At 38.0% G+C, this 229,919-nt stretch overlaps 1 protein-coding gene across 1 annotated transcript; it reads left to right on the plus strand.

Annotated features, from left to right (window-relative positions):
- The first annotated feature begins 20,391 nt into the window (after positions 1 to 20,391).
- VWA8 (von Willebrand factor A domain containing 8) lies at positions 20,392 to 214,625 on the plus strand. The gene is made up of 45 exons (XM_084284039.1): positions 20,392 to 20,563; positions 36,685 to 36,762; positions 47,132 to 47,262; positions 48,905 to 49,015; positions 61,412 to 61,579; positions 63,520 to 63,684; positions 64,077 to 64,126; positions 64,462 to 64,570; positions 67,429 to 67,533; positions 73,805 to 73,936; positions 75,901 to 76,035; positions 76,126 to 76,203; positions 82,291 to 82,451; positions 83,650 to 83,763; positions 91,705 to 91,873; positions 92,221 to 92,298; positions 95,639 to 95,754; positions 96,549 to 96,655; positions 98,761 to 98,867; positions 101,890 to 101,961; positions 113,125 to 113,201; positions 124,965 to 125,040; positions 125,721 to 125,856; positions 127,213 to 127,332; positions 129,109 to 129,314; positions 136,612 to 136,763; positions 145,219 to 145,327; positions 146,164 to 146,302; positions 148,214 to 148,416; positions 155,508 to 155,624; positions 156,108 to 156,172; positions 156,273 to 156,398; positions 156,993 to 157,102; positions 159,089 to 159,243; positions 161,023 to 161,221; positions 168,938 to 169,019; positions 170,794 to 170,998; positions 188,441 to 188,549; positions 188,735 to 188,891; positions 192,151 to 192,259; positions 198,182 to 198,307; positions 200,269 to 200,427; positions 208,781 to 208,879; positions 210,013 to 210,251; positions 212,254 to 214,625. The coding sequence occupies exons 1-45, from the start codon at positions 20,434 to 20,436 to the stop codon at positions 212,360 to 212,362; spliced, it is 5,700 nt and encodes a 1,899-aa protein (XP_084140165.1). The 5' UTR covers positions 20,392 to 20,433; the 3' UTR covers positions 212,363 to 214,625.
- Positions 214,626 to 229,919: the final 15,294 nt, after the last annotated feature.

The following is a 229,919-nucleotide window of genomic DNA, read 5'->3' on the forward strand; positions in this document are numbered from 1 at the left end:
AGGCACTCTGCTCTGGTTGCAGAAATCTTTCTGACGAGCCTGTTTGGCCTCTGGAAGGGCACCAGATCCCTTACTCACACCTTCCAGGAAGAAGTGAAGAAGACAAGCCCTAACAGGCTTCTCCAAATCCAGTGCCTCAGAGAGAGGGGCAGCTTCTCAGGGCAGGGAAGGAGAACTGCTACCTTTGCCTTGAGCCAATGTTTTCTACATTATGTTACCAACAGAGCCTTAGTAATCCTCAGTTTCAGGGATAAGATCGGCTCCCTCCTAGATCACGTGCTAAAAGCATGCACAGCCTGCCTAGAGCTGATATCAATTTTACACATTGAATCGCTGAAGCTGAGGAAGCTGCAGCTGCCAAAAAATGGGAATGTTTTTAAATTAAGGCACCACGTGGACCCAGCAAGATTCTTGTTTAGGAAATGAAATGAGGACAAACAGCAAGAGAGGTACTTCATTGCTGATTTTAACAGCTAAGTTTCCCTTCAAAGTGCATCAAGCTCCCCTTTTTTTGTTGTTTGTTTGTTTGTTTCTCTCTCTCTCTCTCTAATTCAGCTTCTGTGCTGAGCGTAGAAGGGAGAAATCAAAGACCTCAATCCTGCTTTCAAAGCTGGTTCACACCATAGGTGTGCAGGGGGAGATTGGCCCCAGCACAGCAAGAACTATGGGGACCCACCAGTTCCTGCTTCACTGTGGGAAAGCAGACTTCAGCAACTCTTCACCTTCTGTGCTTGAGCAGAGTGACATCTCCTTTCACACTTCTTTTTGCTTACACGTAGCCAGTAGTTTTGAATTCCCAGTAGCAAAGTCTACATCCAAGCCATTGAGAGTTGTCACAGGGAATGTAACTACAAAGTTATTTGCCTATATTCATCCATTATGGGGAGGGAAGAGGAAGTAATAAGGAGATGCATGGTGGTGGAACTGAGCAGCAGAAAGATGACATTTCAAAGGAGTGAAAATGCAAATAGGAATCTAATGAAGGCTAGTAATAGGGCTGAAGAGAGGAGGAGTGTATATACTCCTCAGTCATCTTGCTGTCTATTCACATTAGAGTTGCAGTTGTTCTCTATATGCCAGTGCACAGCCTTCCTTTCAGCAGAAGTGAAAAGAGTATATAGGTTTCTTTTCCACATATACCCTTCTACTTTACTTAGCCACACTGATTACATATTCCTTTCCACCTCGGATAAGCAAAGGGATACAAGAAGACAGAAATAAATGAGAATGTAAGACACACTCTTTCACACTCTTACAATCATCAGGCTAAATGTATAATTTCTGCAGCTCCACGGAAGGCAGTGAAGCTGAAATTAGTTCTTCATGCATGGATTATGGTATTGCATAGTAATTTTTAGGAATCTGTAAAGTGCAGTATGAATGGTTTATGCTCAGTCCTAAGGGTGAGGTGTTTTTATTTGTTTTCTTCTGCTAGGTCACAGTTATATTAAAAACTCGAGGAAATATTTATTTGAAAGTCTCAGTAAAATGAGAGAATTATTTTGAAAAGAAGGGTCAAAAAGAGCTGCAGAGTCCTAAGAGTCAAAAAGTCAGTTGAAGAGAGCAGAAAAAAAAAAAAAAGTCTAGAAAAATACTGTAGAGGTGACTAAACCTAGAAACTGCAGAAAACAAAATAATGTATCCCTTTTTATTTGTTAAAGCCAAGAGGAAATTAGAGAGACATGAAAGGCGACAGAAGCACCATGACAGACAAATTTCTGATGGACAATGGGCAATCCAAACTTGGTATTTTGTGTTCTTTCTTTGCCTATGTCTAGCATTCATCCATTTGCTTTTGCTGTACATCACATCCACATCTTAAAAACAAACTCAGATGGACTCAATTCTTAGATTTTCTTCCTGAAGGAATAGAAAGTTCATTGAGGTGGAGGAGAATTGGAAGTCAGTAACCTTTAATATAGAACAGACTCCAAATCCAGGTTGTTTCATAAAAAGGAAACAAAGCAAAGCAATCTGAAAAATCAGATTAGCAGGATAGAAACATAAACATCAAATGCAATAATAACGGATTTAAATTAAATGCAAGTACCTAACCAGGCTAAACCTTTCAGTCACAATCTGTTGTATTAGTGCTCAGATACGCAGACTAGAGAATTCTGTTGTTTCTGGTTCTTAAGGAATAAATGTCACTTTGTGTCTGCTGACTGCATCTGAAGTCAATAAATCCATCTGCTGCCTTTCACGCATGTAGAATGCATTTAGATCCCCTCCAAGCCATGTTCATTGGACGGCTTGATATAATTAAATGGGCTGCATGGCACTTTCAGATCCTGTTGAATCCAAGCTATCAATTTAGGTACGTATATTTCAGTCTCTCCCAGCTACAAGAGGAAAGGGGAGCACAAATAGCAATAGTCCTAAAGTGTGTTCTTTGCCATTGTACGTTGTCAGATATGATGGTAAGGTATTTGACAAATAATAAATGAAGATAGCAGCTAATTTGAACAAGTCCAGCCAATTCTAATTTAGGTTAGGAAAACCCTTTATCAGCGTTCTTGGTAGTGCCTCTGTGGACTGAAGGGAGTACAGAGAATAAGTTATATCTCTTTCCATTAAATGAATGTAACACCTTTATTAAATGGCAATATGTTAGCTTGTCAAAACTCATCATCCTCATGCTGAGCAATAAAACATTCCTTAATGTAATGCAGCACTATGTTGTTACCTAGCTCACCTAGAAGGAAAATTCCACATAAACTGTTTGGTGCCATCTGTTGCTTTGCCTCAGCAAGTTTTCCCTTTAGGAAATAACCCCTGTGAGATGTTTAGTTAACATCATCTTTCGAAAAAGTCTGAATAAACCTCTTGCACTGAACCAATCTTAACATACTGATTATTTTTTTTTCTTGCATCTATACTTAAAAAAAAAAAAAAAAAAAAATTATGCCAAGCATGGAAATTTCCTTCCAATGTTAGGAGAAATGCAAGTCAACCAGCTGTCCACAGTGATTGTCTCATCTTATTAAAGACTAAAACTAAACAGAATTAGCAGTCTTCTATTTTTTTTCCCACAAATATTATGGTTTCATTTCATTAGTTCATGTGCACAAGTCCTTTTTTTCTAAGTAACTCCATTTCTAAAGTATCTGCACAATTGCATTTTTGACTTGGTCATCAGGTTGTTTGGCATAGAAGTAGAATGAAAAACTAAGAAGGGATAGGAAGAGAAAATGTTTCAGAGAGAAAACGAACTTTTCTCAATTAGGCAAACAAGAGCAATCTAGATAAATTTGTGCTACATGATTGAAGTTTTGCCTCGTTCACATTTATTTTTTTTTTCTGGATTTGACATTTCCCTCACAAGAAACTGGTTGTAGAGAGAGAAAAAAAAAAGGCAAAGAGACTGCAACCTACTATTCACCTGGATGCTATAAAAATATCTTTCATGTGTCAAGTGGTACAGTGTAGGTGGTATAATTTGGCATTATCTTGCATTGCTACTCATCTATCACCACACTTTTTAAAACTATCCTTGTCATTGGTACGGTGTCTATACACAAAGTGATTGCGCTTTTTACCTTGTTGCAAAAATAGATTTCAAAATACTAGCAGTTCAGAAGAAGACTGACTATTTACTAACATCTAGATACCTTTATATAAATACACTTATAAAATATGAATTCAAAGATTTAATTATCTAATAGTTTATAGAAAGAGAAGTTGCTATTTCACAGTTTATTTTATTAACCAAAAGAATGAGCTTGCAAATTTCTTCAACAAGGATTTATAGCAAAAACATACACTAATAGGGACCTGAACTCTGAGGTTTAAGTTTGATCATTAGCAGAACTGACTATTTTACAATCTACTTGGGAAAATACTAGGCAAAATGCTTTCACAGCACTTCACCTTTACATGACCGATGTGGCAATGTGGGCTCTGGTTACTTGGGCAACTGATCAACTTCACCTTGGCTGTAAATGCAATTCTGGAAAGAGATTACAGAAAGGTAGCATGAAGGAAAGAGCTAATTTGAATAGAAAAAGAATAATGCCTAGAATCATGAGCAAGGAAGTAGTTTTAGGACTCTGAGCTGTTCCTAAGTACAAGACAAAGGAAAGTTGAGTGTTGGCCAACCTCTGATTCAGACATCGTGACATTATAAAGAAGAGGGGCTGAGGGAATTTCAGATCACTTACCCACTGTGTCTTATCAAAAGTGCCAGATTCTAGTTATATAGAGTATGAAGAATGAAGGAAATATTTTGTACAAGTACAAATTAAAATATGCAAATATTATTCACTTCTTGCAATGGGGAAATCCTGAACTTTAGAAGTCTGCATTTCTTATCTGGGGCACACCTCACTATTATGAAAATGCATAGCATTTATACATAGTATTTATTCTAAAACTACTTGATAGCACTGGGATAAGACCTGGGATTTTTCCATCTTATAATTGTGACCATATGAGTCAAAGAGACTGAATACACATATATTTGAATATTATCAAAATTATACAGACTAGGGATGCGATTCTCCCTTTTTTCATTTCTCATTCTCGTTTCTCTACAATTGACAAAATTTGTGAGACTATGATAAAATATGAAACAGTAGATAGAAGTGGTATTTGCAGTTTTCCAGATCATATAGAAAGTGTGGATACTCTACAAGGCATCTCCTCTGGCATCTCTTGGCAATTGGGCTAAGAATTTATAGCAATCAAGAATTAAGACACTAATCAGTGGTTTAAAAATCCACTAACTGAAAGATGCCTTATTATCATTAAAAGGTTTCTTTATTAGGTCCTAAAGGGATTTGCTCTTTTTCTACAGTACATTATCATCAGTAATTCCAAAGCAAACATGCATACCAAATGACAACCATTTCTGTATGAAATGAGGCTTGCAGGAGTGGCAAATAGTACAAAGCACAGGTGACTGAGCCCTCTCAATCATTTGATAAGCTAACTATCAAAGTTTTAGGGCAGCAACCTATGAAACAATACTTTGAAGAGGAAAGCAAAGCATCTGAGGTCATGGAAGCTAGAGAGCTGAACATATGCTCTCAGCCTGATCCTCTTAGTAAGGGTGATCACTATTCTTACCGTATGGTAAAAATCTAAATAGGAAATTATACTTTTTTATTTTTTATTTTTATTTATTTTGTAACTCTAATGACTATTTTTTAATCTTTTCTAGGCTCCTGCCATATGCTCTTAGTGTTTTTCTGGGAGCTAGAAGGGTTGAAAGGCTCTTTTCTGATATTTGTGTTTTGCCTATAAGTTAATGCAAAAGGAACTTCTGTCCTGAGTGAGAAGGAAAACTGTCAAGTTCATGTCTGTGACAAAAGGGTAGGGCTTGTTGATCAAAATACTGATTAAGTTTTTCTCTCCATTGAAAATACTGGTATCAGCTCTCAAAAGCTCGCAGTATCTCAGTGAGATATACCCGTTCTGCGAAGACCAGTTAGGGAGTTTTTTCTTGATTTTCTTTGTTTGCTTTGTTTATTTTACCACTAAATAGTGTGGACAAAACTCACTCCTTTGAGAAGCCCAAAGCATGGATTTTACTTCTGCTGATCACAGCTATGAAGTTGAGGAAACCTCAGTGCATGGGCAGAAACCATTTTCATCTGTGAGTTCATCAGCAGGGTTGTCTCTCCTTTTTAACTTTGCTCAATACTGTGACTGAAATAAGGACAACAGAGTCTATTTTTGTTTTTACATGGAATTTATTATGTCACTGTAGCTCAGTAATTGAGTTTATGTGGAATAAAACCATACAGAATTTCAACCATACTTTAAAGTCTGTCTTGCAAATCAGTGTCATGTTGCTACTGGTTTAAGATCAGTACTGTCAAATATAAAGAAAACACAGGAAATATATCCTTCTTTTTCAGGAAATGCTTGTATCATTGAGTCGGTAAAACTGTTTCAGTTTAAGAGAATCAGATTTAAATACTACTTACAGACATGCATAACATCTTAGAGCAGCAATAAATATTTTGGGTATATTAAGTGATTGCTTAATTTCAGAAGCTAGCAGATGAACTAACTGTGTTAGTTTCACTCTTCCTGTACATAAGATAATATAACAGCTTGAGGAAGCATTTGCTTTTAAAATAAAATTCTGAGATTTTCTGGAAATGTACTTTCCTTACAATATACCAAGTTTGGGTCTTGTGCCCTATTGCTCAGAATATTTGTATTCTCTTTATATATTAGATATATTTATTAAATGTTAGTTGAAGGGAGGGAAACAGAGATATCTGTGTTTCTTTTTAATGGGGATAAAGAACACTTTTTAATTTTCACAAACAGAATTGCTGCTATGCAATTTTGAATCCTGAAACACTATTTTAAATACATATCTAAGTCAAAACATATGTTGTATCACTAAACTGATGAAACTACTGATCATAACCTTACAGCTCAACTTTTCCTCTCTTCTCTTGTCCTATAACAAGGGACAGGTTACAAGATACAGGCTGGATTCTTCATTACAGCTCAGCCTTGCTGAAAGGAAGAGGATAATGGGAAGGTCAAACTTTTAGCTTCTGCCATTAAACCCACATGTTGTTTAATTCTAGCTGTTCTGCTTTGTCCTTCTTGCCATGGTCTAAAGGATGATCCTGGTCCCACTTACCACTGCCAGCACTCAGTGGCAAGTTATACACCACTTATACATAGCAAACTCAGAGAAAAAGAAATAAAGAACAATCACACTGGATCTGTGACAGCCAGGGAGCTTTCTTTACATACCAGTATTCTCAGTACAATCACCTTTATTGCCCCAGCAGGACTTTTCCAAATCTACCCTAAAACATTGTTCTCCTGCTTTGTAGAACCTCAACGGTAAACTTCCAAACATTATTTTCTGCTTGCATCTGTCTGCCGTTTTGCCTCTCTCTCTTCCAGTTTATTTCACATATTCTGACACAATCCAAGAAAACAACAGATGGCAACTTCATCCAAGTGGGTGTTATCCACTAGGGACTGCAAAACAAGAGCTTGTTTTCCATTAACTTCCTGCCTTTCAGGTTAAAAGTTTCAGATGAACCTACTAAAATTTTCCAACCAACATAAGTCTCAAAAGCAAGTTAGGATAGAGTGGCTGGTTTAGTCAGAGAAAGATCTGCCTTTAACTTCAGTAAACCTGCCCTCAAACAAAATTTTGAGTCTAACCTATATTGACAAGATTTAGGTTTGGGATTTCTAACATGCAAGTTAACATATGCGTAGTAGCATTGATAATACCCTCCACCACAAGAAACAGACATAGTGTAAAAGAAAAGTAGATGAATGAGGAGGTAGAAAACATCTGGTAAAAGACAGCTGGTGGATTAAAAGGCTTGGGAAAGATGGGGAAGAGGAACGGAAGAATTAAGGACAGAAGGAGCAAGAAGGAAAGGAGAAAAGGAATCAAGGAGTAAAGAGGGAAGGAAGGAAGGAAGGAAGGAAGGAAGGAAGGAAGGAAGGAAGGAAGGAAGGAAGGAAGGAAGGAAGGAAGGAAGGAAGGAAGGAAGGAAGGAAGGAAGGAAGGAAGGAAGGAAGGAAGGAAGGAAGGAAGGAAGGAAGGAAGGAAGGAGGGAAGGAGGGAAGGAGGGAAGGAGGGAAGGAAGGAAGGAAGGAAGGAAGGAAGGAAGGAAGGAAGGAAGGAAGGAAGGAAGGAAGGAAGGAAGGAAGGAAGGAAGGAAGGAAGGAAGGAAGGAAGGAAGGAAGGAAGGAAGGAAGGAAGGAAGGAAGGTACAGAGTGTATTAGGGGTACTTATTCACACGGTGGTTTTGCTGGATTCCTATTCCTGATCCCATTTTCAATTTTTTAAATTCAGGGCTTCCAACTGTTCTAAAAAGCATTGAAAATAAATGCTGTAAAAGAGTTACAAAAAATAAGACAGACTTTAAGTGGATTTCTTTAGGTGAAAGCGGGGCAATATCAATACACTGTCCTTACAAGAAATTAGGGAAAACTTCCTTTCCATTCCTCAGCAATAAATAACTTTTTAATGAGCAAAGAAAGAGAAGTGCAAATGCTTCAGGATAAATATGGTGATTAGCTGTGAAATAGGGAAGTAAGCATATGAAGCACTAGAAAATTTAGCTCAGGTCACAGATGACGTTTCGGCTTTTTCTTACTTTCCTAGGTCTGCTCAGCCTACAGCTTAATCAGTACAGCATGCTACAAGTGATATAATTAATTGCTGTTACTGAAGACATATTATTAGAAACAGTGTCAGAACACAGAAAAAATACTGACATTATAAAAGCAAAGGTAGGTGATCATCTCTAATGCTGGGAAGAAGGGGGAACACAACTGAACTGGAATACGGGACAGTTACATTGACAATGCTGTTGACAATACACCAAGAGGTTTCAAAAGGCATATGAAAAGGAGCAATTCAAATCAGAAAAAGAATTAAGCAGTTGGGTTTATCTGGCTTACATTTGGATATCTTAAGTAACCCATTCAGATAGTGAGGCAAAGTTCCCATTAGAAAGCCATGGATGTTCTGAGAGAACAATTCATCTGAACAAGTCATCCGAATGCAGATGCCTGCCTTAGGTCAAAATGAATTGCCCTTTCACGGTGTCTATTTTTTCTTTTCTCTGGCTATAAGACAGACCTTTGGTTGAGTGCTCACGCTTAGATGACCAACTCCTATTTGCTTAGGATCAAGCCCACCCAGAATATGAACAGTCACTGAGTAATGAATGCATCAAGTACATGACTGACGTGAGGAAGACTTTTGTACTGGTTCTGAAAGGATTGTAGTCGGTTGACCCTAGCCAACAGCTATACACGTGTTCGTCACTCTTGTTCCTTTATTTTGTCTGTTCATTAGGAAGAATTTACATATTGGTCAATCCTGTAGAATTAGAATATTGCTAAACAATTGTTTACAAACCCCCGGAGACATAAAAGCAATCTGAAATACTGCTATAATTAAACTTTTTTTGCACTGCACATTCCTCCTGTCCAGAAACAGTAGGAATTTAAATGATGGCTCTTTCACATTGACTTGTTAATAATGAGAAATCCTTCCAGTACCAAGAAATAGGGTTTATGAAATACAGATGTGATACTTTTAGTAGAGTCATTTTGCCTGAATTAACATAATTAGCAAGAAATTTAAAAATTTAAATAGATATCTGGATTTCCTGATACTAGCAATGAAGTAAGATAATTACGAAAGCTGAGTACATTAATCATTAAAAAATATAGGAATTACTGTGTTTAATTTTACACTCTTCTGTCTTCCACTTCATTTTTTTTTTTTTGTGTGATTTCAGGGCGATGGTTTCTTCAGTTTGTCTCCCCCTGGTGGAAGACCCCTTCTGCGTCTCAGCAAAACCTTTAATCTTCAATTTTCCTTTTCCTTCTTCATTTTTACTATGTGGTTCCATTGTTATTACCATAACGGAATAATCTATACACAGCAATGCCTCTATGCCAGCCCTGATGACTACATCTTTCAAGTTTATGTGTGTTCCTATTGCCCCAGGTATCAGCTGTCTGGGCTACAATTTATGCAAAGTGTTCTCAATTCTCCTCAGCTTAAATAAATACAATTATACCATATTGTTTTTCAGTGATTCTTCTGTCTCCCAGATCAGTTCAGAGACTGGATCAGCATGAAGCAGATTCTTCAGTGGTCTGAACTGGACCTGGTGAAACAAAGAAGACTTAAAGCTAGTCACAGTTAAATCACGTCACAAATTGGGAACACCTTTTCTAAGCCTCCAGCAATCTTTCAGTGGCATAGATATATTCTATTTCTTGAAGGATTATAGATAGCATGGTCTACTCTATTTTTCAAAGCATCCCTCCATAAATTTGGGTGAAAATATATATTTATTAATAACAAGCACGGAATCTGTCTTGGGCTTATTTGCGCTGACAGTGGTTGCTGAATATTATTAGCATTAGCGTGGGCTGCCAAGTGTCTTTGTGACTGCAGTGTTTTATAGGCAGAGGGAAGTGTTCAGGTTTATACATGCAGGTCTGAAGAAGGAAAAACACATGATTAACCACCACTTTGGTGTCTGAGGGAGCACACCTCTTCCACAGCATGAGTTTTTGTCCTGTGAATACATTCAGACTGTACTGTTGATTTTCCTTCCTTTTGTGCTCTTTCCAGAGGGCACTGCTATTCAAATAGGACATTAAATAGAATCTGTTGTAATTAAGCAATTAGCTACACAATTAAGTCTTAAAATTAGATAAATGCTGCACCCAGTAACTGCTTGTGAAGTGACACCCAGTTACTCATTCACTGGGCCCCCACCTTCTCTTCTTCAAATGCCCTCTAGTACCAATGGCAATGATAATTAAAAATGAGAGCAACTAAAACTCACAGAACTGGTAAGTTCCTGCATACTGAGTTACTGAGCCACAGTGCTTTTAGTTAGGCACATTTGCACCCGTGGCGATGAGCTGGTTCATTTTCCAGCAGCTCAGAGTAGACAGAGGAACCCATATCTACCCCTGATTACCTGCGGTGACCTAGGAAGGGATTCCAGATGTTGATTTACCACAAGGAATGGCATTAATACCTTGCTCTCATTACCTTTACCTACAGTACTACCTCCTTCCATACAACACCGTGCAACAGGCTGGGCTGTCAGATGCTCCTTGTGCAATGTATGTCAAGGCCAAGCACACTCAGATCTTGCAAAACAAATCTTTCCTCCCATGAACTCATTTATTGTGCTGCATGGACCTATTCTGCTAATGCCTACCCACAGGAATAACTACTTAGTCTTTGAAATCAAAGTATGACTGACTAGTTGTATGCAAACTGGGTTAAGCCCTTGAATTCCAAGCTTTTGAAGACAAAACCGCATCTGACATGCTTTGCAGTGCTCTTGAACTCCTTTAACATATTATGAAGTTAAGAAAATAAATGTAGGAATTAATGTAAGGCTTAGGGCAAGTCCTTAAACTGACCTTCAGCCCAAATGGATGGTGAACACTGAGGAAGGAACGATGAATGAATAATAGTGTCCTGAGCGTGAATGAAAGCTCCACAATCCCGTTTAAGCATCCTTAGAACATTAATCCATTTAAGATATTAGGACAGCAAAAGGCCGTTGTTCAGGACAGCAAGTGAAAGTCGAGATGGGCTGGGTTGCTCCTTCCAACGCAGAGAGATACCATATTTCAATTCTGAAAACATATTCAGAGAAAATGGAGATCTTTTGTTGTTTAGGGGGCTCCACTGGGGGCTTTAAAAGTGCTTGTTTCAAAAAGAAAAAATCCTACAGCCACTTAAAAAAGAAAGAAAAAATACAGCTCTGAAGGTATGAGCTCAACTTGTACTGCATTACTTTAATCTCCTCGTAATTACCATTTTCACATCTCTTTCACTTGTCATAAAATTGCATCTTCCCAGACTGTCTGATAAAATTATATAGTTAGCTACCGTACATCGAAGACAGCAGGTGAAAGCAAGTTGCATATTCACACACCGAAACTCTGGTTGACCTAAAAAGAATGAGATTTTTGTATTATTTCCTGCCTTTTCTTTTGGAAGCTATTCTCACTTGGTGCAGTTAATGTTTCTAATTTCCAATTTAAACTGTTTCATCTGAACATAACCAAGAAGGAAAACAAATAGCTGAAACAACAATCAAATTGTGTAAGGTTTGTCTTTGTCTGGTTTGTAGAAGACAATGCTGTATTACTGCAAATACTAAGAGAATTCTAGGATTTGTGTGAAATAATCTTGTTCGGAGAAATAAAAGATTGTACATCACTTCAGATACAGCCTTTATGAGAGATAAATTATCAAACATGTTTAAGGTCTTTGCTTTTAGAAAGAAAATCCCACCATGGCCTCATGACAGTTTTTTTTTTTTTTTTTTTTTTGGTGTTGTTTGTTTATTTTTTAATTCTTAAAGATTTTTAGTTTATTCTTAAAATACAGGTTTTCATTTCAATTTTCATTTTCATTTTCACTTACAATTTTCATTTTAAAATTCCTGGAAAAATAGTCATCTCCTTTGTCTTAATTTATATGAAAACCAAGAGATTATATCAATACAACTCTGTGTGGGATTTCAAATCTCAGACCAGGTCAATTAGATCTGTTTTATACCTGCACTTGTGTGAATGCACAGTCTGTGAAGGTTTTCATTTGGTGTTCATGCAATGCTAATGCAGTCGTGATGTGCAGGCCAGAACGGTTTTTCCCACAGATGACAGCACAGAAGGCACAATTTTGTGCAGTTGTTTTACTTCGACAAGGTCGAGGGGTCAGGCAGCTGATTACTGTTGTATGGACCCAGAACATATGCCAGCAGGGTATTCACTGGCAGCTCCTTTCAGCAAGGAGTTAGGATATTGGTGTGGCACAGTTGGGTGCTCACCTCATTCTGGGCTAAATCTCACACTGTGTGGCACTCGCAGCTCTACCCCGTGGTCAGCCAGGTTGATGATTTTTTTTTTTTGTGAAAGTAGTGCCTGCAGAGAGTTCAAAGGTTCAGGAATGAGGCAACAACTATTTTCATCTTTTGGGATTGTGTAAACCCCACAAATGGCTCCAGGCCCTACCGAACTAATGTTGCAAGTTCCGCAGCCAGAGTAAAAGTTAAGTTTTGTTCGTTAACAGCAAACACGAGCTTGTGAGATTGCCTCAGAATTGCTGTACATTTAAATAACCTTTGTGATGCATGGAATTAGCCTGAACAGAACAGGGACAACGCTGAATTATATGGGAGTAAGATTAATCCTGTCTTCGGGAACTTTGGCATTTTGCTTGATGATGTTATCTCACCAGCACATGTTGTCTGTGACCCTTTGCAGATTATTCTGTAAAATATTCTGGAGATAGCAAAATGCAATCTATCAAGACATAAATGTTAGGAAAAGCCAAGGTGTTTATAACTTTAAAAAAAAAAAAAAAAAAAAAAAAAAAAAAAAAAAGGCAATCTATCATTTCAATATGAAAATGGATAAAGATTTATTTCAGGCAATTTTGGATGAAATGTTTTGCTTAGCTCTTAATGTGACAGCTCTATCAATAGTTTGTGGCTACCTTTGAGCTGTGGGCTTAGGAAAAGCTTTAGGGTATGGGTACATGGGATTGTGAGGGAACTACCACATTTTACCAAGCTACTACCCATCCGCCTGACTAATCCACTTTTTGTTACAGTTGTAGTAATAAAATAAAATACTAAATACAAAGCAGTGACATTTATTTAGCTGATATTTTAAATCAGTGTTGGCAGCATGCTGTTACAAAAGTTGTTTTATGGACTCAAGACAACATGAAGGACACAAGGAAGGACACTGGAAATCTTTGCTAATGAACATATGTTTTGTGCAAGTACAGCTAAACAGAGTAAGCCACAAATGATCTGATAACCCACACTGGTGATTAAAACACGCATTCGTGAGTTCCCTAAATGGAAGTAGTCACTGCCTGTGTTGCTCTCCAGCAGGAGAGAGAGGATCTTGATGTGTGTTTTTTCCTTCTCTCTCTTCTTGAAGGGGACTTTGTCTTTTCTCATCTTAGTGCTATGCTAAATACTCACTAACCCCATCAGCTCCCATATGCACGTTGTTAATGCATGCTAGACTTTATCAGGATATGGATATCTGTGAGGACAATGAAATCATAGTTCCTAATCATCTAAATTAAAGTTTTCATGTCATCAGCAGCTTAGCTTCAATAATCTAAGAATACGCTTAAATCCTATATATCAGCAAAAAAATTGCTCCATAGCTGCAACTACCACCAAAAGAAAAACTTAAAAATTTATGTTGCACATGGGTAAATGATGAAGAAGTCTGTGCATTACCCTATGTTAATGTCTGAACAGGCCTGAGTATACCCATGGTAAGGGCTTAGGCAATGTTATATATATTTAAACAGCACTTATAACTGCAGTATCAACACATAATTGTAGCTCAGACACTAGGCTGCAGTCGGTAAGACCTTGTAAATCCAGCATCCCATATGCTAATGCACAGCCTTGCCCTTAGGCAGCCTGCTCCATTTGTTGCAGAGCAATGCCCGCGATATTGCACATTGCACGTATGGCTACTCCTCCGCTTGCCTCATCGCTCAGTCACGAGTCACAGCAGGGCTCCTTTAGGCATGATGGCACCCTGGCAAATTACAGAGTATTTTGGTACTGACACTAAAAGGTATTCGTCATCAACTCCACCACCATCACCATTTCGGAAGCAGCTTCTGGGATTCCTTTGGGGATGATGCACATGGTCCAGGGTTCTCTGATCGTCATTTGCCTCTGAATCCCTTCTGTGGGACCTCTGACTGTAAACTGATGCGTGTTCCCCATTCTGTTTATTACTTTTCCCTCAGTGCCTGGCCTTGTGGCCCTAAAAATCGTGCCTCTCTTTATACATAAACACATGTTAACAATTCTCTAGTGTTTCTGCCATGTCCACAGGTTTTCAAAGTTTCCTAACAGGTGGAACATAAATCCTAAATAGCCAACTGTTTCCTTTGCTTTACAACCTTTATTCATACCCACCGCAGGTTCATCATGCACACTGAGTGAGGCAGAACTGCTGTTGGGAAAGAAAAAGGTCTGTAAGCATATAATTAAAGGTGATGTGTTAATGCAAAGGAGCCATATTAAGAACACTGGATAAACTCATTTTTTTTCATTTAATTCCTGAACATCAGACTTCACACAGTTATGAAATTACTAACCTGCTATTTTAGTTTAACAGAGTGTTTTTCATTTTTCTACAGTTAAACAACTATGGATATGAAACAGAAACAACTCTCCCACCCCAGAGTCCCAATACTGCATAGGCAAAATAGCACAGATCCCCCTACTACTCAAACTAACAGCATGAGTGAAGCAGACAGTCTATCTTTGGTGGATCTCTCCACTGTTTCTGTCAGCAGCAGAATACAGGGAGCTCTAGTGTTGCCCAGGACTTGCAAAACATAATGGTCATGGTGCTTTCAGTTCGTCTTAACCTCATCCTTCATGACTTCTGCTCTCAGTCTACATGGATGTGACATCTTCTAGTGGTGCCCCCCTTCCCATTTGAGCTCCTTGTGCTCAACTCACCTCATTTTAACCATCCCTTCAGGCTTGGCTCCTTACCCCTCTGCTTCCCCAGCCTATGGAAAGGAGGAGGAAGACCACCAAAAGCACATCAGAGCCTCTTTGTCTGCAGCACTCCCTGGTTTTGAAGGAGAAATAAGAGGGGCAAAACCAGTTTTCAGAAATTCAGGATTCAGTAAAAATTGGGGTCATCAAGCAGCAGCTTTCTGAATGACTCCCTGAGCAGAATTCCAGCCCTGGTTCTAAAGCAGAGAAATAGCAAAGCTTCTGGTGCAAGAAATAGCTTCATGTGGGTAAAACCATATGCAGTTTTATCAGGCGGGATGGAGGTTTTATTCTTCCCTAGTCTCCCTTCACCCTTCAACAGAACCAGAAAAGGTAGTACACATTTCCCTCATGGGATGTGGCTGCTGAGTTGTGTAGCCTTCCCAGACATATAGGGGTTACAGCCACTATTGAGCAAAATACTTTTTTTTTTTTTTCTTTTCTGAAAAGTGGCTAAGCTATTTTTGTTCAAGTTTTCAAAAGAAGTCTTCAGCCTCAGGCTGAAATTCAGCATGAGAAGCTTCTGCCCAAATCATTAAAGAATGGTGGCTTTACAAACTACTGAAAACAGATGGAGTTGGGCATAAGAAATTACAGATGCCATCACTTAGGGCCTTCATACTCCAAGCATTTATATGTATATTGTAACACATATATGGATGTGAATACGCAGTGGTATTTTGCATAATATTTGCTTTTCTTACATTCTACATTGCTTTTTAAAAAAAAATGTGCAGGCTTTATGACTGCAGTAATGATCTTCAAGGAATGTACTTCTAAGCATAATGTACTTCCAAGTCCATATGTACTTCCTAGCTTGAGGCTGCTAGGTCAACCTTAGCTGCTCTAGTGAGCAATCAGATGGTAAGCAGCTCCTTACCTGAATGTCATTACTTCTTACCAAAAAAAAAAAAAATCTATAATGACCTTATCCTTACTTGCTGTTTTCGTTCAGTGTAACAGTTCAAACAGCATAATATAACACAGAGGGAGGGTTCTGAACACATACTAAGAAAGCTAATGGAGTGAATGTTAATTTCTTGAAAGATGTCATACAAACAAAGAACAAAAACCTTTCAACCCTTAACTGAAGAGGCGGTAATTATACACTCGTCTAGGGTGGAAAATCTATTATAAACACCATTTGTAGTACAAAACCTAGCTTTGAATCTTGCCTATTTTATAGCTGTGCAGAAGAAAAAGGTTGATATTCTAATAATCAAGAGATGTACAGAAAGAAATTGTTAATGAAAGCCAGTTTGGCAAAAATCAGGTGACAAGAAAAGACAGTTTACATTAGAAACTTAGTATCTTATTTGTTGGTCTATTCTCAAAATCAACTTAGATTAAAACAGGGGACAAATTTAGGGTTCCGTCAACAAAGGAACAGCTGTGCATTTCCATTTTGATTTGATTTATGTTGTTCCAAATTGCTTCCATATAAGAGAAGCACCTTCTGGTATTAGAGAGACTTTCATTATTGTAAATTAAAGTGGCTTCATGGAAATCTGTACTTAAATTTGTTCACAACTGACATAAACCAGAAGAAAACAAGCTGGACTCTCTCTGCATCTAAAGCAAGCCAGCAATGATTACAGATAGCTTGGGAAAACAACTACACATTTTAAGTGAAGAAAACTAATTTTGCCTGACTAAAAAGAGATATAAAAGTAATCTCTTGATCTCAGGAATGAAAATTATCGGTAAGCAAGGTCTGTCTCTAGGGCTTGTCCTCTGTAGAATCACCAGATGGAACCCACAACACTGGTGAATTGTGTGAGTTCTTCCTTCTTTGCCTCTTCACACCGTCTGGACATAGTTTCAAAGGAGTTTAACATTAGACCTACCCTCTAGACACAAATTTAACAGTAAATGAAGACTGACTTATTATTTTAGTTCAACCGTAACACTTGGGTGAAATTCAGGCCTCACTGCACTCAAGAGAATATTTCCTACAAACTTTAGATTAAAACCAGGATTTCATCTCAGCTGTCTTCTATGCTGTTGTGTAGGAGAACTGACTGTAAGTAGGCAAAGATGGTGCATTGTTCTTGCTAGTCTGCACCTGTGTCTAATTTTGTCTTGCAGCTAGAGCTATGCACCGAAGTAGATGACAGCTACTACAGAGATGAGTCTGGAAGCTGTCAACTCAGAGATGCCTTCTGAGCTCTCATCCCTTGGAATAAGTTCTTTTCGGTTTAATCAAAGGAAAAGTATTTTTGTTAAGAAACTTCACGTTCCGAATAAGAATGCTGTTAGGCTAGGGAACGAAAATATGAAATAGCTGTTTGTTACCAGTGTTGTAAATCATCTCTGAAAGCCTTCCCAAACACACCAGATGCAGACTGCTAAATCCTTCCACTTCATGACAAGACTGAACTACTTCTCGAATGATGCTTTCAATAGAGAGGAGTGAGTAAGTACCATGTATGTAAATCATGTATGCACGCACACAGCCCTCAGTTATGGTTAGCAAGGGAAGCAGATGCCATATTCAAGCAATAATGTAATATTGTATAGCTACGTAGAATAGGACAAAGTAGGTTCTATACACTCACATTATTAAATCATACTAAAATGTTCACTGGTGTAACAACTGATAATATAGCAAAAACAATGCAAAATTCAAGTTGTGCATCTAATTGCTTGCATACATGTGTATATGCATGTATACATTCAATAAAATGTCCATGCTCATAATTATGCACAGAGATAACAACATTTCCATTACAACTTTCCCAGCAATGGTTTGACAGTCGGTAAATATGCTTTACTTTTGCTGCAAATGGAAAGTTTGAGGCTGCACATAAGGCTGAATTTGAAGTTTTGGAAAAGCTGACTAATTTAGAATTTTAAGATAATACTTTAAAAAGCAAAACATTTTATAGATACATGACTCAGAAATGACTGAAATTTAAAGCATTTAGCTTGACAGGTATATATATACATATATACACACATAGAGGCAGAAAAAGGCTTTCTTTTACTGTGTGAAATTACTGTGAATCTGTACAAAATTTTGAAAACTGTCTTTATTTCTAGTATAGCATAAAATCTATTTGGTATTCAGGTTATGTATTTAATTGCTTGGATACTTGTTGCAATTACTACCATTTATTATTCTATAAATATGACAGAGAATCAATGTAATCTTCTAATTAAATATCCTAGAGTGCAAATATATTTTCATAAATTATTCTATTGTTATTGCACCTCATTGGCATTCTACTTGACTCTTGCTTAGCCTATCTCAGAAACACAGAATGGCTAAGGTTGGAAGGGACCTCTGGAGGTGCCCAGTGCTCAGCCGCCCGCCCAGCACAGAAGTGCTGCCTGGTGCTCAGAGGGAGCCTCCTGCCTGCCCCTTGGTGCCCACTGCCCCTGGCCTGGCGCTGGGCACCCCTGAACAGAGCCTGGCTGCGGCCTCTTTGCCCCCTCCCTGCGGGGATTCCCAGCCCTGGGGGAGATCCCCCTGAGCCTCCTCTTCTCCAGGCTGAGCAGTCCCAGCTCTCCTGGCCTCTGCTCACAGGAGACGTGCTCCAGGCCCTTCCTCATCAGGGTGGCCCTTCACAGGGCTCTCTACAGCATGTCCAGGTCTCTCCTATTTTGGGGGCCCAGAAGCAGATGCAGAACTCCAGATGCTATCTTTAGCCTCCTGCATTCATGATTTGACTTTTCAAGAAATTAGGGCAATATCCATAAAAAGGATGTTTCGATTTATTTTACTCTGCCTTAGATCCAGAAAGCAGGTTCACAGACCTATATTAGGTACTCAGAATAGAATTTACACCCAACTAGCATGGCAGCCAACGTGAAGCACTAAAGATCACTAAATCTCACAGCTTTGAAATGTTTAGAGCACCTAATGCTGAGCTGCAGAAATGCATATAGGCTCGTTATATGATCATATGCAGAAATGCATATGATCATATATGCAATATGCACATCGCATATATTCATAACTCAGAACATTTTTTGGGGGGCTTAGAAGTCTAAATTGTCTATGTTTAAATAGATGATTAACTCCCTCTTTAGCAGTTGTCCTTTGGGATAATTGTTCAATGCTTAAAAGAGGCACGAAATGGGAGATTTATTGGAGGAAACTTCTCCCAGCCCTGTGGATACTGAGATACTGAAAAAATGAAGTACAGGTAACAAAGATGGTGACTTGACTGGCTTTGACCTTCAGTTAAGCTCTTTATTTATCTTCTTACTAGTGCTAAGACCCAAGTCTAGTGGATTTTCTTTGAAACTAGTCCTAAACCATTATTGTTTTTTTTTGACATTTGGACCTAATGTAAGTTTCAGTCTTTAACAAAATACCTTTACATATATTCAAGAGCAGCAACTTTAGTTAAAACGTGAAAGTTTTGAACTGTATTGTCATACCATTACCTTTATAAGTCTTATATCTAAACACTGTGTGTAAAATATCACACCAGAGGAACTTCCGTGTTGGTTTAAATTCTTCATGAGTGACAAAAAAATCTTTTTTTTTTTTTTCCAATGTATCGAAGAGGTGGCCCTGTGACAGTAGGGCACATGAATTTAGCAAGCTGTGACAGAATCTGAGAAATTAGAAAATACCTTTTACATGTAAATTTATGGTAGGAGCTGCTCCCCATATGTTGTTTTCCAGGGTGTTTTAAACCTTTATTAAATGTTTTACAGACTTCAGACGCTTCATAAAAAATCATGTCTTTCTCATAGCTACCACTCCAACCATCCTTACTGAACGCAAACCTAAACCTGCCATCTGATACATCAATACCTCTTTTTTTTTTAATGCCTTGCTTCACATTGATAAATTCCTGCCTTTCCTACTTAAAAGCTTCAAACTTTGAACTGTTTCTTTGTGAAGCTGTGGGGCATGGTTAACTGCTTAAAGGCATGGTTAACTGCTTAAAGGCGACATAACAGATTAAGTTCTCTCCAGGAGCAGCCCCGTGCAGTGTTTGCTAGGGTGTATGTCTGCATTTCGGTGCAGCTGTGTAGCCCACCCAGCAGGGTTTGGGACTCTGCTTTGAGGGGAGCAGCCCTCCCTTTCCTAAGGGACGCGGAGAAGCGATTGCATTTCGCATTCAAGCAGCAGCCAGGAGAGCTGGGGCTGCTCAGCCTGGAGAAGAAAAGGCTCAGGGGGACCCCCCCCAAGACCTGGGAGGACTTGAAGGGAGGGGACAAGCCGCTCGCAGCCCCCCACCTCCCCTCTTGCCCCGCTGCAGGCTCGCCCCAACGCCCTCCCCGGCCGCCGCTGAGCCCGGCTGTAGTTTCCGGCGGGGCGCTGTGCTGCGGCGCTTCCCTCCCCTTCCCTTCCCCTTCTTCCCTTCCCCTCCTTCCCCTCTTTCCCTGCCCGGGCCCGGCTGCCTGCCCTCGGCCATGCAGCGGCAGCTGCTGTGCCTGGGCGGCGGGGCCGGGGCCCCCGCAGCGCGCAGGGTCCGCCTGCTCCTGCGGCAGCTGCTGGCGCCGCGGCCCGGCCGCCCGGAGCTGCGGGCGCTGCACGGCTCAGGTAACGCTGCCCCCGCAGCCCCCTGCCCCGGGTTTAGCCGGGGGTGTGTGTGTGTGTGTGTGCCCCCAGCCCTCGGGGGAGCCCCGAGGGTTGGGCTGGGGGCTTGTGGTGCTGGGTGCCGGGCTGAGGCTCTCCGTAGCTTCTCCTTTATTATCTCTCACCCCTGGAGAAGCAGGAGGAGCCCCTGCTATGAGTTGTGTACTGCAGAGGTTCAGTGCATCCCATGCCTGTGTCTTAGGGCTTTGGCATGCCACGAAGGCAAAGCTGCTGTCGTTGCTCCCAAGGCAGATGCATGTATGAGTTTCTGGAAGAGGATTCCCAAAAACGCTGGTCACAGCACTGGGGTTGACCTTGAGCTCGCTCCATGACGTGAAGGCTGCCCTGGGCTGCCCTGGGTATCCTCTGGTGCCCTCCGAGACAGGTGACGGCCCTGTGCGGAGCTGGGCTGGGGGTGGGAAGCGGGGCCGTATGCCATGGGTAGCTGGAGCTTTTTGGGATGAAAGCCAAAAGCATCAAAACTGCTAAACATAGAGGGATGATGAGCGGCCGTGTGTTGACAAAACAGAGTCACCGAGAGGCAGCTCTGGTGGCCGGGCACTCGCTAAAGCTCTTAGTTACACCCCTTACACACCATTTGCCTCCACTTTTGTTTCCTGAGTTTGTGTATTAGTTTCCTGAGTTCATTTCTTACACGTGTTTGCTTCTTGCACCCCATTACTGGGATGACTAACGTTGTGAACAAGGAGAAATTCAGTGAAATAAAGCAGTAGCAAATGCAGTATTACTATAGGTACTTCATACAGTACGGTAAAATTCAGTGTTTTGGGACATAACTGACTGTAACTTAGCAATATTCATGAATATGCTGGATATGTGTATGAATAGTAAAAGTATTCCCAGTTACAATTAATGAGTTTTGGTAGGAGGATTTAAATCTCGTGCCTCAAAGCTCTAGACAGTGCTGTAGTTAGAGACAGGGAAAGATGTGACATTAGAGCTATTTGCTGTCTCAGGTGCTGAGATTGAGGCCTTGATGTTAGGATTGCTATTCTTCATTTTCTTTTTGTGCTTTTTTTTCTCTCCCCATTTTATTTTAAAGATGCTCGCATGTCCTCTTGTAAGCCCTACTGGCCCTCTGAGACTACTGAGGATCTGAAAAGATGGTGTCAAGTGTTGTATGCAATATATATTTCTGCTATTTCTGTGGGGCTGCACTAATTGTGAGTCCTGCTGTAACAAGTGTCAAGGTTGCATGTCTCTTCCCTCCTGAAAAATAAAATATTTTTAAAGGGCTGGAAGCTGTTAACAGTCAGGTAAACAGCAAATTGTTGCGCACACAGTAATTTGGATCTGACATCCCTGCCAGGTCTGATTTGCTCTCTCTGAAGGTACTTTTTAAGTTTAAGGGAGAAACTGTTATCTGGTTTTGTCTTGTTGTATGTGAAGGAGTCGTGCTCAGCTTTTCGACTCTGTCTTGACAACGCAAATTTGGCTTGCTGGTGCCTGGGGAACTGCTGGAGCTATTTAGTGGTAAAGCTTGAGAGAAATCTCAGAGTGCAGCATTGAGGCACACAGTGACCAAAGGGTAACGGGAGTAGCTAGGAAGGGCTTGCACAACTTAGTTAATGAAGGAAACCTGATTTATAGGAGTAAATATCATAGAAGTCTGTCTCTCTAATATTCATTTTTTTAATGCAGGTTTCATGTTTCCTTCCAAAAGACTGGAGAAAAATCAAGATCTTATAGACTACAGTGTTGTTTGTGATTAATTATTATTTTAAACACATTTTTTAGCTGAGCAAAGTGCAGTTCTCTGGACCTCAGTTAACTGGCATTTAATTACTTGCATCTGTCTATCTGTATGTAATAGAAAACTTTTGAAAAAAATCTGATGAAGTAGGCAACATCAGAGATGTTTTAAGGCGTTGGAGGAAACAAAGGCTGAATTTGGTGAGAAATTAACAGATTAAAAAAAAACACCACCACACATAGCTGTTTTAAGCCTAAAAGGTGTTAGTAATAGGCACAGGAGATTTTGTCTGCTGGATGTAACCCAGACAATTGTGAATAATGTACCAGACTTCAAAGTCCTGTAATGTTAATCATCAGTATACAAATCTAAGTGATTGTGGTAAATATTTGTCATCTGAAAGAAGACTGTGAATGGGAGCTTTTTTATTATTATTTTTCTTTGTCCAGGTCTATCACTTTCCAAAACCAAATGATGTGGTTGACGATGGAAGTTCACGCACATTTCCCTTTTCTGACTTTACCTGGGTCATTATCTTGTTGGAGTTCAAAATGTTGACAGCTGGGAGTGTGGTTCTGGCAATACCTTGTTCATTCACAAAACTACAGCAAGGCCTTATGAATGGTTGCTGTGCCATCACAACTGAGAAGGCAGCGAATGGAAACAGGGGCTTTTAAAGCCAGTTGTCCGTGGACTCATGCCTGAGTTATTTAAAATTATTCTAACATTTAAGAGAGGAAAGGTTGGTGGCAAAAAAATGTGTCTTTTATTAGAGTCACTGATATAGCTGGAAGAAAGGAATGAGCTGTCAAGCAGATAACCTTCGGGTACACATGGTCTTTGGTAGGCTTTCACAGTTCTCATGAGTAAATGTCAGTAAATAGCTTCTGAGTTTTAATATTTGGCAGTTGTTCAAAATTCAAGTTTTCCTGTTTAGCAGCTGTTACAATCAAGGTACGTGTCAGTGTGTTTTGCAAGTCCTGCCTGTTTTAATCCAGAAGGCTGAAGCTGAACCGGCTTGGCAAACTCAGGGACTTCCCGAATAGTTGCGTAGGAGATGCCATGGTGAATTTTGAAGGCTCTGTTGTCTAATTTGTTACCTTTACAGTAAATAGGAACTTCTCAAAACAGCTCAAAGCAGCAGAACTAGGATTCTGGACTCGAGGAGTGCGGACTTTTGCTTATTTGGGAGATTTGGGAGGCAGAATCCCTTGGATAACAACCAGGTGCCTGGGAGAGGTGAGCCTTTTTTAAAGAAGCCTTAATGACAGCTCAGGAGCAAATGATCCTGCAGTGCAGGAGGATCTGGTCTTTCAGCAGCAAATGCTTGGCCAAGCAGGGAACCTCTCAATGAACTAAAGCACAATGAAGGATCATACAAAAATGCCACAAGGAATAGGGAGAGGCAACAGAAGAGGACTTTAAAGAAGTACCATTTAATATGCAGGGACAAAATCCTTCCTGTATGACAAGCTGTGGATCTTGAGTCCAGAAAGACCAAGATGAACTTGAGGACTGGATCAAGAGAAACCTGAAAAAGTTTAAGAAGTGTGAAGTCCTGCCACTGGTCTTAAGTAGCAGCTTTGCTGAAAAGGATGTGGGGTTGCAGCAGGTGTGTGGTTGAATATAAACTGATGCTTCACTCTTATAGAGAATAAAGCAAACTACAGGTAGGGCTTTGTTAGGAGGAGAATGGGCAATGCAAGGGAGAGTCCATAGCTTGAAGGCACGCCTGGAATGCTGTGTCCAGTTGTGGGTTCCCTAATTCTAGGCAAATTCTGAGAAGCTGATGAAATCTGCTGGAGGATTACCAAAGTTGTCAGGGGCTCAGAGCACCTGCTGGTGAGGAGAAGCTGAGCGGACTGGGTTTGTTAGTCTTACATGGAGAAGCCTAAGGGAGGAGAAAACTATTTGCAACTTCCAGTTATAATTACAAAGATGAAACCTAACTATTTAATAGGGATGGATAATATAGCAAGAGGCAGTGCTTGCAAATTGAGGCTTGGGAGGTTCAGGCTGGGCAAGAGGACAAACCTTTTTCACTAGGAGAGTGGTGCAGCAGGGCAGGAGGTTAGCTGGAAGGGTTGTGGACTCACCATCCGTGAAGGGTTCTGAGACTCCATCAGACAGAGCCAAAGTGGGTCTGACCCAGTCTGGTTGTAAGCTGATGTTGAGCAGGAAGCTGGAGAAGCTGACCTTCAGAGTCCCTGCCAACCAGCATTTATAAGATTTTTTTGGTAACTGATGAAATGGGCAGTTTAGCATTTCTTTGACATGGCAAGTATACTGCTAGGACATACTCTGAAATGTGCGTATCAAGCCTTCGTGAGATCCTCATTGCTTTAAACATATTTAAAACTTTCATTTCACATCTTAAAACTTGTGCAACTGAGCACTGTCAGTGTCCCTGCCTTTAGGTTGTGCTGGTGGCCCAAATGAGAAATAGCTCTAGGCTAAGAAATGATTGTAAGCTACTGTCAGGGCTAGATGTCAGAAAAGTTTCCACATTCATGTTGTTGATCCTCAAAAAATACAGAGAAATGGAGGAAAGGATCGCTTCCTAGAGTAAGCACAAAGATTTTGTTTTAGTGACACTTTGGACTTACTTCAGTAAAGAGGACCACTAGGCTAACGTAGGTAATTGAAAAATCAAAAAGTTAGAAAATTAGGAAGTCTAACAAAAATGTTGGGTAAAAATAGAGTAATGTTCAAATGTTATGTTTGAAGTCATTATTTTGTGTTCTTAGAAATAAAGGAGAAACCAATTATTTTGTTCAGAAAAAAAAAAAAAAGAGATTTTTTTTTGCTTAAGTTGGAGATGGGCTTTGCTGTGTAGACTCCCAGCTATTTCAGTGCTGTCAGCCTGCGGTGTCACAGCGGCAGCAGGTAAGCTCTACCTCATCTGTATGTGACAAGAGTGTGGGAGCAAACCTGGTGAGTGCAGGGAGTGTGTTTCTGTCTGTGACACCGATGTGTTTCAGAGGCTGCCAGTACCCACACAAGATGCAGGATTAGTTTTGATGTTACCCAGTGACTGGGTACGACGTTTGCAGCCATGAAGATGCCCAGCAAGAGCCAGCGTGAAATGAGAGAAATCAGTTGAGTAGACATGGCTGCTTTTCTTCCTGAAGAAAGTATTCAGAAAGGTTGAGTACAAATATGATTTGAAAGTGTTTCTGTTTCTTAAAAAAAAGTTGACTTCTCAAAGATGAGGGCAGACAACCTTTTCTGTGCTCTTATGCACATGTGCTGGATAAGTACCAGCTGAAAGCTATGTTTTTTCTTCTTTTTCTTCATATTATAGTGAAATGAAGACCTGAAAATACACAGTTGTATGTAATTTAGAGATTGAATTTCTCTCTAGTAAGTGTGATCTAGTCCTGTAGAAATTCATGTTAGCGAGCCTTAGCACCTTTCCGGTTTTAATATGCTTTTGCAGGCTCCACGCAGGTGGATGGTCACATGAAAGCATCCGTGGGGGGTGAGAAGAGAGGTCCATCGAGTCCTCCTGTTGTGTATCAGAGCTGTTGGTGGGAGATGCTGGAGAAGGAGCTCAGGGTGTCTGTGCAGCAATGCTCTGCCAAAGGGCTTGGCCAGCCTCCATCTGCTGCCTCTGTGCCATGGGGGCTTGGAGCAAGGGCTGGTGCCTTTCCCTTTCGGTGGACCGAGGGGAAGAAATAGGCCTGAATTCACCTGAAGAACACTTCTTTTTTAAAGGGGAAAAAGCAAACGTGTGTATTCATATTGTTACCTACCTGAAATGCAGCTGTGAAGAAGAGAGAACAGCAAATTCAGTGTGTTGCGGTTTCTGGCTAGCTGCATATACACGTTAGTCCCCATTTCATGAGGGATGCAATGCAGACCTCTCCTATCACGTAGTAGAAAGAGGTCACTGCATGTATTGAGGCTGTTTTTCTCTCTCCTTGATTCAAAGAGTCTCCTCAAGGTCCCGTTACTGGGTCATTGTATTTATGTGCCCCCAGTTGCTGACCCATATTGCTCTTAAACTACCTGCTGTGTCTTTATGTTGACAACCTGCTGAATGGGATGTCGCCCTTACCTTTAGATTCTGGCTTATTTTTGCTTTGTTTTAGCAGGCGTGGCTCTTTGTACATCAGGCACTGCTTGTATTCCACTGTCTTCCCCAAAGACCGTGGTGACCAAGATTACTATTTTCTGCGTGGGAGATGAGAAACCAGGGCACATCGTCACCTCCTCACCTCTACAGCTTTTGTCCACAACAGTGCAGCAGGAGCTTTTGAGCTGGGCTGGAGTATTTATAGGGTGTGCCATAATTTGCAGCAGAGACGAATCGCTTGGGATACACGTTCCCAAATTGTGAATTTTGCTGATTTTAACACCACAGCTCTAGCAGGCAGGCTGTTGTCTGTTCCTTGCCAGCTGATGAAACATTGGGAAGAGCCTATCTGGGGTGATATCTCTGCTCAAAGAGTTCAGAAACGCAGTGGAAATGGAATAACCAAACGTGAGACTTCAGAATAAGTACAGAAGAAACAAATGAGACAAGAAAATCTAGCCCAGGTGGAAGCGTGTGATAAGATTAGTGGGCTAATCCCCCCTGTGCTCATTTAGCTAAGAAGAGAGACTCTGCTGTCTTGGTTCGTTATTGCTTCAAGTTCTCTTAAACACTGTTAGTATTTTTGCTTTGTGGACAGATGCAAGTTTGAGGCAACGTTTGTCTCCAGCCAGCATCAAAGCTGTCAGAAGCCAAATACACTTAGTGTTAGGGATTTGGTGTGCTTACCTCTCTCCACCTCTTTCCTGTAGTTCCCTCCCACCCCAATTTTCACTAAAATACCTAGGGTCCACTGATGGCTGGAATACTTGCTGAATTTCTGGAAACGTGAAGATGTGTTGGCCAGGGATTAGCATTTTATAGCCTGACATAAATACCACCAGAAGAGATGAATTCTTCATTTTTCACCTCGACCTAATTAATTTTTATTATTTTTTTTTAAGTAGAGGAAAGCAGCTAAGGCTTTTCAGGGCTGTGCCAATAAAATAGGTGATTAAAACTCTCTTGTGTAGACGATATCATCGTTGCAGTGTATTAGAGCAGTCTGACACCTTGTTGTTTTGGCATCTGGCATCTTGTCCCGCCTGTGTTTTGGAAGGCTGCGTATGCATGAAAGAGTATTTACAGTTGGAGCTGAGGTGATTCAAGCTAGAAGCTCATTAGTCATACACTCTTGTCTCCTTGCATGTTGGCTGGGGAATGGTGAGAAAATAAACTGGCACTAATTTCCTGAGGATATCTCAGGCAACCTGCTCTTTTTAGAATGTTAAAATTCTTCCGAGCTGAGCTAATGAGAGAGGTGTCAATTTTTTGCAGGAAGCAGTGGGCCTCTAGGATGCTTTCCTCAACTCGGAGGCATTTTGGTAAACCCTTCAGCTGTTTCCCAGTGCGAAGGAATGGATGGAGCTGCAGCAGAAGAAAGGGAATGGGAGGCGATGCCTGTGCTGTAAAATAGTATTTCTTGGTTTAAAACTTAAGAGAAGTGGACGAAACCCTGGGAGTGTCAAAGCCTACAGTGTCTCTTAATACCTGTGGTGGATGTGTTTTTTCTCTGGCAGCTCTCTGGGTTAAATTTAATTTAATTTAAAATATGTAAGAGTTCACAGAACCTGCTCCAGGCAGGGAGAGGGGGGGACTGCTTGGTGCCACGTGGCCTTAGGACCAGGGGTGGACCCTTGGCTGCCATTTACATGGCAGCATTGCTGTTGTGTCCCACTTTCTGGAAAGCCATTTGAGCACTGGATCATTGCATAAAATGTGGGAACAACCACCAACTGGCCATCTGCTGTCAATATTTTATAGAAAAAAAAAATGGTGGGCTAAGTATTTGGGCTTGGGGGGGCTACATAAAAACCCAATTGCAGGCATATATGTCTGGCTGCGAATCCCAGTCTCAGGGGCATGGTTGAGCACTTAAATTTGGGAGTAGGTCACCTGCATTGCTTTCTTCATGGCTTCCTGTTTGTTGCTGTAGGTGATGCCTCGCTGGCTGTATGAACCTAGTCCTACATGTGTAGTGTTTCCTATGGGTGGTGTGGATAGCATCAGAGCATGAATTCTCAGTCCTGTGAGATCTGTGGTTACACCTGGGTATACCAGTAAAGAACTGCATTGGAGTGCACAAGTATAGTCACTGGTGATGGAAAGGAGAGCCACCGTATGCATGGCAGCAGTTTTGGTTGCCTCTGTTGGTTTGGACAAGCTTCCTCTTCAGCATCACCCTCTCTGTTTCCAGCATTAGCCTTCTGAACTCATCGACTCCTTAGGTAGTGCTGGACCCAGGCAACTGGAAGCTGCCTCCTCTTGGATGCTGCCGGACAAAATAACAAAAGGATTTGTGGAGTTGGATCTTGTTCATGGGCTACGTCTTTCCTATGTCCCGTTTCTCAGAAAAACACAAGCATAAACAGTTCTAAAACTTGGCCTCAGTTCATGGAAAGGTGGTGTAATCAGAGTGCTGTGGCAAAACTGCACCCAGAGCACAGTTACTGTAATCCCCTCCATCCTCACTACAGTGCCTGTTAGGCAGTGAAGGTGGCGTTATCTCCAATAACAGGAATGGCAAAAACATCATTTTTTCTGGAGTCATCTTAGCTTTGTGGTCTTAATGCTTCAGAACTTGTTTGCATGGCCCAGATGGTCTTGAAAAAAAAAAAAAAATGAAAACTTTGAGTTTGTTACCACTCTGCAGCTCATTTTCTTGGCCTCGTGGGTTTTGGCTGTAGTGATGTTTTTCTGTGTGACCACTGCCTTCTTGGTGCTCGCCCATTTCCTGGCTGCAAACTAGATTTCAGTTCTGATTTCCATGAGAAAGTACACAGGGCATGCCTTGCGATTGAATTGGAGCCTGCCAGTGCAGAAAGACAGATAAGACAGGCAGGTCCTAGTAAGTGGCCAGTAAACAAAATGGCAGGTACTTTAGTGCTAGTGAAATCCAGAGCAAGACATGCTCAAGACCTCTCAGACCCTGAAAAGGTGCCAAATTCTACAGCTGCGTAGTCAGGGAGTGCAGGAAGGGCCCATTGGTATGAATATATTGTTTTGTACCTCCAAGAGACACCGTTTCAGGCTGCCTGAATACCCAAGAAAATTATCATCCCTGTTATAAGTTGCCCCCTTAATTAATTTTCAGAGAGCATTGCATTAATAATAGAAAGGAATTTATTGAGTAAGCAACAGCAAGCAAAACAGCGCTGGGCGGCCGGGGAGTCTCGGCTCCACCAACGGCGCGCACCTCACCCCCCCAGGGTCCCTTTTTATATCTTGGTAATTCCGGGATTACGCAGCACATCCTGGTATATTCTGCGACTGCGCGCACTGTTGCTAGGGGGTCGTCTCTGTCCCTCTGGTGGTCGTGAAGATGAAGGCCGTAGTCTTCCTCCGCGTTGTGGTTCAACTTCTTTTTTTTATTTGGTCATGTTGGCCCAGCGTGAGACAGGAATGCAGGATGTTGATACACTAGTTTAGCAACTTATCAGGAGATGGTTACATGAACTTTGCAGCAGTGTCTTTGAACAAAAGAGGCTACTGAGATGCAGAAGGAGAGAAGGGGAGGGGGTTCTCGATTTTGTTACATTAAGCAAAAGAATTTTCATAATGTCTAGCAAAGCATTATACAGCTCCTTACTTCAGCAGGGAGTTTTCACAACTCCCGTTCCTCAAACAGAACTCCTTGTTTTTATAATACAAAAGACAATGAACAAACATTTATTGTGTATTACAATCCCTCCTTTTTCTTTTAGTTACTCATTTTGTTCATTGAATCTCTGCAATGCCTGGCTACTAAGAACTAATGTTTCCTTGATTCCTTTGTTGGTACTTATTGGCTCGTATTTGGCATGTATGAGCATTAGATGTGCCGCTTCTAAACATCCCTTTACAATCGCAATCAATTTATTAAAAATACATGGTCCAAAAGTTAGTGCTATTATTAATAACAACAAAGGTCCTGCTATTGTTGATAATAAAGTAGTAAGCCAAGGTGAATAATTAAACCAAGATTCGTACCAGCTCTGTCGGGCTTCATTCTCCCGTTTCCTTTTTTCCAACCCTTCCCTGGGTCTTGCCATTGTATCTCTTACCACTCCAGTGTGATCAGCATACACACAGCATTCCTCTTTCAGGGCTGCAAACAGCCCGTCCTGTTGAAAAATACCAAATCTAATCCCCTACGATTTTGTAACACTACCTCTGAAAGTGACCTGATAGATTTTCCAGGGCCGAGATGGATTGTTCAATTTGGGTCAGGTCCTCGTCCACAGCAACGCGTAAGGAAGTAAATTCTTGATTTTGTTTAACCAATGAGGCTACCCTGGTCCCCACTCCAGCTCCTCCCAGGATTATTAGGGTGGCCAAAGTTAGAGCCGTGAATGGTTCCCGTCTTTCCAGATGATAACTTGCCACTGTGTGCTGGGTATACATACAATCCTCAGGGTGGTATAGAATCCTTGGTATAATTATCACCTGTATACAAAAATCACGAGACGCATTAAAGAGTTTTAGTGATAGACAAGGAGTTACGCCCACTCACGAACAAACCCACCTAGCGTTGTTGGCTGGGATTAGCCACTCGGTTGATTGTTTTCCATTCTCCATGGTATTACATAGGTGACACTTCCCACTAGGAACCGTGCCCACACACCTACCACCTCCAGTGACTTGTGTTAGTGTTACCCTTATGTCTTTTCCCCAACTGCAATGTAGAGGGCTGTTCTTGTTTGTGCGGGTGGGCTCCCCAGGATCCCCAATAGCATCATAATATGAAGGCCTTATACTAAAGCATAATCAACAGTGTTTTGTTACATTTGGGTTTGTTTTGCTTAATAATTGGTAGCTAGCATTCATGACCCCCCCATATGTTATTCTCAGCTATGTTATCATTCTTGGCTTTACCTGAGCTCATAGGGCTGCTGAGTGTTTTCCACAGGCTGGATTCCCTGGACACTTTCTGACAATACCTCATTTGGTCCTACTGCCTGAGCCTATCAGCATCCTTCTTTTTATTAGTATGAGTCCTCCCCTATCTGTTCCGTGTTCGTAAAATCTGACATTTTTCCTAGTACCCAGCTAGTATCGTCCAAGTTTGTTATATTTATATATAGAACCTTGCAAATTTCTTCATTTCCGTGGAAGGTTCCTGTATACCCTATACCATGCCCTTGCCACCTGTAACGGGGATCCACTTGTCAGTTACAACCTTGCGGCCCATATCCCACTTGTAAGAATTTATTCCGACCAGCCCCGAGTGTCCAGTCCGTAGCAATGGTTTCACACCCCCAGTATGCATAACAATATGCGTTTGGATAATTACAGTACACCTTTCCTGGGTTAGAACTTGGGCAGAAATAAAATCCTGATCGGTTAAAGCATGGCTGCACTGACGCCAGGTCACATAATGTGATGCGGAAACTGGGAGCACCCGCTGTCGTTGTTTGCTGGATGATGAATTGATCCTCCCATCTGATTAAGCTCCATTTAAAAGGCTGGTGGGGATGCGCAGACCCATAGCTGACCAAAACGATGATACTGACTCCCATGTATTGTAGGAGGTGGTCGGAGCCCATCTAAATTGTCGGCCCCTCCGTCCCCCACCGTTTTCACTTCTCTGCCTCGCTTGTCAGTTCGGTTGCAGCGAACTACAAGGTATTGGTTCTTCTTGGCAGCAGCAGTGTTCTTCAGGGGAACCTACTAGGGAGCCTTTGAAACAGGGCCTCCTCCCCTTCCCACGATACACAGATAATACACAATACTTATCGAGTCCGTCTTAGTGTCAGCTTCAAGTCGTCAGGGCCTGGAGCTGCCTCCCATTTACCTTCCCGGACTGGTCCTTTCACACGGCTGGCATGCGTCCATCCTTTCTGCGCAGTTCGAATAGCCGTTTCTGTGGTAAGCAAAACAACATAGGGGCCTTCCCCATAGTGGTGTTAAAAAAGTCTCTTTCCAAGTCTTAATTAGAATTGAGGGTGATAAAGTGGCAATTCCGAGTCATAGGGCATACCATATAGCATTTCAAAAGGAGAAATTCCTACATCAGTTCTGGGCTGCATCCATATGTTTAACAATGCAAGGGGTAAGCATTTTACCCAAAAAGCCTTAGTTTCCGTCACAAGTTTTGTTAGTCGTTTCTTAATTTCACCATTCATTCGCTCTACCTTTCCAGAAGAGGAGGGGTGCCAGGGGCTGTGAAAATCCCACTCAGTCTCTAAGTCCTGCTTTAATCCTTGCAGTAAAACTTTACACCCATTCAGTCACGTGGTCAATTAGGACAAACAAGTAACTCAGTAAAGTCTACCTGTATACTTTGGAAAGGTCAAAGCCCTGGCTCCCGTCCCCCTCTAGATAGGTTACAGAAGACCTTTTTATTTACCCTTTGACATATAGTAGTACATCCTCTGCATGTGTGCTTCCCTAAAGTATATATTCCTACACAGACATGCTTTCTTAGAACAACATCACACATTGCTTGCACCTCCCAATGATTCTTCTGATGTAAAACAGTTAATATTTGCCTCATTATCACTTTATTCAGCATTTCTCTCCCATCAGGGAGTATCGATTTTCCTTAAAATGATCCAGATATTTATAACATTAATACCTCCTTGGGAGGTTGTAATTACTCCAAAATCTTTTTAGAATTTACCCAAATAGATAGGTGGCCCTGTAAACCCCTGAGGTAAAATTGTCCACCTATATTGTTGCTTCCGCCCCCATTTCAGGGTCTTTCCAGTCAGAGGTGAATATACATGTATGTTTGCTCTCAGGGCCAGAGAGCACTCCATTAATAACACTGTTATTCCAGTCTAACAATCTACTATTTGAATGCCCAGTTTAATCATCAAATCCCTTCCCAACAAGTTAGTCTCTGCCTTGGATACATACAATAATTGCCCCGTGATCATTTTGTCCCCTAGTCTCAGCTTGGTATCCCCCAAAAGTGGCACTATTATCCCAGTCCCTTCTACCCCCATCACATTTAGGGTTTCATTAGTTAATTTAATCCCTGATACTTTACAAGTCAGTAATGACTTAGCTGCCCCAGTGTATTGGGTTTGATGGCAAGGTTCGGGGGGGTGTGAGGGGTGTGGGGGTGCGAAACTGCAGTGGCAGCCCCCGTGAAAAAAACAAAACAAAGCAAAACAAAACAAAAACAGAAACCTCCCCGTGGTAGATAAGGGACAATTTCATCTGGCCCTAAAGGGGCCCACTGCTGCCCAGAGCCAAGCCATAGCAACACAGTCCGTGCCTCTGTGAGAGCACGTCCACGAAAACAAACAAACAAACAAAGAAACAAACAAAAACCTGCTGCTCAACAGCAGTTGGGAGAGCGAGAAACCCCCCCGCAGACACCAAAGTCAGTGCAGAAGGAGGGGGGGGGGGAGGCGCTCCAGGCGCTGGAGCCGAAGCCCCCCTGCGGCCGCTGGAGAGGCCTCTGGTGGAGCAGGCTGTTCCCCCCTCCCCGATGCTTGGGAAACTGACCAAACACCACAGCAAATATGCAAATATACCAAAACTTCTAGACTGTTACTTAGATAATGCCTACATCACCTTTCCCTGCTCATTCAACTTCGAATACCTTTACCACTTTCAACAAACCTTTTAACACTTCCTTTATCTTTCTCTAGCCTTTACTTTTCTAATGCCGACATCAAAGGCTCAGTCAGGGGCCAACTTAATTCCATACCTTTTTCCCTCCAAGATGCTGAAACAACATCAATATACAACATTTCATCCTGTTTTCCTTCTTTCCACAAAAACAACATTGACTGTAATATGGTGTTATAATTAGTAGTTCCATTTAGGGGCCACTCCGCTCCATCCTCTAGTTTATAAAGTGGCCACCACTGATTACAATATTTGGTAAGAGTTCTTTTACTTTCTGTACCCTCTCACCCCACTATATCCCTCCAATGTGTTAGTATACATCCTAGGAGGCTTTTCCTCGGGATTTCTTTGCTTTGAACTTTTCCTATTGTAATCTACAGTGGTTAATATTCCACCGTTTTCCTAGAAGCTCTTTACTAGTCAATCCCAATCCCTTCAAAATCCACAATATACAGATACACAAGTAAAAACAGACCACTGTAAATTAACTGCCTGTAGACAATTACACTGGGGACATTTAAACCTGATGAGCCGATAATATGCCTGGGCAAATTTTGTTCCCTTAGACATACACCTCAATGGCAGTTCTTATATTTACATATTAACATATTAACATATGTATAAAAGAACACTTTAACAAAAATGCCCGGGCTTTTATATATACAATATACAATGTACAGTTATTATTCCAGTTAGAATTATTCCTCAGCAGCTGCAAACATTATGCCAGTTGCCATTAAAGATCACTTACCCTCCTCCTGTCTCTTTCTTAAAATCTGACGTCCCCGGAGTTAATGGGGACTGCCACATATTCCTAGTCACTGGTCCCTGAGTGCTAGAATCAGAGTTGCTATCAGAGTCTCCCCGGGGTTGCAGATTAGGAAGCCCGGGAGTCGGAGGGGCTGCAGGTGGGGGTGGTGGAATATAGGGAGGCAGTGGGGCTGGAATCTCTAATTCTCGGTTTATCTTGTGCCTCCCATCCCCTCCTTTTTCTTTTAGAGGATATAAATTGGCTCGAGTTTCCGAGCTGATCCACAAATGTGCATATTCACTTTCTTCCAAACTAAAAGGTTCTTTTGAGTTTACATAAATATTTAGGGCCTGGCAAACCCAATCTTCAAAGGACCCAAATACAGGCCAGTAAAGGTAGTCTCCTCAAATCTGTTTACCACCCCAAACTTCAACACAATAATGTATCATTTTTACTTTATTCCTTCCCCGCCTAAAAGGGGAATCCTGCCAATTTTTAATCATTAATCCCGGGGTAACCTAACATCACACGTTACCCCACCCATGGGACCTACTCTTCTTCTGTCTTACTCATCTTCTGTCCCATCTTCCGGAGCGCCTTCACACACACACGCATGAATCGCTTCCCCCTTTTCGTGGCCCAGTCCCTCGCGGGATGTGGGAACCGCACTACCGAGGGGTCCACACTCGCTTCGTCTGCAATTGGACGTCTCACAGCGACACGCTCCAGGATACCCAACCCCAACCGAACGGATCACCGGCCTATACTTACTCACTCCTGAGTCTTCGTTCGGTCTTCGTGCACAAAGATTACTAGGGGTTGCCGGCTTTATTTGCTTGCTGCCGAATTTAGGGTTCGTCGGTGAAGGATTTGAATGAAAGCAGTCCTAGCGAAGGCCGCTGAAATCAGCGGGGCGCCCCCTCCGAAGGTCTTTCAATCAGATTGCCTTCATCCGAGTCACGGCACCAAATTTGTTATAAGTTGCCCCCTTAATTAATTTTCAGAGAGCATTGCATTAATAATAGAAAGGAATTTATTGAGTAAGCAACAGCAAGCAAAACAGCGCTGGGCGGCCGGGGAGTCTCGGCTCCACCAACGGCGCGCACCTCACCCCCCCAGGGTCCCTTTTTATATCTTGGTAATTCCGGGATTACGCAGCACATCCTGGTATATTCTGCGACTGCGCGCACTGTTGCTAGGGGGTCGTCTCTGTCCCTCTGGTGGTCGTGAAGATGAAGGCCGTAGTCTTCCTCCGCGTTGTGGTTCAACTTCTTTTTTTTATTTGGTCATGTTGGCCCAGCGTGAGACAGGAATGCAGGATGTTGATACACTAGTTTAGCAACTTATCAGGAGATGGTTACATGAACTTTGCAGCAGTGTCTTTGAACAAAAGAGGCTACTGAGATGCAGAAGGAGAGAAGGGGAGGGGGTTCTCGATTTTGTTACATTAAGCAAAAGAATTTTCATAATGTCTAGCAAAGCATTATACAGCTCCTTACTTCAGCAGGGAGTTTTCACAACTCCCGTTCCTCAAACAGAACTCCTTGTTTTTATAATACAAAAGACAATGAACAAACATTTATTGTGTATTACAATCCCTAGAAGTTTTTCTCAGTGCTATTTCTGCAGCCAGACAAGGATTTCATTTAAAGAAGTCAGCAATGGCATCTGGAAGAGGGTTCTTTGGCCAGTTTGACTTCCATAGCTCCCAACAAATTAAGTTATGGTTATAACAATTAAAGGGAAAAGCTGAGGAACATTAATTGAATGTAAATTCTACCTGTACCTGATCTATCAAGAGACAGCAGAGCCTAATTAGTTCTCAAACTAATAGTTCTCAAACACTTTGAAGGCTGCTCTGTGAATACATAATCAGCGTTACAATAGCAGGTTTATGTTGTAAACTTAATATAAACATATTTTACCCTTTGCAAGTTTCTAGGAACTAAAAGGCTTTTTTCTCTCTCTGTTTTATTTTTTAGGTGATGCTGTCACTATTGGAGATGTGTCCTTTAAACTCAAAACACCGAAGAACCCAGAACTTGTTCCACAGAACTACAGTAAGAATCTGTTTTCCATGTGAATTGGTATCGAGGCTTTGTTCTAACAACTTTTACATCTTCTAAGCACCCCACTGACTTTACTGAAATTATCTAAGAAATGTGTTTTGAAAAAGCATGCACAATGGGGAAGGCTATCTTTACTGAGTACATATAACCTATATAACCTGCTATAACCCTTATTTTGAATCCCTTAATTTTTACTGTAAGTTGTCACGTTAGTCAGTGGGATGGTAGAAGGACTCATGTATGCTTACATATTTTCTCATCCACCAATTTCTTCTAAAAATACTACAGTAATCTCAAACTGATCATAAAACTGTGGCAGTTTAAGATTATTGAGATTAAGATTATTATTCAGTTGCAACATGATTATATTTCTTAGGAGTTTTCTGCTATATGAGAGATGTATGAGATTTTTCTACTGTGATATTTAGTATTTCCAGATTTTCATGTTATTGTTGTAAGCAAATGATCTTCAAAATCCATCAAGTTAATGAGAAGTCAGTTAAAAGTACAATCACACAGTAAAAAAGTACAATCAAATACTTAACCAAAGTCATTGCTCACTATGCAAATGAGCAATGTGCCTATGTATACTTACAATTGATTCACATTATGTTTTGGTACCTTATTAAAAAATACCAACTGTTCATAGCCACCTGTATTTCCTCCTCTTTGTTTGTTGAGACTACACACATCTGAGCTTTTCCTTTTTGTACTGTGGATCAGTGAATGAGTCAGGCTTTGGTTGTGGCATCTCCTAGCGCAGTACGGGCCAACTCTTTCCTGTGGATCCAAAATGGTCACTTAATATTTCACATATGGATGTCTAAAACAAAATAAAACAACAAACAAACAAAAGCAACTGATTATTTCACCCAGATCAATTTTCAAATCAAACCCAAGCACACGTGCTATTCTAAAGGGGTACGTAGGTCGTACACTATGTTTAGAGATGGCCACACGCTGAGAAATCCCAGGCCCTGTTCTTACTGGGCCTGCAAGTTCCTACAGCTTGAGTGTAGTCGTTCACTTCAAGTGAATTTGCTTTCCAACATGTCTAGATTAATTCCGTGACGTTTGAGGAGGACACCAAGAAAACTGCAGGGTGATTTGGGGTGTGTGTGTGTGTGTGTCTGTTTTGTATTTTGGATGGGAAGGTGGGTAGTTCTTCTTGTGTTTTGGGGCGGTACAGGTGTACAGTGAGCACTCCTGGCACAGGGTCGGAAAAGGCAGGAGCTGCTGCGTGGAGGTTTATATTGTTGCATTCTTAGGCAATAGTGCCAAAGTTCATCAGACATTCCTTGTTTTGTAATAACTGTGGGTTAGTAGACTTGTGTTATTATCGCCATGTTTCAACTAATTCCTTAACTGTCCTCTTTGAGAAATGCAGTCCTTCGTCCTGAAGCGAATCTTTCTGCAACTTCCTTGCATTTAGGATAAACTTCAGGTGCATAAATAATAAATGTGTATTGACCTGTTTGTCTTTTGAGAAGTGTAGCAGGAACAGCAAAAAGGAGATTTAATTTGTGTTCAGTCAGTGATTAGTTTGAGGCCTGCCAGACAGTTCTGCACTGGGGCTGGGGACTTCTTCCCTCTAATTCCCAGAGGCACGAGGCCATGACACCTTCCTGCCAGGTGATGTAAGGTACCAAAGATGTCCTATGGCGTGTGTCACTCCTTGTTTTTACAGGGTAGCCCACGGAGAAAGAGTTGCTGTTTTAGACTGTACTAATACTTCCCATACCTTGTGAGCTCCCTAGGAACGTGGCCAAACAGTTGAGAAATGCTGCTCTGTGTTACTACTTTTTATAGCCTCTCAAACTATAAACTATAGGGTTTTTTTTTTTCATCACTGTTTCCTATGCTTATTTTATCATCCTGATCACAAACGAAGTACATTGGATCAGAGTACTCATTGACCTGGACAACCATTTTTCTTATTTACATTTCTTTTGTGTTATTTTGCTTTCTGATTTTCTGTGCTGTACCAAATGTGTTAATTTTAACAATGCCTCTCTGCCTTCCACTTTTCCATACCTTGGCAGTCCTTATTACATGCTTTGGTAAATCTGTGCTTTCCTGCAACATAAATGTTAGCTCTGTGTGGCAACAACAGCATCTCTTTCAGTTCTTTGGACTGGAAAAGTAAGAGTGTGAAAACATGGTAGAATCAAATCAGAAGATTTTTTTAGTTAGTGATTATAAGAAGGAAAAAGTGGTTGAAAACTAGTTTCAGTTTCGTGAAACTGTACAAATTTATGGGATTTTAGCTAAAATCTGTTTCTACAACTAAAAGTGAAATTTATTAGCAAATATTGCATGTATTATTAGTTGCTTCTCTTATAAGGTAATCATAATTGCAAGAAGCCTGTCATGCTTGAAATATTGTTGTTCATCCGTATTCACGTACTTAATAGTATGATTATTTGAGGTATATGGTTTTGCTTATAAATCTAAGTATTAAAGTAGCTAAATGAAATCAAGTAAAATCAATTTCTAATACTTCAGTACTTTTTTTTTATTTGTTCAGTTTCTATTTAGGAAATTTTTATACTTCAATTGTTAAGTTTTATATTTATTTAGTATGGAGAACAAAGTTTACTCCCTTAGTGAAATTCAGTTGATTATATTGATGCCATGTAAATTTTATCTTCCTTTTGAGGCATTTAGAGAGTATAAGCATTACTTTCAGAGCATGTTTTTTAAGTGAGTTTTTGGTTTACTGTGTGAAAGATTGTGCTGTAGATACAGGATGTCTTGGTGTAAAACAAATAAACTTGCATATTTGTGTTCATCTGTGAACTAATATGTCCTATCTTTTAAAATGCTTTAATAGTAGCTAATACTGAATTTAAAATGATCAAGATACTTACCTCAATTCCTTTAAACTAATACTAGGAATAGTTTGACCACCCAGGTAAGTGGGAAATTCCCCTGAAGATATCTGGAGTCACTTAGCCCTTGTAATGTTTGCAATGGAGAAAGAACTAAGAGGAGGGAACTGAGGCAGTTAGAGTTCATTTACTGGTACTGCAAATAACTCCTATCTAGCTCATCATATGTGTAGGGTAAGCTTCTGCTCTTGCTATTCTGCCAGATAATAACTATGGTAAAATTCAGTAATGTTGGAAGTGCATATCTATAATTTACAGTGAATTTTAGGGATGTTATAACTTATTCTATACTCAGCAGTATTATTCTAGGCTTAAAAACAGCCTTAGGAATCTGTAAAAATAAAATAAAATGCTAACACAATAAGGAACATTAATGTATTAAGTACCTACAAAACCCTAGCTTTGTCATTTTGTCACATAATTGATACCAAAATACTGTATTCTTTGTGTTACCAAATTAAACTGATTTTTTAAAGTCCTTTTTTGAACCTTGTTACATTTTATAGAAACGCATAGGATGTGTGCTGCTGGTTACCTTCTGTTTTCATGTCCTTGGTTTTTAGGCTTATGATAGGTATGTACAGCCGCACTACGGAGTGCTCCATTTTGTACGTTAATATAAAACATTAATTTGTTTTGCTATTGTCAGCCAATGGCTTTTTCTTGGAAGATAATAATTAAAGGTACATAAAATCTAAATTGTTCTTATTTCTTTTTATAAGTGACAAGTAAAAATGAGTCATACACAAGGGAATTTTGTTAATGGGGCTTCTGTCGTAACTATGTCTGACAGTCTGGAAAGCGGGCACTTATTTTTCTCTGCTTGTTCTTTTATCAGTTAAAATAAAACCTACATTTTTTAAATCTCACTGTGCCTGAAAAGCATGATAATTTCTTTCATTATACTTTGGAGAAACTTGTGTATGGCTTTCCATGACGGTTTAGATCTAAAATCGAATTATGAGAATGCAAATTACTATTTATTTTTTTTAAGGTTGAGTTCATCTCAGTGCACTGCTTTCATTAATGGTTTCTGGAAATTTTATGAAAATGATAATGTGCCTGATATTTTGTGTTTATTAATCTTGACAAAAAAATTCCTAGCATAGCTCTTCCAGTACACTTTGTTCGATGACAGTGGATCCTCGTTAGGGCAGGAAATGTGGCAGTGTATTCGGCTGCAATGCCACGTGGGCTCCGCTCTCTGAGGGTGCAAATGCATTTGGGAATTTGGCTATATACCTGTTGCAGATAACTTTGTTGAATTGTGAAAGGTTAGTTTCAAAGAAATAGTGGTTTTATGCCATATGTTAGGAGTCTGAGCCCCTTCCCCTCAGAAGTGAAATGCGTGTATACCTTAAAGGGTTCAGCACTTCTTACTCAAGTGATAAATCTTGGTAGTTTGGTCAGTTGAGATATATGGGAGGCTTGGTAACATGAGGAATTTAAACAGAAGGTTTTTGCATATAGTAACGAAATACAAGAAGAAAATAGCACTAAATGGAATTATGTGGTTGAAGGGGATTGTTTTAATGTTGAGGAAATCAGGGCTATTTCTGTGTAGTAGGATCAGTGGTGTCAGCAGCTTCTTTTTTTTGTCTGCTTCATCTGAAAGCTCAGAATTGCCTGAACATTAAGATGCCTCCGTGTCCTTGTCCCAGAACGGTATGCACCGCTCGCAGAAGCAGAGAACAAGTGTGTGTGTTCAGTTCTTGCTCGACGGAGCCTCAGCTTTGTGCTGGAATGTGCCTTTCTCCTCTCTGTTTACTTTAAATCTGCAAGTTGCTGAATGCAACACATTACCGAGACAGGTTGGATTGCAGGGTGACTGTAATTTCATGTTAACAAAGATCTTTGTCATTACTTTTCTTCTTTCCTAGCAGAAGGAAAGATGTCTCTTGTCAGAGATGGTGATTATTTCAGCACTTAGTTTTCCTGTAGGCTTGCAACTGATATGCTACTTGCCTCTTAGCACCTAACCAAGAATCTTTAGGGCTTTTTTGTCAATAAAGCTCTGAATGTTTTGCACCATTATCCACATTTTGTCTATACCAGAAGTGATGCAGAGGGAGACAAATGGGCATAGAAACCTTCAGCAAAGGTCTGGGTGCAACTCAGAACCTTGTCCAGACTGTCCCTTGTGCCTCAGAGCAGGGTGAGCTGCATCTGAACCATTCCTGGTAGTTATTTGCCCTCTGTATTCTTACAGTGTGTTATCAGTGTAGATTCCAGAACCAGTCAACCAATGAATTGCATGAATTGCTCCAAAATCAATTATTCTTTTGTGTGGGGAAAAAAAAATATGTTTTGATACCACATTTAGACCTTTTTGGACACACTTCTAATTCATTGGGGTTCCCTCTGTCTACCATAACCATGATGTTCAGATTACTTTTTCTCTTTGCTGCATCTTGCATATTGGAAAACAATTGTTAAGATTTTCATTCATTTCTTTTCTAGGCTGAATTCCAGTAGCTTTACCTTCCCCTTGTCTTCTAAAATTTCTAGACGTACTTCTAGGTCTTTTCTAGAATTACTTGAATGTATCCATGCTGGATTGAGCTCTTGCATTCAAAAGCAGACGTGATATGGTCCTCAAGCTGGACACTGAGCTACAGATAACTGCTCTGGCTGTGTATTTTCCAACAAATTGTACATCCAGCTAAGAAAAGTTTCATTTATAGAACCACAGAACCATTAAGTTTGGAAAACCTTTCCAAGGTCCAACCATCCCCCTACTACCAGTGCCACCCATTAAACCATGTCCCTAAGCACCATGTCCAACCTTTCTGTGAACAGTCCCAGGGACGGTGACTCCACCACCTCCCTGGGCAACCCGTCCCAGTGCCTGACAGCTCTTTCTGAGCAGAAATGTCTCCTCATTTCCAACCTGAACCTCCCCTGGTGCAACTTGAGGCCATTCCCTCTGGTCCTGTCACTGGTTACCTGTGCGAAGAGGCCGACCCCCAGCTCCCCACACCTTCCTTTCAGGTAGTGCATGTTTGTATGTCACTAAGAGAAACTTAATCTTTTGAATCCCATTCAGTGTTCTTTCGATAAAGATGTTTGATTTTACATGATTCCTTTATATTCCCTTTTCATTTATACTCAAATGGAGACAATGATCTGCCTATGTAGATCTTACACATTCCCGTGAAGCAGTCAGCTCAGAGGAATTAATGATAAATAGGTTTACAGTCTTATCCAGGGAGGTAACTTCCCCCTTTCCAAGCCCCTGCAAAGACTCCCAACTTGTTTCTCTTCCACCGCAAGAACAAAAATTGTTGGAATGAAGGCCGTTTCCATGAAAAGTTTACGAGGAAAAATAGTATTCCAATGAAAACTGACTGTGATGCAACCGCATTGTGAGGCTTTGAAAACTCCTTGGGTTTAGTGCAGCAGCGTAAAATTGGAAGAGCAGCAATGTTTTCCTTGTAAAGTGCTAAATGAAAGCAGCTGAAAGCAGGCCACACATGAGTACCTTTCTCTTCGGCTCAGCCACCCTCCCTTCTTCAGTGTGCTGGGCAGTGCATACTCTTCCTTTATGCTCCTTCTAAATGACAAAGTTGTGAAATGCATCTTTGACTATTTTCCTTTTAAAAAATATGTTTATGTTTTAGACAAAGACCTCCCTTCTTGTCCCCTGCTTCTTCCACCATATTTTAGAGTAACCACCCCCCTACACTGGATGTGCTGCAAATGGCTGTGTAAACTGCAGGAACCTGAAGAGAAGGAGATCTTTTTCCTCTCATGAACTTGTGCATCTCCTGAAAAAGAAGAACCGTTCTTGAACTCTCAACATGTGCTATAGCAAAGGTTTGGGTATGCAGTGGTCTTTTTTTATTCTGTTCAAATGGCGCACACTGGTGTCTTCTAAGTGCCTGTTGGCTATTTTGTGATTCACCAAACCAGAGTCATCCAGGGACATGAGCTCTAACATATTATGCATCACATCTGGAATAGATATTCTTGGAAATTGGTTTATTTATGTCTCTATCTGAGCAGTGGGAAGAGGTAGGTGTTTCCGTCATTTATGGGATTTCTTCTGTAGGTGGGACACAACAACTTGCCAGCAGATACTGTCTGCTATCTCTTAAGCTTAAGAATCTTAAGGCTTCAGCGAGTGTAGCATATGCCAAGAATTCAAGTATGAGTGAACTGGAAAATTTCCGAGGCTAGCATAGCCATTTCAGTCTTGGTTTTATCAAAAGCTGATTTGTGGATCAAACAACAACAGCAGCTGCTGCATTTCCTGCAAAATCTGTCTAAAACATTTCCTTTATTTGGGGGCTTCTCAATTCCACTTTAACTGCTCACTTTACAAAATCTTTGTGCAGATTCTGCTAGGTGTTGTTCTTCTTACCACACGTGAAACAGTGGTATAATGCCATTTCTTTCCCCGGCCATCCTCAATGCATAGGAATAGCAAACTGTAGCACTGACTACTCTTCTGCATGTGCCAGATGGCGTCTTTGAGAATACACTGTAGAGGCTTCCTACGCACCACCCTGCAGATTAAGAGTATGGGGCCAGCTACTCAGCTAGTGCAAATCAGCAGAGTGCCACTAAACAGCTTGTGCAAACCCCGTTTGCATTAGATGTTATCTGACTCATGGGATAATTAATAAAAACTGCTGTAATATACATGCTGATGCTTTTTTCAGCTAATTTGCCTTGTCTTCGAAATGTCATAGAGAATGATTATGTGCCTCTTGCAGTAAAGTTAACATCGAGCACTTGAACAGAGAGGGTTTTTTTCAAGTTGTATTAGACTGAAAAGCTTTGCAATGCAGATACCACAGTAAAAGTAATCTAAATATATAGAAATAATATAAGGTACTGCATGTGTACATCTGATGTTTCTTTAGAAATGTGCCCTGTGCTTTGGAAATAGTTTATGCAGTATAGACTGTGTGCGCAAAGGAAATTTTATATTTTCCTGATTTTAGAAGGAAATAACTGGAAAATTGAAATAGGGTTAATATATTGGAGACGTACAGATACTGTACGTCAGAGTAGAAGGAAATGAAAAGTGGAAGCTGCTGTCATGGAAGATCACTTTAGGAAATGCTTTCTTTGAATTCCCGGCATTATTCCTAGCAGATTTCCTTTGAGTGAGTTTGCAAATGGGCAGTGTGCTGGTGGTGTGAAACGTATTAAAAACGTATTATGATTGATTCAGCTGTAACCTGTATATGTGAAGAATGATTTCAATGAAGAAGCAATGAAACTACTTCCTATTAACTGTATCAATGAGGCATTCTGTCTTTTGTGACTTTTTACCCAAAAGCAAGGTTAGGAAAGCACAATTGATTTTTATTTTTAAAGTGGCATTTTGCATATTTATATTTCAGAGCACATTTGTGCTGTTTAACCAAGAGAATATAAGTGCACCGAAATGCATTAATGTTTGCAGGGGGGTGGTCATGTTCCTGAGACTTAGATTTTGAATGCTGTGTGCTTATGCTCTCTTTTACACGCCAGTTTGTCTTGCAGATGCTGCTGAACGTTCTTAAATCCTGTTTCTATTTATGGTGCCGCTTTTAAGCTTGACCCGAGTTTTTTCCTGAGGCCATCCTAAAAATAAAAAAGATAGCTACACATATTAATGGGAAATACACCAGAGGCGTTTGTTGTCATGCTCTGTCAATGCTTCCAATGCATGACTCTTGACATGAAAGAATTCAGTGTTTCAGTAAGATTTGCAAGCTTATTTGTCCAATTTAGGTAATGTAACCTTTTTTTTTTTTATAACAGCTGCTACAAAAATGCCCTAGAGGCATGCACGGTGTATTCATACAACAGGTAGAAGTAATAATGAACGTGCCTTCTCAGTGAGATTTGATTGCAATTTTAATGGTACCTTTAATAAAACACTTATTTGTGTGGTGCTTTTCAAACTACTGTACTTCTAAAGCAGCAAAATTTGGACAGAGCAGTTCTAATGTGCTCCATTAGCCTTTATTTCGTGAGAAATATAGGTAATAAGAACTTCCTTAATTTTCGGAGAATTTAACAAAGGAATATGATGTTCTCTGTGAGGCACCTATTTGCATTTGGCCTATGATGCACGTGATGTGCATAGTTTTGGGGAAAAACAGTATTGCAGAGAGAAGAAGAAAATATTCTTACATTCATAAAATTTTACCACACCGACATAAGAGAGAACAGGATGTTCAATAATCCTGTGCAGGTTAGTGACAGCTGTTTAAAAACAAAACAACCTGAAATGTTTATTTAGAATTAAGGTGATAATCTTAACACATGGATTGCTTGTTTATGTTTGTGTTATTTCTGTTCATATTGGTGGTAAGGATATGGTAGATTTCACTGGGAGTGGGAAAAGATTTCTGGTGGTTTTCCTGAGTGACAGATCAATGTCTTCACTTAAAATGTTTGATAAAGTTTTCCTTTGTCACTCTTATGCTTGAAGAATCCTACTTAAACCTCATAAAATCTTTGTACTTTTTCCATGGTTATACAAAAATGAATTTTGGTTCTGATTCACAAAAACACAGAAGTGAATTTGAAACCTCATGAGTCGAAGGTCACTATTGCTTGCCGTCTTTTAACTTTGCCCTTTCCCCTGCCTCAGGAAAGCTAATGTAAAACCAAAGCTTGCTTCTTAAAAATTTGGCTTCTAATTGCAACCAGCAGCAACATTGAAAAAAAGGTAAACAAACAATGATTAATTTGAAGATTTCATCTTCTGCTTCTTTCTCATTGCACTTCAGATGCATCTACAGCATCCCAGGCGCCACCCTCGAAGCCCTAGCTTCAAACCCCATCATTGCTCTTGTCAGATTGTTCTGAAAGCAACCATATATACACAGGCATAAATAAACCTCCCTCCTGGCTTGCTTGTGTTCTTGCTCTCCTCCCGTGCTAGTTAGTGCTTTTTGCTCATTCCTGAGACGTGTAATGTAAGCAGGAGTGCAGTTGTCTTTTAAGGAAGTAGCAAGTTAATTTTCAGGATATATTTAATCTATTTAATGTGATGCAAGCGGAGTATTTGCTTTTTTGAAGTTCATGATTCACAGAAGCATTGGGTTATAGGTTGGATGAGCCTTTTACAAATCATTAATAGCTTGTCTTTATTATACAAAACTGATGCTGACAAGTCTTTGCATTGATGAGCTCAGTGTGAAATGAGGATCAACAACTTTTTTGTTTTGTTTTTACTTTTTTAAAGGGGGAAGTTGTGCAGAGAGAAAGGCAGTGGGTAAGATAGGTATATCGACTGTGATGTAAACTAAGTCGTAAATGTAAACTAATAAAACTGATAAAACTGACGTAAACAATACAAACTGTGTGTGGAATCCCCGGCTCTTCAGTTATCTAGCTTTAGGGTGACACATATTTATGTCTTTGTTTTTGTTTTGGAGATAAGAACAAAAAGATGTATAAATGGCCAGGTATCTAACACGTTTGGAATTAAATATGTTCTTATCTTTATTTTTCTTTCAAAGTGACGGATTCTTTGGCCCAGTCTGTGATACAGCATTTAAGATGGATAATGCAGAAAGATCTTCTCGGCCAAGATGTCTTCCTTATTGGTCCTCCTGGACCCCTCCGGCGATCTATTGCCATGCAGTATCTGGTATGTATGTTGGTTTAAATTCTTGGAGAAATAGCCATTCATGTCAGTTAGGTGCTCTTCTACTAGCAAAACTCTGGGAAGTAGTCCTAGAAAGTCTTAACAGCGAGCAGTTCTAGGAGGTAAATAACTTTTTCCATAAACATGCTTTCTGGAGTTTAGTTTGTTTTAGATGAATAGAAAGTACAGACATTTTAATACATGTTTTTCTGTCTAAACTCCAGGGGAAAAAAAATAGTTGGAAAACTGTGTTACCATATGCTATCACAAATGGAGAAACAGTTTGTTCTAGGCATTATGTATGTTAGATTAAGTTATCTGCCTGCTGTTACAGACAACAAATCGTTTTTGCTTCATTGTATAAAAAAAGAAATGAAGGAAAGGATTTAGGAGAGGAGTGTTCTGAGTAACATTTGGGAACAGTTATGAGTGATTAGGAAGAGGAGACGCGTGTATGATCCGCTCATGGAATGTGGGAAGCGCTTGCCTACATCCATCTGCATGAACCATGGCAGCACCATGTGCAAGATTTCACATTTAAGTCACTGGTGCCCTTAAATGATTGGGAAGGGGAGCGGCTGTCTGTCCCAAAAGATGATGTGGGTCGGGTTTTTTCTGCCATAAGCTCTGTCCAGACTCTGGTTGGGCAGAAGGATCACAAACGGAGGTGCCCCCCCCCTTTTTTTTTTGTTTTCATATTACTCATAACAACAAAAAAAGATTGTACCTACCGGCATTATAGAGGGATCGGTGGCTTTGTAACCTAGCAGGTACAGAAAAAATGAAAATGAAGTAGTTCTGTTTTTTTCATATTTTTGCCTTTTTTTTTTTTTTAACAACTATAATTAAAAGCTGTCTCTAAAGAGAGATCTGTTTCTTATACCTTTAGCTGAGTGGTAAGGGCTAAGGGTATTTCAGCATGAATCTGTTTCCTAGCAGAATATATGAAATCCCAGATATAGAAGTAGCAGGAACATTGGGTATAAATGTGTGTTGTGTTCTGTTTGTTTGTTTTTGCTTTAAGGTAGAAAAATCTAAGTATAGCTCCTACTGAGTCAAAATTAAAAAAAAAAAAAATAATCTGAAGATTGAAGATTCACCATTTTGAAACAGACTATGATTTTACAGAAGTAAACTTCGTGGTGTGATACTAAGGGCAGATGGGATGAGAACAATATCACACATCAGTGTATTGACAAAGTATGTGCAGGTAATAATCACACCCATGTAACAGTACAAGTATTACTGAGCAGTAATACAATTGAAGCTTTTGAGATTTATGGAAATCTTCTGATTTCTATTCATGACTTGCAGATGCTGATTGTTTTTCAGCATCCAGAAAATTAGCTTAGAGGACTTTATAGATGTTCAGTTGAACAGCTATATAGCTGGTTATTATATTTTTAGAACAGGTTTGGGGAAAATAAATTTTATTGAGCAGAAATTCAGGCCATTTTGTTTGAGGCAGAACACACTGTAAACATTTTAAAAATAAGAGATATTAGATTTTGTTCAGAGTTATTTCAGATCACCATGCTGCTGCCTAGAGCTCTTTTGTACAATTACACCATTAGGCCTATTGTTATAGCTCACTTACTGCGGTTACAGTTTTATTTTTGTAATAACCTCTGAATGTTGTCCATAGGAACTAACAAAGCGGGAGGTTGAATATATTGCGCTGTCAAGAGACACCACAGAAACAGACCTCAAACAGCGACGAGAGATCCGAGATGGCAGTGCTTTTTATCTCGATCAGGCAAGTTGCAGTCATGCACCACTGAATTTTTGTTTGCAACTAGTTTGAAGGAAATAACGATTTAAATGATGAGACCTTATTATATGTTTTACAAAATGACTGATGTGTTTCTGATGTAGTTAGAAAGTCTCATATAACGCTCTTGATCTTGTTGTTAGTGAAAATGTTACCTTTACCAAAGTCCAAGATTACTCTCTCTTGTAGGAGTACCACAGGGCTGTCTTCTTTTATTTAGGTTGAATTAGGGAGCCTGTTTTTTTCATGTGCTTCAATAACAAGCACTGAAATCTATTCTGTGCAAGCTAGGCTGTTGTTTCACAAGCACTTCTCTTGGTGTATCTCTTGCCTAACAGCTGTAGCACGTCAGATGTATTTCTAAAATAAATCTTTTGGTCTAGTTTAATTGAAAGAGTCTAGTTCATGTATGTTAAGACTGCTTTGTGTTGTGAAACCCAAGCACAGTAAATAGAGACTTGATGCAGAAGCTCACTTCTGATCTAGACTGAAATGATAATTTAAGTACTCCTCCTACCAGTATTTCCCCAACTCATCAGCTCATTTAGTACAACCACAGAGTGACTTAGGTTAGGGAAGATTTCTGTTTGTCAAAGAGAAATGTCTTTATTTCTGTCTCTTATCAATGTCACGTCTCCCTTTTGATTATGCAGGTAAAATATATATGTTGTTTAGAATGTCCATCTTCCTAGATACCTAATATTTGTATACAAGTTAGGTGCCTAAATCATTAGAGCGAGTCAGTTTCTCTTATGTAGTGTGAATTTAAATGTGTTATCTAAAGAAGTTTTCTGTTGTTAGTACTATAGAGGCTAATGATATCACCATCATATGAGTGATTTGTGGGTGGAAAGTAAGATGGGAGCAGAAGAGGAAAGCAAGCATAGAAGATCTATTCTCTGTTAAAGAAATATTTTCCCCTTTCCAAAAAGAAATAAAAATAGAAATCACATAGATCTTTCTCAGCACCACCAACGTTTAAGTAGATTTTAATGAAACCACGATAAAATGACTATGAATGACGGATGATCCTCAGATTGAAGGATAACAACTTTTTTTAGTTACTTCTGGGACTTCAAATTATTTCATGGTTATCTGGAAATACGATGGTTGCGCAATATGAGATAATTTAAAGTACTGCACTGTGAATTAGGGCTATAAATGACTTCTCATTTACCAGAGGATGAGTTCATTCGTGCAAACTGGGGGGTTAACTCAGTAACTCATATGAGCTCCATGACTAACTGCTGTTATGGACAGTCTTACTCTTGTGTTTACTACAGGATGGTTCAAGTAAATTTTTCCTCAGGGTAAAAGTATTAGTTAATTTCAAATTTATACAAGCCACTGTTTTACGGACCGTACAAACCTCAGCAAGATGTGAGATAATCTGTTAACTGTGTATTTGTGTGAAGATTTGTATCCCAATGTAAATATGAAGTTGTTTGCTTCGCTTTGTACAAGCTGTTTTGAATTATCTCACTTCAGTAAGAACACTCTGTAAAGGTTACCTTTCAAAGGTAAAGGTCTAAGATTACTGATCTCCCTCTATCTGTTGGACATTTGTAGTTAAAAGGCTTTTACCAGAACCCAGCATAGCAGTATTTCAGACTAGGATTTTCTTTTATTACCAAGTAAACCAGTAGGAATCATGTAAGAATCTTCAGTAGAAATCTTCAGCTTGTAATACACTCACCACACATAATAATCTATGTTTCCTTAAGTTCTGAGGGGAAAGTAAATCACTAATATCTAGATGAATACCTTTTAAATACTAGAAACATGAAAGATGAAAGATGTACCTGATAGTGATGTTCTAGCTGAAGTTTTCTAGCCCTCCATTTTAATTAAAGACACATAAAATATTTAGAACCATCACAGATCTAGTTATATCTTAGTAATATCAGGGAATAAAGTTTTACAGGTTACACAGAGGTTGAATTTTAGTTCATTTAATAATTTGAAGGTTTTCAGGTGGCAATTACCAATTCAAAGCATTACAGAAACTAGACACTACTTTTCTTTAAACCACAGACCACAAATGGTTTCAAGACAAAGAAGGTAACAGTTGGTAGCTTTAAAAAGTTACTCCTGAACGAGCTTGGATTGTTTCCATTGCCATAGAAGAGCTAAAGAAAAGGTGAACTTACACAAGAGACTGAAGATACAAGCTATGCTTTTCAGAGTAATACACCATTTCCTTTCCTGTGGAATTGCATTCTAGCTGTTCATGACACCAAAGAGAAGACAGCAAAGCTTAAAAGTCTTCTTTTCCAGAATGTCCTCTGTGTGAATTCTGTGGCTCAAATAAAACGTAGCTGTTAGTTGTCTGAGATAGATGAGCCTCTTTGCCTGCAAGTCACAGTGTAATAATGTAGTTATCTTACACCTTGAATGATAATATATCGTAATGAAAGCTGGCATCTTGTTACCAGAAATAAATTTAATGCAGTGAATCATCAGGTTTGCAGGCCCACAAAGGTTTGCAGAGTTGTCCGTGAGTGATTGTTAAGGGATTATGGTTGTTTATAGCTCTGCATTTAATAGGGATAGATTAAATAGCGTAAATGCGTATCTCAGACGTTTCAAAACATCTGATTTATTTTAACAAGAAGTTACTGAATGTGATGGCAGTAGTTATTTCAGATAGATTTGGAAGATGGTGACTCAAGGGCAGCGATTGAAGTTCTGCATTGACGTGTATATATTGAAGGGCTAGCGCATCACAAATCTCCACAAATCAGCATTTGTTAGTGCTGGAGTGAATCAAATGGGAGAATTTCTGGAGTTATAAAGTTAGAAGAGAGATCTGATAAGAAAAATATGTATTTGTATATATACACATTTCAAAATCAAAAATAAGGAAAACCAAATGAATGACTAGGCACCATTAAAATAAAGGAAAACTTTGAATTATGAAATTCATTCCCAATTGCAATTGTGTAAAATAAAGGATTTAAAATAGGGTAATGGTGAATTATTTGTTTTCATTCAAATACTGACAGAAAGTTCTGTTTTCTTGTCTTTACCATAGACCACTAATTTTGTTTTTTGTCTGTTAATTGGCTGTTAAAAGACACAGAAATTACATTATTGCTTTTACTGAAACAGTATGTAACCTCTTGACTTTGTTCTGTAACTTATTGCATGGGTTAGCTATGTTCATATAGTTAGTTGGATTACTTTTTATTGCTTAAATATTTAAATGGCAGTTTCACATTTAGTTATTGATAAAACAGCTGGTCTTGCACTGTAGCTTTCTGTTTCTTTAGCTCTTTGTACATGAGCCACCCACTTGATTGAACCAGTGTGGAGATTCTTATTTCAGTCTATCCTGTTTTCAAAATTAATGGAATTAATTTGATATTTGACCTTTTTTTTGCCATTTTTGATTCAGTTTTGCTTTTTATCATGTGTGTAGAAGCCACACCTCTGGTTTAAAATCTTATTACTACAGCCTCCTATATTTTTAATTGCTGCAACTAAGGAAATCCTACACTAGAAGAATGCAGTGGGTGCAATTGGGAGAGAACCTAAGCCGCTTTGTGCTTGAGAGGTGTGTCACTCCAGCACTGTGCCACAGACTGTATTGCCTGGAATGCCTGGTTTGTTTACCCTGCATCTTCCAGCTTTTGTATTAAATGAAACACTTCCCAAACACAGAACACTTGGTTATATGAACAATCTTTTCCATTTAGCATAGTTAAACTAGCTGAGGATCAAATAAGTGGAAAAGCATTATATGGTCATATGCTGAAAAATTAAAATATAATGTCATTTTGAATATTTGCTAATTAAGCTGCACACACTGAATAGATAAGTATGTATATTGTGGCCTTTTCTGTGTATACAAAGAGTTAGGCTCTGTATTGATGTATCTTTGAACTAAATGAGCATACTCATTATGACAGAATACCTTTGCATCCCCCACTGTACCAGCATCTTAGATTATACAATGATAAAATGCAAAATTGATTGTCAAGATACCAGAAAAGTGATCTTCTGCTATGACTTGAGAGACTTGATGTAGTAATCAATTAAACATCCAGAGTAACAGAAATGACAGCTTAAATTATCCTGTCTGAAAAATGAACATGACATAAAACCCCCTGGAGTAGCACTACACAGAATTGAGTTTGGTTTCTTTTAATCAAAAGAGATCAGAAAGATAATATAAATAAATAAACAAAAGTAAGATGTGAGATTAATTTTTTGAAACTATAATCACATTTGTGCCTATGTGTGCGTGTAGATACATTTATATGTATATATAGGTATAAACATATCACAAAAACTCTTTTTATACTCTAGCAAAGAGATGGGCAAGAATGATTCATCTGTTTTTTTTTTTTTAAAAATGCAGTGAATGCAAACTCTAACTTTGTGATTTGTTAACTTACTACCTTGAAATGCAATGCTCCGGATGTATGAATGTTACTAGTAATTTTCTTCTTCTGACCAGCACTGCAGAGAAAACAGAGAAATACTAGGTAGGAGCCAACAGTATTTGGTTGATGCCATCATTTAACTGGACCTGTTAGGTTAGCAGTATTTGATGTAGAAGCCATATGGGATAAATGGCTGTGATGTAGTGTAAGAAATATTAGGATTGTATATTTATAATTCCTTATAGGTTAAAATCTAAGGTGTGAGATTTCTTTTTTCTTGTGTTTGTGTCTGTTACGTGCATATTCCATTTTCTTTTCAGCTAGTGTTTCTACGATGCACGAACATACATACACTTTGTAATATGTGGGGTCATAGCATTCATAGGCAACGTGGATTTGATGAGTAGTGCTGTGAATCAAAGTGATTTTCCAGTGACAGTACCTTTATCACTTCTTAGATATCTGTGAAGTACTTAGTTTTCCTTTTTATTCAGCTACTTGTCAGACAGAAAAAATTAAACAACTCATCTCACTTATTACTATCCAGAAGACAAGTGTCATGTAGAATGAAGATAAAAAAAAAAAAACACTAGGTTTCTTTGTTTGTAGATAATTGCACTGGCAAATCCTTTCAGAAACTCAGATTGTTTGCTCCTGGGCATTCTCTCTGCCCAACATGCAAGCTCTTCGATGTTCCTGATGTAGACTTACCGTTATCCTAATGAACCTGGTGTAAATTGGCTAAAAGGACCAGATCCTGTCTAAGTAGTGTCCTATTCTCTTAGAAATATGGTTTGCAGTCACAGCTTCAAAAACACCTGCTGTAGTGTTAGCGGAAGGAGTGATGGAAATAAAGCAGATCACTTGATCTGTGGTAGTTCAAAAAAAAAAAAAAAGTGGAGGAAGCTAAAAATCAATGACTAAGAAATAAAAGATTGCTCCAATTCTTGTCACGTTAACATTATTTACGATTTTATCATATGTTGCTTCATTTCCTAGAGTAAACTGTAGCTTAGTTTTGTGGTCTGAACTTCCATTGAATGCAGGTTGTTCCTTTTTAGTTGCTTTTCCTTCTGTCTTATGGGATTGAACTGTGAATGAGGTGTTGACTAGTTCAGGCCATTCTACCTCACTAAAACATTTCTACCTTGGACATCTCAAGTCCCTTTTTCAATACAAACCAGCCTGGCTGATAGTGCTATGGTATACTGTGAATTGTCTTTTTTTTCTTTTTTTAACGAGTAAATAGCAGTATTATTAAAAACAAGTGCGGTCTATCCAGTAATTTTCCTAGCCTCAGAGGAGAAAAAGAAAACACTCGATTGTCACAGTGGGGGAGGTAGACTGAAGAATGATGATATAGCCCCCCACTACAGATGAAGAAAATATTTGAATGATTTGGTTCCTCAGGTACTTTTTTTATTTGAATAACCACATTAATTACTATTTTATTGTTTTTAAATAAAACACAAACATCATGTTTTGAACATATATAACTCAGTATATTTGTGGTCTAAATTGTTATGCGCAAAACAATAGTTTATCATAGTCTGCAAAGTGGGAAAAAATGTAACAAAAAATAGAATAGACATTCTCAGATGAATAGTAGGTCTGTTTTGAATCTCATCTTTCAATGTCATTATGCATTTGGTAGTTTTTTCATTAAATGTTACTTTAGCACCAGATTTTACGAATATTTAAAGAAAAAGGTAACTAAGTTTTTCTAAAAAGTTTGGCATTATTGCCTTGAAATCGTTTGAATGTGGTCTTTATTAGCCCTTCTCTTCACTGCTAGATTTTTGACAATATTTTTATTTTGGAGGACTTATTTTGTTACTTCATTAAGTACTCATCCATCTCAGTGTTGCTCAACTGCTTTCCTGTTTGCTGAACTCCTGAGGGAAAACAGTAACGAAGGACTTAAGCGTTCTAAAAAGTGAACGAATCTATTAAATGATATTCTTTGTTAGAGGCATACCATTAGACATGCTGTTTAACCTCCAGATATTTTTAAAATCTAGTAAAGCAGATTCCCCAATAGGTGACAACTTTGTATGCTTCACTGATCTTAACATCTGTCTGTACATCTATCTTTAGACTCTATCTAAATTTGTAGATAATTTCTTGCTATTTCCATACAAGTATTACAGAGAACTTGATGATTTGATTAGTTCCATTAGTTCCATGTCTACTTAAATGAGTGACCTGAGTCATTTTCAGAGAATTACGGGTCTTGGGCAATACCCTCTTCCTTCCCCAGTAAAACAAGGAAGAAAAGCTTATCGTGTAATCCATTCTGTATCCTTGCCATTTCTTTTCTCGATATCCTTTAGCTGTTGGTTAGTTTTAATGATTTATATCGGAAAGTTTTGATTTTTTTTATATTTAACCCATGGAACAAAATTTAGAAGATACTAATTTTGTCTCAGTTTGGTGGCATTTGTTAGTTTGGTAGGTTACAGGGACTCAAATCAATGCACGCCCCCCATTGCTGCACCATGAATTTAGTAGTTTAAGTTGTGTTAGCCTGCTGCAGCCAGGCAGCATCATGTTAGCTCAAAACCAGACAGATTTTAGTGTTGTCTTTACCAGATGGCAGCTAAAGATTTTTATTTTTTTTTAACCATAAGAGACATCTGGACATAGCATTGTCGGAATGTGTGTGAGATGCAGGAGTGAATGGAAAGATCTTGGTAGATGAGTTTGTGTGGGATGTTGTGCGGGTGGAGGGAACAAGATACTACACTGGAAGGGACATCTGAAAAGCAGGCTGCAGATGTAGGGAAACCTTACCTCTTCAATTCTCTTGTTCACTGAGGTACTTACTCTGATATTTTTTCCATGCTGTAATATTTGTTGTTGGGCTTGAGATGTCATTACAGGGATCCAGTTTTCAGAGAAAGGGCACTCATCTTCTGAAAAAAAAAATATTAAAAAAGTATCTCCAGGTAGCTCCTGGAAAAAGAGACACTTTAATTACTAATTACTGCTCATCAATTTTTAGTAGCATTTTTGGAATACAGTTCTGAAACATAGCTTGTACATTTTATTCAAAAAGTCTGAAAAAGTAAAACCACTTATAGCTCCACTCAAAATCTTCCTCACTGATTTTGGAGTGACCAGAATTTTCTGATTTTATTGTATGCATTTTCTTGAGGAAAAACTTAACAGATTTCAGTGGTGGTATTTAAAACAACACCGTTAAAATTCTTATGCTCTTGCAAACTATTTTGGTTAGTTTTGCAAAACTGTCCATATTTCTCTGGTGTTTGTGCAGTTCAGCATGTGCATTATGTTGAGCTATTTTCTGTCCTTCCTCCCTTTCTGATGTTGTTGAAGCTTGTTCATGTGCTTATACACTGTGATTTATGTCATGAGAGGGGTTCCTGCAGTTGTCACCGCTCAAGCGGAAGAGCTCAGTTGTGCAAAAGACTGTGAAACCCTGTTTAGTGTTGTTTAGTTTCTAAGGCATTTCCGCCTTTAAGGATAAAAATATATTTTTGTGGGTGCAGAATGAAACCAGGGTGAGCAATCTCCATTACATATTTGTTGCACAAGGCCATTGCTATGAGAGCAACACTATATTATAGGTTTCTGCTCTCGGAGAAGAAACTCACTCTGTTACAAGTGCACGTATTCCCTGGTGCAGGTATCCAGGTAACCATCCTTTCAGATCTATAGGGGCACTGGTGGGCGGCAGTGAGCTTGTTTCTTCATCTGATGAGCAAAATAGTCCCTGGCTGCAGTTACAGTAAATCTGAAGATAAGCATTTAACAAATCCCTCTCAGCCTTTTAGCAAGAATTAATACTTTTTATCTCAGGTTTACCATCACGGCTGCATAATATAACCCCCCTCTGTCAAATTATATTTTATATTAAACGTTTTGAAAAAATGAGGCTAGTGAGAGAGTGAGACAGCACAGCTATTTCTGGGTTTTCATTATAGAATTACAAAGATGAGTTTCTTGGAAGCATCTTTCAAAAAATGATTTTCCGTGACAGATTGCAAACTTATTTTCCTTCTTCTTATTTGTTATGCATTTTAGTTTCCAAACCAATCCATCAATACCCAGATAAAACTGAAATACTGATTCAGAAGATGCCTTGTAGTATGCCTAGCTTATTGCAGAGATTTATTAGTCATTACCAAATAGAATGCATAAATATCGTAGCTTAGCCAGAGATCTGCAGCCATTTTGGTCTTAAGAGCAGACCTTATGCTTTCTAATGTTAATAGTGCCTTTCAGAAGGTCCTTAGAGGTAGATAAGTTGTGTATTTATTTCATTATACTTTGGTGAACAGTTTCCAGTATTTCGGATATGCTTTAAAAATACATGAGAAGCCCAGTTTGTTTAAAGCAAAACAACACAACAACAAAAACCATCACAGTAAATTAGCACCCAGATGACGATGATGTTGATGCTATTGTTGTCATGGGGATTCTTTGATTAAGAAGTGAAGAAGCATGGTTGTGCACTCAGCCATTCCTGAAGCTGATCGTTTTTGGCTACCTGTATGTACCTTTTACAAGCCGTAGCATCCCTTTTGAAGTATTGTACTGAGCAACATAATTTTAAATAAAAACTTTGAATAGTTTCCAAGCTCAGGAATCTGTTTACTTTTTTAAAATGTTAAACCTTTCAACTGATGAGCAGCAGGAAAGACAGTGTACTAGGCTGCTTTTCAAGACTGTGAGAGCTAGAGGAGAACACCTTCTTTCTTGAAGTTAATCATAGAATCATTAAGGTTGGAAAAAACCTCCAAGATCATCTGGTGCAATCATTGCCCTACTACCACTATCACCCACTAAACCATGTCCCTAAGCACCACGTCCAGCCTTTCCTTGAACACCTGCAGGGCCGGTGACTCCACCACCTCCCTGGGCAACCCGTCCCAGTGCCTGACTGCTCTTTCTGAGCAGAAATGTCTCCTCATTTCCAACCTGAACCTCCCCTGGCACAACTTGAGGCCATTCCCTCTGGTCCTGTCACTGGTTACCTGTGCGAAGAGGCCGACCCCCAGCTCCCCACCCCTTCCTTTCAGGTAGTTGTAGAGAGCAATGAGGTCTCCCCTGAGCCTCCTCTTCCCAGACCAAACACCCCCAGCTCCCTCAGCTGCTCCTCACAGGACTTGTGCTCCAGGCCCCTCACCAGCTTTGTATCCCTGCTCTGGACACACTTCAGGCCCTCGATGTCCTTCTTGCAGTGAGGGGCCCAAAGCCGAACACAGCACTTGAGGTGCGGCTTCACCAGAGCTGAGTACAGGGGGTCAGTCACCTCCCTGGTCCTGTTGCCTACACTATTGCTGATACAAGCCAGGATGCCGTTGGCCTTCTTGGCCACCTGGGCACACTGCTGGCTCATGTTTAGGCAAGCACTGATCAGCACCCACAGATCCTGTTGTATACTTCCTGATATTTGTGGTCTACACCTATACCAGATTATACAAGTCCAGGAGAATGGCTTGGTGGTGGCCAGGGGCAGTGGGCACCAAGGGGCAGGCAGGAGGCTCCCTCTGAGCACCAGGCAGCACTTCTGTGCTGGGTGGGCGGCTGAGCACTGGCCCAGGCTGCCCAGAGAGGCTGTGGGGGCTCCTCCTGGCAGAGCGGCACAAGGCGCCTGCACAGGGCCCTGGGCACCCTGCGCTGGGTACCTGCTGGAGCCAGGGGGGTTGGAGCAGACGTCCTTCAGAGCTCCCTTACAGCATCAGCCATGCTGTGATCCTGTGGTAGTGGAAGCCTGTTAATTGAGCAAGCCTTCATCCATAGCATACACGTCTCAACGCAAGTCAACAAGATTCTATGGATACTGAAAATATTTTGAAACCATATGAACAGAATGTGTATTTTCCTCTGGCTAGTAAAACTCGGTCATAAAGTCTTCACAGACGTATAATATGCAGAATCCAACCAACTTGGCAAATAAGATGTTTGTTAAAGCATATTCTGGCTGTATCCCTAAAGTGCGTTTAGACAAAATAGCGCTTTGTTCATGATATTGGACTGGTTGCTGGAGACTCAGGTTTTCTATTCAAGCAGGTTGGAGCAGATTTTTGACTGACCTTTACAGAGAAGAATGTTAGTACAAAATTTGTCCTTCATACAACATTAATGGGATGAAGAGAGGGGAATTTTGTATTGCCCGATAAAGTATGATGTTCTGAATTAACCAATAAAATCAATTCACATGCTGATTGCTTTTGGAAGGAATTAGTGATTCAGTGGAAGGGAAACAATCTCAGGACTACTGCTTGTTTAATGGGGTTATTCCAGGTTCCTCAGATACTGATTATGAAGCTTGATACTAAAAAATGTCAGGGAAGGGAACTTGATCTGGAGATGTGTACTGTACAAGTACAGTACACAACGTGAGTGCATTTTTTCTGTAATTTGTGCTTTAATCCAGCTTAGGTGCAGGAGTTAATACTGTCTTAATAATGATGTTGTGATTTAAAAGCTTACTGTATGGCTAATTTTGCCAGTAGTTGTTTATGCATCCATACTATGCATGAGAGGCAACTAAATTAGTGAGTCTTATAATTTTGTGTTATCTTTCTCTTCTCAGATAGGTCTCTGATTCTGCCACATGCCTTGTACCATGCATCAATTCTGTTACACTGAACTGTTCTTTGTTTCTGTCTTACATTTATCCTTTTGTCCTTTACACATATTTTTTTACAAAATTATTTTTGTTCTTTTTGTGTGTGTGTGTGTTTTGGCATCTTTTCATTATTCTTCCTTGTTTCTTCCTTCTGTCTCTCTGTCCCAGTCTTTGAATCTATTATACTCATCAGAAATTTACGTCTTAGATGAAAGTTTCTTAATACATACAAAGCATCACATGAAAGGTTCATCTGTAGGAGTTCATAGAAGATACACTGGAAAGAAATTTCATTCCAACCCCATTTGCCACTGTGCGTGTGTTGAAAATTATGTTAAAATGTAACAGGAATGCAAAGGAAAACTCTTCAGTTGCTCTTGACGTTGCCTGATAGCTACATGTGCCCGATTATTATTTGGCTAAATTTCTGCCAATTGAAAATAGAAAAGAAAACATTAAGTTTCAGAATCTTTTACTGTACAGTAAATGTGAATGCTAGTTATGAAGTATAGTTAATTTACTTGAGTGAATGTCATTTACTGCAAGGAAGTCGTGTGGAATCACCAGCACCAGAGTTCAGTTTTACAAGTTGGCTATACATTAAGCGTTTAATTAAACATACGTATATGAACAACTCATGAAATGAACTATAGAAAATTCCCATCCCAAAGGCACCAAATAATTCACAAGTGAAAGTCTTAAGTTTTTATTCTGTTTTTAGAGAAGACCATGATCAGTCGGGGAATATAATTCTAAAGCTTCTTAATTTTATAATACTTTAAAACATCTGAATATTTATAGCATTATTTTATTTTATGTCCCACACCTGGTTTCAACAGACTTATGTTCTTGTCAGACTAAAATAATGTACTGATGATGGAATTACACTGGTATATAACCAGAACAATCCAAATAAATATATAACTTTTTGTTTCTTATCGTTTTAATATGATTGTAAATGTGTGCAACCACCTCAGTGCTCTGTATTCTGTATAAATAGCTATCTGCGAATTGTTGGATGATGTTAAAATACCTGAAAAAATAGTATACGACATCAAAAATAAAAGATGCTACATTTTAATGTATTCCTAGTATATATCAATGTCTGCAATATTTTGATTTTTTTTTCCTGTTGATACAAGACACCAGAACTGATTTTTTTCTGTCTCTCCAGTCTGTGTAACAGTTACAAGATAAAAGTCCAGCTCATGAATATAAAGCACTGTTAAGACAATCGGCTGTCATTCTTCATGATCACAACTTCTGTGTATCTTATTGATTCTTGAGAAAATTTGGGAAGTTTGCAAAGTATCTGCAGATTCTTTTTCAGCAGGATTTCATGAGAAACGTATTATTTATTTCTCTCCAACATTGTTTTTTGTTTTCAAAAAGTGTGCAGTTCGCGCAGCCACAGAAGGCAGAATCCTTGTGCTGGAAGGTCTGGAGAAGGCTGAGCGGAACGTCTTGCCGGTGCTAAACAATTTGCTGGAGAATAGGGAAATGCAGCTTGAAGATGGTCGCTTTCTCATGTCTGCAGAACGTTATGACAAACTTCTGCAGGTAGGGAAATGTCATTTGGATTTTCCATTTTTGTCTTCCTATTCTTTCCTGCACTGTTAGGAAGGGGATAGTAGTTACAAGTGAAACGCATGAAATCAGACCCGGTACGTATGTGGAATGTTCTATGGGATGAGATTGGCAGGGTGAAAGCTATGTGAGAAGTCAAATATTCCTTTACGAGTTGCAATTAAAAGATTGTTCTAATCTGTATCCCCTCTGTCCACATGAAAAGCAGTCATCAGTGTTAACATTGTGTGAAGACTGCATGTTTCTTAAATGCAAAAGCAACTGAGAGTAAACAAAATATAGTTGTAAAAAGAGATCGCAGAAAGCGAAAAGAAAGCGTCCCCACAAAGTTCAGAAAATGCTTCAACATCGCAATAATCTTGTTGCTAAGCTTTTAAAATGTTAGAATAACAAAAAGATAGGTCAATGTGGGCAACACTATAATCCTCAGTGCTGTCTCACCTTTAATTTAGTACAGTATGCATGAACAGCCAATCCAAATTACAGGGAATGGTTAGCGAATTTTCTTTTGATAGGATTTTAGTGTCTGCTGCTGTTGCTACTTTAGCCATTTTCATTTTCTTCAGGCTTTCAGTCCCACTGCTTAAATTTGAGTGGATACATTTCAGTCTTTTGGGGGGCCTCAGTGCATGTCATCAGAAAGTTTCCACTAGTACTCTGTATCCTACTTTCTGTTTGCTGTAGTTTCCAGTCACGTGCCTGTTGGTCTGCTGTAACAGTCTGAACTCTTCTCACTCATGTTTCTGTCTATCATACATAACTGTGGTTAAGTATATGATTCAGACCCAGGTGAAATAAAAGGGAAATTTGCAATAAGCCTTCTCGTTGATCCTGATTACATGAACTAGCCTACGATGCTGTTAGTATTGTAGCAGATTTCTGAAAATATAGTGATATTTATTATACATCTCATCTCTGGTTACAAGTCTGATCTGTGCCTTTTCTGAAAACAATTTGAAGTATTTATTCAGTAGATAAAATTGTTGGAAGCATTATTATTGAATTTGAAAATGAGCTTTTAAAATGTGATCAAGACTGAAAATGAGAATTCAGATTCAGACAGGACTTGTTTGCAGTTATGCAAAGCATCTTCCTCTTTTCTTTTTTCCTTTTTAACACTTTCCTAATGATAAAATGTTTCAAAATGAGTGCCTCAGGCATACTGCTAATAGATGAATTAAATAAATCTCTTGCTATAATACTAAATCTAATATTATTGGTTTGTTGTTTGGGGAATATGATATTATATAAGCTAATGTTCATTTTCTCTTCTCCTATGTGAATAATTACTAAATAACTGGATCTGCAGGAAGTTTCAAGGAAGACTTGACTGTGATGCAGAAAGGCTAAAGGGTGCATTTTTTGTATGCATTAAATCTTTTATAAGACAACAGCTGAAATAAACAACATCAAATTCTTGTGAAGGAGCCTAGTGATAGTTCTGGTTTTGTTATTGCTTACAATAAAGCATATTTTTAAAATGCAACCTTTTTATGCAAATTATAGTTTGTTTGTTTGTTTGTTTGTTTGTTTTCTCAAGGGGGATATGGTAATGCACTTCTAGTGTATCAGAATAAAATAACTGTTTTCATCTGTTGGTTTTCTGTTTTTTCTGAAAGCAAGGTTGTAAAATTGCTTCTGAACTTTGACTATCTGTACAGTCCATGATCAAAGTGCTATCAGCCTGAAAGCTGCACCTAATCAAACATTCTGCCTACATTTGTCTTGGAGAACCTTGCTTTTACGATCCACAAATCAGAATGGTTTAGTGCTTTTGAGACCTTCTGAATGAAAGAGGAGAACAATACCACATTCAGCTTGAAGGACCAGGATTGTTAGTTCATTTGCAGCTTAATCTTGAGGAGTATTTAATGATGTATTTTTTTTCTTCATGTTGCTTTATTTTAATTTAGGAACATACAAAATCAGAGTTAGATGCATGGAAGATTGTTCGGGTTAGTGAAGATTTTCGAGTAATAGCGTTGGGTCTGCCAGTACCTAAATATTCTGGTAACCCTTTGGATCCTCCCCTTCGTTCTAGATTTCAAGCTAGAGATGTTTATCATCTGCCCTTCAAGGTAAGTGTCCTAACAGAAAAGTTGGATTATCTGTACTGAGTAGAGCTAATATTTTGACGTTATTTTACTTAGCTCACCTCTGAAAAGAATCCCTAAATAATAAATTTATCTTAAATGGCATTTTTCATACTGCTACCTAATAAATTCCTGAAAAGCAGGCTTCAAGTTGCCAAGGAATGCTGCAGCAGAAAAATAACTTCCATAAAACAATAAGAAAGAAAGATTTAATAATATTTCTTTTCATTTGTAAAATTAATTCTCTGCCCAGGAATGAGTAGACTGTTGATATCTAAATTAGAGAAAAAATAGAATATGTCTCATACATCATGAGCTATGACCCGCAGTATGACCCCAAAATGAATTTACCGTATGATCTTATGTTCTATTTTCAGGACCATCTTCAACTATTATATTCAATTGGATCAAACATTTCTGCAGAGAGGTAATTTTTCATAATTAAAAGAAAAAAATAATAATGAAGAAATGTGGTGTCCTTTCAGGATTCCTTGCTATTTTTGTAACCTCTGTCACTACTTAGAGACCAGAACTGAACAAGTTTTTAATATGTGTGGGTGTATGTTCAAACAGCTTTTTATATGCAGCCTACATATAATGAATTCTTAATGCTTTAGAACTTCAATCACACATTACTTATTTGTGCTCAGAGATAGTTTCAGCTTCTTATACTGATCTTATACTGTATTTAACTTTTTAGGCTTTAGTATTTTAAATATAGATGGCATGTATAAAACTCTGTAATTATTTTTTCCTTTGCAGAATTTCTCAGCTCCTGTCTTTTGCTACAACTCTCTGCTCTCAAGAATCTTCTACATTGGGACTTCCAGATTTTCCTTTAGACAGCTTATCGGCTGCAGTTCAGATTTTGGTATGTGCATACACATGTGCTGTGAAAATGAATGAGCTTAAGATTTCTTAGAATTAGAACTGGATTATTCATGTTGTTGGAAGAAGATTAACGAGAACATTTAAAACAAAAAAAATGGTTTGTGGGATAATACTTTAAGCAAGTATGTAGCATAATATTGTAGGACAAAGTATGGCATTACACAAGATTTTTGAAATGATGGAGTACATCTGAGCGTTCAAAATAATGTTTTTATTCTGCTTGATCAACTAATGTGACTTCAGGAGCATTTACAGTGTATCTGATGACAGAGTGAGGTTGTCATCTAAGCCCCCCTTTTAGTCAGTAGAGAGGAATAAGCACTTTTAGGCTGTGCTTTCTCTGATTTACTAGTATGGTGTAAATCATAATGACTCCATTCATTACAAGTACACCGACTACCCTCCTGTAACACCTAAAAGGACCAACTAGTTCCAATGTGGGTACACCTCTGTCTGAGACAGTTAAGTAGTAAGAGATAAATCCCATGTTAGGTCTTCAGGTTAGCTGGTGGATTTAGACTAAACGTAGACATGGGGGTTATCTGAAGATGCATCCTGTGCATACTTGAAGAAACAGTACTTCCTGGCAGCTACACTCCGCAGGGAAATATAATGACCATACACTTCCTAGCTTCATGGTGGCAGATGCATTGGGTCAGGCCTAAAGCTATGGCAGTCTGTCTGCTTTCCCTAACAGCCTGTTGTCCCTTGGTCTTTGTAATTGCTTGGTAAAAAGTTACGGTGAAAAAAGGTGACTCCTGAGGGAAGTCAGGGAGATGAGATCTGATAAAGAAAGAGAAGGGCAGGTACACTTTTGTTTGCAGGAAGATGTGGTCAGCCCAGGAGGGTGAAATACCAGGACAGCTTCTCAAACCTTCTCTCCAAGGTGCAAGTGTCTGTTGTATCTCCTGTGCAATCATCTTACCTGTGGTACTGCTGAGTGGCAGTTTACTCCTACATCTTTTATTGGATTATACACATTAAAAGATGTCGCTTGTATTACTGTTGTGCTTAGTACCCTCAGCTGTGATCTAGAAGGACATTGTGCCTGGTACTTACAGACCTAATTTTTGTCTGAATTAGTGATATTGCATCAAATAGTATGAGGTGATTAAGATTCAAGTTTAGAGAAGCGAAACAGTATTTGAAGGGCTTTTGGAAAGAAATACATGATGTATTTTAAAATAAATTGCAACTTTTTATTCTTTGAGCCCTGTAGTGAAAAATTATTTTTAAATGAATGCCAGATGGCTTTCAGAGTAATGGAAAGAAAATGAGCCGTAAGCTATTATCTAAACTATGGAATGAAGGAAGCATTTTATTTTACATTAGAGAATGTGAAATGTTATCATTGTATGACAGTGTCTTTTTTGGATAGACCAGAGCTGTTTCTTTTAGAATTAGTTTTAATCACTCCGTTTTCTAAGCCAACTGTTCTCACTGATTCTAGCTAGAGAGTTTTTCCATCACACCGGGTCACTGTCATCCTCCACTTTTAGCTAGGTTGACTTAACCATATAGCAGTGTGGAATGAATACATTGTAAAGATTGTCTCCTTCTGTTATGGATTCATGTTGTCCAAAAACGTGTTTCCTAAGTTGAAAACTCCTGCCTACTGAAAGGGAGAGTTTTTTATAGGGTACTGTTCTGAAAAGGCTAATTTTGGATGTGCCACTGTAATCATTAATTTGAGGTAATGTGGACAAATTATGTGTTATGTTTTATATCTATATAAAGCGCTTTTAAAATGTAATAGCGGGCTCTCTGATCCTTCAGGCAGCACATTTACTACAACACCCTGTCGTGGTTCCGCATTTTTACTAATGCTTTTTTAATATGGAACATTATAAATAGTATTACTGATTGTAAGTATGAATTGAATTATTCATTTCATAAAATATGCATCTCCTTATTTCATTTCTGAGCAACTCTTCTCCTCTTTGGTTGAATGTTTGTATAATCCGAGTTTGTAATTGAAAATTGGTTGATTTTATTTGAGTTACAATACTTATTTCAGTCCACTGACTAACTGTTTTTCCACTGGTGTTGCCCACATTTAGTCCTTACCAATTTTCAAGTCTTCTGGAAAACAAACGGTCAGGCATTACTTCAGCAATTTTGAAGCACCTTTTTCCACCATGAAAGGATTTGTGTGTATGTTTCTTGACTATTCATAAAAGTACTTTCATTTCTTTCACTATTACTGTGGCAAAATAACTGGAATATTTGTCTAGTTCAGTTAACAGACGGAAGAATTGCTACTTATAATGAGCAAGGAGGTGTGAAACATTGTTTTCATTTTTTTATGCAAGCATACTTGTAACTCACTTCAAAGCAAGCCATATTTTGATCAATGGTTCAGAATCTTCTAGGAATTGATTTGTTAAGCAGAATCTGTATAGTATAATTGAATTAGAATTCAATACTAGAAATTGCTGTGAATGAGTAGAAGATTACTGTAATACAGATTTCTTGTCATACAGAATCTTTTCTAGTGATACTATGAAACTCAGTTACATGTGGGGGGATTTGTTTCTCCTAATCTGAAATGACTTTACATGTCTGAGCTAGTCACTACAGCTTCCATTTATGAACAGGAGAGAAAGTAATTTTTGGGTCATAGTTTACCTAACCTATTTTAGACATTTACATTATAATGAATTGAACACGCAAAATGCGTACGTTGACATCTGAGCAACTGCAGGATGTGGTAGTCATTTGTTTATTGCCCTTAGATTTTTATTTTAAGCTTAGCACTATATTGGATTTTGAGGTTAATAGCTGATAAAGAAATAGCCAATCTTTTTTCTTTTTGTTTGTATTTTTAATTTGAATTAGGATTCCTTTCCTATGATGTCAGTCCAGCATATTGTTGAACGGCTTTACCCCTATAATGTTTTCCTTGGAAAGGAAGGCAGGACTGCAGTCAAAGATGCACTAAAAGTAAGTATTGCATATTGTAATTCCAGGAAAAGATGGATTATGACAGTCGTTCTCCTGACTAATGCTTCTTCATTAGCTCAGTTTGAAAAAACAAAAGAAACAAACAAAAACAAACAAAAACAAGTAATCTAAATGGTTACATTATTGCTGATGCTAATTTAAAAAAAAAAAAACAAAAAAAACACAACAAGGCAAACCAAAAAACATAAGCTCATAGATTCCATTATAGTGATAGGTGAACTCTCAATGTTGTATAGAATATTTAGACCTCAGTTAAAGACTACATAAAACCTGCTATTACAGAAGTGCTTGTTTAATTTGAAAGTAGCTATTTACATGGTTAAGGTAGTCTAATGCTTAAAAAATGCCTTTTGCCTGTGACCTTTATGAGGAGATAATAAAATAAAAAAAGAGATGACGTGACAAAAAACGCATTTCTTATAGCATGGTTAAAGGTTATATTGTCTGGTTTTAGTCTGTATTAGCCTTTTACTGCTTGTTTTTGATCAGATGTTGTGTTGTTTTGGCCATGCTTTATAATAATAGCTTATCAAATGTAATTAGGCTGGGTTTTTCTATTCCTTCTTTCAAAAAGTTAGCAAATTTTTGAATGCATTGTAAGGAGTTACTGCAAATTAACATTTGCATCCTAGAGCATCTTACCCAGTTCTTTTAGTCATGAAAAATTGAAGTTATTTGTACCTGCATATTTAGAAATGCTTGACTTAGTGGTCTTAGTAGCTTAGTAGCTGTTTTTCCTGAAACCATGCCCATGTGTCAGGGAAATGATTGTAGTCTCTCCCTGCTGCCATTTCCTGAATACTGCCTTTTGGCATGGGAGCTTAGTTCTGTGTTCCCTGTGTAGCCAGGCTGCTTTGCTCATTTTCATGAGTTTCGGGATGGACAGTCCTTGCGTTTGAAGGAGATCCTGCTAGTTTTCACAGGCCTTCAGAGCCCTTCCCTGTGGGATCATACCTGCCACTTCCCTGAACAAGCCGGTCTCGTTTCCTGAACTGCAGGATCTGCTCCTTGTTTGTGATTAGCAGAGCCATCTGTGCATCACTGTGCACGGCCACTGCAGCACCTGTGTTAAGAAGCTATTCCAGGAAACCTTCAGAAATCTTGATTGAGTGTGTCATGTGGTGTTGCCCGTCCAGCACATTTCAGGGTGAATGAAATTGCCTGCAAGAACCAGGATCTGGATGGAAATGCAGATTTCTGTCTGTTAACAAAGCAGTAACAGTCACTCCTGTTCTCAATATGCCTTTATTTGACATTTTTTGTGTTATGTTTCCTCTATCAATTATACATAGTGTATGTCTTAATATTCTGTACCATCAGCCTCTTTCGTTTTCCATTACTTTTAATGAATTTTGTGTTGCGTGTGCTTTTGCTTCCATTGTAAGACAGGTGGATTTGAATAGTAAAATCTTCTTCAGTGACTGTCTACTGTTAAACACCTCCTTATCACTTGAACATCTCTGTGTTAATTTTCAATTTTTTGGATATTCTTCCTCAGCATTTTTTTACAAGCTTGTCCCTTTATATCACCATGTCCATATAATAGAATATTATTCTGTTTGCACACAACATATAGCGCTAAGCATAGAATCTTAAAAAATGCAGAAAATAGCTGGTTGTACTGAGGAACTCCTGTTTATAATGATATTTTAGCAGTAGCAGTGCCAGAACTGTATTAAACATGAATAAGAAATGATTTTTTTCCATCCCACAAGAAATGTAAGGGAGAGGAGTCTGGCAGAAGCAAGGTGATTTATTATTCTACCCTCCTACAGATTTCCAAAAAGCATCCAGCTAATGTTTGCCACTGAAAACTGTTTTTTCTGTGTAACAGGATACAGTTAGGGAATATTAATTTTAGCTAGGAAGGATTGAGAGTTGAAAAATGGTATACTTGAAATGTATTTGCAGTTGATAAGTTGATTTGTGAGGATTGAATCACTGTTTAACATTAGCTAATGTTTAAAGAAAACAAAATCAAATTTCATATAGTAAAATGTAAAGTTTAGACATCTGAGTTGGAGACAGACATGGGGAAGTAGTGATCTCCCTGCTAATGAATCTTATTTTCAGGATATTGCCTGTTTCAGTCAGCAGCCAAAGATGAGAAGTGAGGTAGATGGCAGTTAGGCTGAACAGCAACTTCTGGCAGCTGTTAGAACCTGCGTATGTTTCTGGAAGATTTTCTATCCACCACGCACTGTCTTCCCAACCATAATCTTCATCTTAGGTAAATCTTTTCCATATATGCCTTCTTGTTCACTGGGACTCCACCACGTCCTGGGTATTTCTCATAATTCTAACTCTTGATTGTCAATTAATATGAACTATTGACTTACACCTTCCCTGCGATTAAAATTAATTTGTTACAGAATTAGTCTCGGAAGCATAAAGATCCTTTGAAATGCAAATCTCTTGTTGAGTGGATCTAGATGGAGTTAAACTTGTCTTAGGTTTAATTCAGGCTATCTGTCTGCCAACTTTTTCGTATAATGTAAATGTGGCTCCTTGTGTCAAACTAGTACGTGTTGAATAAAGTGTTCCTTGATTGCACACTAATCCAGCATCAGCAGTGATCATGAGAGCTGCTTATAAAGGTCGTTTGTACAAGGACTGTAGTTGGCAACATTCGTTATTCATTAGATTATTAATTTGTGATAAACAGGACAAATATACCAAAACAGATTTGAGAATGATGTGCCTTTGGGTACCCATATATGAAGTCACTGCATTTGGGAAACTGCATCAATTTCTATTCTGAAAGAAGATTTTAAATGTAGGAGCTCTTACAAAGGAAAGCATGACTTGATTTGAATTCTGGCCTTTAAAAATTATTCTATACATGAAATACTGGCATGACAAATTATTTTGACTGACAGATGAACATTTGAAATGCAATTCTAAGAAATAAGTCAAGAAGTTGTATAACCTAAGCTTTTCCTTTAGAAGATTTAGATGTTGATAAATCACCAACTTCAAGGAAAACAGCCTTCAGTGAAACATTCCTGAACAGTGAGCTTAAGTACATATGATGGTCTCTCACAGTCATGAAGTTTTCTTCCCTAGGTGCTATTATTGATAGGCATTTATAGAATTGGTCACCTGTATGGCAGTTGAGTTGGGTGGCTCACAAGAGGCTGCAGCTGTTCTGTATTCATTTCTTCATTGTTCAATAAGCGTTCAGTATTTTACTTCAGGTTCATCTGGGATTCGTGTTTTGACTTTTTAATTCTCACATGCCTTTTGCAGGCTTGCTTTTTTACTGTATAGGAAACATCCACTATTTTATTTTATTTTTTAAAAAACTTCCAATGAAGAGAATCCTCCTATTAGATTTCAGAAACAACACATAGATCGGATTTGTTTTACTAAATGAGCAGCAGATCCCTTTTAGTTTACTGTCCAAGTGTTTAACTTTGCTCTAAGAACCATCTAGAATTTTTCTTAATGGTTTAATGTACTGATTAATTTTGCATTTAGTGTCTTGATCTTATATCAGGTATGAGCTTGTTTATTCCCTTTGACTCGTTTTTTCTTTTTTGTTTTCATTTTTTTCTTTGCACATCCTCTTTAACGTTGCCTGACCTCTTCCTCGAAATCTGTTTCCCTGCTTCACAGTAGGGAACCCCTTCAAACTAAAGAGGTACTCTCTCACGGAGAGTAGACCAATCCTTCAGAAACTTGGAATTGTTTTTCTTGTTCTGCTCAGTCTAAGATCTTTCTGTTGCAAATTGTGGTCTAAGGAAGGAATTGTTTCTGTTCTATCCCTCTACGTGACAAGCCCCTCTCCTCCCCCAGTCATTTATAATCTTTGGGTTTTTGCATTAATGAATGCTCTTGGTGCCAATACATACCATTGCAGTGGAACCTCTCCTTCAGACTTTCCCCATCTATCCTATCTTATGCTTGCAGTTCAGAGGTTGCTTGTAAAACAGTTCAGTCTCCTTCTTGCTTGAAAAAAACTTTTTCCCTCCGGTGAAGAGAATCTTCAGCAAAGATCAGTTGCTTCTGGATGCCTGCACATCTCTTTTTGAACAGCTTTGCTGTCCTGTGGGTTCAACAGAGTGGCTATCTGCAAATATGTCTCATTTAACCTCTCTGTTCCTTTGACCAGGTGGAGCACCAGACTATTCTTTGCAGTTTCCCTTCTGAGATAGCACTGATCACTAGATACTTCCAAGAGTTCAGAAGTCCTCTTATTCCTTGTTTTGATTTTCATAGCATGCCTATTCTCATATGTTTCTAGGCATGCAGAATGTGGCCTGATGGTTATGGAGTGCCAAACCTCTTCTCTTGTTTTAGGTGGCTAGTTTGTTCTTTTTTTTTTTCTTTCCTCTTGAGTCTGAGGCAATGCGGCTGCCCATTTCTGGTTCTCCAAGTAAGTGTATCCCAAACTTACTGATACTGAATGTACTCAATAGTTGTCCTTCCAAGCCACAAACATTTTTTCCTTTGCAACTATCAACTTGGATTCTATACAGAGGAAGTCATTTCCGGCTCAGACAAACTCGATGTGCTGTACATCCATTTCATGCCACTTTCTGATTCCATATCTGGCTATTGTAATTCTAAAAGAACTACAGCAGAGGTCTGTTGCATCCTGAAAGCCACAAAGAGTTGTTTTGTTTGTTTGCTTCTCCTGTCCAGGTGTAAATGTGGTAATTTATTTAATTACTAAATTATCCAGTTCAGCGGCATCTCTGTGCTAAAAAGTGATGATTCAAATGTGTCACACAAATTCAGTAAAGATCTGCAGAGAATGACAGCTATCTTTCAATTTTTGACCCTGCTTTGGGGTCTGAAAGATGAGCTGTAGGACCCTCAACAACATTAGTAAATATATAAAATCACCTTCAGAATTTTAGACTCCCAAGACCTTTATGTGCCAGATCTCCCACTGCTGTCTCCACATCATCACTGATTGACACAGAGGCTGCTGATACAGATAACCTTACAGCTTGCTCAGTTATTTCTTCTGTTGGTATCTGAGTAGGGGATTTTAGTGTACAGTTTGTGGTTTTGTGTACAAGCAGATTTGACCCCATCCAAAATGCCATTAAATTACCAAGAATATTAAAATTTCCTAATGAACGTGAGAGTGAGAACATCTGCAGTTCGTTTCACAGAACCATAGTTTGCGCATTTCTTCGAATCACAGGATGAGGTACTACTATGATTCAGGCATTCGTTTTTGCTGCTGCTGTATAAATATTTAATGGCATCTGAAGCTGTTATACTAAAAATACAGTTTGGGGCAGTCTTTCGCTAAAGTAAATGTACCTTAAACTCAAGTTTAAACTGGAAATTTATATCGGCTTTTGCTCCAGAGTGGAAATTTACAAACTGATGAAGAGCCAAAGTGTCTGTATGAATGCATTTCAGTTTTCTTTCTAAACTTTAATAGGCAGTGCTGTGAATACTAGTAGTAATAAAACCACATACTTTTTAAGAATTATTTCACTTTAGTGACTTCTGTTTAACTTTTCTTCTAAGGAGTTGGACTGATACTTCTTTTTCTCCTGTTGATTCAGCTTTCACTCTGTTGGCACCATGACTTCAGTAGTTTTAGTGGGGTATTTTGGTGCTTGAGCCCCCCTGATAATGACTTCCCCTTCACAACAAAATAGACTTTTTATAGGATTTTTTAAATGGTTCTCATGCTTTCTCTATACAGCATAAAATACAGTACAATGCTCAAAAGGAGATTGGGAAGACAAAAGTCTATTTCTTTATCTTTGTTATACCAAGAACATGCTGTGAAGGCTTAATTTGTACAGGTTATCCTCAGTTTTTGCCATGTGATAAGGCTGCGGGGCTACATAAATGTAATGTTTGATGGTTATTTTTATTGGCAGCCAGAAATTGAAATCTGCAGTTGGTTATAATGGCCTGCAAAGGTAGGTGTTCTATTATTGCGTTTGCTAAAGTCTATCATCCATTTCTCTTATAATTTCAGTCTGAATAAGACTGCAAAGTCTCTGTATGTCATTTTAAATTTACATCTGTCATTACAGTCAGAATAAGTAAATGGTAGATCTTTTTGGTTCGGTTTTAATGAATATGTAAAATATATAGGCTGTCAAGAAAGTGAACACAGGTACGTGAAGTAAAGTGAAGTTTAAGTAAATGGATTTAGGACTTCACAGGAAATTAATATTGAGTATGTTTCTGACCCTGTTATTGGAAGTACCAGATTTAAACAAGAAAATTGTATTTAATAATTAATTCCTCCAAACCTCTATTTTTACAGCGTTTTGAGCTTCAAGACTCAAAAAGCCATTTGCGCCCAAGAAGGATTACAAAAGTAGAAAGTGTGCCAGGAAACAAACCCTTCAAGGCTGATGTAACGGTCCAGATCGGTGAAAAGGAAGTGACATTCCAGGTAAGAATTCATATATTCATAAAACTCTATTTTGTTATCATAAACTTACTCAGGAATTTAACAGTTACACTTGGTACTGAAACTCATTTGCACTGAATATTTAATTTTTGGTAGTGTAACATTTTATTTCATTTTATACGTGCCCTTGTGTCCAAGAAGGCCAGTGGTATCCTTGGGGTGCCTTAGAAAGAGTATTGGCAGCCAGACAAGAGAAGTTATCCTCCTGCTTCTGCTCAGCCCTGGTGAGGCCACACCTGGAGTACTGTGTCCAGTTCTGGGCTCCCCAGTCCAAGGGGGACATGGAGCCACAGGAGAGCCCAGCTGAGGGCTATGGAGATGATTAGGGAACTGGAGCATCTCTCTTATGAGGAAAGGCTGAGAGAGCTGGGCCTGGTTAGCCTGGAGAAGAGAAGACTGAGAAGGGATTTTATCGGTGTATATAAATGTCTGAAGAGATGGTGTCAAGGCAATGGGGTCTGACCAGTGCCCTATGTTAGGACAAGAAGCAATGTGCACACGCTCAAACACAGAAAGTTCCATTTGAATATGAGGAAAAACATATTTACTCTGAGGGTGGTGGCACACTGGAAAAGGTTGCCCGGAGAGGTTGTAGAATTTCCTTTTCTTGAGATACTCAAAACTTGCCTGGACATGATGCTGTGCAGGCTTGAGCAGGTGGGTTTGACTAGATGATCTCAAGAGGTCCCTTCCAACTTCAACCGTTCTCTGATTTTATGATTTATTAGAGCATGTAGATAAGCAATAAGATTATGAATAAGAAATATTTTATTTTTATATAAATGAGTCACATGTAGGAAAGTGCAAGTTTAAGTATATCCTGATAAAGCAAGTGCTGAAAAATGGATGAAAGGAAAATCTCTAATGCAATAAAAAAAAACAAGAAATTTAGAATAATAGAATACTTTAGAATAATAGAGTACTTGTGATGCTCTTGGTGCTGCTTTCCCTTTTTTCTTTAATATAGCAATAGTCTGTCTATACTTCAAATAAAATCTAATGAGTGCTTGGTAATGTTCTGACACAGGATGTTGGGAAAATGGAACAAAAGTAATCACATCAAATATGATTAGTTTGAGTTTCTTCCGAAGAAGTTTATGACCCGCTAGGTGGTGAAATGAGGTTCTATTCAGGAAACAGACACTGATCTAAGAACTTGAATTTAATGTTGAATCTGGAGGCTGGAGAGTCTCTAAAAGAAGGTGAATTAGTGGGAGTTACAAAGAGATTGTTTTAACATTGGTGAGGAATATCTTCAGAGAGTTTGTACCATGACAATGAAAAGGGGAAGAGCAGCAAAGAGGAATTTGTCAGAAAAATTTAAATCTGTAAGGATCTGATTGGACTTTTTCTGAGGGGAAGATTTTTGCTTTCATCTGACATGTAAATGATGCCTTCTGAAAATATGTCTGCACAGTGTCTCTTTGGGAACAGGAGGACAGTAGGAGTTTGAAGATGAAACAATTCCCAGTAGAACGAGAGGCAGAGCGAGTGTCTTAATGTGGAAGATAATTGAATATTTTTGCTCTCCAAAGTTCTGTAGCCCCTTCAGATTTTTTTTTTCAAAATTTTCCTTCCCATTTGTTTTTCTCTGACAAGCAATAAATACCAGTGATCCTAATATTTTGTCTCCAGGATAAGCAGCCTCAAGTTCTTTGCACACCCCAGTACCATAATTGAATCGGTTCATGTTTTTGTTTTCTTGTTTTGATTTGTTGTTTTGTTTTCCATTAAGAGTGGGAGTAGGAGATGTAGAGGAAGTTGTTTATTACAAATTATACAACTTTTTTTTTTTTTTTTTTCAACAAAACTTTAGGTTTGATAATGACCATCATCTGCAAAATATTACAGTATTTTTGGAAAAGTGTAACTCAGTCCTCACTCAGTCCTAGAGCTATCACAATATAGCTTATTTAGTGTTTTGTTTTGTTTTGTTTTCCTTATAGGTTCCAGCTGGGACTGGGATGTTAAAACAGCATTCTCAATCAGAAGCTTTCGTAAGGACTTCCAGCCATGATCAGCTGTTGGCAGAAATGATGCAATCCCACATGGTTAAAGATATGTGTTTAATTGGAGGAAAAGTAAGAATTTAAATTTATTTTTCCCTCCTTTCCACATGTTCCTTACAATGAAATCTTATTTATTTATCTATTTATTTATTAACTCTTTAGGGCTGTGGCAAAACAGTTATCGCTAAGGAATTTGCTGATATACTAGGATACAGCGTAGAACCAATCATGCTGTATCAGGTAAGTAAACTATTGGTTGATGATCATGCTGTAAATATGATCCAAAATACAATGCACAGATTCTCTCTGTAATGTCATCTTCATATACAGCTGCAGCTTTTAAAATCATGAATAATCACCAATACACATTTAAAAATAAAAGAGGATAGAAAAGACTTCAAAGATAGCAAAGTTTTATGATCATTTTAGAGCATTTTTTAATTGGTTAGAATGCTCATCTAAAATAATTCCATTTTATTGTAGACCTAAACAGAGGGGGGGTACTATTGATGCTTACATATATTAATATATATAATATATATTAATTCAACATCATTACATATAAATTAGCCCCGATACTGCTTTACTTTAATTTTTTTGACTTCATTGGGAATACAAAAGAAAGATACATAACTTAAATGATTCTCCTTATGTTTTGTTTATTTATCACAGTGATCTTTCTGTTAGCCACAGAGAACTGACATTTCGTTTTGTGATTTGGCATGACTGAGTGTCATAAAGAAAACTTTGTCCTCTGTATCTTCTCCTTTTCAGATCTTTTTTTCTCCTTTTGAAGTATGTTTCCTGCCTTTAGACCAGAGTGGTGACCTCTTGTAATTCATGTATATTGGAATTCTCTAGAATACCTATACTTTTTTTTTTTTTTTCCCTTATACTATTTAATTTTATAATGTATCACCATGATTAAAACTATTTTTTATTGTTACAGAAGACAGCTTCTTTACTGTACTGAGAATCCAAAAAGTTTTAAATCCTTCTCAGGAATTTTTTATTTTTCACATTCTGTAGGTTTAATCTTCTTTTTTTTTTTTTAGTTTCTTCTCCTGTCTGTGTCCTCTTACAAGTTTGTTTTTTCTGATGCATATCACGTGGAATTTAAAACAATATTGTAATTTCTGTGCCTTTCCTTTTTTTTTTCTGCATTTTTGCTTAGCCTGATGATTACAGTTGTGGTGGGACTGCACTGCAGTAGAGAAGATGGTGTTTACATGTGATATACACATATTACATTGAATTAATATTAATGGTGCTCATTATTTGTCAGTGCTATAGCAAACAAACAGTAATCTTCAAGCTCTTAGCCTATCTGTTCCTAATTTGTTTATGTTGTGGAAGGGGCCTTAGTATAGATGTAGCTTTAAAAATGAATTTTGGAGAGACGTGTTTATATTTTTCATGAGACACACTGGCTTAGTTGCCTTAGAATGGCAGTTATGGGATAAAATGATGAGGAAAGGGCCTCCTCCGTGAGCTTTGAAGGTGGTGACGAGATTATCTTACTGTAGCTGAGTTGGAGGAAGAAATTTACAGTAGCTGAAAAGGTAATGGCAGAGTAAACGTTTTTACTGAGTAAAATTTAAAGTTTAGTATTTACAAAGATAGAAAAAGCAGGAACGGTTCTAGACAGATTGGGCATACAGATTAAGGGAATTCAGTTTTTTGGAGCTGTCAGTTGTCTCGGAGTATGATAAATGGGGAGTGGTGGGCATGCTCTACATTTAGGGTTTTTTTCCCCTTGGTTTCATCCAGACAACGCTTCAGACTGTCTCACAGCACCAGAGTTTTTTGAAAACCCTGAGGTTTGTCCTGCTTAACAGTGATCTCCTGTAGGCAGCGGTCACTTGGTACTTGTTTGGAGAGTATTGTTCAGTCTTAGATCTTGGTGAACTGCAACCTCATGACATAAATAGAAAAAAAAAAAAAGAAATTGAAAAGTGGAGTGACTGAACTTGATTTTTACAGTAGGGATCATACATGTAAGGTTTTCTTTATAACCTTGAGTAATGAAACTACTCTCAAATAAAATATGAAGTCAGGGGTATTCCATGACCTTGGGAGCCAAAATGCACCAAATATGACTGCAAAAGGGTTTGCAGTCATAAGTGATAATAGGCAATAATGTAGGGGAACGCTAGTCTGAGATGTAACACAATATATTGGTCTCTTTCTTCCCTGTCCTTTGCTTATTTAATTTTTTCCTGGGCAGCATGGAGACCTTCAAAGGAGGAAACAGCAGCTGATCTGGATTTGCAATGGTGTGTAGGGAGAGAAGAGACACTGACTAAAAGGGGTGGTGACACTGAAGGGTTGAAACAGACAAAAAAGAACAGAAAAGAGAGATATTAATGGTGATGAAAGAAGAAAAAGTCCATTTTATGTTTTCTTGAAATGGTGAGAATCTCTCCAGACAGGATCCCAATGCTTTTCCTTCCCCAAGAATGCCTTTAGCTTAAAAAGATGCAGACACTGAAATGGTCTGTATAAATGGAGCTCTTTTCTTATGCCTTAACCTGCCCAGCTGTGAGCACATTTGGGATCCAAAGCTACACAACCCATCAGTGCTAGGTTGTGTTCGTGGTAATACATTTGGCTTCCCAGCAGCACCTGTTACCTTGTGTACAGTTGTATGTTAAGACAGGTGCATAACTTCTGGGTGAGAACTGTGTTGTACTTCTCCCTGCACTTATCCACGTAAACATATTTTTAAATCGCCTCAGGAAAAGAACTTTTGCATCTCAACAAACCCACTTAAGGACAAACACACCCTAACCCTTGTTTTTTGTACACAGTGTGGTATTGGGTACTCACCAGCAAAAGTAGGCAATTATTTGGTCCTGCAAGCTTAAAAATATGGCCACTATCTTTCAACATCCTACCTTTAATTAGTATGGCTTCACTGAATAGGAGCAGAAGACTTCCTTTTTGGAGATGCATGATAGGAGGAAGAGCTGCTGAAGAAACTGGTTACTCACTAAACATCTTTCCTGCAAAGGGTCTGTAATTCCTACTGAAATAAAATCTAGGTCAGGGATTTGAAGCACTTTCTACTGAAGTGAACCTTTCCTTTGGTTTCACCAGGATTTGATCGAGTTAAAAGGGCAGAGGGTTTTCATAGAGGCTTTTTGGTGATACGAAACATCATTGCTAAGGCGAAAGAAAATGAATATTTGTGAGCTCAGCATTTGGTATAAATTAGAATTTATATTTTTATAAAATATTTTTATATTTTTGGTATAAATTATAAATTGTGTAGACATAGACATGACTACATAATGTCCAAATGTGCCTCTATGCGTCTATCTATTTCCTATGTGCAGTATCTTAGAAAATCTCAGAAGTTTTTACAGGAAGCCATGTGTAAAAAATGATTGCAGCTAAGCCATGCATCTTCTGTTATATTCTAAGGATGCTTTTGTTGTTGTTTTGATGTGTTGTTGTACACATCAGTGGCTTCGCACAGCAAAGTAGTAGCATAGGTTAATGACAGGGGCAATGTTAAATATTAATTGATACAGTAATTGACAATGAAGGCTATGAGAAGTTTAATGGAACAGATTTCTCTATTTTACTTCAAAAAATATCTTTCTGGCTCTTTTGAGAGAGACCATATTGTGCTAATGTTTGATTCATCCTTTACATCCAAAGTTGATTTGAATAGTGTGAAGAGCCTTAGGTCTTTCTATTGATTTCACAGAAAAATCTCGACAGCTTTTATGTCGTGAGGTTAGAATCGAATCTATCTAAACCAAGGGTTTCTAAATGTTTTGCGCACATAGATCATCTCTAACAGTTGCCTCACTGAACAATTCCTGTCTAATTCGTGATCTCTGACATCCTTATACAGATTTCTGATTATATACAATCCCACATAGGCAAATTCCTGCCAAAGAAACTCATGCTGATTAGGAAGGATTTGTTTTTAAGTTCTCCTACTGCAGTTAAGGAACAGCAAATGAAAAGCAGCAGCCAGCTAGTTTTGTGTACTGTAGCTAGATAACTTTTGTTTTAAATTGTTTAAAATAAAACATTTTGCTTTTATTTTTATCTCTCCTCCTAAATTTTTAAGGCTAAAAAAGCAGTATTCAAAGTGATGTTACAACAATTTTCCGTCAACTTGCTCTTCCTTTCTCTCTTCCACAGCAAAAGCAATCTTTTAAGCACATCACTTGTGTTTGTGTACTGTGATGTTTTTGTTTCTAGGATTTTTTTTTTTTTGGTATGACTTCATAATTGTTCTTTACAAATTCCTTCCAATTTTTTATTTGAGAAATATTAACAAAATGTGAGTCCAAACTGGCATGAAAAGCAGGAAACAGAGCTTTTTCACCTCATAATTGCCAAGAACATGATTAGCACGGAGAACCGTGGAGAATGGCTAAATGGGAGGCTTGGATTGCTATAGCTGCAAAAGGGAGGAAAGCAGTTACCCTGCTTGTGTTCTCTCTTGAACTTCCTTTTTTCCTGGTATATGAGGTATTTTAGAAAGTAACCACTGCAATAAAGCATATGCTGAGTTACAATGACGGTTAGAAATGAAAATAAAAATTTTGTTTCATAAGGCAGTATAATTTTGCAATTGCTTTGCTTAAGTGGTGGTGGAGGAGTGGGGTTGGGTGAGGAAGTGATTCATACCTTTCTGTCATCTCCCCTCCAAAGGGAAGAATTTCTAGTGGCAGAATATTATCTTTTTATATCTCATAATATTATAGTTATAATATTATGTATTAAAAATAAATTTAGAGTAAATAAATAGAAGCAGTAAATCGTTGCCATTAAAAATGTATTTGATCTTGGAGGTCTTTTCCAACCTTAATGATTGTATGAAAACAAACCCCTTACAGAGCTTGGGCAAGCGTTAAGTTAATGATGCTTCATTTCAGTTCATCACTAAACTGAACCTAATGGATCCATTTAAATAAAGATATAAACATTCATTTTATTTCAAAAAATATTTTTGCAGCAAAATACACTTATGAGTTTATCTTGAGAAAACTAATGCGTGGTTCTCAAGCTGCTGGAATTACAGATAGACAACATTGTGCATAGCATATTAGGCTTCTGATAATTCACATTGGATGCTGTTTCATGCGTGTAGAGGTGAATTGTCAGAAGTTGTGTTAGTTGAATATTCACTTATACAGCATTTGCTAACTACAGAGTACACACTTCTGATACAAGTCCTAAAAATACTTAATTTTTTCTCTGGCTTTCATTAAAAGTGGCTTACTTAGTCTATGAAGTCACTAATAGAACAGTAGAATGCACAAACAGTGCATTAAAAAACAGAAGTATAATAATAAAAACACTGTCTGTTTTTGTGCATCTGAATGTGAGGCTCTAAATTATAAAAAATATACTGAAAGAATCAGACTTTGTCCTGTTATTTTAAGGCTTTTAAGGAAACGCAGAAAGAGGAAATGATTCAGGCCATATGATGTAATGTATTCTATTTTTATTCTTCAGAGGGTTTATAGTTGTGAAAAGGACATATGCAAAAGCTACAGCTACAATAGCAAATATTTTTCTCATCTGATTTTAGGTTAAGTACTGTTCACAGCACAGACTGAGGAAGGAATTTCATCTTTCAGGCCACAAAATTGCTATTACATCCTTGTTGCTGTAGTGCATACCTGTTGTAATGGAACATTCAAAATATTTATACTGGAGGCTATACGAGATTTTGTCTTTGGTTGCAATTTATTCCCCAAGTCTTACTTTGTGATGCTCTACATACTTTTGGTATTGTGTTTGTTACTGGCTCCTTTCTTATCCTGTCCTTTCTTCTCTGACGAGCTTCCGCTGTACTTTTCTTCTAAGAAGTACAATGTCACACTCTTTTGTGTTATGATGTTACTTTAGGATTAATGATGAAGTCTTTGCTCCTTCAGGCGATTTCTTCTATATAAAATGAATGACTTCTGTTTGCGCCAGGTGTAACTTGCTGCCCCCTTCTGTACACGAAACTGTACAAGTTCTCATGAGCTCCCATTACATTTAAGGCAAAGGGAAAAAAAAAAAAAAAAAAAAATAAAATAAAAAAGGCTTTTTTTCTAGTTTCAGAGGGGTCCATGAGGTGATACTGGCAAGCCTAGAACTTTCAAAGACTATTTAACATAACACGTGTGTGAATGTTCGTGTGTGTGTGTGCATGTTTCTAATACTCTTTCAAAAAGTAATTGGAGATTTCCTGCTAATCTTCTTTGGGTATATTGTCAGGAAAAGCAAAATGTAGTTTTATAAAGAGAAAGCATGTACCTGTAGAAGAATGCAATACAGTATAAATATATTCTTCTGATGAATTGACAGGACATGACAGCCAGAGATTTGCTACAGCAGAGGTATACTCTTCCTAATGGGGACACTGCTTGGAGACCATCGCCGCTTGTTACTGCTGCCCTGGAAGGAAAGCTTGTTATTCTTGATGGCATTCATCGAATTAACCCTGGCACTCTAGCTGTACTTCAAAGGTCAGGATATGAGCATGGATAAGTTGCATGCACATCATCTGCTTACTGAGCACATGCCTATTGAGAAATTAAGTTTCTTATGGTGAATATGAGTTCATAACTTCAGAATACTGTAAAAATCAAGATGAGCAAGTTTGATAGAACATATAACATTCAGTCTTTACATACATGAAAGCAGAAGCAATTCTTTAATGTTCTTTAGAAGTCTAAAAGTACAGAAAATTTCAGCTCTCTGTAAATACAGTGTGTAAGTCTGAATTGAAGAATGGTTTTACTCTACACTTATCAAATCTAAAAATTAGTAATATTTGCACAATGATTTGAAAATGCAAGATGTCAGAAAATATTTAAAATACTGTGAATGCATTCTGCTGCTAAATAAAATACAATCATTAGTTACATGTAAAAGCATTCTTTATTTTGATTGAAAAGAACTCCTTCGGAATATTATTTCACAATTCAGTAAAAAAAATAAATTAAACTTCCCAGAAGCAAAAGTAGTAATATCAGATACTATATTAATAATAATCTGTAACATCAGGTCAAATATTTCTTGTACTTTGTTGACCTGAGTTGTGTAATGCCATTCATAAACTTACAGGACATAATTAGCTTTAAAAGCAGGTTGTAGCAAAAACATTTTATGAATTTGATTATTGTATATATACAGAGGAGAGTAGGCAGAAGAAAGAATGCTAGCCTGTTCTTTCTCTTTTTAAATCAGTTTATCTTTACCTTCTGATTTTTCTTCTAACACATGCATGTGCTGTATCTACATACATATAATCAATGTCTGCATTACAAAAAAAAAAAAAAAAGCTGTGTCTCTATGTATATTACTCATTAAAACCGATTGAAATATGTTGCTTCAGGAAACAAACCAGAAGTATATTACTTGGTACCAGTATGACTAAATGGCTGTTTAATATCACTTAATTTGAAAGATTTTTTTTCTTTCATTTTCTCATTATTTTCTATTTAATCAAGGTTTACTAACTGACTTTGCATTGAAACTATTTACTAATGCAAATTACTTTATCTTCACACCTGGATGCATCTTAAACTGCTATAACTTCTTTTTTACAATGACCTGTGTTAACTGAGGTAGCTTTTTTTTTATTAAAAAAGTATTGGTTGAAATAAGCATTATAGAAGGAAATTAAAGGCTAGATAAAGCGTATCTTTTATTTTCAAACAGACTAATACATGACAGAGAACTGACCCTCTATGATGGCACCAGATTATTAAGAGAAGACAGGTATCAGAACGTAAAAGAAGAATTACAGATCACTGATGAGAAACTACAGGAAAGGTAAAGTGTTGGCTATGACTATAGAATGCAAACAGCTTTTCATCCTGTAGAGCACTTAATCTCCTTTATTTTATTACAAAAACATCTTGCAAAATGCTTCCCTCTTAAAATGATACCTTTTAATCACTAAGAGGGCATACTTTAAACGCCAGTTTCCTCGTGATGGTTTGTTGTTTGGTTGTTTGTTGGTTTTTTTTTTGGCATGAGAAAATTATATCCTGTTTAGAGTGCTCAAACTAAGAGAAAATCATTAAATATCCTTCAACAAGGAGGAGTTAGAAATTGAAGAGAAATGGTAAGTACATAAAAATATAGATGTAAAAGAATATAAGTCTTAATTTTGGAACATTTTATTAACAGCACCTGAAAATAAAGCTAAACTGAAATTAAATATAGCTTGTTACTTCCTTTTTCTTCATTAACTAGAAAGCTGGTATTTAATTTACAACTAATATGGAGCAGGAAATCCTAAGGATGGGTTGGGACCCATTATGCTTATGCTTTTTGTTTCTTCACTTCCACTTGTCTGCTAAAAACATTCCACAGATAGAAAAGGTCTCTCCGATTGCCACTCCTGATATATAGTCAAAGACTGATGAAAAAATGCAGTTACTGGGAAGGATACTGTAGAGTGTACTCTAAGACAAATACAATCTAATATTCAGGCATATACAAAATAAGCAGTATCTAAGAAGCTAAATGTGCTGTGTTTTTTAAATGGCTCAAACCTCCGAAAAAAAACATTTGAAGTGTCAGATGACTGTGCTCACATTTACACTGCAAGATGTGTGTGCTCCCAAGCTTTCCAGAGACGTTCTCAGTTCTGGTAGGGATGCACTCGTGATGGGCAAACTCTTCATATGTACCACCCCCTGTTTCTCTTAATTGTCATGCTCAGTACAATTTTTTTGCTTTGATCTTCTTCATAGTCTACCCTTTAGAACTACGACTTTAAAAAAGTAGTTTTTCTTTTATTGCATAGTTGTTTTGCTATTTCTGGTTCCCCTTTGATCTAAAATACTGCACCATTGAGTTTTGTGAGAGGGGGTGTGTGTTGTTTTTTTTTTGTTGTTTTTTTGTTTTTTTTTAAGAACTTCATTTTAAATTTAAAGTCTTCTTTCACATTTATTTATTTGCTTACTTTTTGGAAGATATGATGTAATCTAAGCCTGTTTGTTGCTACTTGTATACAGGCTGCTGCAGCCATACGGCTAGCTAGATGGGCATTTCCAGCATTTGTTTTATGAGTAAAGAACTATATATCAGTGAAGTGTTCATAAGGATTTTAAGCCCAAACTTTGAAAAGAGAAGCAAAAAAAATCTCTAAGGATCCATCTTGGCATTTCATCCCGACTTTGTGTTCAACTTTGTACTTCAGTGTAGATCTACTGAAATACTGTGCACAGCTTTTTGCTACTTTGGAGGCCCCAAGAGTCCTTTTTGGTGTTCCTCAGTAGAATGTCCCTCTTGCCTTCAGATCACAATGCATTGCTTTTACCTAGCCACTTTGATGTTTTGCAACAGAGAGGTTATTGTGGATTGGTAAGAACTAAATGACCTATTTGACTGACCATGAGCTTTCATTCTAAAAGAGGGGTGACTTGTCTTCACTCTACTGAAGACAAGTTAAAGTAGTGCAATAATCTTTCAGCTTCTTTGGTTTGGCTGTGGTCTTCAGTATCAGTGGACCACTCATCTGTACAGAGGGTGCTGTACTGGTCAGACCTTGAGGAATTGAAGGTTTTTCAGGACCTGATCCTGTACCTAATGTTTTTGGTCTGATAATGTATTCTGAAAACATCACTACCTTTTACTTGCTCCAGGCTGTGATGTCAGGAGTTGTTCTTTGATTCCAGCACTGCAATCCTCCCTGCTATTCCTCCTTTTCAGCAGCAGTTACCTGTCACTGTAAGCTTCGGTACCTTCCAATGTCGCAGAATGGCTGTGCAAAGTGAGGTGTTCTTCCCAGACACCTTCTGATCAAATGTTATCTGGGTTCTGACAGCTGATTTAATCAGTGCAAGAAAACAGGAAGGCACAAACCATCCATCATTCGCCTGCAAAAGATTGCCTTGTGGAAATAGTGTATAGAATACATTGTACCTTGAATTTATGAGCAAATATCCTGGGCAGTTTCTTGCTTCCAAGACATGACTGGGAGTTGCTTTCCACACTGATGAGAAATACGGTGTGTTTTGCTGTGTAATAATGGCTTCGACTGTGTTTCTGATACTAAAGTTACACAGAAAGAGTTTTATTTATCCAGATTTTCTGAATTGGACTGAAGTAAATTCAGTACAATTGCTCTTTCCAAGGCCTGCAGAATATACATTGTCATTCCTCTTTCTGCTGAGACTTAATTTGGGTTGTTTGCTGAGTGGCACATGAAAACTTCTGTTACTCTTCCAATAAGGATTTCCCTGTGGAAAGTGGTTTCAACTTTTATTTGAACCAAAAGTCTTTTTTTTTTTTTCCTCTCCTAAATCTTGCTCAGACTTCAGTTCTCATTTATATATTGGAAATCAATATATGCTTTAAGTTTGGCACACAGAATACATATTTTAGAGTTAACAAAAGTATTTTTTTTCTTTTGTTATTAACGTTTTAATAGCTACCTGATCTCACATGTTAAGGTAGTTCTTAGGAGAAACAGTGGAAGAGGAAAACACATACTGAGAGGTACAGCAGTGATTTAGTGGAAGTGCATTGACAGAGTTTTAAGTCTCTGAACAGTCAAGCAGGGCCTAAATGAGTTAGCTAAAAATAGTCATAAATGGAGGAGACGAAAGAATAAGATGAAAAGGAGTATTTCTGAAGGCCCAGGATTTGAAGAAAAGAAGGCAAATGCCTCATTAGGAGATCATTAGATTAGGGGAGGGCAGGATTTGGGGAAAAGCACTGATTAGGGACTGGAAGGTGGCTGTGATAGCGAACTGGTACCTTCCTGCTATCTCTAAGAGAAACTGAGTACATGAGGTATATGCTCCTTTTTTTTTTTTTTTTTTTTTTTTGATTAAGATCATCATTACTGTGCATGTGTGCATGAGACAGAATGGTGTGGGGTTTCTCTCTTCTGCACTACTTGCAGTTATTCATTAAATACATGAAATACAAAAAACCTAACTGTTCCTCTGTGTTGCCTCAATTGAAAACTGACAAATGAGGTGGCCAGATTGTAAGTTCCATACATACAAATATATCTTTCATAATGGAAAAGAACAGCTGATGATGATTTTTAGTAGACTATTAGGGCTCAGATTTTAATAGAAAGTCAGTTTTCAAGTTCCATTCATAAAATGCTATTTCCTGATAGATAAAAGGAGTACTGTTCTTAAACAAGAAGATAAAACTTCTGTAAACATTTTTTTTGTGTGTGTTTATAAGAGGATTTGAAACACCTGAAGATTTTTCTGGTAAAAATTTGAGATGTTTATGGAAAAGTTCTAGGGGATCCCCTTTTCAGTGCAGCAAGATATATTTTTTACAATGCTTTCATGTCCCTATATGAAAATGATAGAGAAAATAATGCAATTATTTTTCACAGTTTTATTTCCTTTAATTTTTAGTGTTTCAAGAGTAATGATACTCACAGATTTTGCAGCATTCTTTTTTATTTCTACTACTACCTGTATCACTTAATGATAAGAGGTTCTTTTATTTTTTAAATAAAGGGATGATATTTCAGATCGCAATATGGCCAAAGGAAATTACAGGCCTCACATTATATAGAATGTGAACAGTATTATACTAAGTAATGTGAAAGTGCTTAGACTATAGCAGTGTTATTAGCAATGTCAGACAAAGGGGAAATATTGCTTGCTGTTCACATTTGTTTCCACATTTTGCTGGTTTTAATACCATTTTTCATAAATCAAATTTCTGACAACTTCATTTAAAAGTATGACTACCTCTCTAAGAGCTAATAAAATATATTCTTATTTTTAATTATTTTAATTACTGACTTTGAGTTACATGTTCACAGATCATTTCATTACATTTCTGTGTCTGTCACATCCACTAGCATTTTCCTGAGAAGGGCTTCAGACTGGTGGGTCAATAGCTCTAGCAGGAATGACAAAGGGAACTTGAGTATTTTTGTTTATAATTTAGGGAGAAGAGGAAGAAAAAAAAGCTGCCCCTAAGAAAATGACGAATGGTCTAGATTATCTTAGAGGTCTTTTCCAACCTAGATGATTCTATGATAGAAGAAAATTATAGCTGTTGATTACTTGTTAGTTGAATTATTGTGTAAGAAAAAATCCATTCATCCACTGTGCATATCCAAGATTTCTGCATAGATCTTCTTATGAAATTAATAATTACTTAATTGAGACAGATGCTGTAGAGTGGCTTTTACATGGCTTTTACAAGACAGGCAGTGAGGTGCTGGTTTGTCTTATGAAGTGGTCTTTTAACCTGTTTGGGTGGATAATCCACCCACACTCCCAGCGTGCACACTGATGATAAGGCTTTGGTGTGGTGGGCAGAAAGCCATCTATCACAAGAAAATCTAGAAATATGTATATAATAAGAATTGTTCAGAAGCTCATAACGTATGTCTAGTTTTAATGCCCTGCAGGCAGTAGATTATTTTCCATGTGATTAGGTTGAAAGGCAACATATATAGTAGATGAGACAAATACAAAATGTGTCAGAAAGTGAATTTTGAAAACAGTGAATGTTTTTAACTGCTTACATTTTCTAGCTTTTACTTTGTTCTTTTGCTATGCTTTTTCCCTTTCCCTTTCCCTTTCCCTTTCCCTTTCTTTCAGCTTAGTGGCTTTCCAGATAAAGTAATCTGTTAATTTTAGAATATTGTAAAATTGAAGAAAAATAGCAAGGAAAAAATGATAGGTCATTTGTGATCCTAGCATTACTACAACTCCTAACTCATAATATTGCTTTTATTTTGAAAGACTGTGAGATTTATAAAACCATGCTACAGCAATAGACAACTAAACCCAGTTTGGTTTTGCAAGGTGGCATGAGGAATGCCATTCTGCATCGTTTTGGTTCTTTCGGGAACTTCACTTGCTTTGAACCATGTGTCAATAACAAGAAAATCTTTCCCTAAAACCATTCTGAGCAGTCTGCGTTCTGATCTTCCTCTCGAGCAGTGGTGGTAATCCTTGGTTGGAATTAAACACTGATGTCAAAAGGACACGGATATTAGTACAAGAGAGCACTCTGCTATCTCTGTTATCAGTAAACATGTAATAGAAAGAGAAACGAATGGAGGCTCTCTGCACTAATCCACTAACACCAGGTTTTCCTACTGTGTTAGAGTTTCAATAATTTTAAGTGTTTTAGAAAAAGGTGGTTTTGTTTTTGTTTTTTAAAAAAAGTTTTTAGTAAGATGCGTTTATTTGGCCTTCATCTGCAAAGAATACAAGATGTCAAAGATCTTTGTTTTATGAAATAAAGCTCCATATAGTAGCTTCATATTCTATTCCTTTAGGGACTTGATCTGTAATACTGTGGAGCAACTTTGAAGCTCCTCAGTTGCTATCATGGACGGATGGAGCGTTCATAGCATTGCAGGATCAGGTCATTTATGACTTTTTTTTTTTAATAATACACTTACCTTGACATTTTTCAACATTTCAAACATCAGTCCAAACAATAGCTTTTGAAGTATCCAGGTAGTTTTATCCATGTTTACAAACTGGAAAACAACAGCGGGGGTGTTGTGATCTGTCAAAACCTAGAGTATACTTCAGTAGCTTTAACTGATACCACCAAATTAGCTTGCCTTTACTTTATCTCCTTTCCTCCAGCTTCTCTGCATTCTCTCCCTGACTGTCCCCACCATACTCTCTGAATTAGGTGTTAATGTGGATGTGATACGAGAGAGATGTGTTTCCTTTACGATGGAAAGCTGATGGCTTTTTTGCTCTTATGGTATTGCAGAAGGACCAGAATTGGTCCTGGGAATTTAGGTAATTATAGGAGGGTTGTTTTTCTTCTTGGTAATGGGGGGAAAGGTGAGCCTGGAAATGTATGTATCTATCCTATCTAGGGATCATTTTCTTCTATAATGAAGTTGGCCAATGTTCCCTGACCTTCTTTTATGCTTAGTGACGGTGACATTCCTATTGGTTCCTCTTTCATGTGATGTTTTCAGACATCTATTTCTATTTTTATCAGTCAGGGAATAGCTTCTAGGCTTATGACTTTCAACTGAGAATAACTCATGCCACCCCCCTGTGTTTGCTTTGATACAAGAGTCTGTTTGCTGTAATGACTCTGTTGTATTTCATTGTTGTGACTAACAGATGAGCCTACTACGCAGTAGACTTGATAATTTATATTTAATGGTCATATTGTGTCTTAGGATTTTATTGCTCATACACCCTCATTTTCCCCCTCAGTTTAACCAGGAGGAATACTTGCCTCCAATAGTTCTGATTTCAAATGTTGTAATTTATATGGGGAATGGCTCATGATAACAGGCATATCTAACAATATAAGCTAATTCAATTTCACTTGCTTTTCTTTTTCCAAATTAGCACCTGCTATTTTAATAAGTGTACTGAAAAATTAATTGTTGTAAACAAGGCCCTTCTTGCATAATTTGACTGTCTTTCATATCTGACTTGTTACTGTCTACTCCTACAGATCATGAAGTTGTGCTGACGAATGAGTAGAAATGAATTCCTAATCCAAAGATATGATAATATTACATAGATAAGACAGGCAAAAGATGTGAAGAACACCCAAAACAGGTGCAGCAGTCTTCTGCTGCCCTAACACATGCATCCAGCAGTGGTATATTTAAGCTTGTGTTGGTTGCAGTAAGCTCCCGTTATCTTCTGTGGAATGAAATAGGCAGGCATTTAAGAGACGGTTACTCACCAAATCCTACAGTGTGAAATTTACACAGTGAAGAGTGGATGCATTGCTACAGGAAGCTGTGGAGACAGAGAGGATGATGAAGTTCAGAAAGGGATTAGACAAATCTAAGGATAAAAGGGCATTAAAACAAATAAAGATCAATCCCTAATATCCTTGAATGCATGATTGTGGGTGCTGGGAGAGTGCGAGGGGAATTAAATGCTGATAGTAGTTTATCACATAAGCCTTGAGAAAGGCTTCCCCAAGGAGCATCTCCAGCTGCCACCATCAGAGACAGAACATTTAGCTAGATGGATAGACTGAAGGACCCAGTAAGGTGTTTCTTAAATTCTTTAGATCTTAAGCAGGTCTTTGAGGGACCTGTTTCCCTGTGCTAACTTGAAAATGAGTCAAAGGTGAGGTGACTGGCCTGGCCTTTGAAGTATAAATTTCTGAGATATTATGAAGTTGGGTGCATTAATCACACCCCAAGCGACTAGGTGATTTTCCAGGGGCTGCAGAGAATGTCAGTAAGTTCCTAAAGTGTTACTAAATCCATCTCTTTGTGATATCAAGGCCAATCTTCACAGTTTCATCCTTTCTGTCAGTCTAATCGAGTAAAAGAAATTGTCATTACTGCAGCTTCAGTAGATGATGTTCTCTCCCTGATTTGCCTGTTAGACATACTGCTTTAGGTAAAGCACTTCTAAAAATCTTACCAAATTAATGAGATGTGTCCATCTGGGATATAGAAACCAGTAAACCGTACCCTAGTTGCTGGTATCTTGCCCATCACGAGACATGCAGGTCATCAGCTTGCCCATCTTGAGACATGCAGGTCATTTTGCAGATGAGAAGTGGAGACTTTGGGTACCCTTCTCAGTGTAGAGAAGTATGAGCAATTTATGCAATTGCAAGTCATGTTATGCAGTCTTTGTCTTTTTTTATTTTTAATAAAGTTGCATTTGCAAATTATGAGAAAAGACATTGTGATATGGCTCAGCACACTAATATAATTCCTTTTTCATCTATTGTAAAAATAAAAATATTAAATTTGTTATTCAATACTTAGGTCAAGTAATGCATTTTATAAAACTTGTTTTGCAGGTCTATCTTTCCAATACACCCCTCCTTCAGAATAGTTGTCCTAGCAGAACCTCCTGTCATCGGAAGTAGTACCAAACAATGGCTGGGTCCAGAGTTTCTGACACTGTTTCTTTTTCATAATGTTCGATCTTTAAGCAAGAATGAAGAAATTCAAGTTATTAAAGAAATGGTAAGTACGTTCAGTATTTTAGGCACATGCTGATTATTGTTTACTGAACATGGTTATTTGCTATATAAAAGTATTTTGCTATGCTATTTCACTCACTATTTCAGCGTAGCACAAATGAGTCTTCATTTTCAAAGCCTGCTTATCTTTTAATGGTATTGGAATAAATTAGCATTCTTACAATGATATTAAATGATGCTGTAATAGAAAAACATTGTCAAAATTGTATTCCTTTTTTTTGGTGACATAAGCCAACTGCAGAATGTGTATACTCATTGCATATATGTGTAGCTGTGTGTGGAACTTAACCCATCGTGCAGTAAGGTTAATACTGTTTTTGTTTCAAGCAGATTCCAAATGTACCCAGTGCTGCTGTGGAGCAGTTGTTGTCATTAACACACAAGCTTCGGGAGACAAATGATGCCACAGTGAGTACTCCCCTACCCCCTCTTCTTTTCCCCACAGATTTGATTTCTCCTACTGGGACTGTTTGCTTTGTTTTGAAGAAAGACTGGGTAAAGCTTTATAGCTATAGTGTTATTTTAGAGGCTGCCTTATTGAAAACCAGCCCCAGAAAGTTACTGCTGACAGTTACTGAACCATATACTGTAACTTCTTTGATTTTTATGTACACTTTTAGAATCTGCATAAATAAAGCTTTTAGGAAATCACCCAAATCCTAGAGAAGTAAGAAAAAACACACATACTATCAGTGGGCTTAGATACGTGGTTTACAATGAGAGGTGCTCGAGGTACCTTTTGAATAAGTATGGAGATAATCATGTTTGTCCAAATATGTTTTGATTACTTCACTTCAGTCATTGGAACTTTAGTAGCTGAAATTATTGTGGCTTTTTCGGCAATGGAAACTATCCAGCCATTATGAAATGCCAGTGGGCAACAGCAAAGATTAGGAATGTAAAAGGGAAATCTCCAGAATTCCTATCTGTGTTACTGCTACAGGTTATTCTGTTAAAGCAGTCTTATCAAGAAAAATAAATTCTGCTGACACAGTAACCACAAAATTCTCTAAAAAGATAGTCAAATCTTGGTGAAAAGTAGAAGAAATCATTGCTATGGCAACTGGATGCTTTCAATGTAACTAAAATGTAAAACATTTTTAGTGGAATCCAGTGGTTTAACTGATATGCAAATTGTAATCTGTTCTGCTTAGGTTTCATGATTTAACATGGTAATAGTTTTCATAGTATTACTATTCAGGTAGTTGAGGGATATTGAAAGGCTGTTGTGCTGTTCTGAGCTTAAAAAAAATAAATAAAAGGGCTGACTTTTAAATACACCTATGGGACAATGTTGTTATTAACATCTATTTAACTTTCTACACCTGATATTTGACAAATGTAGACTGAAAAAATGTATTTTTTGGTATATTTGGAGACGTAACATGCTTGAATAGAGCATTATAAAAGTGCTTTCCAAACATGTGGATGTCTGTAGCATTGTAAAGTATCTAAATGAAGTATATGATGTTGGATAAGAAGTGAGTCATGGTACGGACCGAGGAAGGATTCTTGTAGATGAGCAGTGACATGAGACATGTCAAGAATAGCATGCCTGTGTGGAGAGCTGAAATATGTGCCTAAGGTATGTCAGGCTATTTTTAGAGTTGCCTAAGTAAGTAATCCTCTGCCAGAGATTATCCTGAAATATTAGCCATTGTTTCAAGTGATTTTGTTAACAATAGAAGAATACCTGTAACATATTCAGCCTGTGGGTGTATTTTGCGTCATTGTAATTGTTTGTTTGATATACAATAGAACCTAGAGACCACAATCAAGATCCTGTTGAATTAGATGCCTGATAGATATATATTACAAAGACTGTCACAAGGACTATAACCTAATTTTGAGTTTACAGCTATTCCATATAAAAATCAAGAGCAGGTAAGGAAGAAAGAGGACATTTTATTCCAAAACTTCAACTCCCAGTTGCAATATTCAGATGATGTGACATAGTTCCTCCTCTGTGGGCTTGTCCTCTGTTTATTCCAGTGGAGGATCTGGTGCTATATGTAATTTTGACTTTAAAATGCCCGTGTTCCTTAGAGATTGGAGTGGCATGGTGTGAGACAAGAGGCAAGAGTGTCTTCCTTATTCCTCCCACTTGGTGCAATGGATGAAGCATGCTACCTCAGTTACTCTGCTCAGCTGTCAATTTCCACCAATGCAATCCTGTAGGTTGAGTCTTGGGAGGATTGCTTACCTTACAAAAACATAATTAGTCTGAGAATATTTCAAGTGTTTAAGATTCTTTACAAAAAATATAATCTCCCAAAACAGTGAGAGTCCTGACTGGTGAGCAGGGACGACAGGGATGCAGCACTCACCCCTCTCACTTGCCCATGCTTCATCCATGGCTGTGCAGGTCTTGAGATAGAGATAACACTTGAAAAGCCATCATTTACAACACAATGACTAATGCTTGGTAGTAAATGATGATGCTTCAGAAAATACTTCACAATCTTCGATCAATGAAAATAGGAAAAGCAAGAGTAGTAATTGAAGCAGTTATCCCAATCTAAACCATCCTAGCTTATTGCTCAGAGCTGAGCTAAAACATACTATCCTTTGCCTTCTTAGCTTTTGAGTTTTGCACAGTCTCGTGGAACTGATTGCTTTTATCCTTTCCAAAAAAATTAACGTCTGTTCGTCAAAACTGCAGTTTTCCAGAGGCAAGAGTTGGTGATAACACATTTCTCATACTTAAAAATGATTAAGGGAGAAAAAGACTCTGAAATTAATAAAGTGTTGCCTTTTCTATTTTTTTCCTTGATTGCAAATTTGAGGATTTTTTTCCAATTAAAACAATATATTAAGAAATCGTAATGCAGTTAGAAATCATTTATATGCCCCAAAGCAAAACATTCAGAAATTACCTAATTAAAATATTTCGGTTAACCCAGGCAAAGCATGGCGTGACTTATCAGATCACACTCATTGTTGCGTGCTTCCTGCTAAAATAAGGAACCTGTTTGTATTAGATACCTTCATCCGGTATATGCAGAGAATAGAAGGATTTCTTTCTCGGTCGTTATATCTCTAAATAAATGGCCACTTGTTTGGGGGGCTTTGTTTGTTTGTTTTTACATTCTGCTGTAGTTGCTTTAGGTCTGCCTTCCCAGGCCCTGAATCACTTCTGTAACTCCTTACTGAATCATGTCCAATTTCTAGCATTTACTTTAACACATGGACAACAGAAAAGGACACAGTGTTCCAGTAGTGGCCCACCCAAAAGGCGTGTGCAGAGGTGATACAATCTCCTTACTTCTGTCCAGTGTTGTCTTGTTTATACATCCACGAATCCTGCCAGACTGTTTTGCCAGAGCATTACTTGCAGAGCTCATATTTAGCTTGTGAAGAGCAGATTATAGATTTTAAGACATTGGTCCTTCTACCATGGCTCATCTCCTTTTTATTATCAATACTGTTTACTTTTAGGTATTATATAGCACAGAAAATTAAGTTATCAGCACATTTTTTCCCTGTTGCTTATCAAGTGAAATCATAAAGCAAATCTGTAGATAACATCATGATTTCCGTGACACTGAAGTGCTGCAACAAATACAGAATTACAAACGTGTGGATTAAAAAGCGCACACTACTATAGGAGGCAGAAAGCACTTATGAATTAGGAGAAAACTTGAAATAATTACTTTTGGATTACATTTTTTCCTGACTCATTCAGTTTAAATCCCTGAGATCAATTCCCAGATATGAAGTAATTAAATCACCTTGTATTTTTTGACAGGCACAGTCCCTGGCTTCATCTTTATCCACTCGACAACTGTTGCGAATTTGTCGGCGACTGTCACAACATCCAGATGAAAGCCTTTACTATGCTGTTAATAAAGCCTGCCTTTCCAGGTAGAAGTGCCAGTATGGGTGGAAGTTCCAGAGTTCCTTGGTCTATTGCTAACATACAAGATACTTTTTAATGCAATTGCTCTTTAGCTTCTTAAATTTTGTCATTTCTTCAAAACTATTTCTGTGGTATTCTCAAACTTAAAAGCTAAGTTGAAATGGTTTTGTACTGTTTTCTCATCTTTATGATGATGTTTAGTGAAATCATACAAGTTAGGTCACCGTTATCAACATTATTTCGCTGTCTCAAAACACTCTGCTTTGAGTTATTTTATGTCTAGTATGGCTGGATGCTTGATGGAGGTTTGGTTTCAGTTCTATAAACTGTATATGAAATTATGAATATAGTGGTTTTTTTTGGTTTTGCTTTCTGTTCTTTTCTATTAAGGAAGGCAAATTTTAATTAACAAAAGGTTTGGAAAACTGATTGAGCCTCAGACTGTATGCCACAGAGCTCTTTATTTCACTTTATAGCTCTGGGTTCATGGGAAATAAGTCAAGAGTAGAGTTGTTTCCAAATCAACATCGTTTCTATAGTAGCTCTTACTGGTAGTGGAATGAGGATATTACATAATTCCAGTCCTAATTCATCCTACGTTGCAGCTTTTCTTGCAATATTCCATAATACTGAAGCTTTTTATAATGAGCATGCAACTTATACGAGGGCATAGACATAGACGTTAAGGGTTTGGAGATCTAAGTAAAGCTTCATACTGGTTTTACATTACAGAAAATACTGAAAACTTGTAAGAAATCTTCCTTAAAAGATGATTTACCTCTTTTATTTCTTCATTTAGGTTTTTACCAAACCTTGCCAGATCAGCTTTACACAAAAATCTACTGGATTCCGGTATTGAGTCAAGTCCAGATAGCACAAAGAAACTAGAGGAGAAGGATTACACTTGTAAGTTTGTGCCATCTTTTGTCCTGTTCTTCATGAATGTTACTCAGATAGTTCAGCATATAAATGTATACTAAATGAGCTCAAAATAAAACGTAGTTTGCTTCAGTTACACCCATTTGGCTTTGTTCTATAGGGAAGTAATAACTCCTTAGTATGCTGATACTTATGTACTGTCTGCTGCATTCCCTGCCCATGAAATTTAGTGCCCTTGACATGTTTAAGGGTTCCCCAGTCTAACAGATTGATGACTTCAGGCACTTGACCAGCTCTTGGACTTCAGTCGTTGATTTGATGGTTTTTTATTTATTTATCTGTTTTATTATTATTGTCACTTGTACTACTGTTTTGCATGGTTCATAGTTACAGCTTTGTTTTGATCTTAATCTTTCTATGTTATGTTCTTTACCATTGCTTTTTTTTATCTTCACTGGTAAAATCAACCTCTTCCTCATCAAGACTCTTGTAGGAGTCTTGGGTTGTATTTTGTTTTCATTCTGGTACATAATTCTTTATTAGTTTTTCTTCTTTTTTTAATTTTTCTTTAAGTTGCTGTCACATATCATCTTTATCCAGCATGGCTTTGTTTCTTTACCTCCTGCAACCTGTATTCTTTTGAAAGAGCCTTCAGTACTTCACATGTATTTCTGCTTCTGCCATTTTTCTTACTTCTTTCTCATTCCTGCCTGTCCTTTGGTCTTCATGCTAATTATGTAAGTTTTGATAACTTCCATCAGGTAGCACACATTGAATGATCTGCCGTTTTCTGTTCACTAAACTTTTCCTTTCAACAGCTTTGATCTGTACTCTATCAGTATTATATTTGCTGTCATTTCTCTGTATGGACATTCTCAGTTTTGTGATACATTTGACTTCTATGTTTTCAGGTAGATCTCTACAGTAGCAAACAAGTCTTTTGTCCGAATTAACATAGACTCTCTATTTTTATATTTTTTTTTTATGTAGGTGAAAAATATATAAAAAACAAACAAACAAAAAAAACAACAAAAACAAAAAAAAACAGGCATAATAATGCATGAATGGCTGCATAGGTGTATGTATGCATGTCTATATGCATATATTATCTCTGCATAGGTATATATAATACTATGATATATAGAATACATGAGTTATTGATAATGCATGAATGGCTGCGTATGTACACACACTTATAGCTGAATATATAATATGTAATATTGCATTATAGTGTATATAATGCATTATATATATTTGCATTATACGTGTTTATATATATATGTAAAAATTATTTATGAAATAATTAGAAATATTGCCAATTGTATTATGCTATCTGCTTAACTTTTTTTTTCCATCCTGATCCCTCCCTTGAAATTTCTTCATGTTTCTCTGTCCCATGTTTTAGAAGAGAACACGTTATAATCCTTTTTTATTATTATATAAACTTAGCTGCTGCTTTCCTAAGGAAGGAATTTATGGTTTTCTTGGTGTAAGAATTTGTTAGGGTTTTTTTTTTTACTTTTTCTCTAAGAGTTGAAGGTCATACCTTCAAGTGCAAATTTATTCAGTTTTCAGCAGGTGTTAAATGTGTCCACTTTCTAGAATTAACCTATTTGGTCAAAAAAGTAATTCTGGATGTAAAAATCAACATTCTAGTACTGCTGTGATGGGTTGGCCCCAGCTCTCCTCAGTCCCATCCACACCCTGTGTCTACTGGGACAACCAGAGAAAATAGAAAGAGAATAGAAGAGAGTGAAAAATTTGTGGGTTGAGGAAATGTGGCCTGACAAAGTTAGTGGTATTCCAATAACAAGAGTATGAAGTTAAACCGTGGTAGCTGTCACAGCTCCTAGTGTACTTTATGATATTTTTTATTTAAGATCACCTGTTCATCATTTATTGTAGTAGACTTCTTTGCAATTATAAAGAGAATTCAAATTCGTTATAATCCAACGTCTTGTTAACAGGTAATCTATTAAGCATTCACTTTAGATAGAAGTCATTTACAGCAACCCACAGCCTTGTTAAAATTTGCAAACTTTCACTTGTAAGCATTGGCGATTGATTGCATGTCTGCTCAGAGGATGGTATTAGTAATGCATGTGCTTGTTTGTTTCCTGAAAAATGTCTAGGTGAAATAAACGATGGGATTCTGAAGATAGGATCTGTGACTATGCCAGTTTATAACCCAAGTGAGAAAATGAAAGTGCCTGATGTATTGTTTTACGAAAATGCTCAAGTAAGTAGAATTTGCTGGCTTCTCAAGTACAGAAAGTTTATTAAATATGTACTAATGCACATATTCACATTTATTAAATGATATACTAATTTTGAAGGTTATAATTCTGAAACAGCTTCTTTAGGATAAAAATTTTTCCCAGGGGATTTGATGCTCATTGCAGATCCATCTTCACTGTGTCCCTTTGAAGATGTCATAGCAATCCCATTGAACATTCATAAAATGCGAAAGAACTTGGAGTGAACTTGAATTTTATTTAGAATGATTTGATAAGATGCTTTATTGAGTGATTTTATTGCTGCTGCTGACCTGATCGACTCTTGTGGCTGGGTTATTGATTCAGTCCTGATGGAGTGTTTTACAAGCTTGTAATAGGAAGTTTTGCAGGTCGGCAGTACCTGCCTTGTATTAGAATTAACGCTGTATGCTTGAAAAGCAAGATGAAGAGTAATTAGGGTTACTAGTCAGTTATTAGATAATAATTATTTTATATAACTTGAGTTATTAATTAGTTGCTAGAGTTATTAATGTTAATTTGTTCACAGTAGCAAAGAGTAAGAGCAATTAGTGAACACAATAAAAGGAAAGGGCTTGGTGACTTTTTTTTGTTTGTTTTAGTTCCACCCTCTCCCATGTTCCTTTTATAGAGGTAGATGTACTGCAGCTGTCTTCTCCATCTAACTTGTGGACCTCACAATTGTCAGACAAGGTTATCCTTAGCCAGAGAATTACCCTTTGAGTGACTATGATATTTCACTGATAGCTTGTGAAGTATTTTTCTTTTTAGGAGACTAGTGTGATTCTCCCTACTTTGTGAATTTCCTTTTCTCTTCTGCTCTATTTTTTTCTTCTTTTCTTGCTTGTAATTTCTTCCCAGAAAGGCTATCCTTTCTGCAACATGGCTATCACCTACTGAAGGTGACAGGCCACGCAAGGAGAACAGATGACAGTCTTCTTCATCTTCCCCAGTAACATTTCATGTGAGATTTTGTTCTGTGTTGCCATTTCGGTAAAGTACTTCATCTGAGTGTGTTGGAAATGAAATCCTAAGTCTTACTAGGATTCATATCTGCATTGCTTCTTCAGTCTTCTTGCTTATTGCTTCAGTAATTATAACTGAACACACTGAAGAAAACTGTGGCTGATATTATGCATCAGTTTTGTTTAGGCAACATTTGCTAAAAATGCTGCATAGAACAAACTGCTCTGTATCTGCCCCTGGTAGCAATGAATTCTGAATCCTAGAGGGAACAACCACCAAATACCTGTCAGAAGAGCTGTTCCCTTTTCAGAATGAATTTCACTCTTACATTCTGTATTGCGTGTTCCCACTGTAGTTCAGCCATTCAAGTGTGGCAGTGATCGTTTACCAAAACCTGCTGGAGAGCAAATTTGTTTCACAAGTCCAATGCAACTTTTCCTCTCGTGTATCTAAAAATTGCATTGATTTTCTTCTGTGTTGGTTTATTTATATCCCCAGCCCTTTGCAGTGCTGTACAATGTAATGAAATGCATAGTTTTGGTCTTGAAGCATTACATGTTCCACTGGAATTTAGCATTGCTGCAGTACCTTGTAGTAAAGTTGTTCTGCAAGGAAACCAGAATGTGCGCATATTAGTCCAATTTAGCATAAAACAGAAGTCATCTGAAGGAAATTCTCATGCTTTAGCAGTAGAATCAAAAAATGTAATCAGTAAGTGTGGTAAAACTGACTCGCTGGAATTTGTGCTCTATCTGGTCAAAGTTACTCTCATCAGTGATAAATTGCTAGTGTGTGTGCTTTCAGAAAATACAGTAGTTTGCCTTGAGGTCTTCTTGAATTAATTGTATGTTGAGTGTTCAGTAGTCTTTTGACATGCCTGGGTAGGATTTTGTGGTATTAAGCTATGTTTACACGAGTTTCTTCCCCCCACCCCCGCCCTCCGTTCTGGAGAGATTTGGAAACCTGTAATATCTTTCACACAGTTGCAAACTGAGTATTTCTATATGCTCAGAGATTGCATGTGACATACTGGTTTTTTTGTGGGTTTCTTTTTTTCAAAATTAAGTGCTAGAGATGGAATGATAATGTGGAAAAACTATGTTTATCTATATGTTTATCTAAAGGCAAGCATTTATTTCTCTAAGTAGCTTGTCTGACCTACTTACAGATGACCTATTTTCACTAGGTACAGTAGAGAAATATACAAGACTATTGCTAGTAAAGTAGTCTGCATTGCCACATTATCCTTAAATCCTTTTGATCCTTTTTAACAAATTATTTGTGAGGAGCATGGTAAGGTTGAATTTTGTATAATGTGTGTTACATTTTATAATGCTGGATATGTGTAAAATAGATGTTGTATTTTGACTTCAGTTAGGCAGCCTAATTTAGAATTTATAAGAGACGTAATAAACACCTTTAGACTTGAGCTTGTGTTTTTCTGTCCTTATTTTTCTTGAAACTAAAGCTTAATTATAATAGGAAAGTGTGTTTGTTATTAAGCTAGACTTGGTGTTTAACTTACAAAAAAAAAAAAAAGTATATAATGTACATATTCATGTCATCTCCCTTTTAATTCCCTGTTTGGTTTCTTTACAGTTTTACCAGGATATTTTGCTTCCTGCCTGTAGAGTTACTGGAAAATTGTCATATGTGTTTAACTGAAAGTTCTTATGCTCTGGATGACAAACGTTCACCTAGGCTAAAAAGAAAATTATTAGGAATGATTACAGAGAATGACACAGTTTGGAAAATCAAACACCCAGAATCGATCAGAGTAAAGGAAATGCAGAAGTGGAGTTTGTGTTTTTGTTTCATTGTTTTAGTCACCGGATAGATTGCTTCTGCTATTATTGGCTGAGAGACACTGGCTGTGTAGTAAGTAGTGGTTGGTATAACTTAAAAAAAAAAAAAAAAAGAAAAGAAAAGAAAAAAAAAAGGCCCCAAGTCTTGAAAGTTCTTGTTTACTATTATTATTAGGGAATATATAAACTTTTGAGAGTATAAAAACGAGTAAAAATCATGTTTTTATTTCTTTAGCACATGCTGGTAATGGAAGATATGCTAAAAGACTTTCTGCTGGGAGAACATCTTCTTTTAGTTGGTAATCAGGTGAGTTAAACATTTCTTACAACTCATTATTTAATAATGAAATAAAATCTCTGTTTTGCTTCATTGAAATTGCATCCATTGGTACTACTAAGGTAATTTACATATTTTTGACTCTTTATCTATTAACATTTACTGGTTTTATGAGCACATATTGGTGGAAAATGTAAATGCCTTAAGTGTTATTTTTTGTGTTTTGTTGTGTGTTTTTACATTGCTGTCAGAGCAGGAAGACAAAATATTAATGGCTGTGTATAACATCATTACCAATAAAATACTTGGTCAATTGCTTTGGTTATTCTTCATAGATAAGTAGCAAAACCTCTTCTTTAAAATTTCTAGTGAGGATAAGAGGTGTAGAATTAAGTATTATTCAAATGTATTTTATCTTTATTGATTCAGAATACTGGTTTTCTCTAAGGTGATACAGATTCACTTTCTTCTTTGGTACAAAAAAATCTTCTTTTTGGTAAAAAAAAAAAATCTTCTTTGTTGTTGGAGACTGTACTGTTGAGATTGTAGGGCCTGACATTCTTTTAGTCAGTCACTGCTGTTTCGTGACACCTTCTAAGAGTTCATAGTCTCTCCAAAGTTATGTATGAGCAGATGTTCTCTTACTGGGTATGTTTAAAAGTCTTTGTTCTTCAAAACCATCTTAAACTATCAGTGGAACTGTCAGATGACTTAAACAGAATTATTTGCTTGGCCAGTTAGCTCTAAAAAAGGGTTTTTGTTATTATTTCTGTATGTTTAAAGTGTTCAGGAAAGTGATTTCCCAAGCTACCAGGTTGATTTTTCTTCCCCTCATAAAGTAATCTTCTCCCTTTGGTTTAGCTTTCCCATAGCATGGTTACAGTAATTTTGTAGCAGATGTTTCTCTTTATGTTTTGCAATAGCCTTTGGAAAAAGTCTAACCCAAAGCACTAATGATCTAACCTACACAGCAAGGAATGCAAAATGGTAATTGTTGTTAAAGTGCATCTATTAAAATTACGGCATATGTTTATGTGCAGTCTTAGTTATTTAGAGTCCTTTTTAAGAGCTTGTATTTGAGTTTTCATACTTCAAACCTCTGTAGACTTTTGCTGGATGATGCCAGGTTCTCCCAAAAGGTGTCATATATTGGTAAATGAAATATACATTTCATAAATTGAAAAACAACACACTTTCATAAGTGAAATATGATCGATTTTTCCTATTCCATTAATAGTGCCACCTACCAAGTTGTTACTGAAAACGTTGTATAGTACAGGTTGCCTGCAGGATCTGCTGTCCTCACTGACAAGGTTCACAGTCCCACAGTGTCCAAGTGAGAAGTCTTGGGGACAGCAGCCAGGTGCCCGAGGATGCCAGACAGGTCCACAGTGACAAGCCAGGTCTGAGGTCAGGTCAGCAGGTCTGGGCTGGGGACAGCAAGGTTCAGGGCCAGGCACGGCAGCATCGCCGTGTAAATCAGGGAGGAAATGAGGAAAAGCGCGAGTGTAAATGCAACTCTAAACAATGGGGAGAAAGGGGATCTCAGTGAGGGCTCACTCAGCAGCTATCAAAGCTGACCTCCAACACAGACAGCTAAAACCCTAGGTGAAACATGGAAGAGCTTGCAGAGCCTGGTGGTGCACTCAAACCCCTGACACATTTCATATGTTGTACCAGCTTGACAAAAAATATTGAAGACTACATTAGTGTGATTTTTGTTTTTAAGGTATTTTTCCAGCAGAAGGATATTCATCTTTAATAATTTACTCTGTGCCGTATTTTCTTAAAGCTTACGAAACTTGTACTGGAGACAGTGTTAAAAGATTTAACCAGGTGGAAGGCTTGGAACATGCTGCTTTGATTTTAGACGTCCGCTCAGTTCTGCCATTAAAATTGATTGGTTTGCTGTGATTTGTCCTTGGCAAATCTGTAATACTTACGGGTTTTACTTTTTAATTGCTAACATACTTTCTGAGTACATCCAGGTTTATTCTTTGTTAATTTGTTCCACTGTTTCTGTGTGTGACTGAGTTAGGCCAACTGACCTTTTTTTTTTTTTTTAATACTGTTTTTAAGTTCGAGCAATCTATTTGCCATTTCACAGTCTTTTGGGACCGCACCAATCACCCCTGATTTTTCAGATGTTTACTAACCATTTAGAAATTGATAGAGTAATTCCTTAAGTATATTACTGAAATTTTTTGCAGCATGCGATGGATCCTGTACAAGTACTGCAAAAGCAACTATATGTTTTCATGTGAAGTGCACAAGTATCTTCCCATTGAAGATAATACAGTTTTTATCCTCTTTTTGTAAATCATACAATTTAAAAAAAAATCTTTTGCTGTTCAGTTACTCTAGCAATTTCATCTGTAATTAGAAGGTAGAATTTAATTACCATGTGCTTGATACATAATTCAGTGTGTACCTGTGTTTTGCATTTGGAAGAAAGAAATGCTGTTTTTGTGTGGAGATGCAAAATGCTGGTTTGAGTTCTTTTCTGTTAATACTTCTTGTTGGTGAATGAGTAAATCATGGAAAATCAGTGTAAGTAACTGACAATTCAAATACTCTGAATCTAGGTCCTTCAAAATACATGACTAATATCCCTTTGAATGCCTGTGTCATTTCCTAGATATTTAAATGAGTTGGCTTGTACCGTAGAACATAATTTGGTCCATCAAAATTATGACTACATAAGTGACTATCTCCTTTCAGTTGCTAATAATTGTGCATGGCTTGATCTATAGTCTTTCTTTACAGACTGGATTTGGTTTTCCTCTTTTACCTCCTTGATTTTGATAACACATATGGGCACACAGTTTCTGTTAGCTTTAGCCCATTTTCTTGATTTCCAAGTTTATAATTGCAGTGTCTTCTGCCATTTTTTTAAGTTGTGAGCTGACTGGAGAGAGTCCTTTTAACAGGCTTGTTTTCAGGATTTGAACTTTGAAGATTAGTAGTTGAAATTCAGTAAGTCAAAACTAAATGATCTTGGTGGATGTTCTCATCTGCCTTTCTTAATGAAGCCAAGGAGATGTTGAAGGCAAGTGTTGGGTGCTAACAAATCATTAGGAGTTCAACTTCACAAATAAATGACTTTATTCATATGTAGTCCTTGATGCCCATGCAGCCTGGGATTCTGTTGCATACATGTATTATGTGAAAATATGGCTTGGTCTAAATGTTTGCTTGCAATGCTTGTTGATTTATTTGGGTTGCGAACTGGAATGTGCTTCAATTTGATATATAAGCAAACAGGTTTCTTTGAGTCCTCGGGAAAGGCAGTGGATAGATAAGAATTTTCAGCTGTTGATTAGTTTTTAATAAAAGGCAATGCCAGCATTTTAAATACGGTTTTTGATATTACATCCAGAAAGTGCCTGAAGTCTGAGTGTGAATGAGGCCATCCATAGTTTCTCAAAGCAACCATAAACAGCTTCTTTCTTGGCTGCGAGCAAGCAGCAGCTATTTATTGCTCTCAAAGCAATAGGCAGACGACCACAAGAATCCTGGTTAGTAAAGGTTACTTATTTCCAACTTCACAATGACTGTTTATGTCATCATTACCATATAGTTCTTACATCATTCCCTGAGCTTCATGGGACTGAATTATTTTTACCAAGGAAAACTTTCAGGCTATTTTGTTGGGAATTTTTTTTTTTGATGAACATTGTACAGATTGTGGATTGGCTACTTTTATAGTCTCCTTAAATTTCCTGCCCTTGGCAAATAGGAGATAAATTATGCTAATAAACAGAATTTGTTTATGTGGGAAAACTTGTAAAATACCAGTGGCAAAACCATTTTTTTGGTCGTACAATTACATTTTACATATAACAGTTCCCAGAGAAGAGTTACAAAATTCTTGCATTTGGAAGTTGCCTCAAGAGAGGTGTTGGATGGCCTTTATTGGTCATAGGTAAAGTCTTGGCAAACATCAGCTGTCTTTGAAGACACCAAACAAAATATTCATAGTTCTAAGGGATTTCTGGCTTTCTGGGGAGAGAAGGCTCCATGGCCTTGTCACTTCTGAAGTATTTTGTAACCGTGAAGTACTGAAACACTTAACCCCATGTTAAACAAAATGGAATTATTTTATTTTTTTTGACCTCAGTCTTTTGCTGTAATTTATAGTATGAGCTGTTCAGATAGCTGATCTCATAAATTGAGCAGGTTCTGCCGTAGCAATGAATACTGAATATATCTGCTTTCACGGTTAGCATGCAGGAAGCATCTCATAAAAAAATTGTGTTCATTTTGTCCTTTAGAGTTACTCTGTTTTATTCACACTATACACATGGTATAAGTATAAATATTTTTAAATGACTGAATTATGTAAACAAAGGCCCAGGTGTGCTGCCGTACCTTGAGAACTACATGTAATCCCCACATCTTCATTAATGCTTCATTAACCCTTATCCATTCCATAATGGGTCTTTTAAATAGTATGCTTGTTTTTTTGATTGTTTAATAGAATAATTTAGTTTGAAACAGACCTCCAAGATCATCAAGTCTAACCGTTAACCTGACACTGCCAAGTCTACCACTAGGCCGTGTGTGTCCGTGAGCACCACACCTACAAGTCTTCTGCATACCTCCAGGGATGGTGGCTCAACCACTTCCCTGGGCAGCCTGTGCCAAGGCCTCACACCCCATGTGCAGGCGATATTCTTAGGTGTGTCTTAAGCACTCCATGCCCCTCTTTTTGACTGTACCCTGCCAGCTTTGGTACAGAGTGCTTTGTCTTGTGCACTTATATCATGTGTTGTAGACCTTGCACCATTTTCAAAGTGTAAAGCATAGCAAGGAAAAGTAAGCATTACTGTACATATCGTATAGACATTACCAAAACTGAAGAACTTTCTCTGTCAGTCTTCCTGAAGAATGGACAGAGGAAATGAAATATGCATTGGGACAGCCTCGGTGTTCATCAGGACCATTCCCTATATGTCATCTTCTGCTTGCTCTTCTCTTCCCACAGTTGCCAGTTGCTCTTTGGTTTGTAGTTTTCTTCATGGGCAACCTTTACTATTTTTAAGTATTTGTTACTGGCTAGTCTCTCCTTTAATAATAATGAGAGCTTTTTTCCCCCTCACTTTTTTTTCCTCTCCTGAATAATTGTTATTAAGACATAAGACATAGCACTCCAACTTCTATTATTCTAGCTTTCATATTAGTTATGTCCACTTTTCAACAGGAAACACCAAGTTGGTAATAAGAATAATCAGATATGCTGTAAGTTACTGATTAAATTACTGCTGAATACAGAGATAATTTAAATCTTGTGCTTCTTCATTTGGTGGTGTGGGAATTTGGATTTTGACTTTGTGTTTTCAGTGTTGTTCAAAATTGCTTCCTTCTTTTCTCTCCTTTAAGGAAAGTACTTAACAAGTCTAATTAGACAATGTATATGTAAGGGGAAGTGAGAAAAGGATACGAAGTAGAATAAGAATGAAGGATTCTATGAAGGTGCTAAATATTGCTGTATATAATTAGAAAGAAGACCATGACAAAATCTCTGGCAGTGCTTAGTAAAAATGTTAAAGAGAGTCTACAGCAAGTAGACTGTCACAAATATGTTAAAAGAATTTAGAAATGTAATGGCCTGTTGGCACTTACTCTTCTATCAGGGAGATAAATCAACATGTAATTGATGTAATTGCATCCTTTCTTCAGCCTTTCTTTAAATGAGAGATCAGTTTCACAGAACTCATGGACTACCACTAGGAACGTATTTTATTCTTGAAAAATTTAGTAAGACAAACAATGGAATCTTTCTTAAAGATATTTAAAACAATGTGCTTGAATATGTCTTTTTTTCTAGGGTAATATTCTTCTTTTATCTTTGTGAAATTGAATTAGATAGATAGTGAGAGTGTACTAATATCTGTCATCAGCAAAGCTAGAAATACCAAATGCTTAGCATCTCAGCTCCTCCAGAAATAGTGTAAAGGACTTTGTTTTCGTGCTTCAACTTGTAAAAATGGACAGCTTCCTCTGCAAGACAAGAATGTACTAACCTAAACCAACTTTTTTTATTATTATTATCATCATGAGCATAAAGAAATTGAGCTCTACATGAACTAAATTAGGCAAACTATTATGGTATTTTTTGCCTGAGGAATTCTGTGTGGCAGTTGTGGAAAAATTGGAAAGTATTTGTCTCATTTGCTACAGTCGTAATCACATTTGCACATCTGAGAATATGCATGCTCATTAAACGTCTGCTTATATTATTGCTTTCTGCCTTTACGAGTTATATTGAAGAATCAGAACAGAAAAATAAGCAATTAATTGGTTTTCTTTGGGAGTTGTCTTCCCACAGATTCTTTTTATTTTATTTTTTTTTCGTATCTTTCTCTGCACTGAACTTCAAGCTGTCCTGCCTTGCTGGAAATGTAAAGATGACATTTTGCCTAGCAGTGCACCGTGCCAAATATTGTGCTTAAATTCAGAAAAAAAACACAGGATATCTACAAGCTTGTCTAGACTTGTAGTCAGGGATGTATCCAAAACAATCAATTTATATTGAAAATTAAGTTTATTTGCTATTCTTGTAAAATTGTTTTTTAATCTTATTTTTTTGCTTGCCTCAGATGATAAATTAATAATAAAATAATGAGAGCCTTAAACAACAGAACACTTGTGCAATGCACTGTTGTGACCAATATATAGATCATAGCTAGGGCAATACTTAGATCACTACTGATTTAAAAGTATTTGTTCCAAGCAGGAGTTGACAAGCTTAATAATACCAGGCGTGTTTCAGAGAGTTGTAGAGGGTGCTACTTGTTGTTCTGGTGATACCATTTTTTATTTTTAAATCAGGACTGTAGTTCTGATTTTACATCCTTGGGTGTAAAAATAGCAGCCACTATCAAAACGCGTGCACTCTTGCAAATGTTTCGTTGGCACATACAGGCAAGTTACGGCATGGAAGATGGTTCAGTGCCAGACTCAATGTTAGAAACCATTCATTAGCAAAAATGTCCTCATTGTCTTCATTTAGGAAATGTAAGTTTCTGTTTTAATGATGCTATCAGTATAACTCTTTTATGAAGTCAGAAACTAAGAACTTTGACATGAGGATTCTGTATATTAAAATTTAATAAGAAGTCAAGATTGTCCTTTTTCCCCTATTAATAAAATTTTAAAATTAATTACAAACATTCCTTAAAGGCCAAAATGAAAAAGTGACAAACTGATTTTCTCACCAGTTTTAAAAACTCATTTCATTCTTCAGTAACGAAACAGGTGCTCTGCTGAAGGTGACTCAAGCTACACGGGATGACTTTGTGCTGAAATGGAAAAGGTTCGATTGCCATGTCCCAGCTGAAGAACAGCACTGAGGAACACAACATGCTAACCTCTTTAACTGCTTCACTATGACCTGAAAATCATTTAAAAAAAACAAGGCAGCATTTTTTTAGGCTTTTTTTTTTTTTTTCTAAGAGGCAAGCTGTTAATTCCAAAAGCTTGGGCCCAGTTCTCTTGGACCATAATTTTACGGAGTTAAGTTGGATTGTGCGGGGGAGAAATTTGTCACACTACTGTAATAGCTGCATCCTGAATTGCAAAACACCTCCAGGGACCTGTAAAAACCTTGTTTATACTTGAAATGGCAGTTACTGCTGGAAGATTAAGTCATTTTATCCTTGGTAACAAGTGTTTACAATGTCAGTTAAGAGAAATTTTAACTAAGGGATTATTTTGCCTTCTAATTACATAGTGTCCTTCTTGTTATTCATTAGTGCAGTTATTTACTTCCCATTTTCCTCTTTCAGTTGTCTCATATGTCTGACAGAGTAAAAATTGTCTGATACTTGCTTTCTGAAATATTTTTACTCACTTCAGCTGAAACACCAACACAGATGTTATTTTTCCTCTAATTAGCATACGCTTGTATTTCTGATAAATGAAGCAACCGCAATGGTAAATCTATAAATAACGCACAAAGTGTTAATGGCAAACTGGTTTCTTTTCGGCTGCAGGAATCGCAGATGATGTGAGATGACATTCTGAATCCAGGCTGAGTTCAGCTGAGCGTTTCAGTGTGCTCACGGGACGTGTGTAGTTCCTATTCTTTCAGTTTAAATAGCTAACTACAAGCTATGTGGGTGGCTGGAAGACAGAGCTCCATCCTTGGCACTGGGTATAGAATGAAAAGAGAGGAGGGCGATTTTGTTGCCATTGTGGTGGTTTCTTATTTCTGGGATGCCTCTAATTTATTTCAGAAGTCGTTTTTTTTTTTTTCTAAAGTATGTTAGCATTTCCCATGTTTCGTGTTCATCTGAAGAAGGCTACCAGGCATGTTCTTTATGCCACGAGGATGCAGTGAGTTCAGAATAAATTTTTCTTGGCCTTACACTAGTAAGTATTACTTAAGGAAGGAACTCATCTGAGCTCTTTTTTGCAGTTTTTTAGTGGTATAAAAGAAGTGGTATAAAAGTGGCCTAAATGGCTTTGGTCTCTCGTCCTTACTTTCTAATATATCATGCCTTCTCAATGCAGTAACAGAGACAAAGAGAAGTGGGAACTTGTCATGAAGTAAGAATGTGGAGGAACAGAATCAAAGGGCTTTGACTTGAACTTTGCTCCAGCTACTGTTGCCAACCAAGAACTTTCTGTGGTACACCACAGCCTCTGTGAAGGCACATAATGTACTCTGTGAAGCAGTTCAGTCTAGAAGTTGGGCAATGTTAATGTGTTTATAATAGCTAAAATCTGGTGGGAATGCCTTTTGGCCTTTGGATACTGCATGCACGTTTTAAAAATGTACCACATTCTGAAATCAAGTTAGCCTTACAATGAAATAAAAGCAGGTGTGCAGGCAATCTGGTGAGATGCACAAATGAGAAAAGGGTGAGGTGTGGTGATGGCACAACGCCCATCAACTTCACTGTGTTACTTGGGTAATAGTGCTCTCTGCCTTCCTCTGTGATGGTCCTCCACCAAGCTGGTGTCTTCTGAGCATCCTTTCAAAGGTAAGGCCTGTTCTTGCCACTACTCTTGGTGATAACAGCCTGGACAGAAATACACAAAACCAGCCACGCAGTCCTTTATTCCTTGGAAAAGGAGAGAGGGGGGGGGGGAAATATGTGTTATTTTGTAGCTGGGAAAATACTCTTTATAAACATTATTTTAAGAATCTACCATATACATACAGTAACCATTTGTTTGATATTAACTCTGTTTTACGTTGATTGAGATATTTCTTCAGCTTTGTACTTGCCAGAGCTGGCTAGAATTTCCCTCTGCAGGGAAAAGAACATGCAGACCACTAGGGATTGGTACAGAAAACTCCATGTGGGCATCTGCCCAGGTTTTTTTTAGCTCTCCTAGGAAAAGAAAAGGAAGCTGCTTTCAGCATGGATATTTGTGCTTGATGTTCGAAGTATTCCCATTTTTTCACCCATTTATGATTTTAAGTATCTGACTGCAAGTGGTAGCAAACAAATGGGAATAAATTTGTGCATGTGCGCCACTAGAGGATTTTTGTCCTGTTTCTGGTTTCTTTTAATGCTTCTGATCTAGTTCCTGAAGTTGCATGCTTTCCCTCAAAAAGGTATGTTCTGAGTTTCTAGAAAAGCCACAATATCATCCCATTTCAAAGCAGTGGAGAATTGTGTCTCCAATGATAGTTTTCAGAAGTGTCAGGTGATAGATATTAAGTGTGTTGTAGCTTCCTATTACAACTGGGTATAAAGCTGTAGGTTCTTCTGAAGGACCAGATGGAGGAAGGTTCGTGAGAAGGCGTGTGGCAGAACGCTAACTTGAGTTAGCTCCCCGTGTTCAAGTTGAGTCTACAGTAGGATCTAGGTAGTTCTATTTTTGTCATCTCTGCTGTAATTTTTTTTTCCCCTGCTCTTGTGGTGAGAACTTTCCTTCTGTGGTTTCAATTTCCACACATATGTGTGTGATTCTTCATTCTCATGAATGTAGTCATATGAGAGACTGTGGTCCCCTTCAGAGAAGCTTGGACAGTTTGCAATTCTGCAGCTGTCAATTACCATCTTTCAGCTAGAACTTAGTCATAAATGTCATAACTTGCAGTTATGAATGCTCCTATCCTGTTTCAGTGCCAAGTGAAACAGATTAGCTGGTCTCAAGTTGGTTTAATCTAATCTCTTTAATCTGTCTGTGGGTTATATTTATCTGCTTTGCTTTACACTGGTATGGACTAATGATGCATTCATGCAGTCAGAGTATGAATCTAAGCAGAGGGATGGTATCTTCTCAATCTGCTTTTGGCTGGGTTACAATCAAACTTTTCTTTCTACTCATTTATCTTTTTCCTTTATTCCCTTTAGCAATCTGCACTTTCTTGCAGGTTGCGATAAGAATTTTTGAAGTGAAGCTCCTTACTGCAGTTTAGTACACGTCAGGGGACATATGACTTGGATTCCTCTAGCATGAGACTGAGCTAGAACATGTTTTGCAGTGCCACACCTAATGCCTTCCATCTGTTAATTCCTTCCGTGTAACCAGGCTAGGCATGGGCTGAAGTACCAGCTTCTGAAACAGTTGTACAAGACACGGTGGCATACTAGCAACATCTGGTTCGCTCCAGAAACTCCCCATCGTTGTTCTGCACAGCTTGCTAATGCAGACATACTGCAGTAGGAGCGTCATCTCCAACCCAGTTCTGAATCTGAGAGCATTTTTTGCTAACTTCCAGTGGTATGGGATTAATAGATATTACCAAGGTGATGTCTTAAGTCCTTGTGACAGCTACAGGATGTTTCCTATGACCATCAAAAGTATCTTTGCAACTTGAAAGTCAACTTCCTAGCATTCAGAGCCTTGCAATACCTTTGTGAAATGAAAGGGTTGTAAACAAGCAGAGGTAGTTAAAGGGATGCATATGCATGAGTGGTAATTCCAGAGACACAGTCCTATTTCTGATTTCTCCTAGTAAGACACATAAAGGTTTTGTAAATACATACATATGTAAAATAAAATTAAATTGCGTTCAGAGTTCTTTGATGCGAACTGAAATTGTATTTGCCTGTAAAGAAGTCTGGAGAATCTTTGAACAATTTTGGAAAGTTACTTTTTTCTCTTTTTGTAGCTGTTGAATGTATCTTTATAACTTAATAACTCTTTATGACTTTAATAACTCGTAAATCAACTTCTATCACTCTTAAATGTGTAATTATGTCTTCATATTATATTTATTTGCTACAGGGTGTTGGGAAAAACAAGATTGTTGACAGATTCCTTCACCTTTTAAACAGGCCCAGAGAGTATTTACAGCTGCATAGGTAAGACTGAGTTACATTTCCATACTTTGTGTTTGTAGTCCGATTTCTCATGTTTTAAAACTCATGTTTCTGAAGTTTAATTTGGTCTTATTGTTTCAGCAAATTCCCTATCATGTTAGGCAGCACACAAACAGACCACAGAAATGGATCCTTTTCATAGGCAGAGGCGTTAAGCTGACAGGTGAAGAAGGTTACAGAAGTCTAGTGGAATCACTTTACTTAACAAAATAGGAAGCAAAACAGAGCTTACTGATGTCAAACCATGCTCAAGAAGAGAGTATGCTGTCATTTCTGGGGAGATTTCCCAAAGCATGTGTGAGGGGAAAATTTTCAAAGGCACTTGCTTGAATACATCATTCATTAGATAAGAAATACTCTAAATAATAAAAGTTCATTGTTTCCTTTATTTGGCATTGCTGCTTAGCATATTTGTTTCTCTAATATCCATAAACACGTTGAGATTAGAAAATTATAATTTTTTTCATATGCAAGCTAACAAAAGGACTTCAATACAAGAAACCAATTGAAAACAATTCAAAAGCTGAAATAAACAACAGGTAATGGGGTGCAGACCTTTTAATACTGATTTATCTGTCTGCTATTTATGACACGAACTGTGCGTGGATCAGTAAACTGAAACAAAGACTGAATTGATATAGAAGAATCGTTTTCAGTTGAACTGCATCCTTTCTCAGCTTCATTCCTAATCTTTACCTCCCCCCGTTGAACTTCTAGCTTCATCACCCTGTCTCTTTCTATAATCACTGTTTTTTTAAATAGTGCTAATAAAAATGTACATCTTTGGTATTTTGCCCTTTAACAGCACAGTCCTTTTAACACTTTCTCTTTCACTTTCTCCCCAGCTTTTTGTCTTCAAATGTCTTGTCCTCTTGTTCCTAATACTTGAATAGCTCTATCTCATCACTTCTCTTCTGCTGTTTTCTTAGATACTTCCTCTCCTAAACTTCCATCACTTCTTTCCTACATAGTGCTTTTCTGACCTGTTACTTTTCAGCTTTGCATTAACTTTCCTGTGATCTTCTCTGCTTGAAGCAGCCACCTGCTCCTTCAGGATAAAACATGTTATAATTTTGTGTAAATCCCTTTTATTTCACAAAACGCTACAATATTCCTCTTCACTCAGTGTATGTGCCTGTTGAAAAATTGTTCTGCTGTGGGGTGTGGTTAAGCAGAACAGTATATGTAAATATAAATTCAGACAGCTCAGGGCTGGGAGTGTTGTATAAATATGCAGTTTGGGGTGATGATGGAGTCATAGAAAATGTTAGTTACAATACGCTACTTGAAAAAGCACCAGGAAAAAAAAAGGTGCCTTTTTTTTTGTCTACTTGAGACAAATTTCTGTAGACTCTGTCAAGTTCTGTTTCTGGTCACAGTGTTATAGGGATAGGTGGCAAATGATGAGCAGTCCTATGCGGTTCTACAAAAATAATTCCTGAATATGGAAAAATCACAAGTTTCTATTTCCTGGGTGGCATTTTGAAATACCTTCTGAAGAACACAGTCTGTATAGTACCTGGGTGGACTTTATAGGACCTTTAAACAGGTAATCTTGATAATCCTAAATATTGTCAGTGCACACTTTTGGATTATAAAGCAAAATTAGAAAAAGTTTACCCCTCAAAAAATGAACACTAAGCTTTTAGACGTTGTTTTTTTTTTTTGGAGGGGGAGGGAAATAGAGTCAGTAGCTTATAGCAGAGACACATCTTATTAGAAAACTATCTAGTGTGTGCATTTCATCTTCCATGGGGTGGTTACTTTGATGAAATACTGTAAGAAGTTCTGGTGATCTAAACACTATGTATATTCAACAAGATTAAATCAGGGAATATTTTTCTTAGAAGCAATGAGCCAATACAAGGAATAATTTTAAGATCTCAAAATTTATGTCTTGTATTTACAGATGATGAGAGGAGAAAGACAGAAAAGAGAGTGCTTTTCTTTAAACATCTTTTCTGACATCTGTATTTACTTGTTCTGTCACTGATTCACACAGAAGGGTCAGCTTGACCTAAAGAATTAGATTGCTTATGGAGGTTACAAATCCTTCTTCTTAACCTTGCTTACCTCATTGAGAGGTTTTATTTTCTTGGGTGCAATTTATATATGTAGCTCCTATTTCCATATTGATAAACATTCTTTGGAACCACTCTGATAGCAGTGCTAAGAATAGGAGTTGGCACTCGGCACTTCTGTTTCCAACCAATTTGGGGGGAAAAAAAGGCACAAGACTTTGCTTAACTTTGTTAAGTTTTATAAACCATTTTGGGACCGAAAACCTTTACTGAAAGGAAGCTGTGATTAAATTTAATAAGGAAAAAAATTAAGAAAAATGTTTCCTTATAAATTATTCAAAGAGTTGGCTGCCTTCGCTTACATACTTCTTAATATTAGGAGTTGATCGTGACATAGAAAAGAATAAATACTGGAAAAATGTGCTATATACCAGATCTCTCTTACCACATGCAGCTGGGTTTATAGGACTGTTCCTGAAATTGGCAATTTGGGTTAGGCTCTGCATGGCTTCTGTTTAGGGTTGCACTGAGGAAGCATCCTGCTTCCTTTCCATGCTGAACAAATAGTTTTTACATGTTGGGATTTCCCAGTTATTCCATTTCCTAAAAGAATAAATTCTGGCAGAGTAATTCTCAAGTTTTGTTCACCCCTCAGGGCTGGTTGTACCCAGGGAACTGGCTGCATGTCATAAAACATATCACAGAGTTATCTTCCCTAATATTAAACTTTGGGGTTTTACCACTTTCACCTTGACTGCACATTCATGATGCTGCTAGAAGGTGAAAATCTATGAGGCCTGTGCAGTCGCAGGCCAAGACAACATCTGTGTAGAAATCAGACACATACTGGATGGATGACTTATTTGGAGGACATCAAAGTTTCTAATAAAGTGTAACAGAGAACGAAGTACTTGCTTTACTCCTAAATGTGTGAACTCTGGAAAACCTTGTAATTTTATGAACTGTGCTATTACTACATTTGCCATGTCTCATGTGAGCAATGTGGAAAAAAAAAATCACTGGTGGTTTTTCACAAAAATCTGAAGCCAAACTTGGTAAATATTACAGATCTGTAAAACAAATTTCACTGAATCAAGAAAAAGCTTTTCATGAAAGTTGATAATATCTTGCTGTAAATTACAAAGTTTCTTGAAACAAGAATATTCAACAGAAGGAAAAGGAAATAAAATCTTTAGAGTAGACTCAGGCAAGAACATGTGCCCTGTCAAGACTATAAAAACCTTCTTAGCCCTGAAAATATTAAAATGTAAGCTCTCCTGTGTAAAAGCATCAGAAGAAAGTACTGTGGACTTGAGACTGTTGGCTCCTTTGATGTGATCAAAGAAAAAAAAAAAAAAAGATGAGTTTTACTTCTCTTACGATCAAATTACTAACGAATAGTACATAAAGAATGGTTTTGCTGGAGTACAGTATCCTTTATCTGTCATTTAAAGTTATGCATCTGCTTGGAGTTCAGTCCTACTGTCAAGCTGCTTTTTAAAATTTCAGTGACAATGATTTCTTTTCCTTGCAGTTACTATTTCTGATTAGTGTGGTATTATATAACTACAGTATTCACTCTTCTGTTTCCAGTGCAGGATTGATCTGTGGCTCAAGATGTTTTGTTTGGTTGGTTTGGGATTATGAAGAGGCTTTTAAAATAAAGCTTCCCAAAAGCTTAGATTCTTACAAGGAATGTGAAGAAAAATCAGTGACATACATTTTATAGTTGTTTCTGCTGGAATAATAGATGGAGTGCTAGATTTTATGTACTCAAGATGTTTGAATTAATATGTACATCAAGCTTTTGGTGTCACAGAATCATTCAGGTTGGAAAAGACCTCTGAGATCATCTATCCCAACTTTTAACTTAGCACTGCCAACTCCACCATTAACCCATGTCCCTAAACACTACATGGGCCTGTTTTTTGAAGAACTCTAAGGATGGTGACTCAACTGCTACTCTGGGCAGCCCGTTCCAATGTTTCATAAGTCATATGTTGTCTAATCTTAGTGTTCATTAAATATTCTCCTAGTCTTTAATATATGAAATTAAGAAAAGGGGAAAAAGAAATAATGGCATATAACTTGTTCTCATCTGAAATTTTATTTTTGGCAGCTATGTAGCACTGGGGAAATTCTGTGGAGATCATGTAGTGTCAACCGAAGATCTGATGTACAGCTGTGAAAGCTACCACCTCTGTTCTGCTGGTGTTGAATTGGATTTAAGTCATGTAGCCAAAAGAGCAACTCGCAATAGGAACCTTCTGAAATGATCTGACATGAGTTGTGCTTCTAATTACTCTAATAGCAAGCAAACAAAAGCCTCTCTCCCGATAGTATTTTTGAGAAAAATCACGTGTAAAGAAGGTCTGTGTTTCAAGCAGCACATTTGCTTGGTTCAAGAAGACACAATTTTCATTTTTCTGTGTTAGTACCTTCTTTGTAAAGTTTGGTATAAATTACATTCATTGATTTTTGAGATTCTCAAAAGCTGTATGAACATGTCCTTGGCAACGAGCCCTGCTTGAGCCACAGGGGTTGGACAAGATGACTTTCCAACCTCAACCACTCTGTGACTCTGTTATTTACCAACAATTTCTGCAAAGTAGTAGCTGGATGACCCCACTGATCTCTTATTCTAGTTATGTAGCAGTAGCCTCTCCTGCTAAATCAAAATTCTTCAATAGGAAAAAAAGAAAGAAGTTAAAACTTAGTTTATCACGTCTTCATAAAATTACTTAAGCCGGCAGTGGTTATTCCATGTGGTGAGTCCATTTGCGTTGTCCTTAGCTGACACCCAAATGTGCAGTATCAAAAAGTAATTAGAACTGAAGTAATTAAGAAGCAGCTTCAGATTTCATTGTTTTTAGAACAAGAAAAATAAGAACATTTTTTGTAATGGGATTAAGTTTGATAACTTCTAGAAGATTTATTTAATGTTTTGATATAAGCGTAAATAACTAGCAGAAATTTTTCTGAGGTGTTTGCTGGCTTCATGCTATCTCGGCCATTGATCAGCCATGGAAATACAAAAACTGCAGCTCACCATCTCCATCTCTGCAGAGTGTCTGCCACAGGCATTCCCATATGGAAATTAAAACTTTAAGAAAATTAAAACTTATCAGTCCTTTCTACTGCTATGGAAACTTAGTTACTATCAACAAGGGGGAGAACTAGATGCCCCCTCTGAGCTACCACAGAGGCGGCCACTGAAGTCATAGTAAGTAAAACCAGTCAACCTCAACTCTGGTGTCTTCAGTATGTAGATGAGCAGTCATTTAGTTGGGAAAGAACATTGTGGTCACTTACAGAAATAGAAGCTTTTCATGAGCAGGCTGCAGTGTAATCTACATCAATAATTTATTGATGGGTTATGAATGGATTTCCTGCTACGCAGAGCCTCCATGCAGAAGGCACAAAACAAGTAGTTCTTGTTCAAGCTTTCTCTTTCTGCATATCAAGATATATTTCTATTTTTTTGCTTGTGAAATATGAAGCAGTTTATTGCCCAAAAAGAAAATAGGAATCTTTACAAACTCATGGGACTAAAAGAGGGAATGATTTTTAGTGCACGGGAGCTGTTCTTTGTAATGTCAAAAAAGTCAAAGTTGCTTATAAGTATGGTTTGATACCTTTTAATGAAACTAGGGGATATATGAAGTTTTCTTCTTCTTTAGCTTTGAAATAAATCCATTTGAAAATGTCGTGCTCGCTTCGAGGTTTGTGCCCTTAAATTAGCCCTATTAAGTCTTAGTTCTCTGTGTGATATCCTTTCTTACAAATTCAGGTAACTTGTTTTCCACTTTTCTATGCATTAATATATATCTAGGCTAAAGCAGTTTGCCTTTGTTTTAAATTTGATGTCTTACTACTGTCAGTAGGATGCTGACTGCTATAAGAATTCGTTATCTGATAATCTTGCTATTATTTTAGAAGACACCGCACTACCTTATTCTGGTTTTCCTAATGTTATATTTCATTTCAAAGAACTTACCCATCAAAGTTACTGTTTGCTTTAGTGACTGATGATTTGAAAGTGTGGTATGTGGTTCATTTTAAACATCTACTACACTTTGTGCTGTGCCTTTTTTAGTTCTCTAATAAATTACAGTAATCTGATGATCTTTTCTTCCAAAAATTAACTGAGTTTACATACGTTATCCTTTTCAAAATAAATGTAATTTCACTGTGATCTTTAACAATCAAATTAATGGAGAGGTTTGGGATAGGAAAATGAGCTTATAGTATCCCTACAAGCAATACTTACTACAAACTGTGCATTAATCTTTTGATGTTAATTTTCTTTCTCTCTTTTTCGGCACACGTAATCAGTATAAAATCTAATTACCTGTTTCCCCTATTGAGATCATTTAAAACTACCCTTTCAGCTTTATTGACTTCGTTTTTTTTAAATTCAAATTAAAAACAAAAAAAAAGTTGTTTCGAGAAGTAGTAACTTAGTTCACCCAAGACACAGATGAGCGCCTAATACCGTAGAGCACTTAGATAGTGCACTTGTTCCCAGAATTACTTTTGGTCCTCTTCTCTTGAAAGAGTATAGGACTATGTAAGAAATTTAAATGCTGATATGGCTGTGCAGGTCTTTTAAAAAAAGTGAACAACCACAGAGAAGCTATCTCTGTAGAAAACTTTTGTTGAAGCAAGTGCTCTTAAGCTGCAGTTGTTTGTTACAAGAATCCATTGAACACAGTGAAGACATGCATGTGTGTGTATTTTATATGTTGACAGACACAGAAAAAAGGCTGGGTGATCATTCCTCATGATTTGAGACCTGAATCTGTATGTGTAGAGTATTTTCTTTTCATGTTGGACAAAGTAACCAGTGCATCCTTTATTTTTTATTCAGCTCAGGTTTGGAAACACACAATAACAAGGCATGTTGTTGTTGCAAAGATTTATGCTGTAAAGCATTGAATGTGCTGGCTAGCATTTAATAGGTGTCTTTGTTTTTTTGTTTGTTTGGTTTGGTTGTATTTTTTTTTTTTTTGGGGGGGGGGGGGGTGTTTTGTTTTTTACACCTTCAGTGTTGCAATGCCAAGCTTACAAAAAAGTTCATGCAAGCCATTGGTCTTTTTTTCCAAATGTCAGCTTTTTATAAGTTTTCTGACTAGTTCTGCTATTGTCAGATTCCAGGTGTTAGAGAATTACTCATTTATCTTTTTGTAGGAATTGAATTCAGCTTGAATATCCTGCGGTGTGACTGCTATGGAGAAGTAACTTAGGTTACAAAACCAGGTTGTTTCATTTTCTTCTATAGCTGAAGTAACATTCTCTAGCTTTTCTAGCTAGTATACTCTGTGAAATGTATTCTTATACACAATAAGGGGAGCTGTAGGGTGTCGTGTTTCTTCTTTTGTGGATTTTGCAATTAGGCTGAATGACTTTGTTGTTATACCACATTATGTTGCAAATGTTGCATCTTGTTTTAAAAGATGGATTTTGTAACTTGATTTAAGTATATAACCTGAATTAAACATATAATTCCCTTTGGCCTTTGTTCTGCCACCCACAGTTATACTGAGTAATAAGTACTTTTATACTCCAAATAATTCTTTTGATTTTAAATAAATATATGTCCTGCTGAGTGGTTATAATAGTCTAACAGAAAAAAAATTAGGGATGTAATTATCCATTCACGCAGAGAAAGGTAAAAAGTCTTTAAAGGATCATTCTAACAAAGAAATGAGAAAGCTGGTTGGCTTTTCAGGGGTTTCAGAATTGCCTGAACTTAGTTGTCATGTCATGCAATGATATTCTCTGTTGGCTAAAGAAATAGAATTCATACATATCAAAGTCATGGAGATTGCTTGCTCTTCATCATAGTAATCCATGAGTAGATTAGCTAAGCAGTTAACTTCAGATGGCTCTTGGCCTAATTATTTTTTGAATACTCATAACATTAGGTCACGTCAGCTGGATGTATTCAGGTCTGTTTAAAACGTACTTGAGAAGATAGATAGCTGTATCTACATGTACGTAGGTAGATAATTAGATGGATATATACATCTTAGACAAAAAGAGCACCAATTATTAGAACATGTATTCTGGTTCTCTGATTCTTCATTCCAACTGAACACTGTAAAGTTTCTCTTGGAGAATAAAAGATAGGTTAATCCTCAATCTTATTTATCTAAATTTGTTACAATGAGCACCAGCTCTAAAAACACAAGGTTACCTTTCAGAGATATTCTCTTACTCTTTCTGCCTCAGTAAGTGCATAAAAAAGCCAGGGCAGGCTTCTTCAGCACTTGTCAAAACGGAGTAATTCCAGTGAATACAGATGTTGGTAATGTTAGCTGAGGTTCTAATAGCATGACCCATATGTGGGCAGAAGCCTTCTTGGGAGTTCACATTTTAAAACAAAGAAGTGCAATACATTTTCCTTTTCTTAAGTTGGATACCACTAGCCTTCTTACTGAAGAATTTAATGCATTGATCTCATTTCTCTAAAGAATGATCTTTCAGCCAGGTAGAAGATAAACTAAAGATAAACTAGAACAGATCTCAGGGAAAGAGGAATATTGAGTCTCCTATACTCTAATTGTTTGAACTACAGGCCAGGTTAGCATTAAGAAATTGTATGAGTGTAACCTGGGTGGACAGTAGTTTTGGTTCAGTCTTGGGAAGATTAAAAAATACATTTTTTTCATTTGTAATTTTTTTTTTTAAGTATATGTATATATACACTCTCATCCATAGTCACTGCCATCTGTTTGGCCTCTATTCAAAGTATGAATGGAAGTTCATAATTCCTTGAGGCATGATCTCACCAATAACAAAAAATGAGTATACTACAATAAGAATGTCCCTCTCTAGCTTGCATTGTTTTGTAAGGCTGGGTTAAAGTCTAGCAGGATTGTCACTTCCCTCACATCTGCTGTTCCCTTGTTTTCTGTGGTCGATGGAAATTTCTCCTGGCATGTCTCATAGTTCTTCCCTGGAAAGAAGGTATTGCTGTCAAAGAAATAATAACTGTCAAAAAGCAGTATGTATTGAGTAAATCTGTAGACCTCTGAAAAATCTGCCTTTGGGCTATATAATGCACCAGTAACAAAAAGTAAAAGGCAGTGATGTGAGCCAATAAACAACAACAACAAAAGTCAAAAGAAGTCTCAGAAATGCTGCTGTGAATTGAATGGTAGTGTCACGAGTTGCTGGGTTTGGGTACTAGATCTTTCCTTCCTTTTTTCTTACAGAGAGTTTGTGGGCAGGGTTTGCAAGATAAAAATACGTTCTTAGGAAAGACATTAGTGAGTTTTTCGTATTTTTCTTTTACAATCAGGAGAAAATAAATCAGTTCAGTTGAGCAGGATGACGATATGTCAGACAGTTTTTCTCACCCACTTCTGCATTCCCACAGTTGTGCTTCTGTGTGTCAGAACTATTTTCGTCGTGGGTGCCAAATGTGATGACATTATGAGGGTTTTGTATTCGCGTCTTTGTTAGAGCCTAGTTAATACTAAGATGGTAATATTAATAAGTAAATGTGAAATAGAGTTTTCAGACGTTTCCTGTGGGAGTGAAATTCTACAGTCTGATGTTTTGAGTGCCAGACGTATTTTACACTTCGGAAAATCTGCATGCCATATAGTTCAAAAATACTTCAGATGTAGCATATTTTTATTATTGTCTTTCAGTGTCTTTACGTTTACTTAATTCATCACAAAGTGGAAATTTAAGAAACAAAGTTCAAGGAGGCAATGCAGTTATTTTTAGCCATTTTTACCCTGTTTAGTTAGGTTTCTGAAGAACAGAAATAATGGAAACGAATTGCATAGCTTACGATTCTGAAAGGAATATTTACCTGTATTAACCCAAGTAAAATCATTCTTATATACATTGGCTGAATGTAACATCCAAAGTACATACTGGAGTTTTGCATTCACTTATACCATCAAACTAAAGGAATTCGTCTTGGGGTAGGTATTTAGCTTTTACAATACATTGTAAATTTCCTGAAATATTTTGTTAAAATACTAGTGCTGAACAAGACCAAGGCAGAGGAAAAGAGGTAGCCATGGATAAGTAACCACAGAAAAAAAGTTAGAAATTGGATTTGGGATTTCAGTTGTTCTTTCATCTTGATTCCTTCCACAATTTTTACTGATTTATGTAGCTTTTATACTAGGCCTTAAGGAAATGGTAAACTTTCTAGTGTTTATTTCACCCAAAGGTATGGTCAGTTCTGTCTTTCCTAAAGAATGAGATCATCCTAACAATTTATGTTTGGTTTACACATTGTTAAAGTCTTACGCATCTGTAACTGTATAGGCTTGAACCCACAGAGTTGCTTCTGCATAGGCAGAAGTTGCAACTGTTAACAGAGGCAGACTGATGGATGCAACCTGAGAAATTAGTCCCTAAGTAATCTGTGTTCAAGAAACAAAGGTTGTTCTGTTGCTGTTTCTTTTCTTAATGATTTCTCTACCCAATGTAGAAATGAGCAGACACAAAGGATGATAGTGGAAGCTTTGTTTTTACTTCCATAATAGGATTTCTAGGATAATAGATTCGTACTACAGCTTATTTTAGTGGTTTTAAAAATACTTGCAAAGCTGCATTTACTGCATATGAGTACAGTATGTATTTGAGTGTATTTTGAGGGAGTTTTGTTGCTTGTGAGAGGCCACAGTTGATGGAGTTGAGGTATATGATTTTATTACTTAAAGCAGAGGTAGTTTTAACTTTCAACCTTTTCTCTCCTGGATTAAAGTTCAGATGAAGAGGCAAATATTAAAAAATCTCTGTTCCTGTCCTATGTTTTATTGCCATGCATAGGAGACATTGAGAAAAATCAGTCATGAGTTTAAAGCTAAACAAGGAAATACCAGTTGGTAGGGGTAGAAATCCTGATGACAGTTTCAAGTAGAGGAAATTTGCGTGTTATGCTGTCAGTTTCAGACTGAAATTGGAAGCTGACCATTTAATAGTTTACTGCAAACACTACGGTGTTTGATTTCCCATACCTGTGGAGCTTATCAGAATATATTTATTTATTTATTTATTTATTTTAACAAGGTATTACAAGGTATACAGGCAAATCCAGTGTGGCGATACCTGCTACTGGATCATTCTGAATTGCAACAGTTTTTCATTTATTTGTACATTCAGTGGTGGTTGAAATAGATGATGATAATGAAAAAAAAGGAATATTCTACTTACAGATTTTAATTAATCTATTTGAAGATTGAAGGTAAAAACCATTTGAGCAACTCAAAGAAAAATAAAACTTCAAAAAGAAATACTAACCTATTATACTATAGCCTCTGTCCCATCTAAGACCTTACACTGTTCATGATACAAAGCGTAGCAAGTGCTAGTAAAAACAATTCCATCTGGTGTGGTTTAGATTGAACTAAAAATAGTTGATTTTTAGAATTCCACAGAAGTATTTTTAGTCTTATTCTTTTCGTGGTGGTTTGTCACGTGGAGAAGAGCAACTAAAACATTAATGGTTTGACTATGATACTGCAAATTCCTGTTTAGTTCAGGGTAGATTTCCCTGTTTGTCGTGAATATGAGAGTTGAACTATGTTTAACTGGAAATAGTAGTAGCAGTAGTAATTTGCCTACGTGCAAAAGATACAAATTCACTTTTCAGTGTATTTATTTTCAGTTTCTCATTTAGTCATTTTGTACTTTACTATAACTCAAATGCCTGTGTATTTAAATTAATACTCTCTGTTTTTCCACATTTCAGGGATACAACTGTACAAAGCCTTACCCTGCAGCCTTCAGTTAAAGATGGTCTTATTATATATGAAGATTCACCACTGGTCAGTAGTAACATTTGAATTGCATATTTGAAATTGTATAAACAAGTATTTAAATATGCTGGCTTTTCAAATAAGAAAATTCTTGGTGATTTGATTATTTGTATGGAATAGCCAGTACATGTGGTAACGTTTTATTAACTTTTGCTTTGGTTATGTTTGCCATGTGACAATTGCCAAATAGGACAAGGGTCTCTGAGGTCTGCACATACACAAAATGAATGTGGAAAGTAATTTAGTTAGTGTCAACCCGACACATTCTAACTGGTACAGTGGCATTTCCCTTCTTCTTTTGGAGCATGTAAAAATGTCTCACGCCAGCCTGCAAAGTTGGACTCCAAACAGCTCTTGCAGTTCTTCTTCAGTTCTTTTCAGCTTTATGTTGTCAGCCTAGATGCAAACTGCTACGGACTTCTTGTTCAGCACTTCTACTCTCAGTCAGGCTCCTTGGTAGCCTCCCTAGTGCGATCCTTTCCGTCCATATCCTGAAGAAACACCTACCTTTCTTGTCTCACCTGCTTCCTCTTCTGTCTCTGCTGCCGTTCGGTCATATCTTAGCCCTGTTCTGCCTCCCCTTCTCTCACTGCCACTGGCATTTTGCAACTACTGTCAGAGATACCAGTAATGCACTTTCTCACAGCTATTTTTGGAGGGTTGTGCTGATTTGATTCTTTATCTTCCAGGTAAAAGCAGTGAAGTTTGGACATATTTTGGTAATTGATGAGGCAGACAAGGCACCAACGAATGTTACCTGTATCTTAAAAACCTTAGTAGAAAGTGGAGAAATGGTTTTGTCAGATGGAAGGCGAATTGTTGCCAGTAAGTAGATAGAAAACAATTTCATCACTTACAGTAAAAGGTAACGTGTTGCTGTTTTTCAGCAATTACATTGCTAAGTAAAGCCTCAGAGGAGTCCAAATGGAAAAAGTGCTTGATGATAAAAAGGTTAGCAATTAAAGAAATTATGGTGACTTTCTTTTTTCTCTAAAGAACTATTTAAAATAAGAGGTGTCTTTTCTTTTCTTTTTTCCTTTTTCTTTTCTTTTTTTTTCTTTTCCTAACTAAAACTGCTTTTGCAGTAACCACAAAGGTTTTATTAAATTAGCATTTTCATGAATGGAATTCTCAGGAATTAAAACAAAAAAAAAGTCCCAACAGTTATAAACTGACCTCTCCACTTCCCACTTCCTATTCACCGTAAGAAATACAGATCTGTTTGACAAAATTATGATCTTGATTATACCCATCTGGATAGTAGGGGTATAACTTGACCAGATCTGGTAGTAAAATGAGACTATGCCTAAGGTTGAATGTTTAAAGGTTTCATCTAGTAAAATACTCTATGTGCTTTTACTATTTAAAGACATCCTGCAAGTCAGGGATACTTCATAATTTGGTGGGGTTTAATTCACAAGAACTAAATTTCTTTTTACATTTTTTTCAGAGAAAGGCCCTGTTTAAAATGTCATCTTGAACTTAGTAGACACTGTAGTTTTGGTAATATGTATAGTTTAAATATGAGTGGAGCAATCCATTCAGCACTCATGTGGCACAACATCGGTTTTGCTTGTGATTGTAAGCTGTAGGTGGGCCTATTTTTTAAATAACTGGCTAGTCAGTTTCAGTTATTATTGTAGTTTTGCAGAGGAGATAAAAGGATTCCCAAAGCTCATGTACCAATGGAGACATGTTGGCAGGGAAGAAGAGAAGGCAGTCTGACTCATTCTGGTGAAACAGAGTCTTCAGGCACATGACATCATGTGCCTTTGGCTTCTCACAGATTTATATAATATTCAGGAGGACTTTTGGTCCTGTGTTCCCAGATGGGATAATGTTATACATACATAAAACATATTTTATTAACCCTTTTTCTTGGCATTTTGGTCAAATGAGATATAAACAGCATAGGTGTCTCCCACCCCAAAACTAGTCAATAATAGCTGATGCTTTTTTTTCGTAAGTGAAATAATTTAGTTAAATTTTCATGAAACAAATTATGAAATTTTAGAATGAAACTCAGAACACTCATAGTTTAATGACTTGCTAAGAAGCTGTTGAGCATTTTTAGTAACTATTCTTGTAATTCAAAGAATAATTCTTCTAACTAACTTCTTCTAATTCACTGATAATCACTAAGATTAAATGTACAACTAATGCATTTTATCTCTTTTCTAGATCGTGCTCATGTAGAGGGGAGAGAAAACGTAATAGTAATTCATCCTGATTTTAGAATGATAGTTCTAGCAAATAGACCTGGATTTCCTTTCTTGGGTAATGACTTCTTTGGCACATTAGGTAAGTGATTCATATTAAATGCTGATTGTTAATTAGAATTGATTAATTGAATGACTATCTTTATTTCATTAGATTTCATGGGGACAGAGGTTCCTTATGCATGTTAATGTTTTGTTTTACATAAGATGCTTAGGGTGAGATTACAGAACTTGCCCTGAAGTGAACAACTATACGTGGTCATCTGTGTACAACTAAAATTGTTATATGGGATCAGGACAAACACAGAAAACAGACAGATGAAAAAAAAAAAAAAAGTTAATTAGCATATATCGTGTACAAATATAGCAACAATATGATCTGTAAGCAGTTGATAGCTGATATTGGTGGTTAACATGATTGCTCAGTGTTTTCTTTCCCATATCAAAAAAGCCACTGGCCAAGTTCTGTCCTCTTCGGTACAAGACAGGGGAGCCTGATGGATAGTACTTTTCTCTCCCTCTAAAGATGGAGGCTATTGTCTTTTATAGTGTTAGTACTATTGCTACCTGCTTCTTAATCTTCATTGGCTTCTCCATACTCATGGCTTTGTATGATAGGCCTTAATAAATATTTGACAAGATGCTGAAATTTACAGAGTTTTAGGTAATCCTGTCCAAATTTCATGTCAAAGTTTTTCATACCAGCAGCAGTCTTACTTTATAAAAAATAAACAAATAAAAAAAACCTCCAGGTAGTTACTGAAAATCCTGTGTATCAGCAAAGATTCCCCACAGCTTCATCTCACAGCAAAAGAAAGAAAGAATTCGTGTTTCCTAAGGGTGAACAATGAACAATTCACTGTTTTTTAGTAAGGTATAGTCCAGTGTTAGTCTAAGTAGGCCTCTGGCAAAGCTTTGGCAGTGTGAATTGCCCTGCAGACTCCACTGCCTAGAATCATTGTCAAAATTATGTGCAGGCACCTTAATCTGCATGTCTTTATCTGTTAGCTCTGGCTGCAAGAAATAATAATGTACTCAAAAAAAAAAAAAAAAAAAAAAAAAAAAGACAGGAGCAAGCTTAGTTCTGTGTGATAGCTGTTTGTTTTTCAGATGCAGTTCCCAGTGAATGGGCATTCCATAGCAGAAATCCATTGGCTCTCAATTTCACCAAATTATATTGACCCAAGATGCTTTTATTAGAGCCTATTTCTTTTCCATGACCTAATCTCCCTCCATATATTGACTCTTTAAACCCTGTTTTGTGTGATTGTTAAATGACTCTTTACAAATACCCTCAATTTTATAGATTATATGATTGGGACCAATGTAATGCAAATGTATGTGGAAGACAGCTTGCCATATTTCTTACAGTACTTCAAGGTAGGCAGAGAGGAAAAGACAAATCCAGTATTTCCTCTAGACCTCACAACATTATAGTATTCCTGAATGTAAAGATTTCCCTGCATGCTGTGGTGTTTTGAGGGTGTTCACAAACTGGTCCCATTCAACCTGTATTACTCTTTCTTTAGACGTTTCTTTCCTTTTTTTTTTTTTTTTTTATTCTGTTCTGCTTTCAATTTGTGTTTCTTCTAAAAGTTAATTTCTCCCTTGTGATCACCTTCATTAAATAGTAGGAGAGATCTCTATGTTTCTTGGAATCTCAGTGTTCTTTATAGCAAGTTCATCCTTCACTTTTTTCCAAATGTTTTTTGTCTTATTTTATTCTGTTTTAACAAGCAGGTATTCAGCATCCTCTTGATATGTTGCCTTTCCATTTATGGTTCTTTATGAATTTTATAGGAGCTGTTTTGATTCTGTCCTTTATAAACTATTTAAACGTATGCTTTTTTTCTTTTAGGGGATATTTTTAGTTGCCATGCTGTTGATAATCCCAAGCCACAGTCTGAACTTGCTATGCTCAGACAATATGGTCCTGATGTTCCTGAGCCAATTCTTCAGAAACTGGTAGCTGCTTTTGGAGAACTAAGGAGTTTAGCTGACCAAGGAATTATTAATTATCCCTATTCAACTAGAGAAGTTGTGAATATTGTAAAGCATTTACAGGTACAGTACATCAGATCTTACTGACTTTTAGGATTTTAATACTTGTAGGCTTTAGAAAAATATGCCATTACTGTTCATTAATTTCTATTTAATTTTTAAGAAAAGTTTTGCATTTTGAAGTAATAATCGCATTCAGGTGTTCAGGGTAAATGTATACAAGCAAATATTTTTTCTGTGTGATTATTTGTAGATATACAAAAAATCTGTGTTTCTGTTATTCAACAATGTTTGATGTGAGGAAAATGTTCAAGTGAACACAGTATGCAACTTCATAATAGCCTACATTATAAAATTACCTATTCAGCATAGTATACTTCAAGAAAAATGCAGCTGTTGACTTGCTATGCTGCTATGGAATTTTTGGTTTTAATAATTTCCCAGGGCAAAACAATACCCTGTTGCACAACAGGAATATAACACAAATGGAATTTGTCTAAAGAAAATGTTGCCTGGATAATGACTTAGCAAACAGGTACATAGGAACCATGATTGCTTCCTACACACACTTTTAAGTGCAAAATCATAACTTCTTATGCAATGATGTTTTTTTTTAAGTTTATGGTAGATTCTGACTTGTATCTTTATAAATTGAAGGATAGTTTTTATCTGAAGTATTTGAAATGTAAAATATCTTAATGATCTTTTAAATAGTAATGCTTTTATTTTCTGTTTATAATCATAAAGTAGATAAATTATCAATTTATGGAGTATTTCTTGAATTACTAAATAGCAGATTTAAAAAAGCTTGGTGGAAAAATTAATGTATTTAGTACAATTAGAAAATAATTTCTCCTAAATTCTTCAACCTCCTGTTTCTGTGTTTAACATTGGTAAAATAGTGTTGAATGATGATTTTGTATATTTGTTAACAACGTACAGAGAAGACTGAGGTACTTGACAACTTTTTTTGCCTCAGTCTTTACTCTAGCCACTCTACCAAACTCTCAAAATTCAAAGGCAGAAACTGGCAGAATGAAGAACCCACTGTAGGAAAAGATCAGGTTTGAGGCCATCTAAGGAGCCTGAAGGTGGACAAGTCCGTGGGATCTAATGAGGTTCATCCAAGGGTCCTGAGGGAACTGGCAGATGAAGCTGCTAAGCCACTACTTGTCATAGCGAAAATTTGTGGCAGTCCATTTTCCAGTGACTAGAAAACGGGAAGCATAACCCCTACTATTAAAAAGGCAAAAAAGGAAGACCCTGGAAATTACAGGTCAGTCAGTCTCACCTCTGTGCCTGGCAAGATCATGGAGCAGGTCCTCTTGGAAACTGCTAAGACGTGGAAAACGGAGATGACTGGTGAAAGAAATCACGGCTTCACTAAGGGCAAAGTGTACTTGACAAGTCTGGTAGCCTTCTACAGTGGGGTTACATTATTGGTGGATGAGCAACTGATGTCTGCCTGGACTTGTGCAAAGCATTTGATACTGTCTCACACAGCATTCTTGTCACTAAGATGAACAGGCATAGATTTGATGGATGGACCACTTGTTGGATAAGGAATTAGATGGATGGTTCTACTCAAAGAGTTGCAGTCAACAGCTCAGTGTCAAGGTGGAGATCAGTGATAAGTCTTCAGGGAAGAAAATCATTACTCAGAAGGTGGTGAGGCACTGGAACAGGTAGCCCAGATAAGGTGTGGATGCCCCATCCCAGGAGGTGTTTAAGGCCACATTGGCTAGGGTTTTAGGCAACCTTATCTAGTCGAAAATGCCCCTGCCCATGGCAGGGGGTTGGAACTAGATGATCCTTAAGGTCCCTTTGAACCTAAATCCTTCCATGATTCTATGGTATTCATACACATTTCCCCATATATACAGACATTTAGATCCTGGAGCTTAGAAATGGTACTTTTAAAAATCTTCAGTCCATTTCAATTTCTGGGGAGAAGAGATTTTTGTCTTGTCTCATGTCTAGGGTTCAGTGAGGTCTTGAGACAAAGTAAACTGATTCACTGTGCATTACTAATACCATAGTAGCTATCTTTATAAATTTGTACAAAGGATTAACAAAATTCAAACCAAAAAGTTGAATAATCCATCCAAATAACTGTGTAAGCAAAATACTTTATTAGGATACAATAGCAATTGATAGGTATTTGCTTACTAAACCGACAGGAACATGTACCATGTTAGAAATACTGCTTATGTCTTTAAATGCAGAGTTACATTTGAAATGGAAGTGGAAAACCTAGTCTTGAGAAACAATTCCCGTGCTGCTGAAAAGCTGACGTTTTAGGTTTTTTGATAAATGAGCTCCCCTCTGTTGCATGCTTTGGCAGTTCCTTCCTTCCTTCCCTCCTTCCTCCTTCCTTCTTTCATCTTCTGTCTCCAGATAATCTAAGGTTGCACTGTATTCTGTTACCAACTGATGCTGAAACATGAAGACTTAATTCTTTTTTTTTTCTTTGGGTGTGAACAGCATACAGTTGAAGACCAGAGCTGCACTGCTGGTTGTCTTAAGGCCAATTACTCTCTGCTTCCATCTCCTTCACTTACATAGATTAATGTGGTCACTTCAAACTGGGCATTGGGCACGGATCACTGGGGAAGTTTCCTGTCTGCTGGTTTTTACCTCCTTCAAGGTCAAGTTTAAATATCCAAATAAATCCCCAACATGCAGCTTTGGTTCCTTCTGTAGCATTTGTTTTCAAGATCCCAGTCTCTTTGAAAGGCTGCAACATTTTGTTTACTGTCACTTGTTTTTCAGTCTGAATAATAAAAAGGCTGGGAGTAGCCAAATGTAAACAATGAATATAAACATAATGGTTATTCCAAAGTAAGAAGCTGTTAGGTCTTCAGGTAGAGAAGAGAGAGGAAGGAGGGAAATGAGTCAATGAAATCGCTGGTCCTTAGGAAGGAAGGAGGGAAGTTAGTCATGATGTTAAACAGTTTCCCTTCCAGCAGTTCCACAGCCCCACTCTCTTTTTACTGTTGTGTTGGTTCCTTTCACATAATGTTAGTGTTTTCTGCATCTGCAAAACAGAGCTGGATGTTTCAGAGAAAAAATTGCTGTTGATTATTGTTATCTGAGAGAGCATCTTAGCATTAGGGCTAGTCAATTAAGAGAATATTCTGATTAACACCAACACGTAATTATTTTGCTAATCTCCATTCTGATTAATTGTGGTCTTCAACATACAGCATTGTGTCTACAGCGTAGTTGCAAGGGCATCTTCCCATAATGATTACGCAAATAGGGAACCTATAGCAAATTAGTTGTAGCTTAGACATTGCATTCAGAGTTAAGTTGCCTCTGTATTAACTTTTTCTTAAGAATAGGGGTGGGTTTTTTTAGATACCAAACTGATTTGAAGACTTGTAATTGCAGGCATGAAGAAGTTGTTCTTCTGCAGCTGCCTGATTTGCTGTTGCATCTATTTCTTCCTGCTGATTGTGTAGAGAATTTGGGTCTTGCAGCTCTAGATAGTAACCAGCCTTAATATATTTTGCCTCATTCACCTGTAATTGTCAGCTTGTGTCAAATGTCAGAAGTACTTATGCTAGCAGTGGCTTACGGGCAAACCCAGAAGCTCTGAGTTTACTCCATATGCTGCCCATAACCGCTGGTGTTGTATGCTGTGGCTGTTTCTGGGCTATCTAAGCTACAGACTTTCACTAAATCTGTTTTATGTTGTTTTACAGAGTCCAGCGTCACCCAGTGTCCCTGGTAGACATTGGTCAGGCAACATCCCAATCCATCCATTTAGTCCAAATAAAATGGAAATGGGTTTTCTACTAAGATTTTTCTCAATTTAATATTTTTTTGGACTTCTTCTGATCTGCTTTCTTTCTTGTTTGTATCTGAGGTTGCTTTCTATTAGGAGGCACTAGAATAACAGTTTTGGAGCCGTAAATGTCCAAGGTACCTTCTGGCCCTGAAGCCTACTAATCATCTGGTTTTTAGGCCTCTCCAGTAAGCTTTTGTACTAAGATAGTAGGTGCTTAGTATCTTTTTTTATTCATCTAATCTCAAATGGAAACTAGGCTTATCAAATCATTTTTTATCCTTTTCTTTCCTTGATGCCCTACACACACAAACCAATAACCTTTTATCCTTTTGGCCAACCACAGAGAATCTCAGTTACCAGTTTTCAAAGATAATGAGGTTTCTGCTGATTTAATCAGAATCAGTAGCTATATGACAATGAGGAACAGACTGAAATTAGTGTCCCTTCCCTGTGAATGAAAAGGCAGGGAACAGTTGCTTGGCAGTAGATGATGCCCACCAAACACATGAGCACTAGTTAATCAATTAGCATGGATGTTGCTCAGGATGAGCCATAAATGTGTTGCTTCTTGTCCCGCTGACAGGACAAATGAGGAGACACAGGCAGAGCTGGCAGCATTCAGTGAAAAGGCACTGGGATGCAGGAAGAAGCCAAGGGCATGGAGGAATTAGTAGGGGGAGATCTGTTGGTGGCATGGGAGCAGGATGGGCCTTTAGGGTGTTGATGGCAGCACGGGTATCTGAACTCACTGGAATACATGCAGAGGTGAATGGTAGTGGAAACACAAGGTAGACATCTAAAAAAATAATAATTTGGACTCATTATAAGACTATAATCTGGATCTGCTATCTGGACTATAACATACCAGGCAGATTGTTGCTTTCTTTTTGTAGAATCATTAAGGTTGGAAAAGACCTCCAAGATCATCTGGTCCAACCATCCCCCTACTACCAATGTCACCCGTGTCCCTAAGCACCACGTCCAACCTTTCCTTGAACACCCCCAGGGGCAGTGACGCCACCACTTCCCTGGGCATCCCATTCCAATCCCTAACCACTCTTTCAAAGCATAATGGTAGAAGTACTGTAGACCTTAACATGTACAGAATAATGTAAGATTCCCTGTTTGTAGCAGCAAACTACTTTTTTCTTGGCACCATTTAAGCAGACTATAGCAAAGTCATGGCAAGTTAGAGCTGTAAAAATTGGATTTTTCAACTAGTCAAGTTCTGTCGTAATTTTGTATCAAAAGCATAACATTAAAAATAATTTTTTAGAAGTTAGATATAAAAACTATTGTACTTACTATTTTGAGAAAGAGACAAAAATCTAAACTGTGAAAATACTGTAAGGTACACACAGAGGTTTTACGTGTAAGGGAAAGAATCAATGAATAAGAACCAGACAGACTGATGAGATGTCAATATTTTGTCCAGTAATCTGGTTTTAAAAATCAATAGAAACCAAATGTTTTCTTTAAATGTTCAACTCAAATGTTCAAACTTTTTTTTTCTAAGTGAACTGTTATTGCCTTTCTTTGGTAATCAGTTATCCAGGCAGTATTAAAAAGGGGTTGAGTTTGTTCTGATTGAAACAGGAGAGTTGCAATTTTTTAATAACTGAAGTAGAGGGCCTTTTGACAAGTGCTTGTGTTCAGAACAGGTTTCTTTGGCAGCAGCAATCAGTCGTACCTGAGGAAATAAAATTTATGTAATGTCCTACTGTTACAATAGGCACAAAAGTGTTGGTTTAATTCATTGAGGAGGTATTGAAGTCAGAAGTTACCCAGTGATTCAGAGAAACACAGAAATAGTTGGAGACTACTAGTGAAAACCAGGTAGTATTTGAGGCACTTCCCCAAGGTTTCATCAGTATCTAGTGCAGGGCAGGTAAAAGAGGATGTTGTGAGTAAACAAGCTAGCTTGGTGCAAGTTTCGTGGTTGTACTATGCAGTGAGAAAGGAAGAACACAGAAACTGTGGTATTCATCATAATAAATGTCCTAAAATCATTCTGTAACGAAAGGTTTTGGTTATACAGAATATGCACAGTTGTGGACATTTTCTTCTTACCAAAAAGAAGATACTTTAAAACAAATGAGACGGGGTTCTGCACACTGAGTATTAAGTAGCTTTACATGGTTTTAAATTTAACTCTCTGATGTACATTTTTATAAGCCGATAGGCTTTTCTTGTGCAATGATGTCTACCTGGACTTGAATATTAAGCTTACATTACAGAATATAGTACTTTCACTACCAAGCATTGTAAAAACCTTTTTAAGTTACATAAAGTAAAGATACATTTCTCTGACACAAGTTAAATCATTTTCTTCAAGGCTTTTTTTTTTTTTTTTCTGTACCAGCCATTACTCACTGATAGGAAAAAAAAACAGTGAAGACTTCAGGTCCATAAAACGCTTCTTCACATATTTATGTTCCACACAGTAACTGTGGTATACTGAAATGGGGGGATCCAGGTCCTTATCTTAAACATACAGTATTTGAATGAAAGGCATATGAAGAAAAAGTGACTTCTGCCCAACACCAAAAAATAAAGCAGCTAGGTGGTAAAGTTTTAGGATCTATAGTAGTTTGAGTGGTTTTTTGTTTGTTTGGTTGGTTGGTTTTTAATTCTTTTTATTTGATTGACTTCATTTACATTTTACAAGACTATTTAAAGGGAGTATGTGTGTGCTTTAAGAGTTCCAGGGCAAATCAAAAGACAAGGGGAGTTTCTTCCTTTCTTTTCTTTTTCTCCTCTCTTCTTTTCAACTTATTCCTACTACATGAGTTTAGTTGACTCTCTTACTGGCATCCAGGTCTTGGTGGGAAATGAGTGTCAGGAAGGCACTTTCCTCCTGCAGAACAGCGATAATGAAAAGGTCTGCGGCACAATTCTGAAATCTGGAGGAGCAAACAATAGCACCAGTTAGCACTTTCTTTTTTGGAAATACTAATTAAAGTTTGATAAACCTTTTTTCTTTATGTATATGGCTCATGATAGGTAGTATTTTTTACCAGTAAAAAAAAAAAAGAAGTATCTCATAAGTGGATTTCTGTTTCCATTAAAGCCCATCACGACCTAAACCCATATTTAGTAAGAAAGCAATATATCTTCTGTTTTTTTATATTCAACATTAAGAATCAGAATTCTTAACTGAATTGTATAGTTGAGTACATGAATATATGTATTTGTGTCAGATCTTCGTACGTAGCAGAAAGTAGTTCCAAATTTTAAAAATACATTATGTATTTTATCATATAGCTCAGCGATAACGCCACCTTGTTACGTGTATAACAGAACTGATTCTACAAAACATGAATGAATGTGATTATTTAACTAATTGTCTCCTATTTGTTTGTTTTACTCAGTGTTAGTGTCAATGACTTCATTCTGACTTGAATTAATCTACCTTCTTTATTTCAGATTTTTTTTCAATTTACTTGAGCATTTGTCTAAGTCGAGCAAAGTTTCTGTTAGAACTATTAACTTTAAAATTCATTTATTTCCTGTAGCTTAACAGAGATATTCAGTAAAATAAATCTGGGGACTTTTGTTTCTTAACAGAAATTCCCAAATGAAGGACTGGCGAATGTTGTTCGAAATGTTTTTGACTTCGACTCCTACAACAATGAAATGCGTGAAATTTTAATCAGCACTTTGCACAAATATGGAATACCTATTGGAGCAAAACCGACCAATGTACTGCTGGCCAAGGAGTAAGAGTAAAATAAGATCTATTTTAAGAAGACGTGTCTCTCATGATCACTTTTTATAGTGCATTATCTTGCTGCTAACTGATTTTAAATCAACCTGGAATACTTGAAGTCAATACTCCTCTGGTTCAACTTATATTCCTACAACAATTTAGATTACTTTATAATAGAGTATTTGCTTATTACTAATATTTAATCTTTACTTAATGTCCATGCACATATTGATAGTTTGTATGATAAAGATATATATTAATAAAGGGAAATACTTGTTTCTTCCTCTGTGTTTTTAATTGAATTGCAACACGTTTCTGTCCTGTTACTTACCACTTAAATCAATATCAAAAGAAATAAATTGTCATCAGCATTAGTGGGATTTTATCTTTGATACTCACAAAAGGCTCTACAAAAATACTTCTGTAGAATAGAGCAGTGTATGTAATTAAGCATATAAACCAAGAATCATTCATGTGTCTGTGTATCACTATTATTCTTTAATTACATTGATAATTGACATGTTACACCATATGGTTTTCAGAGGTTAGAATCAAAATAGCTATTTTTAAGAATAAATTGTGAAATGAAAACAGATTTAACTCATTCTTATAGTTCATAGACATGTTTAAGTAGGTCGCATTGAAAAGCAGTTAGAGAACTTACTGTGGCTTGAACTCTAATGTGATTTGTTCATGGAGAAACAAATATTTCCCTTTCATGAAGAAAGCTTTATGGATTTATGGTAAATTGAGTTTGCCATGGGACATACTACTTTTATATTTGCTAAGGAGGCACTGATTCTTAGGACATGATGTCTTGATATTAGGTGTCTGTGTAGGTTTCTTCTACTGGTGCACCGCTGTTATCCTGTCTAACATCCTACATATAACTATTAAATTAAACTGGCAGTGTAATGACTGTGGTGTACCTTTTCGTTCAGATGACAGAAGAATTACATGCCTAGGGAACTGATGGTTGAACAACTACGGTGTCTATCAAACTGACAGTACACACTTGAAACTTTCTGTAGTTTCTTTGCTAAAAGTCACTTGGTAATTTCTGTTTCAACGAATTATGTTTGTCATAGTTCTTGAGAAATTTGCAGTTTATATAATTTTTATATAATTTTTAAAAGTACTGGGTGTGGGTTTACATGGGCGGTACAGAGAGAATTCTCTAGCAATGAGGAAATAAGAGACTTAGGAAACAAGAGAGAGACTGCTGTTATTGGGGACTATTCAGTCTAGAAGTGCAAAGGTAGAAGAATTGGATCATCTTGATTTAGGGATAATCACCTGATCATTTTGGATCTGTCACTGAGGTTTTATGTGACAGGTTACACCAAGACCTATGAGAACCCCATAACATGCTCATCAAAAACTCTTTCAGTGACAGCCATGGGAACATACTGTGTACACTGAAAGCCCAAATTAGGGAGAAACTACAGGAACAGTTCACAAGCAATTGTGAACTAGGCTGACACCTGACTCTTGTGATCCTGAGATCTTGGTCTCAAAAGCTCACCTACATCCCTGACATCTGGAAGTTCAGATTATCCTGCTTCTCTCTGCCATAATAACGTTGCTGTTGGTTGTGAGATAAAAGCCTGTGGAGCTTTTGAGCCACAGGTGGATCACCCTGAATTACAGACACATCTTTCGGGAATGGTTTAGGTATGGCTGATTCTGCCTTGGGGTAAAAGAACATTGTGGTAATGTCTCCAAATCTCTTCCAGCCCAAATTGCACGATCCTGTGATGGACACATTGAGGTACTTCAATACAATATTTGGACCATGTCAGAAAAGGGACTTTCCCAAGCTGCTACATGTTTAGAACTAGAGTACAGGTGTCCTTTATATTATTTTGCAGGATTTGGGAAGTAGGATAATGGTGCTAATCTAGTCCAGCTCACTTCATAAAAGGTGCAAGTTAATCTAAAACCTTCTTATCTGATTTTTCCCTTGATCCATGTCAAAACTTTCAGAGATGGAGTTCTGTAAGCTCCCTAAGCAAGTCAGCCTTCTTCCTAAATATCCTTGCTATTAGAAAGCCATCTCAAAGCTAGACACATCCACTTCTCTCAGTCTTCCCATTTTTAACCTCTGGTGGTTTTTCTTTTATGTTTGCTTTATTCCCACGTGCACTTGGTTCATGTCTGTCTTTAAACATGGTGTGTGAAAACGAGCAGGTTACTTTCTGCTGGAGCTGAGTGGAGTAGTAAGAGAATATAGAATATAGGGATGTGTTTCATGCAGCAGTTCATTTTAAAAATTCCAATGTTTGCATTTCTTGCAACTTTTAACTTATGTCTGTTTTTTCAACGCTAACCTTTGGGTCCTTTCTGCAGAACCCTGCACTCACCCCTTATCTGTTTTGCGATTGATCTCCTTCATACTTAGACTTTCTTAATATATTGTATTTAATGTAAAATTAAGTAACAAGTTTTGCAATACAAAAGCATTTCCAGAGATCTAGGACATGAAAAATCATTATTGCAAAATCACAGTTAATCCAGAGGAGGTTTAGATTGTATACTAGGAAGAATTTCTTCATGGAGTGGTTGGCCAAGCATTGGAATGGGCTGCCCAGGGAAGTGGTGGAGTCCTCATCCCTGGAAATATTTAAGAGATGTATGAGTGTAGCACTAAAGGACATGTTTTAGTGATGTAGGTCAAGTTGATGGTTGAACATCGTGATCTTGAAGGCGTTTTCCAACCTAGATGATTGTATGACTATACTGAAGTACTGACTATTATGCAGGTACTCTGGCATGCATTAACGTTTCTATTGGATCCAACAATTTGTGAGTCCTTCTTTTGTTTTAATACATTTTTGAGAAGTCTGTCTGTCATCTATTAATGAGAAAAAAAAATTAGAGAAATTACAATTATTTAAATTGCTGCTGAAACATAATTGTGTTAAGTGTAGGAACAAAACCATGAGACACATGAGCAACACACTGCAGTGCAGAGTCTCATGAGAAGGAACTCTGATGGTTGTATTTGACTGAAATTTCAGGGGAAATTTAACAGAGAGTAACAGTGACCCTTATGGGATTTTTAGCTTAGGCTCTGGAATTAACGTACTTAATCTTGGGAGGAATTTGAGGTGGTATCTAATTACCATTTAGAAAAGAGTTCTTGCAGTAGTTGTTTTTTCAAGAGAGAAATTAATTTGTAAATGCTAATTCATTTATTTCCTAAATTGGTGTTTTATATTAGACCTCTTGTCTTTGACTTCATGTGCTCTCAGGAGATTTGTGAAGCAATTGTCAAACTGAACTAATTGATATCCCTTTAGAAAAATTCTACATCTGTTCAGAGATACAGAAATAAAATGTTAGCCTCCTGGTATCTTTTATTTCAGATCCTGGTTCTGTATCCAGCTCATTCTTCTGTAGCATATTTGTTGTGTGGAAGTTTCTCCTATTCTAATATTAGACAGATAGGATTCTGCTTAATTCCTGAGACTTAATGAGATGGCAAAACAGACTACAGAGTTAAGCTTTAAAAGCCTGTTTTTTATCAGAATGTTTTTCCTACTGTTTTTCAAGCACAGTAATGCTTTACTTTTTTTCCTACCTAATCCTTTGGGCCTTTTTGTTTCCTTGAGGTTGTATTTTCCAAATAAGATGGCCATTCTTCAAGACACTGACATGTGCAATATTGTCAGCTTAGTATGTTGTGATATTGTCCGTATCTCCTGGTGTTACCTATTGAGAGGTTGCTTTTTTTGATCACTATGGTGAATAAAGCAGATGGCTTGTCTGCCATGCTTTGCCAGCACATAGTGGCTAAATACCCATTCCATTTTTCTCCCCTCATTTCGCTACTCACTTCTACGTGCTTGGTAGAACTTGAACATTCATTTTCTATGAACTGTATCATTTATATGTAATGAAAATTTGTAAATTTTAATGGCTTTGCTGTTCTCTTGAGTCTCGTCCTTTCAGGTAGCATGTAGTTAAATGTTGGATCTGGCTCATATTATATGTGTCTCTTTTCCATCCTGTGCACTTGTGTGTGTGTGTGTTTGCACTTGACTGTAAAGGAACAGGTAGCCTAACACGAATATTTTCTGAATATCTACTGCTTATATTCTAATCAAAAAGTATTTTCATTACAGAGATCTGGATGGTAAAGTAAGTTCTTGCATTCAAACTGTATCTTATTTAAGTTGAACTAAAAAAAAAAAGGGAGGGGGGATAAATGTCTGTTCGGCTAAACTGAACACAGACTTTTGTTTAAGTCCTTGAATACTACATTCTGTTCCAGTATTAAGCTAGTTTACAAGATCAAGTGGTAAACAGTTCTGTTACCTGTCAAAGTTCACAACTGACGCTGTACGAGTAGGGCAGCTGGCTGCAGAGAATTCAGTGAAACTTTGTTCTTACAATGTTCTGAGCTGGTTTCCAGTATGCTCTCAGAAACTTAAATGGATACGTTCGTAAAGCAAGATCTGTTGACTTTTCTTGATTATTTTTTAATTAGCCTAAAATGAATGTATTTTCTAAATTTTAAAAGTGAAAAAAATGTATACTGTAGGTGTCACTTTGAGTAGTTTTCCAGCATCAGAAGTTGCTAGAGAATAATCTTTTAACAGATTGTCTTCCCTTAGACTGCTGTGTGTGAAGAAAATCAGGCTAAATAATAGTTAGAGGTAGAATTACCACATCAGGTGTAAGTCCTGTGCCTATCATTAGTTCTGAACAAATGTTCTTACGTAACCATTTCATCGGCAGCAGTGATCTTAAGGAAAATGGTGTAAAACTAGGAGCAAGTAAATTTGATTATTCCAAATTTTTTCTTAACCTGCAGACACTGCCACATCCATAAGGAAGAAAGTGATTAGGAATAATTCATTAGAACTTGCTTTTAAGTCTTGGCTTCCTTACAAGATTCATGCAGCCTGTTGTGTGGTTTTTCTTTTCTCTGAGCCCTTTTCAGCTTTTGAGGAAAGCATGACTTGGGGTGCATTAATGCTGGAGATAGCCATGGAGTTTCAGTACAGTTCTTACCCGCCTGCTGCACTTTCCTACACCCATTGTATCTCTTTGTTTCTCAGAGTTTTGCCACTGGTGGCATTTCCATAGTATTCTGTCTGCCCTTTATGGAAGCAGTGTTTGGTTCGCTTAATTCAGTTGAAATACTGTGGAGTGTCAGGAGTGCCTTGTGAAGCTTTTTACCAGCACTGTCACTTCAAGTTATTTTCAAAACTTGGTTATTGTTACCTCTAAGTCCTGGGAAAAGTCTGTACTTCACTGTGTATCATATATATTCAGTAGAGGAAAACTTTAAGAGGTGTACGTGTCTCCAGAGTGGTCACTTTGTTCCAGTCCTTCTGTACCCACAGCCTCTTCTGACAATCATTCAGGAGGTAGACTGCTTGTAAGACCTTTAATACCACCAGCTTCTTCTATACTCTGCCTTTCTTATATCAGGTTTCTGTGCAGTGAAATGGACTAAAAAATAACTGTCAGGTCCTACTTCTCTTGACAAAGGAACTTCGCATTATGAATTCTGTTCTTAGTTTTATTCCTAAATTCTGATCTACCTTTCCCTCCTCTTTGCTGTTCGTGATGTCTGAGTCTGCTGCCCTAGAGAAACTAAATTATTCAGGAGCAGGGAAGAGAACAAAACCTCAAGGATCTGGGAGAAAGGAGAAAATAGTTTTCCTAAGGGAAGAGAGGAACTGTTAACAAAGCAAATCTCCAGAAAGCTGAAACAGAGTGGAAATGTTTTGTTTCTTTGGGAATGCGATCTGTAATTCTGTTGCTATATAAAGCGGGGTATTCATTTAGTGCTGGTTATTAACATATGTTTTGTTTTAAAATCTAGTAAGTACTCATGATTATTAGTGAACCCATTTATTTCTAGGATGTTGTCCATGGGAGTAATGTGTAAGGAATTAAAAACTAAATCCAAATCCTTGTGGAAGCTGATGTGCCATTGAGCTAATAGGAAACAATTCTTGCTGATTATAGGCATATCAGAGATTATCCTACTCATAGTAATCATTACCAAATATATATATATATCCCTAGTATCTTTTTGCACACAAGACAGTTTTGGCTCAAGACATAACCAAAGTTTTGCCAACACATAATTTTGAAACCCGGACAGATGCTTGAAGTAAAATTCCAGTTTATGGATAAAATGACTTATCCTGAAACTGGACTGTTTTGCCCTTTTTCAGACTGCATGAATGCACTTATCTAAGAATTGTCTATATGTGGAAACAGTACATCCTGAACATTTTTTCCTAATGATCTTAAATATTGCAGAGTAAAATATATTGTATTTGCATTTCTTTCGCGTCTGGCTTTTTTTTTTTTTTTTTCTAATTTGGGAAGAATCAGGCAAGGTATAAAAGTGCAAACTGGAGTGAGGAAGAATGCAAAATAAATCACATTTTAAACATCGGTATCTGTTGATATTCATAAATAGGCCACAAACAGGCAATAAATACTCCACTGGTTCTTTGACTGAGAGAGGAAAATAATGACTTAAGAGAATGACTTGGCTTGGAAGGGACCTTAAAGCTCACCCAGTTCCAGCCCCCTGCCATGGGCAGGGACACCTCCCACCAGCCCGGGTTGCCCAAAGCCCCATCCAGCCTGGTCTTGAGCACCTCCAGGGATGGGGCAGCCACAGCTTCTCTGTGCAATCTGTCCCAGCACCTCACCACCCTCTGAGTGAAGAATGTCTTCCTAATATCTAATCTAAATCTCCCCTCTTGTAGTTTAAAACCATCCCCCCTTGTCCTATCATGTCTGCCCAAGTAAAAAGTCAGTCTCCATCTGTTTTATAAGCCCTCTTTAAGTACTGAAAGGCCACAATGAGGTCTACCTCTCAGCCTTTTTTCATAGGAGAGGTGCTCCAGCCCTTTGACCATCTTGGTGGAATGTATTTCATACACTTCCCTCATTATGTGCCCCAGTGGTGTATTGCTGGCAGCTGGATGTTTATCTAAGATCTGTAGCATCCAAACCACTTTCTGTTTCCAAATAACAAAATGTGTCTTTGGCTATCTGACTGCCTTGGCAGATGGTCCAAATGCAGAATGGGGATGGAGACTGACTCCCTGTGAGTACTGGCTTCTCCAGGTTGCTTGAGGTTTGGTGTCAATATTCCAGTAAGAAATGTTAATGCATCTTTCCTGCGTGAGTTGGAAGGATTAGAGGATATTAGTGTTCATTCCCTGACATTTTCTCTTAAGTTCTCAATGAAAAAAAAATACTAAATATTGCCAAGATTCATATGTAGTCCAACTGGGGATTTTTGACTGGAGATAACTTCTTATTCCGAAAAGAGCATCGAGAAGAATAGAAACAAACCTCTGGGATCCAGAGGGGCCAGGTTGGTTTGTGGGGAGAGGGGAAAAAATGGAACAGTAGGAAAACATCATGAAATGGGACAGAAGGGGCTGAGCACAGGCTTTTAACAAACAATCTTAAGAGAACTTCCTTAAAATAGACTTTGGAGATATTTATAGAAACTGGGAGAGGGAATGTCTTCTGTTCTCCTGCCAAGTCCTGGAGCTGTACAATAACGTGCAACTGCTTGTAACACAGAATGCAGTTTTGATAGGAGGTCTCTTTAGGAGCAATGGATCCTAAATAAAAGAAACCAAAAGGATGAGTTCATTAGCTCGAATGTATTTGTGCCAATCAACACAGTCAAACTGCTTTTAGTGGTTGCAAATCACTGGAGAGAGAACAGAGGGGGAAAAAAGTTGTCCCTTATTTGCTGTCACGCTACTCTGCTATATGCCATCATATTTCTTTTCCTATATGAGTTTTAAAATGAGTTTTGCTTTGGCGTGCTTATTCCTTCGCTAAGAAAAAAGTCCAGAAATGAAGAAGTCAGACCAATGAAACCAACAGAGGCTCTCAAAGAAGCCTCTGGCCATGCTGTAGGCTGTACTGGCCAGAACACAGTGGCAGCCTCTCACATCTGTATTACATTGCCTATGTTCATGTGGACAGAGGCAAAATATATGGAAAAAAAAACACTGAAGTTATTGCATACTAAATTTTCACATTGTTTACTGTGCTTATTCTGCTGGCTTTTTAGAAGTGTGTCAATTACAGCTGTTCCTGTAAGTGGTACTATCACATCCTGTCTGATCTGAATAAAACAAAGCGAGAGACGTCTCAGATATATTTTATTACATACCTCAAATAATTCAGACTGGAAAAGTTTTCTTTTGAGGCCATATTATATGAAGGGTTCCTTCTTTTATTATGCTGTTTAGGTTGTGATTGTATTAGTATTCCAGAAGGCTAAAAATTTTGTGATTTAAAACATAAAATAAATGAAATATTTTAGTAAGGAAGCATTTTCTGCAAGAGAATCTTTAAATATGGTTAGTTGGAAAAATGCTGTTGTTTAAATGATTTATTCCATATCAGTTGCAAGTTAATGAATATAAAAATTCGTTTGTTCCTGCATTGTTTGACAGACTGCCATTACCAGATCATAAATTTATAGGCTACTGGAAAATCGATCAGCCTGGGAATGCACAACAAAAACTGCTGTGTCCCACAGAAACTCAGAAAATAGATGTAAAGGTTTGTCTTTTTTATTTTTTTTTTAATACACAAAATACTCTTTCTATGTATTGGGATGTGAAGAACCTAAAATGACCTTTCTTGTGTACCTAGCCCTCAGAATGTGGGATGTGCTTTAAAAATCAATACATTTGGTCAGAAGTTCTTGAAAAGAGCTTTTTATAAAGACACTGAAAGTACCATGTTTGAAGGAAATCTGTGGCTGTTTTGGATGCTTGGAAGTGGTCAACTTCAGCCCCCAGATTTCAATTTTTGGATAAGATCAGAGAGTAACTGAAAAGAAAGCTGTTTTCCTGTTTTTATTTTACATGCAGATGAATTCTTATGGGTCTTTGGCACTGCCATGTTTGAATCTGAAATTTTGGTACAATTTGATCCGCAGTCAAAGCTTTAAAGTCCTTTTCAGCTTTGAGCTCTTGGCCTAACTTCAGTAATTATTACTCCAGTGCGTCAGGGAAAAAACCTGAACTGCTAATGTGATGTGGGATTCATATAACAAAAAATTGCCATTGAACTTCTTTGAAACAAAAAAAGATTCTGATTCTTTCCCTTGCGTGGGTGGTGTTTTATCAGAACATGATACTTCCTTCATGCCATTGAGCAATAATGGTTCCAAACCAATAAATAACTAAGATGAAGGCATGATGGTCTCTCTATTGTGAAGAAAATGGCTCTATGAACATTCAGAGAGCTTGCAGAGAAGTATTTCATCTACTCTATCATTTATTAATTGTTTCTGTTGTTAATAGTATTAACAGTCTTGAAGAAGACTTCTAGATTCAAATAACGACAAGCAAAGTATTTTAGCAAGCCCTCATTGTTATCATTTGTTTTAGGGCCCTATATACCTAAATATTCAAGGATTTCCACTGGAACGACATGAATCCCGGTCCCTCAATTTCACAGAAGAACTTGCCTTTTGGAGACTGCCTTTGGGTGAAGTTAACTTTGTTTGCGACGTCACTGTAACAAAAGGTATGGTGAGAAAAGCTAGGAACTTTTGTAATGATTCCCAGTATCATAAATACATGAAATACCCTGGAGATTAAGAAGAATTGGGCTATTGACATCATAAGTGCCTGTTGATAGCCAGTGACAGAATATGAAAGGATAATATGCATGTGTAATATTCTAAGGCTATGTGCAAAGTAACACTTTGGTGTTTTTTCAATAGTCTTTATTTCTGGGTATCTTTGCAGGGGATAAATTAAATAATTTTTTTTTTCCACTTGTTTTTGCTATTATTTTAACAGTGGATGAAATACAAAAATAATCAGCCACTGATATGGGAGCATAATTTCAGACATTGTGGTCTTCGTTAGGATATGCATCCTCAAACTGAGAAAAGGATATGTATAAAGCTTCAGAAAATTATTATTTGACTTTTTCCTTTTTCTCTTGGTCAGTTTAGTTTTAATACAAACCTTAAAACTTGCATGGTGCTATGCTTAAACTGATCAAAATTCTTTCTCACTGAATCAAACCTGTCTTGGTTACTCATATTTCTTATGTCCCAAAGTGAAATTGCATTACTAGGAATATTCATAAATATTTTTAGGGTTCATTTGGATGAGGGGAGGTTGATTGTACCCTCAATAAATTTGCAGATGACACCAAGTTGGGAGGTAGTGTAGAAGGGTGGCCCTTCAGAGGGATCTGGATAGGCTGGACTGCTGGGCTGAGGCAAATGGGATGAGGTTTAATAAGGCCAAGTGCTGGGTCCTGCACTTTGGCCACAATAACCCCATGCAACGCTATAGGCTTGGGGCAGAGTGGCTAGAAGACTGTGAAGAAAGGGACATGGGAGTGTTGATCGATGCTTGGCTGAACATAAGCCAGCAGTGTGCCTAGGTGGCCATGAAGGCCAATGGCATCCTGGCTTGTATCAGGAATAGTGTAGCCAGCAGGAGCAGGGAGGTGATCGTCCCCCTGTACTCTGCTCTGGTGAGGCCACACCTCAAGTACTGTGTTCAGCTTTGGGCCCCTCACTACAAGAAGGACATTGAGGCCCTCAATGAGGATAAGACTCAAGGAAATTGCCACAAGTTGCAATTGGGTAGATGTAGATTAGATATCAGGAGAAACTTTTTCTCTCAATGAGTGGTCGGGCACTGGAACAACCTGACCAGGGAGGTGGTAGAGTCACCATCCCTCGGGGTGTTCAAGAAGCATCTGGACAAGGTGCTATGAGATAGGATTTAGTAGCTTAGTGGATAATATTGGTGATAGGAGGGCTAGATGATCTTGTAGGTCCTTTCCAACCTTGTGTTTCTATGATTCTCTTCTATGATTCTATGATTCATCATTAAACATGTCTAAACTTCACTGTGTATTATAAATAGATTGTTGATGATCGATACTAGAATGCTGCTTTTTCTGCCTGTATCCTGAGTTTCAAGTACATTTGGAAACTTTTATGACAGTGAAAGAGAAATTACATTGCTTTGGTTTGATTTTAAGAATTCTCTGAAGTCCAGCTGGAAGTGCCAGACTTTCCACGAAGTTTGCCTTTGTCCCATGTGTAAATAATTATTAAATATATTAATTGAAGGAGAGAATGGGATAGAGGAGGGAGAACCAAAATTATAAACAAACAAAATCTTTTAGACAGATGTGTATACTGGCAGACACTGTAGTCATATCTACACAAATGTGCCTTGGACTACTTGTTTAAAGAGTTCGTAATGTTGTGGCAAGAATCTGCCTGTTAACATTTAGTTAGTATCAAGAGAACGTTTATCTCTCTTGATCTCCCAGTGTGATGGTAATTGTCATGGTGGTAATTTTGCTGTACATTTTACTATATTGTCTGCTTAGTTTATAATATATGTTTCCAAAATAACAATATGCGATATCAGAAGCCTTTCCTTTGTTTTCCTCTTTCAGAAGATGAAGCTGAAAATGTTCTTTATGTTACTACTTGCAATCCTGTTGCCTTGTACTTCATGAATGTTTCTAGTAAGAATGGATCCTTTGTGGATTTCTATGACCTCTTCCCAAGAACAGTTGGAAATGTCTGGCAACCTTTTGTGACTGTGGCACCACTGGGAAATCCACTCAAAGGTCAAGTGCTTGTACATGAAGAGCAGGTAAAAAAAAAAAAAAACACCACCACCACTACCAACAAAAAAAACAAAACAAAACCCACACAACCAGCAAACTACAGCTAAAGGTTTGCTGATGCGTTAAATAGTGTCATAAAGTCAGAATCACTAAGGTAGTCTACCTCTGTAAATGCAAATAGCATGGATAAGCCTACCCCCTTCTGAATGTACTTTTTTTCATTATACTCGAAGCCTGAGAGTTGCCTCAGCTTTAATTTTTATGTATAGATTTTTCTCTTGCACTTTTTTGCTGATTTAAAAGAACCCATTTTGTGTTTTGCATTATGTTGAGTTCTATCTGCTTATCTTAATTCTCGTGGCCTTTATGAGAGAAGGAAGATTGAGTTAAGTTCAGGAGTATCAGTCAAGCAACATGCATTTGAAAAGTACAAAGAAAGCTGGTTTATTCTGTGAATTTAAGTTCTGCTCCGGTCTTGTCCCCTTTTTGCTTTTTGAGCAGTATATGAAAGAGACGTTTTCTGAGTCACAATGTAAAATATTGCTTATATTTGCTTCACACCACTGTTTTTGGTTTGTTTTCTGAATCCTGGTATTTCTTATTCTGTAACATCTGAAGTACTGAGACTAGAAAGAAGGCTATGTAAGCCTTGACATTTAGTGTATCAGCAATGCAAATTTAGAACCACTGACGACTTTAGGGTTGGTTTGACTTGAATCCTTTTTTCAGAGTCAAGTAATGCATACTTTCCACATACTTTTGCCTTTCCATTACTATCAGTGACTGATTGGAACATTTCCAATTTAAAATTTCTTTGCCAAAGAGTGAGAAGAGACAACAGTTAACAAAATGCTGCTGGTTATTATTATTAATTTTTAATTAATATTTATCATTCTCTGTGTTACCTACCAGTCACAGTGGTTTGACATAAGCATTTAATGTGGTCATTATTGTTGGTTGGTTCTTCCTTTTCATTTTGTTCTGAATTTCTTCTGCCCATTTTTCGGTAGGTAAGAGAAGCCAACTTAGCAGAGCTTTTCCTGCACTCAGTTGGGATTTAAGTAGTTTTCAGTCATTCCATAACTAGTGTCTCTGTGGTACTGTTGTTCCAGAAATATTTGTCAAGTGTTGATGGCACTTTCTGGCCCCAAACATGACAGTTAAGCTCAATACCTTATAAGAAACACAATTCTGCCTTTGGTAGAGCTGCGTATGCCTTCTTTAGTTTTGTCTTGGACGCTTTCCAGTGCCAACTGGAAAAATATGATTCTGAAGATACCTGCTTATCGCAATTGTCTGCGTGGTTGTCTTGAGCTGCTATAGAAGTATGATTTGGGTTATTTTGAGATGCACATGACAAATTTGTTCAGTTCTAAACAATCCTTGGCCTTTTTTGGCAAAGTCAATGCAGGAAACTGTAAAACAGATGGCAGTCTATCTTGTGTCTAAGAATGTTTAGAATGTCTCACGCTTTTTAATATAAAGCCCAACAAGCAATATTCTTTGCTTTCTAAGTCTTAGAAATTCCTACCATGAAAATAATTGTCCTGCTAGTTCATTTTTAACCAAATCACAGGAGGATTCAGTTTCAGCGCTGAGGGTTCTATTAGAGGTTTGTCCGTGAAGCTTTAGACAGTTAATTAACTCTGTGACTGGTTTTGCCTGCTCTCATGGCGTATATTTTTCAATGACAGTATGACTTACTCTGAAATAAAGATTGTTTTATGCTAGCTCAGTGCCCCTTTCCAGTTGACTTACATTGAGCTGTAACCTCCTGTTTTTTTCACGAAAGTTTGAATATTGTCAGTTTCTTAGCAAGTGCTAATTTGAACAAATCCTGTCTGAAAATAAGTATATTTATACTGCTGGAAAGCAATACAGAATTACAATATTCTGAATGCTTTACCTTAATCTTAGGACTCTTTACACAGTGTTAATACTAACATAGAGTTTACTGAGTGTGAAAGTGTGCTTCATTAAACTATACACTTGATTGCAAATTGTATTGCATTGTATACTTAGGACACCATTCAAAAGTTATTTTAGATGTATCAAGTAACTTAAGTAAGTGTCTTCTACAGAAAAAAAATGCAAAATGATTCTCTTGTGTATTTCATATTCATATCTACGGACACCATTAGTAATATATTTGCAATTGCTTTTTAAATGAGGCACCGAAGTATAGATCAGCCAAATACACCTGTTATACTCTTCACAGCCACTGCAGTCCTTCCTAATGTTAGGGCTTGTGTTGCAATCTCTGTGTTTCTAATTCCTACTTAATTGAAAGATTGATTCTCAAGTAGTTTAATTCTCCCACTTGGAGCCTGGGTTTTATACCCAGCTCTTGCAATGGAACCATGGAGAAGTTGTGTGCTTTCATGGTGCACCTGTGAAATGAGGGATATTGCTGTACATGAAATTAAATGAGATTTTGTTTATGATATTATGAGGATGTGTACAGTCTAAGTAAAACGTATAGTCTAAGCTAATCCTCCAAGTACCTTCTGTGTCTGTTGAGTGGATAAAGTTGATGCAAAAGAAAATTCATCCTGGCTAAGCTGCAGCACAGTTAAGTCCTTCTGGAGGTGCCTTTCTCTTTCCATTGGCTACAGAAGGAGCCTGGACAGCTAGAATAGTCGACATGTCTGCCTTTGGGTGTTCTAAGATCACTGGCAGCCTTAATCTTAGAATTCACAACATTCACATATTAATACAAGTACATCAGTGGTACATCTATATTTTGGACAAGGCTCCAAGGATTAGCTACTTGTGCTAAGGGTGCATCAAACAGGTCTGCAAGAAAAACAAGAAACCTAAATGGTGTGTGATGCTTTAGAAATTTGTCTGTATGTACTTGCAAAAAGACCAAGAAGTATTAAGTATATTTGTAGAAATCAGAAGTTGCATTTATAAAAATTAAAAGAAGTCCACTGGACAGATGATATTTCATAAATCCACTAATTAAGCAATATCAAAAGCTATGAAGTTTTTCCAATTTCTTTGCTTTAATAAAGCTCTTTGGAGATAAATGTTTATGACTACGTAATAGAAAAGAATAATTTGAAATGGATGATAACTGCTGGAAAGGACGAGATGATGATATTGCAGCTCTTCAAATAAGCTTGTGATTTATTTCTCAGATATTACATCCATCTGGATGCAGTAGGGCCCTCCAGTAAAATAAAATGAAAATCACCATTCCTTCCTGTCCTTTTAAATAAAATTTTACTAAAACTTAACTTCTTGGGGATTTAATTTAATTGCACAAATCAGAGATTTATTTGCTTTTAAGCCATCTCTTCATCTTCTAGGAAGAAAGGCTAGATTATACTGTTCCACCCAGTGGCCATTCATCTCAGTGAGAACAGCCTATTTTGACTCCATTTTTTGTTTGTTTAAACTGAGCTGATAGTTTTTAAAAAGACTCTTCTGAAATCTCAGAGGTCATTTCTTTATAAGGTGGAAATTGCAATGTAAAGGAGAAATATTCATCTTATTAAAGTAGTGACGCCTTTGCTCTGTTCTTCCTATAAGTACTCCAGTTCTTCCCATAAGTATTCCAGTAGAAATACTTCTATTTCCTATAAAGGAAATGCCTGCCCTTTTCCTTTTTTTCTCTCTTTTTATTTTTTTTTTTCCTTTTTCCCCTTTTTTCACCCTTTTTCCCTTTTTATTCCTTTTCTTTTTTTTTTCCTTTTTTTTTTTTTCCCTTTTTCTTTCTACACCTTTTGCTTTTACCACTCGGAAAGATAGCTAGTACAGCATGGAAAGAATTTTGATAAGCTTTAGATGTGATTTGAAATGGGACACGTATAAGAAGTATAAGAAGAAAATTCATATTGAGAATTGATTTGTCTATAAATTAACTGCACGCTTCCGTTTTTTCTTACAAGTACTTTGCACTGTTGCAAGGCTACAGCTAGACCGACAGTAGCCCACAGTCTGCCTCAGTGAGCACAATGAACTTTGCCCAGGCAGTGTCCTGCCAGCATCCTTTAACTCTGCTTTTATCTTTCTCTGTCGGGAAGTGGGATAGGAAGGGAGGGAAGTGCTTTTCCCTGTCCCACGTGCTGCTGGAGCTCTTTGTCGAAACTCTCAGATAGCATGTGGTGAGAGAGGGAGTATGTGACATAGGAGCTGACAGGGATCCACCTCTCTCATTGCATGTAAACATCCTTTAAAAGAAGACTGTTTTTAACTGCTTGTGATCTAGACTGAAATACAAGTGGGAACCTGCGAATGGAAGGACTTACAACCCACTAGCAGTAATGTCTGAAACCTCTTATCCCCGTGGTAGTCTGATACATGCACTCAGGAAAGAGGATGTATTCCTTCAAAACTAGCAGACAGTAATTCTCACCTTTTTTTTATCTTAAAAAAGACAAAGACTTTGTTTTTTTTTGTAAGCACAAAGCTCATCTCTCTATTTGCTGTCCTCCATATTCCGAAATCTCTTGGGCAATCAAGTCTCCCAAATTATCTGAAAGACACCATTCATATTAATTAGAAGGTCAATAATCTACCTGCATGCATTTCTCTACCTCTGAAGGCTTGATGGTTTGAGCACCCTGCCGTAAGTTCTTACACAGAGTTTTATCACTTAGACCTAATGAACAATGGGATAGGTCTACGTCTGTGCCTACACTGCCTTGTGTTCATGCCTAATATATACAGTGTCAGGATTGTTATGGGTGTGCTACTCAAGAGGTTATAGAGTGGCACTGTTAAAAAAAAGATGTTTGTGGGACCCAAGGCAAGGTGAGTGCACACTGTCCAGAGCTAAAAATCAGCCTCAGCTGAAGATGACAGCAAAGGAGAGCGTTAGCAAGCTTGCTTGTTCAAGACATGGGCATCAAGGGTAGAAGAGAATGAAACTCAGAGAGTTATCATGAGGAGAACACCAAAGGGTAAAACTGAGTTGTATATGCTGTCCTACCCTGAAATTGAAATTTATCATTTTCCCTAACTCCACGCTGTCTGTAAGACCGTAAGGACCAACTTCCCATACCAGCAAAGTGAAATCACAGCCCTGCTTGGTTTAAGGACTTTTAAGAGGAAAATGCTCGCTAAAATAAAGCCAGCAGTAAGGAAAGGGAAACTTTGCAGTAACTAAAAATAAAGGCACGGCACTTCATGAGATTGGTTATTGCATCTGTCCAAAGTTTGGAATTCCAGACATCGGGGTCGGGAGGTCGCCCAAAGGTTACTTTTCTCCCAGTCAAGAACAAACACAGCGGAATTGCACAGCACCGTCTTTTCCCAGCCCACTTGAAGAGTTGCCAGAGCTGCTTTTGGACGTGTTCGCAAGTGACGCAAAATTCTATTCTTACACACAGACAGAATATACATCAGTCACTTAGCACAGAAGGAAACGATTAACATCAAAAGGGGTGGAGTGGAGAGGCTTTTTATATTACCAACTACTCTCATAAATTCAGCGCTAAGTGGAAGAATGTACTTGATTCATACGTGTCCTTTATCTCATGGAGAAGGCTAATACATCTCTTCGGTTCAGCAGTGCTATTGCAGAATCATATAAATAAAACCAATGTTTTGGCAGAAAACCAACATCCAAAGCAAATGCCCTTTTTTTTTTTTCCCTCGAACCGCATTTCTATAATTTTGGTTTGTAATGCATAAGCGAACTTCTTTTTTTAGGAGTATTGAACTCCAGCTGAAATTCCCAAATGCTCCAAATAACATGGTAATATTTCAAATGCTTTACCATATTTAGCTTCAAATGACTGTCATTATTGAATAAAGTTAATTCTCTCAAATAATCCTAGTGAAAATATGAAGCCTACCCCAAAAGAACAAAAACACTGTGACTCAGATTGTTTGTATTTGTTTTATTTAGGACAATTTTGTGGGAATTTATGTTTTGCTCCCTTAACGTCTTTCGTGCGTTATTGCAGATGTTGTACGTAGACAGTTTACTTTTAGTAAGCCCTAGCAGAACCTAGTGTTTCCTTGAATGGCAAAAAGCTGAACCGAAGACTTAATTAACTTCTTCTTATGTACCTTTTAAAGTTCATTTGATGCAGTTAAGGTTGCCCCTGAATGGTTGTTCTCTTGAATTCTTAAACCCATTAGGAGCAGCTATAGTACTGCGTAAAAAGACACCTTTAAAATGACCCTGCAAGAAAAGCAAGTTCACCAAGTTGTGTATTTTCAGTGTCAGGTGCATTCATCCATGGCATCCACTCCAGACTTGGCTGCAGCACCTCACACATAGTGGATCAGCTCCATGCGACGCGTGGGTCACAGAACTGGAGACAAGCTGCAGCAGCCAGGAAAAACATCACTGACATACTGTGTTCCCTTCCCCGTGCATGACCTGGGGCTGACAAGGGGAAATATTGTTCCTTCTCCCCATCATCTAACATGATGTGTTAACCCTGGGGCACTGAGTAACAATCTGAGAAATCTGAAGAGGTTTAATATTTAGCATGCCATCTTTTCATGTTTTATGTGGAGGACACTTGCCCCACTCTGTTCAGTGTCCTGTCCTTGATATGGATCCTCTAGAGTCATCCTGCTGTCCTGCAGCAGCATCCTCCCTCTGATACTGTAAGCTCCTTGAGCATGCAGCTCACAGAAGGATTTTTGCACAAAGGGATTTTTAATAGGCTCCAAGGTATCTGAAGTATGAACCTTGGCAAGAAATACTGAGTCAGTTCTCTTCTCACCAGTTTTTCACCTTCAGTGTAATTCAAGCAATGGATACTTTAGAGTAATGCTAAGGAAACATAAAAACTTAAACTAAATATTTTAGTGGCTTGACAAAGCAGAACTGGTGTGTCTTTCATATGTAGCTGACTACAGCTTAAACACATAAGCCATACTGGTCTAACTTCCAGAGTTTATGCAGAAGCTGTATAGATAAAACACTATGGAAAAACTGAAATATTATTCCATCTTTTTTATATTACATAACCTGAACGATTATATTTCTCCATGAACTTTGAAATTGAACCAAGATCCAGCCTACGTTTACCAACAAAGTCTGGGTCATCTTTTCAAAACGACCTAGGTCACTAGAGTGCTTCAAACAGATTTACTGTAGTCTCTTAAATGGGCTTGAGATGTACGCAGATCTGCTTCTCGTTTACAGAGCAATGTTGTGTTGTTGCTGGATACAAACAATGGTGCCCTTCGCCGACTTTTGCTCTCGCCAGATGATCAGGAGTCTCCGAAGAGAATGTCTTGGTGGAGCAGCAAGGAGGAGACGGTGAGGAGTAACACCTGCTTCTACTATACTGTTTTTGTTGGAAATCAAAACTCAGTATTGGAAAAACTGCTCCAGGATTGTTTTGCTTTTACTGTTTGTGGGGGCACAAGCACTTAATTGTTTACACTTCTGTATGTTTAAATGCCTTCGATGGAAACCAGCATTGTTATGGAGTAGTGACATCGAAGATATAAATAAGTCATATTGTCTGTGGATATGTATCTTTAAAATCTCCCTCTTTGGAACTAGAGCTGGGAATAACAGAACATTTTGTTACAAGGGATTATATCCAAAATAATGAACTAAATTATGATGCAATTATAGGACTTGGGACAAGACAGGCTAGATAGCATTTTGAAAGGTAATTAATGGAGTGAGTTATTCCAAGTGACGGAAAAATGGAGTACACTTTGAGAGGAGTCAGGGAAACTCACTGGGACTAATCTAACAAACCCTAATTGCTGTATGACGTGTTTTGTACAGAGCAGCTACAAGATGTGCCGAGAGTTTTCACACAAAAACTGGCTGGTGTTCTACAAAGAAGAAGGGTGAGATTTAAATTATATGCTTGTATTATACTGATGTATAATGGATTACCTCATATACATACCTATCTAATTATTCTTTTCTTGGCTTCTAATTTTACAGGAACCGTCTTATCGTACTGGACGTATTAGAGGGCCAAACTCACACCATCTCACTTCCAATCAATCTGAAATCTGTCTTCCTTGTGGCTGAAGACCGGTGGCTCTTGGTGGAAAATGGAACAAATAAGTTAGTTAAACCCGATTTTCTTGATGCATTATGTCTTTGTTCAGGAGTTTTGCTCCTGGTCTCAGAGTTGTTTCTTCAATTTGTAAGAATAACTAGACTTAAACAGTTGGTGTTTTACTTGGTAAAAGTGCAGATAGACTTGTAGAGCAGGAAACCTACAGGACATGCCTGCATGCACACCTCTGAAAATCTAGGCTAGATTTAACTGTATGCATGTTTTGCTGAGGTGGTGTCGATCTTTAGCAATTAGATTGTTGGTGGATTTGGCTTTGGAAATACAGCCACATAGTCCAGAGTTAGTGCCTACTTGCCTTACTTCCTAGTCACATGAAAGAAATATTACTCCTCTTTCTTAATTTTATATAAACACACAGCAGATAGAAGTATGTAAATACTTACCAGAAGACAAATCTGCCTCTGGTTGGCTTACCCTCTCCTGTCTCACATGTGTTTGGTAAATTATAGTTTTAGAAAAAGGTGTTGATAACCTTGTTTACATGAATGTAGAATCTTTCTGCTGTTTCAGAAAATAAAAGTCCTTGTTTAGAGTTACAAGTTTAATCCGGAATTACTATAAATGTGTATCCTTTACAGGAAATTTCTTTTAACCAAGCGTGCTCATATGGAGGCTGAAGACAGTGAGGTTTGCCAGCTGTATGCATTGAATGAAGAGCCAGCTGACATGGGATTTGGCTTAACAACGGGTATTGAATGCAAGCTTGGCTTGTTCTTTTTTTTTTTTTTTTTTTTTTTAATCATTTCTGTGTTTGCAGCTGCACAAACAAGGCTCTTTGCTTTAAAGGTCTGGGTAACCTTCTCTCAGATTCTCTTTTTGTCCACCCCTTACCTTGCTTGGTTAATAATAACTTTCCAAAAAGCATGGTAAATTCCATGCTTAAACTTCAGGTTGTTTGAGTAAAGCATTTAAGACCTTCAGTCATGGACTTTTAGGAAATGTACAAACATACAGAATGGAAAATGAAAAAAGATGACTAGGCAGTTATTAGCACATAGAAGGGACCAAATATATTGATGAGCCCAGTCTGTATACTGTTGTAAATCTATTACACATGCTCAGATGAGCTAGAAAACATTGTCTAGCACTTTTTGAAAAAAAAAAAAAAAAAAGACCTCCTGTTAAAACCTGACAGAAGTCATTGATCATAAAGATATGCAGAAAGTGTGCACCGTCACACCTATGTTAAAAAATAGAGGGAATTTGTTCTGTAGAATTCCCAGATGCTGCTAGGAAATGAAGCATGTCTTAAGGTACAGAAGAAGGCAAAAATCCCCAGTGGTCATCATTCTGCTTGTCTGCAGATCTGGTGATACTTTCAACCCTGAGCACCTGATCAAGGTGCACAAAATCTTTAGTTTGCCTGGTTTAATAGCACTAGAAGTATGTGTGCATTCCACGTGACAGTTTATAGGCTTTGACCTGTCTCCAGTGTGTCTGAGAGAGAGGAAAAAAATAATAAAGAAATTGCTGTATTTTTGTGTTAAAGAAGGAGAAATTTCTTCCTGATCCTTGAGGCTAGCTTAAGTCTGAAGAATGAGATTAGCATGGTATAAACATGATACAAGCAAATATTATTGGCAAGCAACGAATAAGGCTTATTTTTTACATAAACAGCAACAAATTGGATACCAAGTAGTCTTATCACAGCTTAAATATCTAGGATCCTTTTTATCTTTTGTGTAGTTTACTCTATCAAATTATCAAGCTCCATCAGAGCACAGTAGTTTCCTTCCTCTTACTGCCTTATTTAGAAACCATTATAGAGTATCATTCCTTAGATGGGTAGAAGCCTTACTACAATTTCCAGTCTCAAAGTATTTGTGGACAGTGTATTGCTGCATGCTTTTTGTGCCTTATTTATCCTTTGTTATGTTATCTTTCTAATATGAAAGGCTATCATATCCCCTCTCCACTTTTTTTCCTACTCATCCAGCAAACCCAGAATGTATTATCTTCAGCCTGTTGTCATTGTTTGAGACAGAACCTGTGGCAGGAGAGCTAAGAAAAGGTAGACTGGTGTGGGTTTTCCACTGACCCACATTCATTCATCCTGTGAGGGAGGAAAGATTTTCTCCTGCTACTGGGTAAAGGAGATGCTGCAGAACTAAAGATCAGGGGTTCTGACTGTTTGTAATATCAGGCAAGGTAAAGGGCTGTTATAGTTGCACAGAATAAAATTTAGTTTTCCTTAGCCTCAAGAAAAAGAAAACTAGACCATTATTTACCAGAAAAGTGTTGCTAATAGCATTATTTAAAGTGAAAAGACAAAAAGACAGCCACCAAGAAATGTCACATTGACAAATACCTGTACAAACCTACATTTTGCCTTTTTGTGCACATGCATTAAAACAACCTTTAATGAGATCACATGCTGTTATATGCCATAGACTTTGTGTCTCATTTGTGCAATAGAGGGCAAAATTAAGTGGTATAAGCAAATACAAAACTAATTATTTCCTGATTTTAAGTGTTTAACTTCACAAAAATAACATTATTTCCTGACTTTTTTTTTTCTTTTTTATAGTATGGTATAATCAAATTTTCTGCTTGTTAGTAAATTTATCCTCAAAGTAGTAGCAATGATTAGTGCTCAGCACTCATGTAGTTAATATTGTTTTCTATTGCACATCTGGATTAAATGACTTTCATTTTGTTTAATTTCCCTGTTTAGCATCAGAACTGAGTGTGCCGCATGCAGTTTCAAGTGACCAGCTATCTTCAGAAAACCTCAGTGCAGCTGTTGGACAAAAGATCAGCTCCCCCAACAGGATTTTCTCAGATGAACATAATTACGCTACTATTGTTATTGGTTTCCCAGACCTCTTGGTAAATACTCAGCATTATTACACAATGAAGTAATATGATCTCATTTATTCTGTAACCAGTTAAATACCTGTTTACCAAATGATACAGAAGAAGGGAATGACAGTAAATGATACGTTCATGGTAAATCGTTTGGTAGGACAGTCTAATCTAAAAGGGTTTCATTGGAGTTTGAAATAATAAGAAACTGGGCAAGATATTGTGTACCACAGACAAAATTCACTGTAGGTAAGCTGCAGGTGGTGTTTCTAGAAGACTGTCTTATAAATTGTGTTTCTTTGTTTGTTTGTTTTTAAATATAACCACTGAGAAAAATGATATCAGCATCATTTTGAACTGTTCAATATGAACTTTTTGTTCAGTGTCCAGCAGCTAGCAAGCCTCTAGATTTAAGGAAAAGAAAAAGATGCAGAAAATGGTAATAAAACTGCCCACAATCACTATTTAATGAAATGGCTAAGTATAAATACCACATGTAATCCTGCCCACTCTGTATCCAAAAGTTTTGTGACACAAATAGAAAAGGACCAGAAAAGAAAGTGAAACTTAACGGTGCAATAATTAATGCTGTTGCAAGGATTGGAGGTAAACACAGGGAAGATAACAGTGGTATGTTTAATACTTACATTTACTGTCTGTGGATATATATATAAGAGGTGATGTGTTTAATAGATTGGGCCAAATTAGAAAATTTAGCTCTTAATGGGCATGAATTTTGGGAGAAGCCAAATAATAGAAGAAAATACTTTGAAACCCAGGAGGATTCAAAAATACGTCTTTGATAATAACACATTCCCTGTGACTTTGCAGTTTGCTTTTGAGTTTTACCTGATTTGGATTTATATTATTATGAGAATGAATACACTAGCTTTTCATAATATGAAAAGTATATTCATTATATATAGTATATTCATATAACCATTATAAATAGATGCAAGGGACAACAGATGCAGGACAAGCGAGATAGTCTGGAGGAGGGAGTGCTAGAGGTGCTACACCCCTCTGTACTAATACTGATGAAAAACGCTTTGTTCTCCTTGATTTAGACTAGGGGCCTGTCTTTCCTTACATGAATATGTAAATGTGAATACAAGGGGGGTGGAACAACACTTCTGATTCAGACCTCTAAGTTCAGGTGTTAGTGGTATAGGTGTTTATCACATATGAGCAAGGTCTCTAAGCTCTTATTCATAGAAGTAGTTTTCAGCTGACCAAATGTAGAAGCCTTCTTCAAGATCAGATGATTTGCTCTCTAGGCTCTACTGACTGTAGAGAAAGATGAAGCACGGTTTGGATATGTGCATACCTACATTTTTGTCTTTAAACCTTGACCAAATCATAGCCTTAATGTCTGCCTTTAAATTTATTAGCTGAAATACGTTTACTTTTATCTACACTAGTGAAAACCTAGGTTATGGTAATAGTTCATTTTAGTTCAATAGTTCATTTAGTTCATGTTTGCTTCCAGATTAGTGTTTTTTTTAATGCTCCTAGTTCAATGTTAAAAAAAAAAAAAAAAAAGTTGATTCAACTTTACAACTTTAGATCTTCAAAGAGTCTGACTTCTTAAAGCTTGTATAGATCTACTGTTTTTTCACTCCTTACAAGAGTTTTTAATGACAAAATAATCCAGGTCTTTTTCTTGTCATATCAGGTAACCACTGTAGCTGCATTTGATCTGAAATTAGACAGAAAGTGGACCTTACTAAGGAATATTTTTTCTTAGGCTCAATTATAGTAACTATTTTTTTCAGTAGAATTTTTTTTTCTTGTCTCTTTCAGTCTCCCAGTGAAGTGTACAGCTGGAAAAGAAACTCCTCTCTGAGTCGCAATGCTTCTCCTTCTGATTCATTTTATTATGGAGCCCGGAGGAAAAGAGGAGCTGCAAAACAAACCAATTGTGTAACTTTATTGGCTTCTAATCAAATAGTCAGAATTTTACCACCTGGAGATGTGCCTTTGAAAGACATTTACCCAAAAGGTAAGAGGTTCATATACTTGTGCTGCAATAACTGTACATACTTGTTTTTGTTTTGTAAAACTGCAATCACTTGTGAATTTTTACAAAATGTTTTCAAATAATTACAGAGCAAGTATTTGAGGAGAAATAAGAGTATTTGCACTTATTTTGCCAATTTCAAAGTGAATTTGTATCTTATTAACATGCCGAACTGTACCTCTGAGGTATTAAACAGGCTACCTACAATGTGAATATGCCAGCAGATGGGTTCTCATTTTGCCCACATTGGGAACCAACTACAGGAATGTGATTGTTCCAGTTCAGCAATCAGCTTTGCAACCTTTGCTCGGATGCACAATTGTAAGACATGCCATATTTGTCAAACCAATCATCCGTCTCACTTAGCTTGAAGACAGACCCTGTCTCTGTTTCTAGCAGGGCCAGCAGGAAAGGTTATTTAGAGAATGCATGTGAGCCAGGCACTTTTGTTTCTTTCCTTTCATACTTGAGATCTCACCATTCATTGTTGTTTTATTAGGGATGCAGCAGAGTACATCCCTGCCTTACCCTCTAAATCTTCTTTTATGGACCCATTGTGCACAAATTTGTCTGGTCCCTTTTTGAACTTGTGTGTCTCCACAGTAAGTTCGCAAGTTCACTACTCTCTGTCATGATCCAGTCTCCTAACAAGGTTTATCAAGTGCTTCACATTCTAGCACGGCAGGGTTGGGTGAATAACAAGTCTGCATTCATCTTGAACATCACCTACATGACTGTAAACTGCAGTCGCATCTACCTTCTCTCCAATCTGAAGAGACCCTTTTTTTTTTTACTTCTCATGTACAAGTCAATGAGCAACATTCACATATAGCAAAGCCATCACTTATAAGACAGGTATAGAGTACAGACCTTCAGACTTTTTTGTGCTGCCACAAGTTTTCTGTTACCATTGTATCTTTAGCTTATTAAGCCAATAACTAAATATGTGCTGATTAGTGCTAAGTAACAGTATTCATGAGTTTTGCAAAGGTCTCCAAGGGAAAATCACTATCAAAAGAGAAACCTCAAAACCATTTCTATATGGTAGAAGGGTGGATTTTTTGAATACATCAGTGCAAGAATCTATTCCTGCTTTGTACTATGTGAACTCTCTCTCCCAGAATAAATGCTTTATTCCAAATTAACTTGCTTTTCCAAAATAAATGATCTAATATATCTGCTCTCACTTAACAAAGATTAACGTCCCTGTGTAGAGAAACCCTTTTATTTATTATTTTAAAAGAGTAGAAAAGTAATTGTCTGCAAACATTTATTTTAATCATAGAATCATAGAATATCCCAAGTTGGAAGGGAGACACAAGGATCATCAACTCCAACTCCTGGCGCCACACAGGACCACCCAAAAATCAAACCATATTTCTGAGATAATTGTCCAAAGGCATCTTGAACTTCCAGCAGGCTTGATGCCGTGACCACTTCCCTGGTGAACCCATTCCAGTGCTTGACTGCTCTTTCAGTAAAAAACCTTTTCCTAATCTGAACCTCTCCTGATGCATCTTCATGCTGTTCCCTTGGGTCCTCACACTGGTCACCAGAGAGCAGAGCTCAGCACCTCCACTCCCCTCATGAGGAAGCTGCAGGCCGCCATAAGGCCTCTCCCCAGCCTCTTCTTCTTAGGTGGAACAATCCCAGTGATTTCAGCTGCTCCTCACACATCTTGCGCTCCAGATCCTTCATCATCTTTGTTGCCCTCCTTTGGACACTCTTTAATAGTTTTATGTCCTTCCTACATTGTGGCACCCAAAACCACACACAATACTCAAGGTGAAGGCTGCACCAGTGCAGAGCAGAGCAGAACAATCCTTTCCCTCGACCAGTTAGCAATGCTGTGCTTGGTGCACCCCAGAATATGGTTGACCCTCCTGGCTGCCAAGGCACCCTGTTGGCTCATTTTCAACTTTGCATCAATCAGAACCCCTTTGTTCCTTTCCATGGGGCTGCTCTCCAGCATCTCATCCCCCAGTCTGTGTGTATGTCCCGGGTTGCCCCTTCCAGGTGCAGAATCTGGCACTTGTTCTTAAATTTCATGCAGTTGGAGATTTTCCATCCCTCTGATGTGTCAAGATTTCTCTGCAAATCCTTACTTAGTATAAACTTCCTTAGTGTATCTCCAAGTCCTGCCTTCAGGTCATTTATGAAAACATTGAAAAGAACTGGCCCCAAAATGGAGCCTTTGAAAGTTGGGACAATATTTGCCAGTTTTCAGTTGATAGGGATCTCTCCAGATTCCCAAAACTGTTGAAAATGAATCAAGAGAGGTCTTGTGATGACATCAGCCAGCTCTTTGAGTACCCTGGGATGAATCCCATTGGGCCCCATAGATGTTTGCATCCAGATGGAGCAGCAAATCCTGCACAAGGTCAGAGTTGACTGGGAGTTTATTGTTTCCACAGTCATGGTCCTTCAGCTCAGGGTTCTGGGGGTCCCGGGACCCAGCATCAATGCTGAAGACAGAGGCAAAGAAAGCATTAAATGCTTCTGCTTTGTCTGTGTCCCTACTTGTGTGGTGAGCATCCTCATTATATAATGGACCAATGTTGACAATGATGACAAATCTCTTGTCCTCCTTTTGCTGTTAACATATTTTTAAAAGCCTTTTTTATTTTCCCCCACAATAATGGCTGGCTTCAACTGTAATTGAGCTTTGTCTGCACAAATTTTCACTCTCCAATGGCAAACAGCATCTGTGTAGTCCACCCATCTCACCCAACTTTGCTTCCAATAGTCTTTCTTTATCTGTCTAAGCTCTAGAAGTTCTAGAGAAGCAGTCCAAGTCTTTTAGTCTTTGTATAAAGAAGCAAAGACAAAGATATAAACAGGACAGAAAGTTAAAGTTGCCTACATTTGCAAAGAAAAGGTTAGCTTTTAAAAACTTTAGAATTTACTTAAAATGTTAGTAATAGTTAGCATGACAGTCTTGGAACTAATCTCGTCACACTTTATAAAGTACTGAAGGATCAGACTGAGTCATTTTTTTTATGGCCTTCACATGTAAAAACAATAAAACCTGATGTGGATGGTAGAAAAGTTCAGAAGTTAAATTTTCTGAGCCTTTTGTTCAATTAGTTTATTAATTTGAGGGTGAGGGAGAGATTCAGTGTTTCCAAATGAGAAGCTATAATTGACACTGTTATTTGTAAGTCTTTTAAGTTGCTGTTGTAAATTAGCACTTTATAACACTGGATAAATATAATTAAAAAACAGAGGATGTCCTTTTTGAAGACTGGATATGAATGAACTGAACAGGTTCTCTGTGTGAGAATTGGCTTCTGTGTGGCTGAACAATTTCATGTATATCAGCTGAACAAGATGTTAACTTTTTTTCCTCAACTATGGTGTGATATATGCTTATGAATGGTGATTGATGCCTTTAGATTTATAGACATTTTAATGCATTATAGGTAGTGAAGTGCTTTATGGCAATTTGAGTTGAAAGATTCAAGGCCATCTTGAAGATCATTATCATTGATTTTTCTTTCCTAAATCATGTTTGAATTTATGAATTGCCAAAATTGATCTTAACTGAATCATGTTTAATATGACCTTACTGATACAATTAAATTAGACCCAAGCAAGACTCTAGGTATTCTATTCAATCACCTTTTTTTCAAGATTTCAGACATTTTCCATTTATCTGTTAATGGTCATTTTTTCTAGTGGAAAGGAAGCTATACATGGAGTCCTACAGAGATCTGTGCTGCTCAGTGTAGTCATGAAAAAAAAAAAAAAAAGAAAAGAAAAATGAATGAACAATGAGGTGATAATGTTTGCTGATGGTACTGGTTATTATTCACAGAATAAAGAATTATGGAGGATTACAGGACATGCGATGCTGACCATGCAATAAAAATGACAGATGAAATTCAGTGTAGATAAGTATAATGTACGTGAAGGAAGAAAAGAAGTCTAAATTCTACGTCTAAAATGATGGGCTGATCATTACATGTGAAATGAGCAGATCATTGCATCTCAGGAGCAGGATTTTGGAGTCATGATACTTTTATTAAAATAGTCCAGATCTCAGCAGCAGTCAAAAAGCAAATCAAATACTGAGAATTATTAGGGGAGGAACAGAGGCAAAAGTAAAAAAATAAAATAAAATAAAAAAATAATTGTGCTGCTGTGTAAATCGATACATCCTTAATTGTGTACAGTTGTGGTCCTCCATCTCAAGATGGGTGATACCTGAAATGGAAAAAGTTCAGAAAAGGGCAGAAAAGATGACCAAAATTGCATCAGCCAAATCCCCTGAATTTTGAGATAAGACAGTAAAGAGGCATATGGTGGAGCTCTACAAGAACATGTATGGCATGGAGATGTGGAAGAATGAATAATTTTTACACTTGGTACCAGAGTTAGCAGGCAAACAGTGAAAGTAGTAGAAACTTCATCAAAGTAAATGAAAAGAGGTGGCTCTTTACAGAGTGGGGAATCAACCATTTGCCAAAGGATGCTGTGAATGCTGAAACATGGATTCATAGGAAAACTCATGGTATGTTACTAAGAAGACATAAAAATAGAGACAGCACATCCAGCTCAAGAAGCCCCTGAATTGGAACTGGTTGGTGACTTGAGGAAAATAACCTGTGTGTGCTTGCCTATAGTTCTTACTCTTTTCAAGCATCTAGCTACACTGGAGTCAGGACACTAGATTGGAGGGACCTAGGATTGCCGTTGTTACGGCATGAATCCAAAATCTTTCCAAGAAAAAAGGGGTAACAGAAAGGAGACATGCATTCATGTGCTCTCTTGGAAGGTGAGATTATTAGGTACTAGTCCTTACTGTGACTATTTGATATCCAGTATTTGCAGCCCCCTCTTCTGGGCTTCTGTTTCTTCTGGAGTTTGCCTCTCACCGGTTGACAGAATATTTAGTTGAGCATACATTTAACTGCTACCAGGAGCTGCTTAACATACAGTCTGGGACCCTTGGAGGTTCTGTGTTGCTTAATCCTGAATTGTGCCACACAATTCATGGGAAGAACTTCGGACGTTTGTTGATTCTTCTGTGCTGTTTCTGCTTTGGAAACCTGTGGCTATTTACATCCAGGAGTTGTGTAAGGCTTTGCTCATAAACCTCTGTATCCTTTCATAGGAGATGACACAGTGAAACAAAGGCATCCTACTACACAAAACTGAGCATGTGGCAGTCCCTTGAAATTCTTGCATTAATGTTGCCTCTGAGTTGTTCTGTATTCTGGCTTCAGCTTGCTTCTCTGTCAGGCTTTCTTTCTCATCTTCTTGGACAACTGGTCAGTTCTGGCACACAGCCTTCCATTTCTATTAATAATTCAAAGTACTCAGCCAAACTCTGGTGCACTCCAATCTGTATTACCAAAACTGTTCTAGGAATAACAAGCAAAGAAATCATTTCCTTTATGTTTTATTGGAACAGTAAACTAGGGTAATTGTTATGTTTGAAAAGAAACCATAACAAGTAATAATTTCCCCAAAGACTGCCAAATAGATGTATGGCCACAAAATGTAAACTTAGACAAGAGTTCATGGCAGAATCCAACAACTAAGAATTAATGTTTATTCTGAAAACAAGGCTATAGAAATGAGGGCTTCTTGAGAGCAAATATTTACTTGGATTCTCAGCTCTTCCCATATATGAATATAAAATAACAATCTGTTACTGAGTGTGTATCTGTACTAGTGTGACAGTAACTGGAATGAAATAATACAACACACAATTACAGGAATAACCTCAGCACGTCATCTGGCCTACCTATTTGTATAGGAACAGGATATTACATGTTTAGACTCTTCTTGACTAATGTTTTTCTAGCATTTATCTTAAAAACTTTATTTGAAAGAGATTCTAAAGTTTCCCTGACTGGTCTATTGCAATGCTTCACCCTCCTTGGATAATAAAGGCTTTACCTAGTATCCAGCCTGTTTTGCTGTAAATGAATCTGAATACTTCATGGCACCTCCACTCAATCAGCATAATACTTCTCCCTTTATAAGAATATTTAAGATATTATGGTACATGTGTTTTATTTCTTGTAATCTTCTCTTTGGGAACCAAAAATAAAAATAATTCCTTAAATTTGTCCTTACAGCCCATCTGTGCTAACCTCTTTGTCATCCCTGGATCTTGTGTGTCTACATTTTAATTTGTTTGATGAGCTGGGCATAACTATTTTACTCCCTCCGTGTTCATCAGGAGGGAAGAACACTGCATTTATTTAGATCTAATGTTCATATTAATATAAAGCCTGTGTTTTGTTCTCATAGCATCATAGCATCTATGTACTTTGCACGTTGTTCATCATAGATCTTTGACTGCAGTTTAGGGGTCTGGGTTGAATTTAAACATTTAATTACCTTTTCTTCAGCTTCATACTCTTCAGTCCTTTATCTTGTAATTTAATTTGGTTGATTTATGTTCTCTCTCTAATTTAATTCTCTTTAATTCTTGTCCTATAGTTCTACCTTTTTCCAGTTAGCATATCTACATGTTCTAGATCTTCACTGGGATTTTTAAATTGTATCTTATTCTCCATTACCACCCAAAAAGAGAGCACATTTTTTAAAAATGACCAAATCTAGACAAAATGCTCTAGACAGAATGCTCTGTGGCCTACAAATATATATCTTTTCAGATTTTTTTCTCTACTTTCAATGTGTTTTATATTTACATTTTTACAAAACGTGAGTAAATTCAGCAGATAAACTACTGTAAATGTGCATACTGTAGATACATAGGTATTGTAGATATGTATGATGTGCTCCTTTGGGTTGTTCTTTATACTCATTTGAATGTTAGGTCCCCTTATATCTCTGATCTTTCTGGTTTTTCTGTATGCTGTATGCAAGCACCAACACTTCTGCAGGTAACATCAGCTCTCCTTCATTTCAAGGAGCTGAAAAGTATGTTGTTTCAGAAGGAAATCTAGACTTGCTTTCATCTAGTGACAATAATATTTTGTACCCATGCCATGCAGTCTAATTCAGTCTTGTGGCTTCTGTTCTGAAAAACTTTAGTTCCTTAATTTACTCCAGGTAGATGAAAGCCAGCTTTAACTGGAAGCCACTTCTGAGCCCAGGAAGAGTGTTTGCAAGAGTCAACATAGGCAAGCAAACACACACATTTTTTTCAGAGAGAGAAACCATAGTGTTATCTATACTCAATAAACTCCGTCACAAATGGAATAGTAAATGCCTGATAGTCTAGAGTTATTAACTGAACTTATAAAACCTTTGCATAATTGAGAATCTACCTAATTCAATTTCAGGCAGCAACATTAAGTTTAATATTATTGAGAAATTTTCAAGTGAGAATTAAAAGTACAATGTTTTGAAATGTTCCTCAATATGCTTTTTGAGACAGATGTACAGCTGACATTATCTTCAGTGACAGATAAAAGCTGTGAATTAAGGATTGCAGTAATGCCTGATTAGTGCTTTTGTGAGTAGGACTATATTTATGTGTAATTTTTACATTTGCTATACAAATACATTGTTCTTTCATAATTTGCCTGTCTAGATGCTCACTATCATAATAGTAACATGGCTCGGTGTTTGCAAGTCATAATCCTATGTTGAATGTAAAAGTTTATCATTTTCTGGCAGGTACTGTATAATGAAATGCCTAAACTTAATCTACTAAATGCAAATGCAATAACCAGTTAATCATGCAGCAGGAAAATAACATTTGTTTGTTTTCAGATGTCACTCCTCCACAAGCTGCTGGATACTTAGAAGTAACAGATCTTAACTCAAAGAAAATCAAATACATTGCTATTCCGAGGTAAGTTATTTTATTGATTAGAGAAGCCTGTGCCTTACAGGAAGATTAAACAGAATTTAGTCTGCCATATTACTTCAGAACAAGCAATTATTTCTTGTGATGTGGAAGGTGAAAGAAATTCACACGTACCTTGTAAAATAATGCAACTATTGCAGCATATTTTTGTCAAAAGTTTTCTGTTTTCTATGTGATACCAATGAAAATGTGACAGTTCATTAGTAAATATGAAAAGCAGCTTTATCTACAGATTTCAATTCCATACCCTTTGCTTATTACCTGTCTTCACCCACTTTATCCCCTTACCCTTTTTCATTTTGTTTTGCTATTTTCTATCTTTTTTTTCCTTTTCCTTTTTTTTTTTTTTTTTTTTTTTTAAATCTTTCAGGTCTAACAGGCAGAATGATCCAGTACTAGGTGTCAGTAAACCAGGAATCAAGGTCCAATATAAAGTTGACGTGGAAAATAACTTGAGCTTGTATATGTTTTAGATCTTCTTTTTGAACATACACATTCTTTCACGCACAACTATCTTGCATTGTAAACAAGTGTCTTGTACAATACATACAGGTAGGCAAAAGATATGGTTTCTGTATAGTTTTAATATCTATCTCACCATTATAGAGTATATTTGCAAGTATTTTGCTATTTATATCTATATTTTGGTTACAAGTTGTCATTTTCAACTATAGTGAAGTTTTTTGTTTTAAATGGCATTCTTAAATGTCCATGTTTAAAGAAAACATGAAAACCACGTCAGAGAAATAGTAGAATATCACACCTTTTTTCCACACTGAGACATTATTGGAAAGTACAAAACTAAACTTCAACATCATGACCCTTAACCTTGTATGAGGATTTAAGCTCCTTATTACAAAATAAACCTGAGCAGAATTTCAGATTTAAAAAATGTACTCCATTAGGAACAGATAAGTAAAGTGACTTCATATAGATGAATAATTCTAAGCTAAAACCTAAAAACCTTTCCTCCTGGCATAGTTATCCTGGTCAAATGCTAAGGTAACTCTTCTTCAGTTGAATTAGTTCATGATAATTTCAGTCTTCGAGGTGTATAAGTAACTGTTTTCTTGCTCGTCTAAATTATGAATTGTAGTATTAATTAATGGAAGTTGCAAGTTATTATGTGTGTGACTACTAGTACTGAAAAAGTGCAAATAATCTTTCCTACTTTAACCAATTTCCTTTCCTGTTATGTAGCTATTAGACCCCCCATTTCAGCAGTAAGTTTTCGCCTGTCAGTTGACTGTTTATAAGAGTGCTAAGATTCTCTGCACATAAAGCTGTGCCATCTTTAAATAAGTGTTTAAATTTTCTTCTTTCATTAAAGCACTTGTTAAAGCTCTTGTTAAAGAGAGGTATTAGTTGATGCAGAGATATTTTCCTTAGTGCCTAGGTCATGTTCTTTCCTGTATCTTTTTTAGTTTTGTATTTTTCTATAACACATTTTTAATTTTCTCATGTTCTTTGTAGTTTTTTGTAAAGAGTAACTTTCTTCAGATAGATGAAATGCAGCAGTGGACTAGGCAATGTGTTCCCTTTTGGCCTGGTCTTTTACACTGCTTTTGTGAATAGGTATCTTCCAGTCATACCCAGTTTCAGTAGGTGGAATCCTTCATGTAAAAGATCTGCAGGGCTTAGTTAGGGTCTGTCATGGAGTGAGGGTACTATTTTATGTAATTGCACCTTAACTAAAGAAATGTTCACCCTATTTTTAATTGCAACTTCAAGATTGATCACACTCTCTCTTGTTTTTCAGCTCAGGATCTCTTTCTCCATATACATCTTGGCTGTCTAAGATCTCAGATGCTGATGCCCTGTTGGCACCTCTGGGCAAAGTAGGCTTGGTTAGTGTGGACATGGGAGGTGGTGTGAGGCTTTGGGAGACAGGACTCGACAGCCTCCAGCGCTCACTGCAGGACTGGAGGAACATGATCGGACAAGAGGATGGTCGACCTGTGCAGGTAGGTGTTCACAAAGCTGAAGTGAAAAACATCTAATAAAATGATGTAAACAAGTTTTCAGTCGGGAGAGGGGTCAAGGGAGTGCAGTGTAGAAAAACATTAAGTAGAAATATGCCTGTAAGAAAAACTGAATAGATGTCTTCACTGAAAAAAAAGCAACCCACACAATAGCTAATTAGAAAGCTTATTTGTGACCCCTGTAATTATGGTTACTGAAATTCTCTTTGTCTTGCAGTGTTTGTATTTTTGCCAAATTCCAGTACATTTACATGTAAATTAATTCTTTATCTCATGCTGATTTTTAACTGCAACTTTCAGAATAGTGAAATTAATGTTTAAGGGAAGCATATACTTTTCTAGAGTTCAAATAGTTGGAAAAAAAAACATTGCATTCATACTTTAAAGAAGAACCTTGAAACATAGATAGAAAGATGCCTTGAGTTCAGAGTATTGCCATTGGCAGATTTTGAAAATTGGTAGAAGGGGTAAAAGAGTTACAAGGATTTCAATATGGATATTTAGGTAGATATTGAAAATACACTGCATGTACGTGTATGCTGTGTGTGCATGTATACATGCGCATTAATGTACTGCCTACTGTGTAGGATCACCATTGCTACACAAAGAGAAAAATAAGGACTTTTCAGTTACATCTTTAATTTCTATTAGTGACTGGGAAGGGTATCATTCTTACTTTGAGAACTAGAGTGTGCTTTAGGGAGGGCTTTCCTACTTTTGGCTAAGGAGGTCCTTTATCTACAACTGGAATTATTTCTGTTTCATAAATTTCTATAGTACCTTTCAGTGTACATTAACATGGAATGTTAATGGAATTAATGAAATGGAATAAAATGGAATTAATCATCTCTAAATTAATCTCTCTATACCATTGTTTACAAGGTATCAAGCTATCCCAAGTGCAAATGAGATTTGTTAGTCAGAAAACAGCTCGTCTTTCACTTTCTTTTCCCACACTGAGCTCCCTTTCTGCAGGATGTTCTGCAGTTATAGAAGCTTGTGCAAGAGCTGGCGTGTTCTTGTTATTGGACATCAGCAAATGTCTCTTGTAAAAGTCACGAGAAAAGGAAATTGTTATCCAGAAGCACATTTGTGTGGTTGCTTGTTGCTTTATAAGTGTGTTTTTTTATTGCCTATGTAGTAGCGTTAGCACCATCTTATGGTCAGATATAATCAGTTTACACCAGCCCAATTTGACCTGACAAAGTCGGCTAGTAGAAAAGAAAAGGAGGAAAAGTTAAGAGCTTTACTTGTTTTGATATTTTTTTCTCTCTCTCTCTTTTTTTTTTCTTATCTTTTTGAGTAACAGTTGTAATCTTATCCAACAGTATTATTGTACTGTCAATCATAGCCAACTAAATACTAGAGAATATAGGCTTGGAAAGTTACGTGTCATAAGAAAATTTTAAGTTATTTAGCTAGTAATGTCAAATAACCACTTTACAAAAAGCTTCAGAGGTTTTCCTGCAGTCATAAAGCAATCCAGATTTGTAGTAGGATTTCTCTCTCCTGACAGTCTATATTTGGTAGCTACAGGGTAAAGTCTTCTTAGCATATCTGTCTTCTTCCCTCTGTAAATACGGGATATATATAGCTCAAGTGGGTGGTTTGTCAGAATTCAAAAAGGCATATTATTTGATTTGAACTAAAGGGCTGAAACAAAGCCTTCTATATGCTCTTTGAACTTACACAATTATCACTAACTTCTGTTTCTTTACTGTAGACACTTTGCTTTAAGTGGAAAGATAATGAGAGCTAAGAGACTTTTTACCAAGGCGTTTCAGAGCAATAAGCAATAAATTCTTACCTTTTATTTTATGCACTTCTCTGATAAGATAATAGGTATGTAGTTGTGGAAACAACACTTTGCTATTGGGAGATGAAGGCTTTCCCTCTTAAGTCCATTTTTCAGTGGAATGAAATAAAAGCAGTACTTGACATAGAAGCAGTACTTTATTGAAGCATTCATTTCTAGAAATGAAAGGATACTGTTAGCTTGAAAATATATTCATGTAGATTCCCTCTGTAAGGTAAGCTTAGCAAGAACTCAAGTGTCTCCTGTTCTAGTGACAATTACTTTACTAAGAAAGCTGCAACTAAATATTTCCTGATACTCATGTTTACAGAATCAAGGTGTTTTGCATCTGCATACAGCTGCAGCTCCATTCATTCAAGAGTATGAAAATCACGTTCTTCTGTATAGTGTTTCATGCTCAGATTCATGTTAAGTATCTTGGGGTCTATTGAGGCATCTCTAATTCCTGAACTAAACCTATCATTCCCAATCTTGTAGCATAAGCTGACTCCAGAGAATTGTCAGTGTTTCTCTTCTTGCTAAAATGCATTGCCCCTGACGAATTGCTGTTCCCTAGCAGCTACTGTTGATGCATCCCACAAAGGTAATACAGGCTTAGCAAAGCTTATTAACCCAACATCCACACTTTCACAGTGATGTTCTTACACTAACTTGTGAGACCTGTAGAGATGGTTGGGAACCACTGTTCTGGAAAAATACACAAAATCTTTCCAAAGCTTCCCAACGTTTGAAAGAAAAGTGGATTACAGGGCTTTCAATAAAAATGTAGATGCAAAGAACTGGAAACAAATTTTCAACCAGTTTTCAGTTTGAACTATTAGTACTATCTTCTAGGGTTGCATTTTGTCTTTCACAAATGCATTAGATCTCAGAAACAGGCTGTATGTACATAAGCAATGAAACAGAGGAAAACGAACAGCTGTTCCACTTACACTCAGTAATTAGGCTCCCGTGCTATAATGTCACGGCAGTCTTCAAACTAGTCAACATTTGTTTTGTGTTGTTGATACACTCAGAAGAGTTCAAACTGTTGAAGTCTTCAGGCTACAAAAATAGGTTTTGGAAATATGGTTTAGGTTTATATTAATTTTTACTTGTACAGACTGGTCAGAAATCATCTTCATTTATTGAAGTTTTAAACTCAGAGAATGAGTACAGTGTTCTGAAGTGATTGCATTGCAGTGCCTAAAATACAATATATAAATAAAACACTGGATTCTCTGAAGTTATGAACTCTACTTGAAATCCGTAAATTGTTGAGCTTTTTCACTGTTTGGTGTTCTTGGAAAACAAGGTCATATCATTATCAAATATCTGAAAAGAATTTGAAAGACAAATAAGTTTTAAAATCTTCCTCTCAAAGCTTCATGGTAATAGGCAGACTTCAATAAGCTCGTGTTATACATCAAAGGCGTATTGATAGAAATTATGGAAAACAATGATTAAATTCTGATATAGTTTGGCCGTTGTTTTCCAGTAAGCGTTATTTACTGTTGTGTCTAATCTAGGTAGAGTACAATGGTTATATAAAAATAATGAAAAAATGGATCATTTTGAGAGATTGCAATAGATAGTAAAGAATTGTGCCTTTTAGGCACCTGAAATCTCTGCAATTAAATGTTTTTTCATTTACACGTGATTACCAGCAAAACCATTTATTTCTGTATTCATTCCACTTAATTCTCTCTTTATGCTATGTAGAGATCAAATTCAGAATGCCATTGTTTTCAAAAGTCTCAGGACAAACCCAAACCTGTTGAATGCATAAAAATGTACTTGGTCAAGAATAGAAGAGTTGGACTGTAATGAATGATGATGTTTATCTGAACCTCAGAATGGAATCACAACTTTATTGGCAATCCTTTCTGTAATTTTCACAGAATCACAGAATTTCTAGGTTGGAAGAGACCTCAAGATTTTGTTCTAGACAATATCACCATGCAAAATTACATCCCAAAGTTGGATTAATCGCTTGTTATTTCAGTCCAACCCTGTACAAAGAAGTGATCTGATTGATCAAAAAAAAAAAAAAAAAAAAAAGTTGTGATCTGGGATTTCTTAGAGTTTTGGTTTGCTTTTTTTTTATATATATATATTTCTGTTATTTGATACAGAATAGTTTGGGTTGATATTAATTCCAACTCCCCTGCCATGAGCAGGGACACCTCCCACTAGACCAGGTTGCTCAGAGCCCCATCCAGCCTGGCCTGGTATATGCATGGAACCTGCAACAGATGCAGAACCTGTGACATACATGAGATGAGTTTTTGAAATTGCAGTGCTCTGCCATTTGTGGCTATATATGAAGGCCTAACTTCAGTGGTTGCACAACTCCTTGATTCCAAGACCTGATTTGAACAAGACACCTGGAAATGTCCCCACCTTTTTTAACTCATTGCTTTTGTGACTTGACCTGATCTGTCAATTCTCCAGCAAAAGCAACTGAGCAGTTAAGTCACACTGTAGTTCACAGCATCATAAGCCTTAGATGTTTTTCTGAAAGATGCCTTTTCATGAATTAATTAAGAAAAATCCATAAATGAGAAAAAATCTTTGCTTCTCAACAGTGGTTTGAATCACAAATGCACTTGTGACAGTTCTGCAGTACTGTGTATAAATTCAACGAGTACTGGCCCAGAATTATTTTGTTCAAACAGGTCCTAGTGGTGGACGGCTCAACATGACTTGGATGTATTTTGGATATGTTTCAGGCTTTGGCACTGAAAGAATACATGAATGAAATGTATTTAAGAATAAGGAAGTCTGTAGATAGAGGTTCGAGGAGATTTCATTCAAGATTATCTGCCCTGGGGAACTGACTGAGAGAGCAGTTTTCTGTCAGAAATGAGTGCATTTATTTTAAATTGAGATTCCTTTCTGCGTTAGCTAGATGTGTATTCTTTTGGTTCCTGCTGCGAGTGGTTAATATTTTGCTGACATAGTGTTTTCACAAGACATGAATCCTCCTGACTAGCTAAAGGGAGAGGTGAAGAAAATTATTTCACAATCCCTTACACTTTACCATTAGCCACCCCTAAACATTTAAATATCTAATTCTTGCAACATCTGGAGCCCGTAATTGTTATCATTGCTTTACAGAGGAGGGACCTGAAACATAACAAAGGCAGATGACCTGTTCAGGTTCACACTGCACATCTGTGGTGCACTGCCAGAGGTGGGATAATTGCAGAACACCCATACAAATATATAAACATTCTTTATAACCGTGTTGATAAGCTGAGTATTTAAAATGTCCTTGAGTGCTGCATTCACTACAGAAATACCTTAGGTTGGACAAGAAGTTGCATATAAATGGAGTGCAGCCACCTAAGAAAACAGATGTCAACCCTGTGTAGCTCAAGGTTGAAACATGCTTAGCTGAGATATGTATAGACGTATTCAGCAAAGCTCAAGAAATGCAATATAGAGAGTTTTTTCTCAGAGAGAGGTGGCTGTCTTTGCAGTCTTATAGCTGCAGTCAAAAATGATAACAGAACACATAAGTTATTCAATGTCCTGTGAACAGCTAGAAGACAAACGTATTGTTCATGTCAGTAATTTAAAAGTGCAATGTATATTTATCAACAATAACTAAAAAAAAAAAAATAATGTGTGGTTTTTTCATGTGTCCAACTGCTCATATCATCCTTGATGCAAGGACTTTTTGCTAAAAACAGCATTTTAATGAGTTCAACAGCCCTCAGTAGCAGTTTCTTTTGCAATCCATCAGTTTGTCTTTAAACATGATGAGAGCAAAGGCAAATGTTGAGTAGTAGCTTTTACGGGATATCATAAGAAATGTATTTAAAATGTGTTCCTGTCCTACCTAGACTACAATTAAAGCCTGTGTTGTACTGGATCTGAAGCTGAGTGCATTCTTACAGTGATCATCATAATTCAAAAAATGTCAGATTTTTGGATGAAGTTGGAAGAAACACAATCATGGTAGATGTGTGTTCACACTCATATATATATTTACATATGCCCAGATGTCATACCTGCACTTTGACTCTCTTAAATTAGAATTATTTCAAGGGATTACCATAACTTCACAGTCCTTCAGGACATATTTCATAATGAACAAGAACTGGAAGTGTATTTAGCAGAAGAGTTTTCAGAGCAGTTTAGGAAAAAGACCTAGGAATCCCTATGCTACACAGCTGGACTGGCCTCCAATTGTAGCAGGGAGCAGTTCAGGTCAATCATCATGAAATACTGGAGACCATCAGGAAGGAAGGGTGATACAAATACATTGTCTAGTAAAATCTACAGAGGAATTAATTAAAAAAAAAAATGTAATGTGTATGAACAATTCTTGCAATTAGACTTTTCCATTGCATGGCCAGAACAAGGGCCAAGTGAAGTGATAAAAGAGTAGTAGTGCTTTTAGTCCTGAACTAGCTGCACTCGATTTTTTGAAGAACTGTTAGATTTGTTTCTTTCATTTCCTACTGATATTAGGGAAAAAAAGCAAACTTGTGTAGTTATCTTTGAGTTTTCATAATATGATGTGGGTACTTCCCTTAGCTGTTTTTGGAAATCACCTGTATAGCTGTTGTGGAAATTAAACATTATTGCTTATACACCATTATACATTATACACCATTATATACATATATTGCTGCTTATACACTAGCAGCTTGTGTAGATTGCTTTGGGTGTGCTTGGAAACGCTGAAGAGTAACAGAAAGGATGAGTAGCATCCAGCTCCAGACCTGTAGGCATTTCAGCATCTATTTCTGAGCTAAGCATCCCATAAGCATCTGAGCTCGCTCCCATTATTACCAAGAGAGCCAGAATAGCTCACCTTGAAGGAGACACCTGCATTTGTGTAGCTATGTGGCTCCTCAAACACCACGTACTGTAATGGTATGCATAGACACCTGGCTTACCTGGCACATCCCTACCTTTAGGTGTCTGCAGTCTGGGTCCAAATCCCATCTTCAGTATGCAAAGCAATACTTACAGATTTAGGGAAATGGATACTTAGAAATGGAAGGAGATTTCCCTTCCCTTATGCCTTTTTCTCTTCTTTGAGCTGAGGCCAAAAAAATCCAGTTGTCTGATTCTCTGCCATCTTGAGCAACAAACATCTTACTCCCTTTCCTGAACAGTCTCATTTATTGTATTTGTACTCAACTCAACTATTCATGCGCAACCATACAATGACTTACCTTTCAAGGGAATTAATAGTTTGCTTTTATCCAAATCATTCTCTTTTCTTTTGATTTTCTGAGGCTTCAGTTTGTACTTGAAAAAGTAGGATAATGCAAGTTCTCCTGATCAAGTTTATTTTTAAGGTTGGATGTTTATCTTAAGTATAATTGATTCAGGAATTTCAGTGTTCTGAACTTGTTTGTATTTACTGCTCAGCACCCACTTTAATTTAATTTAATGCTTTTGTTTGTTTGTTTGTTTGTTTGTTCGTTTTTTCAAAAATGTCATTGTACTTCAGCACATTTTGACAAAACTCCAGCCTTTTGCTGATGTTAAGACTGATCTGGGCAAAACTGCAGTTCCTGATCTGAGTTAAAAGCATAGCCTTCAGTAAGCGTGGTCCTCACCCCACTCAATACTTCAAGTTCTTATTTTTCTACTGTGGACCAGGTGGCTATTCTGGCCACATGAGGGCATCAGTGAGCCAATAACAGTGATTTTGGTCACCTTAAATATATAGATCCAAATTTCGTAAATTATGAAAAACATCCGCAGAGGAATGTTTTCATAAGTTCGGAATAACCATATGCCAGCATTCTGCTGTCTTGCGCAGGGTCCTGAAAAACTTGAAATACTGCAGGTAACAGTGCTACCTAGTCAATAACTGGATTATAAAATACGGGAGTATAAATCAATAACTGGATTATAAAATAATTTGGAAGTGTTTGCAGTGCTGAGGTCCATGAGCCCAGATACTCCAGCCCCAGCTATTCATTGCCCTTTAGCAGTTCTCAGTGGGGTGGGTTTGGGGCTTCTTTGCCAGGCATAGGGCACACTGTGGGTTTACCTCTGTGACCTTTTCCTGGGCTGCATGATTCATTCTAACAAAGTGGGAACAAGGCACTGAGTATGGGGAAACATGAGCCTAGACAGCCAGGGACCCATGGAGCTTGAAAAGTTCACCTCCCTAAAATTCTCCGCTGGGAAAAGAAACTCAGATAAAGGTCATCAGTTCTCTGTCAGCTACTTTTTCTCATATAAATGTCCTCAGCTGGAGTAAGGCACTTGTCAGAAGCACTACGCTTTTAAAATACATTCCTTTTCCTGAAGCTCTTCCAGCCTAATTAGAGTGGACAGACAAAGAGGAGGAATGGAAATAACCTTAGCTTCCTGTTAGAGCAGGCTGATCCAGGACAAAGTTCCTCTTTCTTCCTCTGAACTTCCTCTGAAAGACCACAGTCCTCTTGGGAGAGAATATAATACCTCAGCACAGCAGCCTTTGAATCTCCAAGTCTGCAGCAGTGCACATTGCTGACTTACATGCTAGAGCTCCTAACGCCACTGAAATCCTGCTGTCAGAGCCAGGCTAATGATTCTGCTCCTAGGAAACTTGTTCTCTAATTAATGTGACGACAAATGCTGTGACAATTGAAATCATCTGGTCTGTTACGGTGATGCTAAATATTCCTTTAGAACCCAAAACAACATAGTTATCTTTAATAAGTTATATTTCTGCTTCTTAAGTTGTTTTTTTTTTTTTTTTTTTTGACAAGTCCTAGATCTGTAGAAAATAAAGCTTTTTTGCTTTCACGTGTATTTTTTTTCCAACTTGGTTTTGACCGTGCAATATCCCTGCTATTTTCTGTCCAGAATATTCCTTACTGTCACCATAATCCATTTCTCCCTTCTTTCTAGTTGTGTTTATATACTCCAGAAATCAAATTCAGTGTTCTTCAAGTTTATTGATGTTAGGAGGTGTGGAGTAAATAACCGTGCCAGACACTGTCTGCTCTGATCACATTTAGTAGTTTACTTTAAAAATGATCTCATAGTTGAAAATAATTGACATGGCAATTTTCAGTAATAACAGATGAAACTGGAATTTCCACAGGTGTTAACATAATGGAGGATCTTTTAGATAGAGAAGAAAATATATGAAAGCCTATCATTACTTCATGTAGTTTATCCAGCCTTTAAACCACAGAGTATGCAGTCATGGACAGTAGATTGTAATGCATCCACTGCTGCAGAGTTTCTGAGCTGATTTTTAGAGTGACAGCATTTAGGTCAAGTGAAGACCTACCTACATCAGCAGTGGCTGCATGCTATATAATGTTCTTTTTATGTTGATTTTGTTTTTATTTTACAAATCTAAAATTGCACTAAAGTTACGATGCTTTGAGTGGGCTTGCTATTTGAGACAAAAGTTTGATGCCTGTATGAATTTTAAAAGCTACTTTTCAAAAGAAATGTTCCTGGCAGTCAGATAATGCATGAAGCTTCATTAGTTCATTCTGAATTCTTGCAAAGTTTTGCAGACAAGATAGAAAATAAAAGTGAAGCAAAATGAGTGACTAAAGCCTATTAAATGTATTTTATACTGCAGTGCCACTAATGTTTTTTCACTTCAGGATAAAACTGAAGACAGAGGGAATTGCATACATGATTATTGTCTTCTTGCCTAATACTGAATATTCTTTTATGTGGAAAGACGGCTTGTGGGCTCAATTTTGCATTGTTGATATGAATAGAAATTGTGCTATTAGCTTTTAGAACATTGAAAAAAACTGTTTATGATACAGTACAAGTAAAAGTAGTGGAAGCAATTAGATTTTTTTTTTTTGCCTGTTTTTGTGTTTCTCTCGCTTGTTTTATGTAAATAAATTATAAATCTGTTTTGTTTTTTTTTCTGTCTGGTTGAATCAGTTTTACAATGGAATGCAAAAACAGCATGAAACAGGCAGATTAACCATTGATTTCCTTGATTTGGAGCTTTCACATACTCTTTGAGAAAATAGTACATTTATTTACTCCTGATATAAAAAAAAATGTACTGGAGGAAAGGAAGTGACTTGTTAAATAAAGCATAGGGTAACGCTGAGGTTTTAAGGTTGTTGATGGGGCTTAGGGAGGAAGCTAAAACAAAACAAAGGTTTAGTTTCAGGGAAAATCACTCGTTTGCACATCTGCTAAAATACATTCTGCATTCTGTGGAAAACATTTCCTAATCCTTTGTGCCACTGTGGGTTGGATTATTTAATGCCTTTTTCACCTGGAGAATAGCCATGTTCCGTTACAGGCAAAGTCAATCTTCCTTCATAACAACGTATGGCTGTGATGAAGGATTTTCCAGATTTTGGTGAGCAAATCAGTCTCTCTTAAATCACCTGTAGGACAAAAGTCTAAGATATATTCGGTTCTTTCCCTGCATGATCTCCTGACATATGACAAATCTTTGTCCACAGTACTGATGAAGGAAGAATGCTATGTAAGAAAACGTCAATAGTTTAATTGCTTTATACTATTTGTAATGTTTTTTAAAATTTATGTAAGGAGCTGGAGTTCTTTTTTCTTTTTTTCAGCAATTGCTTATGTGTATGGCAAATGGTACATATTCTTCATTGACTATAACTACATGTTTTAAAATACTGTATATTAATGACAAGGCAAAATAGCACATTCATTCTTTTCCTCTGTGTACCAGGTATGTTAGGAGAAGAGTGATTATCTTCAAATTTGTATCTCAGCAGGGTTTTTCCCTTTATGATGAAAAGAGTAGAAGAAGAATGGAATCTAGGTAGTCTAGAATCTGCCTATACCTGTCTGCTTTCCTTGGATGTTCTAATCATGTAACTAATTAATCTATTGCACATGTCCTTAACTTACATTAAATTAAGCACTTTAGTCATGTGAACTGTATTGCACCTCAAACCTTAATGCACACATTCTTTTTCATATTTTCTTTCAAAAAAAGTAAGAAACATCCAATGATGCTCTATTATTACTAATAAGTGCTTGTGAAAATAATTGTTTGGTCACCTTAGCTTCTTTTTTAAATCTTATGTAAATATTCTCTATAGCTGTAAATACTGCAGATTTTGCTTGCTTGTGTTTTGTAAACAATGTTCTGCCTTTTTGTGTGTGTGTGTTTAGTCTATATTAAGCTGTGAGTCCATCTATCTCGGTTATGAAGATGCAGAATCCTGTAAGGAATGGCCAGGTCTGTTTTACCCGATAGGGTAAGAAAAAATTAATCTGGGGAGGTTTGAGGATACAACTGTAGTCCATTTTTTTTTAAAGTACAAATTGCATCCCTTTACATCTGTGGGATGTTAGTCTGGAAGTCTGAAATTACTTTTCCTGTTTTTCTTCCTTTTTTTAAGTTGTATCCAGAGTATTAAAATAAGCATTGTACCTTGGGTAAGTGGACTCGATACGAGTTAGTACTGGCAGTGCCAGGAGCATTCACACTAACAGAGGAAATTTCTGTTGCCCTGTGCATGAGGGAGCTCTCCTCCGTTAGAAACCAGTGTTTCTTCACCAGTCCTCAAGCAGAAACAGGCTTTTGTTGCTGAGAACATTGCAAAGGAGCTTTTCTGGCAAGCACTCCTGAATGGGAGGCACTGACACGTCTTTTGCCTTTCAGGAATTTTAATGAAGTTAACCAAATCAGAATGCTGAAGTAAGCTGCTGTATTAAAAGGCCATTTACTCTCTAGCTGATTTACTGTGTTGAACAGAAGCAGCATGTCACATGCAGGGTAGGGCGACAGGAATGGCTCCAACAGAAAAATCAGTCTTCACCAGAGATGCATCCCAGACTGCATCAAGGAAAAAGTAGTTCACATTTTACTGAAAGCACTTATTACTTTCCTATTCATAGCTAGAAATAATTTCAACCTCAGCTGACCTCTGCTTACAAAGTCTCAATGAAATTTCCTAACCTATAACCAAGAGTTCTTTTTCTGAGAGCTGTTAAATCTAAGTACGTGCTCTGCCCCTTGTTTTAGGGAGTATATGTCTTACAAGACTGTAATGGAGCTATGGGCATCTAAAATATTGAAAGTTGTTGGTTATATCTCCTGCATGAAAATCCCAGGAATAGAGAGAGTTTCAAGTGTGAAAATCCAGGAGGAGATGAGATTCACTATCTCTTTCCCTGTCTCTTCCCCAGAGATGATTTCTGGTGTTTTAGATTTCAGTTTATTTTAACAGACCTGAACAATAAGAATGTATGGACATAAAGAGCATTGATGAAAAGGTGGTAGACTTGAAGATCATGAACACTGCAGTTTGAAGGACTGAAAAACTGGCATACTGAATTCTGTATTTTGCTGACTAAATTGGACAGACACTATTACAAGCATTCTAATAATAGGGAAGTTTGAACATTAAAATATATTCAGTCTAGATGTACTTTGAATAGCTTATTGAAAGCACCTTATAAAAAGTCAACCAATAGAATAATTTTGTTGTCATCAGACATGCTGAAGACTGGCTGTTGTCTCTTTTATTATGTTTGTTTTATTGGCACAAGCAAATTGAGGGCAACCAACGCTTGCTGAGATACAGAAATATGTAGTCGGGCTACTTGGGACTGCCCTTGAGGTATGGAAGCTTCATTTTAGAGACATTTTTTCTCAGTTTCTTTGCAATGCATGAATAAGTTCACTGAGTGCTAAAATATTGTTAAGCTTTCTTGTACAAAACCAGCTGAAACTAAATTTGATAATGTTTAGAACAATTTTACTCATACTGCTTGAGAGATTTGTTTTAAGGTAGGAGAGTAAAATGAATTGTGAGCTCAAAAAGAAAGTATGTAATTATGAAAGCACTGCATATGTTGGAATGAAATGCTGATGTAAGCGTGGGACATAATCATTTTAATAATAGACTACAGCAGGCCTCTTCATAATTCACACATTTTTGTTAATGGATTATTGCAAGCTCCTTTCTTCCCATAGTTGTGACAGTATCTTGTAGAGGCAAGGCAAGTTGTATTTGGGTCAGCTGTGCAATTCTCAGCAAATTCAGTCTTTTACAGAGGGATGAATAAAGTATTAAAATTGGGCCTTGCATTCAATGATGTATGCCAGTGATTCCTTGCTCTCCAAGAGTTTATTTATTAAATTGGATTATTTCACATCAAAATCCAATAGAATGCAATCTCCCATTTGCTTATGTGGCATGAAAGTAGTTCTAGATCCACTTCAAAACATAGTTTAAGATTTGGGTAGTACAAATATAAATTCCCTTTAATTCCCGTGGTCTGCTTGACTAGCTAAATTCTAGAAAAAACAACCAACCTTTGCCTCCTCTTCATAGTGACCCCTGTCACAGGTCAGTATGCATTTAATAGCTGTTCAGCATAAATGCAACACAGATGTGAAACACCTGGTTTCATTGTGTTGCTGAGTGCATTAAATCCTGTAGCTGGCTTCTCTGGGCCTAATTGTGTTTTTTACATTACTATATGAAGGATGATAAGACTACTTAGTTTCCAAAGTAAATTTGTTTCTATCAGCTACCCTTATTCATTTGGCTCCTAGAATCCCAGTGATATCCAAAAAACAAATGAAGTGTAACCGTGTAAAGCTGTTTGGCGTGCATTCACGTATCGTAGAAGGAACTGATATTGAGCACGTAGTTCAGATAATGTGTATCTCTCATCCAATGTAAAATGAGTGTTAAGATCTATTCATGCCTCACTGCCTTTGCTGTAGGGAGTGAATGAAGCAAGGGGCAGGACCAAAAAATTAAGTCAAAGCATTAACAATTCTTGGTGTTTGCTCTTTTCTCTTCATTTCCTTTTCTTTTGAGATGTTTCTTTGTACCATTGTCCTTTCAGTAAAAGCCATTCCTTTAGCATCTTTCTCTTCTTCTCAGATTTTGTTTGTTTGTTTCTTTCATTGACTTTGGAACACCTACAGAGTCTCCATCCACAAAGTCCTCTCAAATGCACCCATTACCCATTAGTGTACATGCCTGAGAAAATAATAGAGTTAAAAAAAAATAAAAAGATTGAAAACCAGTCACTAAGGTCATTGATGATTATTGAAAGCCTTGTGTTTAGAAAGTAAGATAAGAGTGACATTTGTATCATAGAATTATAGAATCACCAGGGTTGGAAAAGACCTTCAAGATTATCTGGTCCAACCATCACCCTGCTATCAATGTCACGCACTAAACCATGTCCCTAAGCACCATGTCCAGCCTTTCCTTGAACACCCTCAGGGACGGTGACTCCACCACTGCCTTGGGCAACCCGTCCCAGTGCCTGACTGCTCTTTCTGAGAAGAAATGTCTCCTCATTTCCAACCTAAACCTTCACTGGCACAACTTGAGGCCATTCCCCCTAGTCCTATCAGTAGTGCACAATTAAATGCACAATTAAAACATGCATGCAGAGTTTTGGAAGTGGTGGTTATTTTGGAAATCAAATGGAAGCCTTAGAAGGAAAGCACTTAGAAGGAAAGCACTATCACTGTTTTTTCAGCTATTCTACTCTGACCCTTACCTCATAGCTGAAACTCAATGTTTCTAAACTGAATTCATCTGTTGTTTTACAGAGCTGTAATATCCACAACAGGCTGCATTAAATGATACTTCACGATACTGAATAAAGCCTTTCAGTGCATATAAAGCATATAAAGAAAGCACAAGTTTCTCTTAAAAGGAGAAGCCTAGTCAAAACTCTTCACTGAAAGAAGCAAAACTGATAGAAATCTTATAACAGATTTAGAAGTTGAGTATGCAGGAGGGGATTTGGGTCAACTTTTGAGCAAGCAGTTTATATATGTATTTGGAAGATACCCAACAGAACACTAAGAGAAATCTTAGTAGTTTTAGAAATTCCAATCAGACAAGCTTGGAAAAGTTAGTGTAGGTTTCTTCAATATATTTGAGCTTTTCCTGTGTTTCCAATACTTGTTTTTCTTGTCTTCCTTCTCACTCCAGGCAAAGTAGATTTTCCTCTCTGTCTTTCAGCTTGCCAGCTTCTGAATAGTGTTGGATCCTCACCCTTAAATCTACCTTTCCAACAATTCTAACATCAAGAATTCCTTCAAACCTCAGAGGGGTGACTTATCTATGGCTTTTCCATCTCTTTATACGTCATGCTGAAGAATGTACAAAGTTGTCCAAAAGTTTTTTTTTCGTTGTTTTTTTTTTTTTTCCTCATCCTTCCTTTGCTTTCATGTCCAGACTCAGTGATTTACTGTTTTATTATTTCTAAAATATATCTTCAATTCTTTTTGTCTGCTAATCTAATTTTTACTTTCTAGAAGAAAAAAATAAATAAATAAAAAATAATTTAAAAAAACTTTACAGCAGAGAGATGTTGTTAGTTGTAAAATTACATTGAAACTCTACTGTGGAGAGAGAGATGATGAGGAGAAAGAACAGATAAGTCACTAATGCCATTACCTAACAGCTCAAAGAAAATATGAGAGGGTATATCCAGAAGTTGTTGTTGTTGTTGTTGTTTCTTTGTTGTTTGTTTGTTTTTTCCAGAGTCTCTACAGTTTGCTAATTTAACATAGTTTCTAAGTGTGTGGTAATTTAAAAAAAAATAATAATTACACAAGCAATCCAGCAACAACAAAAAAAAGATTTTTAAAATATTCCTTCTGTGTGCACAGATGTTATTTAAAAAAACAAGGAGATTTGTAAAACTGCTGGAATTCACTGCCTTCATATTTATACCTCTGCTGGTGTTATTCCATTCTAGTTTCCTTAAATTTTCAAATATTTTACCGACTAGACTACTAACTATATAGAAACAAATTAGTAAGGAGGACACATTCTTGCGCTGTGATTGACTGTACCACTTGTCTCTTTTTCTCTCTCTCCCATGCAGGTTTTTTTTCAAGGTTTTAATAGAAATAGAATGTAGGATGTTCTGTTGTCCTTTAAACAAGTTATATGTCATTTTAAAATAAAAGATCTTCTGTTAACCATATTCTGTTTCAAAGTTAAGAATACCTACTTTAATCAGATCAAAACTGTTGTAGAATGTATATATATCTTTGAAACCTAATAATATCTACTAGAAATACATGAACAATTTATTATATTCGAGAAAATTATGTGAACAGCTTTTTTGTCTACTGAACTTTTCACTGCTAAAATTTAAACGGTAATTGTATTTCAAAATGGTAAAATTTATCAGTAGGAAAACTTGACAAAAAGAGAATTTGGTATCTGTTTCACAAACTATGTTTGCCTCATAGAGCTTTCTTTTGCAGAATTTTGTGTATTTTTCTACAAAGAACCTAGAAGGATGCAAATGTAAAGGATTCGCCATCGTTTTATTGTTTATAGATTATTTTGTTTTGATTCTTGAAGCTGACACTACAGCTTTGATTTTATGATTTTACATTAAACTAAGTTTAGTGGGTTACGTTTACCCCGTTGTTTCTGATAGTTTTGAAATCTACCAGTTTTACAGAAAAAGAACTGTTTATTTTGGAAGAAATCTCTTAAAGCAAAAAAGTATAGACCCCTAAGGGTAACATGCTGTTGTGGTTACGTGTCTTTCTTCCTATACAAATGTTAAATTAATGTAATTTAGCAGATTAGATCTTGATTTTACACTAATGACATGGTTCACAGAGGATGTATTGTACCTCTTTGAATTAATATCAATTCTGTAAAGTGGAAGTAAATTATATTTTGAATAGTTGCCAAGAGACTGTTGTTAGAACACATGTTTTCAGTTCAAAAACATGTATGGAATTCATGTCAGTATTAAGTTGGGTCTACAAGACAGTGAACTCAGGAATTAAACTGCTATATGGTTCCAGTGAAAACCCTCATAAAGCCAGTGAACTTTTGAGAAGGCAATAAATTGTCATTAATGGGACATGGAAATTCATCAGAGATATAAATGTATTATGGTAAATGAGAAGAAAGTTAATCTATAGAGGTTAGATATAAAGACATCGCTTTTATATCTGTCATTGAATTTCATATAATAGTAAACTGGCATTAAATTATGGAAGTGTAGTAATTGTAGAGCAGTTTACACATGAATCATTGATTCACTGCATGACTCGGAGTTTATAACAGGATAAACTATTTTTACCTTCACTCACCCGCTTAAATCCAATCCCAGCCTAAAGTGACTCAGTCTTGACCATCTGACAGCTGTTGAGCCTTTGGCGGTACGGTAAATTGATGGGGAAAGTGCTGTCACTGGACAGGCATTTGCAGGAGAAAACCCACTGCTATAGATTTGTGGTCATGGTGGGGAAGTTAAGGATTACACGAGCGTGTAATATGAGAAGAACATGCCATTTATTTAGTCACTGTTCACAGAAAGATGATCAATCTGCCCATCAATAAAGAATGTGGAGCTGTAGCTGGGTGCGCATGAAATTTGTAAATTGGCTATACAGACAGGTGTTGCCTATACTACAAGAAGTGTTCAGACAGCGGATGATCCTGTTTACAGTGGAATTTCAAATTATGTTAGTCATTATCAATAAGCACTTTTCTAGCGTGGACAAAATCTGAATGTGCTGAGTGGTTTAGGTTTGTATTCTGAGATCTGATATGGGTCTAACATGCCTCTCAGGAGCAGAGTAAAAGACCTAGTCAGTTGTTGTTAGGTTGTTAGAGTGGTTTTGCTTGATAAAAAAGAGATTTATGTCTCTATTTTCTGTTTTACAGATAACCATTCAGAGGGACAGTGGTTTGGATGTCAGTTCCCCCAAACATGGAAAAGTGGATCCAAAAAACATGCCTCATGTTGGTGGAAATACTTGGGCTGGTGGAACAGGTTTTCATTCATTATTTTTTATGCATCATGGAAGGATGTCTGAGAGAGGCTGTACTAGTCAGAAATGGATGTATACGAGCCTACTCTCTGCTTAGAGATAGTTTACTTAATGCAGAAAAGAAAATATTTTCTTATTATTTAATGCCTATTCTTAATTTATTTATTTTTTATCTCTACTATCCTAGGTGGAAGAGATACTGCTGGGTTAGGTGGCAAGGGTGGCCCATATCGATTGGATGCTGGCCATAAGGTTTACCAAATATCGCAAGCTGAAAAGGATGCTGTTCCTGAAGAGGTTAAGAGAGCTGCTCGAGAGATGGGTGAAAAGGCCTTTAAACAGAGGTGAAAGTCTTTATTTTCCCTTTCATTTCCCAGAAGAACTAGGTAAAGATGGCTGAAGGGAATTTTCTTTATTAACTACATTTAGCAACTACCTTATCCTGATCATTATAATTTAACAGAGCTTACCAGCATGTGTTTAATTGTTCTGGACAGGACATACAGAATGCTTTATTAAATTAAGCCACATTGTTGTGGCTTAATTGTGGACAGTGGAGTTTGGTAGAGTAAAACATAACTAGGTGGATAAGGAGAGTGATCTGATTATTTTATCTTTTTTAAAAAGGGATCTACCACATGAAAATTGTGTGAATTGTGGTAAATAGAGGTTGCATGTTGTTAGAAGTTGGTCACCTAACAATTATCTTTTGAAATGGTCTATTATGAGCAAATTGCTTCTGTTTGAAATAATTGTAGCCTATTGCTTAGATGATTTGAACTCTTAGATCTCAACAGACATTTCTATGAGACCTGTAGATCTTCCCTGCATTAGTGTGACACAGGGTTACTAACTAAGGATTTCTCATACCATGCACAGAGATTCAGATTTCTTCCACTGTCTGAAATTTCAGGTCAGCTCTGGTACTTGGCATAAAAAAACTAAGGGTATTGACAGTCATACCAAATGAGTTTTATGTTTCAGCCCAGGACATAACTGCAGTGTGAAAGAAGAGAGTACTAGACAGATTAAAAGATCAGAGCGAATAAATTTAGAATCAGCTTTATCAGCTCACATTTTGCTCCTGTTAACAAAGTGATGCCCAATAGGAGGACAAATTTGGATACTATAAGGAGTAGGTGAGATTACATCAGTTGAAGCAAATGGCATAAATAAAAAGGCTTTCAAGCATAGAGCACACGCTGTACATGAATCAGTGTATTTAAACCCAGCAATTTTTCTATTGCATTCAGGTCAAGTTTCCTTTTTTAATCTTGTTTTTATTACTAAATTGCCTGGAGCATTTAACATATTCATTAGAACATTAGTGATTAATAAAGACAGGGAAAATGTACATATTATACTAGAGTTTCACAGGATGAAGTTCTGAAAAGGAAAATACCTTTTAATAGCTACATAATTTACACAAGCGGCATCCAGAAATTTAAATTAAAAGTAGTTACTTCAGGCTTTGCTTTCAGGGTGGAGGCAGGGCTGTCTTTTTTTCCTGGTGTTTTAGAGGGGTGGTATGGAGGACTACATTTAATCCTCTTTCTACAAAATTGCCTATCAGTTTTTCCATAATAAAACCAGTTGATACGTAAGGTCTTGGATACTGTACATCTGTTTACACATATGCACACATGTCGTGCTTTAGTGGGTTTCTAGCTGCCTGTATGATGCTTTGGAAAGCCCATGACAGGGGAAATTTGTAGATACCGATGCATGTCATGGCAGCAGTGCAGCTGTGTTCTGTAAAATCTGAGTATCAGCATATGAGATAACAGTATGTGTCCTGCTAAAATCAGTAAACTAGCATGTACCAGCAGTAAATGTAGCCTATTCTGAAGACACATTGGACTTGGACTATTATTCTGTAGCTTTTGAGTAATTCTGGAAACTAACAGATAAAAGTTAGGAAAAGGGAGGTTGGAGTCCTCAGGCTAAGGAGAAGAAAAAAAAAGGATGCTGCAAATTTCACTGTTTTGCTTATATATGATTATCTGGTAGGGATAATTTTATTACGAAGGCTTTTGATTGCTTCACTGGCTAGCAGAAAACATTTAAAATTGCCCTATTTTGGTAGAATGGAGTTAGCAACTACTCTTGAATAAATGCGGTATTTTTCATGGTATTTTTCTAAACTGGCTTTCATTGTGGATCATTGTGGATTCTACCAAAGTAAAACTGCATGTGAGATTTTTTGTTTGTTTGATACATAAAGAAACATTTTCCTTGTTGATAGCAGCTGTGAAGTAAATGAAAGTGTACAGCACTGAACATTATGTTTTCCAGCCTCTAATGAATAATAATAGTTGGCTATAATGACTACATCAGTACATAATTCGAAATAGAAAAATACAGAGTCATACTAAACACAACAAGAATTTGATGTTTGATTTTAATGTTATTAAAGGTCTAGTCTAGACAGCAATTTGGATCTAGATCTATGGTGTTTTCATTCTCTACTGTAGAGTATATATTTCAGGCAAGTAACTTGTCATGGTATTAAAAAAAATTGGCGTTTGAAATATGACTAGCCTATACATACTTTAATAATCATTTGCAGTTCATTTAAAAATCAGTATTCTCAAAGCAGTGTGAGTAAGATTATGCTGTTATGAAGTGCTTGTGTTTGAAATAAGCTGTGCATGGATAGACCAATATGTTTTAGCTCAGGATTGAATGCAGACACATGGTTGGGTAGCATGGGCAGATACAAGATTGCTGCCACACTACATGATGCTGGATCACCAAAAGTCTCAAATGTTGCACACATCCAGCATATCAATCTGTCCCCTAGCTCATACTTCACTGTTAAATCTCTAATTTCGTTCTAATTTTGAGTTTCACCGGTTTAAAGGTATCTGCTCAGACACAATGTTGAGAAGAACAAAAGAACTTTTAAGTGGAAACGTCTTCATTTACAGAAGAAGCATGCATGTGTTTTTATAGTGCAGATGTTGCTTTCTCTGTTAGATGTCTGGACAGAACAGAGTTCAGTGACATGACTCATTTTTTGTGGGGGAGCACATTTTTATTCACATTCATTTAAAGCTTCTTTGTTTCAAGATTTCGTCATTTTATGAAGTACAAACATAGGTATTTGAGACACAGTGACTAGTCATAAATCTTAAACAACAGATTTGAGAGTGTGTCTTTACTTAACCTTTGCGTTAAAATGTGGATTTTGATATGTTTAAAATACTCCAACAGTGAAGTAATGAATAGGCACTCATGATCCTTGTATGTACATACAGCAACACCTGAGACACTAAAACCTTTAGAATTTGATCACAGTTTTCAGAACATCTGATTTACATTCCAAACATGAAAGAAGATGAGGAGAGACCCAGAGGATCAATAACTTTAATGTTTTAATGTGAGGCCATCCCTGTAGACATTGGCAATCACCTGACTTTTCAAAAATTCAGATCATCTGCCATTTTTTTTATTTGTGTCATGTCTGTTCATTACAGTCTGAATTTCCCTGTTACCAAGTAAGCAAGCCTGTTATAGTTTATACATGTAGTGACTTATATGCATAAAAGGATGATGTTCTTATTTCCTAGACTGTTCTAAGCTCCCTGTTCTTTGCTTTAGATTGAAAGAGATTCAGATGAGTGAGTATGATGCATCTACTTATGAAAGGTTCTCTGGAGCAGTACGACGTCAAGTTCAGTCACTCCGCATCATCTTAGACAATCTGCAGGTAATCTGAGATTCACTGGTAAAGGAACATGGTCAGCTCATTACATTATGCCCAAAATACTGTGCTGCTAATATTCGGTTACCATCTGGTGGTACCTTTGAGGGTTAAATGCAGATTCATGTTATAATCATTGGGAAAAACACAATCTCATACTACTATTTCAAAGGCAGCTTTTAAGTGGATCTCAGTGCCCATCTTTACAAGTTACAGAGCTCACAGAGATTCAGTATTATAATTTTGTGAAAGAAAATATGATACATTATTAAAAGGGTATGTGACAGTGTGTAGAGCACAGTCTTTGTCTTTACTTACTGTCCAAAAGACTTAAAAATGCAAATACTATAGGTGCTAAAAGAACAAAACATTTACTCCACATCATGGCTCAGCTGCATATGCAGCTTAAACAAATTTTTCTTGGGTTTATTTTTAAATCTTTAAAAATTTAAATCTTTTAAATCTTTAAATCTCTAAAAATAGGTATAGGCTCAGTCTCCAAAAGTGGAAGCTAACCAAAATCACTAGTTTGCTTTTCTTCTAGTAACTGGTCCTGTGGCTGCTCCAGGTTTTATTAATGCTAGTGTTCACCTACAGTGTAAGTAAAACAAAAAGTGCATTGTTGCAAGGAACTACTAGTCTTCAGTGAAAATGAAAAGAAAATAAATTTACTCCTTATAAGACATCTCTCTGATTAAAAATAATTCTGTTGAGGGCTCAGAGATCTCCTCATTCAATGATCATTTAGGATCGTCTTATAATAACACACTTTGATTCATACATGCACTTAGTATGTGTTTCAGTTCAGGACTTAGGCTTTTTTTTGTAAAGAGAGGATTCATTTGAAAAGTTTTAAGTATAAATCTTGGTTTTCCCTACATTATTTTTATCCAGATGGTTGTTTTTAACATGTTTCTAGCAGGTATGCAGTTGGAAGCACACTGTAGGACAAGAAGAGAATAAGTGAATCTTAAGTTTAAATATTTTTTTTTAATCACCCATATCTATTCCTTGGAGCCAAAATTGTTATATTCAAGGATCACATTAATCATAGTCAAAATATAATGTATTTTAATGTAAGTAGATATATCCTCTTCCTTTGTTAAAAAGGTCATCTTAATACCAAAGCAAAGACTTATAAGCCTCAGAATTTTATGAGACTTCACCAACTTCCTGGGAAAATCCATAACAGCTAACCACAGAGATAATAAATGAACAGCATGATGAAAAAAGCAAACTCAATGAATTTGGAAAAGCCAGCTCTTAGAATAAAAGCAATATTGAACGGAAATTTGTAACTTTATGAATTTCCATACATGTTTTGGTATTTTATTTAGAAGATGCACTAGGTAGATAATGAAGGTAAACAATAACAGGAGTTAGTTGAAAAATGCTTGCTGTTAATTGGGAAGCTGAATCCAAGCATGTTTTATTTTATGTTACTGAGAAATAAATATTTTTTATTCAGATTCTACAATGTGGTAAATCAAAGCCATTGAGAGATATGCGACTGTCTCCCATTTTTTCATGGTAATCTTACATACACTATGGGTTTTCAGTTAAAACTGTTTTCTTTCTCTTTTATCAGTCAGACATTCCTCATTTCTCAAATAAAACTCAATGGTACAGTACTGAGCTACTTGATACCTCTGATGTCAGTATAGATTTAAATTTCTGAAAATCCCACATTACCTTTTCAGTAGAGAACACTTTTGGCTTTTTTAAAATGTGTTTGCCTTGTTTAAAACGTACTGTGTTCACATAATGAAAATACATTGTCCATGTTTAAAATCCATTTCACCTGGATTTTCTTTTCAACATATGTCTTTTTATTGCTAGGTTTTGTGGTTTTGTTTTAAAAATTATGTTTCGATGATTAACTTTTACATCCCAAGAATCAAGAGGCTGGGATTCTAGTCCAGTTGCTGATGCCTCAAAAATCAGTAACAGCAGCAAGAGATATATGGAATAGGCTGATCCTTGAAAGCAATGCATAAATATAGTCTGAGAACATAATTTCATTGTTAGTTTTACTTTACATAACTCATTGATCTCTGTCAACTATTTGAACAAAATTAACAAAACATTACAAATTGTCGTTGATCTTGTGTAGAAATAGCAAACTAGAACTCCAGGAAACTGAGTCAGTGATGAGCTTTATTCTCTCTCCTAATGCTGACCATCCCCAATGAAGCTTGTACATGTGAACTAGATTCAAAAACTTCCGGTTACTCAGTGACTCAGAAAGGCCTTCTTAGATTTTATAGAATCATACTATCATAAAGGTTGGAAAAGACCTCCACGATCGTCTGGTCCAACCATCCCCCTACTACCACTATCATCCACCAAACCACGTCCCTAAGCACCACGTCCAACCTTTCCCTGAACACCCCCAGGGACGGTGACTCCACCGCCTCCCTGGGCAACCCGTCCCAGTGCCTGACTGTGCTTTCTGGGAAGAAATGTTTCCTCATTTCCAACTTAAACCTCCCTTGGTGCAACTTGAGGCTATTCCCTCTAATCCTATCACTAGTTATTTGTGAGAAGAGGCCGACCCCCAGCTCCCTACACCTTCCTTTTAGGTAGTTGCAGAAAGCAATGAGGTCTCCCCTGAGCCTCCTCTTCCCCAGACTAAACAACCCCAGTTCCCTCAGCCGCTCCTCATAGAACTTGTGCTCCAGGCCCCTCACCAGCTTTGTAGCCCTTAGATGACTTGCCCTCTGGAAATACTCTTTTTGATTACAGAGGGAGTCTGGGGCAACTGCCCCTGTAGCTTCTGAGCATCCTTTAGGCACCTACATTTAAACTGGATGAACCTGGGCCTGAGTCACTGAGCCTAGTGGGGCTCTGTCTGATTTAGGCTGTGTGGGAATTGTCATGTCAGAGCAGCTAGAGTGAAATAGTGGCAGTCCGGTAATAAACAAAGCTCAGAGAGCTGAGACGGGAAAAACCCTGTGCTATGTCAGTAGTAGGTTTCTGGTTTCAAAAACTACATTTTTCTGGGAACATATGCATAAAGTTTTTCCAGAAACAAATGAAGACTACAACTGGGAATGTTTCATACAAACCTATACCATTAAATGTTTAAATACAGTCGTTTCATATGCATTTTTTGAGCTCTTTACAGACATCATGGTTATATTTTGTAATATTTCTACGTAAGTATGCCTTTGGAGTCTTTCAGTGAGAAGAATTACTGCAGTGGTGTATTATCATTAGTATTGTCATGCTGATAAGACAGGGTATCTAGCACAATTTTTCTAATTTTAAAGGCAACACAAGAAATATATATACCATTTCTTCATCAGTTTGGTGTTAGTATATTGCAGTAGTAGTGGACTGTATGACCCTTCTAGGAAAATACCAAAGTGATGTATATATATAATAGTTCTGTTTTTTCTCCTAAAAACATAAATATCCATATCACTTTTAGACTTACGAAATTTATATATTGAAATTGTTCTGAAACTTACCTTATATATATGTGTGTGTGTGTATTGTATAACACAAGTGCTTAAGGTGAGGTTTCTTTAACTTTTATAAAAGAAAATAAATTATTGGAAATTCTGCACTGAGTAGGCAGATGTTGAATAGTCTAAAATTTTAGTATTATTTTGCAAAGATGTTAAGTCAGATTTTGTTAGTATTATTTCCTATTTTAAGAGAGAAATGTAAACTCTATGTTTACATTTGTGTTAATAAAATTTCAACTCCAGTACTGTGTTTTTTTGTTGCATAGGCAGAACATAGCATAAGCTTCATAAGCGGGTAAATGGTCGGATGGATTTTTAATTACATTCATAATTAAAAACAATTTTCTTCCCACACTGCTGTTCGTTGGACATCAAATAGTGCCAAAGCTAAAACTTTGTCAGTGCAAGCAGAAGAGAAACTAGTTGAGAATTTGCTCAATGAAGCTGAAATTTTATATACTCTTCTGTTGTTTTTCCCTCCTGTTTAATGAAAGGAAGCAAATGACAAACGTTTGACAAAACAGCAGCCCTCAGGAAGTGTTAAGGCTCTATCTGTGTCCCAGTATGCTGGTGGCTAAGATGACTAGGAACAATCTCATCTTCATCATGCTGGAAGTGCCATGATTCACTTTAGACAGGCTCTGCTCACTGAACAACATGTTGTCTCCAGGAGCACTTTGTAATGGTTAGTTGGAGCATTGCAATTTGCCATGGGTTATCCTACTGTGTTTTTCACAGTGGGAAAACATTTACAGTTTGACACTTTGGTGGAGCAGTTAGAGGTCACCTGGAATTTGCAGGTGTCTTCTTGCAATGTTACACAAGTCTGAGGGCAGCAAAGGAGTCAATGAGACTTTCAAACTTCATACAAAGAGCATTTAATGATAGCCGAAGCTACCAGTTTGGGGTACAAATTCCTGGATGTCCTGTCCCAAAAATGGGTTAAAGCTAGGCCAGCCATAACACCACTAAAATATATCACAGAGCACAACTGACTGAATTCAGAACCCCTAAGAAATCCTTTCCACTTTCCCCTCCTGTGATTTACTAAGATGCTGAGGTTTCCATATATTGGCATTGTTATTTCTTCCCATCAGGAAGCATCTGTAAAGCTTCTGATACAACCTAACTAAAAAACTGTGCTTGACTCAGCTGTGTTGATTCTGTACTGTAAAATGAACTAACCAAAACATTTTCCCTGCGGCTTTGTATTCTTTCTGCACACTTATTTTCGTAGATAACTAGTCCATTAGTCTTGAATATGCAGTAGGCAGTAGTCCAGAATGCCTTTTTCCATATGCTCTAAAAAGAAAAACCTCATAAATTTTGACCAAAGTGATTTCAAAGATTCTCTGAGCCTTAGGAAGCCATCATCTGACCACTCAGACTGTACAAAATTACAAAGATTCATCCTCGCAAATCCCAGGCCTACTTGGGATTTGTAATATAACACTTCCTGCTTGTCAAAGAGCGATTTTCATTCCTGAGGTCCAATGTCTACGGCAGTTTCTGTCCTGCTGAATATATGATTTACCTCCAGCTGCTGACCAGCAATTTTCCTGATAGTGCAAATGCATTATACATAAAAATAAATTAAAATAATCTTACGTAGGTGGGTTTACTGCTGGGATGAGCAATTGAAAATGAAATAAAGCATAAAATACATACATGTATATGCATACTTTGCCATTTTTTGATGGATCTTATAACATATGAACATGATAAAGCTACCCATTTTAAAGCATTCTTAAAATGTTTTTTGTAATCTTAAGTACTTGAATCTTCAGTGCTTGCTTCTATATACAGGAGTTCCATGGATGTTTTAGTTGCTGGATTGTAGTGCATGTTCATCAGGCCAGGCTGTAGATAACCATTGCTCTTTTCAAAAAATTGAAAGAAGCATTTAGTGAAGCACCTCTTGAGTATCACAATTTTCAATGTTTTTATTTTAAAATAGAAAATAGCATATTATGAATGTTGTTTTAAAAGAAGACACTTACCATTACCTGAGGTTAATACTGCTTAGTTTCACATTTGTGTCACCCTTTTTTTTTTTTTCTTCTTGTGCTACTTGGATGGAGAATCCATAATATGTGGTCAGTTATGTGTGTCCTTCTGGTTGTATTTCTGAACAGATTTTTTACACAGATTACCAGCACATTTGCAAGAAAAAAAAAAAGGTTAACATTTTCACAGTCCACAGTTAAACTGCCATATATCAAAATACTTACAGATGGCAAAATTACAGAGGGAATGTGTCCTTTGTCAGTATTAATTTTTCTTTTAAAGTAAGAAAGTATGAGAGCTATGAAAATGTGTTCATTGACTTTCGCCAAAAATATTACATAAATACAAAGGAAGTTCATTTGTATGTCATATTCAGTAGGAATCAAATTGCCTAAAATACATCCGCATCACTAAGTGAATTAAGGTGTGGGTTTTTTTTCTGTTGTAGGCCAAGGGTAAGGAAAGACAGTGGCTGAGACACCAAGCTGTTGGAGAGTTAGATGATGCCAAAATCATTGATGGGCTGACAGGAGAAAAAGCCATTTATAAACGACGGGGAGAGCACGAGCCACAGGTAAGTATCCAACAAGTAGCAGGGGAATGTAGGGAAAGATCTGAACAGGTTTGATGGTTTCTTAGGAGCTGTACAATGTATGTGTTTGGAATTTGAGTGAGGTATAGAGATGAGATACCTTAGAACAAACATCTCTGGCACAGGAATTCACTGAGACAATGGTGACCGCAAGATGGAAGATTTGCTTCACCTTTTCTTACAGTTTTCCACACATTTGCCACTGTTAGAGAGAGTATGCTAATCGAGACAGTCTTTTGTTTCCAATGCAACTCTTTTTATGCTCTTACTTTATATTTTAATGAGCTGAAGGCAATTATGAGAAAACTGTTTGTTTATCTAAAAAAAAAGAAAAGGAAAAGATCTTCTCACTGATGTAATTATTATTTATTTTTTTTTTGTTAATGTAGACCCTGATACTGTAGGAAGTTTTAAAAAGCCAAACACTTTACAAATCTGTTATTACTCCATAATACTCAAACTATTTGGGCTTTCACAGGTATTTGGATTTGCAAGAATAATAACAGTAATGAGAAAAAAGTGTGAGGCAAAACCATTAAGGTATGATAAAATGGTCTGTATTGTGGCCCATTTCAGCTTTTTCTTAAAAGATATGATTAGGCTTTACATGAGGCTGCAACAGTGAAACCAGTTGAATCAGACCAAAAAAAAAAACAGGCCAGAACTGGTGTGGCAAATCAATAATATTTAACGGTAGTAAGTAATGATAGATGACTTTTTTTTCAATCTTTTTTTGCAATTTGGACATTAAGATTGTTTTTTTTTTTGTTTTTTTTTTTTTTTAATAGGTGAGTACAGCACCTTTTTGCACATCAGCTACCCACATTTGATGAATCTCTGTTATTTTTATTTCTGCTATGTGGTCCTGATGTCTGTTACTTGGACCAGTTCATAGAAGTTGGCCTTGCCTGTATGAAAGATCAATAAGGGAAAAGTGATTAGATCTTCATTTGTAGTCTTTTTCTAAATGCATTTACACAATATATCTGTTTTAAAACTTTGTTAAAATAGTTCAGTTACCACAGGAAAAAAAAAGGACAAGTTTAAATTTTGCATTAAAAAAAGTAGGATTTAACGTAGGATTTAATGGGTCTTCTTGTTCCTCCTGCTTTTGGTAGAACTTGTTCCACAGTTAATTGAGGGAATAATTAAAAGTGTTAAGCACACAAATGCTGGCAACTCTTTACAGGTAATAGAAACATTTTAGGTATTTGTTTTTAATGCGACTGCTTGTTTTTTGTTGTTGTTTTTGTTTTGGTTTTGTTTTTTTGCTAGATCATATTTAAGAGCCTTCTACTTGAGTGCAGACTCATCTTACTGCACGCTGTATAAAGCAGCGCCTTTGAATGTACTGTGCCAGTAATTGTTAAAACAGATGGGGACTGTTTTCAGGAAAAAATAATGGTTTCGGGATCAGAATGAAGAAAAAAACTAGTAGTTAATCAGAACAAGATTTCAAACATTTTTAGAATGTTATTAACCTCAGCAGACAAGATTTTACAGTCTTATAAGGGTCCCTGTTAGTACTGTAAGCCAAGGAAAAACATTTCCCTTATGAGCCTTGGCAGACAGAGCAAACTTGAGAGTCTTCTTACTGAAATAAAACATAAAGAATGAAAACTGAGGCAGAAAAAGTATTTTCCTGACAAGCATGTATGGAATTCTTCAAGTTTTTTTCTTTCCAGTCATTGAAGGTGAGAGGAAAGAATAAATTGAGGTATCTGTTCAGTAATTGTTTTGAAACAGTTAGAAACAAAAAAGGTTAAAATGGTTTTGTTCTTTTTTTTTTTTTAATATATATAATCAGTGTTTGCTGGATAAAGGTTTTGTGCTCTGCACAGTCCAGTGGGTTCTCTTTCTAAAATGTATTTCCTTTGTGTGGTGTTTAGTTTTCTCATTTATACCGTAGAAAACTCTTTTTTTGTGCTGTGTTTCCTTGTCAGCCTGGAAGCCCCCAGCAGAAACCTAAACGCTTGCGCCTGGTGGTGGATGTATCTGGGAGCATGTACCGCTTTAATGGGGTGGATGGACGACTGGAACGCTCCATGGAGGCTGTCTGCATGGTCATGGAAGCTTTTGAGAATTATGAGCACAAATTCAAGGTAATTACAGCTGGGCTAAGAGGTCTGTGGTTATGGCTCAGACTGTGTGGAGCAGTGGAAAAAGTGTTTCAGCAGTCAGTCTAGCCAAAGAACATTATTCATTCCTGCAAGGAAATAAAAGCATTGATCTGTTTCTAGCAATCTGAAAAATCATGCTAGTGAATGGATAAGAAACATTACACACTTCAGCAGGGGAGAGTTCAATTTAAGACTTTAAGACTTTAATTTCATGAAATATGCTGCCTTTTTCTGTGCTTTTGTTTATTTGTTTCTTCATACAGAAAAACCTAAGACTGCAAAATATAGGTAAGTATGAGCTTTGGGACATGCAAAAATGCCCAGCCTTTCAATCTCACCCCAGAGTACAGACAGTATTAATTTCTGATGGAAAGAAACCAAACTTCTTTGTCCATTAGTTATGTTCTCTGTTACCTGAAAAGAAGAAAATACTTTCTTGTACTGGAACATATTGGGTCCAGAATGTTATTTAATAGTAACCTGCAGAAGAAATGTAAGTTAATTTTATGTTATTTTTTATCTCTGTAAACAGAAACAAGGTCTAGGGTTATATTTCTTGAACCTCCAAAATGACAAAAATGGCCATTTCTTGGCAAACTCAATGTTTAATGAAAGAATAAGTATGTCCAACTGAAAATCATCTCAATCACGAGACATAAAATGCATCTGAACAAAATGTAAAATCTTCTAAACAAAATCAGTAGAAAACTTAGTCCCAATCAATCCAATCAGGTTTGCTTCACATTGTTCCTCTGATAGCATAATCCCCTCGTTTTCTGTTCTTCCATAGTATTTCTTGTACAAAAACAGGTCATATGGAGACATGTGCTTCAAGAATGTCTTCTAAAAAAAAACCACAATCATTTATACTTCCGCTTGTCAGAAAACAATTCTATAAAATGAGACAGGCGTTGTGTTTTTAGCCTACTATCCTAGGCAAATCTTGTGCTGTCCTACTCTGTCAGTCATTTTTTTTCCCCTTGAACTTCAGAACATTTTACTTAATTTCAAGCAAATTTGAAACAGTGGTTGAGTTCCCAAAGATACTACACTTCTGCAAATGTCATAAAAATGGGATGGGTAGGTAGTGAGCCTCTGTTTGTGTTTGTGTTGGAGAAACATTCTGTAACCATAAGATTAGACCTTAGCCTAGAGAAGTCGTGTGGGAACTCAACTGTAATTAGGAAATAAATGGGAAAGGGTTTTAGTGAAGTAGTTGCTCACATAGCTCTTGCTCACTGACAAGAGATATGTTAATAACAAATATTAACGGGGTAGCATAATTATATAACAAAATTTGTGTGGCTTGGTAAATCGAAAATATTTGAGAACCATGCATGTTAGTATTACCAAATGCAAGATCATCCACAAAGGAATAAGAAATAGAAGTAGCGGACACATGGATAACTGTGATATATTGGGGAATAGTCAACATGGCCTTTGTAAAGGGAAGCAATGTATTTTGAAGAGTCGATATGTATGTGACAAGCAAGGCTGGTTGATGGAGTCTCCTTAGCCAAAAGCATTTGACAAGAAGTCCCTCACCATCATCTCATAAAGAAACGGAACTACTTTAGAGATAAGCCTTCAAATAAATGAACTACTGCTTAAAATACAGAAAACAGACGGCTCTAAGCGGCTGTTTTTCAGAGTGAGGAAGTAAAGGAAGGTCACTGGTGAAACTGCATTAGGATTTGTGCCAGTCCCATGTTGTTCACAGTAATTCTTGAGTGAATATTTGTAAGTGATTTGGACAAGAGGACAGTGAGGTGATAAAAGTTGCTATCTGTATGAAGTTATTTGGGAAAACAAGAAGGGAAATCAAACTGCAAAAAGTTGGAGAAAAAGACTTGGCAATAAATAGTCACTGGGAAGTAAAATGGCAGATGGTGTTTGGTGCTATCAAATGTATAGTACTGCAGATGGAAAAAATAATCCTAATTTTAAATACACAGTAAGAAACTCTCAGCTGTCTACTGGTGTTCACTCTCAACTATTTATTAGTGCTCAGCAAAGAAATCTTGTAATTATGGTGTATGGTTCTTTGAACACTCAGAGCCCACCAGCTGTCAAAAGGTTAATTGAATGTTAGAAAAAGAACAGAGAACAAAGCAGAAGGCATCAGAATGCCCCTGTAAACATCCACAGAGCATCCACTTGAGGAGTAAAATATGCAGCTTTGGTCCCCCATCTCACAGAAGTTCTTGTAGAGCTGAAAGATGTAGATGAGGTGGCAGGGATTATAATGGCTTTGGAAGTGTCCCAATACAAGAACTGGCTAGATAGGCAAGAACAGCTCAGTTTAGAGGAGATAAAATATCAAGGAACTGATAAAATCTTGAGTCAGCTGGAAAAGGTAAACGGAATGTTTTTTCACTGTTTTAGCACGCCCATTCTTCAGTTGTGAACAATGAGTCATTCTACATTTATGCAATAGAGAACAGTGTTTTAGAAGGTACTGACACTGAAAAAGATGTAGTGTAGTACTAGATAACCTTTTGTCCTTATTTCCAGTGCAGCTTTATAGCTGAGAATGCAGACATGACCCTCAGGTGCATGGTAAAGGAATAACATGTAGAACTAGACAGCCAAGCAATTTCATGTACAAAATCAGTAAGGTAATTAAAAAACATGTTCAGTTCTGGGATTTTTAAATCTAAGTATCATTACCTTTCAAATCCCTCTCTGTCTATTACAGATTATTGTGTTTTGTTGGCAGTACTTGCTGTTGGCTGGTGTTTTGCACCGCACATAGTTGAAACCCTGTATTTTGCCACATAAATAGCTCAAAATGCAGTTAGGTGTAACAGTAAATGTGCTTTCTACCACTTACAATTTATAAAAACACTGACACCGAAACTATGTGCAGTTATTAGTTGTGAAAATTGCCACTCTGATAACAGTAAGACAGGAGTTATATTGTCCTCACAATCTCTATGAGTCAAGAGAATTATAAGGCTAATTTTATACTTAAAGTAACAGTGGTTGAGGAAGATGCTGGAAATTTTAGTGATAGGGAGAAAAAATTGTTGTCATCTTCTACATCTGATCAATTTAAGTTGGTTCTGGGACAACTTTCCTTCATTTAAGGCTTCTTCCCCTAGAGAGAGGACTTTCGTGATCCAGTAATAGCACTTTGATTCAAGGCAGGCCAGATCCAGCATGAGCTCTCTCAACTACAGAGCTGCATTTGCACAAGGGGAAAAAAAGTATTTTTCTTCTTCCATCTCTCTCTTTGACACCTCATTGGGATTTAGTTCACTCAAATCGTGGTATCTACATAAGTATTATGTCTCACTAGAAATGACTAGAACAGCAAACAAGATGTGTCCTTATATTTCACTGAACACTGAAAATGAGAACCAACAGAACCATTTATTAGGTTTGAACTATAGTCTTAACATGATCCAATGATCAGGCTAAGTATCTCTTTTTAACCTACGTGATACAGTCCTCTCATATCAGAAGTCTCCCGGGCATGTGCCAACAGACTCCTTGGGTCATTTCTTTGATAAAAATAAGAGCATTTCTAAAATATTCAGCTCTAAAATACAAGACTTCTTAAAATCATAGAATGGTTTGGAAGAGACCTTAAAGACCATTTAATTCCAGCCTCCCCCACCATGGGCAGAAACACCTTCCACTAGACCAGGTTGCTCAAAGCCCCATCCAACCTGGCCTTGAACACCTCCAGGGATGGGGCAGCCACAGCTTCTCTGGGCAGCCTGTGCCAGGGCCTCACCACCCTCACAGTAAAGAGTTTCTTCCTCATATCTAATCTAAATCTACCTTATTTTAGTTTGAAGCCATTCCCCCTCATCCTATCCCTACACTCCCTAACAGTCCATTCCTATTGGACTTCCTCAAAGACTCCAAAGAGCCTTCCTATTAGGCCCCCTTTAGGCACTGGAAGGACGCTATAAGGTCTCCCTGGAGCCTTCTCTTCTCCAGGCTAAACAACCCCAACTCCCTCAGCCTGTCTTTGTAGGAGAGGTGCTCCAGCCGTTTGATCATCCTCGTGCCCTCCTCTGGACTCACTCCAGCAAGTCCATGTCCTTCCCATGCTGGGGCCCCAGAGCTGGATGCAGCACTCCCAAGTGGGGTCTCACAAGAGCAGAGGGGGAGAATCATCTCCTTCTACCTTCTGGCCACACTTGTTTTGATGCAGCCAAAGATACAGTTGCTTCCTTGGCTGCAAACACACATTGCAGGTTCATCAACCAACACCCCCAGCCCCATTTGTAAGAGTCATAGCAATACGTGATGCAAATTTGAGGGGTTTCTTGAGGGGTTTTCTTGCATAACAAGTGTTGAATCTGGGGGACCTTCAGGCTTGTTGAGTAAAACATTCAAGGGGGATTTGCATGGTAATGTTCTCTTTTACTATCAAAGCACAGTGCAAGCTTTGGAAACCAATTCTTGGCCTTTGCTCAGGATCACCTTTCTGCTCGTACCTGGTTTACTTCTCTGCTAAATAAGGTTGTGAAAGAATCAGGTGGGTTTTTTTATGGGTGATCTATCCTGCCAGCTGAACTCTCCCCATATGTGGTATTCTTTGAGTACCACTGATGATGGTTGGTCTTTTTAGTACTGAAAGAAGGTAGAGAGTACCTTCTCCTTTCTTCTTTTACAGAAGAGCTAAATGTTGGGTACGTGGCTGTACCAAGCAGATAATGATGTTGTCCTTCATAGAAGGTTAAAATAGTGCCAGCAGGTATTCATTAGCTTTTTATGCCTGTGCAGAACAACGTGCCTGCTTCCATTTCCCGTAAGTGGAGGCAGTGCATCTTTCCTTGTCAAGGGGGGAAATGGGAGGCTCATTCCACAGTCAGAAAACCCATTTACATTAACAGCCCTGTTTCAAAACCCTCCTCCAGTGTCATCTCATCCATGCTTCTTTTGAAGCAGTTTAGTAAAGAAAAGAGTGGGAGGTGGGAGTGATTGAGATAATAGAAGCCACGTTCTCAGTCTTGTCCTAATGATGGAGGTTAAATGTGACCCTACACATGTGCCTGACCCCTTCAGATGTGTGGCTGCATAACCTCTATATATGTAAGTTATAACAAGCAAGTTTTTTTTTTTTTTCAGGGTTGAACTTCTTGCATCTTTTGTACACCTTATTGCACATGTCAATTATTTGAAAACGTGCAGAAGGGCAGTTTATTCTTTGTTTTAGCAGAGGTAGTATTATGTCTGTCGCATAAACCATATGGTTTTATATCATCCCTAATTACTGTCATTTGTGCACATGATGGCAGATTTAAGAGGCATGTCCAGTAAATTGTACAACGGCAATTTTATGAAGCCTTTAAAAAATTGTAAGTGGTTCAATAAATGGCATATTATGTAACTAGTAGGAAGAGTCGGAAATTTTATTTATAGCAATATTAAAGGGGCAATGCACATTTTAAATGCCAATTTCAGCATTCTCCATTTGGATAATTTACTTATGGAGTTAATTACTTATTACTATTATTACTGAATACCTTATTACTTTTAATTACCTTATTACTGTTAATTCTGGAAAAGAAAATTTTTTTCTCATGCTTGGCAGAACGGTTTCTTTTAAATAATAAACAAAAGGCTTGAAATGAATTATAAAAGATGCTCAGTGTTGTCCGAAGAAGAGATGAATTTATAAATATCTAGCCCTCCAGTAGAGGCCTGCCTAATTCACACTGCCTTTTACATTCAGCATGCATCTTCTTTCAGCTTTTTTTAAACGCCATCAGAAATTAAACCTTTTAGTACAGCAGCTGCAGAAAACAGAGTCTTCCATTTTACCCATTTGAAGCAGCAACAGTGGTCCATTTTGTGCAAAATGTAACAGTGGAATAGGGATTGGTTTAGCCTGTAAGGAAAGAAAAACAGCAAAATGATGCTATTTGGAGAGACAATGTGTTTACATGTGTACTCAAAGCTCTGATTAGAGCAGTTCTTGTCTCAGTGTACCTGAGGCTGGAAAACAAGCTTCCCTGTACCACAGTAATATATTAATTCAATTAAGGCTGCACTGTAACAAACAAGTATTTTGCTGCTGGATTTGTCCTGAGAGCCTATGCTTGCACGCTATTTTATAAAACAAAACAAAACAAAAACTGCCAGTCCTATGCTGACTTAAATCAATCCAAGCCAGTGTTCCTGTGTTCCTGCCCCTGCTCATACAGTAACACAAGGGGGATAAATCCATGGTGATTGAACTAGGAGTTACAGCCATCCACACAGACTGTCAAGCTGAGTTTAAACCCAGCCTTTTTGAGATAAAAGGTTTGCCTGTTAGTACGGTGTACCAAGAACCAAAGTGGTATTCCCAAATAACAAAACATGTCCTGTTCCCATGAAGTCTGTCTGACAGGGCTGATACCAGGACACCCTGGGGGAGAGGTCCACGAAATGCTGGGAAGGAGCTCTTACAGAGCATTCAGGCTTCATTTTACACAGGAGAATGCATTTTGCTTTCTGTAATTAGGTTGTTGATTTTAAAGGGGATACAAAACTGCTCAGCAAAGGTCTTGCAGGGTTTTGAAATTAAGAGCCTATCCTGAAGATCTGTGGATGCTGTTGTTGTTATGTAAGAACCACGTTAGTGCTGTATGCTTTCTGCTCCATTGAGCCACTGCTTTATTTAGTTCCTCTGATTTGAATAACGTCTCGTTTTTAAGTGTGTTCAAGTGTGTTCAAGTTCTTGATCTCATCCTGTAGTAATCCCAAAGTGTGCTGAATGCAACCTCAACATTATTCTCAAAATGTGTGTGTTTTCATCTGCTATGTCATTTCTCTGGCAAAGATAACTGTTTTGGGACAACAGAAACACCAGGTAAATATTTGTCAGGAAAAAGAGAGTGAAGACTTAACAGTGAGGAAAGGTTATATGAGCAGAAGCAGGATTTGAAGAGAAAGACAGAAAGGTTTACTTGAGACTGGGTAGCAAATACAAGACATGGAAGAGCTGAGAGAACAGGAGTTGGAAAAGCCAACAGCAAAATGATATGGGAGTGCATGGAGACTAGATTATATTAAGATTTCCCAGAGGAAGAAAGTCTGGGTTATGTGAGGCAGTCCTAAAAGCGTGAACCTGGGTGAAATAACCTATACGTGGCACATTTGCTCTTTTGCAGAGGTGTCACATTTAGGAATGTTGTTCCAGTTGCTATAGCTTTCTTTTAACCTTGATAAGTAAGTTGTCATCATGGAAACAAATAAAAAGAGCTTTGTTGATGAAGAATGCCATTTCTTCAATCTCCACAACCCAACTTGTACCAAATAAAGTGGCATTCGATAGAAAAGAGAGAAAGACTTTGAGAACGAGACCCAACTTTTGCCATATGATTATATTGGAATTAGGGACCTCCAGGCACCACATGAATAAAAGGTAACAGAAAGGCAAAATATTGCAGAAGGGCTCCCTGTCTGCTAGAGACAGCTGTGTGCCAGCTAGTCAGGGGAAATAAAGGCATGTTCATGCAGCACTCCAGGGGCAGGTCATACGAGCTGCAGTACACTGGGGGTTTGGTGGCTCAGGATCCAGGCAGTGCTCTATCACTTGGCGTAGACAGCTCTTAAATACTCTCTTGTGCTGCTGGTGAATTCTCCCTGGGGTGATTGCCATATCCACAACACAAAGGTCAGGTCAGGACCTTGCTGTAACTCGGCTTGTCTTGGTTTTCATGCAACTCTCACATAAAACAAAAGCCATCTAACTACTACCTTATTTGTTCAACAAGATACTTGAACTAATACATCTCTACATGTCATTTGTGCTGCGTCTTCTACAAGGGAATGCTCCTTCAAAAATGTACAGAGACTCTTGGAATTCACTTCTCTACACACTCTGATATCTATTAATGCACATATATAAGGAATGTTGATTTACAAAAAAAAAAAAAAAGAAAAAAGGCTTGTAGTACTTTTTTTCAGAGCAGAATGAGGTCACAAAAACAATTCATCAGGCATTGAAGCTACTCTCAAACAATGCACTTTTTGTTTGTCAGACTCAAGAGAAAGAAAATTACTACTTTAAAAAAATAAGTGGACAATGTGAGAGGGCAAGGTCTTGATCTTATGCATCACTGCTCTGCAGTATGTGGGGTGAGGTGAAAAACAGGCCATAGAAATAAGTAACTGTTCTTTAATTTCATTAGTTAGTGATTCTCTCCAATGTTTTCATGTCAGTGAGAAATTTCAAGTGGTTCCCTTAAGCAGCTCATAAACGTATGCAGCGAACAGCATTTGGGTTTTCTTGTTGAAAGCAAATTGCCTTTGATCTTTCTCCTGTCACTGTGACCTGAGGACTGCGTATGACTAACAGATGACTGATGAGGTTTCTTTCTTGCAGTACGATATTGTTGGACATTCAGGAGATGGCTTCAACATCGCCTTGGTTGGGAGTGACAAAGTTCCCAAGAACAATAAGCAAAGATTAGAGATTCTTAAGGTAAATCCTACTGATAAGTGATGCTGGATAATTAAGGATTTTATGACTGCAAAGTGTTAGAAGAGTGAAATAGAAGAGAGATAAGGAAGCAAAAGAGGTGTGATTGCATAAAGCTGAAAGAGAGCCTTTCAGAGACTGTCAAAATAATTGAGGCTAGATATGCCTTTTTTCGGACAGCTGTGTTGTGTCATTTTGTCTGTGTGTCAAAGGGTATAGGAAATTCCAGACGTTATATAGTGATATATGCAGTTCTACCTAAATAACATGGTCATAATATTAGTATGTAAGTGGCTGATATGAACTGTAGAGGGATCCTAGATCATTAATTAGCCTTGTACCTTTGAGAATTAGTAGCAGTGGGAAAGTGCATCAATGCTAGATGGGAAACATGTTAAATCACAATTGCAAGATGACTGTATTCATCACAATTTTACTGCAATAGGATGCAAAAAAATCAGGTATATTGCAGGATTTACCTGTTTGACAGTTTGATGCATTAGAGCCGTATATTTGAGCTTCCTTCAAATAGTATTTTTAAAAGATTTGGTTTAGAAGGACTGGATTTTCTAACATCTAAACTTCCCCACCTTCTACATAGGAAAGAGTCTCATCAATGCAGGCAGTGTATTTATTTTATAAAAGCTCAAAGCAAATGTTTCAACATTTTTAAAACTTGCTGCCACTATCTGAATCAGATATTTGATACCAACCGTGACAATGTTAGGACTTGGAAGTCTAGTGCAAATTATAAACAGGTGGGAACTGGTCGCAGTGTTAGGAAACTAAGCCCTCTTTCTTAAATATATAGCAATGTAGCTACTACTCAAACTGCAGCTGATCAAAGTATTTTAGCTTCCTTAGGGACCCATCTAATTCTGTAATTCTGTCCGTATGTCATTTTGTTTGTTTGACCCAGTGTGTTTTAACAACTGATGCCTGGCTTATGATAAAACATATCACATATTAAAAAAAATGCATCTTCTGTGGTATCTGGAGTACTGTCCGCATTTCTGAAGATGCACCCCCCCTAATACAGCATAAATGAATATTTGCTCCCTCCGGTGCCAGCCAAAATAAATGTTTATTCATAAAGTCTTCTTACATATTTACATTTGGTTCCGTTGTGCACACAGGTCATGCATGCCCACGCTCAGTTCTGCATGAGCGGCGATCACACCTTGGAAGGGACAGAGCATGCCATTCGAGAAATCGCCAAGGAAGAGGCCGATGAATATTTTGTTATCGTCCTGAGTGACGCAAATCTCGAGCGATACGGTATTAAACCATCAAGGTTTGCTGAGGTCCTGACCACCAATTCTCAAGTCAATGCTTTTGCCATATTTATAGGATCCTTAGGAGACCAAGCCGATAGGTAAGTGTATGTTATATCCCTAAAATAACTTTGTTTCCATTCATCGTAAAGCAAAACTATGCTGGGAAAAAAAAAAAAATACACTATGCAGGAAGCACTTCTTTACTGTGTGAAGGTCTGGTGTGGGTTGCCCACAGAGGCTGTGGAGTCTCCTGCCTTGGAGATCTTCAAAAGCCACCTGGATGTGGTGCTGGGCACCCTGCTTTGCGGGTCCCTGCTTGAGCAGGGGGTTGGCCCTGATGGCCTCCAGAGCTCCCTGCCAGCCTCAGCCATGCTGTGATGCTTTTAATGCAGTGAAGTTAGGTATAGTTGCCCGTGCTGGTGTTCTCCACTAAGGTTTTGATCTACTAAAGAGAAGCAGTAAGCTTTAACTTGTGTCGGGGAGGAGATTGGTTCACAGGTCTTTGCAAACCTGCCTTGCAGCCAGCTAATTCAAAACATTGTGAACATCTTAAAGGAGCAACTGAGTTTGTCCTCCCACTGGAGGACACGTGCTGCCCACATCTGTAATACCACCATGTAATCATGACAGAGACGTGATTCCTTTGGTAGTGCCCAGAATACGGTTTGAAAATGTGTGGGCTTAAGGCATAAAAGCAAAGAAGCTGGAGATTTATGGTCTTTAAAACTGCCAAGAATTTGACACAGATATTCCCCTTGCGTTAGAGACCTAAATTCTTTGGAGGGTCTGAGCCAATGTGCCTGCTTTTAGTGCTACTACATAGCTGTACTTTAAACTGTTAGAGCACAGGGGAAAATAAGGAAATTCTGTCTCAGGTGATGTTCTGCATCTGCTGAAGACCAGCACACACAACAGAAAGCTGTTACAGCCACAGATATTAACAGTGCCTTTTCTGCTTCTGTTCACGTCTCTGATTAGAGCAGAATGAGGCAAGGCCCAGAAGGTGTTGGCCCTCAGTACACAGTTTTGATACAAGAAGGTTTGAAAGATGGAGCTGCACAGGCAGCATCAGTCCTGTCTGCAGGTCTGTGCATCACAGAGCTGCTGTCTGCATTAAAAAAAAATCCACTCTGAAAGACTGTAATTACAGAATGTCCTCTTACGTCTGCTAGGAGTATAAAAAAGGAGGAAAAAACAAATAAAAAGGCAAAGCATTGACCATATCCTGCTGTGTAAGAAGAGATCTTATAATTGCCTAGTTCAGCGGGTATGGGACATGCACACAATGCTGTCACTGAGCTGCTTTTCTATGTATGTGTAAGTGCAGAATTAGACAAAGCCTTCCTGTAGCTGCTGGGGGGGAAGGAGAAGGGAATTCTTCGCAGCAGCTTTTTAAAAACCCACTTTAACAGTGCAGCTGAACGCTGGAGAGATGCTGTGGAGCATAACATAAAACTTGCTTAAAAAGCAGTGAGAAAATAACTTCCAAGCCTGCTGGCTGGACATGAGGGAGGTGGATTTAGTGAAATATGTCTTGTTTGGCTATTTTTAAAGGGAGGTTAAGCTGTGGATAAAAATGTGTCAGGCTAATATTTGTAGAAAAAATATCTGTCCATCTAATCTGCTGTGGTCTAGAAGAGGAAATACAAAGAGCACATTTAGAATTGCTCGACGTGTTGAAATGAAAGAGCTGTGAGTTCAGTCAAAACACGGTGATACATTTAGAGCAAGTAAATATCTGCCTTTCCAGAGAAAATGTCTAGCTGCCATCAGAAAAACAGATGCGTTAATACCTTGCTGGGACATGGGTACCTTGATCAAAATGGATTTTTTGCACGTCAGAAAGAGGATGTGAATAAAAAAATCTCTAGAAATAGCCTTGATTGTCTCGCTGAAGGGACCTCTGCGACCTAACTGCTTTCAGTGTTTCCTCCCACTGCTGCTTTCCCAAGCCCTTAATTGCATAGTGACAGCAACACGAATGGCATGTACTGCAAGGTATTCAGAAGTAAAAACATCCTTTCTTAAGGAGCTCCAGCTTGCTGTAGGAAACGTAATTGGAAATGATAATTCTGCCTTGTCCCTCCTTCTGCTCCGCAGGCTGCAGAGGACACTGCCAGCAGGACGGTCTTTTATTGCCATGGATACCAAAGAGATCCCCCAGATTTTGCAGCAGATCTTTACATCGACCATGCTGTCAAGTGCCTAGCCATCCCCGACGTCACGGTGCGGGAATTCAAAGCAGAAACCCACTCCTGCCGAAGATACGAACCCTGAAGCCGAGGAAAAACAGCTACTAATGAAATGCAAACTGTTCTCTCATCAGCAAACCAACCCAAATCTGCACTGCAGCTGTGCTGGAAAATTTCACCGAAATTCCCTCAACCAACTTCATGTGTTCAAAGAATTGCAGTGGGGCTGAGGCAAATCTCAGGAAGGTTACCGAGTGAATGTTCTTCCAGAGGGACAAATAAATAAAGGACACTTTGTGATCATTACTCTGGCTGATGGGTTGCCAGCACCGCCGCATCATCTCACATGGTTTTACTGACATGGTTCTCTGGGATTTGATAATATTATACAAAGCAGAGCCAGACAATCTGTTTCAGTGTTTTGTGTGCATATGTTTGAATGGGTAGTTAACTCTGTCTCTAATTTAAGCAGGTCTGCTTTTGTCAGGCAGGAAACCCTTCCTTCCTCTGCTGTTGCTTTCTTGTCCTGGTGGACATCGGGGCTTCGCCACTGGAGGCTGGGAACAATGGAGCAGTTTGCAAACAGTGACGGTCACACGTAAACATTCATTATCTGATCAGGCACGGGGCTCAGCATTGTCAGATCTGGAGAAAGTGGCTGTTAAGAGGGGGGGGGAAGTGGTTATTTCAGTTCTGCCTGTGAAAAGGGTCAAAACAGTCTTAAAAACCCACTGGCCAACATTGCCCAGAGGAGCTGTGGATGCCCCGTCCCTGGAGGTGCTCAAGGCCAGGCTGGATGGGGCTTTGGGCAACCTGGCCTGGTGGGAGGTGTCTCTGCCCATGGCAGTGGGTTGGGACTGGGGGGTCTTTAAGGTCCCTTCCAACCCAACCATTCTGTGATTCTATGATTTCCGAGGACGGGATGACTACACCAATTCCTTTCCATGACGAATGATGGAGTCCTGCTTTGCTTTTGTCCAGAGTCCCTGGGATGGCCTCAGTACCTGAAGGTGCCTTTTTGATTGAGAGACAAAATAGTTACTAGCACTTTTCTAGAGCTCCTTCATGATTTGTGTTGTTTGGGTCTGTTGAAGTTGAAAGTGGAGGAGAGGTCTAGACATGAGAAAATATGTTACTTTTCATAAAGGAAAAAGAAATCTGTTTTCATTTTATCAAGACATACATGTTGGAATATAGTTCTTTAATATCTAAGATATTTATAAAGACAAAATTCGGTTGGCTGCTGTTTGGCTTGTCCCTTGAGGCAATAATCCCTCCCTATAAACGAAAGAACAGATATCTTGCAGTGCACTGGGAACACAGGAATACTTGAATTTATGATTTAACTGAGCTGGGGGAGGGTGCATCGTCTCTGGTACTCTGCTCGTATTAAGTTGAGGGTAGCTGATTAGAATAAAGGCAGGGAGAGTACTCAAAAATATGAAGGAGGAGCTGCAATATTTCTAATATTTCTCTTACAGATGCTGAAACTGCACTGTGGATGGTATTTTTGGAAGAGAAGAGGCAAATTACTTTGATTTTGTTAAATACAACCATTGGTATTCGAAGGGTCTGGTTTCTAATGGCCGTTCCCTACCACACGTGTCCTGCAGCAGCCTAACCACGTACCCTGATTAATTTGCACTCGAGTCTGAATGCCATGAGCAGTTCAGCATGGCAGGCACTGTATAATTTCCAGTCCCAGAAGATGCACCTTCATTTCTAGAGGCTCTGCCTCTCTTAAACCAAGGACGGGTTGTTCAGGATCACGACATCAAAAACCTTTACCTTAAGTTAACCCCAAATCTCCTGCTTTTAGGATTTGTTTGGGCTTCTGGGGCACAGATGTTGGCACAATGGCTTTTTTTTGAAACAGCTGCAGGCTTTGAGCTGGTGTAATGGCACGTCCTGCCGAAGTCCCATGGAGCAGCTGTCCCCAGAGGGCCGCCGAGATAACTGCCTGGCTTTGATGGCCCGCCCGGCGTCAAACCTCTCCGTGGTACACGGGGACGGAAGGCGTTTTTCAAAGGTTTGCTGGGATTGTTATGATGACTGCGTACATGAAAACAAAGAGGTTAAAGATGCAATTCCTGTTTGGAGGAGACGGGGAGGGGAGCGCTGCGTTGTCCCTGGCTGGGACAAATGCATGCTCGTGCGCATAAACAGACCCACGTACACGCAGGTATGGCTGCTTGGTGAAGCATGCTTCGAAAGAGAAGTATCCTGGTCCTGTAAACACACCATAAGATACTACATGCAATAAAGAATTAGCATATTAGGGCTTCTGTTGATAAATGTATTTATAATGGAAGTTTCTTCAGCACCTCTGCTTTTCCTGCCAGCAGTTCTTCAGAAGGGAAGCGTTTGATGACAGTTCATTAGTGAATGTACAGGACACCTTCTAGATTACTCGAGTGGATAAAATCTCTCACTCCAGATTTACATATCCTATGATAATGCTATCATTATCATAAAAGAACGGTGTTAGTTAAGAGAGGCTCTACAGTAAGTTAAATTGATTTTTAAGCCCTTTGTTTGGGCATCCCTGTAAATCACGTTGAGCATCACGCTATTTCAAGCCACCCCTCTGCACCGTTTGGCTTTATTCTCTGCTTCAGGACACATCTGCTGTGTTTCAGTTCACGTTTCACGGGCCCACAGGGTACAGCCTCAGGCACTGCAGGGAGTGTGGACAGGGCAATGTGAGAGCTGTTCCTGGTACTTTTGATGAATGGACCGGTTCAGGCACCCGTGTTGTGCACCACCCTTGTTTCCTTTGCAAGTGTATGAAGATGTGTTTTCCATCTCTCTCGCTATTTGTTACAGCACCTCTGCACTCATCTAATTCTATGAAAAGGCAGAGCAAACAACCAGAGCCATAAGCCTGAGTGGGTCCTGACCCATCACTAATGCCTTCGTGAGCAGCTCTAGCCATATTAACAATTTTAACTACCTCTTATAATGCGAGTTTTGGTCTAGTCCTGTTTATATACATAACATGTTTGTTCTCACTAAATACCCATTTGATAACAGGACAGAGCCATTTAGGATTACTATTTAAATAAGGTGCAAGAAAAATATACATGTATTTATATATAATATAAAGCCCAGGCAGGTTTCTTTAATGTAGAGCAAAACATATTCACCACTTAAGAACACGCAGCCTGATGGTCCTTCATGGGAAAATGGTGTTAGCAGAAGTGTGGGGAGGGACTGGGAACACTGGACTCTAGCAGTACAGTGTTGGTTTTTTGTTTTGTTTTGTTTTTGTGTTTTTCCCACCAGTTTTCCTTACAGACATCAGGCGTCAAACACAATTCTGAATGTCACGTTAGAGCTTAGCCATGAACCTGATGGAGTTAAGAATAAAGGTTCTAATTGCTGATCAGATAGATGCAATATTCAAGCAAACAAACATACAACAGATACTGCATTTAAAAAATAAATAGAAATAATAATAATGTAAAATTAAATTTAAAAAAAAATGCTTAATTGGGAGTAGAGATAAGAGATACAAGACTGCCAATTCTTCTTCACCTAAAATGTTAAGATTTTTTTTTAATTATTACAAAACAATTATTAAAATTGTTTGGATAACAGCCAAAAAAAACCAACCAACAAAACATACATTTGTGCTGTGTTGGCTATTGCACATTATCTTGTTTATTAATAAATAACATTCCTATAGAAAACGAGAATGTACAAGATATTTATTGAAAAATAAAAATGAAATTCCTAAATATGTATTGAATCTGGAAAGCTATTTGAAAATGTGATTGTTGTACAGAAGCCCTGCCTTAGAAAAAGCTGGGGGTGTAATTACTGCATTTAAAACCATTTCAGTGTAAATAGTTAATGTCTTCAGTTTGTCTGCTGTACGTATGATGGAAGTTGTTGTTGAGTTCTTCACTAATTCTGCTTTTGGAGCAAACATGTCTGTGTTGACCTCAGCCTTTTAAAGCACTTTAAAAAAAAAAAAAAATGAAAAAAACAAATGTGCATTTTATCATTTACAGTCCTTTCTGCCAACATCTGGAGAGAGCAGACGAGCTCTCCCAGCCTTGTAATGAGCCTTTTAGAAAATACATCTCCCATTCATTCCTTGGGTGAAATATGGTGATGGCACTCAATGTGCAGAAGCACCTCACACGTGTCAAAGACATCTCCAATGCAATGGGTGTCCAACAGTCCCTGAGCATCACACGAGGGAATTTCCAGTCTTCAACCCTGGGCTGATGCTCTGGACCTTACAGTCAGTGAAGGATAGATGGCCATGTAAAAGTATTTGAGCATTTTGGAATAGATATTGGTGAAGACAAGACGCTGCCGTATTGATTGAACTAAAATATGTCCAAGAACTTAGGGAACTGTGCTATCATAGAAATGTTGCTCAAAACACCTCTCCATGTATCCATGTGATGTGCAGCTTGTAGTAAACAGATTCCCCTAAAAAACAGGCTTTTTGAAAGCAAACCCTTCAGTGGGAGAAGGATTTCAACTTGGAGGACCTGGGCGTAAAAACCAGGCGTTTTAACCTTTAAAACAGAACAGGTCTCCCTTTGTCATCAGCCGTGCACTGGTTCAGAAGCAGACTGTTTCAGAAGGTCATGTTGCAAAGCTACTGCATAAATGCAATTTTAGCAGTGGCTGATTTCTCAATATGCACAGTGCTGCGGTGTGGTAGGCAGTATCTGTCCTGTACCAGCAAGTCTGAGAAAAAGGAGAAACTGAGTAACACTCTGGTATTACCAGCACTAAAGGGTTATCAGTACTGCTCAGTCTTCAAACACATTAAAAAAAATAGGATCTACAGTGTCATCAAAATAAATAACGAATTGCCTAACTCAGATAAAGTCTTCTTGCTCTTGAGATTGTTGTGATGAAATCCGTGTGGGAAGGTTTGAAGAACAGGCTCAGCATTCTTCAAGATGAAGATGATGGGTTAGTGTTTTTTCAAAGCCTAGGAGAGCATAACAGTTGAATGATTTATTTGTCAGGACTGTTCTCCTACTCGGGACTGTTCTCCTACTCAGGACTGTTTCTCCTACTAGTAGGACTGTTTTCCTACTGCAAGATAAATAAGCATATGTAAATATATTTAAAGAAAAAAAAAAAAAAGCAAAACAGCCTTATTCAGAGCATCATTTTTGTTCTGAACATCTGACATAGGCTGCACGCAGAAAAATTGTGTTGTCCACACTACGCCTGTGGAAGGTCCAATGCAAGAAAAAAAGTAATCACAGTAAGTACAGTGATAACTGGAAATGTAAAAAAAATCTCTGATTTTGATGCCAAATTCCCCAGCCACTACATGAAGTTTTGCTTAGGCCAGGCTGAGCAGTGCAAAGCCAGGCAGGGCTAAAGCATCCTCATCAGTAAAAGGCAGAAAATAAATTCCTCCCTTACCCCAGGCACGTGTTCAAGATGAATTGAGGCTTGTTAACATCAGCAGAAAAACAGTGGCAGGGGGACTGGACTAAAAGAAGCATGTTCCCTGATTACCATTATTTTCCCCCCCTTTTTGAAAGATTACAAGTTAGTTAGTGTCTTCTGGTGCAAGCCAAGATTTTGAAGTCCCTGCATCCTCTTACTGAAGCATTCACTGAATACTTATAAGTGCAATAAGATGCACAAATACAAAATAAAATACGATTAAAATAAAATAAAATAAAAAATAAAATAAAATAAAAAATAAAATAAAATAAAATAAAATAAAATAAAATAAAATAAAATAAAATAAAAATAATGAAATAGTCCTTTTTATATACTAGGTCTCAATGCAAAACGCATTCTTGGCAACACCCTTTTCAATTCAGAATCATTAAATGAGTGAGTATTTTATGTTAACTTCTCTGAACAGGCTATCTGAGCAAGATGACAACATTACATGCAGACGGTGGTTTGGGAAAAGTCCAAAAAAAGCATTGCTTGGTTAGGAAAACGTTATATGGGAGTGTGATCCAAGGAGTGGTGTCGTGGCTATTTTTCCTGTTATCGTGACTCAGTTATGTTGCATGCAGCCTGTACCACCGTCTGCATTTCAGCTTGGCTTCGTTTTACATCCTTCGGTCACCTACTAAGGTTTCCAAACTGGGGTTTACAAATAAGCTTTTGTTTTTTGGAGAAACACGATTGGGCAGGGGCAGGGATGCACTGATGTCGGTTTTGCATGAGCCGTGTGGTGCTGTACAGAGCAGCATCCTGCCCCAGCAAATATTTGGAGGCAAAATCATCCAAAATATCTCTGTGCGTCCCTCCCTATGCCCACAGCCCCTGCCCTGTTCCTCCTGCTGCTGTGAGGGGGAAAGGGGAAGGCTGAAACTTGGTGTCACAGTGAGGGGACAGGCCCCAGGGCCTCGCTGCATCCCTTCAGCAACAAGGGGGTAACGTGCCAGGATGAGCCAAATGGCACCAAAGCTGCAGCTGCTGCAATCCTCCCCATTTCTCTGACACTCCTCTTCAAGGAGGGCTCCATCTCCCTCAATGTTAAGGTGCATTTGTGAACTCCATGATCTCCTCTCCTTTAGTACCAACTCCAGAAGCAGCTGACCTCTCTCCTCCGTGTTTGCACTGAGATCACCTGTGAGTTTTCATCCATGTACAAATGACAAAATTATTCAGCTAGAGAAGAGCTAGGTGCTGACAGTGGCCAAGATACCATTTAAAAGTGACGTTTTATGTAGCTAATCCAATACTTAGAATCACAAGAAAATAACAAAAAAAAATAAATAAATGCAAGTCATTACACTAATGTCTAAGTATAGCCTGTACAATGAGACTTTTGAGAAGACATTTGCATACTCTGCACATCACTCATGATAAAATCCATTACACAAATTGTTGTTTGTGTGTGATTTTTAGAAGCATCCTTCGTCTTCAGCAGTGGTCAAGCTCATTTCAAATACTTTGCCTCAGGAGCGGGATTTGTTAGCTGAAAAAAGAGAAGCAGCAATTATTATGGCTTGATTTAAGGCCATGTTGCAGCTTTTCATTACTTAAAGGGAACTTACAGACAAGTAGAAGGAAGACTCTTTTTAAGAAGTGTAGTGATAGGACAAGGGGTTACGGCTTTAAGCTAAAAGAGGAAAGGATTAGATTAGCTGTTAGGAGGAAATTCTTCACGCAGAGGGTGGTGAGGCCCTGGCACAGGGTGCCCAGAGAAGCTGTGGATGCCCCATTCCTGGAGGTGCTCAAGGCCAGGCTGGATGGGGCTTTGGGCAACATGGTCTGGTGGGAGGTGTCCCTGCCCATGGCAGGGGGGTGGAATTAGATGATCTCTAACGTCCCTTCCAACCCAAACCATTCTGTGATCCTATGGTTCTCTGGGGAAAAAAAAAATGCAGAGGAAAGAGGGAAAACAAGAGAGGTGAACTTGTTTTGATTAGAATAAATGAGAGCCAAAATAGATGAGAGAGGGTTGGCTAGAAAGAGATAGGGAATAGGGCAGATGAGAACAAGGCCACCAAAAGCAAGGGGTCAAGAGTACACGTACCAAGTGCAGGTTAAAAGAGAGGCTAAAGGAGCTCTGTGCTTGCTTGGGGCAGTCCTCTTGAGTGCTGTGGAGGGTGGCTCTGGGCAGTGTCTGGCCGGACAAGCCGTTGGCCTCCTCGCATCCCACCCAGCATCTTCCCCAGCCTCTCACCCTTTCAGACCAGGCTTTTGCGAGGCAGCATCTCCGTGTTTTAGGATAAGCCTGCTCAGCGCGTCCTCCAAAAGCCAAACACACCTCTACAGAGTGCCCAGGGGCATCCCATCTGCCACCCCAACCTAAAAGGAGACAAAGCCAGGCAGCAGACAGCAAAACAAAAGGTCACCAAGTTTTTTCCATCCCCGTGGAGGAGTCTGAAAGCAGCATTATTGAGCTTAACCGGCTTCTCTGAACAAAGGGCACATTGTTTCTCTGGACAATTTATTCTACCAAAAGCATGTGTGTGAATGTGAGAAATTCACTCTGGCAAAACAGTGAATGTCAAAGTTTAGTCACTTTTCCTCAAAACTGGAACCCAAGATCTGATGGCTTGAAAAAAAAAAAAAAAAAAAAGAAGGGAAAAAAAAAAAAAAAGAAGGAAAAAAAAAATCAGTCCTTTTTGAAATGCTAACATTTCCATTGAAAACTAGATGAGTGTCATTCGCTTGGCCCATAAATTTTTGTTGACTGCTGGAGATTTGGGTGGACCTGGACCCACGTGAGAAGGGCCCAATTTCCAGGGCTGGATCTCCACTTCCCTCTATGCAGCAAAGCTCATTGCTTTCTGCCCATCTAACGTGCTGAATCACTCGTCTCTAACCAGCGGCCAAATTCAGGGGCCTCCTCACAAGCAATCTGCCCCTAGTCCTTCTCTTTTCCCTGTTGGGGGCCCCTTCTGTAAAACCAAGGGATCACAAACTGTGATGGGGGAGCTCTGAAAATCCTTTATTCCAGGGAGTGAAATGTTGGTGAGATGTTGTGTTGGCTGTGAAGACACAGCCGGTAGTGCATTTTAACCTTATGTTTTTGGGGACTCTAGCAATTTTATTGCTGGTATTAATTTTGTATTCAATCCCTTGGTGATTACCATAAAGCTCGCCAAGAGATTTCCAAGGAGCATTTACTTATGGAGAGAACTTCGAGCTAAACCCATGACCATCACCATCCCATGAGACTTTCGGTGGCCATAAGTAATGCTACCTACAAGCCAGCACAACCCAACTGCACCAAGCGTCTAGGAAAGATGGAGCTCCATCCTGCATGCCCACCTGAAGACGACTCCCTGCATTTAGGCTGATGGGTTGCGTTAATTTATTCTATGTGTAATGTGTGCATATTTATTCAAAACAAAGTAGCAAACAAGATAGCAGTTGGAGGGTTATGATGGGCAGTTTTCCCTGTCCTGGAAGGCAAAGTGAAGGTGTTGGCTCCTGGCACTTGGAAGGTAGCACTCAGATCTGGGAGGGTTCACACCAGCCCCCAGTGTGCAGGAAAGCAAGAGAAACCTAAGGACACAGACAAATAAGAAACTTAATAAGGTGAATATTCTCTCGTCCAAGGTCCCGCTGGCTGTACAGCACGGTGCCAGCACACTCCAGGACTTTGACCATCACAGTCAGTGGCTGACTCATTTTTATGCATTCCCTCACCTTTTTATAGCATGACTTTTGGGGAAAAATACTCAAAATCAAAAATTTCTCTCCAGCCTCTCCAAACACAAAGACAGAACTAGGCATTAAAAAGCCATAAGTTGCAGTTTGTGAGCAGACACCCCATTGTGCTGCCACAGTCACTGTCTGGTTCGTGTGTGTGCTTGTTTTGTTTGGTTTTCCACAAAAAGGACCAGCCCCTTCCCTCCCTCCTTTGTTCAGATAACTGGAAGAACACTAGAATATAACAAAAATACCCCAAAGCCCCCTAGCCTTGGAAACAACCCCTGGATCTGGGTGCAGACTGCCAGACGTCACCCTATGACTCCTCCTTCACAGAATCACAGCACAGCTGAGGTTGAAAAGGTCCAACCCCATATGGTCCAATGTCCCTGCTCAAGCAGGGCCACCATGTCCAGGACCATGTCCTTCCTTCCCTTTTCTGGGGGTGCACCCCACCTGCCACCTTCTCCAGCAGGAATTTTGTATCCGTAAAATCAGGTGGGCACTGGGCAAAGGACATGGAGTCTGGGTCTTCCTCCAGGACGTGCAGGAGAGCCCACCATGTCCATGTTCCTCGCATTCTCTAAGCCCCATGAGTCCAGGAAATCCCAATCTCTCATTATCTTAAAACCAAAAATCCTGTTAATGGCTTTACCTCACCTTTGGAAACTGGCCCAGCTCCTTCTTGAGTTACTGACTTCAGCTGATGATTTGGGCTTTTCTTTTTTCTTTGTTTCAGATCATTCCTTGAAGGAACAGCACCCCAGCCTCTTGTGTTGTGGGCATCTGTCCTCAAGCTCGGCTCTGCAAGTGTGGCTTCTTCTTTCTTTGTTCATAGACTAAATGCTGTCAGCGAGCAATTAAAAATGCACTGCACAGAGTGCATTTCAGCATGATTTCTGTGGCCTGGTTTAAAAAATAATTTTTAATGTAGCAGCTCTCCCATGATAACTCTGAAAGGGGCAGCCCTGCTCTTATGAGTCCTTCAGGTTCACATTTACAGGCACCTCTCCTGCAGTTATCCAGCACTGCAGTACGAGAAACAAAAGCCTGCTGACCCAGCGCTTTATCCCTTATTAAAAGCATTTTGGGGGTTTAATTTGAGGCTCTTTTGAAGGTCAGCTCCCAACCACCTCATACAAAGTGTGGGGATGGTTTGTGCTGTGTGATCAGGGCCCACCAGGCTTGGCCTCTGTGCTTAAATGGGGACACGGGTGGCTGGGAAGAGGGGAGATGGACAGACAGGGCATGGAGGAGGGAGGAGATGCAGAGGAGAGCTGAGTGGTGGCCCCTGTGTGTTTGGGTTGTTTGGCCACCATCATTTATTAGGTGGAATAATCAAATGATGGCCTTTGGGAAGTTACATCCAGCAATGGTGCCTGTGATTTGCCCTTTCTGATGTTGGAGGTGCAACCATAAAGGGGTCTCAGCCAGGCTCAGCACTAACCCATCAGCTTCCTTACCTGCATTTTGAGCCAGATGTCCCAAACAGGGCACTAAAACACTGCCACAGGGCAATAAAACACTGTTCTCAAGAGCAGTAGACGATGAACATGTGGCTGCCTGGAGACATCAGCTGCTGCTGTCCCTGAAGCAAAACCCCGGTGACAAGCACAAAGGGAGACTGAGCTGTGCCTCTCGAGAGAAAGAAATGGGATTTCTTTATCCCTCCTGAGACAATATAACAATATAACACTTGGAGGAGCTCATAATATCCACCTTTCAACTTTTACTTGCAAGCCTGATCTTTACCATACCACATCTCTCTCCAGAAAAGCATCGCCCCATTGAGCCCAGCAGCTTGAAGGACTCATCCCTCTCTCAGCCCCCGCTCACATCCTATATCACTATTTCCATTTCATCCCAAATTAGCAGCACAAGCAAATCGGGGAGTCGTGCTCAAAGTACTCCAGCTGCAGCATAACCGTACATGAACAAAGGAAAGCCGTGTTCCCCGGCCTGGCACCTCCCAGCAGAACAGCCTCCTCTTTGTGGTGTCAGAAAGCACAGCGCTATTCACGGCACTTTAGTTTCTGTTCTTCAGTAATTTCATGTTCATTGAATAACAACTTGCTAATTTTGTAGCGCCACACAAAAAGCACAGACGGGACAGATTTGTCAGCTGCTCTGTAGGACAGCCTGTAAAAAAAAAAAAAAAAATCAGTAAAAACCAATAATTTTACCACTGAGTCTTCCATCAGCAGACCATTTTTCTCCAATCCCCAGCACAGACCTCTCCCATTAAGGAGATTTATTTTTGAGGCTCTACATTTGCAGGTGGATGAGTCCCTCGCCTCTGGTAAAGCGATTCCTTGAGGCTGATGGGTTATGTCATGGTCATGTTAGGATGAAATGCATGGGGCAGGTCTCATGGAAGTTCATTTTGCTTTTCCAGTCCTGTGAAGAGCTCTGAAGCCTTGTCAACAGCTGGGGTTGGGGTTTTCAAGCTGAGCCCAGCACAGCTTGTTGTACTCTTGGGTATGACCACTGTGCTCAGTCCTGATCACAGCAGGACAAGGACTGCCTTTCCATTTCATCCCTCCTGAGCTCCAGGTTAGTGGGTTTGGAGCTGTCACAGGGTTGGTTTGCTTCTTTTCATTCAGTGGCAACACCCCAATACCAGCTTTCATTCATAGATCCTGAAAGTCCATTTGGATACCAAATTAGGTGAAATTTCCCCCTTTTTAAGGGAAGTTTGTGACCCGTCTGGTTGCAGGGTAAGTTTTCAAAAGATGACGCAAGTCAGGCAAAAGATTCAAATGCCATAAGGCAAAGAAGAGAATAATTGTGTGTGATGTCTTCTCTGAAATCAGTTTTGAGACAGTTTGGTGTCTTATTGATGTATTTTGAATACTTGTTATAGTTGTAGCTGTCTTAAAAATTTCACATCTAGAGAAGGCAGGGAAAAATACAGGTGACTGTTTGACTTGGGTGAATCAGAGTCACTGTCCTGAAAGCTGGCATGATGTTTGGTTAAGTATACATGTATGTCTCCTCAGTGCTTTGCCTTTTGACTTTTCTTACCCAAAAGCACTTCACTGGTAGGAACAGGATGTATTTCCCAGACACTTTTTGAGCAACTTCATCATTTTAAAATATTGCAGTATCATTCCTTTAAACTTCAGTCCAGAGTTCATACTGAGTGTTCATCACCATGAGTGTTTGCACCTGCGTAGTTCAGCATGTCCTTGAAGACCTTGGAAATCCTACTCAACTGAGTGTCATTACAACTGAAGGGCAAGTATTGGACCACTGGTTTCTAAGTTTTGCAAAAATCCTGCAAAATCAGGAACTGGTTCCAGCTGGGGCATTTAAAACTAGGCTCCTGGAAAGGTCTGGAAAGCTTTTTTTCCCTCTTCATGATGCTTCAAAGTCTAAGGCATACACGCTTCAGACTGTGTTTTTTAAAAGTAATAGCTAAAAGGAATTCATGTAGCTGCAGTAACTTTTTTTTTTCTTCTTTTTTTTTTTTTTTCTTTTTTTTTCCACCTGACTGATAGTATCAAAATGTTTGTGTATTTAAGCCTAAGCCACGTATGTAAATAAGGGAGCAATGAACTGGATCGACCTGGTACCACTTGTTTGGCTCCTCACGGCTTCAGCAGTGGTAGAGCTCAGCCTCATGCTCCATCCTCTCCCTCCACAGACTGAAGAAGAAAGTTCTTCATCTTCTTCAGTGTCTGCATTTGTGTCCTGGTCAAGGATAAAGCTTCATGTGAGCTCGCGGTGCTGGTGGAGGGGAAATTTTCTCTTCCCTGTGAAAACTCTACTCTGCCTGATCTTGTTTTGTGTTTTGGGTTGTAAAGTCACAGCCTGCGATTTCTGTTGCTCCTGTGGTTTCACTTCACTTAGAAACAGCTTCAGATGTTTAAATATTTGTAATTTAAATGGTTCACAGTGCGGTTAGCTCTTACTTCATCATAGTTTCAGATGGGGCTATTTGAAAATAAAATTTTTAAAAGGGAGAGAAAAATACTGCTAGCATGAGCCTACATTCACCTGGCACTGATGGGATGTGCCCGTGGGTCACTGGCAAGCAAGGAAGAGGTGAGGAGCAGCCCCATAGGTTTGCTTTTCCCCTTGTAAGACCAGCCTAGGACCTTCACAGGGCTCCCAATGGAAGAGACAGGAGCCTCAGAGGGCAGTGGAGGGAAAGAAACTTCACTGCGGAGCAGGGATGTGCTCAGAAACAAGGATGGGTTTAATGCTGACCTCCAGCAAGGGCTGTGAGCAGAAATAGAGAAGGAAAACCTCGGGTGTGCATTATGTGCAGAAAATCAGGGTGAATTCTCACACCAGTGCCTTTTAACCTTCTTCTGACCATAGACTTAATCCAAAATGAAGAATTTAAATGCAGCCTGCAAGGGATCAAGGAGAGACTTGGCCCACATATAACCCATGATAACAACCTTTGGCCCAAGAGGCCTAAATCTGCTTTTAAAAGGAGTGTTTTGAAGTGACAGGGGAGGAACAACAGCGTGTGCCTCTCAGAACCTGCTCCCAGTGCCTGATGCTCCTCCAGGAGCCCGAGGGGGGGTGACAGGGCCTGCGCCAAACTGGGATGCAGCACATCTCCTGCGGTGGCTGCTGACTTCTGGAAGGGGAACTCTTGCCAGCAAGGCATCCGTATTTCAGGCAAGGTCAGTCACTCCTGAGTCATGCAGAAGCAACACCAGATGGGTGGAGGAAAACATTCCTGCAGCCTTTTCCAAGCAGGGTGGGTGGCAAGTGCTGTGCCGGGTGTGACAGCATCCATCTAATATCCCTTTTGGAGAGCCCGCGCCCATCTCCAAACCCTGAAAGCCAAAAGCAAAGGGGAAGGAAGCAGAAATGGGTCTGGAGCTCACGTCAGTGTTGGATGAAGCACGATGAAGCAGCTGAGCTCTGCTGTCATCCCAGAGATGGCCCCGGGAGGGATGCGGTCACCTCGCAGCGAGTCGGGGCACTGGAGGACACCCAAGTGGCACCACCCCGGCTGGCTCGTAGCTTCCGAGGACAGTCCTGCTGGCCAGGGGAGAGCCTGCCAGAGCTGATTCCTGCTAAGGAGAGTAATTTGTCACAGGGAGTGACAGGGGAGGACAGGGAGGAGGAGAGGAGAAGATGGGTGGAGGGGGAGAGAAAGAACAGGAGAGGCTGTGTCTTGAGACAGTCAGAAAAACACCTACATGTGCTACATAAATAAATCCTACTTTTCTATACCTAATTGGTTAACATGTGAAAAGAGATCCTTGCTGTGCCTGGCTGATGGGTGCAGGGGGCTCTCAGTGCCTTCAGGGGAGTACCCAGGTGGCTGATGCTCCCTGGACAGAGGCAGGGAGAGAGCTGCAGCAGCCACATCCACCTACCACCCCTTCCCCAGCCACATGCAGAGACAAACCTTCCCCTGAAAAAGCTGAAAATCTCCTGATACTGGGCAATTTTAACATCAACAAGGAAAGGGCAGGATTGCTCCCCTCACACACCTTGAGAATCTCTGTTCTCCTCTCCCTGGAGCATCTCCTAGCTCTCCAGAGTGCAAGCTTACAAGGAAGGAAGGAAGGAAGGAAAGAAAGGAGGAAGGAAGAAAGGAAAGAAAGAAAGAAAAAAAGAAATCTGAGAAATAGCACTGGCCAGGTTGCCCAGAGAAGCTGTGGAGCCTTCCTCCTTGGAGATGTTCAAAAGCCCTCTGGACATGGTCCTGGGCACCCTGCTCTGTCTAACCCTGCACGAACAGAGGGGTTGGATGAGGTGACCTCCAGAGGTGCCTTCCAACCTCAGCCATCTGTGATTCCGTGACTGCTTCTTATACTTTATCACAAAAACAGACCTGCATGTATGTAGGGGAAGAAACCATCCACTCAAGCTCACTTGCACAAGAAAAGGCCCCATTTGCAGCCTGGTGTTTCAAACTGCCACCATTTCACCAAATCTACCAGGGACAGGTCGATTTCACTTGCAGATCGGGGTCAGTAGAAGAGATATGGGGTCACGCATAGGAGCTCTTCTGAACATCACCGTATGACAGATAAGTGCAACGTTGGCTGGGGAGCAGCCTCCTTGCTCTGGCTTCCTGCATCACTCCAGCTCCTTGCTGGGCTCGCTGAGGTTTCACAGCACAGTCAGCAGCTTGCTCAGCTCTGATTAAAGCAGGCAGTGAGCTAAAGGGGAAAACATGGTCTGCATCCAAACCTTTAAAAGCTGAAACGGCTGTGGCTTACACATACTGCACAGCTAGAGTAGGTCTTGACGTTTATTGCTCTGGCTGGCCGGTGCACGTGCCTGTAGCAGCGTGCGCAGTGCCTCGGCTGCCCCAAAGTGCATCCATCAGGCAGCACCATCACATTGTGAGCTGCTCACAGCCTGGGCTGGTGCTCGTTTGCCAAAGAGGCAAGAGGACACGCCAGGCAGATTCACACTTGCCATGCAGCAACAGCTTCCTGCCAGCCTTCGGGTGTTGTTTTGGAAAGCCTCTGTTAAAGGCAGTGTGTTTTTCCCCAAAATTTGGCCAGGAGCTAAATGTGCCGGAAGGTCCAAGAGGATGAATGTGTAGCCCTCAGTTTTTCCTCTGGATTTGTGACAGCATTATTAACACCGTTTGTTTGCACCTTTTCTCTGCAGTGCTGCATACAAACAGCACATCTAATCCAGGACCCATATTGGCCAGCCCACCCCTGAGGGTGCCACATCAGGGTGCCCATACCAAAGGGCATGAGAATTTTAAGGGGGGTTCATTCATTCCTGAACCTCCCTTTTCCTACTGCTGAAGGAGTAGGAATGGTTTACTTCAGCTGGTAGAGTTTATTTTGGGGTTAAACTTCCCCTACCCCAAGAAGCTGACTGCCAGGAGGGCTGGTGAATTTATCTGGCAGCTTGATGAAAACACAAAGATGCTTGCTTGAACCCACAGGGGGTTTGACAGGGCAGAAAATAGCTGCAGGTTCCCAAAACAAAGACATCTTTGCTCCCTTTAGGAATAACCGAGCATCCCGGGGGCTGTACTTCCCAGAGCCGCAAAGGGGATGGGATCACCCAGGTGACAGAAACCAGGTCCCATGGGGACTGCACTCAGAAGCAGCAAACACTGACCTGATGAACACGTATACATGCACATACTGTAAAAATATGCGCTTTTTTTCCACTTCTCCGCTTACATGAAATTAGATAAAGGCATCAAACCGGGCTCTGCGTGTCAGCTAACTGATCCCACACCATGAGAACTGGGGATGTCTGGAGGTTTTACAGCTTTTTTCCATTAGGAACAAGAGACTGTTGTAATTCTGGCACTGAGATGAGCTGAGGGCATCAGTTTCCAAGCAAATCCCTATGATATCAGCCTGATTATGGGGGAAATAAAAGTTAGACAACACAGCAGTTGGAGAAACTCCAACAAATAGCCCTTGTCTGAGCAAAGCTGGGACAGCTCGGTTTTCCTGCCTGCTCCCTTTAGCACAGTCAGCTTGCAACCTCTTACTGCTACCACCTAGTAGGGTTCCTTCTTGATAAAAAGTCTATGTTTGCAAGACTGACAGGTCTGTTCCCTTGCCGCTCGGTGCTCACAAAAGCCAAGAGAAATTAATATTTATCTTGGAAGTATTTGTTACAAGAAGCAAAAGATACAATGGGGCCAGCTTAATTCTGGGAAGTGGTCCACAAACTGTAGAGGAAACCATCTGAAATAATATTAGTGATCCAGCAGACACGTATTGCAAATGTATTTATACTTATACATATAAAGCATGAATTAATTGTGTGGTGCTCAGGGGCGAGCAGAGCTGGTGAGGAAACGCCTGTGCCAGCCACATCATGGAGCAGGCACAAATGTCCCCATGCTGCCACCAGTGAGGAGCAGATCTAGCATCCCAATTCACATTCACCACCCCGCTAAGATGCAGACCCTCACACATCCACGTCCTTTTGGCTCCCCAGCTGCCAGTCTTGAAGCAGGGCACAGCACGCAAAGACGCACCAGCTCGGATAGCCCTTGGGATGTCTTCACCAAACTCTGCGGCATGGCAGATGAGAAAGGAAACCGTGGCAGCCTTGAAATCCCACCCAACATTTCCCTGCTTCTGCAGCTTCACCTCTGCTACCAGCTCTGGTTTTAAGGGCTGTCATTGTCATGGTGCCAACCCTTCAGGCCAAGCTTTTATATGTATACATACACGCACATACACACACGCCAGACCTCACAAGGCAAGGCTTTCCTCGGGAACTGGATCCATTCAGAGTCTGTTTCCCATTTTGGTTGCCACCATCCCCACACCAACTGCTCGCTCCTTGGTGGAGAGAGAGAAGAAGCCTAAGCTTTACTAATCATATGATTTTTTTTTCATCAAAAGCTGGATGTGTAGTTACAATGAAATGGTCAGACACAGAGGCACACTGAAAGTGAAAATCCCCGCATAAAAAATAGCTAAAGGAAATTTTCAAGATATGTTTGAGTGTTTTTTATTACTGCCCTCCCCAGACTCATTT

This window comes from Netta rufina, assembly GCF_964035555.1.
Source record: "Netta rufina genome assembly, chromosome: 1".
Taxonomy (NCBI): Eukaryota; Metazoa; Chordata; class Aves; order Anseriformes; family Anatidae; genus Netta; species Netta rufina.

What these genes read in the sequence shown, in the direction of transcription:
- VWA8 (XM_084284039.1), top strand. Translation starts at nt 20,434, where the DNA reads ATGCAGCGGCAGCTGCTGTGCCTGGGCGGCGGGGCCGGGGCCCCCGCA. An exon ending in CTATTGCCATGCAGTATCTG is followed by an intron (nt 47,263 to 48,904) that starts GTATGTATGTTG and finishes TGTTGTCCATAG; the next exon opens with GAACTAACAAAGCGGGAGGT. An exon ending in ATATTGTAAAGCATTTACAG is followed by an intron (nt 129,315 to 136,611) that starts GTACAGTACATC and finishes GTTTCTTAACAG; the next exon opens with AAATTCCCAAATGAAGGACT.